Here is a 288,358-nt window from a genome sequence, read left to right as displayed (position 1 = left end):
TAGTTTTCTAATCCTTTTGTTCTCTCTCTGCCTTCTGAGACCCCAGTAATTCAAATATTTGGCCACTTTATGGTGTTTCATATGCTATGGAGAATTTGCTTATTCTTTTGTCTTTAGTTTTGTCAGGCTGTGTTATTTCAATAGACTTGTTTTCAAGTTCTGAGATTCTTTCTTCTGCTTGATCTAGTCTATTTTTGTTGAAGCTTTTGAATATATTTTGTATTTCATTAAACGAATTTTTCATTTTCTGAATTTCTGCTTGTTTTTTTTTTTTTTATTATCTCTCTCTTTGGCAAATTACCATTCATATCCTGAATTGTTTTTCCGATTTCTTTGTAAGTTTTTCAGAAGTTTCTTGTATTCCACTGAGCTTCTTTAATATTCAGATTTTGAATTCTTTTCCCATGATTTCATTGATTTTTTATTGGAATCTGTTGTTCGAGAGTTATTGTGTTCCTTTGGAGGTGTATTATTTCCTTGCTTTTTCATGTTTCTTGTGTTCTTACATTGATATTGACATATCTGAAATAATATTAGCTTCTTCCAACTTGTTGAATTTGCTTTTGTAGAGGAAGACTTTCTTGAAGATGTATCTATGGTGTTTGTTGGGTAGAACATTTGGCTTTGATTCTGGGTGCATGCAGTAGTGTAGCTTTAAACAACATCAGTGGTATCTGTGATTTCCTTAGGGTACAGCTGGAAACTGTAGTGAAGTTCTGCTGGGGACTGGGAAGCCAAGTAGGCCAGTTTTCCAGCTCCATTGGTACCAGTGTTGGGCTGAGAATGCCTGTTCTTGGACACCGGGGGCAGTGTAAACTGGCACTAGTATTAGCGGGTCCAGGCAGGCTAACCCTTGGGCCTTCTGCTAGCTTACTCACACCCTGGTAGTGGTAATTTTGGGCAAGGTGGGTGTCAGGTTCTTGGACCTCTGGACAACCAGTATGGCGTGGGCAATGGTAGAGTCAGTGGCAGAACAATCCTCTGGGTCTTGAGAAGTATGTGCTGGTGTTGGTGGTGGCCACAATGGGCTACGTGGGCTAGTCTTTAGACCCGCGGGCGGCACATGTAGATAAGTGCCAGTTGTGTTGTTCTCATTTTGGTGAGTAGGTCCCTGGGAGGGGTGTTTAGGTTCCGATGGTGGTGAACTGAGTTGGGAAATCCCCTGACCCCTAGACTATGTGCTCTTGTATGGGAAGGGGGTAAATCTGGGTCAGGTGGGCTTGCCCTCAGGCCTCCAATGGCGTGTGGAGGAGCCACCCATGGTACGAAGGAGTTGGGTGATCCTCAGGCCACTGGTGGAATGCTTGCATGGGGGAAGCAACAACTGTGCTGTTATCCTGCCACTGGGGAGGGTAGTGCTCTCTTCAGTGGCAACAGCCTAGGCCAAAGGATGGGGAATGTGTGCACCACTTGCACCTCAGCCCCAGCAGCACTGCACCTTAGCCCCAAGTGTGATAGCCCAGGGTCACTCACGCCTAGATCTTGGGGATGCAGCCTGCACTTCTCTTGAGCCTCAGTTCCAGCACTGCTGGACTCCAAGACAGCATACAGTTTGTTGGGCCTCTACTATTTCTTGATCCATGACATTGATAAAAATTAAAAGCAAGTTGAATAGGACACGCATGGTCTAGACTCACAGCATATTCCAAGAAATTTCTCACCAGCTTCAAACAAAGTCATTAATTTCTTCATTAATTCAACAAATATTGAGCCATTACCTATGTGCCAGGTATCAATTTAGACACTGGGGATATAGCAGTGAACAGCACAGATAAAGTATTTGATCCATGAAATTTCTATTTTAGTGGGTAAAAACAGTCAATAAACAAAATATACAAATAAATTTGTCAAGAGACAATAAGTACCCTGAAGAGAAAGAAAGTAGGATAAAGAGAGACATGGGAATGCCATACTATTTTATTTGGGATGGTTAGTGACTATTTCTATGAAAAGGTCATATTTGAGCAAAGAACTGAAGGAGTGAGAAATATATGGGGAAACTATGTTCCCAACAGAGGATACAGCAAGTGCAAAGGCACTGAGGAAGGGTCATGCTTGAAATCAGAAAGGATTGCAGCCGGGGAGGGGAATGGTAGAGATGGGTTTAGAGATGTAGCAGTGTTCAGGCCACAGATTCTTCTACAAGCCATGGAAATGACAGATTTTACACTGAGAGAGAAGTGAGCTATTGGAAGTGTTCTGCAGCTGAATTATATGACTTGACTTACACTTTAAAAGAATCATTCTGACTGCTGTGGGGAGAACAGACTATGAAGGGGGGGCGGTAATATGGTAGCAGGGAGATCAATTAGGAAACTCTTGCAAAAGTCCAGGCAAAGGATGATGGTGACCTGGATTAGGGAGATAACAATACAGATGTAGAGAAGATATTAAGTTCTGTACGTACTTGGAAGGTAAAGCTGACCAATGTTCCTGATAAATTGTATGGGCTACAAAAGAAGGAGAGAAGCCAACCCCTATTCTCTATCATTTCATTTTATATATTTATATAGCTTTTGTTACCATTTATAATTATATTACGTATTTTTTGCCCACTTACTGATTGTCTTCCTTAACCAGTAGAGTAGGTATTCCATGATATCAGAAACCTCACCTATCTCATTCACAACGAAATTTCAGCACCTAGAAGAGTACCTGGTACACAGCAGGTGCTCAATAAATATTTGTTTGTATGAATGAGTGAAAAGAAAGGGATTTGGCATCTGTGATGAGCCCTTAATATATTTCTACTCTTTCCCACTCTAATTCTACTTCCGGGAATCTATTTTGAAGAAATTTCACAAAGGTAGAAACTTATCCCAATAGATACTCATCAAAGCAACCTATTCTTATAGTGGAAAATTAAACACATTCTAACAGTTCAACAGGAGGAAAATTTGGGACACTTCCCAAAAGGTTCAAGGAAGCCTTCACTTCAAGATATTTCACAGTGGAGGACCCCAGTGTTTCCCTTTGTCACTTTATAGGATTAGTTTGGTCTACTGTCATTCAGCTAAAATGCCTTGTGTCTCTGGTGGGTGTGAAGTCCATAACTAAGCCCACTTTTGGGACAGGATGGTCAATGGTTAGAAACAGTCAGAAACAGTCTGTTCTGCCAGGACCTAAGCACCCAGAGATCAGCAGACCCATGGGCACCGGGTTATGCCAGCTAGATGGCAGGGTTATGTTAGTTCATTTCAAACCATGCATTCTAATTACAAATTCTTAAAATCTCAAGGGTTTAATTAAAAAAGTTTTACAGCAGGCTCTGAACCAGTTCCTGGGGCCTCATTATTGTCAGCTCTCCTCACCACAGGCCTATGTGGCAGGAGTTTAGGGAAAATAGAGAGAAGACTATGGGGAAAAGAGGGGAAAGAGAAGTATATATGATTGAAGAGCCCAAAGGAAAGTGGGAGTAGAAGTTTAATTATAACCCAGTTGGGCAATTTGCATCAGTGAGTTTAACCCTGAGAAGGAAAACAGGCTTAGGAAATGCCATGTGAATGTGGGTATGCTTGCTCCCCAAAGAGCTAACATTTACAAAAGACATTGCACTGCAGCCATAGCATGTACTCAGCACCTTTCTGTGTGCAAACATGAACATATTGAAATGTACAATTTTACTAATTAAGGACCCCCTTTATTCTACTGAGTATAAAAAATAAACAAAATATAACCCCATTTTTTCTCCCCAAAGATAGAATTATTTTTTAACTTGCACAGCAATATTCTGAATTCTAGTACTCAATCTTAAGTATATTTACTCTCAAAGCAATGAATTTCTGAACTCAAAGGTACTTAAGGCACTTTGACTCTTCGTTTTTCAAATAAGGAAAATAATATTAAGAGAGTATCTCAACATAGTAAAGAAAGGAAGAAGATGCTTTATCTTTCCTGATCTCTATTTAAGCTCTCTCTTCATTATTCTGCACTATTTTCCAGTTATTTCTGGGATTGTTTATTCAACAAACACTCAGCCTTCTTGTGCAATGCACTGGTTAATCATGGGGGAAAAGTGCACACAACAATGAAATAGGAATAAATTCTATCTTCTGGAGTTGTATACTCTGGATGTAAATGTTCTTATATTCATTCTTTCTCTGTTTTCCTCTGCCTGCTTCTTAAAAGAACTTGAGGTGGTCAAGGTTTAGACCATTATATATTTAAGATGTTGAAAAGATTTCATTCAACAATGCTTTTTGCATCAATAACAATTTTATTCACTATTAGTCAGACATATTTTTTTCTTCAATTTAAGTCCTCTCCTTGACTTTCTGTAAGTACCTTAGAAATTTCCAAGTAAGTGTCATTTGCTTTGCCTATTGAAGTCAAATTATGTTATGTGTTTGAATTACAACTTGAAGGGGACTATGCTTTTAGTAACTCATTTTTTGTGTTCAAATGCAAAAATTATTGAAATTATTCTATGCTTGTAGTCTATGATTGCTTATTCTGAGTTCCATTTGCCTCTTCTTATGAAATCGTTGTTGTCTAGGACATGAAAAAAGACAGGTCATATTAGTAAATCAGTATTTATATTCAAGAAAAAGATCTAAAATATTTTTAGAAGAACTATTCTCACATAAAAATAAATCATCTCTGATAATATGTTTTCTAAAAGAGTTTGGCTTTTATGTTTATGCAAGACTGACTTCCTGCCAAGCCTTCACTTCAAGATATTTCACAGTGGAAGGCCCCAATGTTTCCTTTTGTCACTTTATAGGATTAGTTTGGTCCACTGTCATTCAGCTAAAATGCCTTGTATCTCTGGTTAGTGTAAAGTCCATAACTAAGCCCAAGTATTTGTTATTTAAACTTTATAAAGTGGCTCTTCCATTCACCCTCAGGATGTGCCATTCATCATATCTTCAATGGCTGGGGAAAACATACTGTCTCTTTATGGCCTTTTTAATGCTCTGAAAAATGATTTGTTAAAGGAAGGGTTTTGAAAGAAGTATTGTCCTTTTGGCCTAAAGTTTATAGTTTTTCAGCACTTACTGTAAAAGGAACACATTCACAACCACATTTTTTTTTTCTAAAAGTAAAGGAATGGAATGTTTAGTCTGAAAGCTTAGAAGGAAGATGAGGCACAGCATGAAAACAAAAGCAAAATCGGAAAGCTAAAACCGTAAGAAAGGAGAGAAAAATCCGAGATGAATCGTAGCAAAGTGATATGTTTATCATTATCCCAGAATATATAAATTTCTTTTTTTAACCAAAATATTAAGTCTTTTGAAATGTTCCAAAAACATGGGAATCTAAAACTGATTCTCACTCTTGATTTCAACAATTAATATTTCCTGAGTTTCTGCCTCCTCTTGGTGAATTTTTTTATGCTAACATTAGTTACACATGGCACTTTTTCATAGCATGCAGCGATCACAACACAGGCACCTTTATCTTCACAATAAACAGATATTGACCTTTGAAAAATAATTTAGACCATTGTGAGCTAAGTACGACCTAATATAAAGGGGAAAATGCAAGTACTATTTGGGTTTCCAGAAATTTCAAGAATTGGGTGGCATTTTTGGAGAAAAAGCCTGTCAGGTTGTCCTGAAGATACCGCAGGTGTGTTATATTTGGTGTATCATCCAGGGTTCTTGTTGGCAATCAACAAAAAAGAAAGCCTCAGTTAACTCTGCAAGGTAGGAATTTATTAGATGTGATTTGGATTGCTCTCATAATTGGTAGAGTATGTGGAGAACCAAGCCTGAATCCACCAGGAACGAGGATCCAGATGTTCAGAAATACAATCAAAATTACACCACCAGAATTGGTTATAATGCTATTGTTGTGGCCACTGGCCACTGAATGCCACTAACATAGTTATTCCATATACTCACACCTTGCTAGTGTCATCTGTGGAGGAGTCAATGGCCTCGTAGACTTGAACTGACTACACTCTAGCTACAAGGGTGGAGGGGAAGAAATATATGTATTTGGCATTTTAAGCTCGTGCACTGGCTAAGTGCATAAGTGATAAGAAGGGCCTATCTTCTACTATGACTGACTGTTTTAGGAGGCCCCCAAACAGAATTAGGATCCAAATGCTGAGCAGCCAAAAAAGAAAAAGAAAACTAAAAATGCCCCCTTGTCTGGTTAAAATTCAACTGAATCAAGTGAGTTGAGAGCAGATAGGCAGTCTGTATTTTTCTAGTCAAATCTGCACTTTTTCATCCGTAGAAAGTTTTGAACTATGAATTATTAATAATAAGCCTTTTTAAAATTATACTTTAAGTTCTAGGATACATGTGCACAATGTGCAGGTTTGTTACATATGTATACATGTGCCATGTTGGTGTGCTGCACCCATTAACTCGTCATTTACATTAGGTATATCTCCTAATGCTATCCCTCCCCCCTCCCCCCTCCCCACAATAGGACCCGATGTGTGATGTTCCCCTTCCTGTGTCCAAGTGATCTCATTGTTCAATTCCCACCTATGAGTGAGAACATGCGGTATTTGGTTTTCTGTTCTTGCAATAGTTTGCTGAGAATGATGGTTTCCAGCTGCATCCATGTCCCTACAAAGGACATGGATTCATCCTTTTTTATGGGCATAGTATTCCATGGTGTGTATGTGCCACATTTTCTTAACCCTGTCTGTCACTGATGGACATTTGGGTTGATTCCAAGTCTTTGCTATTGTGAATAGTGCTGCAGTAAACATACGTGTACATATGTCTTTATAGCAGCATGACTTATAATCCTTTGGGTATATACCCGGTAATTGGATAGCTGGGTCAGATGGTATTTCTAGTTCTAGATCCTTGAGGAATTGCCACACTGTTTTCCACAATGGTTGAACTAGTTTACAGTCTCACCAACAGTGTAAAAGTGTTCCTATTTCTCCACATCCTCTCCAGCACCCCTGTTGTTTCCTGACTTTTTAATGATTGCCATTCTAACTGGTGTGAGATGGTATCTCATTGTGGTTTTGATTTGCATTTCTCTGATGGTGAGTGATGATGAGCATTTTTTCATGTGTCTGTTGGCTGTATAAATGTCTTCTTTTGAGAAGTGTCTGTTCATATCCTTTGCCCACTTTTTGATGGGGTTGTTTGTTTTTTTCTTGTAAATTTGTTTGAGTTCTTTGTAGGTTCTGGATATTAGCCCTTTGTCAGATGAGTAGATTGCAAAAATTTTCTCCCATTCTGTAGGTTGCCTGTTCACTCTGATGGTAGTTTCTTTTCCTGTGCAGAAGCTCTTTAGTTTAATTAGATCCCATTTGTCAATTTTGGCTTTTGTTGCCATTGCTTTTGGTGTTTTAGACATGAGGTCCTTGCCCATTCGTGTGTCCTGAATGGTATTACCTAGGTTTTGTTCTAGGGTTTTTATGGTTTTAGGATTTAAGTCTCGAATCCATCTTGAATTAACTTTCGTATAAGGAGTAAGGAAAGGATCCAGTTTCAGCTTTCTACTTATGGCTAACCAATTTTCCCCACACCCTTTTAATAATAAGCCTTTTGTTAATATAGGTGCATCCCAGATACCAAAGACATATTCTGAAGTAAGGTGCCATTACTGGGGGAAAACCCCAGATATTCTGCTATTTAAAAACAACCTCAGGCTGGGTGTGGTGATTCATGCCTGTAATCCCAGCACTTCTGGAGGCCAAGGCAAGTTCATTGCTTGAGCTCAGGAGTTTGAGACCAGCCTGGGCAACATAGTGAAACCCTGTCTCTACCAAAAACAGGAAAATTCATCAGGCATGGTGGCATGTGCCTGTGGTCCCAGCTACTCAGGATGCTGAGGTAGGAGGGTCACTGAAGCCTGGGAGGTCAAGGCTGCAGACATCTGTGGTCACACCACTGCACTCCAGCCTTGGTGACAGAGCGAGACCCTGTCTCAAAACAAAACAAAAACACCGAAAAACTCTGAGCTAATCAAATTTCTTTGAAAGAAATGTATTTTTTTTTACACATAAGTTTCTTAAAAGTCAAGCATAGAACAAACTTCAAATCCAAATGAGTTGATAGAAAATTAGTTTGCCAGGCTGACTTATGGATCATGTTCTATCCAACTGGTTTCCTTTGTAAACTACTTTATAATTTTATATAATATTAAATTTAGTTTACTTTCCCCACTTTCCAACATATAAGTCATAATCTCTCTCCCCATGCTGGATTATTTACATCGATGTAAAAATACTCTCTATTATCTCATCACCTTAAAAAATAAGCTCTTCTCTGGGTCCTTTATCCCTCCAGTTATCCCCTGATTTCTTTGCTTCCTTATCAAAAGCATTTTGAATATGAGATTTCTCAAGTTTCTCATTTCCCTGATCTCCTCAACCCACCCTAGCTGGCTTTCTAACTCATCTGCCATGTAACGTGTCAAGGTTCCCATATGGATAGATCCCAAGATTACTTTTTCATCTTTATTTACATGATTTTGCTATCAGCTTTCAACAACATATGACTGTTGACATCTTGCTCCTCTTCCCCTTAAAAAAAAATATCTTCTCTCCCACAGCTCTGTGATTCTGTAATAAACTTGGGCTTTCCTCTTATCTCATGGGGCTAGTCTTTCCAAATCTCTCTCTCTCTCTCTTTTATTTTGCCTCTAAATGTTAGTTTGCAGCATTTTCAATGTTCTTCTCTTGAGAATTCAATTTGGCCTAAAGCTTTAATATCATCTATTTTCTGATGACTTCGAAATTTATATTTGCAGACCTGACCTCTGCTCTGAAGTCTAGACTCATTATTAAACTGCCTATCTAATATCTGCCTATCTAATATCTTCTCTTCATTCTGTACCCCAAACCTCTAAAGTCTAGACTCATATCTCAAACTGTCTAGCTGATATTTTCTCTTCATCCCATACCCTCATCTTCCATTATCTCAGTTAAAGTTCTGAAAAACACTGATGGCTCAAGCCAAAAGCCTAGGTATCATACTTGATCTTTCTTTACCTGCCCCTATCACATCCAATTCGTCCACTTAGTCTATTAGATCCACCCTCAAATTATAAAGGATCATATTTTCCAAATATTATGACTTTTATTTATTTCTGTCCAGTTTGTTTATTTTTATTGTCTTAATGCACTGATAAGGACCTCTACGAGTATGTTGAAGGTAACACTGAGAGTAAACATTCTTCTTTTGTTTGTGAATTTAATGTGAATGCATCTGACTTTTTACAACTGAGTGTAATGCTTGCCGAAGGTTTCCGGTAGATACACTACTTCTTAGAGGAAGTTTTTTTCTACTTTACTGTGCTGCTAATGTTTAACCATCATCAGGACTTGGATTTTTTCAATTTATTTTTTGGCATGAGCATAAAGGTTTTTTTCTTGTAATCTGTGAATTCAGAGAACGAATAGATGTATTAGGAACACATTATCCTTGCATTCCTGAGACTTATCTGTTTCCCCCATCTGCTCCCTCTGGACTTGCAAGACCTCTTGTGGCCATTCGTGTTCTTTGCATCACTTTGTTCTGGGTGAATTCTTGGTTTTCTTTTACCATGTGATACCATCTCTCTGCATCTTCTACAGGGAGCCTGCCTTCTGTTTTTTTAATGCTGTGTTAGAGTTTTAGAAAAGATCTGTCTTTCTAGTAACGTACAGCGAAGTTGAAGAGGCTGGAGCCTGTGCTTAGGGTGCCATCTTGAGGAAAGTCAGGAAAAAACTCAAATTATATAAAGACACTTGGGAATCTTCCAATTTAGAGAAATGCCTTTGATCCAGAATGTAGTGACACAAAGCAGGACAAGGTGAGATGATAATTCAGAGAAGAGTGTCTCCAAAATTAATATTGGCTGATGTTCAAGTGAGAAGAGAGAAGAAACAGGCATGGTAAGAGGTGAAGACAAGGACCATACAATGTCAAGGGCCGAGAAATTTAATTAAAAGCTAATTATTTCCTTTGAAAGTTTTCATCATCGTCCCCCACAAAAATATTGCTAAAAATATTCCCATAAGTTCTGATTCTTGCATATATAAAAGGAGAAAATGAGATCATTGCAAAGTTTCCTCTTATTCAATCTGATGACCAGTATTACCCAAAGTTTTATAGCCTGTTACAAGACAGAAAAAAATTGGGGAGATATTAAAGTCATATTGCAACTTCTTTCTAGAATAATAAAGGGATTTCTTTGATTTCAGTAAATATCATAGGCCTCTGTAGGATATTAAACAGGGACAGGAGCTAGAAATCCTTGATCAGACTTGTAAAATTTTATTCAGTCCGTGAAAACCTATGGAAAGCTTTTGATGTGTCAGGTACTGTGACTGGTATTGCGGATACATCTCTGAGAAATATAGACATCAGTCATCATGAAACATATTGTCTGGTGGGGTGAGAGAATACCAAATAAACATTAACCGTAAATGTGATGACAAGTATTGAACGAAGCGTGGGTGGTCTGACTGCAGGAAAGCAGTGTGCATAGTCACAATACAGCTGGGTATAGAGTTTTCTTGAAGAAATTATCTTTAAATTGAGGGAGCAAAGAACCATTAGTCAGTCTTTCCAGCTGTCTTCTGAAAGCTGGAAATAAAACCTGGATTTTTTGGGTCTAACTTATGTTTCCAAAGACACCTTTAAAATTAGGAGAGTGTGTGGCCTCTGAATTTTTGCATTCTAGGGCCCCAGGCCTCGGTAACCGTTGGCCGTCTTTACCATCAACAGTAAACTGGCAACTGAGTTGCATCATCACTGTTCCAACTCCTGCTGAGCTGTGGGCACCCATCATGAGTAGATGAAAGAGATATAAAACCAGGAGGGTCTGTTCCAGGGCAAATCCTCTGTGAAAAAGACAGGTGTCACATTGCTCTAAGAGCAAGCTGGAAAGGAGTTGAGGAAGGGAAAATGTTTTAGTTGGAATTTCCTGATAACAGATGATAGAAACTAAATTGAAACAGGTAGAAGCAAAAAAAAAAAAAAAAAAAAAAAGGCTGTTTATTGATTAAGGAAACAAAAAAGTCTAGGTGTTGACCTGGAGCTTTAATCAGTACTATAGCTAGATTCTTTAACAATATCCCTAGGGGTATTGCTCTTTGCCTTTGATTTGTCATTTATGTGCATGCGTATGATGGGGGGTGATGGTGCCTGTTGTCCACCAAGCTCTCTTGGTGTGAAGATAATATTACAAGGCAATTCCAGGCTTAAATGGTTTGTAGAAACCATGATCTCAGAAGGAAAGAAATTCTTTCTCCATTAATGCCTTTATCACACTCATCTGGACACTGACTGGCTATACTTAGGTCGTTTGAACATTCATAGTCAAGTCACGAGGTCCAGGGCGCAGAATGCTAAGACTGGCCTTCTGTAGTCACACCTACTCTGATGACGACAATGCTGGGGTCTCTTGGTGGTCAGCCCCATTTCAATCAGAGAGAAAGTAAAGGCAGCCCTCAGAATAAAGATTCATAGAACAGATGAAAAAGCAAAAAGGGCCACTAAAGAAAAGTAAATTTTTATGTTTTTTTTTTTTTTTCCACTCTAAGCATATCTTGGGATCTTGCAATTAGGAAAAGAGTAGCTATGATGCTATGTTCTCTCAGTTAAGGACACTGATTCTGGAATTTAATGATCTGTCTCACATTCTTGCTCTACCACTTACTCGTTTTTCATTTTGAAATTTAGTTTTCTTCACGTGTCACTGAGGATTAATTAAGGGCTTAGTAATGGGCTTAGTAATGCCCATTCATCATGGATTTGCAGTGGCATTGATCCTTCAGCACAGAAGATCCTAGCACACGTTCCTGACCAAAAAGCAGCCATTTGTGTGGCACAAGCCAATATTTATTGCACTTTCTTGCCTTGGTCTATCTTTCTGACATTAACACCAACTTCTAGGACAGAAGACTTCTTACTCTCAGCAAGTAGTTTGTTTCTCAAAGAAAAAACATGGGGTGTTCAGTTGGCTGTGCGCCTGCTCCCATCTGTAGAGGTGAGGTGGATGTACGTAGTCTTCTATGCTGAGAGAATAATTCTAAAGAATGCTTTGAAGGTAAACATATAAATCAGTACACTCCTCCAACTCAATGCCTTCATGAAATGTATCTTCATGAAGTCTGCCTATTACATTAAAGTTTTTTTGTTTGTTTTTTTGTTTTTGTTTTTGTTTTTTAGACAGAATTTCGCTCTTTTTGCCCAGGCTGGAGTACAATGGTGCAATCCTGGCTCACTGCAAGCTCTGCCTCCTGGTTTCAAGTGATTCTCCTGCCTCAGTCTCCTGAGCAGCTGGGATTACAGGTACCCGCCACCACACCTGGCTTATTTTGAATTTTTAGCAGAGACGGGGTTTGTGCAAGTTGGTCAGGCAGGTCTCGAACTCCCGACCTCAGGTGATCTGCCTGCCTCACCCTCCCAAAGTGCTGGGATTACAGGTGTGAGCCACCGAGGTTGGCCTACATTAAAGCTTTAATTTCCAGGAAGACACTCCAACTTGAAGCAGAGTGATACGGTTTGGATATGTCCCCACCAAATCTAATGTTAAATTATAATCCCCAATGTTGGAAGCAGGGCCCGATGGTAGGTGTTTGGGTCATGAGGGTGGATTGCTCATGGCTTGGTGCTATCCTCACCATAGTGAGTGAGTTATCAGGAGATCTAGTCATTTATAAATATGTGTAGCAGTTTCCCTGCAATGCTGTCTTTATTGATCTTGCTCTTCCTTGTGAGATGTCTGTCTGCTCCCACTTTGACTTCTGCCATGAGTAAAACCTTCCTGAGGTCTCATCAGAGGCCGAGAAGATGCTCCCTGTACAGTCTGCAGAACCATAAGCCTATTAAACTTCTTTTCATTGTAAATTACCCAGTATCAGGTATTTCCTTCTTCCTTTCTTTTCTTTTCTTTTTTTTTGGAGGGAGTTGGCGGGGACAAGGTGCTGATTTTAAAAGATAAACAGGAGTTTTCCTGTTGTAGAAGGAAGGCAAAACCATTTCAGGAAGCTTCATTATAGAAAGAAGGGAAAACTATTTCAGGAAGAAAGAGTAGTATTTGTAAATGCACAGAAATATGAATCATGGTGAAATGTTCGGAAAACAATCATCAGTTTGGACTTGCGGGAGAAGGGGTACAAAGGTGGGAACCTGGAACTTGAGGCAGGAGGAGAAGGCAGACCCTGATAAGGAGAAGGTTGGCAACAGGAATTTACTGAAGAATTCTACCTGAAGGCAACAGGAATTTACTGAAAGTTTTTAAGCTGAAATTTATGCTTAATTTGGCAGCATTCTGGGAGACAGCTCAGTTGGGATTGTGGCTAGGGGTAGGGAAACTAGTGAGGAGGCTACTGGAACAGTCCAGGTGAAAGGTGCTGAGGACTTGAACTTTGACCATGGGGATAAGAATAGATGATGAAGAGTTAGGGAGGTGTTTGCCTGGTGTGGACTCAAGTCTCAGAACCCAGAGTAATGGACGTCTACACAGAAGGCAGTAAAGACAGTCTGTTTCCAGGGGCTTTGAAATGAGCTTGGATGTCACACTTCTGGCTGACACTAATGATTGTCTCATGTGTGACAATTCAGACAGATTACTTACTAATAATGAAAATGGTATAGTCTGAAAGTAATCTCAGGCTCTTTGGAATTATGAAGACAGGGCAAAAGTCAAGGGACAGTGTGTTTTTGTGCCAAAGATATGGAGGTCTAATGTTGAACCTGAGTTTTAGGTCTGTCCCTTTCTAATTAATTGTAAGGTCAACTTCAAATTGTTTTTGTCTTTTAACCTCAAGGTTCTGAATCTGCCAAATGGGGGATCGAATAATACTTCCTGTAATCTATTTCACACAGTTAGCAAGAAAATACTTGTAAGGCATACTTTACATTCCTGACTGAGTCTCTTTCCTCATGAAATAAAATCATTAAGAAATTTTTAGTAATATTTTAATTAAAAATTTAAGTATAGAAAGAAGATTGTATAGCTCTGCATTAAAAATAAATTAGTACATGACTTGGCTAATTGACACCAAAGTAGCTGGTGTCAGATTCACCCTCCCACCATAAAAAACTACACAATCTGGACAAAACATAGAAAAAAATTCTTGGCAGGTATATTAGTCTGTTCTCATGCTGCTAATAAAGACATACCCAAGACTAGGTAATTCATAAAAGAAAGCAGTTTAGTGGACTCACAGTTCCACATGGCTGGGGAGAACTCACAATCATGATAGAAGGCAAAGGAAAAGCAAAGTCACATCCTACATGGCAGACAAGAGAGGGCATGTGCTGGGGAGCTCCCCTTTGTAAAACCATCAGATCTCATGAGACTTATTCACTATCACAAGAACAGCACGGGAAAGACCCGCCCCCATGATTCAATTACCTCTCGCCAGGTGCTGAGCATGGTTCAGGTAGGCAAGGCTACACGTGGGAATTATGGGAGCTACAATTCAAGATGGGATCTGGGTAGGGACATGGCCAAACCATATCAGCAGGCATTGAAGAACATTGTTGTACCAAGTCAGGTATGAGATCTTTAAGGAAGGTGAGGCACATGAGGTTACTATCACATTTGCCAGGATTTCCCAGAAAGGCATCTTTCTGAACTTGGTACTGGAAAATGGGACTCAACCAAGGATTACTGGTCTTGTTAACCAAAAGAAGCAATGAATAGAGTTGAAAGCTGCTAAGTTGGTTGGGAATTGGGGGTTAATGTACCATATGGGAGAGAGAGAGAACCATAGAAATAGGTGTGTAAATGTTATTTTGGTCCTTCTGTGACTCTTCAGCTATGTGACAGTTGGCTAAGAAGAGGAGAGACATAGGAGAAAGCAACTGCTGGCATACAGAAAGCAGAAGAGATTATCAGGACTGAAAACTTCCTGGACAGCTACTGGAGTTCAGATCCAGCCAGATGGGGAAATGTTGGTAAACAACTGAGAAACTTAGTTGGGACTCTTAAAAATTCTCTTAGGAGAGGTGCAACATCCTAGGAGTGAGGCATATGTCCTAAGAGGAAAATAAAACATCATTACCATAACACAGCTTAAAACTAGGTCTTGAGAGCAGCAAGGTGATCTACAAGTAATATAACGTCTGCCCAGAAAAACAATTCAAAATTTTTGAGTATCTCTATATCATATTATCCATAAATTCAGCACACTTTTAAAAAATTACCACATATACAAAAATGCAAGAAAAACAGACTGATAAGAAATAAATCAGTTATTAAAAACAAATTCACAGATAATCCAGATATTGGAGTTAATAGATAGGGCATCATAATATCTATGATCAAGATAAAGGAAAGAAAGAAAAAATGAAAGACAAAACAGGTTGTGTCAGATTTCTTTCTGGCAGCTCTAAAATGCTCACTTTATTTTCACAGATTTCAATTTCCTAAATTATGTCTGATGTTTCAAGCAAAAATGGTGGCATTGTCTAGTGTTATTCTAAATGTATGTAAGACAATTATACTATAAATTTGAGAGGGTAAAGAGACATAAAATGACATAGGGTTGCTATACTTCACTTAAACTGGAATACAGATGACACCAATTGACTGTGATAACGTATATATAAGGGAATATCTAGAACAACCAATAAGTTATAAAATGCAACCAGAAAACTATAAAAAAAGAAGATACACCATAAACACTATGAATAACAAAACGAAATTCTAAAGCAAATGTTCAAATAACCCACAGAAAATCATGAAAAATAAGCAGAGAAACAAGAGTTGATAGAGAAAAGAAAAAATGTCAGGCTTATGCACTAAAGTATCAGCAATTCGTTTAATTATGAATGGTCTGCCAATTGAGAGACATATAATGGAAGAGTATACTTAAAAGTATGACCCTTTCGTATAGGTTTCTTGTGTGCTGTGTACAAGAAACTCACTTGAAATTCACCAATACAGGGCAGGACAAATTAAAAGGATGAATAAAGATATATTACGCAAACATTAGTGCCTGTATGTATATCAGCTAAAGCAGAGAAAATTACCAGAAACAGAGATTACATAATGATCAAAGGTTTAATCCCTGAAGAAGACAGCAATTTTAAAAGTGTATTCACCAAACAACAGAGCTTCAAAATATGTGATGTCAGGCAGGCGGATCACGAGGTCAGAGCTCGAGACCATCCTGGCTTACATGGTGAAACCCCATCTCTACTAAACACACACACACACACACACACACACACACACACACACACACACACACACACACACAGAGAGAGAGAGACAGACACTCACACACTCACAATTAGCTGGGCGCGGTGATGGACACCAGTAGGCCCAGCTACTCCAGAGGCTGAGGCTGAAGAATGGCGTGAACCCAGGAGGCGGCGCTTGCAATGAGCCAAGATCACGCCACTGCACTCCAGCCTGGGCAATAGAGCGAGACTCGACCTCAAAAGACACACACACACACACACACACACACACACACACACACACACACACACGCAACACAAAACAAAATATGTGATGTAAAAACTGCCAGAACTAAGGCGGGTCAGGCTGGGACCTGCGCTGCCTCAGGATGTAAAGTGTAACAAGGGGGCAGGGGGGATGAGGGGACAGCAGCATGGGCCTGTGAGGCCTGTGGGGTGCCCGCGTTCCCAAACCCCCCCGCAGCCGGCTCCGCAGTGGTCCGCTCCGCTTGGTGGCCGCGTGCGGATTCGGATTCCAGACCCCGGCTGCGTGTTCTCCACCGCTTGTTGTGGCCAGTGTTACTGCGGAGACCCCAGAGCAGCCTCGGCGCTATGGAGGAGCCCGGCGCTACCCCTCAGCCCTATCTGGGGCTGGTCCTGGAGGAGCTACGCAGGGTTGTGGCAGCACTGCCTGAAAGTAGGAGACCATATTCGAATCCTCATGGTTTTCCATGGGAACTGGTGGTATGTGCAGCTGTCGTTGGATTTTTTGCTGTTCTCCTTTTTCTGTGGAGAGCTTTTAGATCCGTTAGGAGTCGGCTTTATGTGGAAAGAGAAAAACAACTTGCTGCAACGCTTTCTGGACTAATTGAAGAAAAATGTGAACTACTTGAAAAATTTAGCCTTATTCAAAAAGAGTACGAAGCCTATGAAGCAGAGTCGTCTTTACAGGATGCCAGCTTTGAGAAGGTGGCAGCAGAAGCACGAAGTTTGGAGGCAACCTGTGAAAAGCTGAACAGGTCCAATTCTGAACTTGAGGATGAAATCCTCTGTATAGAAAAAGAGTTCAAAGAAGAGAAATCTAAACATTCTCAACAAGATGAATTGATGGCAGATATTTCAAAAAGGATACAGTCTCTAGAAAATAAGTCAAAATCCCTGAAATCACAAATAGCAGAAGCCAAAATCATCTGCAAGATCTTTAACATGAGTGAAGAACGATGCGAGATAGCAATACAAGATGCTTTGAATGAAAATTCTCAACTTCAGGAAAGCCAGAAGCGGCTTTTGCAAGAAGCTGAAGTATGGAAAGAACAAGTGAGTGAACTTAATAAACAGAAAATAACATTTGAAGACTCCAAAGCACACACAGAACAAGTTCTGAATGATAAAGAAAATCACATTAACACTCTGACTGGACGCTTGCTAAAAATGAAAGATCGGGCTGCTGTGCTTGGAGAGGACATAACGGATGATGATAACTTGGAATTAGAAGTGAACGGTGAATCGGAAAATGGTGCTTACTTAGATGATCCTCCAACGGGAGCTTTGAAGAAACTGATTCATGCTGCTGAGTTAAATGTTTCTTTAAAAACCTTAGAAGGAGAAAGAAACCACATTGTTACTGAGTTATCTGAAGCTGATAAAACAAAGGAAGAGCTTACAGAGCATATTAAAAATCTTCAGACTCAACAAGCATCTTTACAGTCAGAAAACATGTATTTTGAGAGTGAGAATCAGAAGCTTCAACAGAAACTTAAAATAATGACTGAATTCTATCAAGAAAATGAAATGAAACTCCACAGGAAATTGACAGTAGAGGAAAATTCCCAGATACAGGAAGAAGAGAAACTTTCTAAAGTGGAAAAAAAGATCAGCCATACCACTGAAGGGCTGGAGACCTATGGAAAGCTAGCCAAAGATCTTGAAGAAGAATTGAAGAGAACTATTAATTTTTATCAAAGGCAGGTTATTTCCTACGAGAAAAAAGGACATGATAATTGGTTGGCAGCTCAGACTGCTGAAAGAAACCTCAATGATTTAAGGAAAGAAAATGCTCACAACAGACAAAAATTAACTGAAACAGAGTTTAAATTTGAACTTTTAGAAAAAGATCCTCGTGCACCTGATGTTTCAAATACAGCATTTGGCAGAGAGCATTCCCCATGTGGTCCCTCACCATTGGGTCAGCCTTCATCTGAAACGAGAGCTTTTCTGTCTCCTCAAACTGTGTTGGAGGGTCCACTGAAACCCTCTCCTGTGCTTCCGGAGGGAGAAAGAAGAGGCCCAAGAGGCCCAGGGAATCCTCTGGACCATCAGATTACCAATGAAAGAGGAGAACCAGGCTGCGATACGTTAACCGATCCTCACAGGGCTCCTTCTGACAGTGGGTTCCTGTCATCTCCGTGGGAACAGGAACGTAGGATGATGTTTCCTCCACCAGGACAATCATATCCTGATTCAGCTCCTCCTCCACAAAGGGAAGACAGATTTTATTCTAATTCTGATGGACTGTCTGGGCCAGAAGAACTCAGAAGTTTTAATACGCCTTCTTTGGATAAAATGGATGGGTCAATGCCTTCAGAAATGGAATCCAGTAGAAATAATGCCAAAGATCATCCTGGTAATTTAAATGTGCCTGATTCATCTCTCCCTGCTAAAAATGAAGCAACTGGCACCGGCTTTGTTCCTCCACCTCTGGCTCCAATCAGAGGTCCATTGTTTCCTGTGAATACAAGAGGCCCATTCATGAGAAGAGGACCTCCTTTCCCCCCACCTCCTCCAGGAACCATGTTTGGAGTGTCTCGAGGTTACTGTCCACCAAGGGATTTCCCAGGTCCACCACGTGCTCCATTTGCAGTGAGAAACATCTATCCACCGAGGGGTTTTCCTCCTTACCTTCACCCAAGACCTGGATTTTACCCCAACCCCACATTCTGAAGGTAGAAGCGAGTTCCTGTCAGGGTTGATTCTGCCTTCCAAGGAGCCTGCTACTGAACAAGCAGAACCACAGCAAGAAACCTGACAAGATTTTTGCTCTCTTCAAAAGTAATTTAGACTGATCTCATTTTCAGTTTAAGTAACGGCTGTTACTTAAGTGATTACACTTTTCTCAAATTGAAGTTTAAGGAATTATAGTTCTTAGTATAGTAGTTTATAAATAAAGATGATTTAAATACAAATCTATGAGTAAATCATTTCCATTTTATTATATTCTAGATAGTATAAGTACTTTAATTTGGTGAATGAATCCACTTTTATAGAAACAATAGTGGGAGTTTTATATATGTAATCTTGCAGGTGGGGAGGTTTTAAATTCTAAAGATTGTGTCTTCATGCCAAGAACTGTATTCACTGTGGTTGTAGATAAATGTGAAAGTAACTTTGTGCTTAATTAAATAAATTTTTGTTGACTTTTTTAAAAAAGAAAACTGCCAGAACTGAAAGGAGATATAGATGAATCCACAATTATAGTTAGAAATTTCCTCATGCCCTTTTCAATAATTGATAGAACTAGACAGAAAATCAGCAAGGAGTGTTGGCTTTGGCAGCACTTTCTAAAATTAGAATGATGTAGACAAGATTAACATGGCTCCTGCATATAGATTACACAAAATTTTGTGAAACATTTCATATTTTTAAAAAGAGGAAAAACAAAAAAAAGAAAATCAACAAGAATATAAAACAACTCAAAATGCCATTAACCAAAGGAATCAATTTGGCATTTACAGAATATTCCACACAACAACAGCAGAATACACATTTTTTCTTGAGTGCTGACAAAACACATGGCAAGATAGAGCTATCCGAGGCCCTAAAACTTTCCACAATCAATTTAAAAGACATAGTAATCTTCCAGAGCAAGTGAAAACCACAAATCATTGTAGGGAATCCAACTGGAAATCAGCATAAGAAAGATATGAAAATCACTAAACTTTTGGAAGTTTAAAAACACACTTCACAATAATCAATTTGTCAACAAAGAGGTCTCAAGGAAAAATTTAAAAATACATTGGACTGGATAAACATGAAACTGTGACATATCAAAGTGCTGAGAAGGAAACTTATAGCAATAAATGCATGCATTAGGAAAGAGGAAAAGTCTCAAGTGAGCAATAGATTTCCACCTCAGGAACCTAGAAAAAGAAGAGCAGAATAAACTGAAAGCAAGTAGACGGTGGGGATTAATGAAGATAAGAACAGAAAACACTTACATTTAAAAGAGAAAAACAATAGTTAAATCAATGAAACAAAGAGATTGCTCTGTTAAAAGATTAAGAAAATTTAGCAAACTCAAGCAGAAATTAAAAGGAAAAGAAAAGACATACATTTTAAATATCATAATGAAACAGGCGATATCACTACAGACACCGCACATCACAAAGGACAATCAAGGAATATTACAAACCACTCCACACACATAAATTAGACAACTTAGACAAAATGGACAAAATGCCGTGTTCCTGCTGCGACACAAACTAACTCAACTCACTACGCAGGAATAGACCATTTGAATAACTCTATAACCATTAAGAAAATAGAATTCCTAATTTTAAAACTACCAAATAAGAAATCTCTAGGTTTAGATGGTTTCACTGGAGAATTCTAACATGTTTTAAAGAAATTAACACCAATGCTACACAATCATTTCCAGAAAACAGAAAAGGAGAGAACACTCCCCAATTTATTTTTTGAAGTTATTATTACACTGATACCAAAACCAGGAGAGATAGCAAAACCAGGGTGTGTGTGGATATGTAAAGATATGTATAACTTAATATTAACAAATAGAGTTCTACAGTATATTAAAAAAAATGTACCCCATGTTCAGGGGGGTTGTTGCCAGAAATACAAGGCTGATTAAATCTCAAAAAGTCAATCAAAATAATCCACCATGTTAACAAACAAAAGAAGGAAAGTTACATTGTATCAGTTGATACATAATAAACATTTAACACATTTCAATATCTGTTCATGATAAAAGTTCTCTATAAAGTGGGAATAGAGGAAACTTTAGCCACTTGATAAAAAGCATCTACAAAAAGCTAGCATTATACAGTCATATGTTGTTTAACGATGCGGATAGGTTCTGAGAAATGTGCTGTCAAGTGATTTTGTCATTGTGCAAATGTGGTAGAGTGTACTTACACAAACCTAGATGGTATATAGAGTAGCTGCTATACACCTAGGCTATATGGAATAGCTCATCGCCCCTAGGTGACAAACCTGTACAGCATATTAGTGTACTGAATACTACAGGCAATTGTAACACAGTGAGTGTTACATTTATGTGCTTGAAACCCAGGGCCCTGGTGGCATAGGCACCCGGGGAATCTACTGGTCTTCCGGTTGTGAAGAACATGGGAAAAGTGCAGTATCTGGGCTGGAGTGCATCATTCCTCATGGCACAGTCCCTGGAGGCTTCCCTTGGCTACGGGAGGGAGTTCCTTGACCCCTTATGCTTCCTGGGTGAGGTGAGGCCACACCCTGCTTCAGCTCCATGGGCTGCACCCACTGTCTAGCCAGTCCCAATGAGATGGCCAGGTACCTCAGCTGGAAATGCAGAATTACCCACCTTCTGCGTTGATCTCGCTGAGAGCTGCAGACCAGAGCTGCTCCTATTCGGCCAGTCACAACTTTATTTCTTATTTTCTAAAAGATTTTATTGAATACACTTTAAGTATAATACAAAGTATTTTTTCAAATAGTGAAATAATCATTTTTTTCCTTTTTCATCTGCTGCTATGAGTGGATTCATAAATTAATTTTCTAATGCTAAAGCAATATTGAGTCCTGGTATTATGTGCATTATGATACGTGTAAGTTATTGTTATAAGTTTAATATTGTTGTGGGGATTCTTATATCCATATTTAGGAGTTAGACTAGCCTGTAGTTTTCTCTTCCAGTGTACTTGTTATGTTTTGATATCAAAGTTACATCTTTCCTCATAAAATACATTATCGAATGCTCCCTCTTTTTTTTCTGGAAGTTGTCATAAATATTAAAATTACTTGTTCCCTAAATATTTGAAAGAAGTCACCCAACATTGGTCTGGAAATTTCTTTATAAGAGGTTTTTAACCCATTTGGGATGTTAAGACAGGCGGGTCATGAGGTCAGGCGATAGAGACCAGCCTGACCAACATGGTGAAACCCTGTCTCTGCTAAAAATACAAAAATTACCCAGGTGTGGTGGTGCTCGCCTATAATCCCAGCTACTCAGGAGGCTGAGGCAGGAGAATCACTTGAACCCAGGAGGTGGAGGTTGCAGTGAGCCGAGATTGCACCACTGCACTCTGGCCTGGGCAACAAACTGAGACACCATCTCAAAACAAAAACAAAAACAAAAACAAAACAACAACAGAAAAACGTTATTAACTACTGCTAGCATTCTCTCAGTAGTTACAGAACTATTGGTAAACTTCTTAGTTCAGTTTTAAAAATGATACTTTTCAACAATTTGTGTCTTTTACCTAAATTTTCAAATGCATTGGCTTAAAGTTGTTTATTCATTTGTGTACTATTATTTAATAATCGCATCATCTGTCATTTTCTTTCCCTTTCATTCCTGATGTTATTTATTGGTACTTTGTGTCACTCCTCTTTTCTCCTTACTCGGTCTCACTAGAGATTTGTCTCTTCAAAGAACCAATTTTGAGTTTAGTTCTTGCCACTTTCTATTTAAATCATATCTGTTCTTAGTTTTATTATTTCCTTTCTTCTGCTTTTTGAGGTAGGTGTTATTTTACTATTATTATCTAACTTCCTAATATGATGTTTAGCTCCATTTACTTTCAGTGTTTTTTTCTTCTCTAATATTAACCTTTAAAAATATACATTATTTGAAGCACTTTGTACCAAATGAACAGTATACATATACGTCATACAAATAGCTGAAAGGAACAAGTAAATTCTGCAAATTAATCACTATGCACACAAGTAAATGGACTAGTGAATGGGTTCCAGTGAATGAGGGCATGAAATCCTAACTCTTGGTGAATCAAATTCCAGAACTTTGGCTCTTCCCGAATCATCAGCACAGACCCAGGAGCCTCTTCCAAGGAGACGCTCCAATGGAACAGGCCCAGAGTAGTCATAGACCTCACTGTTTCTGCTTATTTTAAAAACAGTTTTACCTCTGACAACCACCATTTCCTGTGATATTTATCAGCGTTCCTCACTACACATGGTAGAGGCTTTGCAGAGATTCCCTTGCTCACCACAGAGGAATGCTATCATGCAGAGCATAAGGCCAACAACTGGAAAAAAACTTGAAGAAGGAAAATCTCAGAGCCTACGTCGCTTCAGTCTGGGATGCACACCCAAACTCCATGAGAAATAGCCCAGGAACTTATGAGAGGCACCACCTGTGTGTGCTTTAGGTATTCAGAGAAGCCTCCCAGCCAACATCACCCTTTCAAAAGGAAGCAGGAAGAAAGATATTCCCAAAGAGAGTCACTCATTCTCCCTATAGATAGCATCTCCAGATCATCCCCTTATTTCCACATAGGTGTCTCTTCTCCTTCCCACGGGATCTGAGCCATCCACGGGACATCCAGACATCCAGGTGAGCTCCTCCGACTGTTTCTGGAATACAAATGTTCCTGCTCTGCAGGCATGGAGGGAGGTGTCACCGATGTTCTTTGTTTGTTGAAGCTGGCAGTGGTCAGCCTGGGGCTTCTAGTGACCCTGAGGAGATTGAGCTGTTAAGCTTTTGGGTTAGTGAAAGACAACACGTGTGTTTGAATTGAAGCCTCCAGGTGCCCAAAGTGCATTCCTTGCTATTCATCTCTTTTCTGTTTCTGATTTTCCTTATACTCTGATTCTTTCTTTAGATCTAGCCGCATTTATCCTTCTTTGGTCTTATCATACACGAGTCTGATTTTGTCTGTTTTGCTGCCATAGGTAGGCAGGGAATCAGGGCTGAGGGAAATTTACTATCCATGCCATGTTATACTGCAGGTGAGAAAACTATGACCTGAGAAATAAAAGAACTTGCTCTATGTCACCAGAGATCCAGCGGGTGAGCCACACAGCAGCAGAGAAGATGCGTCAACAACAAAAATAAAATAATTTCCAAAGGAATTTTTGTATTTGATATTGCAAAAAGGAAATTGAAGTAGTCACCGAAAGAAAAATCGGGATTTTGTTTTTCTTTTCTAGCTGAGTAAATGGTTTGGTTTTTAATTACATATGGAATGTGTGAAGGGGACACCACCATCGGTCAGAGCTTTAGGCTCCAAGGTGATTGAATTGCTTCAAAGTGTCATGCAAGTGGTGACAAGGCACCATCTGTTTCTGTTCTCATGATCCTTACTCCACAACCTCAAGAGGGAAAGAAATGTCACCTACTATATCTTCTTTCAATTACATTAAATTCTACTACTTGCAGCCTACTTCCTATTGAACTAGCAGGCAAACTGCTGTCCAGCAATTAAACACTGGAATTGAATCTCTGAAATCAAGCTCAGAATCTTGTAAAAGTGCTTAAGTGAAGCAGAGACATTTAGGAACTTTTCTCTAGTCTTCGGTCAACATTGGCCACAGTTAAGAGGCCCACTGTTTACAACTCCATGGTCCCTTGAAATCAAATGGTTCTGCTGCCGCCTTAAGCTGGGACATCTTCACAGACATCTCCAGTGACTGGGACCAGTTTCTCTAAACATAGCACATAAATCCTTTCTCATAATTCCCTGAAATCTCTGTCCTCCTCTGGGACACTTCACAGAGGCTGGCTACATCCTGTCCTCACAGAACCCATACAACCGCTTTGCCTTCTCACTGTCAGGGAATCTCACGCCTCATTCTCACTGATTCCACTCATGTCTCTCCCTCCTCCCACCACCGGGGAGCTCAAACTTTGGTCAAGTAACCAGGATGGGGGCTGTCTGTAGATAGTTTCATTTTTTCGTTTTGTAACTAAACCTCCTCCTTAGCTTTAAGGCGGTTACGTCATTCCTGACTTTTGAATAGAAATGTGTACTATTCCCCAACCTGAATCTTCACCCTTGCCTCTTCATCCTGAGAGTTCTTGCCCTGACCCCCACCCCCCGCCCCACAGTCATAGATGCTCAGGCTGGTATGTTGAGTGGAAAGGTACCTGCCCTGTGTATGGACAGCCCTATGCTCACCTGGTATCTATCACCAGCTTGGTGATCCATCACATTCCTCTCTCCCCTTATGATTCCTGGTAAAGGGAAAGGAAAATGGATGCCAACTACACCTAAAACCTCGGATGAAACTACAATGGCCATATTGCCCTGTACCTGTCTGTTCTCCTAACACCTTCTCCAGCCAAGCATACCTCTGCTTCTCCTCAAGCGAAGCTAGGAGATGAATTTTTATCCTTCTCTAAATACTTAACTGTTGTCTCTAAAGTAGTTTCTTCAGAGATTGAACAGTACACTTCCAGGATTTGTTCAGCAAAGCAATCCATTCCTTTGTCTAGGTAAGAGTGGTTTTGCACATGTCTCTGGCCACCCCGTTGATAAGTCGAAGGACATGCTTACTGGGCAGAGTATTAGCTAGTCTGGACTGCAGGCACTGAAGGAGCCCATGGAATGAAACACTCACTCCTAGTTGTCCTTAAACTCACAATGCGGTAATGGGATCTTTTCACCATTTGAAAACCAATTACCTGCCAGAGCTCATAGAGAATGGGCTAATTCTGAAACTGAAACTCCTTGTCTAGCCTCCTTGATTCTCATAATAAACACAATTCTCCTTCCCTCTCTCCATCAACTTCAACAGTTAGAAAGGCGTTATTCAGTCCCCCTGAGCAGTCAGCAGAGTGTACATCTCAGCTGTGTGCCTGCTCATATCCCGGCTTCAGAATGGACCGAGACCATATTTCATGGGTCCAAAGATCCCCTGGCCAGTGCTTTCTGTAAAAAAGATTGTCCTGAGAACAAATACAGCAACACTTTCACCTGCCTCTTACTAATAATTTAAAATTAGAGTAATGAGAATTGGCAAAAGGGAAGGGAAGAAAGGGAGACAATGAAATTCTACAGGAAATGACCTGACAGATACTAGAAACCACAGGTCGTGTTCCTATTTCCCAGGCAGAACAGAGTCTGTACAAACCGAGCATCGCTAATTAGAAAATCTGAAATCCAAAATGCCCCCAAATACAAAACCTTTCGAGCACTGATGTGACTCTGCAAGTTGAAAATTCCACACATTAATTCTTAACACAAACTTTGCTTTTGGCACAAAGTTATTTAAAATATTATATAAAATTACTTTCGGGTATGTGTACAACTTATTATGAAACATAAATGAATTTTATATTTAGATTTGGATCCCATTCCCAAGATATCTGATCATATACCTATATAAAATAAAATACATCCAGAACCAGGAGATTCCCTGGGGGTTTACTGCATTTTATATATATATATATACACACACAAACACACACACATATACACATAATGCATTATATATATGCAAATATCCCAAAATCTGAAAACACTCTGAAATTTGAAATACTTCTGATCCCAAGCATTTCAGAGAAGGGACACTCAATCCGTCTTGAGAGAGGTAATAAAAGAAAAGCTCAAAAAACCATCCCAAGGCAGATCCAGGACACCTCTGCTACCAGGATGAAAGAAGTCCCAAGCACTCATGTGTTATTCGTGGTGAAGCTTTGAGGGCTTCTTATCAAGGGAGTTTATGAGAGATCCAGCGTTTCCAGATGGAAATCCTGACCCAGGTTCGTGGCAATAGGCATGGAAACTGAAATGAACAAGCACTCGACAAAGCTCAAAAATGAGTGTGCAAAGCGGAGAGAGGAAGAGGGCAATCGTGATTCTAAGACGTTGGTGGTACCTATCATTTTGAGAAACCAGGAAGAAAGATAAAAGTACAGGAATTCTCTTTTGATATTATAATGTCCCAGGCTCTGAGAAAACCAGTGGTAGTATTAGTTCCAACAACCTTCACATGAAAAGCCCTCAAGGATATACTATCTTCCCGACAAAGATGGGAAAAGTAAGCTTAAGTATTTTCTCTAAGAGGAACCGTGGAGCGGGTAGACATAAGTTCAATTTCTTCCATATAGATTTCAGCTGATAACTGTGATGCTCCTTAAGCAGATCGATTTAAAGTCCAGGCCAGGGGCAAACCATGGAGATCATTTACAGCTGTTACAAATGAAGGACAACTGTCAATGTAATCCCTGATGCAAGGAAGGGGCTACAAGAAAGGAGAGTTGAGTGGTGGAGGACAGAGCTGTGGACAACATCTAAGTTGGTGGAGCTAAGGAAAGAATAAGAGAGAATAAGAGGTGATGTCTGCATAATAAAAATAAATCAAGAGAGTGAGACTTCTTAGATATTGTACTTATGAAGTGTTCTAGAGTCTGGGAAATCAAGAAAGGTAACTACATATAACCTCCATGAGTCTGGCTATAAGCTCTATCAGGCATGGCGCTGTGAGAACGAGGGTAACTTGCATTTATCCATTTGCTTGTCGTTCATTCATTCACCGTACTTTCCTTTGCAGCAGCTGAGAGAACCATGGCGACAACTCCCACTGCTGCTTTCAGGGCCCTCATGGATGGAGTGACAAGATCTCCCCAGAGTCCCCGACCCCAGTGAACTCCTTATTAGAGAATCTACCTTCCCCGTGATGGTGAATGACAAGGGCCAGGTGCTCATTACTGCCTCCTGCTAGGGCCAAGACTGCCTCGTGGTTGTGTCCCGTGAGGGCTACCTGTTGCATGCTGGTTTGGCTCCATGTCTCCTCAATACAGTGAGCTGACTCTGTCCTTGTCCCGGGGATCCCATAGGAGTACACCCATCCTTGGCACCACTAGGAAATGTCCTGCAGGACTCTGGTGTTGAGACACAGATTGATCCAGAACCAGGACTGCCCTGGGGGTTTACTGCATCAGTGCCTTCGATGACACCATGACTGCAACGCCGATCCAGTTTGGGACATGGAAGGGGCTTACTTATCCGGGGCCGGGCCTGGTACTGGGTCAGCAAGTTCGGCCATGACAAGGTGCTGTCCAGGTTCCTTGGGATCAAGGTGACCAGTGTGGCTGGAGTGTACTTCCCCGACACCTGTGGGGACACAGAGCGCTTCAAGGTCTCTTAAGAAGGTTCCAAGATCTCACTCCATGTCAGGGGAGTGTCTGTTCCCCCATTAGGGAGTCTGACTCAGGATAAACAACAGAGTTGGTTTCCCTTGTCAACGAGCTTCCATTTCAATACAGATTGTTTTTGACTCTGTTTGGAACCACCACAAATCAAAAGCACGATGATTAAAAGGCACCAAGACACAAGAGAGGTGGGCCCTCACTGCCACTCCCTCCTGTGGCCAAAGCTGAATAGAAAAGCTTGTCTTACTCACCACTCTATTTCCCTGCCTAGTGCCTGGAACACGGAGTGTTTATCAATATTTCTTAAATAAATGAAGTTGCAATACGGCTTTAATCTTTCCCCAATCATTTTGTACAAACTTTTGGTCATGTTGGCAGTCATATTGGATAAGAGAAAACTTTCCAATTGTCTCCTCTTTCCCACCCTTGCATATATGCAGGAGTCAGTACTTCTGAGAATATTTTTAGCAATATTTTGTGGGGGATGACGATGAAAACTGCCAAGGGAAATAATCAGGTTTTAATTAAATTTCTTGCTCATTGACATTGTATGGTCCCCCTTGTGAAGTGACCCCAGAGAGGTGGAAGAATCTAGACGCAGAGTATTCAGGGAATTATAGAAGGATTTATGTGCTATGTCTGGAAAAGTGTGGCTGCAGTGTACTTCATTGACACCTCTGGAGACAGAAGCCAGTTTGAGGTCTCTAAGAAGTGGCTCAATATCCCACTCCATGTAATGTGAGTGATACTTCGCTAAAAGGAGTCTGAACCATGTTAAATATCAGTCCTATATCCCCATTTTCAAGGGGTTTTCAGTCTAGCAGTGGAGAAATTGGTCACTGTGTAATGGAAGAGTTACAAATCGCCAATGTAATTCTAAATCTTACATGCTATGGATAAGGGACAACATCTTCTGGTTTTTCTGTGCTAGGCACTGAGTATTAAATGCCTTCAGAACAGGTTATTTTTCTGTTTTATTTGCTATTGTGCCTCCCAGTTCTAAATAGTTAGAAAGAGATGGTGGATAAGTGGAGAAAACAACTATAAAATTCATGGGAAACAAGAATCGTGTCTATTTTGCTTACCACCGGATCACTAGCATATAGTGCAATATCTGGCTTACAGTAAGTGCTAAATAAACATGGAGTAAATGAATGAAATCTAACGCAACGTAGTCCAGGGACAGCAGGGAGACTGCAACATGTTACAGTCTATGTCCGTAATTCAGGGATTTCCTTCCCCAGGCATGGAGTGGGACCCCTGGGTGAGGGTATGTCTGAATGGAAAGTGGGGCAGCAGGGTGGTGATGAAGCCAGAGGAAATCTTGTAGCAACTTCTTCCACAGAGGAGCAGGATCACTCTGTCTAAAGGTAGAGAAAAATGGGACAAAAGATGAGATTTCTCATAACGCTAAGATTGGATCGAATGAACTATGACTGTCCTGTGACTCGAATCCCAAGAAATTGACAAGTGAAGCTCTTCCTCATTTAACTAATTCCTTTGTCTACACAAATCTACTTTAGTCTTTGGCACAGATGAATAGTGTTCCATGGGGTGGCCATAGTATGCTTATTCAACCATGGAAATTTGGATTACATCTAATGCTTATTGTTACTCAAAATTTGAAAATGACTGATTTTATATGTCATTGCATACAAGTGCAAGCATTTCTTTGGCATACGGTCCAAGAAGGTCAGCAGCTAGTTAAAAAATATTTATTTTTGAAATGACAGATGCTGACAAATTGTCATTTTAAAAGGGTATACATCAATTTGCACTTATAACAAAAATATAGCCCTAGACTGTTGCTAGTACTGGATAGAATGAATTTTTGTTTGATATTATTGTCAGTATAGATGTGAAGAAATGTTATTTTAATTTGTGTTTCTCAGGTTACAAATGCAGAGGATGATTTTATATATTTATGTTCATTTATATTTCTTCTATAAATCATCTATTTCATTCTATTTAGCATTTGTCTTTTCCTTATTGATTACTAAGTGCTATTACAGAAAACACTTCTTTGTCTATTTTACATGTTGTGAATATTTCGTTCCATTTGTTTTTTATCCTTGTTTTTGGTGTAATATATATGTTTTATATCTGTATGTGGTCAAATCTATCAGCCTTTTTCTTTATAACATCTTTTATTGTTTAGAAAATCTCCCATTACAAATGTATTAAAATATTTTTCTATATTTTCTTCTAATACTTTCATGGTTGTACATTTTACATTTAGCTATTTAATTTATATGAATTTTTGTATTATATCACGTATATTATTTCTAAATATATGGCCAATTATGATAGCATCTTTGACCTTTCAAAAGTCAATATTTTATTGATTGACTTTAATGGTTACTTTTTCATATAATATGCTTCCACATTATATTAATTTGCTCTTCCAACTCTGTCCTCTGGACTACTGACCTATTCATCTAATTCTGCACCAACCATACTGCTTTTGTTACTGCAGCTTTGAAGCAAGTTTCACCATCTGAGAAAACAAATTCTTCTCTATGTCCCTATATTATGTTACTCAACATTTCCAAAAATCTCTTATGTGTTTTTTTTGATACTTATGTTTGCAGATTAAACTATAGAATCAGCTTATCAATTTCCTTTAATATATGTCAGAATTTTTAGCAGGATTATATTCAATTTAGAGATTATTTAGGGATAGTTAATATCTTACTTTTCTTAAATTTCCAACTTTTATTTTAAGTTCAAGGGTACATGTTCAGGATGTGTGTGTTGTTACACAGGTAAATATGTGCCATGGTGGTTTGCTGCACAGATCATCCTATCACCCAGGTATTAAGCCCAGCACCCACTGGCTATTCTTCCTGATCCTCTTCCTTCTCCCACCCCCCACTCTTCAACAGGCCCCAGTGTGTGTTGTTCTCCCCATGTGTCCATGTGTTCTCATCATTTAGCTTCCACTTACGAGTGAGAACATGCAGTATTTGATTTCCTGTTTCTGACTTACTTTGCTGAGGATAATGGCCTCCAGCTCCATCTGTGTTCCTGCAACTGACTTTATCTCATTCCTTTTTAAGGCTGCATAGTATTCCATAGTGTATATGTATCACATTTTCTTTATTCAGTCTATCAATAATTAACATCTTAAAATATTGAATCTACTCATCTAGGAACAAAAATGTGTCTTCATTTATTCAAGTATTGCTTTCTATTCTTTGTCAAGTCTTATAGATTTTCCCAGAAAGCCTTTGCACAATTCTTAGTAGAATTATTCTTGGTCATTAAAATTTGTTGCCATTTTATAAACTATAAAATTATATTGTTCTATTAATAATGGAACATTTTATCATTATCTATTCCTACTTAATAGAACAATTATTAAAATTTGTGTTTATCTTGAATTTAAACAACTTGCTCAACTCTTTCATTAGTTATAATAGTCTGTCAGTTGATTCCTTATGTTTTCCATTACTTCCCAGCAAATAATGGAAACTTTTGCTGGTTGCATTGTAACGTTTGTTTATTTTGTTAGCTAGGATGTCCATTATCCATTAAAATTATGATTGGTATCAGTGACAGAGAGCAGCCTTGCTTTTTTTCCTGATTTCACAGGAATGCTTCTAATGTTGTGATATTACTTGTGTGTGTGTGTGTGTGTGTGTGTATATATATATATATATATTTTTTTTTTTAGAAGGAGTCTTGCTCTGTCACCTAGGCTGGAGTGGTGTGGAGGCACAATCTTGGCTCACTGCAACCTCCGTCTCCCTGGTTTAAGCGATTCTTCTGACTCAGCCTCCTGAGTAACTGGGACTACAGGCGTGCACCACCATGCCTGACTAATATTTGTATTTTTAGTAGAGACGGGGCTTCACCATATTGACCAGACTGGTCTCAAACTGGTGACCTTGTGATTCGTCCATCTTTGCCTCCCAGAGTAATGGGATTACAGGCGTGAGCCACCGCGCCAGGACCAATATTACATATTCTAACGGATACTCAATCTATACAGATAAGAAGGTTTCCTTCCTAAGATTTAGTTTGTTTTTTTAAATGAAAAATAAATTTTGTCAGCTGCTTTGTTGTTATCTATAGGAATAGCGAGAAAATTGATTGCTTTATTTATTTATTTGTTTGTTTATGCTGCATCACATTAATTCCAGAGTCAGAGCATTTAACCACTAAGCTATACTGATATATTTTAGAAGCCTCTCTCTCCCTCCAAAAACTCAAGAGTTGAAACAAAATGGATGTTTCTGCTTATGCATCACTAGGCTTAATATTTTGTTAACTACAACATCCCTTTCTCTAGATATTGTTGTTTCATGGTAACAGCAGCAATGTGTGTTCACTCCTAGAAAATCTCAACCATAAAGAGTTTTTCTTTTGTTTTGTTTTTGAAGACATTAACTTGAAAAATTAGTCATGAAACCTCTAGGCAGAATTGATGCTCAAGTTAAAATGCTATTCATTGATTTGAAAGTGAAAAGAGAAACTGTCAGAGTGCATTCTCAACTTTATGCTGAAAATGAATTAAGAAGTAACTTACAGTAGTTACAAAACTTACAAAACTTACAGTAGATTAATCAAAAGAGCATCTGACTTTACCCCTAAGCAAATTCTCCTTTCTAGTTTCTTAGACATTGTTTGATTGCCTCATCTGCACATGACCTTGAAGAATACATGTACATAGAATGTGACTGTGAGTGTTATCATTCATTTTACACCCATTTTTAGGTGAGTGGTGTGCCAGGATGTCCTGAGTCTGGATTTGGGACTCTGAGGGGAGACAGTAATATTCTCACCTCTCCAATTTAGTCTTAATTCATTTTATGGAATCTTTTTGAGATCCTGAGAATGGTAAACGGGCTTCCTCATTTTTTTTTTCTAGATATCTACATTTTCTCCCATTTTCTCAAGAACCAACAAAATCTTTGTCATCTACTCAAAGCTTTTGAGAATCCCCCTACCTCGACGTCTGGCCACTTTCCATTGCCAACTCTGACCCCAATTCAATTCTTCCGTGAAGTCACATGGGAAGATTCTGGACTTATTTTTCCCTCATTCTTACTATCTTGTGACTCCTCTTTTCTTGAAAATTTAAATGATAATTTACCTGTTTGCCCGTGAACATGATTGACAAGATCCTAAGTGTTGTTATGCACCATTTCACCCACTGATCCCAGCAACATTATGCATTGTAATTCAATTATGTTTGTTCAATTGGAAAATAAATTTTCAGAGCATTCCCCAGGAGGACGCAAGAATTGAGATCTGCACATCAGTTACAATGCTTTCTGGATGGTGGAAGGGAATGGTTCTGCTACCAGCCTGGCCACAGCCTGCGTTATTTTGTCCCAGAGGTAGAACACAGGCTCGGGGTCCTCCACTGTCTGAAGGTTTGCTGTTGGCATGGTCAGGATGACGTTGTTCATGGCCACCTCTCCCTAGGGAGCTGGATTCTCCTCATTACGCCTCTTCCACTCCTCCAGGGATGTCTGACCTGGGAATGAAGGTTAAAAGAAGGTGATACCTGCTCTGTATGCCTGGAGGGGTTTTTGAGAGAATCCAAAAAATTATTGAAAGCGGAAGTAAAAGTGCCATGAAAAATGTCAAAAGTTAACTTAAATGGGGGGGTGGGGTGGGGGAAGAATGCTTTACCTTCAATTTACCCTGCCCTACACCGTGTTTTCTGGGTTTAAATGGTAGCACTTTGGCCACATCGAGAGATAACTTGGTGACTAATAAAGTCTTTGTTGTTGTGGAATGAAATGCACATCCCTGTTCCTTTTCCATCTTTCTCTCAGGGCTCTAAGGATAGCGGGTCCATATCGCCCAGACCACTGTCAGCCCTCAAGACTCCCTCCTCTTCTTTCCATCACTCAGCCCCTACCCCTCACACAACGAACCCACTCCCACCTCCAAACTTGCCTCTCCTCTGAGTCCAGCCTGAACCTGAATCCCCCGCTCATCCAGCTTGAAGTATGGACCCGACACAGCCCCACGGATGATGACGGACACGGCGCCCAGTGTATCTCTGGGAGGCACAACAGTGTAGAGGAGTCCCCCTCTCTCCCAGAGGCAGGAGATGGACTTCTTTGTTCTGTCCAAGATGTACTGACACGACAGTCACCACAAGGGGGCAGAAGTAAGTTCCCAGTGGGCTTAGGTTATCCACGTGGCACCGGATCAGCACCTGCCACAGTGAGAAACCAGCAAGAGTGGGTGAAGGGACTTGTGCTGGGGATGACTGAATATGTGTGTGTGTGTGTGTGTGTGTGTGTGTGTGTGTGTACATGCATGTGTGTGTTCATGGCCAGAAAGGATAGGGTCGGCCTTGTCCCAAGCAGACCTAGGAGGAGGAGCGTCTGAGAGTGACCCATCTCTTTGGAGGGAGTGGAGGTTTCCTCCCATATATTCACTTTCTCCAGGTCACCCCTTTCTGTTCATAATTATTCCTGGTTTTCTATAGAGATTTGGGCTTTTTTCTTTGATTTAATCAAAACCAGCCCCGAGGTAAATATTGACTCAAAGACACTGACTATGCCCCTGTGATTTCCTACAGGTATTGGATAGGAGAGGTGAGGGACTGCATCCCAGATTTGTGTCTGTGGAAGTGATTCCTATATCTGGGGTGCTGTTGGAGCTTGGTCAACAGTGAGATAATGTTTCAGATGCTACAGGAAAGTGTAATTAGAAAGACTTTGATACTGGGTCAAAGAGGAGGAGGGGATAAAGGAAACATGCTTTTTGAGCACTTGTTTATGTGTCAAGCTCTGCTAGGGGCTTCATGTTCTGTATCCCATTTACTGCTTACAACAACCGAAGGTTTTTCTGTGACTACTTTCCTTGCCTGTAAAATGAAGGTGATAACTGCTCTGTATGCCTGGAGAGGTCTTTGAGAAAATCCAAAAAATTATTGAAAGCAGAAGTAAGGGTGCTATGGAAAATGTCAAAAGCTGACTTAAATAGGGAGTGAGGGAAGAATACTTTACCTTCAATTTTGCAGCGACTGCATCCTCAGGAAATATAGCTTCTGCGGTTTGTCCTTCAGGTAAGTAGAGTCCAGTACTCACCCAGGAATGTCTGTTATCTGATAAGAACCATGGGAAAGGTTGAGATCTTCCCATCCCCATGGCTCCACATTGGTGGAGAATTCCCGTAATCGCTTCCAGAGCTAGTGGATCTCCCGTGCACACCTCAACCCAGCCAGACTGCCCTAACTGAGGCCTCCCATACCTCACTTACAATTCCTGGTCTCCATCTCCTTAAAAGTTTATGAGAAAGAATGACGATGTGGTTTGGTTCTGTGTCTCCACCCAAAGCTCATCTTAAATTGTAATCCCCATGTGTCAAGGGAGGAACCTGGTGGGAGGTGATGGGATTATGGGGGATGGTTTCCCCATGCTGTTCTTGTGATAGTGAGTGAGTCTCCTGAGATCTGATGGTGTAAAAAGTGGCAGTTCTTCCTCTGCTTGCACTTCCCTTCTCCCTCTTGCTGCCTTGGGGAAGAAGGGGCCCGCTTCCCCTTTGCCTTCTGCCATAATTGTGAGTTTCCTGAGGCCTCCCCAGCCATGCAGAACTGAGTCAACTAAACCTCTTTCCTTTACAGATTACACAGTATCAGGCTTTTATTTATAGCAGTGGGAAAATGGACTAATACAAATGGCCTTCATGAGGAAGAGGGTCCCTAGAATGCCGCTGAAGTTATTCAGTCCACCACTTCTGCAATCCTACACTTCCGTATCCTCTCTCACCAGTCTATACCTTCACTGATCTCAATGCTGATTGGAGATTCTGTGAAACGGACAGAAGAGGGAGTCCAATCATGAAGCAGCAAGGAGCTGTCAGTTCCTGATTTGACCATTTCTTATGCCAAGGATATCAGGTAGGCCTGAGAGCTGCCCCTGATGACTGGGTTTTTCTTATTCACAAGTGGTAAGCCCTTTTCTTTGACATTTTTAGGATGTCTTTGTGCACAGATGCATCGATGGGAATCCCTTCCTGGGGGACTTGACACATGTAGGAAGAGTCTTCTATGAGTTTCTCCAGCCAGTTCGTTTCTAAATTTCTTCCCTTGTTGTGCAGCATGGACTCAAATTGGGACAGAGCTCTGTGGATGTGGTAGTTTGTCACCCCAGGCATGGGGACTGGGAAGAGACCTTTATGGCATCTCTTATCTAAGATGCCTAGGCCAGAGCATTTAAGAAACCTGTTTTCTGGAAACTGACATAAACTGTTAAAATTTGGGTTTCTGGAGGCCAAAAACCAGGCCTGCTTGCCAATCGGCAATCCTCCACCTTCTACAGCAAATTCTACTATCTTCTTGACATTCACGTCAGTGAGTGAGTGACAGCAAAAGACCTTTAGGTCACTGACGAGAAGGTCTGTTCTGGTCCACTGTAAGTTATTTTTTGGTAACATAGGACCCAACTTGTGCATTTCTGAGTTCAACCCAGTTTTTCCATTCTGGTCCGCTGCTGGCCAACACAGTGCATTGACCACAAATAGGCTAAACCTGTGATCCAATATCAAACGCTCATGACCTGCCAGCACTACATGCCCGCGGCCATAGTGGGCAGCTGCAGGAAAGCAGCCAAAGGAGCTATCTATTCCTAAGGGCAAGGCAGCGACCCATGCACCAGCAGCTGACAGGGGGATCCTCCTGTCCTGAGGTCCAGCTTTGACATCCCTTCCAGGAGCTGCTCTTGATCCTGCCTGAGATCCTCCGAAACCTGGAAAGGAGATATTTCTCACATTAGTGCCTGTAGGACATGTGAGTGTAAAATAGAGCAGAAGAGAATACCCAAGACCTGAGCTTGTTTGGTACAAAACTTTAAGAGGCAAGAGAAGAAATGCTATTTTAATCTTGCTTTATACACCTTCAGTTTTAACTAGCAGTAATTAATATCATAAAACGATGGTATTTTCATCTATAGGCAGAATATATGTTGAAATGGGTGCATACATTCTCCCAGATACGTTTTCCAGGATGAACTACTGTCTTAGTAAACATTCTGTTGACTATCCTAATTTATAAGTTGTTTATTTAAATAGTTAAAAATATAAAATAAATAAAGCTTGGAAAACAGTCTCACATTCCCTTAGAAAGTAGTCCTGCTTATAAATTTGAACGGCTTATATTCCACAACATGTGCACACATTCACACACACAACATTTAAAAAGGCTGTGAAGTTCTCAAATTATCCTTGTCAGAGCTCTGAACTATCTTTTGTTATATTTACTTTTCGCTGTTTTTAAGTAGACCCAATGGAATTATTATATGAAGAAAAATGTTTAGTTCATTCCTTGTTATCAATTAAGTCACCAAAGCATAACCACTTTTTAAAACTGTTAAAGTATTTTAATATGGTATTAAATTGTGTTTTAATTACATCTCTTGGTACAGACATAATTGTGTTAAAATGCAACAATTAAAAATGAGTGAAACCCACAGCTTATAGAAACAGTGTACACAGAAAAATCCAAACTAATATTGAAAGTGTTATTGAAAGTATAGAGAAGTGACTGGAAGAGCATATATTAGAATATTTTCAGTGAGCTCTGGGTAGAATCACTACCCAGATGGGTTTTTAAAAATGCTTTTCTATATTTTTTCTGATTTTATTTTCATCATCAGAAAAATAACAGTTACATATTTTACATTTTTGTTTATTGATTTCACTGAATACTGTGACAACAACCACTGTAAGTTACTTCTTAATTCATTTTCAGCGTAAAGTTGAGAATGTGCTCTGACAGTTTCTCGTTTCACTTTCAAATCAATGAATAGCATTTTAATTTGAGCATCAATTCTGCCTAGAGGTTTCATGACTAATTTTTCAAGTTAATGTCTCCAAAAACAAAACGAAAGAAAAACTCTTTATGGTTGAGATTTTCTAGGAGTGAACACACATTGCTGCTGTTACCATGAAACAACAATATCTAGAGAAAGGGATGTTGTAGTTAACAAAATATTAAGCCTAGTGATGCATAAGCAGAAACATCCTTTTTGTTTTAACCCTTGAGTTCTTGGATGGAGAGAGAGGCTTCTAAAATATATCAGTATAGCTTAGTGGTTAAATGCTCTGACTCTGGAATTAATGTGATGCAGCATAAACAAACAAACAAACAAATAAATAAAGCAATCAATTTTCTCGCTATTCCTATAGATAACAACAAAGCAGCTGACAAAATTTATTTTTCATTTAAAAAAACAAAAAACTAAATCTTAGGAAGGAAAACTTCTTATCTGTACAGACTGAGTATCCGTTAGAATATGTAATATTGGTCCAGGCGCAGTGGCTCAGGCCTGTAATCCCATCATTTGGGAGGCAAAGGTGGGCGAATCACAAGGTCACCAGTTTGAGACCAGTCTGGTCAATATGGAGAAACCCCATCTCTACTAAAAATACAAAAATTAGCCAGGCATGGTGGTGCACGCCTGGAGTCCCAGTTACTCAGGAGGCTGAGGTAGAAGAATCGCTTGATCCAGGGAGATGGAGGTTGCAGTTAGCCAAGATTGTGCCACTGCACCACTCCAGCCTGGGTGACAGAGCAAGACTCCTTAAAAAAAAAAAAAAAAAAATATATATATATATATATATATATCTCACACAACATTAGAAGCATTCCTGTGAAATCAGGAAAAAAAGCAAGGCTGCTCTCTGTCACTGATACCAATCATAATTTTAATGGATAATGGACATCCTAGCTAACAAAATAAATAAACGTTACAATGCAACCAGCAAAAGTTTCCATTATTTGTTGGCAAGTAGTGGAAAACATAAGGAATCAACTGACAGACTGTTATAACTAATGAAAGAGTTGGACAAGTTGTTTAAATTCAAGAGAAACACAAATTTTAATTGTTCTATTAAGTAGGAATAGATAATTATAAAATATTCCATTATTAATAGAATAATACAATTTTATAGTTTATAAAATGGCAACAAATTTTAATGACCAAGAATAATTCTACTGAGAATTCGCAAAGCCTTTCTGGGAAAATCTGTAAGACTTGATAAAAAATAGAAAGCAATACTTGAATAAATGAAGACACATTTTTGTTCCTAGATAAGAAGATTCAATATTTTAAGATGTTAATTATTGATATACTGAATAAAAAAAATGTGATACATATACACTATGGAATACTATGCAGCCTTAAAAAAGAAATGAGATAAAGTCAGTTGCAGGAACATAGATGGAGCTGGAGGCCATTATCCTCAGCAAAGTAATTCAGAAACCGGAAATCAAATACTGCATGTTCTCACTTGTAAGTGGAAGCTAAATGATGAGAACACATGGACACATGGGGAGAACAACACACACTGGGGCCTGTCGAAGAGTGGGGAGTGGGAGAGGGAAGAGGATCAGGAAGAATAGCCAGTGGATGCTGGGCTTAATACCTGGGTGACAGGATGATCTGTGCAGCAAACCACCATGGCACATGTTTACCTGTGTAAGAACCCGCACATCCTGCACATGTACACTTGAACTTAAAACAAAAGTTGGAAATAAAAAAAAGTAAGATGTTAACTATCCCTAAATAATCTCTAATTTGAATATAATCCTGCTAAAAATTCTGACATATATTAAAGGAAATTGATAAGCTGATTCTACAGTTTAATCTGCAAACATAAGTATCCAAGAAAACACATAAGAGATTTTTGGAAATGTTGAGTAACATAATATGGAGATATAGAGAAGAATTTGTTTTCTCAGATGGTGAAACTTGCTTCAAAGCTGCAGTAACAAAAGCAGTATGGTTGGTGCAGAATTAGATGAATAGGGCAGTAGTCTAGAGGACAGAGTTGAAAAAGCAAATTAATATACATATGCAAGCTTATTATATGAAAAAGCAACCATTAAAGTCAATCAATAAAATATTGACTTTTGAAAGGTCAAAGATGCTATCATAATTGGCCATACATTTAGAAATAATATACGTGATATAATACAAAAATTCATATAAATTAAATATCTAAATGTAAAATGTACAGCCATAAAAGTATTAGAAGAAAATATAGAAAACCATTTTAATAAATTTGTAATGGGAGATTTTCTAAACAATAAAAGATGTTATAAAGAAAAAGACTGACAGATTTGACCACATACAGATATAAAACGTATATATTACACCAACAACAAGAATAAAAAACAAATGGAAGGAAATATTCACAACATGTAAAATAGACAAAGAAGTGTTTTCTGTAATAGCACTTAGTAATCAAGAAGGAAAAGACAAATGCTAAATAGAATGAAATAGATGATTTATAGAAGAAATATAAATGAACACAAATATATAAATCATCCTCTGCATTTGTGACCTGAGAAACACAAATTAAAATAACATTTTTTCACATCTATACTGACAACAATATCAAACAAAAATTCATTCTATCCAGTACTAGCAACAGTCTAGGGCTATATTTTTGTTATAAGTGCAAATTGATGTATACCCTTTTAAAATGACAATTTGTTAGCATCTGTCATTTCAAAAATAAATATTTTTTAACTAGTTGCTGACCTTCTTGGACCGTATGCCAAAGAAATGCTTGCACTTGTATGCAATGACATATAAAATCAGTCATTTTCAAATTTTGAGTAACAATAAGCATTAGATGTAATCCAAATTTCCATGGTTGAATAAGCATACTATGGCCACCCCATGGAACACTATTCATCTGTGCCAAAGACTAAAGTGGATTTGTGTAGACAAAGGAATTAGTTAAATGAGGAAGAGCTTCACTTGTCAATTTCTTGGGATTCGAGTCACAGGACAGTCATAGTTCATTCGATCCAATCTTAGCATTACGAGAAATCCCATCATTTGTCCCATTTTTCTCTACCTTTAGACAGAGTGATCCTGCTCCTCTGTGGAAGAAGTTGCTACAAGATTTCCTCTGGCTTCATCACCACCCTGCTGCCCCACTTTCCATTCAGACATACCCTCACCCAGGGGTCCCACTCCATGCCTGGGGAAGGAAATCCCTGAATTACGGACATAGACTGTAACATGTTGCAGTCTCCCTGCTGTCCCTGGACTACGTTGCGTTAGATTTCATTCATTTACTCCATGTTTATTTAGCACTTACTGTAAGCCAGATATTGCACTATATGCTAGTGATCCGGTGGTAAGCAAAATAGACACGATTCTTGTTTCCCATGAATTTTATAGTTGTTTTCTCCACTTATCCACCATCTCTTTCTAACTATTTAGAACTGGGAGGCACAATAGCAAATAAAACAGAAAAATAACCTGTTCTGAAGGCATTTAATACTCAGTGCCTAGCACAGAAAAACCAGAAGATGTTGTCCCTTATCCATAGCATGTAAGATTTAGAATTACATCGGCTACTTGTAACTCTTCCATTACACAGTGATCAATTTCTTCTCTGCTAGACAGAAAGCTCCTTGAAAATGGGTATATAGGACTGACATTTAACATGCTTCAGACTCCTTTTAGGGAAGTATCACTCACATTACATGGAGTGGGATATTGAGCCACTTCTTAGAGACCTCAAACTGGCTTCTGTCCCCAGAGGTGTCAATGAAGTACACTGCAGCCACACTTTTCCAGACATAGCACATAAATCCTTCTATCATTCCCTGAATACTCTGCGTCTAGATTCTTCCACCTCTCTGGGGTCACTTCACAAGGGGGACCATACAATGTCAATGAGCAAGAAATTTAATTAAAACCTGATTATTTCCCTTGGCAGTTTTCATCGTCATCCCCCACAAAATATTGCTAAAAATGTTCTCAGAAGTACTGACTCCTGCATATATGCAAGGGTGGGAAAGAGGAGACAATTGGAAAGTTTTCTCTTATCCAATATGACCGCCAACATGACCAAAAGTTTGTACAAAATAATTGGGGAAAGATTAAAGCCATATTGCAACTTCATTTATTTAAGAAATATTGATAAATACTCCGTGTTCCAGGCACTAGGCAGAGAAATAGAGTGGTGAGTAAGACAAGCTTTTCTATTCAGCTTTGGCCACAGGAGGGAGTGGCAGTGAGGGCCCAGCCTCTCTTGTGTCTTGGTGCCTTTTAATCATCGTGCTTTTGATTTGTGGTGGTTCCAAACGGAGTCAAAAACAATCTGTATTGAAATGGAAGCTCGTTGACAAGGGAAACCAACTCTGTTGTTTATCCTGAGTCAGACTCCCTAATGGGGGAACAGACACTCCCCTGACATGGAGTGGGATCTTGGAACCTTCTTAAGAGACCTTGAAGCGCTCTGTGTCCCCACAGGTGTCGGGGAAGTACACTCCAGCCACACTGGTCACCTTGATCCCAAGGAACCTGGACAGCACCTTGTCATGGCCGAACTTGCTGACCCAGTACCAGGCCCGGCCCCGGATAAGTAAGCCCCTTCCATGTCCCAAACTGGATCGGCATTGCAGTCATGGTGTCATCGAAGGCACTGATGCAGTAAACCCCCAGGGCAGTCCTGGTTCTGGATCAATCTGTGTCTCAACACCAGAGTCCTGCAGGACATTTCCTAGTGGTGCCAAGGATGGGTGCACTCTTATGGGATCCCCGGGACAAGGACAGAGTCAGCTCACTGTGTTGAGGAGACATGGAGCCAAACCAGCATGCAACAGGTAGCCCTCACGGGACACAACCACGAGGCAGTCTTGGCCCTAGCAGGAGGCAGTAATGAGCACCTGGCCCTTGTCATTCACCATCACGGGGAAGGTAGATTCTCTAATAAGGAGTTCACTGGGGTCGGGGACTCTGGGGAGATCTTGTCACTCCATCCATGAGGGCCCTGAAAGCAGCAGTGGGAGTTGTCGCCATGGTTCTCTCAGCTGCTGCAAAGGAAAGTACGGTGAATGAATGAACGACAAGCAAATGGATAAATGCAAGTTACCCTCGTTCTCACAGCGCCATGCCTGATAGAGCTTATAGCCAGACTCATGGAGGTTATATGTAGTTACCTTTCTTGATTTCCCAGACTCTAGAACACTTCATAAGTACAATTTCTAAGAAGAGTCACTCTCTTGATTTATTTTTACTATGCAGACATCACCTCTTATTCTCTCTTATTCTTTCCTTAGCTCCACCAACTTAGATGTTGTCCACAGCTCTGTCCTCCACCACTCAACTCTCCTTTCTTGTAGCCCCTTCCTTGCATCAGGGATTACATTGACAGTTGTCCTTCATTTGTAACAGCTGTAAATGATCTCCATGGTTTACCCCTGGCCTGGACTTTAAATCGATCTGCTTAAGGAGCATCACAGTTATCAGCTGAAATCTATATGGAAGAAATTGAACTTATGTCTACCCGCTCCACGGTTCCTGTTAGAGAAAATACTTAAGCTTACTTTTCCCATCTTTGTCGGGAAGATAGTATATCCTTGAGGGCTTTTCATGTGAAGGTTGTTGGAACTAATACTACCACTGGTTTTCTCAGAGCCTGGGACATTATAATATCAAAAGAGAATTCCTGTACTTTTATCTTTCTTCCTGGTTTCTCAAAATGATAGGTACCACCAAAGTCTTAGAATCACGATTGCCCTCTTCCTCTCTCCGCTTTGCACACTCATTTTTGAACTTTGTCGAGTGCTTGTTCATTTCAGTTTCCATGCCTATTGCCACGAACCTGGGTCAGGATTTTCATCTGGAAACGCTGGATCTCTCATAAACTCCCTTGATAAGAAGCCCTCAAAGCTTCACCACGAATAACACATGAGTGCTTGGGACTTCTTTCATCCTGGTAGCAGAGGTGTCCTGGATCTGCCTTGGGATGGTTTTTTGAGCTTTTCTTTTATTACCTCTCTCAAGACGGATTGAGTATCCCTTCTCTGAAATGCTTGGGATCAGAAGTATTTCAAATTTCAGAGTGTTTTCAGATTTTGGGATATTTGCATATATATAATGCATTATGTGTATATGTGTGTGTGTTTGTGTGTGTATATATATATAAAATGCAGTAAACCCCCAGGGAATCTCCTGGTTCTGGATGTATTTTATTTTATATATATATATATGATGAGATATCTTGGGAATGGGATTCAAATCTAAATATAAAATTCATTTATGTTTCATAATAAGTTGTACACATACCCGAAAGTAATTTTATATAATATTTTAAATAACTTTGTGCCAAAAGCAAAGTTTGTGTTAAGAATTAATGTGTAGAATTTTCAATTTGCAGAGTCACATCAGTGCTCAAAAGGTTTTGTATTTGGGGGCATTTTGGATTTCAGATTTTCTAATTAGCGCTGCTCGGTTTGTACAGACTCTGTTCTGCCTAGGAAATAGGAACACGACCTGTGGTTTCTAGTATCTGTCAGGTCATTTCCTGTAGAATTTCATTCTCTCCCTTTCTTCCCTTCCCTTTTGCCAATTCTCATTACTCTAATTTTAAATTATTAGTAAGAGGCAGTTGAAAGTGTTGCTGTATTTGTTCTCAGGACAATCTTTTTTACAGAAAGCACTGGCCAGGGGATCTTTAGACCCATGAAACATGGTCTCGGTCCATTCTGAAGCCGGGATATGAGCAGGCACACAGCTGAGATGTACACTCTATTGACTGCTCAGGGGGACTGAATAACGCCTTTCTAACTGTTGAAGTTGGTGGAGAGAGGGAAGGAGGAGAATTGTGTTTATTATGAGAATCAAGGAGGCTAGACAAGGAGTTTCAGTTTCAGAATTAGCCCATACTCTATAAGCTCTGGCAGGTAATTGGTTTTCAAATGGTGAAAAGACCCCATTACCCCACTGTGAGTTTAAGGACGACTAGGAGTGAGTATTTCCTCTGTGGGCTCCTTCAGTGCCTGCAGCCCAGACTAGCTAATACTCTGCCCAGTAAGCATGTCCTTCGACTTATCAACGGGGTGGCCAGAGACATGTGCAAAACCACTCTTACCTGGACAAAGGGATGGATTGCTTTGCTGAACAAATCCTGGAAGTGTACTGTTCAATCTCTGAAGAAACTACTTTAGAGACAACAGTTAAGTATTTAGAGAAGGATAAAAATTCATCTCCTAGCTTCGCTTGAGGAGAAGCAGAGGTATGCTTGGCTGGAGAAGGTGTTGGGAGAACAGACAGGTACAGGGCAATATGGCCATTGTAGTTTCATCCGAGGTTTTAGGTGTAGTTGGCATCCATTTTTTTTTCCCTTTACCAGGAATCATAAGGGGAGAGAGGAATGTGATGGATCACCAAGCTGGTGATAGATACTGGTGAGCATAGGGCTGTCCATACACAGGGCAGGTACCTTTCCACTCAACATACCAGCCTGAGCATCTATGACTGTGGGGCAGGGGGTGGGGGTCAGGGCAAGAACTCTCAGGATGAAGAGGCAAGGGTGAAGATTCAGGTTGGGGAATAGTACACATTTCTATTCAAAAGTCAGGAATGACGTAACCGCCTTAAAGCTAAGGAGGAGGTTTAGTTACAAAACGAAAAAATGAAACTATCTACAGACAGCCCCCATCCTGGTTACTTGACCAAAGTTTGAGCTCCCCGGTGGTGGGAGGAGGGAGAGACATGAGTGGAATCAGTGAGAATGAGGCGTGAGATTCCCTGACAGTGAGAAGGCAAAGCAGTTGTATGGGTTCTGTGAGGACAGGATGTAGCCAGCCTCTGTGAAGTGTCCCAGAGGAGGACAGAGATTTCAGGGAATTATGAGAAAGGATTTATGTGCTATGTTTAGAGAAACTGGTCCCAGTCACTGGAGATGTCTGTGAAGATGTCCCAGCTTAAGGCGGCAGCAGAACCATTTGATTTCAAGGGACCATGGAGTTGTAAACAGTGGGCCTCTTAACTGTGGCCAATGTTGACCGAAGACTAGAGAAAACTTCCTAAATGTCTCTGCTTCACTTAAGCACTTTTACAAGATTCTGAGCTTGATTTCAGAGATTCAATTCCAGTGTTTAATTGCTGGACAGCAGTTTGCCTGCTAGTTCAATAGGAAGTAGGCTGTAATTAGTAGAATTTAATGTAATTGAAAGAAGATATAGTAGGTGACATTTCTTTCCCTCTTGAGGTTGTGGAGTAAGGATCATGAGAACAGAAACAGATGGTGCCTTGTCACCACTTACATGACACTTTGAACCAATTCAATCACCTTGGAGCCTAAAGCTCTGACCGATGGTGGTGTCCCGTTCACACATTCCATATGTAATTAAAAACCAAACCATTTACTCAGCTAGAAAAGAAAAACAAAATCCTGATTTTTCTTTCGGTGACTACTTCAATTTCCTTTTTGCAATATCAAATACAAAAATTCTTTTGGAAATTATTTTATTTTTGTTGTTGACGCATCTTCTCTGCTGCTGTTGTGGCTCACCCGCTGGATCTCTGGTGACATAGAGCAAGTTCTTTTATTTCTCAGGTCATAGTTTTCTCACCTGCAGTATAACATGGCATGGATAGTAAATTTCCCTCAGCCCTGATTCCCTGCCTACCTATGGCAGCAAAACAGACAAAATCAGACTCGTGTATGATAAGACCAAAGAAGGATAAATGCGGCTAGATCTAAAGAAAGAATCAGAGTATAAGGAAAATCAGAAACAGAAAAGAGATGAATTGCAAGGAATGCACTTTGGGCACCTGGAGGCTTCAATTCAAACACACGTGTTGTCTTTCACTAACCCAAAAGCTTAACAGCTCAATCTCCTCAGGGTCACCAGAAGCCCCAGGCTGACCACTGCCAGCTTCAACACACAAAGAACATCGGTGACACCTCCCTCCATGCCTGCAGAGCAGGAACATTTGTATTCCAGAAACAGTCAGAGGAGCTCACCTGGATGTCTGGATGTCCCGTGGATGGCTCAGATCTCGTGGGGAGAAGAGACACCTATGTGGAAATGACAAGTGGATGATCTGGAGATGCTATCTATAGGGAGAACGAGTGACTCTCTTTGGGAATATCTTTCTTCCTGCTTCCTTTTGAAAGGGTGATGTTGGCTGGGAGGCTTCTCTGAATACCTAAAGCACACACAGGTGGTGCCTCTCATAAGTTCCTGGGCTATTTCTCATGGAGTTTGGGTGTGCATCCCAGACTGAAGCGATGTAGGCTCTGAGATTTTCCTTCTTCAAGTTTTTTTCCAGTTGTTGGCCTTATGCTCTGCATGATAGCATTCCTCTGTGGTGAGCAAGGGAATCTCTGCAAAGCCTCTACCATGTGTAGTGAGGAACGCTGATAAATATCACAGGAAATGGTGGTTGTCAGAGGTAAAACTGTTTTTAAAATAAGCAGAAACAGTGAGGTCTATGACTACTCTGGGCCTGTTCCATTGGAGCGTCTCCTTGGAAGAGGCTCCTGGGTCTGTGCTGATGATTCAGGAAGAGCCAAAGTTCTGGAATTTGATTCACCAAGAGTTAGGATTACACGCACTCATTCACTGGAACCCATTCACGAGTCCATTTACTTGTGTGCATAGTGATTAATTTGCAGAATTTACTTGTTCCTTTCAGCTATTTGTATGACGTATATGTATACTGTTCATTTGGTACAAAGTGCTTCAAATAATGTATATTTTTAAAGGTTAATATTAGAGAAGAAAAAAACACTGAAAGTAAATGGAGCTAAACATCATATTAGGAAGTTAGAAATAATAGTAAAATAACACCTACCTCAAAAAGCAGAAGAAAGGAAATAATAAAACTAAGAACAGATATGATTTAAATAGAAAGTGGCAAGAACTAAACTCAAAATTGGTTCTTTGAAGAGACAAATCTCTAGTGAGACCGAGTAAGGAGAAAAGAGGAGTGACACAAAGTACCAATAACTAACATCAGGAATGAAAGGGAAAGAAAATGACAGATGATGCGATTATTAAATAATAGTACACAAATGAATAAACAACTTTAAGCCAATGCATTTGAAAATTTAGGTAAAAGACACAAATTGTTGAAAAGTATCATTTTTAAAACTGAACTAAGAAGTTTACCAATAGTTCTGTAACTACTGAGAGAATGCTAGCAGTAGTTAATAACGTTTTTCTGTTGTTGTTTTGTTTTTGTTTTTGTTTTTGTTTTGAGATGGTGTCTCAGTTTGTTGCCCAGGCCAGAGTGCAGTGGTGCAATCTCGGCTCACTGCAACCTCCACCTCCTGGGTTCAAGTGATTCTCCTGCCTCAGCCTGCTGAGTAGCTGGGATTATAGGCGAGCACCACCACACCTGGGTAATTTTTGTATTTTTAGCAGAGACAGGGTTTCACCATGTTGGTCAGGCTGGTCTCTATCGCCTGACCTCATGACCCGCCTGTCTCAACATCCCAAATGGGTTAAAAACTTCTTATAAAGAAATTTCCAGACCAATGTTGGGTGACTTCTTTCAAATATTTAGGGAACAAGTAATTTTAATATTTATGACAACTTCCAGAAAAAAAAGAGGGAGCATTCAATAATGTATTTTATGAGGAAAGATGTAACTTTGATATCAAAACATAACAAGTACACTGGAAGAGAAAACTACAGGCTAGTCTAACTCCTAAATATGGATATAAGAATCCCCAGAACAATATTAAACTTATAACAATAACTTACACGTATCATAATGCACATAATACCAGGACTCAATATTGCTTTAGCATTAGAAAATTAATTTATGAATCCACTCATAGCAGCAGATGAAAAAGGAAAAAAATGATTATTTCACTATTTGAAAAAATACTTTGTATTATACTTAAAGTGTATTCAATAAAATCTTTTAGAAAATAAGAAATAAAGTTGTGACTGGCCGAATAGGAACAGCTCTGGTCTGCAGCTCCCAGCAAGATCAATGCAGAAGGTGGGTAATTCTGCATTTCCAACTGAGGTACCTGGCCATCTCATTGGGACTGGCTAGACAGTGGGTGCAGCCCATGGAGCTGAAGGAGGGTGTGGCCTCACCTCACCCAGGAAGCATAAGGGGTCAAGGAACTCCCTCCCCTAGCCAAGGGAAGCCTCCAGGGACTGTGCCATGAGGAATGATGCACTCCGGCCCAGATACTGCACTTTTCCCATGTTCTTCACAACCGGAAGACCAGTAGATTCCCCGGGTGCCTATGCCACCAGGGCCCTGGGTTTCAAGCACATAAATGTAACACTCACTGTGTTACAATTGCCTGTAGTATTCAGTACACTAATATGCTGTACAGGTTTGTCACCTAGGGGCGATGAGCTATTCCATATAGCCTAGGTGTATAGCAGCTACTCTATATACCATCTAGGTTTGTGTAAGTACACTCTACCACATTTGCACAATGACAAAATCACTTGACAGCACATTTCTCAGAACCTATCCGCATCGTTAAACAACATATGACTGTATAATGCTAGCTTTTTGTAGATGCTTTTTATCAAGTGGCTAAAGTTTCCTCTATTCCCACTTTATAGAGAACTTTTATCATGAACAGATATTGAAATGTGTTAAATGTTTATTATGTATCAACTGATACAATGTAACTTTCCTTCTTTTGTTTGTTAACATGGTGGATTATTTTGATTGACTTTTTGAGATTTAATCAGCCTTGTATTTCTGGCAACAACCCCCCTGAACATGGGGTACATTTTTTTTAATATACTGTAGAACTCTATTTGTTAATATTAAGTTATACATATCTTTACATATCCACACACACCCTGGTTTTGGTATCTCTCCTGGTTTTGGTATCAGTGTAATAATAACTTCAAAAAATAAATTGGGGAGTGTTCTCTCCTTTTCTGTTTTCTGGAAATGATTGTGTAGCATTGGTGTTAATTTCTTTAAAACATGTTAGAATTCTCCAGTGAAACCATCTAAACCTAGAGATTTCTTATTTGGTAGTTTTAAAATTAGGAATTCTATTTTCTTAATGGTTATAGAGTTATTCAAATGGTCTATTCCTGCGTAGTGAGTTGAGTTAGTTTGTGTCGCAGCAGGAACACGGCATTTTGTCCATTTTGTCTAAGTTGTCTAATTTATGTGTGTGGAGTGGTTTGTAATATTCCTTGATTGTCCTTTGTGATGTGCGGTGTCTGTAGTGATATCGCCTGTTTCATTATGATATTTAAAATGTATGTCTTTTCTTTTCCTTTTAATTTCTGCTTGAGTTTGCTAAATTTTCTTAATCTTTTAACAGAGCTATCTCTTTGTTTCATTGATTTAACTATTGTTTTTCTCTTTTAAATGTGTTTCCTGTTCTTATCTTCATTAATCCCCACCGTCTACTTGCTTTCAGTTTATTCTGTTCTTCTTTTTCTAGGTTCCTGAGGTGGAAATCTATTGCTCACTCGAGACTTTTCCTCTTTACCAATGCATGCATTTATTGCTATAAGTTTCCTTCTCAGCACTTTGATATGTCACAGTTTCATGTTTATCCAGTCCAATGTATTTTAATATTTTCCTTGAGACTTCTTTGTTGATGAATATATTATTGTGAAGTGTGTTTTTAAACCTCCAAAAGTTTAGGGATTTTCATATCTTTCTTACGCTGATTACCAATTGGATTCCCTACAATGATTTGTGGTTTTCACTTGCTCTGAATGATTACTATGTCTTTTAAATTGATTGTGGCAAGTTTTAGGGCCTCGGATAGCTCTATCTTGCCATGTGTTTTGTCAGCACTCAAGAAAAAATGTGTATTCTGCTGTTGTTGTGTGGAATATTCTGTAAATGCCAAATTGATTCCTTTGGGGTTAATGGCATTTTGAGTTGTTTTATATTCTTGTTGTTTTTCTTTTTTTTTTTTCCTCTTTTTAAAAATATGAAATGTTCCACAAAATTTTGTGTAATCTATATGCAGGAGCTGTGTTAATCTTGACTACATCATTCTAATTTTAGAAAGTGCTGCCAAAGCCAACACTCCTTGCTGATTTTCTGTCTAGCTCTATCAATTATTGAAAAGGGTATGAGGAAATTTCTAACTATAATTGTGGATTCATCTATATCTCCTTTCAGTTCTGGCAGTTTTCTTTTTTAAAAAAGTCAACAAAAATTTATTTAATTAAGCATAAAGTTATTTTCACATTTATCTACAACTACAGTGAATACACTTCTTGGCATGAAGACACAACCTTTAGAATTTAAAACCTCCCCACCTGCGAGATTACATATATAAAACTCCCACTATTGTTTCTATAAAAGTGGATTAGTTCACCAAATTAAAGTACTTATACTATCTAGAATATAATAAAATGGAAATGATTTACTCATAGATTTCTATTTAAATCATCTTTATTTATAAACTACTATACTAAGAACTATAATTCCTTAAACCTCAATTTGAGAAAAGTGTAATCACTTAAGTAACAGCCGTTACTTAAACTGAAAATAAGATCAGTCTAAATTACTTTTGAAGAGAGCAAAAATATTGTCAGGTTTCTTGCTGTGGTTCTGCTTGTTCAGTAGCAGGCTCCTTGGAAGGCAGAATCAACCCTGAAGGGAACTCGCTTCTACCTTCAGAATGTGGGGTTGGGGTAAAATCCAGGTCTTGGGTGAAGGTAAGGAGGAAAACCCCTCGGTGGATAGATGTTTCTCACTGCAAATGGAGCACGTGGTGGACCTGGGAAATCCCTTGGTGGATAGTAATAACCTTGAGACACTCCAAACATGGTTCCTGGAGGAGGTGGGGGGAAAGGAGGTCCTCTTCTCATGAATGGGCCTCTTGTATTCACAGGAAACAGTGGACCTCTGATTGGAGCCAGAGGTGGAGGAACAAAGCTGGTGCCAGTTGCTTCATTTTTAGCAGGGAGAGATGAATCAGGCACATTTAAATTACCAGGATCATCTTTGGCATCATTTCTACTGGATTCCATTTCTGAAGGCATTGACCCATCCATTTTAACCAAAGAAGGCGTATTAAAACTTCCGAGTTCTGCTGGCCCAGACAGTCCATCAGAATTAGAAGAAAATCTGTCTTCCCTTTGTGGAGGAAGAGCTGAATCAGGATGTGATTGTCCTGGTGGAGGAAACGTCATCTTACGGTCCTGTTCCCACGGAGACGACAGGAACCCACTGTCAGAAGGAGCCCTGTGAGGATCGGTTAATGTATCGCAGCCTGGTTCTCCTCTTTCATTGGTAATCTGATGGTCCAGAGGATTCCCTGGGCCTCTTGGGCCTCTTCCTTCTCCTGCCGGAAGCACAGGTGCAGGTATGAGTGGACCCTCCAACACAGTTTGAGGAGACAGAAAAGCTCTCGTTTCAGATGAAGGCTGACCCAATGGTGAGGGACCACATGGGGAATGCCCTCTGCCAAATGCTGTATTTGAAACATCAGGTGCACAAGGATCTTTTTGTAAAAGTTCAAATTTAAACTCTGTTTCAGTTAATTTTTGTCTGTTGTGAGCATTTTCTTTCCTTAAATCATTGAGGTTTCTTTCAGCAGTCTGAGCTGCCAACCAATTATCATGTCCTTTTTTCTCGTAGGAAATAACCTGCCTTTGATAAAAATTAATAGTTCTCTTCAATTCTTCTTCAAGATCTTTGGCTAGCTTTCCATAGGTCTCCAGCCCTTCAGTGGTATGGCTGATCTTTTTTTCCACTTTAGAAAGTTTCTCTTCTTCCTGTATCTGGGAATTTTCCTCTACTGTCAATTTCCTGTGGAGTTTCACTTCATTTTCTTGATAGAATTCAGTTATTATTTTAAGTTTCTGTTGAAGCTTCTGATTCTCACTTTCAAAATACATGTTTTCTGACTGCAAAGATGCTTGTTGAGTCTGAAGATTTTTAATATGCTCTGTAAGCTCTTCCTTTGTTTTATCAACTTCAGATAACTCAGTAACAATGTGGTTTCTTTCTCCTTCTAAGGTTTTTAAAGAAACATTTAACTCAGCAGCATGAATCAGTTTTTTCAAAGCTCCTGTTGGAGGATCATCTAAGTAAGCACCATTTTCCGATTCACCGTTCACTTCTAATTCCGAGTTATCATCAACCGTTATGTCCTCTCCAAGCACAGCAGCCCGATCTTTCATCTTTAGCAAGCGTCCAGTCAGAGTCTTGATGTGATTTTCTTTATCATTTAGAACTTGTTCTGCGTGTGCTTTGGAGTCTTCAAATGTTATTTTCTGTTTATTAAGTTCACTCACTTGTTCTTTCCATACTTCAGCTTCTTGCAAAAGCCGCTTCTGGCTTTCCTGAAGTTGAGAATTTTCATTCAAAGCATCTTGTATTGCTATCTCGCGTCGTTCTTCACTCATGTTAAAGATCTTGCAGATGATTTTGGCTTCTGCTATTTGTGATTTCAGGGATTTTGACTCATTTTCTAGAGACTGTATCCTTTTTGAGATATCCGCCATCAATTCATCTTGTTGAGAATGTTTAGATTTCTCTTCTTTGAACTCTTTTTCTAGACAGAGGATTTCATCCTCAAGTTCAGAATTGGACCTGTTCAGCTTTTCACAAGTTGCCTCCAAACTTCGTGCTTCTGCTGCCACCTTCTCAAAGCTGGCATCCTGTAAAGATGACTCTGCTTCATAGGCTTCGTACTCTTTTTGAATAAGGCTAAATTTTTCAAGTAGTTTACATTTTTCTTCAATTAGTCCAGAAAGCGTTGCAGCAGGTTGTTTTTCTCTTCCCACATAAAGCCGACTCCTAACGGATCTAAAAGCTCTCCACAGAAAAAGGAGAACAGCAAAAAATCCAACGACAGCTGCACATACCACCAGTTCCCATGGAAAACCATGAGGATTCGAATATGGTCTCCTACTTTCAGGCAGTGCTGCCACAACCCTGCGTAGCTCCTCCAGGACCAGCCCCAGATAGGGCTGAGGGGTAGCGCCCGGCTCCTCCATAGCGCCGAGGCTGCTCTGGGGTCTCCGCAGTAACACTGGTCACAACAAGCGGTGGAGAACACGCAGCCTGGGGTCTGGAATCCGAATCCGCACGCGGCCACCAAGCGGAGCGGACCACTGCGGAGCCAGCTGCGGGGGGAGCTTGGGAACGCGGGCACCTCACAGGCCTCACAGGCCCATGCTGCTGTCCCCTCATCCCTCCTGCCCCCTTGTTACACTTTACATCCTGAGGCAGCGCAGGTCCGAGTCCCATGCGCCTTAGTTTTGGCAGTTTTCTCATCACATATTTTGAAGCTCTGTTTTTTGGTGAACTAACTTTTAAAATTGCTGTCTTCTTCATGGATTAAACCTTTGATCATTATATAATCTCTCTGTTTCTGGTAATTTTCTTTGCTTTAGCTGATATACATACAGGCACTTTTGCTTTCCTTGCATTAATGCTTGCGCAATATACCTTTTTTCATCCTTTTAAATTGTCCTGACCTGTGTTGGTAATTTTCAAGTGAGTTTCTTGTACACAGCATACAAGAAACATATACGAAAGGGTCATACATTTAAATACACTCTCCTATTATCTGTCTCTTAATTGGTAGACCATTCATAATCAAACGCATTATTGATACTTTAGTACATAAGCCTGACATTTTTTATTTACTTTTATGTAAAATTTTTATTTTAAAATTTTATCTATTTTATTTTTAATGTAATGCTATACAACCTTCTTTCTATACTCAAAATTTTAATTAAAATATTACTAAAAATTTCTTAATGATTTTATTTCATGGGAAAGAGACTCAGTGAGGAATGTGAAGTATGTCTTACAAGTATTTCTCATTTTGCAGGACACTGTCTGGGTGTCCCTCTCCCATGAATGATCATTGGTGTGGTTTATCTTTATGCTTTGAGAAAACAAGTCTGTAGTATGTTACTATATTCTGCTATATAAAGATACTCTTCAACTTATGATAGGATTATGTTCCAATAAACCCATCAGAAGTTGATACTATTCTAAGGTGAAGATGCTGTTTTTTGTTTTTGTTTTTGTTTTTGTTTTTTTTAATGTAGACTCTTGTCGTGTTGCCCAGGCTGGAGTGCAGTGGCTATTCTCAGGTGTGCTCATAGTGCACTATATTCTCAAACTCTTCGAGCTCAAAGAATCCTCCTGCCTCAGCTTCCTGAGCAGCTGGGTCTGTAGGCACACACCCCTATACCTGGCTTGAAGATATGTTTAATAAACCTAACCTACCAAACATCATAGCTTATCCTAGCCCACCTTAACCATGCTCAGAACACTAACATTAGCCTACAGTTGGGCAGAATAATCTTACACAAAGCCTATATTATAGAAAACTGTTGAATATTTTATGTCATTTATTGAGTACTGTACTGAAAATAAAAAACATAATAGTAGCATGGGTACTTGAAATATGGAAATATGGTTTCTACTCAATGAATATTTCTTTCCCACCATCGTGCCGTTGAAAATCTTAAGTGAAACCATTGTAAGTTGGTGACTGTCTGTATTTGTTCGTTTATTTTACTACTTTCCCTTTTTCTTTTAATGGTTGAAAGACATGATAAGGTAAAATATTATTGCCTAAAAATACTCTGCTGCTCTGGAAAATAAAAAGGCAGAAGTTTCCAAGAAATCATTCAAGAGATATAAAAATCGTATGAAAATGAGATAATTAAAGAATAAATCTGCAATTATGCATGTTGTAAAATACAAATAGGAGGCTGAAAGAGAGGCTATAGATCACAGTGAAAATGAAAGCAGAAAGAAAGTAGGAATGGAAATATTTACATAGGAGTTGTGAGATATAGTATCTTATTCTTGTTCAACACTAAATAGTTTTCAAGTCTAGCAGAGGACTTGGAAATTTTAAGCTACTCAACAGTGAATCTCAGAGATTTCTTCATTCATCTCACAGTTAGTCTTATATAAATATACAGCTCTGTAATGATTATATGTATCAATTTTTTTTTCCAGTCAAGGAATTTTCCTCTTCCTGTTCATTTCTCTGAAAAATACCACTTGGTACTAGATGATGTAAATGGCTAGGATTGAACTGGTTACTTAGGGTAATAGGCTGACATCTTGTTTCAGCAATTAAACAATAAAAAGGATGTTCTTTATTAAGATATGAATTTGTTTCCTAAAGAAATTGGTTCTGTAGATTTCCATAGCATTAAGTATGTTGATAATTCAAATGCCTCATCACTGAACAAAAATGCTCAACCTCAGAGACTGTCCTTGCACATAAATTTGTTTCTTATTTTCAGTTGAGTATTGGCCAACTCATATCAAACACTATTGGTAGATTTTTTTTTTCAAGATGGCAATTTGAGGCTTTTAGCATGCCACAGCCACTTGGAAATAGCAAGGCAGTACATAAAGATAAATACTGTGAGCTTTAATTCAAGAAGGAAAATGGAGATCCACTGGAATTGTGAAGAACACTCCAGATCCCGAGGAGGAGAATGCTGGCAAACAGCCACCATAATGCTGTCCAGCTGATAAAAGTGAATGAAGTCCCAGCACATGAGAGGTAGAAGCTTCCCGCTGTAACTCACGTTTCCACTGAGGATCTGAGCAACCCAGGCTGAGAGAGAGCACTTTGTTTCTCTCAAATCCTGGAGCTAACTTCGTGAGAGGCTTGGAAACACTGACAGAGACAGATACTGGAAAAAACCACAGGCATTTTCCCAGCCCCAGGACAGAGAACAGGACACCATTTTTAATTTGTGTGCATCTAAAGTCAGCTGTTCTTTGGCAACCCAGCAGAGTGACCATGCAGGCATTTTAGTATTGGGACAGAGACTGGAGCACCTGCTCTGGATCAGGGTAGGGTCCTCCACAGACAGAACCGTGGAAAACATCTCAACAGTAGGCACTGGAATTGTGCTTTCCCCAGTCACAGGCCTTGGGCGGGAGGAGAGCTGCTACGGCTGTGGTTTCTCCTGGGCAATGAGACTTTCAGCCAGGGCTAGTTTGATGAACTAGAACTGGTCTGTGTGTGTTATTGCTGGGTGTCCCAGCCTACTTTCCTGAGACTGTGGTGTAGCAGGGCCTTCTTCATTCTACACATGAGCAGATCTCCAAGTATTTAAAGCACTTGCTCGCATGGGCTAGCAGCCTGGCTTGCCCCTTCCTTCCTGTGCAGAGATCCTCGTGCAAGGGGACCATCTCCACTCCATGCCCAGGCAGATATCCAGGGATTCAGAGTGCCCATTAGCGTGATTCAGCAGTCTGAGCTGCTCCATTCTTCTGGTGCAGAGATTGCAGTGCAGTGAGACCTTCTCTGCTTCACAGATTTCCAGGTATTTGGAGCACCTGCCTGAGCCACCCCGTCCTTCCTGTGCAGTGATAGTGGTGCAAGGAGACCCTCTCCACCCCACAACCAGGCAGATCTCCAGGCATTTGCAGCAGCCACTCTCCTGGATTAGGAGATTAGGCTGGCTCTGACACTCCTATGCAGAGAATTTGGGGCCAAGGAGGTTTCCTACCTCCATGCCGAGGCATGCCTCTGGACACTTGGTGGCTGCCCACTGGACTCTCCCTCAGAGCTGGTGCTTGTGCCTATCATTGGGGGACCTGTAGATGGACTTGCCAGGTCCAGCCCCACCCAGTGTTTTCCCGGTAAACAAGGATCAACTATATACCCAGCCACACTGGCAGCAACCTGCTGTTACCCATAAGCGCCATCTTCTGGCTTGTAGGTCAAAGTACCCAGCCCAATATAAAACATGCAGACAAAAGTGCACAAGGTTATGGAAGCAAAGCCAAAAGGCCCTACCCAGCATTATCCTCCGTCACACCCTCTAGGGAGAGGAGGAAAGGGAAAGGGAAAGGAACAGAAAAAAATATATATAGGGAAAGGAAGAAAAATTAAAAATCCGAGCTCTGGCTGGCAAGATGGCCGAATAGGAACAGCTCCGGTCTGCAGCTCCCAGTGAGATTGACACAGAACGTGGGCGATTTCTGCATTTCAAACTGAGGTACCCAGTTGTTTTTTTTTTCATAACTCAGTTATTTTTTTTTTTCATAACTCAGTGGCACCTGGAATGCCAGTGAGACAGAACCGTTCACTCCCCCTGGAAAGGGGGCTGAAGCCAGGGAGTCAAGTGGTCTGGCTCAGTGGGTCTCACCCCCACAGAGCCCAGCAAGCTGAGATCCACTGGCTTGAAATTCTCGCTGCCAGCACAGCAGTCTGAGCTCTACCTGGGATGCTCAAGCTTGGTTGGGGGAGGGTCATACACCATTGCTGAGGCTCAAATAGGCGGTTTTACCCCCACAGCGTAAACGAAGTCGCTCTGAAGATTGAACCGGGTGGAGCCCATCACAGCTCAGTAAGGCCACTGTAGCCAGACTGCCACAGCTCAACAAGGCCGCTGTGGCCAGACTGCCTCCTTTCTGGGCAGAGCATCTCTGAAAAAATAAAAAATTTTTAAAAAGGCAGCAGCCCCAGCCAGGGGCTTATAGATAAAACCCCCGTCTCCCTGGGACAGAGCACCTGGGAGAAGGCGTGCCTGTGGGTGCAGCTTCAGCAGACTTAAACGTCCCTGCCTGATGGCTCTGAAGAGAGCAGCAGACCTCCCAGCACAGGGTTCACGCTCTGCTAAGGACCAGACTGCCTTCTCAAGTGGGTCCCTGACTTCTGTGTCTCCTGATTGGGAGACACGTCCCAGTAGGGACCAACAGATACCTCATACAAGAGAGCTCTGGCTGGCATCTGGCAGGTGCCTTTCTGTGACAAAGCTTCCAGAGGAAGGAGCAGGCAGCCATCTTTGCTGTTCTGCAGCCTCCGCTGGTGATACCCAGACAAACAGGGTCTGGAGTGGACCTCCAGCAAACTCCAGCAGACCTGCATCAGAGAGGCCTGATTGTCAGAAGGAAAACTAACAGATGGAATAAAATAGAATCAACATCAACAAAAGGATGTCCCCTCAGAGACTACATCTGAAGGTGCCAACATCAAAGACCAAAGGTAGATAAATCCACGAAGATGGGGAGAAACCAGCACAAAAAGGCTGAAAATTCCAAAAACCAGAATGCTGCTTCTCCTCCAAAGGATCACAACTCCTCACCAGCAAGGGAACAAAACCCAACGGAGAATGAGTTTGACGAATTGACAGAAGTAGGCTTCAGAAGGTGGGTAATAACAAATTCCTCTGAGATAAAGGATCATGTTCTAACATGGAATGCAAGGAAGCAAGAACCTTGAAAAAAGGCTAGATGAATTGCTAACTAGAATAATCAGTTTGAGAAGAACATAAATGACCTGGTGGAGATGAAAAACACAGCACAAGAACTCCATGAAGCATGCACAAGTATCAACAGTTGAATCAGTCAAGTGGAAAAAAGGCTATCAGAGATTGAAGATCAACTTAATGAAATAAAGGGAGAAGACAAGATTAGAGAAAAAGGAATGAAAAGGAATGAACAAAGCATCCAAGAAATATGGGACTATCTGGGACTATGTGAAAAGACCAAATCTACGTTGGATCTTGAGCAGGACTTTGATGTTGCTTTGAGTGCTGCCAACTTAGATGAAGGCCCTCATCCTATAGCTGTAAAGCAGAGCCAAAGCAGCAACTTCTCTAAATCATGCCTTTATAGGAAACTTGAGAGCAGAGATTCAAAAGAAGTAAAGACCCATGAGGTGAGAGAGAGACTCTGGTTTTAAGGGTAGAGTCAGAATTCTCTGGTCATGACTCCATTTGGTGAGTTGATTATTGACCCAGGAATGGATGAAATCCTGATGAATTGGGTTTTATTGTGCTTCCTAGTATACTTTTTTTTTTTTTTTGCATTTTTTTGGCAGATTTCTTATTAGCCTTAACCATCTTGAGGCTGGGGATCTTGCCATAACTCAGTTTTTGGTAAGGGGTCTGTAGGTCCTGATGTCCTTTTGTGAATAGAGTTGTTTTGTTTTGTGGTATTCTTTTAAAGCAGGGTCTGGAGGCATGTGGCACAGCCTAGGAGGAGATATGAAGTGACCGAATGTCCTTCTCTGTGTGGTATGAGCCAAATGGAAAGGCACCTGTACTGTGTGTGGCCTGAAGAACTTTGAGGAACCTAATTATTTCTTTTCTCCAGTGGAAGGTCATTAATTTATGGACATCCCAGAGGATTAGGTTGGAGAAGCCTGTACAAGTATTCAGTGGGCTACCTCTAGTAGCTTATCAATCTGTGTATCTCTTTCTTAGAAAGGGGAGCCTAAGAGAAGAAAGGTAGTATTTGCTTTGGAAAGATATTTCTCTGTAGTCTAGACATTTCTATAGCCCAAAACATCTCATTCTGGGAAGGCTGTTGGGTTTTATACTTTTAATAATCATTTATTTTATGAAAGTCACGAATGTAATGAGATGTTAATTATAGCTTCATATACTTCATATACTTCATATACTTCATATACTTCATGTATTGATGAAAACAAAACTCTGGTGTATGCCAAGAGTCAAAGTCCATTTTAGTACAATATTATGAACTAAAGAGTAGGTAAGTTTGTTTCTCTCACACTAAAAGTAAATTGGTTTGGGAAATTTTTATGGATAACATAAGTAGAGAGCATACTGACCAGTCAATTGCTTCATGGGAAGGGTAACATAAATATCTCTTTTAAATTAAAACCAGGGCAAGAGGCTGTGTTTGCCACAATGGGAACCATTTCACTGTTTCAGTTGGTGATCAGGAGCTGAAAGCTTTTCTAAATGGCCACAACAGACAGACACAGAACTTAAAATGTCTAGAGTTCATTTAAGATAGGAGTGACTTTAATTCCCTTTAGCAGTGCCTGTTATTCCATTTTAACAATATTTGTGAGCAGTAGGAGCTTTGATGGTTCCATTTAGTGTGACCAACCACTGACGCTTTGATTTTTTCTGAAACTGTTTCAAAATACTAATTTTTCAAATAAGTCGGGACTATAAGGCACTCAAGGGAGGAAATATAGGCAGGGTCATTTTAAATAAAGGTAGGGTCATCTTTAAGACTGGTGGCTGTGTCTCATGCCTGTAATCCCAGCACTCTGGGAGACCAAGGCAGGTGGATCACGTGAGGCCAGGAGTTCCAGATGAGCCTGGCCAATATGGCCAAACCCTATCTCTACTAAAAATACAAAAATTACCTGGGCATGGTGGCAAACACTTGTAGACCCAGCTATCTGGAAGGCTCAGGCAGGAGAATCACTGGAATGCAGAAGGCGGAGATTGCAGTGAGCTGAGATTGCACCACTGCACTTCAGCCTGGGCAACAGAGTGGGACTCCATCTCAAAAACAAACAAAACCAACAACAACCACCACCACAAAATCCCACTGCTTTAAAACTTAAAAGTGACCACTGTTATTTCCATAAAGTATTCTAGGGTGATTTCTGTCTTTTGAAATGTCTCCAGTTCGCTGGGAATTTAGGTTTTACAGCTATTGGAGCTAATAACCTATAGGAACATATGTGGTCCCTTGTCCAATGCTCTCAGACACAATGATGGGAGTTGGGCATCCTTAAAAATGGTAAAATCCTTGAGTGTAAGATCTGCTTCCTCTAAGACTCCATCAAGCTCTTATTTTGAAGCACGGAATCTTTAAAACCCTCCAGTCTAGGTTGGATACGGTCTTGGTATCGGAAAAGAAATCAATTATATATGCTGAGCGAAGTGTTCCTTGGATGAACGACCTTTACTGTAAAGTAACTGCTTTTTTTATATAACTAGGAATAACCTGATTGGTTTTGGCAGTTGGACTCTGCTTGCACTGTGATTCAGTAGTCAGACACATAGTCTAATGCAGGCAGAGTCACAGGCGATGGCAAATCCAGTAACTGTATAGAACAGTATGTTGGCTGAGAGTGTGGGCTCCGAATTCTAGGGTTGGAAACGTGGATTCACTGTTTACTAGTTCTCGGCAAAATGAAGAGAGTAATTGTACTTCTTTGTAGGAATGTTGTGAGCATAAATCAATATAAAAGCACTTAAAACAGTTTCTGAAAAGCAGCAGTTATACTTACACTGATATCCCTGGCAGTAAATGTGGTCTGGAAAATAGATTTTTAGGGTCACCGCTTCAGTGGGATTATATAATCATATAAATGCCCAATATATTTTTTTGTTATAACTCCCCTGTCTGCTACAATAGTTCAGACTAAACTGAATCTTCCCATATGTAACTTTACTAATTCAAACCTGAACAGTCCTCAAAGCCCATACATTTTAACTACCTGTTCAAATGATTGGTTATTTAAGACAAAAACTATGTGGCTGGGGGTAGACTGCAAGATACTATTAAAAGAAATATCATTTGTGAGGGTGAATCAGTCTCAGGCATTGAATATATGTTTATCTAAGTGAAGCACACAGCTGTTTAGGTTTCAGTCTGCAGACCCAGGAAAGCATTGTTCCAACTGAATGTCAAACCTAAGTGCTGAGAATTTGTTTTTAATCATTGCGAGTGTCCTAAAATGGCTTGGTTCTCCGTCGTGAGGCCAATTACACTGGACTTTAATTTCCCAATCTCCACCTAAGTTTTTCTTTTTTAGCAACAGAGAGTGATATGGCTAGGCTTTGTGTCCCCACCCAAATCTCCTGTTGAATTGTAATACCTAGGTGTTGAGGGAGAGAGCTGGTTGGAGGTGATTGGATCACGGTGGTAGTTCCCCCCATGCTGTTCTCGTGATAGTGAGTGAGTTCTGAAGAGATCTGGTGTTTTATTCAGTGTTTGGTAGTTCCTCTCTTGCTCTCCCATCTCTCGCCTGCCACCATGTAAGAAATGCTTGCTTTCCCTTTTGTAATGATTGTAAGTTTCCTGAGACTACCCGAGGCTTGCAAAGTTGTGAGTCAATTAAACATCTTTCCTTCATAAATTACTCAGTCTTGGGTATTTCTTCATAGCAATGTGAAAATGAACTAATACAGAGAGTTAGTTGTTTTAGGGCTATTAAGGGCCTAGGAATAAAAAGCAGTGGCTTTGTTGTTGTTAATTCTCCCCTTCCATCTGTAATGCACAATAAAGATGACTGGCTTTTTTGCAGGTTATTCTTCATGAAAAGGACAATACATTCAAGGATATTTTATAAATTTGTTGGTAGCCTAGGGAAAAGAAACAAAGGGATCATTCTTACTGAATTTTAAAACAGAAATGGCTCATCAAACGGCTCCATGGGGCTGCCTTTGGGTTTTTCCCCTTGATAGGAGGTAATATGATATTTGAAGTGGTGACTGGGAGGCTGCCCCTTAGAGTAAGCTCTAGGTCACTCCTCAGGGTGAGGACTTTTTCTCTCCATCTGTTACTCCACTTCTTTGTTCTCTAGATCTCCAGCTTGAGAGATAGTTTACAATTTCTATCTTAATTTTTTCTGAACACCATTTTTCCCAACCTATGCTTAACATTTCAAAATAATGCTCTCTCCCTTTATCATCTTGAAGAGTTTATAGAGACGATGGTTATATTTTTATGAAAAAAGTTTCTCATGGCTTTCCCAAATGAAAAGCGAATCAGTACAAAGAGCTGTGTGTAGAAAATGTAAGCTGAGTACGGCACCAAAGTATCTTCCTATGAGAACTGGGAAGTGCACCGATCTTGCACAAGAAGACATTTCAAAATGGAAGCCAGGCATGGTACTAAAGACCTTGTATCAGGAACAAGTTCATGAAAATAATATCATGAGAAGTGCAATCATGCCATGCTTTTAAGGAGATAGCATCAACTGAAAAGTAGCTCTCCTTCTTTGGAAACCTTGGCCACATCTAACGTCTTGGCTGACCTGCTGTTCACGTGCTTGCCACGTGCTGCTGAGGACATATTGGGGGGGCACTTTTGATCTTAGATGAATCAGTGTATCAGAGATGTATCTGAGCAATACTCAGAAAGTTCTGGCTTCTATTTCAAAGCTCCTGGTGAAGACAGCCTAGGGGGCTGGATAAATAATTTATCATAGGAAACTAGGTTAGATTCAATAAGTGGGACAACAATTTGAAGTAGGCTAATAGCATCTTTTTGTTTTCTTCTATAGAAATGGAGACTAACATATCAGATGTACCTGCATGAGGGTGCCAGGTATAGGCACCTCAGCTGTCTTGTTTTGGAGTTGGGAGACCACATAAAATAATTTGAATGTTTTTGGGGGGTTCTTAATTTTTCATTATTGTTATTGTGGGATGTATCTCTGTTCCAGAACCTAATAACATGGCAGAATAGGAAAAATGTTAATTCAAAATGAAAGTGTCTACACTGTAGTTAACTTTGGCTGGAAATGTTAATTAGTAGAGGAGAGGAATTGACACAGAAATATAGTAGAAATAGGGCCCAAGAAATGTCAGATAAATAATTGTTTCCTCAAAATACAGAAACCCTTGAAAATAGCTTATACTACTCTCTGACATAAGTCCCTAGGAAAAGGAGAAATAAGAATTAATGGAAAATTCACTTTCACAATGCAACCTGTATTCAGAAGCTAAAAATAGGAGAATGGTTCTAATTGCACTAAAGCTTCTTTCTGGAATAGTGAAACCATTTTCTTGAATAGGGATAAATAAGAGAGGTCTTTTTCTTCTTCTTCTTCTATTTTTTTTTAGATGGAATTTCACTCTTTTGCCCAGGCTGGAGTGCAGTGGCACGATCTCAGCTCAGGGCAACCTCCCCTCCCGAGTTCAAGTGATTCTCCTGCCTCAGATTCCCAAGTAGCTGGGATTACAGGCATGCGCCACCACACCGGGCTAATTTTTGTATTTTCAGTAGAGACGGGGTTTTGCCATGTTGGCCAGGCTGGTGTCAAATGCCAGACCTCAGGTGATCCGCCTAAAGACAGCAAACATATACAATAGTTGGAAATCCTCATCTAGTCTTCTCCCATGATCATACATTCTTATTAGTAATGTATTAATCCTATAGCCCCCTACACGAAAACTGATATGTGACAGGCCCTGCCCTTGGGGCTGTAGATACACTGTGAATAGGGCAGGTCTAGTCCCTGCCCCTGTGAAGTTTCCATGTAGTGAGAAAGAGAGATTTTAAACAAATAATTACAAATGGGATGACTGATATTTAAAGGAAGTTACAGGTTTTATGGGAGCATGAGGCTTAGAGACATGGCTCGAGGAAATGACCTCTGGGTTAAGAGCTGAAGAAAAAAAAAAAGAAAACCTTAAAAAATACTGATACCCCAGTCCAAATTAATATAGAGAAGTGCCGTCCCTTCTCCAAGGCCACCACTAGCTCATAAAATGCCTCTGCGTGAATTAGAGAATGTGGCTCTTGCTATCCTGGCTGGCTCAATGGCGCACCCCAGTGGCCCACCTTTGTGTGTGACCCAAATGGCACGTCCACAAAGTGTGTCCCTTCCCCATGGGGCAGGTTTTGTTTTATCAAAAACACTATTTCACCGAATTTAGCTGATGGAGAAAATATAGGTTGAAGTCACTCACATTTCAAAAGATTGCAGACAAGTCAAGATTAATTAATTCCTGGTTAAAGATAATTAAAGATTTAACAGGAAAAAAGAAAAAGTGAAAATGTTTCAATTTCCTATGATAAAATATAAATGATATATGATTCCTCACTCTGAAAATATAACTCTAAAAAGAACATGTTTCTAGTTGACTTTTGTTGTTCTACCCAAAAGGAAGCCCAAACATCAGAAACTTCTCTACTCTATTGTGAAGTGGAGGGAAGACCAGTTGGAAGAAAGGAATGACCCGGAAGCACAGAACAGTCTGTAGAGATGATGATGAGGGTTGCATTTGCACAGCTGAAATGTGGGCATCACAGCTGCAATAATGACAGCGAGGGACAGAGGTGGGAGGCAAAGCTGGAAACACTCGCAGAGACCAACTCACGGAAGACTATGTTGGTATGCAAGCTGTGGCGTAAATTTTAATACAGTTTGTATCTATCTTGTTTAAAAGGTGTCATGCTTATATAGGGTAGAAAACATATGTGGTAGAAATACAATACTAAATTACTAACATATGTGGTAGAAATACAATACTAAATTACTAACAAAGAGCTTATAAGAAAAACAACAGGAATCGCCCAAACCCTACTCCCTCTTTATCTCCCCCATTTCTCTACTCTTTCAATCCTACTCTCCCTAAGAAACTATTTCAAAACTTAAAAAAAAAACAAGTCTTTTACTTCTCTTTATTTTTCTTTTCTGTTCCTTCCTTTCTTCCTTTCTTTTTCTTTCTTCTTTTCTTTGTCTTTCTCTCCCTTTCTTTCCTTCCTTCCTTCCTTCCTTCCTTCCTTCCTTCCTTCCCTCTCTCCCTCCTTCCCTCCCTCCCTCCCTCCCTTCTTTCTTTCTTTCTTTCTTTCTTTCTTTCTTTCTTTCTTTCTCTCTTTCTTTCTCTCTTTCTTTCTCTCTTTCTTTCTTTCTTTTCTTTCTTTCCTTCTGACAGAGTCTTGCTCTGTTGCCCAGGCTACAGTGCAGTGGTGTGATCGCGGCTCACTGCAATCTCCACCTGCTGGATTCCAGAGATTCTCCTGCCTCAGGCTCCCAAGTTGCTGGGACTACAGGTGTGAGCCACTGCACCCCACTAATTTTGCATTTTTTTAGTAGAAATGGGGTTTCCCCATACTGGCCTGCCTGGTCTTGAACTCCTGACCTCGTGATCTGCCCGCCTCAGCCTGCCAAAGTGCTGGGATTACAGATGTGAACCACTGCGCCCAGCAAAACTCTTTTACTTCTATAGGTATAAATAGTAGACTTACACCATTACAATTTTATTACAAACTTTCCAATCATATGCAAAAGTTAAGTAAGGATCCTTCAAGAGCCCCTTCACTCAGCTTCGATAACAAACAACATTTGGCACTGTCGTTACCAGTTCTCCAGTACCAAAGAAAATGTATGCTTCCCAGTACAGCCAGTAAAAGTCTGTGGTATGCACTTCATCACCCTGGCAAGGGTCACCTTCCCATCACTTGAACCAATCCTTGTTGGAAGGTATGGACAGTAAGATGAGCCAGGCATGGATTCTGCGCCCACTCCTGCCACCAGTGTGGGCCAACCCCTTCCAAACCAAGTGGACTCTGTGTTGAGGTTGGTGTACCAAAGGAAACCAAAGGAAAAGTGATGGGGCTTTTAGCAAAGCAATTGAGTGGCTCATGGGAGGGAAAAGCAAATCAAACCCATGTCCTGTACAGTAGTGATTGGACAAAAATATATAGTCCAAGGGAAATTATAAGAACTAGCTCCAAAGTGAGACAAGCTAGATTCAGTATCTATCCTACTGTTCACAGGACATGATTTTTCTTTGGGTTGGTTCCAAGACCACCCAATAATTTTCTTCTAATAATTTTTCTAGACTTAGAACTGTGAAATTATGGAAGTAGATGTCTCAGAAATCATGGATTATCCCTATCACTGGCAGCAAATTAGTTTCTGTGAATAGACAAAATGATCTGAGAGTATTGCAGTTACAATTAACTATAACTTTAAAATAAGAGGCGAAGTCACAGTCTCTCCGTATGAGAGACAAGGAGCTACAGACTCCAGCTTCTACCAGGAATGTGTGTATGTGTGGAAGAAGCCAGACATTGTCTCTGTCTCTAGGGAAATCTATTAAACCCAATGATATCCATCATTTTACCCTAACATCAAAAGAACACCAGTTCTGCAACCTACAGAATAGGAGAAATTTTTAGAAAGCTACCCATCTGACAAGGTCTAATATCCAGAATCTGCAAGGAACTTAAACAAATTTACAAGGAAAAAAAAAAAACAACATCAAAAAGTGGGTGAAGGATATGAAAAGACACTTCTGAAAGGAAGACATTTATGCAGCCAAGAAACATGTGAAAAAAGCTCATCATCACTGGTCACTAGGGAAAGGTAAACCAAAACCACAATGAGGTACTATCTCATGCCAGTTATGCCAGTTAGAATGGCGATTATTAAAAAGTCAGGAAACAACAGATGTTAGTGAGGCTGTGGAGAAACAGGAATGCTTTTACACTGTTGTTGGGAGTGTAAATTAGTTCAATCATTGTGGAAGACAATGTGGTGATTCCTCAAGGATCTAGAACAAGAAATACCATTTGACCCAGCAATCCCATTACTGGGTATATACCCAAAGGACCATAAACCATTCTACTATAAAGACAGATGCGCACATATGTTTACTGCAGCATTATTTACAATAGCAAAAACTTGGAATCAACCCAAATGCCCACTAATGATAGACTGGATAAAGAAAATATGGCACATATATACAATTGAATACTATGCAGCCATGAAAAAGAATGAATTCATGTCCTTTGCAGGGACATGGATGAAGATGGAAGCCATAAATCTTAGCAAATGAACACAGGAACAGAAAAGCAAATACCACATATTCTCACTCATAAGTGGGAGATAAAAAATGAGAACACATGGATATAGGGAGGGAAACATCACACTGGGGCCTGTCGGGAGGTTGGGGGCAATGGGAGGGAGAGCATTAGGACAAATACCTGATGCATGCAGAGCTTAAAATCCAGATGATGGATTGATAGGTGCAGCAAACCACCATGGCACATGTATACCTATGTAACAAACCTGCACGTTCTGCACATGTATCCCAGAACTTAAAGGAAAAAAAATAAAAATAAAAAAAAAGAACACCAGTTCTGGAGTTGAATTTTCTGGTTTCAAATTCCTTCTCTACCCAAGGCTGGATTACCCAAAGGCAGACAAATCACATTCTGAGGCAGGCAGAAAATCAGATATCAACACCTTTTTGGAAGTTCAATCTGTTACTGATTGAAAATTCAGTAGTAAACATCAGAAAAATCCAGACTCTGTTGAACATATTTTCATCTATTTTCTAGGTGACATTTTGTTTAAATTGTAAACCATTCATGAAGAATAAGTTCCACAATGTTTTCATTGCTATGGACTTCAATTAAGCCCTGGCTCTGCCTCTTATTCACTTCGTGACTTCAAAAAACTTATTTTATGTCCCTTAGTGTCAGTTTCCTCATCTATGAAATGGGGATGATACTAGTACCTACCTCAGAGGTCTGCTGGGAAGATAACATGAAATCACTCACAGTAAATAGCTCACATAATGCCTGGAACATACTAATCACTCATTACGTGTTACGTGTCATTACTGTTCTTCCCTTTGACAAATGTTTCATGAACACCTTTCATCTGTAAAGCCCCTGGCAAAGGGTACTAGAGAAATAAAAAGAAATTATCTAGAATTGGGAAGGATAGACTGACGGGATTCAGCAAAAGACATGCCCTAAATTAGTTCTCCTCGTGGGAAGTCAATCTACTCTCCACAAAGCCTAAGGAATGATATTCAAAACAAACAATAATATGGTCTAAAAGTAAACTGGAGAAAGTAGCTAGGCATACACCCATTAATCCCAGAGACAAATCTCCAGTGAGAACCCTTCCTAACCGAAGAGTCACGATGGGCTAGAATGAGATTAAGAGAAAGCTCAGGGTGCTGGGGTGTGGGTTGATGAAGTGAGGATTGCGTCTGCTGCACCCAGTAATCCTGTTCTAGAGTGAAGCCCACTGTGCCTGTGGAGCCCCCACCCCCATCAAGTGCCTTGATTCCATGGTGACAGATGCCTGTTTTGTGGTATGAACGAATAGGCATGTAGACTTAGTAGCAGCTGTTAACATGACTTTGTCCTTTGGTTGAAGGGCAAAGGGCAAACCCTGGAAGATGGAGCTAACCCCAAAGACCCAACCTCACAGCCCTCAGTTTAAGCACATGGCATTTTTCTTTGGGTTAGGTTATACCCGAGAATCATTCCAGAAGTGGGAGAATAAATAGAGAAAGGGCTAGGATACTGCTGACAACTACCATTATTATCATGTCTGGGAAAACACTGATATTCTCTAAATATACAAGGACTGAATGCTAACGCCAAGGGGGTCAACACTGAAGAGAGATTCAGTGCCCAGGATGTGCACGCTAGACTGAACACCGTAACAGTCCACTATGGGACCAGGAGAAATCTCAGGAATACCCTTATAGACACGTAATGTCTCTGCATGTGGTGGTGCACAAACACGTTCACCATTATCAAACAACAGCTGTGCGAGGAAAAGATTTGTATGCTCATGTCATGGATGTGAGACAGAAACACAGAGAGGAGAAGTGATTTTCCATAGAACCAAAGCTGGTTTAGGGCTCTCTCCACTATTCCAGTGTGTCTCGCTTGCTTTACGAAAACTTCTTAAAGCATAATAAATTAGAAGCCTTGTTCAGGGACGGCAGGGATGAGAAAGGGATATCAGGTTGTTATGGGAACCCATGGTCTTTAGAGCTATTGGTCAAAAATAGAAGCCTCAGGATGGCAGGATGAAAGATCCTCTCTGGGAGACTAAGAGGTGAGGTGAGTCTCTTGGGGAAAGCAATAGTGTAAGCAGAAAAACAATAAAAAGAAGCACAAGGCACCTTTTTCAGAAAGGGGTTCCATTTTTTCTTATGACCTTGGCCACCATCTAGTGGTCAGGCTTGGAAGCGGGATCCAGGCTCAGATACTGAGCACACATGGCCAAAGCCTAGTGGTGGAGTTGCTGGCGTGACCCTGCTTTTTCTCTCCCGCCTTGCGGGGCATCCTTCACTCCTTGGCACGGAGGTATACTTGCATGGGGTTTTCCTGCCACTCTGGTAGGGAGGCCAGGCTGTCAGCCACCTCCTCCTGGACAGGCCAGCCCCAGGCCTCAAAGAAGGGAACCAGGTTCTTCTTCACTTTTTCAGAGAACTTCTTTACCCATAGGTTCATCCTGCCAGTGTTGTCTTTGGGGAGATGAGAGAGGGTCTGGTACTCAGCAAAGAGCTGGGTGAATGGCTCCCACCCGAAGGCCTCCTGGAGCTGACAAGGGAAAGAAGGAACAGAATGAGGTGTCAAGTTTGCAAAAGTGATGCGACATGTGCGTTCTTAAATATATTTCATTCACATGATCACCTCCCCTCAATCGTTACCTTCATCCTGGGTATGTGTCCCTATCTTCCCACTCTACCCCTGCACAATAATGCAATTTCATTGCTCATTCCACCTCTCAGCCACAAAACATCACCCCCTGAATCTAGTGGGGGGTGCTCAGGGGAAACCTAATGTCTGAATAGAGGTAAACACTCAATAAATGTCCACTATTAGTATCTTTAATTTAAAAAATTGTCTTCCCAGATCTCAAGTATTTTCCTCAGCATCAGGACAGGTTTGGACCTTACTGAGATGAGAAACCCTCACTTCCTACATATTTGGCCTATTGAGATTCTAAAAGGCTGCAAACCTCGAATACTATACTTTCCAGGTATGATACTAATCCTTATTTTTTAGATAACCGTCTCGGACCTGTGACTATCTGCAATGATACAAAATTGCTCTGTAGAACACTGCATTTAGGGCAGAAAAAGAAAATACTCCAGCCTGTCTTGAGGGGCTACAAATGAGAGTGGCTCATACTTCTTAAGGGGCAGCCCTCCAGAAAGCCCTTGGCAGAAGGCCCCTGTTCACTAAGATTATACAAATTTCTAGTTAGCAGGGGTCTGGGGTTTCCATCTCTACTCTCCCTTTAATAGATGAGCATTCTCTGACTCTAGCTTGTAAAAGCCCAAGGATAGATAACACTATCGAAGTCAAGCCTCCCTCAGAGTCTCACTGCTGTACCCTCATTATTGCTCATCTGTTCTTTACTGGCTTGCTCTTTGACACTTATTAATGAATACGTCAATAAATTAAGCATTTAATAAACATATAACATGTATTAGACATCCAGACCCTGCCAGCTACTGTGCTAGGCAAACATGATTAAGAGCTCTTGTCCTTCTAGAGAACACTGGCCAAAGGGAGAAACACATGTAAATAAACACATTATTAAAAATGTTGGTTTATCAAGGAGGCGATGTCCAGGAGAGAAGGGGACAACAGAGCTGAATTTGGACAAGTGACTTGACAGCTAATGAACAAGATGTTCCAGCATGATTCAGCAGCAGAAAGCAAACAACGGGAGGCACAGAAGCCAAAACAGCAAGATGTGTCCGTAAGCATAAGCAGGTTGGCATGCCGGAGGGTAAATGTGGAGGTGACAGCAGGAGATGTAGCTAGAGGCACTGGTGGGGCTGGTCATGAAGGGCCTCCTATGCCCTGCTAATGAGCTTTGACTTTTCCCTATATGTGCTAGAGAACACTGTAAGCATTTTATAGACAGAGTATTCACATTATTTTGGAAGGAGTGTAAGGAAGATGAATCATAGAGCATTGAGGCAAGATGCTAGGACAATTTAGAAGGCTACTGGAATACACTGAGGGAAGACTAACGAGGCCCGAGCTAAGGCAGCAGCAGCACGGATGCTGGGGAGAAGCCCTCTAGTGGGAAGAGGAGTCAGAAGGTGCCTGTTTGTCTTGAGGCCAAGTCCCAGACTTGGTCTCTCTAGAGCTATTGAGAAATGATATTCAGGGCTCCACAGTGAGTCGGTAGCAGAATAGGACAGAATCAGGGCTTAAATTTACAGTTTAGGGTCAACCTACCATTGTGGTCAGTGGTCCTATATACCCCCAGACTGGCTATCTAAGGATATGGAAATGAATGCAGTACAAAGTTACCTCATTAACTAGGACTGTCTCACATTCACTCTTCACAAAATTAGCGAAAGGCACAAAAAACTAAGAAAGGGCATGGCAATGCGAAAGCCTGGGGCTTGTCATTAGGTCCTGATTTTAAGTTCTAGGTCCTTCATTTAAATGGGGGATACTGGACAGGTTGCTTAAATTCTTTATAACTTATGCTATATTTCTATTTTTTCATAATATTTTTCATTTCCTCGTACATCTCAAAATCAGAAGGTGAGTGAGACAGGTGCTAGTCTCTCTGCCTTAGAGGGGTATAACTCAAGAAGCACCACCATGTGGCCCAGTCCCTCTCATTTCCAGGGGAGGTGGTGGTCCCTGGACCTAGTGGGGTGGTGAAGGAGCTGGAGAGCTACTGAGATCCAGGTCGCTACATAACTGAAGGGTCTGGTCATCTCCTTCTCCAAGAATTTCTGCTCAGTACCTGAAGATATGTTTCCAGGGCTGTCCACACATTCCAGCCACACAGAGGGGCTCCCTTTCCCAGGTGGGCCTTGATTCTCTTCTCTCGCTCTGGAGGGCTCAGAGCCTCGTGGGCCTGAGCCCTGGGGATCCCTAGGACTGTTTCATGCACGTAGACTGACCAAAGGTTGCAGGTGGCCTCAGTAGTGTGCGGGGGGAACTCCCATCCATGCCGCTGTTGGTTGTGGCCCAGCTCATGGATGGGGCCCCACACACCCCTGCTCCTCATGTCCATCTCGTTGATGATCTCCTTCACAGACTCCAGGTGGCACATGATGGGGTATCCTGAATGCATCCAGCCTGGGAACACAGAAGGAAGAGATGAGCATTGAGGAGGGTCTGCCCAAACTGTCTCCTTCATTCTTCTCCATTATGGGACTTTTCTTCACCATCCTGGTTATCCCCAATAATTGCAGAATCTCTGTGCTGATTGGAAAGTAAATAGCTTTCTCCTACTTGGTCAGAAACTGAATAGTACCTAATCTCCTTCTTAGCCTCTCACACCTGAGTTGTGGCCTCCTCCTCACTCTGGCCCCAGAGAATACGGTTACACTTTACATAGTCATTCTTGCTGTAATTCGACACCTTCATTTTGTGTGTGTGAGTGTCCTTTACATGTCAGTCTGATATAATGATGTCCTATGACTGGATCTGAGATCCTTGAGGGCTAGAACAGTGTCATTCTTTCTTCCCCATGTATACTACTTTTGTCCAAATTTACACTCTATGATAGAGGTAATTTTTGTCCTTATTTGAAGCTATGAAATTTGAGGTATGAACTTTCCCCATGTGGGATCCGGAGTTCCTTATTTCTCTTCCTATGCACCTCCTTCTTTTTAATCACTCAGTACTTACCATAAACCTCCTTATGTATTTCCTCTTTTCATTTCCAACTCGGCTTATGTTTGAAGAAAATAGTTGATTTTCTATGCTGTCCTTGAAATGACTCTGGTTGCCATCTATGAATTCGCAGTACAACTTTTTCTGAGATTGTTCTACCATCTGCTGAAATCTCACCTTGTAGATATCAATAGTTCGTTTTTTTCACATGTAAACATTCTTTCATCCCCATTGTGGTCAATGTCTTTTATATCTTTTTCCCTTGCTTTCCTAATAAAAATATGCTTACACATCTTGGACGTTTATAAAAGGCAAAGTAATAGATACATGGTTTCCACTGACTAGGAGGATTCCCTGGGAGCACCCACCAGCTGAGATCTGCACATCAGCCACAATCCTCTCGGGACGGCGGAGAGGGAAGGGTTCAGCCGCCAGCCTGGCCACAGCCTCCATCATCTCATCCCAGAGGCGGAGCACAGGCTCGGGGTCCTTCAGGGCCTGGAGGTTTGTGGTTGGCACTGTCAGGATGATGTTGTCCGTGGCCAGCTCTCCCCAGGGAGCCGGGTCCTCCTGCATCTGCCTCTTCCACTCTTCTAGTGATGTCTTACCTGGGAATAAATATCATGGAACCTACCACACCCACTTCCCCGACTTCCTTTGAGCTGAAAAATACCACCTGAACTCTGGAAGAACATTGCAATAATGAACTCCTATCACAGGGGTCTATAGGCTATAAAGTGAAGAAAACGCTTCCTGACTCTTCTCTTTGTCTGCTCGGAAGTATCCATAGACACAGGGTATCCCATATCTCCTGCCTCCACGTTCTCCCCCAACAGTTCTTCCTCTTTCTCTCCACCAAACCTTATTTCTCTCCCATTTAGCAACCATCCCACAGTTTCCATGGCATCTGCCGCTCTTCCTCCTCCCTAGATGTTCATTCCACTTACCCAACTTGTAGTATGGGGCAGGCACAGCCCCCCTGATAGTGACAGACACAGGGCCTAGTTGGCTGCCCTTGGGCACGATGACGTAGAGGAGGCCGCCCCAGAGGCAGGAGACTGACCGTTCAGTCCTGTCCATACAGCATTGATGAGTCACCACGGGGGCTCGAGATAGCTTCCTGGCCTTGGTTAGGTCATCGGTGTGGCAGCCAATCTGTACCTGGACAGGTGATTCCACCAAGTGATGGAGGAATTAGAATCCTTGTGATGTGCGTGTGAGGTTGTTTAGATGGAAGATATTAGACAAACATGCCCATGAAACCCCAGCTTCCCTTATCTATGTGCTAGGCATGGAAACTTCTCAATTTTAGCAGTCCAAAGTCATCTGGACTTCAAAGCACGTAAAATCATTTTTCCAAGGATTTAAACAGCTCCACCATAAATCTTCACCTGACATGAATTGGTGAGAGACCAGGCTAATCCTGGCAAAGGTCTTCTGTCTTTCTGTCAGGCAAAATCCTGGGCTCTTCTAACAGGACCTAAGCCAGTCTGGTGACACTGATGTTGGGGATGAGCTGGGGGACTGTGCTCTGTCCTCTGTGAACACACAGGAGGCCCATCCAGAGTGAAAGGTTGATTCTCTCTCCCTCTTTGTCCAGAGCTTCCCTTTCTGGCTGCCAGATGGGTGGAGATCTGTTTTGTCTGGAGTCCTGGAGTTGCTTTTCTTAGGTTTGATATAAGCAAGCTCCAGAAAGAATGCTGACAGAAAAGAGGCCCTAGCTGTGGTAGGAAGTGGCCCTCAGAGTCAAGGAGGCCGAATGAATTTAAATTCTGCATGTAGGGCATATTTTGGGGAGTGATGGGATTTTCACACCCTTCAGATGTCAAGATAAAGAGATAAAACCAGAGTTTGTGCAGAATGAGCTTGCTGACACCCAGCCCAAATTTCTACTGCATGTTTCATACTAACTCCCTCTGAATTTGCACGTGGGACCCATGAGGAGGCATGAAGAGGTAACTGCCCATGCCCAAGGATTCCCAGCCCTTCCTTTTCCTTCTGTCAGTCACCTACTAATCACATCATCCACTCCCTAAACCTTTTCTAATAAAGTAACTCTTTAAGTACAATGGGACAGATTTGAGCTGGGCTCCTGTCTCCTTGTTAGTCCAATTGCAATAAAATGCTTTTTTTAAAATGAAACATTCAAGTGTCATAGTTTTGGCTTCTAGTCCATTCTGCAGTGAGCTTCTTTTGCTTGATAATACTAGGCACTTCAGTCACTCACTTAGATGGCCTAAAATTTAGCTGCTTCATCTGTAAAATCTGTAAAATGGGCAGAATAATCCATCTCTGTACTCCTGGCAGCATTGCCATGAGCTGGAGCTAGACAGTGGATGAGAATGACACAGCTCTCGGGTTTTGAGGGGCGGCAGATGTGGGTGTTCAGACCTTACCCGCAGGCCAGCAGAGGCGGCAACTTCAGACAGTGAGACTTCTGCATTTTGTCCTTCCAGGAGGTAGAGCCCGGTACTTACCCAGCAATCACTGTTACCTGACAAAAGTCATAGAGAAGGCTCAGTTCTTCCTTCCTATGTGACTCCATCTCCACTTGGGGCCTCCCAGTCTCTCCCAGTGGCACAGCTTCTCCCCTGTGTATCTCAAGTCATCCGCACTTCTCCTTAGACTCATCCCTCCTAAACCTTAAGCAGAGTCCCAGCCCCCATCTTCTTGAAAGTACCTGATAAAGAATGCAGTCTGCTGGGCCCAGTGGTTCATGCCTGTAATCCCAGCACTTTGGGAGGCCGAGGCAGGTGGATCACCTGAGGTCAGGAATTCCAGACCAGCCTTACCATTATGCATTTATGCTATTTCTCTTACTGCTTATGAAACCCCATCTCTACTAAAAGTACAAAAATTAGACGGGCCTGGTGGCGTGTGCCTGTAGTCCCAGTGACTCAGGAGGCTGAGAGAGGAGAATTGCTTAAACCCAGGAGGCGCAGGTTGCATGAGCCGAGATCGCGCCACTGCACTCCAGCCTGGGTGACAGTGAGACTCTGTCTCAAAAAAAAAAAAAAAAAAAAAAAAAAGGATTGGGGTCAATCTTCCTGAAGGTAAGTACTTGCAACGTCCTGTGTAGTGTCAGCCAATCCCACTTTCCCCTATGTCTTTAATGTTCTGGGCATTCTCTCCTGTTTTCATACCTGGGTTGATTCCGTCAATCTCCACAGTGATGGGGTGTTTTGAGGGGTACAAACTAGAGGAGCAGGTCCAGGTGCCAAGCCCCTGGGCCAGCTGGGAGCAGTCAGTTCCAGAGTGAGCCAGCCCAGTGGCCAGGGAGAGCATGGCAGCCTCATAGGAGTCACTGGCAACTGGATTTTCCCGGCTCACAGCTGGGAGGCCTGACCCTCGTAGCATCTTCCTCAGGAGCCTGTGCAGGGATATGTAAGCAGGGATCCCCTCCGCAGGAATCTGTAGGAAGGCTGCACCATCAACTCTCAACTTTGCCAGACAGCTCTTTTCCAAGTTCCCATTCTCATGGTTCAGGATAGCCTGGAATTCAGAGAGCGCCTTGCGGAAGTGGTAGCTTCTCATCTCAAGGGTGGGAACAGGGAAACAGCCTGCTTTGAGAGTCTGAGGCAGGATGCTGAGGCCAAAGCAGTTGAGGATGACGTTACCAGGGAAACCAGCCAAGGGGCAGTGGCCAGGGTTCTGGGAGGCCCACCACCAGGCCTGGCCCCCAATCAGCAGCCCCCCACCCTCAGCCACAAACTCCTGCAGCTGCTTAGCCTCCTTGTCACTGTACGCCTTGCAGCAGTAGACACACAAGTTGCTGTTCAGATGGGGCTCCAGGCTGCATTGCAGGCCATGTTCCGATAGGAGGGGACACAGATCTTTTAGATTTGTGTTCACCCCAACTTTGCCTGTCTGGCCTCTGGCCAGCCAGCGCACCGCATTGAGCAAGAAGGACCCCATCTTGGGAGCACAGAGCAGGCACTCGTGGGCAGCCAGGACCACACGGCCCCGGCCATAGCGAGCAGCTGCCAGGAAGCAGTTGAGTGAGGCATCCAGCCCCAGAGGGAAGGCCAGGGCTCCATGCACCAGCAGCTGTGAGGGGACTCCCCCTGTCCTGATGTCCAGCTCTGAGATCCCCTCCAGGAGCTGCTGCTGGTCCTGCCTGACATCCTCCCCACACCTGGAAGAGACAGGAGAAACAGTGAGTCTACAGTCAGTTAATGAGCTACTGAATCAAACTCATTGAATAGAGAAATCTATGTGCAGGTAGGAAGACTGCATTGTTGATGTCAATCTTCACATTCTTACTAATATTAGGATTTCAGCATGTTAACATCATTTATTTTTATCATGTTTAAGACATATTTTTTCACTTTTTTTTTACAACTGATGGCATATTATCATTTAATTGGCAATGTTTGGTCTTTGTTTTTTTTTGAGATGGAGTCTTGCTCTGTCACCAGGCTAGAGTGCAATGGCACAGTCTCGGCTCACTGCAACCTCTGCCTCCCGGGGTCAGGCAATTCTTCTGCCTCAGCCTCCTAAGAAGCTGGGTCTATAGGCACATGCCACCACACCCAGCTAATTTTTGTATTTTTAATAGAGACAGGGTTTCACAATGCTGGCCAGGATGGTCTCGATCTCATGACCTTGTGAGCCTGCCTCAGCCTTCCAAAGTGCTGGGATTACAGGCGTGAGCCACCACGTCCAGCGTGGTCTTTCTCAGTGATACATAAAATAATGGCATTTTTCACAATCAATGTTGTCATAGATTTCAGGAAACGCTATAGAGGGAGTGCCCTTACTTGCATATCTTAAAATCCACATTTTCTAAATGAACACCTCCAGGAATTCCTCCCATTTAGTCAACTAAGTGTTGAATATTGTGGCTTCAGTTTCTTGACTTTTAAAATAATTAAACATATAAACAAATTAAGTTAGAAAAATTAGTTTATTATGTCCAGAGAAAGTAGTACTGCTTATGAATTACACGAGCTAACTTTCTGCAAAGGAAGATTGCAAAAACACCAAATTTGGACTCTCCATAGGGTAGTTCTGATCTAGGAACACATCAGAAGTAAATTGTTTAACACTACACTTGAAGATTTATACAAACACACACTGTTTTTAAAAATTCACTTAGATCTGGTTAGAGTATTCACTTCTTTTTATTAAGGAATAGCCAAAATGTAATGAATCAAGAAAAGGTTTTGTATTTCAAGAATTTTTAAAAACAATTTGTATATACTGTAAATGTCAAGCAACAGGAGGTTGGTTAAATAAGTTATGGTTAACAATAGATTGCAAACCATATTGTGATGAAAATAATTATCAGATAATTTGAAAAATGCTTAATGGAAAAACTTTTAAGATTAGATTCCAGGATACCATGGTCTAAATAAGCCAAATTTTAGGGGAAAAAATCAAAAACCATAAAACCAGACATTGAAGCAGAACCTAAAGCATATTTATCAAAATATCTTTGTTAAAAAAAAAGTCTTGGCCGGGCGCAGTGGCTCAAGCCTGTAATCCCAGCACTTTGGGAGGCCGAGACGGGCGGATCACGAGGTCAGGAGATCGAGACCATCCTGGTTAACACGGTGAAACCCCGTCTCTACTAAAAAATACAAAAAAACTAGCCAGGCGAGGTGGTGGGCGCCTGTAGTCCCAGCTACTCGGGAGGCTGAGGCAGGAGAATGGCGTGAACCCGGGAGGCGGAGCTTGCAGTGAGCTGAGATCCAGCCACTGCACTCCAGCCTGGGCGACAGAGCGAGACTCCGTCTCAAAAAAAAAAAAATAAAAAAATAAAAAAATAAAGTCTTCAGTGGTTTGTCTTGGCTGGTGGGATTTTAGGTCCTTTTAATTATCTTATAAAACTTTATTGTCTCAAATTTTAAAATTAACATCTATTTCTCATAATTAAAAATTAAATGTTATATTTTTTAAAAGTATAGTTCATTTATTCTGGTAGTAAAACATTATTGAAAAATGTAACACTTGTTCAGATTCTCTTTCTTTTCAGCATGAAAATGAGGAGATGGCATGTCTTAGTTTTGCCATCCCATTTTCAGGCTGACATGGTAAATGTCATATCAGGTATCAGTTCTGCCTGTGGCTTTTTGTTACCTGTTGAAACTCAAGATAATTTGGGGAGTTAATGACATTGAGCTACAAGACTTAATAATAAAACATTCCACTCTAAGTGTGCTTAGCATCTTCTCACAGGCACCTGGCAAAGTCTCAGCTGATGGCAGTAAACCTTCAATATAGAAAGCTGCAGATACCGTCTCCACAGCTAATTGAAATGATTGCTTACATTCATCCACGTGCCCACACACACATACAAACCACAGTAGCATTGGGAATCTAGGAAGTGACTAGAATGGGTGACAAAAGTTGCAACAACCACATAGAATTAAAGAAAAAAACCCAAGAACTTCTTAGCATAAAGGGCAGCATAAATAAAGTTAAAGAAGGTGAGATCATTGAGAGAAAAATATTTGCAACAGATTGAACAGATACAAAATTAGAATCCAGAATATATGAGTAATTTCTAAGAATAAACAGAAAAGCAAAAAAACTGAAAATAGTTTTAAACTATATTCTCAAACAGCTCATGAAAGATGAAATTCAAGTGAAATATCCAACATTTGAAAAGATATAATCATGTAAACGCAAATTATATACAATAACGTTTTTTATCCAGAAAATTAGTGAAAGTTTCAAAAGCTAACAATATTAAGTGCTGGCAAGAGTGTGGAGAAAAATAATCTTTCATAAAATCTGGAGATCAATTTGGCAGTATCCAATAACATTAAAAATAGAAATAGCCTGTAGTAGTATACACGGAGGCAGTACTAGGAAGTTCATTGCAAATTGTTGGCAATAGTGAAAAAGTATGAAGAAGTTAAATATTCACTAACATGAATGCAAATAAAAATTGGCATTTAATCATACGATGGATTACTATTTACCAGTCAATAAGAATAGGTCCACCTATGTTAATTAACAAGGGAAGATGTTCAAAACATTTGTTGAGTAAAACAATTTCAAAAAGAGCAGAACTTGGTGATGTTACTTATGGAAGACCAATATAAAGCAAAGTAAACATACGTCAGTATATATCCAGAATGTCAGGAAACAACCACAATAAATGGAAGAGTTTTTCTATTGGATTGTGGGATAGACAGAAAGGACTGACATTGAAAGAGATGATCAAAAGGGCTTTTGCCTCAATAATTTATTTTTTCAAATAAGGAGAATGTACAATTATATTTCTCAGGTTGTTCAAAATTAAATATAAAATGTTAAGATAACTGCTCCAAAAATAGAAGTAAAATGTATAATCCACAAATGTGTTGAGGAAATTTAAGAAATGGATAAAACTTAGTAGCAAGCAAGGAAAAATGTAAAAAGAAATAAAGCATAAAAATAGAAAATAAAATTAAAAGGGGGTAAGAGCAAGAAATACATTGGAATCATCACAGTATATATGAATGTATTGAATTTCTATTTGATAGAGGCTGTTAGATTAGTTTAAAAACATCTGGATATAAGCTGCTTATAAAAGATACCCTTGAAACTAAGTGACATAAAGCATTGAAAATGACAAAATCAACGAAGTTTTATTTCAAAAAATACAAAAACAAAAAAGCAGACATGTCAGCATTACTAAGGGATACAATAATTTCAAAGAGGAAAAATTAAAAATGAACATTTTCTGTGGATAACAGTTACACTCTAACCAAAATAAAATTTTTATTAATTTTTATGTCCTGCAAAAACACAATACTGAAAGCAAGAACTGCTACAAAGAAAATAAAAATATGAATTGACATTACATTTGGAGACGGTAATGTATTCTCAGCATCCATTGGAAAAAAAAAAAGGATGGAGATGATTTGATCAGAATGACTTACAAGCTTACTTACAGCCAGAAGACAATTGTCCTGCATGCTGAGGACAAGAAAATGAGACCCTAAAAGGTTGTGCTCTGCTAAGTTGTTGCATAAATATAAAGTAAAAGGCGGACATTCTCCAACATGATACATTAACTAAAAAATCAATGTGCAGAGCACACACACACATAGATAAGCATCTGAGATGATCAAACTTTTAGGATTGGCTACCTCGGTCCAGAGGCACGAGACTGGAGCTGGTGGTGTGGGGAGGAGGATGAGTTGCCATTTTCCTCTCTATATTTCTGTATTGGTGCGCATTTTTTTCACAATAAATATGAATTCCTTTTGAAATATTTTCATAAGGAGGCATTTCTTAAAAAGAAAAATAAAGAAGGAAAGGAAATGAGGAAAGAAGGAAGGAAGGGGATGACAGAGGGAGGGAGGGGAAGGGAAGTGGGAAGTGGGGAGGGAGGGAGGGAAAAGTGAGTAAGCATAGCAGTTAGGATACCAGGTAAATTTCAACAGATGATTTGACAGTATCCTAAGGGCAATATTAATGATCTCAGACAGCTAGTTACCAATATTAAATCTTGTATAATATCTGTTTACAATGTTTAAGTGTGGAAAATAATGAAAGTAGCTGCTATTTAATGAGGTTTAATATATGCTAGGCATTTAATATATGTATTATCTCTTTCAATCATTATAATAAACTTGAAAGTTATTATTCTCACTTTAAAGATGGAGTTTGGAAAAGCTAGGCAATTTTCTCCATGTTTCTTAGCTAATAACTGGCAGGGACAGGAAGCAAACCTGACAGAGCGGGAGCACATCTCAGACACACACCACTAATTTATGTTTCAGCTCCCTTTGTAGCCCCATGCATTTCAAGGAAATCACTTCTCTTTTAACTACAAGCAGCCAGAAAGAGCAGACAGAAAAACACAGATAAGATAGCTCTGGCACAGAGGGAGGAGGGAGCAAAGTCTCTTGGGTAACTGCCCAACTTCATCCTCACACAATGAGCCCCAGTTAAACAGTGGGCCTTAATAAGCACATTCCTTTCCCTTTGGGTGCACTGTCAGGGAAGCTAAAAGATAAGAAGCTAAAAGTGGGGTATGCCTGCATATGCAGAAAGAGTTATGGGAACAGAGACACAACTCTCCCTCCCAGATAAGCACAACAAAGAGACAAAGAAGCAGTTGAAGTCTCTGATAAACTCTCCCACCCTGAATCCTTAAAAACTGTTAGTCTGTAAGGGAGTGTGCCTCTGACCTAACTTGGCCAGAAGCCCCTCTCATGTTTGTTTTCTTTAAATTAAACCTGTCCTTGACTGTCAAGCCATCTATCATGTTTCTTATCTATTTCTTTAATTTTTACTAAACCCAGGCTGGATTTCTTCCAAATCCACTGATGTCTACACACCAGAACTCTGTCACTCAATTACTGAGGCTTTGACGGAACCTACATCTGGGTACATGGTTATCGACAGGTATATGTTGTGCAAAGGAAGCACAAATTAAAAACTGCCAAATTAGGAAGGTACTGCACTGAATAAAACAGTAAGTGTGAAGTGCGCTGCTGTCATTTTCACCACATTGAAGGTAAAACATCTAACAATTTATATATTTTTTCTTGAACATAAAAGTAATGAAGTCTACTGGTAGTAATCAAATATATCTTCACTTAGCTTGTTTTGTTTTTCTGTTCAGATTGTATAGGATGCAAAAATACTCTTCTGGATTTATTTCACTCTCTGATAAATATGAACAGGACAGAAATACTAGAATCTAGAAATGATGTTTTCTTAGGATCTGTAACATCAAGAAAAGGACTAGAGAGCACTATGTTGATCAGATGCTGTAAAAAACATTTTGAAGATCTGCAGCCCCCAACACTTGAGTATCTTTTTTTGTATTTTTAATTCCTTAAATACAGATAAACCATAGTAAATAACAAAACTTTTAAAACTGTCTTCATCATCACTGAACAATATGGGCATAGATGGTCAGAGAGGTGCCTTGAAATTGTAAATGTATTTTTTTTCTTTTATTTTAAGCTGGTAAATACAGGGTAAAATCTCTTTAGGTCTCAATCATGCCTATTAGACACACAATTTTATTTAACCTATTGAACCTGTCAGATTTAAGAAAATAATTTGGAAAACTCACTTTTGTAACAAATTGCAGGTACATAAATTACTCACTTGGAATAGTCAGAATACAGATGTATTTTGACTGTGAGCACAGATATATCCATATTTATATGTCAGACCAAAACCCTGCTTAAACATACAAACATTCCTATGAATGTCATAATGTTTACTCTTTCTCCTGGTTTAATAAACTACATTTCCAATATTATTGGAAGATTATTGTTAGAACTGAAGGAGATAATATAGGGTTGAGCAGCTCTTATGGAAAATGTTTGGGACCCACCACTAGTGTTTCAGATTTTGATTTTTTTCAGGTTGTGGAATATTTGCATACACATAAGGAGATACCTTGGTGATAGGACCCAACTCTAAACACAAAATTCATTTATGTTTCCTATATACCTTTACGTAGAGCCTAACGGTAATTTATACAATATTTTAAATAAGTTTGTGCATGAAACAAAGTTTGTGTACATTGAACCATCAGAAAGCAAAGGTGTCCCAAAAGTGGGAATTTCCACTTCTGGCGTTAACGTTGGTAGCACTCAAAAAGTTTTGAATTTTGGAGCATTTCAGATTTTGGATTTTTGATTAGGCCTGGTCTCCTCACTCTTAGGGGACCTAGTAAGCTATGCCCACTTCACCAAACCACAGATGGAACTCACATGGGGAGTTTATACTTGAAAGTTTTTTTTCTTGTCTATTCACCCAATTTGTTCACGTTTCTATGAATTAGAAAGCATTAACGATAATTATTGAATTTGTGATTTTGACTATTTTCTTTCCATTGTACATGGGAGGTTGATTGGTGTTAGGAGATACTCCATCCTGGGCCACTCATCAATCACCTGTTCTCCTTGGCCAGTGTATAGGAATGTATGTCATCATCATAAAAAACTTTGATATCCAGTCATTTATTAATTATTTTTCATTCATTTTGTCAAATTTGATAGAGCAATTCTGGGATCTAGCCTCATTTCACAGTTTTTACCTGGAAACTGCATTCACGGATCTTGAATATAAACCTTATAAACCTCCCACACATTTATCTCTGTCTCTGAGTCAGATTCCCAGGAACCCAAGCTAAAACAAGTGGAATTTAGCAGTGCCTAGAGAAATTACGTATGAATTTCCTCCGTGACTCTGAAAGTCCATTTCCAGTGATATGGCAAAATATAATGATACATACACAAAGGTATGTGGTGCTTGTCATCTGGAACTCTTTGGACAAAGACTTTCTACTCTGCAGGACTTTGTTGAGGACAGAGATAATAAATAATTCTCAAGAGAGTCATAAGCTTAAGCCACTAGTACATATTTACAATCTTTACTTACAAAATAGTGACAGGTTCTCACTATGTTGCTCAGGCTGGAGGGCAGTGGTTATTTGCCGGTGCAATTATAGTACACTGAAGCCTTGGACTCCCAGCCTCAAGAGAGCCTCCTACCTCAGCCTCTCGAGTATGTGAGTACGTGTGCATCAGCATGCCCAGGTACATATTTACTAATATGTTTTAGAGCTTGAAGATTATACCATGTGTAAGTATAAAGGGTGGCTGGTTGGTATCTGAGGTTAACTTTTCCTCCAGACTCTTCTGTCATGGTATAAAGGTAGCAAGTGCCTTTGGATTTGCTTTTAAATATTAAAGCAACTACACTATCCTCCTGTTATATAAACACAGGTGTGCCCTTGCAGATAGGACGTGAGAGGAGCTTTTGTTGGGTTTTAGAGACTGCCCCACTCCTTGGCAGGCAGAGTTGGGGCAAGCCAGCAATCAGTTCTCTTAAGAAGCTCCAGGGCCTTCCAGCCGAGATTTGAAGTTGAGGAACCTGCTGGGTCAGTCCAAGCGCCTTTGACCAATATTTGTTGGCAGGAATGTTCACTGAAAACCTCTAATGGGACTTGCTCTGAAGGTGGGAAGAATCTGAGCCAGAGACTCAGACTCTGACCTTCTGAGACTCTCAAGGAATTGGTTAGCTCTGGCTCTGTTGTTGACTGAGGCTGGAAGGCTCTGGCGCAACCCCTAGCCCCATATTCCCTAGCAGGAAGCTGTCTGCAGGATTAACACTAGTATGTGAGGCTGCCTTTTCTCTTGCTATGGATTTGGATTCATTCCTATTTTTTCATTCATTTATGTAGTTTACAAATATTTGTTGATCTCTAATGTTAAATACTCCAGGCACTGAGAATAAAGCAGTAAATGCAACAGGCAAGGAGATCACAGAGCTCTATATTCTGGTTGGTTAGAGAGGCCCTAGCAAGAAACAGCAGAGATAGTTATAGAGAGTGATAATGTTTAAGGAATAAATGGAGAAATGTGATGAAGTGAAACTGGATGGAAAGTCCTAATTTCAGCATGGCCACTGGGGAAGACTGCTCTGAGGAGGGTGTTTGAGTTGAAATGAATTAAGAAGAATAAATTGGATTTTCAAGAGCTGAGAGAAAGCTTGATATTTTATAAAACAAGAAACCTAATGTTACATATTGTGGTCTTTACATTGAGGGACAGTTCTAAAATACTTCAAAGATGTGTATGGATAACATATGTTATCGCCAACCCCCCAGTACTCAACTAGAAAATATCTGAATATTTAAGCAATATTCTATTACAGACACACGCTTCTTCCACTATTTCACTTAACAGTGAAAATATAGGTAAAAAATATTTGGTTCATAGCCCGACTTCTCCCTGTCTCCAATGCTTCTTACTTCACCTTTCCACAGCTGCTGATCCTGAGAGCACAACCTCATAAACCTCCCACACATTTGTCTCTGTCTCTGAGTCAGATTCCTAGGAACCCCAGCTGCAACAAGGGGAATTTAGCAGTGCCTAGTGAAATTACGTATGAATTTACCCCATGACTCAGAAGTCCCATTTCCAATGATATCACAAAATATAAGGATGCACGTACAAAGGTATTCAGTGCAGCACATGTGTAACAGTAGAAGTACCAGAAAAATAACACATACTGGAAACTCAAGTGCCTGTCAATAAGGGACTTATTGAATAAACAATATCATATCCATATACCATGGTATAATAGAGTATACAGTGTATCTCTACATACTACTCTGAGGCCACATCCAGGAAATAATGTCAAGTGAAAAAAAGTGAGGAGGAAAAAATGTATAGAGTGTGTAATTGCCTTATCCAGTGAAGAGAAGACTACTAATATGTGTGTGTTTGTGGATATATAAACAAATCATGGAGCATTAACCATTAAAAAAAGCAGGGAAGGAAGAAGGGAATTGTTTGAAGGAAACAGGGACAGCATATAGGTTTCTTAAAATTTTACTTTGGACCCAGATTACTATTTTACATAATTTTAAACAAAATTAAATTACACAAGCAATTCCAAAACTAAATAAAATAACCAATGAATTGACATGTACATCTGTTTAGCAATATAACCACAAAGAGAGGAAGTATTGGAAGTGATTTTAAAGATAGTATTTTGACTTTACATATATATAATAAAATATATCATCGGGGCCAGGCACTGTGGCTCACACCTATAATCCCAGGACTTTGGGAGGCCGAGGCGGGCGGATCACGAGGTCCAGAGATAGAGACCATCCTGGCTAACGCGTTGAAACCCGTCTCTATAAAATCACAAAAAATTAGCTGGGCATGGTGGAGGGCGCCTGTAGTCCCAGCTACTTGGAAGGCTGAGGCAGGAGAATGGAGTGAACCCAGGAGGCAGAGCTTGCAGTGAGCCGAGATTGCGCCACCGCACTCCAGCCTGGGCAACAGAGTGAGACTCTGTCTCAAAAAAAAAAAAAAAAAAAAAAAAAAAAAAAAATATATATATATATATATATATATATATATATCTCACTGGGACAAAAAAAAAACTGCAAGTAATCTTTGCTACAATAATCATCATATTGCTGGTAGTAGTGCTATTATTCATATTTTGCAACTGTTGTTTGTATATCATGGGATAGAGCAAATGGATAATTACACTGGTGTCTTATAGAACCAGAATTTTTCATCATGAGAGATAGGAGATGCAGAGGTAAATTGCTGAAATCAAATTAAAACCCTGTAGCCCCAAATCTGATCTGAAGTATCAGTATAAACCAAAAAGATCCATTTCTTAGCTGTGCCTATTTAGAAGGCCTAGAAACAATGATCAAACAATGCACACATCTAACACCAAGATTGGGGTTTCTAAATGCAAATTAGGACTCCCAGAAATATGGGCTGTATGTTAAAAAAAAAATAGAAGAAAGAAAAAAAATAGGGCTTTTTGGAGAAATGGCAGCTCCTGGGCCTGAGAAGGAAATACATGAGACCAAATTGAACCTTCCTGTTATATTAAAAAATCAGGAAGCCCATTAAGGTTGGGTGGAAAAGATTCAGGAATCATCCTGAATTGGCTCACAATGGCCAAACAGGACAATTTCAACATCAGTAAGGACAATAAATGAAACACATTGTGTTTCCAATCATGATTTCATAAGAATTCTAAGAAAAATTTAAAAACATTGGTGACCTCTGGAAGATGCTAGGGAACCAACTCAATATTGGAAACTGGTTTTAAAATGAGAAAGAGAGAATTAAGTATTTATTTTGCCTTTCCTATATAAATTATACCATAGAGTATGTAATTGGTGAAGGAAAGTGTGTTTTACACAACTATTCCAAATAACAAATAAAAAGAATATTAAAATTTTAAAGTCATCATTTTATAAACACAAATTAATGGGTCTAGGGCTAAGCAATGGTTATTAAGGACTGCCAACCTCACAGTAAGAGAGAAAATTAGACCACTGTGTTCTATCCAATGGAAGTGCATACTACCACCTATAAAGTAGGTCAAAAATTCAAACATGAATCTGATCAAACCTCTAGATTAGGAGTTAGGAAAGTTTTCCTTAAAAGGCCTGACAAATATGTTAGACAAATATGGGTCACGTGGTCTCTGCTAAAACTACTCAACAACGGTAAACACTGGAGATTGAAAGCAGTCACAGTTTGTGAATGAATGGGCACGGCTGTGCTCTAACAACACTTCATTCACAAAAACAGGGGCTGGTCTAAGTTTGTCAATCCTGACCTAAAATTGAGATCTAACTTTTAATTTGTATTATACAGAAAATACAAGGAAAAGATGAATACGTTAAATCAGTGGTCCCTGACCTTTTGGTACCAGGGACATGTTTATAGAAGACAATTTTTCCATGGACTTGGCAGGGGCTTCAGGATAATTCAAGTGCGTTACATTTATGGTGCACTTTTTTCTATTATTAGTACATTGTAATATATAATGAACTAACTATACAACCCACCATTATGTAGAATCAGTGGGAGCCCTGAGCTTGCTTTCCTGCAACTAGATGGCCCCATGTGGGGGTGATGGGAGACAGTGACAGATCATCAGGCATTAGATTCTCAATAAGGAGCACACTACCTAGACCCTTTGCATGAGCAATTTGCAACACGGTTCGTGTCCCTATGAGACTCTAATGCTGCCACTGATCTAACAGGAGGCGGAGCTTAGGTGGTAATGCAAGTGATGGGGAGCAGCTGTAAATACAGATGAAGCTTTGTTTGCTCACCCACTGCTCACATTCTGCTGTGTGGTCTGGTTCCTCATAGGCCATAGACTGGCACCCCTGTTTTAAGTGATACCATAGGAAGGCAATGAATTTGCCTTTCCAGGTTTTCACCATTGCTCCTCACTCTGCCTGGAATCCTCCTCTCACAGATGCCCTCATGGCTCATTCCCTGACTTCCTTGAGGTCTACTTTCAAAGTCCAGACTGAAGGAAACTGTTTGATAAGGAGTAGCTGGTGTCTTCAACAATAGCAACAAAACTGCAAGAAACAGAAAGTTGGAAAGGAAAAGTGTATCTTAAAAGAGATAAAAAATTCGTATCAGGAAATCAGAATATCTGGGCTTTATTTAAATGTCAATGTCAACATATTTTTTTTTTTTTTGAGACAGAGTCTCACTCTGTTGCCCAGGTTGGAGTCCAATGGCACGATCTCGGCTCACTGCAACCTCCACCTCTCGGGTTCATGTGATTCTCCAACTTCAACCTCGCGAATAGCTAGGACCGCAGGCGTGCACCACAACACTCAGCCAATTTTGGTATTTTTAGTAGAGTATTGCTATGTTGACCAGTCTGGTCCCAAACTCCTGACCTCAAGTGATCCACCTACCTTGGCCTCCCAAAGTACTGGAATTAAAAGCGCGAGCCACCACGCCTGGCCCAACATTAACAAATTTTTAAAAATAAGACAATCATGGAAATAAATGATGATGCTAAAGAATTATTCTTTTAGGTGTGATAATGGTGACTTGCATTTATGTTTTCAAAATACTTCATACCTTTACAGATGTATATTTAAATACTTACAGATGAAAAGACATGATGTCTGCTGTTTGCTTCAAAATAATCTTGGATGGGGAAGAGTGGGGCTATGGGTGAAATAAGATAGAACTGGAGTTGACTATTTTGGGGATGGGGAATGGCTACATGGGGGTTCATTGTACTCTTCTGTCTACTTTTGCATATGTTTAATGTTTTCAGTAATTAAGAGTTAGAATAACAAACACACAAAATATACCTGAGAATTGGTGGCAGGGATTAAAAATGTAGGTATAGATGAAGAAAAGCAGGTTGAGTTAGCTAAATAGGAGAGTCCCTTGGGGCAATTAAGAGGCATTATGGTGATGAGATTTCACCTGTTTGTTCCTCCGTAGTGTTAGAATAAAAAAGTTGAAGTGAATCAGATCCACTCTAATGTCTCTGAAAAAACTCATCCCCTCCCCAAATCTCTCAGAAGGGAAGGAATTCAAAGAGGTCCAGAGTTCGGGGCTGGGGGTTCGGGGCACTGCCAGCTGCTCACTAGTATCTGAATGCCCCTTCTTCTTTCTACAGAATCTTGATTTCTTCAGAGACGCCAGCGCCCATTTAAAAATAGCCAACCCTTCAGACCTTCTGGTAGTTAGGTCTGGAAGTCAGGGCTCCCACTGATTCTACATTATGGTGGGTTGTATAATTATTTCATTATATATTACAATGTACTAATAATAGAAATAAAGTGGATAATAAATGCAATGCACTTGAATTATCCTGAAACCCCTGCCAGGTCCATGGAAAAATTATCTTCTACAAAACAGGTCCCTGGGAGCAAAAGGTTAGGAACTACTGATTTAACTAGGCTGGCACTAAAATATAAATAGAAGTCTAGGACTTCCAGAAAATGTATGATTGTATAAACTTAAAGTAGGTGTATCCATTCCAATTTATTATTGCATGGGTGTAATTATGGTGCCTGGGGTAGTAGTGGCAATCTTGTAGCCATAAGGATAAAATAACACACCATGACAGGGGCAGGCAGTGATAGGGAGACAGAGACCGACCATGGGACGTCATGGAGTCACTGCCCCAGAGTTGGACTACCTACCCGTACTTCACGTTTCATAGAAAAAATAAACAGCTACATGGTTAATCTGCTATACTAAGGCTTCTGCTACACGTGGGCAAACATAAGTAAGTAGTCACTAATATCTGAAACCCAAAACATCCAAAATGAAACTCCTGATCTCCTCTAATCCATCTTCTCATTGTCCTTTCAAGATCACTAAACAGCAGCACCTGTGTTTAATTTTTTGTCTTTTTCAGACCAAAAGTCTCAAATCCTCTTTCTCCTTACTCAATCCATCAGCCAAGCCTGTTGGGTTCTCCCTTTGAGGTGTTTCCAGAAGGGAACCTGTTCTCAGTAGCTCCACAGCTTCTACCAGCCTTGTCTGGGCCACCACCATCTCTCCTGTGGTCTATCTCAGTGGCCTCCTGATTGGTCTGCTACTTCCACCTTTGCCTCCCACAGTCTGTTCTCCACCATCAATCACAGGGTTCCTTTTGAAATTTAAGTCACATCATAGCAATCTTCTGTAGAGAATACAAAATGCCTTCCCATCTCACTGCAAATAAGATCTAAAGTTCTACTCCTGGCCTGTCAGTTCTTACATGACCTGAGCTGTCATTCACTGAGCTCCCATCATTCTGGCTTCCTTGATTGCCAGGTGTGTCCCTGGCTGATGGATGAAATGAGTGCTCAGACACAGGTATGCAGTGTAAGAACAGCTAGGTGACTGCCTGGCTCTAGTGGCCAGAGAGTAGCTCCAAGAAGCTGAAGCTGCTTGCTTTTATTTACTGCAGGCATAATACCGAAAGCCTGGAGCCTACACAATCCGTAAATGACTAACATTTATTGTTCCTCATTCAGAGAACATCATGCGTGCAGATGTTCAAATGTCAGCTCCCATACAACTTCAAACAAGTTTGATCAAGACAAATTCCCCTACACTCACTTGTACCTACTCCTTGCCCTCTGCCTCAGGGTCACAGAACAGCTGCCTCAGCTATTCTCCCCCGGGGCTTTGCAGAACCTTCTGACGTTACAGAAGGGCCACTCCCTTTCCCTTGGAACGTACCAAGCAGGTTTCCCTTCCAGGTTTTCACACTCGCTCCTCACTCTGCCTGGAATCTTCCTCTCACAGATGCCCACATGGTTCATTGTCTCACTTCCTTGAGGTCTCCTTGCAAGTGTCACCTACCAGACCAGCCTTCCAAGCTAGCCATGGGCTTGTTTGTACTCATCTCCATTCCCCTTTCATCTTGGTCATCCTCCGTGTTGCAGAAAACTGCATTTCTGTGGCTCCCCTGTTCCCTGGATCCTGGTGGGTTCAGCCCATGGGAGGCAGAGGTAGAAGACTGAAATCAGGAAGGAAGAGGGAAGGAGGCTAAGTGTTTGCTTCTCTCTTCAGGCTGTATTTCTGGTAACCACAGTGTCTCCTCTGAGACTCCAGCTCCCAGCAGACAGACCTTGCATCTGTGTTCCAGCTCCTGCTGGGAAGGCATAGCATGGCTCCAGCTTCTACCAGGTGGCCGCAGCACCCGGACTGCAGTAATACCACCATCTCCCTCTGCTGGTTCTGCTGTTGCTGATTTCTGGGTTTCTTGCTGTCCCCTGTGTGTATTTTCAGCTCCTCTATCATGGGTATAGTCAATTCCCCACACTAAATCCCTTCTGCTAGCAATGCCAACAAATCCTGACCAATCCAACTTGGCCTGACTGATAGGACCTCCCTGAACACCTTAAATAAAATAGCCTCCATCAGCCTTCCAGTTGTCATGCTATCCACTTATATTATTATCCTTCATGGATTTTAGCAATGCCTGACAGAGCACATATATATTAGTTTCCTTAATTGCCTATCTCTCCCCTGGAATACAAACCTCATGATGGCATGATTTGCCTGCCTCGATCTCTGCTAGACCCCCATTATCCAGAATGAGGCGTGACCAACAGTAGGTGCTCATGCAAACAAACAACTATTCTTTCACGCATTTAAGAGGTACCGATGAGCACTCTCTATGTTCTATGTACTAGATGTGGAGATAGAGTGGTGAGTAAGACAAGCTTTTCTATTCAGCTTTGGCCACAGGAGGGAGTGGCAGTGAGGGCCCCGCCTCTCTTGTGTCTTGGTGCATTTTAATCATCCTGCTTTTGATTTGTGGTGGTTCCAAACTGGGTGGAAAATCACCTGTATTGAAAAATGGAAGCTCGTTGAGGAGGGGAACCAACTCTATTGTTTACCCTGAGTCAGACTCCCTAAGAGGGGAACCGACACTCACCTGACATGGAGTGGGATCTTGGGCACCTTCTTAGAGACCTTGAACCGGTCTCTGTCCCCATAGGTGTCGGTGAAGTACACTCCGGCCACACTTGTCACCTTGTTCCCGGGGAACCTGGAGAGCACCTTCTCAGGGCCGTGCCGGCTGGCCCAGTACCAGGCCTGGCCCCCGATTAATAACCCCCCTCCATGTTTCACAAACTGGATCAGTGTTGCAGTCATGGTGTCATTGTAGGCATTGATGCAGTAAACCCCTAGGGGCTCTCCTGGTTCTGGCTTGACCTGTGCCTCAAGCCCAGCATCCTGCAGGATGTTTACTAGAGGTGCCAGGGATGGATGCACTCCCACGGGAGCCCCAGGGCAGGGACACAGCCAGCTCACTGCATTGAGGAGAAATGGAGCCAAGCCCGCATGCAACAGGTAGCCCTCATGGGACACAACCACGAGGCGGCCTTGGCCGTAGGAGGAGGCAGCAATGAGCACCTGGCCCTTGTCATTCACCATCACGGGGAAGGCAGCCTCTCCAATAAGAAGGAGTTCACTGGGGACGGGGTCTCTGGGGACATCCCAGCATGTCACTCCATCCATGAGGGCCTCGAATGCAGCAGCGGCAGTGGTCGCCATGGTTCTATCAGCTGCTGCAGGGGGAAGCAAAAACTTTCATGTATTTAAGAGATACTGATATGCACTGCTGGTCAGAACAGATGAAGGAACAGGTGAAAAAAGCAAACAACTAAATGCATTCACCTCCAAATTTTACTGGATTCTCTACTGTGGGCCAAGCAGTGTTCTAGCACTGGGAGTACAGCAAGAAACAAAACAGATAAGGTTTCCCTTTTTGTGAGTTGAATATTTTAGAAGGAGAAAGAAAGAAGAATAAATAGGTAGATAGAAAAATAAATAAAATGCAGCAATCACTATGATGAAAATAAAACATGATGATGTGATATGGAGGAACTGGAAGATTATTTTAGATTGGGTGATAGGAAAGGCCTCTGAGAAACTGGCATTGAAGCTGAAACTTGAAATGCAGTGAGCAAAGAGCATTCCAGCAAAGAGACCACTTTGGGGTGGCTGAGAGCCAGAGGCAGGGAAGAGCAGGACCCTAGGAGGAGGGAAGGAGGGGCTAGATCCTGTGGGGCTGGTAGATCCAGGTGGTAGTTAAGTTCGTGAGCCTGAGTTGACACAGTACCTGATCTTTTTGAACAGAAAGGTCATAGACCTGTCAAAACATGCATTTCTTCTGACAGCTCTGATAAGTTGGAAAGTGCCCCCCAATTTATAAAGTCTGCCCTAATGGAGAGGGCCTCCCTCTATTTGGTAGCATTCTGCAGTTTCCGGAGGTCTTTTAAAATTTGCTGTGCCTAAACTGAGCCTATTTTTCCCTTTAAGCAGCTCCTCTTGGATAAATGACTTCAGCCTCAGTTTCCCCATCTACAAAAAGAGAATAATACAGCCCTGGGAAGATTGTTTTTGAAGTTTAAAGGAATATGGATGGGCCAGGCACAGTGGCTTATGCCTGTAATCCCAGCACATTAGGAGGCTGAGGCGGGTGGATCACCTGAGCTCAGGAGTTCGAGACCAGCCTGGCCAACATGGCGAAACCCGTCTCTACTAAATCTACAAAATATAGCTGGGTATGGTGGCATGTGCCTCTAATCCCAGCTACTCAGGAAGCCGAGTCATGAGAATTTCTTGAACCCTGCCGGGAGTGGAGGTTGCAGTGAGCCGATATCGCACCACTGGACTCTAGCCTGGGCGAAAGAGCAAGACTCTGCCTCAAAAAATAGAATAGAATAGAATAGAATAGAATAGAATAGAATAGAATAGAATAAAACAAAATAAAGAATACGGCTAAAAATGCCTTGTCTGGAGTTGGTACACACACAGTGGGCAAGGAATAAACGAGATCTGTCCCTTTGCTGTCCTTTCTAGTTTCCCAGATTGATGAGGACAGTGTTGTAGATTGCAGTCCTGCAGTAGTCCCCTGGCTGCCTGAGTCGCCTCCCTATGCGCATCTCGGAGGAGCCCACTGTGAGGGACTTTCCTCTGTGTTCAGATGGCTTCTCACCTCTGCAGATGCACAGGGCAGCCCTGAAGTAGCAGTGAGTTGACACCAGGGTGAGCTTCGCCCAGTAGAGCGGGGAGTCATAGAAAAGTGTCCCGTGGCTTTCCAGAGGGGCCCATCACAGAGATCCTCGGAAGGCACCCAAAGGAACGGAGCGCCATGTGGAAGACCCTCAGCCACATGCCCCTCCCAGCTATCTCTTTTTCCTTGTCTCATTCTCTCCACTTCCTCATTTGGGCTTTCTGGTCTCCCTTACCGCAAAAAAATCACCTGCAGGTAAGCCCTTGCATAAGGCTTTGCTTTAGGGGAGAATCTAAACTAAAACACACACCAAGCCCTTGAGCCACACGTGCCTCCTTCCTTTCTTCTTCCTGTTCCTATACGCAGTCAACCACCTCATTTTGTTAATCTCTCACCATCGCTCTCAAACATCAGTCCCTTTAGTTGGCAATCATTCTAGACTAAACCAATCTGGTTTTAGTCCCCGGGATGTATTCTCATCCACAGTCGTCCTCTACAAGAACTCTAACAAGAACCGTTACATTTCGTCCACTCTCTCTAAGGTGAAACTTGCAGAGCGCCTCAGCCTGACTTCTCCAAGGTCTGGCATCCCAGTGATTACTGGACGTTTTCCCTGCTACTTTCTTCCACGAAATCTCTCCAAGCTCAGAAAGGTTGGCATTCTGAGCATGCCCTGCGTTTCCTGTAGAATTCCATCTCTTCCCCTCTTCCCTTCCTATCCACCACCTTTTTCTTAATAATGCTCGCGGGAAAGAAATTCACAAAAGAGAGCCGATACTCGGCAGAGCACTGAGAATGCGGGTACATGATCTCAGCCTTAGAAGTTACCAGTGGAAAAAAAAAAAAGCAGCGGAGAGAGAGATCCGGAAGCCTGAGCTCAAGATCTTGCTAGCTACTTTCCAAAAGACAAGCGACGTCTTTCACTTCTGAGGCAGAACCAGTTTGACAGGATAAACAAAAACAGACAAAAAAACCTCAGATGAGTAATATGTCCCGGAAAGCTGACCCAGCATTCCGCAAGGACATGTGTCCTCGTGCACGCACACACCATGCTCATCTTTGTCAAATTCATAATTTACAAGTTCAAATAGGAGGGAGAAATGTGTTTTGACACAAATTGCAAATAGCACCAGACTAACAAAACGAAATGAAACCAGACCTGGACCTAAGAAGGGAAGGACACCCCCTGACGCCGGGAATGGCTTGGGGCCTCTAGCACTTTGCGGCGACTCCCAGTGCCCTAGGTGCTCAGCCACCGCCCCCACCCAGGACCCGCTCGGATTGGAAAACTCACCCCTGAGCAGTGCGGATCCCTGGGGACGGATGGACTGGCTCTGCAGTGGTGCGCTGGGGACGTGTCGGAGGCGGGGCGGGGCGGTCCCGGAGGCGGGGCGGTCTCGGAGGTGGGGGCCGTGCTGGAGGCAGGGCCGTCTCGGAGGCGGGGCCGTCCCTGGGTACGGAGCTGTCTCGGAGGTGCAGCCCTGCTGTCCCGGAGGCGGGTTGTACCGTAGGCGGGCCAGTCCTGGAGGCCAGGCTGTTCTGGGGGCGGAGCTGTCTCGGAGGTTGGGAGGTCTCGGAAACCGGGCTGTCCCGGAGGCGGGGCACAGGCTGGGGTGAGGCGGAGCCGTCCCTGAGGCTGGCCCGGGGAGCGGTTACCGCGCCCTGAGCCACGCCCGTGGTCTCCTGTTCCATCGGTGGATCCCACCTTGGGCCGTGCTGCGGGCTCTCGGGGCACCTACCAGGTGAGCGACCCCGCCTTCTCGGAGGGATGCTTTGGCCTGCATGAGGCCTCCAACCGGCTCCCCCAGAGTCTCTGCGGGTTCTTGAATGCGAGAGGGGACCCAGCCAGGTTGCTGTCGCACTTGATAAGAAAAGCAAACCCTAAGTCTCCAATAAACCATATTCGGGGCGAATAGTTGCCCAACAACAACGTATGCCACGGGGGAGGCCCCGCGTGGAATCAGGCTCCCTTCCTTCTGATTCTGGGGTGGGCTCAGCAGAGCCGGTGGCCGCTGCGTCGCCCCCGTAGCTCGAGCCTCTGCGTGGAGGGCTGCCCCCTAGTGGTCAGCGGCGGGCCATGCACTTCGAGCCCGGTGGATGCTTACGGCCATGGGGCGGGTGCTCAACTAGGAGGACATTTTTCTCTGGTAGTATCCACAGAAATGCTGCCCAGTAAGTGATATTCTTGCTGGGAAGGAAACGTGCCTGTGGCATCACTAACACAGATTCGTCCTTGCATGGCTGGAGAAATTAAGCTAAAGCTATGGAGTGGCTAGTGCTCGAATTTCTACGCAAGAGAGGTCAGAAGGTGAAAATCAAGGTGGAAGGGTGTGGTCAGGAGGAGGATTTGGTGGAGTCTGGAGGTTAGGAACGTCTTTCCTAGGAAAGTGATGACTATGCTAGAATGAGGGAAAAAAGAGTAGTCAGTCTGCATTTTGCCCACCATTGGGTCCTCATGGCCTATTTTCATTTCTGACATAGAATAGGCTTTAGTTTCTTAATAAATAACTAAATATATGCTGAATAAATAAGGATACAGTGAACGTCCAAATATATCTGTCGAATTAGTGAGTTAATAACTGACTCTTTGGAGGACTAGTGGAAATCTGATTGGCAGAGGACCAAATACATTCAGGTTTCAGAAACAAATAGCAAGGAGAAACTTACACAGAAAAGAAAGTGTGGATAAGACTTGCCAGAATTTGGAATAATTCAGGTTAGAAATCCAGCGCGTGGTGAAGTACATTGAGTTCTTAGGCTTCATATCAGGGAACAACAGACCTTTGGGAGTTGAAGTGGGAGATGGACATCAAAAAAGTGGGTCAGTAAAGTTCCACGTTAAAAGCTGACTCAGGGCCGGGTGCAGGGGCTCACGCCTGTAATCCCAGCACTTTCGGAGGCCGAGGCAGGTGGATCACCTGAGGTCAGGAGTTTGAGACCAGCCTGGCCAACATGGTGAAATCCCGTCTCCTAAAAATACAAAAATTAGCCGGGCCATGGTGGCACAGGCCTGTAATCCCAGCTACTCGGGAGGCTGAGGCAGGAGAATTGCTTGAACCCGGGAGGTCGAGGTTGCAGTCAGCAGAGATCATGCCACTGCACTCCAGCCATCAGCCTCACTCCTCATGGTAAAGCACCACTATTGTTCGAAATTAACTCCTGAGAGTATTTTGGTGTTGCTCTAATAGAAGAAAGGGCTTTAAACAAAGGTGATTTTCCAGGGTCAGAGAGCAGAAAGTACCTGCCATTTGGGAGCAGGAGCTGCCTGAGGAATGGAACCTAACAACATAGGATCGACATAATGGCTCATTAAAAAAAGAGAGGAAGGAAGGAAGGAAGGAAGGGAGGGAGGAAGGAAGGGAGGGAGGCAGGGAGGGAGGGAGGGATAGGAGGGAGGGAGCAGCATTTACGTTCTGCCTAAATGGTGTCTGACAGAGAATACACTCATGGGTTCTTAGTTTCTGTTTCTGGTTGGGTGAGTAAAACCCCTTCCTCATCCCTTTTTTCTTCTTTCACTAGAGACAGAAACTAAAAACCATGAGTTCAGGCTGCTAGAAGTCTAAAATAAAACAAAACAGAACAACAACAACAACAACAACAAAAATAAGGCAGGTTGGATAAGCTTCGAAATGGTTATTACTTAAGCAAAAGTGCAGGCCCCAGATGTTTCCTTTGACTTGGGAGAAAACAGAAGCCATTTATCTCCTTACTGGACTTATTCTGTGACGTACTCTGGGAGATAGAAATGCTATTATGGTCAGTAAATCTGAGAGGAAAACAGACATGAAAACAACTATACCAAAATTGGCTACAAATTAGGTGCAAGGGCACATAAAAGAAGCAGCAATTATTTCTGATCAAAGGATTAGAGAAGAATGTGCGGAGAAGGTGACACAGAAATTCAGCTTAGAAAAATGTATATTTGTGGGAAGATAAGAGTGGAAGGTATTACAGCGTGAGACTGTATAATATTCGAAAGCACGGAGATATGAATGTGAAAGGCTTAATTTGAGAAAGACAAAATATTCATAGTGACTGAAACTTGTTAGCAGAACTTGCATAGTGCTAGCTCTAAAGAGAAGTTTGGGCGCGGTTTAGAGGAACTTTGGCTGCCATACTAGGGAGTTTGGATTCCATTCTACAGTTTGGAGGAAGATTTTTTGAAAGCACCATTTAGTAAACACTGTGGTTGCCTCCTCAACATCTATTCCTTACACTACTCCTATTGTCCTTTCTAACCAAATCTGTTTTTTTTTTTTAATCAGATAATCCACTTCTCCCTTATGAGATTCAGGGAACAATGAAGTCATCTCCAGTTCCAAGGGTAGATCTATATTTGCTTAAGTCAGGCAGGCTAACTCATACTTTTTGTGCTTCCATGACAGACTCTTTCTGGGTTATACAAAATAAATATACATAAACAATATTATACTTCATTGTCCAGCATATACAAGAGGCAAACAGAAATCAGAAATATTATTTTTACCAGTGGTACATCAGTCCATGTTTTGTCAAATAGAGAGAAATTGCTGCAGTAATTGCAGTTTATCACTACGCCAAATGCAGGGATAACTCATACGTGTGCCTTCTAATTGTGGGCTAGTATTAATAGTCACTGGCCTCCTTCTTAAATTATTTTCAGTCATGAGCTTAACTTAATGTGGTACCATATATTCTTTCTTTTAAGGACCTTAAGAATCTGGAAAGAATTAGCCACACTCTAATTTAGGAACAGAGATGGATGAATCCACCTATGGACATTTCCTGTTATGAGTCACTGGGGAGGTTTACTAAGTCACTATTTAAGATGATCCAGAACAGGTGTCTACAGCTGCTTTAAGAATGAGTCCTGTGGTGGCGATGAAAATGTTCCTCTCGGATGTCCAGCTGCAGGGGGTGGGTATGAAATTGCCAGCTGGCCCCAGCTGGTGTGCTCTGGAATCCTTGGCGCCAAGGCCATGCTGCCAAGGGCTTCTCCAGGCTGGTGATTAAATGTAGTGAGGATCCTGAGGCAGGCCCATTCCTGGAAAACATGGGACTCTCCTGATGGGTGAGTTTGGCTCAAGGACTCCTCATGATCCTGAAAGAAACTCTCTGAGATCTGTACTTCAGTGGAAGCCTTTCTTTCCTTTGCTCTCTCCTTCCCAAGGGTTAAACCTACATTGCAGTCTAATGGTGGCTCTCCCGGCCTCCTCTGGCTCCCTCCACATTTTCTCTCACAGGCATTTCCTTTAATAAATCTCTTCCATATCTGATCCTCTCTTGGCTTTTGCTTCTTGGAGGACCTAGAATAACACAAGTACTGTCATAATTATATCTCCTCACTTTAAATCTCTCAAGCGTAATTACTAAAATTGTGTTGTAGTGGGAGTAAAAAGCAAAGTTACTAACTTGAGAGTATTTATGAAACACTCACCCATTAAGTTTCATACTTTAGCACATTTATAATAACTTTTATTCCAATTATAGCATGGTCTATCTCCAAGGGCAAGTTCCTGCCTGCCTCTTCATTGAAAACAGTGGAACTTTGAAGCAACGAGGGAGTTTGTTGCTTCTCTTGACAAGTGGCCAGCCCTAATTCAGAGTTATGAAAGCTTTCATATTCTGCTTTGGCATATTTGTAAAATATACTTGGGCATACATTTTTTTTTTTCTGTTTGGATCATAAGTGTACGAAACATACGTGGTAAGAGCCAGTTATATTCCAATCACAGAGGATGTCTTGGAACATATCACTGCCACTCCAGAGGTGCTGAAACCTTCTTCCTCTAGTCAGGGACATGGCTGGGGTGGGGGTGAGAAGAGATGTTCTTACATTTCTAAACTTTCTTCCATGACCAGACCAGACATAAAGTTTGGTTTTGTCCTGAAGATTTTAGTTGTCTGGGAGCCAGTGGAACTGAGTTAGCCCAAGAATGAGAGTGGTTGTCCTTTTTCTCTTTCTGTCTTTGAAATATTAGATTCACTGGACAGGTGCTCAATAGATCCAATTTTCTTTAATTGCACCTACATCAATGTAATATAAATGTCTTCATTCACAATCCCACAAGGGTTGTAGATATCAATATGTCGGGGGGATAGTGTATGGGAATTGAGGGTCATAGTAGGTCAATTCTATATAAGAAAATTCCTACAGAGAGTGAGTCAAAATCCCTACTCCTACGGGACCAGTGCCTATTATCGTCTATTTCTTTACTTATTTGGAAATGTAAGCAATTATTTCCCAATGGATTTATTACAAAGTTCCTGTGACATCAAGATCGTTCCTTCTCAAGGCTTTTCATTATATATTGAGACTTATAATTTCATTTTGGTTTGCCCCAAGACTTCCACCAAGTCTAGGGGATCTGTAGGGACCGTCCTTTCCCAAGGTACATCATGCATACTTTCTGCTATTATTTTTTTTTCCATCTGTCCCTTGTGGGCAATCAAGAGAAATGCAGATTTGAATCTCTATAAGAAGAGCAGAGTTTCTCCCTTTTTTACTTTTGAACTGAGAAAAAAAAAAAAGGCAGCAGCCCCTGCCATCCAGAAACTTGTCTGGCACTAACAGCTAGGCCATATTGTTCTTCTATTATACAAAAACAATTTCAGAAAACATCAGCATCAGACAGGGTCACTCTGAGACCATCACAAAGTGAGGCACATACAAGATCACCATGCAACCCACAAAGTACTGATTATCCTTCTCTTATGTAAAATGAGTAATTGCACTTTTTAGAAACCAATCGCAGCTTTATTCTCATTTTATTTATTTATTTAATTTTTGTTTTTGAGACAGAGTTTCACTCTTGTTGCCCGGTCTGGAGTGCAATGGCGTGATCTCAGCTCACAACAACCTCAGCCTTCTGGGTTCAAGCGATTCTCCTGCCTCAGCCACCCAAGTAGCTGGGACTACAGGCATGCACCACCATGCCTGGCTAATTTTGTATTTTTAGTAGAGATGGGGTTTCTCCATGTTGGTCAGGCTGGTCTCGAACTCCTGACCTCAGGTGATCCGCCCACCTTGGCCTCCCAAAGTGCTGGGATTACCTCCCAAAGTGCTGAGCCACTGTGCCTAGCCTTTATGCTCATTTTAGTCAGCTCTCCTTGTATATGAAATTTATTGAGATGTTAGTTGTAGAATTGTTTCTGGTTCTTGACAGTATGTCATCCAAAATAAAGTCAGACACTTCCCAAAATTATCCAACCAAAGCCCAAGGCCTGTAATAGGTTCTTTCTGACACCTTTTTACTGATGTACCCACAGTTCCCTATGGTGTGCATTTTCCCTAGCTGCAATGAACAGTAGATTCAACTTGTTTAATTGTAGGTGTGTTTCTGTTGGTCTTTGGCTGTAGGGCATTAATAATATTATGTACTATTAATGCATTAATAATATTAATAATGCCCTACAGCCAAAAGTACTTTTTCCAGTGCTAGAGATCCACCAGGCTTTCTGTTAAAGGTCCCTCTAACATTACTGAGACAAGTCAGTGGCTTGCCTTTTAATGCTTTTGCCAGCTGAAATAGTTTATCTCAGAGTTTTGTATGAGGATCTGAGATTTAAGTCTGCTCTAGGTGTTGAAAGCCACAAGCTCAGAGTGCCAGCTGTCTTGTGATTAAATGTCAAAAGCCTTAATTAAGGCTTATTATTTTCTCCTTTGTAATACTTTGGCTCCCAGGCTACACAAGCAGCAAGAACAAAAGGGAAAACTCTGTTTTATTAAAGCTCCACTTGCCTTGGTGGAGGGTCAAGAAAAGGTTTAGAACCTATTTTCAGGTTTTTGGCTCACAGACAATGGGTAAGCCTGCTGGGTCCTGGCCTACAGGGTCTGTTCAGGAAGAAGAGGGGTCTTCTCTCTAAACCTGTGAGATCTCTTCTAGACTCTTTTATAGACTGTTTTTACATTGTATGTTTGATCACTTTATCCTTCCCTAACCCCCTTTGGGCACTATGTCAGACTTTAAATATACTAAATAATTTTGGCAGTATGTAAAAAGTGAATTTTATGTCACTAAGCAATTCATGGAAATATTTTTTAGTACGTACATGTACAGATTTCTTAACCAATTATGTATATTTGAGTTCCTTAGAAGTAACTTTTTAATGACCCTCAGGTACACATATTTGAATTAAAATAAACCTTCGTTCCTGACTGTCATCATTGGTCACTACATTTTTACAAAAAGGTGCAGTTGCTTCCCAATCTCTATTTATCTTTCATTTATTTACTCATCCCTTTATTCTATTTATTTATAATATAATGAGCACCTATGAAATGCATCCAGTCTCAGACTAGAACATCAGTAACTTAAGCTACTCAAACTTTCCTATCAAAGACATGTTTCTTTATAGCACTCAGATGCACAAGAATCCAAATGCATAGGAAGCATTTCTTAGTTCTCTTGATTGTGAGGTAAGTTGTTTTTTTGTGTAGTTAGAAGAAAGATCTCTGAGAAGCTGAAGATCACCTTCTGCCCCCTCCCTATCGAAGACTGACTGCAATGATGTGGGTCAAAGAAAGAAATCATTTTAAAAGTAGAAGCCAAGCAGGTGTACAGAGGCTTTGTAAGGAGTAGAGAATAGAGGAGGGAAATAGTATTTAAAGAAGGGATAGAGTATGTTACTTTTGTTGGCAAAAAAGAGTCAACATCTAAAGCCATCCCTAGTTATCTGTTGGCCTGTTAGGGACATATGTTAGTTTAGGTTTTGACCTTGGGTGAGGACATTGCTTTAAGCACTGAATAGATCAGATTAATCCTGTGAAGAGGAGATAGGAAATATTTCTGATAAATACTGCTTTGAATATTGGCTTTAAGGCCAATACTCATCAGAGAGCTCCAGTTGACTATGGGAGTTAGACAACAGAGGAAAGTAAACTCATGACATATTTCAATTTCTCTTTACAGGAATTCAGACTCAGTGGTATGGTAGAAGACAAAATAATTTGGGTTATTTCTGTGATAACATGAACATCTGGAAACTACTCCCATTTGTGAGGATAAACTCTATTACAATACATGGAAAATAGGACAGATGCTAATTCAGGTAAGAAAAGGTCTTTATACAAATATTTACCTTCAGACAGAAATGTTAATGGAGATGGAGAAGGAATGGCTACCAAGAAACTAGGGATAGTAGGACACAAAAAACCTGGTAGTGAGTATGAACCAGTCTGGTGCCTTGCCTACAAGGGGGAGCAACACCACAGAGCTACTGGACAACAAGCCCTGCACTTCCCTAGACCACAGACCAGCTCACTTTGCAGCCACCAAAAGATAAGCACCCAAGGAGAACTTACCGGCCATGGATCCTCAGAAAACAGAACAGCCCAGTGCCCAGCCTTCAGGGGACAAGCATCTGAGTAGGCATACCAGTCACACAAACTTCTGCAGCCAAGGCCACTGAGGTACTTGCAGGCAATACTGACATTAACTACAGCTAAAGAAGCTGCATGGAGACTACACTACTGCATCCATCCAGAACAAAAACAAATGTACCCTACCCAACCAACATGCTAGGACACATCGGCAGGTGTTAAGTCTTTTCCAATGAAAGCTACTCTACAAAGTTAGAAAAGGTGATTATTCCATTAGATGCACAGATGCCAGTGCAGGGATACAAGAAACATAAAAAGGCAAGGAAACATGACATCACCAAAGAATCACAATAATTATCTAGTAACTGACATCAACCAAAAATAAAAATTTATGAATTGCCTGAAAAGGAATTCAAGATAGTGAGCTTGAGGAAACTTGGTGAGGCATGAAAGAACACAAACAGATCATTCAACAATCCAGAGAAACAATTCATGATCTGAATGAGAAATTCAACAAAGAGAGAGATATCATAAGAAAGAACCAAACAGAAATCTTGGGGCCAAAAAATTCAATGAATGAAATTAAAAATGCAATTGAGAGCTTCAACAGCAAAATAGATCAAACAGAAGAATTTTTGAACTTGAAAACAGGCCTTTTGAAATAGTCCAGTCAGAGGTAAAGAAAAAAAAAAGGAATGAAGAAGGCTATGGCACTTATGGGACACCATAAGTGAACAAATGTTTGCATTTTGACAACTTAAGAAGAAGAAGAGATGAAGAAAGGCAAAGAAAGCTTATTTAACAAAGTAATAGTTGAAAACTTCCCAATTCTTGGAGAGCTATGGACATCCAGATCCATGAAGTTCAAAGGATACCAGAGATTCAACCCAAAGAGATCCTCTCTGAGGCATATAACCAAACTGCCAAAAGTCAAAGAAAAAATACTAAAAGCAGCATGAGAAAAGCATCAAGTCACATAAAAGGTAATTGCCATTGGACTATTAGATTTCCCAGCAGCAACCTTGCAGCCCAGGAGAGAATGGGATGATATATTTAAAATACTAGAAGAAAAAAAAAAGCTGCTAGCCTAGAATACTATAACTAGCAAATCTTTTCTTCAGAAATGAAGGAGAAATAGTCTTTCCCAGATCAGCAAAAACTGAGGGAACTCATTACCACTGGACCAGACTTACAAGAAATGCTTGAGTATTTCTATTGGAAAAAAAACTTTTTATGATAATTGCTACCATTAAAAAGCATGAAGTATAAATCTCACTGCTGGCAGTAAATGCATTATCAAATTCCTAATACTTCATTACTTCAATGGTGATATGTAATTTTTCAAATCTCTAGTATGAAGGTTAAAAACCACAACAGTTGGGTGCTGTGGCATGTGCTTGTAGTCCCAGTTATTTAGGAGGCTGAAATGGAAGTCTCATTGGAGCCCAGGAGTTTGAGTCCAACCTGGAGAACATAATGAGACCCCATTTAAAAAAAAATTTTTTTTTTTTTAAATGCAGTTCTGTCAGATGCCAATAAGTGAAAATGATAATAATGATTATAGCTATGATAAGTTGTTAAGGAATAAACAATATATGAAGATGTATGTTAAGGCAACAAAATTATAAATTTGGGGGCAGAACAAAAGTCTAGAGTATTGGTATGCAATGAAAGTTAACTTATTATCAGCTTAAAATAGTCTATTATAAGTATGAGAGTTTTTAATGTAACCCCAATACTAACCACAAAGAAAAAATTACAACAGACATACAAATGAGAAAAAGAAAGGAATAAAAGCTTAACACAACAAATACCCTCATCAAGCCAGAAAGATAAACACGAGAGGAAGGAACAAAGGATAAACAAAAGAACCAGAAAATAATGAACAAAATGGCAGAAGTCCTTACCTATCAATAATAACTTTGAATGTAAATGAAATAAATTCCCAATTAAATTACATACAGTGGCTGAATGGATTAAAAAAAAAAAGATTCAGCAACATGCTGCCTATCAGATACTCACTTCACCTATAAGGCCACACATAGACTGAAGTGAAGGAATAGAAAATGAAATTCTGTGAAAATGGAAACCAAAAGAGAGCAGGTGTAGTAATACTTATATCAGACAAAATAGACTCTAAGTAAAAAACTGTAAAAAGAGGAAAGAAGGTCATTATATAATAACTCAATTCAGCAAAAGGTTAGGACAGTTGTAAGTATATGAGCACACAACACCAGAGCACCCAATATATAAAGTAAATATATAAAGCAACACATAAAGCATATATTATGTGATCTAAAGGGAAAGAAAAATTGAAATAAAATAAAAAGGACTTTAGCACCATCTTTCAGCAATGGATGGATCATCCAGATAGAAAATCAACAAAGAATTATCAGATTTAAATTACACTCTAGATCAAATAGACCCAGCAGATATTTACAAAACCTTCCCCCCAATAACTACAGAATGTATATTTTGCTCAATAGCACATAGAACTTTCTCCAGGATAGAATATATGTTAGTCCACAAAACATATTTGAAGAAATTTTAAAAAATCAAAATCACATCAAGCATCTTCTCTTACCACAACGTAGTAAAAACTAGAAATGAATACCAAGAGGAACTATGGAACATACACAAATACATGAATACTAAAAACAAGTTTTTGTACAACCAGAGCATCAATAAAGAAATTAAAAAGAAGATTTAAAAATTCCTTGAGACAAATAAAAATGGAAACATAACATACCAAAACCTATGGGATACAGCAAAAGCTGTTCTAAGAGGGAGTTTATAGCAATAGACGCCTACATCAAAAAAGTATAAGAATCTTACATAAACAACTTTATGCAGCACCTCAAGAAATGAGAAAAACAAGGGCCAGCTGAACCCAAAACTATCAGAAGACTCATAAAGATCAGGCAGAAGTGCAATAGAGACTGAAAATAACATAAAAATCAGTAGAACAAAGAGTTGGTTCTTTGAAAAGATAAATGTTTTAGCTAGACTAACAAAACAGAGAAGACTCAAATAAATACAATCAGAGATTTAAAAAAAAGCAGATGCCACAGAAATAGAAAGGATCATAAAAGACTTTTATGAGAAATTATATGCCAATAAATTGGAAAACCTAAAAGAACTACATAAATTCCTGAACACATGAAACCTACCAAAATTTAACTACTATGAAGAAATAAAATACCTAAACAGGTCAATAATGTGTAACAAGAATGAATCAGCAATAAGTCTCCCATCAAAGAAAAGCCCAGGACCTGATGACTTTACTGCTAAGTTCTACCAAACATATAAAGAATAATATCACTTCTTTTTAAACTATTTTGAAAAGTTGAAGAGGTGGAAATTCTTCAAAACTCATTCTATGAGGCCAACATTATCAAAACTAGACAAGGATACATCACAAAAAGAAAACTATAGGCCAATCTCCTTTATCAACATAGATGCAAAAATCTTTAATGAAATCAAGTGAAACAAATTCAACAGCATATTGAAAAGATAATTCACCACAATCAAGTGGGATTTGTCCCAGGGATGCAAGGATGGTTCAACATATGTAAGTCAATAAATGTGATACATCACATTAACAGAATGAAGGACAAAAATGACATAATCGTTTCAACAAAGAAAAAAAATTTGATAAAATTTAACATCCCTTCATGATAAAAATTCTCAACAAATTAGATATGAAAGTAACATACCTCAACACAATAAAGGCCATAAATGACAAGCTCATAGATAACATCATACTGAAAAAGTTGAAAGCTATTCCTCTGTGATATGCAACAAGACAAGGATGCCACATTTACCACTTTTGTTCAGTATATTACTGGAAGTCCTGGTCAGAACAATTAGGCAAGAGAAATGAAAGGCATCCAAATAGGAAAGGGGGAAGTCAAATTGTCCTTGTTTGCAGATAACATGATCTTATATATAGAAAATCCTAAAGATTCCACAAAAAAATTGTTAGAATAAATAAATTCAATAAAGTTGCAGGATACAAAATCAACATGCAAAAATCAGTAGTGTTTCTATATGCCAACAGCAAGCTACCTAAAAAAAGATATCAAGAAAGCAATCCATTGACAATAGCTATACAATAAATACCCAGGAATATAGTAAACCAAGGAGGTGAAAGATCTCGAGTGGAAACTATAAAATACGGATAAAAGAAATTGAAGAGCACACATATAAATGGAAAGATAACAATGAATTGCAAAAATTAACATTGTCAAAATGTCCATATTATCCAAAGCAATTTACTAATTCAATGCAATCCCTACTCTTCACAGAAATAGAAAAAAATCCTAAAACTTCTATGGAACCACAAAAGACCCCAAATAGCCAAAGCAATCCTGAGCAAAGGTAAAGCTCGATGCATCACACTACATGACTTTAAAATATACTACAAAGCTATAGTAACCAAATCAACATGGTACTGGTATAAAAATAGACACATAGATAACTGAAACAGAATACAGAACAGAAATAAATCCATGCATTTACAGCCAACTGATTTTCAACAAAAGTGTCAGCAACATGCATTAGGAAAAGAAGAGGCTCTTCAATAGATGGCACTGGGAGAACTGAATATCCACATGTAGAAGAATAAAATTAGACCCCTATCTCTCACCGTATATAAAAATCAGTTCAAAATTTATTAAAAACTTTAAGAGCTGAAACTGTAAGCATACTAGAAGAAAACATGGGAGAAACAATTCATGACATTGGTTTTTTGAGTAAGACCTCAAAAGCATACAACAAAAGCAAATATAGAGAAATGGTACTACAGTAAATTAAAATTCAAATGTACAGCAAAAGAAACAGATTGAAGGTAACTTAAGGAATGGGAGAAAACATATGCAAACTATGCATCTGACAAGGGGTTAATGCCCAGATTATATAGAAAACTCAACTCAATAGCAGAAGAATAAATAATTCCATTTAAAAATGGGCAAAATGCCTGAATAGACATTTCTCTAAAGAAGACATACTAATGCTTAGCATCACTAATCATCAGGGAAATGCAAATTAAAACCATAATGACATATCACCTCAGTTCAGTTAGAATGGCTATTATCAAAAAGACAAAAAATAACAAATGTTGGGGTAAATGTGAAGAAAGAGGAAGTCTTATATGCTGTTGTAAATTAGTCCAGCAATGATGGAAAACAGAATGAAGTTTCCTTAAAAAAATTAAAAAATGGAGGTACCATATGATCCTGAATCCCACTACTGAGCATATATCCAAAGGAAATAAAATCAGTTACGTGGAAGGATATCTGCATTCCCATGTTTACTGCAGCATTATTCACAATAGCTGCATGGAATCAACCTAAGTGTCCATCAGTGGATGAATGGATAAAGAAAATGTGGTGTATATACACAATGGAATACTATTCAACTGTAAAAAGAAATTTTGTCATTTGTGGCAACATGATTGGGCCCAGAGGACATTATGTTAAGTGAAATAAGCAAGGCATGTAAAGATGACTACTATACAATCTCACACAAAAGTAGATTCTATAATTTTAAAACTTGATTTCATAGCAGTAGAGAGTAGAATAGTGGTTACCAGAGGCTTGGGAGGGTAGGGTAGTGGGGCAGGGGAGATGGGGATAGACTGGTCAACAGGTACAGAGGTTCAGTTAGATAGGAACAAGTTCTGGTGTTCTATTGCACAGTAGGGTGACTATAGTTAACAATAGTATATTGTATATTTCAAAATAGCTAGAAGAGAGGATTTTGAATGTTCTTACCACAAAGGGATGATAAATGTTTGAGGTGAAAAATATGCTAAATACCCTGATTTGATCATCACAAAATGTATACATGTATGAAAACATCACACTATACCCTATAAGTACGTACAATTATTATGAGTCAATTAAAAGTAAAATAAAACTTTTTTTTTTTTTTAAAAAAAGAAACTTGGTGGCCTAAAGATTTCCATTAGATAGTTGGCTGTTTCTCCAAAGTACGGGGTTAAAAATAGCTGAAAAGAGGTTATGATGTTCAGGGAAAGTAGCAAAGAGTACACCAGGGAGACTGACAGGTGGACAGAAATCCTCTGACACCAGCTGGCCTCATGTAAGACTAAAACTTATTAAAACTGTCAAATGAAGAGGAGTGCAGGAAAGCTTAGGGCCCTGGAGGGTCCTTCTTGAAATGTTTCCCAGAAAAGGGGCAAACATCAAAGGCCTTCTTGGAAAAGAATAAAGTTGGCAAACTTCATTCAATGTTGTATTGGACATTCTTTCATGCAACAAATATTAAAAAAACCACTAGCTGGTAAGCTTACTCAGCAGACATGGTGAGATCAGCAGTAGGCTTTGTTTTTTGTGGAACACCTGTACAAACAAAAGAATGTGAAGTGTGTTTTAATAACTGGAAGATACTTAAGAGACTAGTGGGGAGATATCATGAGCCTGGACACATCAAGTGGACCTAGGTACTTGAGGACCTTGAAAACCATGTTAAAAGCTTTAGCTGGGTTGCATCTTAATCAATGTGAAGTCACTGGAAGATTTTTATTTGGGTTTATTAGAAATTTTTTCAAAGTAATACATGCACAAGGTAAAAAATTAAATAGTACAGAAGGACTTAAAATGAAAAACACAGTTTCCCATCCCACCCTTTTTTACATCTAGTCCCATTCCCTAGAGGTAATGCTTTTAACAATATTTATTTTAGATCGTCTGGTAACTAACTTTCTAACTTTAAATAATATGTTTGAGCAATAATTTCCTGACTTAGTGACTTTACACCATCTTTAATAATTCCCCATTACAAAAGATAAGGATTTAACTTACACTATCTCCACTTTCCTTTGTCCATCTCTCTCCAAATGTCTGATAGTTACATCACTTTTTAATACATCTATTGGTTTGATTTATAGCTTTGAACAATATACTAATCCTCTAGTTCTTGTTCCATTAACTGAAGATCTTTTCATCCCCACTTTGAATATATAAGTATCTCTACCGTTGATTCCACCTATCTTCCTCTAATTCTCAATCTCTTTCTGCTTTCTTTCCCTTTGTCAGCATTAATTACTTTCAACTTCAGTTCTGAATAAAAAATGAAGCCTTTCACAGTTTGTCAATAGGCTGATCTGAACACTGAATACTAATAATGATATCAACATTATTTTGGCTAGATACTTCTTACTGAGAGCTTACTATATTTTCTTTCTAGGATATTTTCTTCCCTACACACCCAATATCATCATGCCTGTGCCACAGAAAAGGAAATGTACCTATCAAGTCTCTTCTTATTTTTCATGAATAACTCAAAATCATGCCTCATTTTATTTTGCTCTATAATTGGACCTGAATTTTTTGACATATTGTTGATTTGTCTTTTTCTTGACTAAATAACCTTCTCAAGCATCCCAGCTTCTTAATGATACCATCTATGGCACTGAATGCACATTCTTCCCAGAAAGCCCAAGACTGTGTTCTAATCTGAAATTAGTCTGCTGGATAGCTGTCACTCTAGAGTAAGACATCCTTTTGGATAACTGTCACTCTAGAATGAGACATCCTAAGTAAGGTCCACTGTTTTATAGATCCCATTTCTTTTTCTTTCTGCTGTTTTATGGATCCCATTCCTTCTTCTTTCCTGGTTTTCATCCTCATTTTGCTGGAGAGCTTCCTCAAGATACTTCCTCAGTAAGGGTGCAAAGGAGGGAGACTTTCTGAAAATTTGCCTGTCAGAAAATGTCTTCACTTTGATATTCTTCTTGACAGTTTGCCTTACTGTGAAATTCTAGGTATAAAAATTTTCCATAAGCTATGTGAAGATGTTGACCCATTGACTTCTGGCATTCAGTGTTGCTGATGATAAATCTGTCAGCAGTCTATTTCTCATCCATTTTTGTGTTGAGCTAATTGTGATGACCTCATTTGTTTTCTCCCTGGCCACTTTAATCTCTTCCTTCTATTCTTAATATTCCAAAATTTTACAATATTGTGTCTAGATGTAGATTTTATTGGGACCTCTAAATCTGGAGACTTAGCTTGCTCTGTTCTTCAATTCTTTTTCTTTTTACTTCTTCACCTACATTGTCTCTGTTCTCTCTTCCAGGAACTCCTAACATTAAATATTGATTGTCTATGTCTCTTTTCTTTCTTTATATTTTCTATCTCTTTTTGCTCTTTATCTGGAGAGATTCCCTCAACTTTATTTTCCAGACCGTATACCAAATACTTATAGCAGTCTTATTTTATTTTCAAAGAGATCTTCTTATTCTCAGTTTCCTCTTTCTTTTGCTGCTTTTTAAGAGACAGGGTCTCACTCTGTCCCCCAGGCTGGAGTACAGTGGCACCATCATGGTTCACTGTAGCCCTGAACTTCTGGGCTCAAGTGATCTTCCCATCTCAGCCTCCCAAGTAGCTAGGACCACAGGCACATGCTACCATGCTTGGCTAATTTTTAAAAATTATTTTGTAGAGACAGGGTGTTGCCATCTTGCCTAGGCTGGTCTCAAACTCCTGAGTTTTCTGTTTCTTTGTAGTATCCTGTTTTTCATCTTAAATACACCTCAACTCTCTCTGAAGATGGAATTAAAATTAAGTTATTCTTTCTACATTGTCTTTGTTTCCCTCAGAGTTTGTCATATCTTCAAGGCCCCTAATTCTATCTGGTGACTTTTCTTATTCCTCTTCCCTCCCCATCACCCATGTCTGGGAATTTCTAACTCACTATTCCCATTTAAGAATCAACATAACTGTTAACTTCTATAACAGTCAGCATGGGTTTCCTCTGCTGTTGTACGGTTAGGTCTGTTTCTTCAGCAAATCTCTTCTATACCTGAAGGCAACAGGCACTTGAGTAGGAGGTCTCAGCTGTCAGTAGAGAATCAGCTACTGGCTGGGGGCACTTATTTCCACTAGAAGAGAAATTTTTTTCTGGAGCACCAACTCTTATATCTCTGCAGGCAGTCTGTTCAATTCCTTTATACAAACAACAGCAACAATAACAAGACATTTTTAACGGGTATCAATAGTGGAGACTGCCTGTGTTCTGTGCATAAGAGTTGGGGAAGAGTAGGAGAGGGCTCAATTTTACAACCGGAGTAATTCTTCAGTAGACAAACTTTTCAGGTGCTCAAGTCTCTTTGGGGTTATGTTGTTCAGATCAGCTTATATTTTATCTGAAAGGTTCTTCACTCTTTCATTATCATGTTTCATCCACTTTCTCTCTTCCAGAAATGTGCTGAGACCTTCTCCACTTATAACCAAATCCCTTCAGTTTTCTTTGCTGAGATGTGTCAATTCCTTTTTGCATTTCTTGACTTCAATTTCAGTGGGGCCTGGGGAGGGAGGGAAGGTAAACTTATGTTTAGTTCATTATCTCAAATTAGAAATTCCACTGGAGGCTTTTAGACACGGAAGTAACATGGATAACTTTATATTTTAAATATATCCCTGGGATGTACTGCTAAAAATATATTAAAGAGGGCAAGAATGGATACACATATTCTCAAAGATGGAGGTTCTAATTTCCTCTCTGAGAACCTGCAGTGTTTGGGATCTTTGGGAGTCAGGTACTTCACCGAAATAGTCCATCATTCAAAATCCAACAAACTAGAGAACACTTTCATGGTACCCTAGAAAGAATAACCCAGAACCTAAAAGATGTGGCTGATGCTAAAGGGCTCACTCCAGCACTATATATTGGGAAGCACTTCAGGAGCCTACCTTAAATTCTTTGAACTGTCATTTGGGATAAACAAAATGACTTTTTGTTCTGATAAAAATAGATGATGGGTAAGTATATGCAGCCAAAGCTCTGGCAAGTAGGGACATAATGATCCTTTGGTTTGCTGGTTGGCTTATTTATTTACCCATTGATTGGGTCATTCAAAGCACTGTAGTTATGAATGCCCATTCTATAATCAGAATGCCTGAATTCAAATCCCAGATCAACCACTTATTAGCAATATAGCCTCAGATAATTTACCTTATCTTCATTAAATTCAGTTCTGTTTCATAAAATAAAATGAGAGTGATAATAGTTGCCATGTCATGAGATTATTGTGAAGATTAAATGAAACAATCTATATAAAGGAATCACTACAATAACTGGTATACACCTAATAATTGATAACAATTATTTTAAATGTTGAACAAATATCCAATGTCTAATGTTTAAAGCAGCTAGGCAATGGATATTCATGCAATCAGGAGAAATAATCCCAGGACTGACAAATAACATGATAAAGAAATCTACTGGGAGGCCGAGGTGGGTGAATCACCTAGATCAGGAGTTTGAGACCAGCCTGGCCAACACGGTGAAACCCCATCTCTGCTAAAAATACAAAAAAATTAGCTGTGTGTGGTGGTGGGCGCCTGTCATCCCAGCGACTCGGGAGGTTGAGGCAGGAGAATCGCTTGAACCTGGGAGGTGGAGGTTGCAGTGAGCTGAGACCGTGCCATTGCACTCCAGCCTGGGCGACAAGAGTGATACTCCATCTCAAGAAAAAAAAAAATCCAAAGAAAAAACTCTATAGGTCAAATCTTAGAGTCTACATATCTACCCAATTACCAATTAAGCAAATAAAATGATATATTAAAATAATTAAAATAAACAGTGAGCTAAAGAAAAACTGGCTGGATGTATATGACATCAATCAAAAGGAGCCAACTTTAGTTAAAACTATAAAGAAATAGGGGATTCTGAATAAAATTAAAAGGAAGTAAGTTTGGGTGAACTCTATCCAATTATCTTGTTTCAAAGTAAAGTCCTCTATGTGTGTGGACTTTGTCTGCCAAACTGGTGAGTAACTCGAAGGGACTGTGTCTTGAATCTGCGTTACAGAAATATAAACACTGTCATGAAACCAGATACACTCTGTTTGTTAAGGCCAAATGTCATTATGGAATTGATCTCGTTTCTTCAAGACATCTAGTCTTGATTTAATCAAAGAAGGAATTGGATCTGTAAGATAGAACTGGGTAAGGAGATCCAAGGAAGAGCTCCAAATTCACAATGGGGTTCTTATAAATAGCTTTACAAATCTAAGTTTAAAAAACTAAAATTTTTAGCTATTTTAAAAAAACCTATTGTTAATTTCTAAATTCTCTTCCTTTCCTCTCTTCTCTAGAGCTCTTCCTTTAGATTCATAAGGCAACATAGCAGAATCCTTTCAGAGGTTGCTGTATAAAGTGCAACATGGGCTAGGATTAACTACAACCGCCTCTGTAAATATAATCTAAAAGTCAAGTCTAGCTCATAAAAATGATCAGTCAATTCGATAATAATAATGGCAGCAGACGTTTTCTCAACACCTACTACCTGCCAGGGACTGTTCCATTGCTTTTTAGAGGTCTTATAAAATGTAATCTTCACAATAATCCTATGAGATAGATACTATTTTAAAGATGAGAAAACTAAATCAAGTGAAGTTAAGGAAATTGCCAGGGTTATACAATTCGTGGGTGAAAGAACCAGAATTTGAACACAGGCAAGCTACTTGTAGAAAGAGTTATCCTAACCTCTAAATTCTGGAGAGAGGATGGAAAATAGTAAGCTCATTATCCTGTGGACCAGCATAAAATAGAAAAACCCCTTAGATGACATGCTCTGCAGACCTCACAAGCTTCTTCAGAATTTATCAGTCTGAACCTCCAGACAACCCTGTGAACTGGGAATTTTTATCCCCATTTTACACACAGGAAATGAGAGTACCAAGTTGAAATGACTTTCCCAAGAGCTAACCCTACCTAGTTCTGGGCTCTTCCCACTATACCAGAATGCTTGTCTAGCACTTTGAAAACTGCTCAAGTCACAAAATATATGCGCCCATCCGGGAGCTGTCTGGGTCTCATGGTAAATTTGTGTTCCAGTTGAGTTTTATGGTCAAGTTTTTGGAACAATTGATCAAAAACAAAAGCCCAAAGGGAGTCCTCAGGATGCCAACATGAGAACTACCCCCTCTGGGCTATGGCCTATGATGGGGAATCAGGGCTGATATAGAAGCAGGTGCCAAAGCTCTCGGAACTGGGCCAGTGCAGGGTTAGGAGGGAATGTGGCAGCTGAGAGCAGAGGAATAAGATGCAGAAACAGAAGCCCTTGCACCTGAGAAATTCTGATTCCACTTTTGGCTGTGTTCTGAACCCACTTCCTAGAGACAGAAGTCGGTAATAAGGTATACGGCAATGAACTAAGAGGACAAGGCCAGACCCTGGGAGGCAGAGGTAGAGGAATGAATCCCCACCTCTGCCTACCTCCCCAAACCTCTCTACCTGCCACCTCGATGGGCACTCCTTACATCTGTGTGAGGAGGTACAATTTCATAATATTTTCCTTCCATTCAGGCAGATAGGCCAGGCTGGTAGCCACTTCCTTCTGGATGGGCCAGGCCCAGGCCTCAAAGAACGGAGCCAGGTTCTTCTGCACTTGGTGGGAGAACATCTTGACCCACAGATTCATTTTGTCAACATTATCTGTGGGTAAGTTGGTCTGGTTCCTGTACTCGGTGAAGAGACGGATGAATGGCTCCCAACCAAAGGCTTCCTGTAGCTGGAAAGAGAAAGAAAAATACAGGTGAGATTGAGAAATAAAAGAGGGTCCAACAAGAACCACGATAATAAGTGAACTTAGTGTATGTAACCCCTTACCCATCAGCTTCACGTCTATCACCAACCTGCTCTCCTCCATTTTGCCTACTGGCCTCATGCCCTGCTCTCCCACATTCTAATCTTAGGAAGGGCCTTGGGACCAGCACGGTGCTCAACACCAAGTGAACACTCAATCAGTGAGGGCCATGGTAATAACTGCAATGCTTAATATCAATATTTTCTACCACTGTCATTATCCATATATCCCACTAGATCATGCAAATGGAGATACGATATTACACAAGGATTTAAAATGGGCAGAATTGGAAAAATCCTCTTATCTCTCAAGAGTTGAAAAGTGAAACCTCAATAATAGGGAAACTTCCACCTCATCCTGGCACAAAGAAATCCTCATTAATCATAGATCTTTGTCAATGTGCAAGGCTATTAAAATGGCCTTTGGGGAAAAAAGTGACTTGGATAGAAGTAGACTACAGATTGTCTGGGTAACTAGAATTAAGAGTGAGTTGTAATTTTTGATAAAGGCAGCCATCCTGAGGCTGTTGAGTTACAGAGCTTGAATTATGAAGCACTTGAGCAGTTCTCCAGACCAAATTCACATTTATTTCACCAGTGAGAAACTTGGTGTTCCTGGGGCAAAGCAGCCATAACAAGGTTGAAGTGGAGCCTCGCTGGCTGTTTCCCATAATTCTCATGGCAGTGGGAATGAATAAGAGAGCCTCCAGCAGGTGGAAGAACCAGAATAGCGCATGCTTGGCCTGAGACTGAGTTCTGAAATTCAAGGTGATGAAACTCTCCAGTTTCATGCCAGGAACTGATCCAGGCATTGCAGGGAGGGAACTGGGCATTAAACAACTGGTCAAAGGCAAGGCCACCTCCTTGTCCAGGTCATTGAGGACTCTTGGACTGCCTACATAACGGGGACTCTGAGGCATGGCCAAGGCATAATGAGAAGATGGTACATTCATCTAAGGAAAAAAACGTAAGTCATAGCCTATGGATTATGTGTATGGGGGAGGGGAGACTGGTTTTAGATAGCTATTAAGTAGGAGAGTTTGGCTTCAGTCTCAGGTATGTCTGGCTTTAAAGCCAGAGACAGTGAGTACATGTATAGTACTTTATTTGCCTCTACCATTTTTAACCTTTCTCAGTGCTTTCTATTTACTATCATGTAGCTCTATGGGGTGGAAGGTGAGGCTCAGGCAATTAAATCCACTTGAGGGTCATGCAAAGCGATACACGGAGAGACATCATCAATACGACTGTCACAGTTGGACTTTGTCAGGGCCCCCATATCCTGGTGTGGGAGACAGGGGCCATGGGAGGTCTTCTGGGCCACTAGAATATTATCTGACAGTTCCCCAGATGGTCCCCACAGTAGGGGTCCCCCGTCACCTGCCATTCTTGCCCAGTACCTGTAAATACGTTTCCAGTGCGGTCCATGCATTCCAGTTTTTCACATTGGGACCCTTGCTCAGGTAGATTCTGACTCTTTTCTCCCGAACTGGGGGCCACAGAGCAATATTGGCACGGCTTCGAGGAATGCCCAAGACCGTCTCATGCACATACACACACCACAGGTTGCAGGTGGCCTCGGTGGTGTGTGGTGGGAACTCCCACTCCTGCCGCTGCTGGTTGCGGCCCAGCTCGTGGACAGGGCCCCACAGCCCCTTGGTTCTGATGAGCTTCTCGTTGATGAGCTCCTGCACTGACTCCAGATGGCACATGATGGGGTACCCTGCATGCATCCAGCCTGGAAAATGCAGGAGGGAAGAGAGAGTTAGGGTCCTCCCCATTTAACTGGTAACATTCTTCTGTGTATTGTGTCTGTTTGAAAACAGTAACCCCAGCCAAATTCCAGCACACCATAACGCTCAGAAAAGCAACCCAAACCCAAACCCTGCTAGGTGTTCCTTCTCCTCTTCTCATTCTGTAAGAATTCCTTCATCTTCACTCTGACACAAAATAGTGCGACTATGGAAGGAGACGCAGCTTAGAGATAAGGAGCCATTCATGTTACCATTCAATTTTTCTATTTTGATGAGGATGCCTTATCCATGGGAACCTGTGTCACTATAACCTTTTCTCAAAATTCAGAGCTCTTTAAGGTAGCTCCTCTCTCACTGTTCAGATATGGCGTTGCCACATCAACACAAGTTTACAGTGAGCATCTGTATAAGAGAAGAAAATGAGGGTCCAGAGAAATTCCCATGTTTCTTTAATGTCTGTATATTTCCCTCATTTTTCATGTTCCTTGACCATAGGCAAAGATCACTTTATTCAGTGTGTTCATAAAGTTGTAAAATATCCCTGTTCCAACCCAACAATTCTGACCTAGGTCAAGGCCCTCTGCCATTTTTACCGGCTTGAAGTCCCTGATGAATGCCTGTGAAAGCTCAGGTGGCATTTCTTGATGTCCTTGACATGCTGACATACACTGTTATATATATATTATATATATATTTCCTTCCCATTTAAATATCAAGGATACATCTATATGTCTTGCTAGCAAAATATGTTTCCCCTAATGGCTGCCTACTGCATGGCTGATGAAGCACAGGAAGGCGCTCGGAGGCAGCATGCACAGAGGGTTTGCTTGGAGCACCCACCCACTGAGATCTGCACGTCGGCAACAATCCTCTGAGGCAGGCGCAAAGGGAAGGGCTCAGCTCCCAGTCGCGCCACAGCCTGCATCACCTCGTCCCAGAGGCGGAGCAGCGGCTCAGGGTTCTCCAGAGTACGAAGATTTGCGGTCGGCACGGTCAGAATGATGTTGTCCGTGGCCAGCTCTCCCCAGGGCCCTGGATTCTCCTGGATACGCCTCTTCCACTCCTCCAGGGTGGTCTCCCCTAGGAAGAGAGATCATGGAGCTTGAAATCCTTTCCCAAATCCCACAAATGACAACATACAGCTTGGACTCCAGGAAGAGAACACCAAAATCATGAACTGCCACATCCCTCCTCTTTTTGAAAAAAATTAATTTAAAGTTCCGGGATACGTGTGCAGGACATGCAGGTTTGTTCCATAGGTGAAAGTGTGTGATGGTGGTTTGCTGCACCTATCAACCCATCACCTAGGTATTAAGCCCAGCATGCATTAGCTATTTATCCTGATGCTTTCCCTCCATCTGCCCTGCTACCCACCCCACTGATATGCCCCCATGTGTGTTGTTACCCTCCCTGTGTCCATGTGTTCTCACTCTTCAGCTCCCACTTACAAGTAAGAACACGTCGTGTTTGGTTTTCTGTTCCTGCATTAGTTTGCTGAGGCCATATCCCTTTTCTCTATGCTTTTTCTATGAAGTCCCCAAGGATGTGGTTTGGTCTTTATCTGTACAACCCCAAAGCCGAATCTAAGGAAGCTGACCCTCCTTCCTCTATTAGTCCATGTCTCTCTCCTTGTGCATTAAACAGGCTTTAGTCACCTCCTGGACTCCCATGCTCTCTGGAGTCATCCCAGTTCTTCCCCTTCCCTTGGGAGCACCCAGGGCTTCCACTCACCCAGCTTGTAGTATGGAGCATGCACAGCCCCCTTCACGGTGATGGGCACAGAACCCAGTTTGCTGTTCTGAGGCACAATTATATAGAGGAGTCCACCCCAGAGGCACGTGATCGATTTTGTGGGTTTGTCCAAGCAGCACCGGTTAATTACGAGTGGGCCTCGGAAAAGCTTGCTGGCCCTGGTCAGGTCATCTGTGTGGCAGCCGATCTGTATCTGGAGCAGAGAGATTCCCCCCACAGAGTCACCATGGGACACGAATGGGTGGAAGAAGAGAGCCCAGCAAGGGACTCAGGATGGGTCATTCAGCCATGACCCCACGCGAGCCCAGCCTTCCCACCACTGATGAACCATGTGTGATACCCCCGCGAAACTGTAGCATTCCTTGGGGCATATGGGCTGAAGAATGTATAAATATTTTCCCAAGGCATTCAAACAGCTCCATAATGGGTCATGTTAGATAGATATTAATGTGAGGAGTGCCAGGTGTAACCTATAAGGCCAATTCTGAGGAGGGCTGACTCCCATGCCCAGTCCTCTGGTGTTGCTAACAAATAGAACACTCGGTCGCCTATCTCATGGTGGTGATTCCGGCATTTGGAATGGGGCAGAGGGAACCCTGCCTTTTGCTGATCAGAGAGAGGGCCCAGTGGGAGGCGGTGTAATCTGGCTAAGATAGTGGAGGGTTGATTCAGTTTCTCCCCTTTCTCCAAGCTCTCTTCCTGGGCAGGTACTTGGCAGAGTCCTAGGATTCTTTTCCCTGGGTTTATGCTCACCAAGTTCCAGGATAGGCACAGGCACAGAATAGATGCTAACCATCACAGTGACCCTCAAGGGGGATAGGGAAGGACAGCAAGCTCATTTTGCAAATGGGGTGTATCTCTACGTGAAACTGACAGAGGGAAGGTGAACTGGGCAATTGAGGAATGGTCTTGGGTGTCACGGGGAAGAAGCCAAAGTCAGAAAGACCTTGTGCTACCATGGGAATGGATACGGAGATGAACAGTGAACTCAGATTTACTGAATGCCTACTCTGTGCGAGGTTACCTTCCATTTCATATCTCTTATTCCCTACTCTAGGATGTAAGTCAAAAGCACAAAACTTAAGAGCCAGAAATTAGTTAGGTATGAGTCCTGGGCACTTATTTGTATTAGCTCTATACATTTCAATCAATCAATCAATCAATCAGCTTTTCTGCACCTTAGTTACTTCATCCTTAAAACAAGGGTAAAATCACCTGCTCTGTATTACCAACAGGGCTTTGTGAGGATCAAATAAGATACTGACTGTGCTAGGAAAAGCCTTTGGGTTGCATGTCACATGGTGAGGTGGGGCATGGCCTTACCTTCAGGTCGGCAGAGGCAGCAGCTTCAGGCAGTGAGACTTCTATAATTTGCCTTCCAGGTATGTAGAGCCCAGTACTCATCCAGCAATATCTGGTGCCTGCCAAAAGCAGGAGGGGTAGGCAGACTTTATCCCTCCTCCATGATGCCATCTCCACCCAGTGTCACCAGAGACCCCTCATAAGCACATATCTTCCCCTTCATGCTGCCCCGACTCAACTCTTCCAAACAGTACTTAAAATCCCAACCCTTATCTTCTTCAAAGTTCATGGTAAAAAATGGAGACCACCCTCTGGACATGATCGGGTCCGTGAAATGGACTGCTGACGTCAGCCTGTCCCCATTCCTCCGTTCCCGTAATACTGAGCTCCCAACCCTTGTTCCTTACCTGGATTGGTGCAGTTGACCTCGACGGTGATAGGAGATTCTGAGGGGCGCAGATAGGGGCTGCTGTACATATCTTCAATTTCTGGGACTAACAGAGAGAGGTCACTTCCGGAGTGGGCCAGCCCTGTGGCCAGGGAAAGCATAGCACCCCTGCAGCAGTCATTGATAACAGGGTTCTCTCGGGTTGCTACTGGGAGCCGGTATCGACTTAGCAGCTTCCTCAGGAGTCGATGCACAGACATGTAGGCAGGGATCTCTTCTGCGGGAATCTGCAGGAAAGCTGCACCATCTGGTCCCAGCTTTGCCAACCAGCCCTTTTCCACATTTCCTCTCTTCCTGCCCATTATAACCTGGAACTCGGCCAAGGTGGAGCGGAAGTGATAGGTCCTTATCCCTGCTTTAGGAGTACGAAAGGGCCCTGGATTGAGGCTTTGGCTTGTAATGCTGATGCCAAAGGGGTTGAGGAGGAGGTTTCCTGGGAATCGAGCCAAAGGGGACACTCCGGGATTCTTGAAGGCCCACCACCAGGCTTGGGCTCCAACAAACAGCCCGCCACCCTCTGCTACAAACTCCTGCAGTTCTTTGACCCCCACTTCGCTCACGGGTTCAAAGCAATAGACACTTGCATCACTGGTCAGATTGGGCTCGATGCTGGTGTCTATGCCCCCCACTGCGAGGAGGCCACTCAGGGTTCTCAGCTCTGTCTGCACCACGATCTTGCCTCTGCGGCCCCCATCCAGCCAGCGGACGGCATTGAGCAGAAAGGGGCCCAGTTTACCAACAGTGAATAATACCTTATGGCCAGTCACAACCACCCGGCCCCGGCCATAGCGGGCAGCCGCTATAACACAGCCATGGTAGGAATCTAACCCTAGAGGAAAGGCTAAAGCCCCATGCACTAGCAGCTGGGATGGGAAACAATCCGAGTTGCTGATGTCCAGCTCTGAAATCCCATGCAGAAGCTCCTCTCTGTCCTCGGAGAGGTCATCTTCACAACTGCAAAAGACACATGCATTCTTTATGAGAGGTACAGTTCTGTACAAAGCTGTTAGAACAGTGGACAGCATACAGTGAGTGCTATAGATGTGTTAACTTTGCTAATATTGTTGTTTTGAGTTCTTAGGGGAAAGTTGGGAGAACAAAATGGACACATCTGACCTCACTGGGTATGGAGACTTGTTGGAGGGGTGGCAGAGGGACTCAGTGTTAATTCTGCTCTGCTCATTCTTAGAGCACAAATTCTCCAATGGAAATTGCAAAGGGAGCCCTGCTGTGTTTACCCAATACCATGTCTTAAATACTCCAGATTTAAGTTCATGGTTATTTCAACCCTCTAAGCAATACATATATAAAAAAAAGAATGGGAAATCGTGGTTTTTTTTTTTTTTCCTTGTAAGGCGTCTTATTTATAAATGCAGGAAATTGCTGCTAATTTCCTACAAATAAAGTCTGGAAGGCCAAGTTAGTAGTGCTAGTGAAGAATCATTATCTCAAAAGGTGGGGTAGGGGAACTGACTGGCCTCAACTCTAGTGGGAACTTCTGGTTACTGGAGCCCAAGAGGACTTTACTGTCTGCATCTAGAACTCCACTTGTTCACTGCCTGCCCAACAGAAGCGATGCACATCCATGCTATAAGGTTTTGCTCAGCACCATCTGTTTACTCTCTGTGGGTAGTAACCCAGCCCTAGAAGTCCTCAAGATGCCCACAGATCCGAACTGAGATGGAACACTGGATAAGGTGGGGTTAAGGAGTAGAGTGGCTTCTCTAGCTTGAGATTCCAGAGTTGGTTCTGTCACTTTTGTTAGGTAAAGCTATGGCAATTGTATAGCAGGATGCAGCTGTAAGATAACACCAAAAAATAGGGGTCAGGTAGACAACAAATTTGCAGTATTCGTGCTGTACTCTCTATGGCTGGCAGAGCTCTACCGATGGGAAAGCTATGGTCGTCTTAGCAAGTACAAACCTTTACTAAAGATACAGCTACCACCATACTAATTGGCAGATGAGTCTCTAACTCCATAAACAACTATCATTAACATCATTCAACTATCTCTTCTTGCTCTGTATTGAGGCTTACCAAACAACTCTGTGATTATAATATTGCTTTCCATGATCACCTGCCTAATGAGAGAAAGAAGTCACTGGCTAGGCCAACCAGAATATTCTAGATTTGTAACATTTATTTATTTTATTCAAGCAACATTTTGGATAGTCTGTATTTAATTTGGTGACTCTAAAATTTTTTTTAAATTCATTTTTAATTGTAGTACTTTAAACATGTATGCAAAATTTAATGAAAAATGTGTTTTAGTTCTCATAATTAGAGTTCTGTTTATACATTTTTTTCTCTTTTATTTTTGATTTTTTAATTTAATGGAGAGGGGGGCTCACTATGTTGCTCAGATTGGTCTTGAACTCCTGGGCTCAAGCAATCCTCCTGCCTTGGCCTCCCAAAGTGCTGGGATTGTAGGCATGAGCCATGGCACCTGGCCTTCTTTACAGATTTCATGCAATTATTTTTTTTTAAGAGTAAAATCAGTGAAGAGGTGGGCTACTGTGCTCTAAGTGAATACATCAGCTTCAGGATTTCTACACGAGTCTACTGACAAGATGAGAGATATTAAACCTGCAAAGCTGAGATTCAGACACTGAGTTATTAGAACTTCATCTGAACAATGAGACTACATGAGGTCTTGCTCAGTGCTTAGCCAGGGGGCACCCTGGGAGGCATCTGTCTATTAGTTCCAATAGCCATGATTTATATACAGTAGGGGCTAAGTAGTTCTTTCATATATTGAAAAAATGAGTTGGATTTTACTTTTCTTCCTTACCCTCTTCTGAAGTGAAACAAAAGTTATTTAAAAAAATAAATCCTGGTGAAACCCTGTCTCTACAAAAATACAAAAATTAGCTGGGCATGATGGCAGGTGCCTATAATCCCAGCTATTCAGGAGGCTGAGGCAGGAGAATTGCTTGAACCCAGGAGGTGGAGGTTGCAGTGAGCTGAGATCGTGCCAATGCACTCCAGCCTGGGCGACAGAGTGAAACTCCGTCTCAATATAAATAAATAAATAAATAAATAAATAAATAAATAAATAAATCCATAATAGCACAGGATTTTGAGAAGAGTGCCATCTGCAAACTGGGATAGTGGGGACATTTATAAAAAATATAAATCAAATGGAATCTGATTGATCAGAAAGCCATGAGAACAGAAGACTCTAACTGCATACATGTGAAAGAGAAGATCAGGAGAACAAAGGACCAAGGATTATCATTTGTCCCAAGAAAATGCTCTGCAGTAATCAATAATGATCAACCTAGGATTTAAATGTAATTTAAAATTTAAATAGACAAGAACCACCAAATATTTGACGAGAATTAACAGCATGAAAGAGAAGCACCCAACTAAACTCCCAAGGGAACAACAGCAACAAATGGAGAAGAACGTTCTAAGTATGAATTGCATGTCATCAGAAAGTTCTAAGAAGATATATTACCTCTCTCTTGGAAAAATGGGACAAGCTACTCTAAAAAGTTATTGATTAGGCCGGGCGCGGTGGCTCACGCCTGTAATCCCAGCATTTTGGGAGGCTGAGGCGGGCGGATCACAAGGTCTGGAGACTAAGACCATCTGGCTAACACGGTGAAACCCTGTCTCTACTAAAAATACAAAAAAAATAGCCAGGCGTGGTGGCGGGCGCCTCCTGCTACTTGGCAGGTTGAGGCAGGAGAATGGCGTGAACTGGGGAGGCAGAGCTTGCAGTGAGCCGAGATCACGCCACTGCATTCCAGCCTGGGTGACAGAGCAAGACTCCGTCTCAAACAACAACAAAAACAAAAACAAAGAAACAAAAAAAGTCAAATAAATAGGAAAAGAGAATAAAACAATGGTGGTTACTAGGGATGAGGACGGGAGGAAACAGGGAGGAGTACGTCAGAAGGTGGAAATTTTCACTTAGGTAGAATGAATAAGCCTAGATAACTATGGATGACATGAAGACTATCTTGAATAATGTATACTGAAATTTTGCTAAGAGAGTAGGGTGCTTTTACCACACACATATTGAACAGAAGTAACTACGGAAGGTGATGGATATGTAAATTTGTCTGATTATGGTAACCATTTTGCTCTGTATATCAAAACTTGTTGTACACTTAAATATATATAGTAAATTAAAAATGGTAAATGGGTTGATTTAAATATAAAAAAGAAAAGAGCAAGTTTCAAAAATTTATGCATCGTATGCTATGTTTAATTTGTGAAATATCTGGAACAATATGTATCTATGCACATATACTTCCATCAAAAACAAACAGAGAAAAAAAATAAAGAAACTAATGAAATTGGGTACCTACAGGAGTTACTGGGAACAGATTACAAGTAATAGGGAAGAGAATGAGACTTCTTTAATTGCACCCATTTAAATAGTGTTGAAATTTCAAACATGCCCATTTTTAACAATCATCTTCATTGATGTGATAAAATTCACAAAGTACATCTTGATGAGCTTTTGCTAAGTTTATACATCTGAGTAACCACCACTACCACCACCACAGTGAAAATATACAACTTTTTTATCACTCTCAAAAGCTACCTTTTGCCCCAGTATGATCAATCCAGGTCCCACACACAACCACAGGCAACTACTGATGTACTTTCTATCCATAAACATTAGATTTGTCTTTTCTAAAGCTTCATATAATGTAATAATAAAGTATGTACTCCTTTGAGTTTGGCTTCTTTCACTCAGAATAACTTCGTGAGAAGCATGCATACTGTGGCACTATCCGTAATGCATCCTCATCTATGGCTGTGTATTATGCCATCCTGGGGATAGTCTCCACTTTGTTAATCCTGTCATCTGTTGATGGACATTTGGGTAGTCTTTGGTTTGGGCTTGCTGCCCTAAACATTAATGTACAAGTTTTTGTGTGGACATGTTTTCCTTTCTCTTGGATAAAGGGTGATGAAATGGCTAAATTGTATGTTAATTGTCAGTTAACTTTATATGAAATTGCCAAACCATCTTCCAAAGTGGTTGTGTCATTTTATATTCCCACTGGCGATGTATAAAACCACATTCTTGTCAACAATTCATATAGTGAGTCTTTAATTTTAGCCATTTTTATGGTGCCATAGGGTATTTCATTGTGATTTTAGTTTTTGCATTTCTCTGAGGATTAATGATACAATCATATGGGCTTTTTGGCCTTTTATATTTTATCTTTTGTGAAATGTGTTAAAATATTTAGGCTTAAAAAAAAACAAACTTGCAGGATGTGGTATCTCATGCCTATAATCCCAGCACTTTGGGAGGCCAAGGCAGGACTGCTTGAGCCCAGGAGGCTGAGAACAGCCTGGGCAATATGGCGAGACTCCATGTCTACAAAAAATTTTTAAAATGGCCAGGTGTGGTGGTGTGCACCTGTAGTCCCGGCTACTCAGGAGACTGAGGAGAAAGGACTGCATGAGTGCCATGTCTGTGCCACTGCACTTCAGCCTGGGACAGAAAGGGAGACCCTGTCTCAGGAAACAGAAACAAAAACAAACAAACATGGGTGGTCTTATTATTGGAATGTAAGAGTTCTCTGTGTATTCTGAATGCAAGTCCATTGTCAGATATAAGTATTGCGAATATTTTTTTTCCAGTCTGCGGCTTGCCTTTTTGTTTCCTTAATACTGACTATTGAACTGAAGAAGCTATTTACTTTTAAAAAATAACGCTCAATTTATTAATCTTTTCCTTTTATGGTTTATGTACTTTTTGTGTTCTATGTAGGCAAAAATTGCAAAGGTCAAGGTCACAGATATTTTCTCCTATGTTTTCATTTAGAAGTTTTTAAAATTTAGCTTTTGCATTTAGGTCTAGATCTATTTTTAAATATTTGCTTTTATGGAGTGGGGTGAGGGTCACAATTCACCAGTTGTTCCAGAACCATATGTTGAAAAGACTGTCATTTCCTCATTGAATTACCTGAGCAACTTTGTCAAAAAACAATTGACCATAAATCTGTGGGTCTATCTCTAAACTATCTGGTCTGTTTCATTGATCTGCATGTCTATCTTTATGCCAATATCAAAGTGTTTTGACTACTTCATCTCTGTAAAAAGTCTTAAAACTAGCCTGTGTTAGTTCTATTTCATTTGTATATTTTTAGAATCAATTTGAACTATGGACTGCATTAAATCTGTAGGTTAATGGGGGGAAACTGACATCTTAAAATATCAAGTTTTCTGATCCATCAACATGGTATATTTCTCCAACTCTTTAGGTTTTATTTAATTTCTCTCAAAGATGTTTTGTAGTTTTCACCATACAGGTCTCATGACATATCTTGTTAACTTTAACACTTATTACTTCATAATTTGGGTTCTATTCTAAATGTTGTATTTTTAAATTTTAATTACCAATTGTTGGTTGCTAATATATTAAAAAAGTAATTGGTTTTTGTAAATTGATTTTTGTATCTTACAACCATGTTAAAATTAATTATTATAGTTTTTCTGTAGATATTTTAGGATTTTTTTTTACATAGATGATCATGCTTTTTGCAAATACTTATAAAAATAAAATAATTCCATTCTAGGAAATGCTCTGCTGACTTCATGTTTAAATGGATCTTGTCATTTAAAAATCTTCTAAATGTGTAAAATACTTTTTTCTTTTAAATTTGTTTTCTGACACCAAGATTCAATCATTTCCTGTCTTTTGGCTCAGTGTTCTAGAAAAACAAAACACATATATAAATTTTTATTTTTAGTTTCCAATCTCTATGCCTCATTTTCCTTGCCTTATTACACTGGGTAGGACCTGTAGCACAATGTTGAATAGAAGAGGTGAGAGCAGGTATTATTCCTTGTCTTGTTCTCAGTCTTAGGGGGAAATGTTCAGTATTCACCATTAAGAATATTTTTAACTATATATTTTTCATAGACATTTCTATCAGGTTGAAGAAGTTCCTTTTTATTTCTCATTTGCTGAAATTTTATCATAATTTGGTATGATTTGGTATTGAATTCGGTCAATATTTTGTATGTGTATTATTGAATTATATGGTTTTTCTTCTTCTTTTTTTTTTTTTTTTTGAGACAGTCTCACTCTGTTGCCCAGGCTTAGTACAGAGGCACGATCTCAGCTCACTGCAACCTCCGCCTCCCAGGTTCAAATGATTCTCACGCCTCAGCCTCCCCAGTAGCTGGGACTGCAGGCACACACCACCATGCCCAGCTAACTTTTATATTTTAATAGAGGCAGTGTTTCACCATGGTGGTCAGGCCGGTCTCAAATAAACTCCTGATCTCAAATGATCCACTCACCTTGGCCTCCCAAAGTGCTGGGATTACAGGTGTGAGCCACCATGCCCGGTTTTTCTCATTCATTCTATTAATATGGTGAGTTAATCTGATTATTGAATGTTAAACCAGTCATTCATCCTAGGATAGCCTTACTTGGTCATAATGTATTATTCTTTTTATATATTTCTGTATTCTATTAATATTTTATTAAGAACTTTTTCATCTATATTTATGAAGGATATTGTTTTGTAGCTTTCTTACCATGTCCTTTTCTGGTTTCAGTATTAGAGAAATGCTGTTTTAATAAATCAAGTTGGAAAATCTTCCCTCCTTTTCTATTTTTAAAAAGAGTTTATGTAGGATTTGTATTATTTGTTCCTTGAATGTTTGATAAAATTCATCAATGAAGCTGTCTGGGCCTGGAATTTTCTTTGTGTTGTTGATTTTAAATACAATTTCTATTTTGAAGTGTAAGAAAATTGAAAACTTGCAATAGTAAAACATCCATTGCACATTTGTCAAAACTAAGAAGTCAACAGTGATCAAATACTACTAACTAAACTCCAGATTTTATATAAATATCATCAGTCTTCACACCAATGTCTTTTAGGACCCAATCCAGGATACCACATTGCATTTAGTGTTGGAATGTTTAAAATTACAATTAAATTTATTTAGCATATATTTCAAGTTTCTTTTTGTACCAATTTTGGTAATTTTTGTCTGTCAGGAAATTGGTCTATCTCATCTAAGTTGTCAAATTCATTGGCATAAAGTTGTAATATTCCCTTATTATCCTTGTAATGTCTGTAGGATCAGTACTAATGTTCCTTCTTCTATTCCTGAAATTCATAATTTGTGTTATCTCTCCTATTGTCATAGTTTAGATATCTAGAGGTTAATCACTTCTAATGACTTTTTTTCAACTAATCAGCTTTTGGTTTTAGTGATTTACTTTTTTTTTTTTTAAGTTGTTTCACAGATTTCTGCTCTCTTTATTATTTCCTTGTTTCTTCTACAAATTTTGGTTTAATTCAATTTCCTTTTTTAGATTCTTAATATGGAAACATAGTTAATTGAGTTTCAACTTTTCTTCTTTCCTAATAAAAGTATTTAAAGGCATATCTTTCTTAGCAATGTTTTAATAGAATTCTACATGTTATGCTTTCATTTTTATTCAGTTCTAAATATTTTCTAATTTCCTTTGTAATTTCTGCTTTGACTTAAGGAGTATTTAGAAACACGTTTTTAAATTTACAAATATTTAGGAATTTTTCAGATATGTTTTATGTTATTTAATTCTAATTTAATTCCACTGTGATGAGGACATACATGGTATGATTTCAATTCTTTTACTCTTGCTAAGGCTTATTTTATAGCACAGCAAATGGTCTATCGTCATGAATATTTCATGTGCACATAAAAGAATGTGTATTCTGCTATTGTAGCCATGCTAACTGTTAGCATTCATAAAATAAAATTAAATAAACAAATATGGAGAAAACCCCACATGGAATAAAAACAGGCCCAAATGTAAAAAGCAACTCAAATACTTTTGAATATAGTACTTGCTGGACTCTATATGCTCAGGGTGGTATATTCGGAAGGTAAAAATAACTTATCAAGTTTGTTATTGGTAATAGTATGGGTATAGTAATCATGAAACTCATTTGTGTGTATTACTGGACTGGGCAAATAAGGAAATGTTGAAGCTGCTGAAACCAGGATTCTCACTATGGCAGAAGAATACTAATATGGAATGAGTGAAAGAGAAGAAGAATCCTGTGGTTTTGAATTAAAATTGGGGGTATCAGTATGAATGTATGATTAAAAGATATCATGGCTGTCTCTTCTGAGGAACCCAGAAATGATGACACCATAGCAGTGAGCATGCTTTAGATCTTGGTTTCTAAATACCATTCACCACTAAAAGGAACTAGCATTCCTTGAGGAAATGGCTGAATCCAGATTTTGAACCAGAAAAGTACAACATAAACTTGCAACATCGTTTTATGTCAGAAATTAAGTAAATACTAAAAAAAAAAAAAAAAACTGATGGACCCAGGAGACAGCTTAATGAGGCTTTAACTTGCCAAATGTGAGACAACTTGACCTTTAAAAAATACTGACTATAAATGGATTGTAAAAAAATTCGATCTTAAAAGAAAAGGATCCATGAGTATAGAGTGATACTAAAACAAACATTTAAAAAGAACAAACCTAACAGTAAATGTGAAGGTGGGGAGGCAAAGGTCTTATTTACCAAAGGATGTCAATCAGTTCTTGGAGAAATTTACAAGTAAACCAACACGTAGCCTGAGGTAAGTGCTATGATATTAGGTTAATATAGGAGCACAAAAGACTCATCTATATCAGAATGAGAGGAGAGGAGTAGGGACAGCTTTCTAAAGATGTGATACCTGAGATGAATTTTGAAGAAAGGTTCAGAAGTGGTAGAAGTAGCCACTTTCATAAATATTTACTCAGGCACAGATCACCAATGAAAGCTAAAACCACTAGGTGAAAGGTTGTTGGCAAACAGGATATTCGTACAGATCTCAAATTGTCACACCACACACTAAATTAGTTTTTTAAAAAAGGGGAAAAGGAATAAAATAAATAGAAATAAAATATAATAAATAAAATCAGTAAAATAGGAAAATCTGGCAAACTCCAATTTAATTAAATGATCAATTTGAACATCACCAATAATTGGACAAACTGAGCTCATGCGCCTTTAATTTGTGACACTGTGATGAAAGCAACATAAATTATTTTCTCGCCAAAAATGTGTGAACTGAGTGTAATCATGGGAAAAAAAAAAACAATTAGGCAAAGCCAAATTGAAGGCCATTCCATAAAACAACTGAACTGCAGACTTCAAAAATACTAATGTCCTGGAAGATTTTTAAAAAGCTAGGGAACTATTTTGATTAAAGGAGACTAAAGAAACATGATACAGAAACTTGATTAAATCCTATATTTTTAAAAATCTAAAAAAAGGGATATTTTTGGAACAATTAGAGACATTTGAACATGGACATTAGATAACAGCATTCTATCAATGTTACATGTTTTGAGCGAGATAACTGTATTGTGGTTATATGGGAGAATGTCCTTGTTAGGAGCTACAGGCTGAAGTAGTCAGGTATGATGTGTCATACCTATCACCTGCATCCTTCATTCTTGAGATCTGTAGGTTACTCTCAAATGGCTAGGCCAAATAATCTCTTCCTATGTATACTTATGCAGTATATGTGACAAAACGTAACCACTGGTGAATCTAGGTAAAGGGTGTCGTGATTATTATGTTATTCTGACTTTTCCTTAAGTGTGAAAAATTTAAAAGAAAGAGCTGGGAAAAATTAAAGGTAGTTACAATAATGATACAAAAATTGTGTATAATTTCCAAACAGAGAGAAGGAGAAAAGAAACTCCAATCAAGCTAAAGGCATCAAAGGAAAATTTAAAAAGAAGCAACAAGGATGTTTAACAAAGAACATCAAATAAGATGATGGACCTAGAAGAAAAACATCAATGTCTTTAATTATATAAAAACATCAATGTCCTTAATTATATACATTTTTAACTCTTAATTGGGTTAAAAAATCAGATTTGTACTAAGAGATATATCTTTAAAAACAGAAGACAGAATAAAAAGATCAACAAATAAAACAAAGTAGGAGTCATAATTATGTTAGACAAAATAGAGTGTAAGGTGAAAAATACTAAATACAAGAAATAATATTTTAGATGTCAAAAATGTATGAGCCATAAAAAAGTCATGAGTTTTTATAAACGTAAAATATAGCTTTGAAAATATATAAAGCAAAAGCCAAATTCAGTTCTAAAATCACATTGAGAGTATCAAACAATTGTGATATACATATCTCTATACTTAACCTTTAGATCAATATATAATATAAATATATTATTTATATTTCCATGACTTAACTGATTATATAATCAGTTGATTTAAAGAGTAAGTACAGACATACATACATAACAGATGACACTTATGGAATCCTTTTGAAAATGATATGGTTATTGACATTTTGTTAGGACAGAAAAATAGTGATAATTTAAAAAATGGGCTAACAGTATTGTGACTATATTTAAAAATTTGTCTTTATCTTTTGGAGATATACTGTTTTATGGGTAAAACGATACACTGTTGGAGACTGGCTTCAAAACAAACGGGAAAGGTGGAGGAGTGGGTGGGGTGTGATTTGATACCATCACCTGGGTGATGAGTACATGTGCTCATTGTTCTATTTCTATTTCTGTTATGTATTTAAAAATTTCCAAAATTAGATGTTTCTAAAAGGAAATTGCCAAGTCTTTAAAATGAAAAGGGGTACATCAAGCTTAGGGATTGTAGTGAAAAGATAGTCAATGTATTATTATTTATAAGAAAAAACTAGAAATAACATTAATGTGCTAATAGGCAAATGGTTAAATGAATTTCAGGACAATCCAAATGAATGCAAGATGGTTTTCAAAAGGATGATGCCCACCTTCTTATAGGGATATGAAAAAATGCTCAGGATATAGTAAATGAAAGAGCAAGTTGCAGATCTCTCTCTTTTTCTCCGTCTCTCTTTCTACCAGTCCAGCTCTCCCAACTCTAACTCCAATACATAAATGGAGGAAAAACATCAGAAAAGATACCATCCAAACCATTAGCAGTGATCATTTCTTGGGAAGGGGGGAAGAAAAGAATTAGCGAGAGGCAGAGGATGAGGTGGAGAACAAAGTTCTTTCACTTTTTACTTTGTATGCTTCTGAATTATTTTACTTTTTTCCCAAGAAGCACGTATTTTAAAATTAAAAAGGAAAAAATGTTCATTAAAAGGAAAAGAAAACAATTGTGATGAGGCAATCTCTCGTATAAAATAGCATATTTTGCCACTTGTGCTCACTCTCTAAAAAGTTCTATTTTGTGAAAATCAGTTAAAACAACTTTAGTATATATGGCTAAGAAAATAGTAAGAAGTACAAAGCATGAGTTAGGTAAATACATTCACCCACCATGCTTGAGCATTGATTCTGACCTAAAACCTCTAATTAGGATTCTATATATGCCTAACATATAACCAGCAATAACCAGCAGTGACCTCCAAGGCTGTGCAAGATGCTTATTAGAAATAAACTTACAACCAAGTCTCTTGTGTGTCTAATATCCCTTCACCGTTTTTCAAACTGAAGGGGGCATGGATAGCATTAATTTATAAGGTTGATCAATTCAGGTTTTGTGGGGGTATTTTCAAACCAAATTTATTGGAGCATTTGGGCATTTAGAGTATGACCATTTGCACGGCGTTCTTTTCTATGCATCTCTGATGACTTTGTGAATATACGGAGATCACTGTAGATTGAAAAATGGAATAATAGCTACAAGGGACAGTAGGAGCTTCTATGCCAACACTTTCCTTTAGAGAGAAAAAGAGAATTGAAAGGACATGCTAAGGTCACACTGTGCAATTACTGGTTGTAGATTAGATCCAGGTTTCCAGGTTTTATGAACACTGACAGCATAGCCCTCTTCCTACAACAGTTACTTGGTTTTCAACTTTTGTTTCCAAGTCTTATAATTGGAGATGTTCCTGCACCCCTAATTCTCAGATCTTTGCAAATCAGGTTCTTGAAATAAGAAATAATGCCTGGGATATATAATCTATTCAATAAACTCTGGCTAAATAAATGGATGAATGAACAGAGTTTGAACTCCTTTGCAGAAGCCCAATATTTGGGCTAAAATGATACGAGTCATCTTTTTGTCCAAAACCAGAGTAGACTAACTATTCTGGTTGATCTTCCTAAAACTTCCCTAAAAGTACCATGCCAAGGAGAAGTCATAGCTCATTTCCCACACCTTCGTGGTACCCTTAGTGTGTCTTCCTCACCCAATCCTTCCTTGCTCCATTCCCATCAGTCAGAAATATCAGTGTTGTTTGTTCTGAGGATGCTGAGAATGCTAATATAGAATATAAAGAGTGACCTAATGTACTTTTTCTGCTCCTGGGACTAATCCAGCTTCTAATCCCTCTCATTCATTCATGCAGTCATGCATGTAAGAGATGTTTACTGAGCACCTACTGACCTGCTATCTGTTAGGCACTATATGTGGTACTGGAGTGCAATGAGAGCAAAGCAGACAGGGCAGTACACTCCAATAACTTCCCGTGCAGGCTGTCCTGTACCCATCACCTGACTCCTTCATTACTGATCATCAATCTTTTGCCCCTCCTAAATCCTAGATTTAGCACATATAACTTGGACCATCTTTTCTGATATCTTAACTTCTGAAGGCTTCTACTTCCTATCGCATCCTAACCTCACCTGGAAGGACATTTTAAAACCTTTCTCACACATCTCTAGGCTTTGGTTCATGGGGTCCTTCATGCCTGTTTTCCTTTTCTTCACATTCCTGTTGAAAGCAACCTCTCCTATAAACCATGTGGATTAACTACGCCAACTGTTGGGGTCAACAGCACAGTTTTGATTATGCGAGACACTGGGACCATAGCCATCAGTAAGTTCCAACTATCAAAGAGCTAAATGGTCTGGTCTGGGAAGACAGGGGCAGTGAGGACCTTGCCCCTCCTATGCCTCAGGGCATTTAAAAAATCTAGTTGATATGTAGTGATTCCATAACTGAGTGTGGGGGAGCACTCTTCCGTTAGCCTTGGAGCAACCTGAAGCTAAGAACCGGGTCTGCTTTTTAACCCTGGAGCCAACTCCCGAGTGGGGGTAAGGTACTCACCTAACCAACACTGGGATCTTGGGCATCTTCTTGGAGACTTTAAAGAAACTCGTGTCCCCTTTGTTGTCAGTAAAGTAAATGCCAGCCACACTGGTCACGAGGTTCCCAGGGAATGTGAAGAGAACCCTTTCATCATCACCCTGGTTGGCCCAGTCCCAGGCTTGTCCTCCTATGAGCAAGCCGCCACCACGTTTCATGAACTTGACCAGCTTTTCTGTCATGGTTTCATTGTAGGCATCAATACAGTAAACCCCCAGGGAGTCTTTCACTTCTGGCTCAACCTTTGCATCCATTCCAGAGCCCTCGAGGATTTTGGCCAAAGGTGCCAGGGATGGGTGTACACCAATGGGAGCCCCAGGGGAAGAGCAAAGCCACCCCACTGCGTTCAGGAGAAAGGGCGTGAGTTGGGCTTCCACCAGGTAGTCCTCATGGGACATGACCACCAGGCGGCCGCGGCCATAGGAGGAGGCAGCAATGAGGACCTGGCCCATGTCGTTCACCATCACAGGAAATGAAGCCTCTCCAATAAGAAGCAGTTCACATGGAACGGCATCTTCGGGTACATCCCAGCTTGTCACGCCATTCATAAGGGCCTCGAAGGCAGCAGAAGGAGTCGCCATGGCTCTGTTGGTTTCTGCAGAGAAGAAAGCAAAGGCTCAGCTTGGCGAACAATGGATAAACAAAGAAACAAATAGAGCAGTTCACTCTTCCAGTAGCTGGGCGATTCTTCCCACTATGCAGATGAGGTTGACACTGGGAAACGATTCAAGCACTCGGTGTTAGTGACTGAAGTCCAGGAGACCCCACTGGGCCCTCTCCTCTTAAACTCTGTGGTCAAACTTAGAGAGCTTGATACTTTTCCATCACAGACGGAAACAAACAGAAGGAAGGAATGAACATGGAATTGTGTCCCCCAAAGAGACATTTGAAATCCTAACCCATAGGACTTATTTGGAAAGAGGTTTTCATAGATGTAATGAAGCTAAGATGAGGTCATAGGTGATTTAAATGGGTCATAGTCTAATGACTGATATCCTCGTAAGAGGACATTTGGAAACACAGGGGAGAATGCTATCAGAAAATGGGGGCAGAGATTGGAGTGATGAGTCTACAAGCCAAGGAAGACCAAGAATTGCCGGCAAACACCAGGAGCTAAGAGAGAGGCATGGAACAGATTCTGCCTCAGAATCTCCACACTGCTGACACCTGGATTTCAAACTTCTAAGCCTTCAGAACTGTGAAATGATGTCTTCCTGTTATTTTAAGCCACCCCATTTGTGGTCATTTGCTTCAGCAGCTGCTGGGAATTCATAGAGTGGAGCGGCATGTTGTGCTCCCTGCCCATTCCATCCCTCTTGGCTCCCACACTAATCAGATTACTCAGAACTTCCATGTGAAATGCCTGGGCTTTCAGAGAAGGTTCTTTGGTCAATGTCACAGGCTAGGTAAGAGGAAAGTGGAAGTCCTCTGTGGTTTAAATGCAAGTCTCCTACCACCAGGAGCAGAAGGTAACAAGATATGAAATTATTGCAGAATCCTAATTGCACCTGGGATGCAGCTGACAACAGTGTGGAGGTGAACTCACAAATATCCTCTGCTTCTTCACAATGAGATCCCCACTAACGATGCTCTATGGTCTGACCTCTGCTACAAGCGCTGTACTGAAACACTTCCTCCAAGGGCAGATGTGTTTTCATGGTCAGGTCATGCAGTGTGTCTCATCTTCAGTGACCCCTCAGCAACACAGGACACCACTGCTCTCCCAGTCCATGAGGCTGAACCACCTCTGTCAGTATGGCCCAAGGTAACCTCTTTGTATCCAACCTCTAGAACCACTTACTTTCTGTCCTTTTCTGACCTCCTCTTGGAATATGCAGATAGTCCTTACATTTTAATCTTTGGCCCTTACCACTTGTCTATTTCCCTTGTCAGATAACATGCTCACTCTCAACATACTACGCAACATGATTATAAACTTGGGCTTTGGACTTACGGCAGTCTGAGTTTGAATTTCAGCTCTGCTACTTAACAATTGTGAGACTTAGACAACACATCTCAGATTTAGTTTCCTTGTTAATTAAATAGGAATTATAATATCTGCCATATAAGCTTGTCCTGAGGATTAAAGGAAATAACATAGGTTAAATGCCTTTTCATAAGTATTCAATTATTTATATATGCATACTCATATATGCTTATAATTATTTGGTTAAGAATAAACCATTTAAGTATGTGAGTAATAGAGAATTCTTGCAAAGTGGAAAAAGAATTTAACCTAACATAGGTTTTATAAGCACTGAATTGAGCATGTACTGATTCTGATTTAATAGTTTTCATACTTTGTTACCAATATTAATACTAACACTAATGCTAACTACTATTACATTCATTTCTCATGTATCTCTATATGCCTTCCGCAAGCCAGGATAAAATAGCCCCAGTCTTGAGGTAACGAGTTCAAGACCCCACTGGCCATTTATAGCCAGTCTCTAAACTAAAAAAGTCTTAAATTTATTAATTTCCCTCTAAGGGAGCTCTTTTAAGGCAAATTACATAAGCTCAATGTTTCTAGTAGTTAAACAGAAGCATTAATAACCTACCTATCTCAGGGAACTATTGAGAAGATACTGACATGAACATTTGGTAAGCAAGAAGCTTGTCTCTTCCCTGCTCCTCCTGGTGCTCATAAATAATCAGGACAGCAAAGCGCACAGTGTCACCGTATGTCCCTTCTCCCTGCTGCTCCCATATCCAGCTGGTCACAAGTCTTATCAATGTCCTTGTTCATGGTTTCCAATCACACTGCCATTAACCTAGTTTAGGTCCTTAGTAATTCATGCCTGGACTCAACTGACCCAATTTCAAAGTTACCAGGACCTGTTCCCACCCTTTACTTTTCTAAAACCACTCTAACCATGTTATTTACTCTCAAAGCTCCATCTTGGTCTCTAGGGACAATCTACTGCCTTCCGGTGTGGACTGCCTGCAGAGCTGGCCACTCCCTAGCTTCTCCTGCCTTTTCTCCTGCTGCCTGTCTCCCTGCAGCATCCAGTCGCCAGGTGCCCCTGGACATGCCCTGCTTTCATTTTAGATGATCTTCCCATTCTCTTTCCATTCCGTTCCCTCTCCCAAATCTTTCTATCTATGGAAATACTATCCTTCCAAGAGCAGATATGGCACAGAAAAGAAAATTTAAATGGCCACTTCTGTGGAAAAGATGCTCAATCTCACTAGTAGTCAAGTAATGGAAAATATATTGTGTGTTGCTCATAATATTGTCAAAAAAGACAATACTCCTTTCTAGGAGAAAGTGGAGGAGGAGAAGGGGAAGAAAATGAAGATGAAGATGACAAAGGTGGCTAATAAGGTTTAATATTTGAAAGGCTAATAATGTTCAATACTGAAAGACCATCACAATCTGCAAGAACGACGGAGAATGTCTGCACTCTTTTTCAAAAACAATTTTATGGTGCCTGCTTGGCTTCAAAGGTGTGCCTATATTTAGACCCAACAACCCTTCTTCTAATAACCCTTCTTACAGAAATAAGGACAGTATCAAAGATATATGTACAGGGATGCTTACTGCTACACCAAATTACAAATGGAGATAAATGAAAACCTAGAAGTACAGATAGATAGACTAATGACAAAGAATGTTTCCTAGAACCATTTTTGATTCTTGTGGGTGCAGCATCTCTAACCCAAACCCACACCTATCCAGCTTTCACATAGCCCCCAGATATCCCATTGTACACAGCATAAGACCCTGTAGCACTGCCCCCAGTCATCTACCCATACACACCCCCTAAAGAGTTGCCCATTAGAAAGAACCCTTCTCCCTCAGCCTCTGCTGCCTCTAGTGCTGGCACAAGTACAACCAGAACAGAGACCTCACATATCTGTCTCACTACTTGTTTTCTGAGCTAGTTCAAGGATGAGTTGAATAAATTTTACATCCACCTAGAAGAATGTCCTAGATACATTTTAAGTGAAAATTTCAAGTCACTATGATATGCAGAACATGAAGTCATTTTTGTATGGGCAAAGATAATAATAGTAGTAGTAGTAATTAGTAGCAGTAGTATAATTATTATTAGTAGTAGTAACAACACAATGCTTACTAGGTTCCTGGCATTACTACACGTGATTTCTGTAACTTATTTAATGCTGACAATAAACCTATGAGGTATTTACTATCACTATCCCCATTTTATGGATGGGCAAAACAAAAACTCCAAAATCATAATGCCCAGAGAATTAGTTATTTGCTCAAAATCACACAGGTGGTAAGTGGTGGTGGATCTAGGATTCAAATCCAGGAAACCCAGTGCTGGAGTCCATACTCTCAAGCACCAGGAATACAAAAGTATCTGTTACATACCAGGCTTTATAGGCATTGAAAATCTATGGAGGCCACATTTCAACATAATCACATTGATTACATTAGGAAGAGAGGTGAACCATTCTCTCTGCCTTTATACAAATCTGCATCCTTTAAATTGTATTGCTACTACAACGAGAAACAACACCGAGTTAATACAAATTTAGTCAAAGCATGTAAACACACATTAAAATATTAGATACAGTTTTTACATGATGAGGTAGACTGATCAACTGATCCTGGCTCACTGGACCTAAAAGGTCTTCCTTCATCTCTGATCGGGTTGTGCATCTGCCCACCTATGAATTTGATTTCCTCCTCTACGGGGGTTCCTTGAACTCTGCAGCTGGTTGTGTCCCCACTTTAACCAGCTATCAGTGACTTCATCACTTGATTTTTGAACCAAATGCCCCCTCTTTATGCCCGAATCCATATTTGTCCTCCAATCTTGGTAAGCTCAAATGAATAAAACCTGGAAGAAATGTCCTTTTATTTCTCTCCCTAACCCCTCCCATGGTTCCTGCTTTCTTTCTCCTGGGCCCACCTCTGGCCCCTTTTAGCTTGCTGGAAACAAAGCCACTGCCAAAGCAGAAGGTATTAAAGGCACAACCTGTAACTCAGGGAGAGAGCAGAGCTTCCACTCCTACCACAGAGCAGCGCCATGGCTCGTAAACCTGGTTTCCCTTTGAGAAATGCGTGGAAGGGCAGGTGGATGGAGGGCCCTGCTGGATGCTGCGCCACCCATGTCCCGTATGGTAGTGTGATTTCAAATCCTGAACCTAGAGTAAGTGTGTGAGGCCAGAGTATACATTGTATTCTTTGGATGAATAGATATTCCATGTCTGGATGATTACATGACAGATGAGGGTATAAGGGTAAACCCAGGATCATTTTTTCAGCAAATGGCTAACCTGACCTTGAAAATTGGTTTATATTACAGACATTCAATTCTATGGGTCTTCTCTCCTTCATGTTTTTTTGTTTTGTTTTGTTTTGTTTTCTCATGAACCTTCTGTTTCTTTTTCTTTCTACATCCAGTATCTTTTCCAAGATATTGGGGGCTAGTTCAACTCCTTTTTTGAATTCTGTCCTAGACATTCCCAGCTCAGTCTTATTTATTTTTCACTTAAGATTGTTTAATTCATACATCTGTAAGAGTATATAATACATGTGGAGGGATATAGATGGTAAAATAACAATAAAACAATCTGAAAAATTAAACTCCCATATACCTACCATTTAGCTTAAAAAATAGACTTTTACCACCATCTTTGAAGCCCCTTCTGTGATCCTCCCCATTCAGCCCCTCCACTATCCCCATAGGAGTAAGCAGGGTTGGGGTCTTTGCTTCTTCTAGTCCTCTATTTCTACCTTACCAAACTGCCTACTTAATTCTCGAGTTCCCCGGAGGCTCTGCTTTCACTCCTATTCGCTCACTTCCCTCCCAGGTCACTCAAGAGGATGACATAATTGAGGAGCAAAAGCCCAGGAGTGAGAAGACCTGGGTATTACTACCTTTTTAAATGTGGGTGCTGCCTCCCCCAGCTGTGGATCTGCGTGCCTCAGGGAGTGTTCTATCCAATGCACGGTGTGTGAGAAGGGATGTTCTAAACTCCCAGGGGCTGTCAGCACTCAGCTTGGAGTCTGGCGGGGCTCCACTCTCTTTTCCTCCCAGGCCCAAAGCCAGTCTGCAAAGAGCACAACGGTGACGTCTGAGGAGGGAGAGGGCTGGGGAGTGGGGGCAGCCGGCAGGGAGGAGGGGCGCTCCTCCGTGCGCGTAAACACACACACACACACACACACGCACACACACACACACACACACACACACACGAACGCTCACTCCAGTCTCCAGGGGCCAGTGCCAGTGGGGGACAGATCTCAGTCCCGAAGATAGTGTTCACAAAGATCAAAGGGCAGTAGGACAGTAGGCCACAAGCGATGCTCTGTCCCAGCTACCCGCGACCCTGCTCAAGCTCCGGGCATTCTCATCCGACAAAACAGCGGATTAGACGCAGTTCTCTAGGTCAGGCCCTTAGGTAACTCAACCACACAAAGCAAGCACACACAAACATCAGATGTCAGAACCTGGAGGGGAGGAGCAATGCGGCAGGGGGATGCAGGGCCCGAGTGCAGAGGAAAATCACCAGCAGAAACACGGACACAAAGGGGATTCTCTGTCCCCGACTTCAGCACACCCAGACCCACAGCGCGCCGATCGCGCCCCGCACCCCCGCCCCGGCCTCCCGCACCACCCTCCGCAAGCACCCAGGCCGAGTCCACCATCGCTGGCCCCTTCTCCAGCCTGCGAGGCTTTTGGAGAGGGCCACTCACCAGGTTACCCTGCGATTTCCACGGGGGCAGGTGGGAGCGGGCAGCCTGGCGTAGAGACGGTCCCACAGGGAAGAGGCTTCCCTGTACCACAGTGACTGGGCGACCGAGCCGGGATTTGGGAGCGGGGAGGAGACCGGAGCAGGAGGAGAGGAGGGGTTTCCACGGGAGTCCCCTCCTCCCCACTTCCTCCCAGGCTGGAGTGGGAGCTCGAGAGGGCGGCGCTTGGCGGGGGACAGCGCTTCTTTGTGTCGCCGGCCCTGGTGGCTTGGTATTGCTGCGGCTTAGGGACGCCTGGCGACCCCATCCTGGCAGTGTGGATGGCCGTTTCATTAAAGATACAAACTTCTCTGACTCTCCATTAGTAAGGGAAAGGCTGAGCAAATTGTGGGACAAACATTCTGCTTAGTATTATTCAGTTCTTAGGAAGAGCCTGAATCTCCATTTAGTCGGTGAATACACAGTGATATATTGCCAAAGGGAAAATACAAATTGTAGAAATTGTTGAATATGCTTTTGTTTTTATAAGAAAAACAAACCCCGTATATATTTGTATTATGGTGGGGAGAACGCAAGGCTATTTCTACCCGTTAGTATTGTTTAACTTGAGAAATAAGAGAGGTGCAACTTTTTATATAACTGCACTGTTTGCAGTTACGTGTTACTTCTGTAAATTAAAAATAATATACAGTTCAAACAATAGTTAACTAAAATGTATTCTTCGGTGTACAGTTCAAATCGCATTTCTTTCTTTCCTGTTTCCTTTTTTTCTTTTTCTTTGGAGACGGAGTCTCGCTCTGTCGCCCAGGCTGGAGTGCAACGGCGCGATCTCCGCTCTCTGCAACCTCCGCCTTCCGAGTTCAAGAGATTCTCCTGCCTCAGTCTCCCAAATAGCTGGGATTACAGGCGCCCGCCATCACGCCTGGCTAATTTTTGTATTTTTGTAGAGACGGGATTTCACCAAGTTGGCCAGGCTGGTCTCAAATTACTGACCTCGAATGATCCGCCCGCTTCGGCCTCCCAAAATGTTGGGATTACAGGTGTGAGCCATCACACCCGCTCCCCATTTCTTTCCTTTCTGATATCAGCTGAGAGCTGCTCCTCTCTCTTGTGTGTGTGGCCACTTCACCTTTCACAGGTGCTGGCTCCAGCATGGGAAATGCAGGGTGGTGACAGGGACCCAGACTAGGTGGACTGGATTCAAATCCCAGAGCTACACTTTACCAACGGTGTGACTTTGGGCAAGTTACCTAATTCCTCAGTGCCTCAGTGCTATTACCTACACAACGGGGATAAAAAAAATCAATACCTATACTAAGCCTTATTATAAGGCTTCAGTTAGGTGAGTTTATGCTTGTAAAGTTCTTGAATCAATGTTTGGTATACGGGCCGGGCGCGGTGGCTCATGCCTGTAATCCCAGCACTTTGGGCGGTCGAGGCGGGCGGATCACGAGGTCAGGAGATCGAGACCATCCTGGCTAACACGGTGAAACCCCGTCTCTACTAAAAATACAAAAAATTAGTCGGGCGTGGTGGCAGCACCTGTAGTCCCAGCTACTCTGGAGGCTGAGGCAGGAGAATGGCGCGAACCCGGGAGGCGGAGCTTGCAGTGAGCTGAGATCGTGCCACTGCACTCCAGCCTGGGCGACAAGCGAGACTCCGAGACTCCGTCTCAAAAAAAAAAAAAAAAAAAAAAAAAAGTTTGGTATACGGTAAAACTGGATGAGTGCCTGATAAATATTCAAATCATCCTAAGATTCAATATTCCATATTTCAGGAAAATGCATACCTTTTAATCCTGACTAGGGTTTGAGTCCCAACCCAAGCCATACTCCCTTTCCCCATCTTCCTTCAACTCATTTTCTCCAAATTGGATCATTAGGAACAAGTCAGCGGCAGGTTTTATGTAAAAGAAATGGCAGGGAGAGATATCAAGAGAACCTGAATTCAGGATCCTGCCAAGTCACGGGCCACCTGAGAGACAGTGAACACATCTTTTATCTTCTTCAGCGTTCAGATTTTTCAGCTAAATGAGATGGGCTGGTGACTGGCACCCACTAAGTCCCTTCCGGGTCTGCAATGTCAGGACTAACAGCACCACAGGTTAAAACCCTGTAATACTGAATCTCGTGCAAAAATTTTAAATTCAGAACAAAAACGCATATATTGGTTACCTAAAAATAAATATTAATTATAAAGGACGAAATATACAAGGGAAGGGATGCAAGCTAACTTACCTCGGAGGATGGGGGCATGAGATTTGGTGGGGGGGAAGAGGTTTTAATTGTTTTATTTCTTAGAAAGAAAGGGGGGTGGAGGAAGAGAGGGAGTGCTGAAGCAAAGGTGATAAAATGTCAGCATATAATAAATCTGTCATATTATCTTCTGTGCGTAGCTTTGAAATATATTTCACAATAAAACATGTTTATAAGGGGCAGACTTGCTGGTTAGGTTCCTGGAGAAGAAATGCAGTACGAAAGAAATAAGAGACGGGTAGAAAGAAGCTGAAACAGAAACAGCAATGGAGAAGCGTAGGGAACCCTCTTTGAAAGACATCTATCTCCCTGGACCCAAAACCCAACGAGTCTCAGGCCCAAAACGCGACCACTTTGGCAGCCCAGCTGCCACTCCCCAGGGAGCCCGACCGAGTGCCTCCTCCTCCCACCCGCACCTCAGCGGACTGCATCGGGAGCCGCCCCTGAATTGGTCCGTGTGCCCGGGCCTGCTCTAGTCCCAGAAACCAGCTTTGGACGAGACTCACCCTTTCGTCCAGCAATTTCCACACCAGGCTACTTCGCAGCAGGGGAGTCTTCCACAGAGGTAGGGGAAGGCGCCGGGGCAGACGCCTTGGGGATTTGCAAATTGGTAGTGAAGTGGCTGGGAAGCGGCGTGTGGGGGGAGGTGGGCTGCAGTGCAGACTGTGGGGGTGGGAGCGTCCCCGGGAGCTGATTGGCTGCCGCGGGTGGGGGCGGAGCTTGGCCGCCGCCCCCGGAGCGCTGAGGCCCCGCTTTGTGTCAGTTTCTACCTCAAGATGCAGCCCCAGATCCGGGATGGAGGCCCAGGCGCCCGCCCCGAGGGTGCGGCAGGACCATTTGTTTCAAAGTAAATCGTTGAGACTATTAACAAGGGAGCGATAGATAAATAATGACGATCTCTATATAAAATAATATGCAACTATTTCCAAGGATGGGTTAAATCTACTTACATAAATCTACTTATATATTGCCTCTATCTATATATATATGTTTATATACTATTTTTAAAATAAACATTTAACATAGTAAAAAACGTTCCATTTTGTGTAAAAAAACTTCAAAACTGTTCATATGTACTTATATAAACACAGAAATTGTATGGAAGATAGACTACTTGAACCAGTTACTTCAAACAGTAAAGTGGATTACTTGTTATTTTTTTCTTGATACACCTCATTAGCGTTTCAACAGTCACACGTATTATTTTGTAATAAAAATAAATTTAATCAACTAAAACACGACATGAAATATCCTCGCACAAGCGGCTGGCAGCGGCTTCTCAACAAATAAGATTTCTCTCTGTGGAAAGGGTTCTTGAACTTTGTTCCTAATTCTGATCCATGTTATTTGAGTGGAACAGGAGACCTTACCATGGAACCAGGAACTGGCTTTATGCCTGACCAGGTCCTGCACTCGCATCTGCTTATCTAACCTGGAGAGCTCAACTGTAAAACGTGGAGTCTCTTCTTATGGCTGGTCCCCAGGGACCCAGGGAGATTTGCATGGCCCCTGTCCTGTCTCCAGATTCCTCACCCCTCACTGCCCTGGCCCCTGTTTGCTGGGTACCTAAGGAAGGGTTGTCCTGGGACCAAACTGTTCTCAGGAAGAGACCATCACAAAGCCTTCTCCCCTACTACAAAAGTGTAGTGTCCAGAGTGGACCTTCCAGGGGAAGGTGGCTTTAGAGGTGAAGAGGATGGGGTACGACATCCCGTATAAATTAACGGTTTCATTTCAACTGCACCAACTAGAGAAGCATAGGTTAAGAACTGGATTTTATTCTTTCTATTCCCCCACTTCACCTAGATCACAAACAGGTGCTCTGTAATGTCCACTGGATGGATGGATGAAATGGAGTAAGAAAATCCTTAGAATCATTCCTCAACAAAACAAACAGCAGCCTAACGCACAAAATGGATCAAACTACAAACTTCTTGTGCTGTAAGTTTTCTCCTTCCTTCATGCTCTTTTGTTTTAATGCTTCCTCAAATTTTACTTTTTTTTTTTTTTTTTTTGGAGACAGGGTCTTGTGCTGGAGTGCAATGGGGCGAGGCTCACAGCAACCTCCACCTCTCGGGTCAATCGATCCGCCCACCTCAGCCTCCCCAGTAGTTGGGACTACAGATGCCTGTGCCATCATGCCCAGGGAGTTTTTTGTTTTTTGGTTTTTTTTTTTTTTTTTTTTTTTTTTATAGAGATGGGGTCTCACTTTGTTGCCCAGGCTGGTCTTGAAGTCCTGGGCTCAAGTGATCCTCCTGCTTCCCCTCCCAAAGTACTGGGATTACAGGTATAAGCCACCCTGTCTGGCTGCTTCCTCAAATTGAGCTGGTTCCATCTCCTCTTTCTCAGTCTCAGACACCACATTACAAGCTCAATTTTAAATCCTGGATCCTTTCTTATTTCTACTTCCCCTTGAGTTTTTTCTCCTTTCTAATGTTCTGCTTGGAGTAGCTCTGAGTAATGAAGACTGCCATGAAATCCTGAAAGTATTCAAATAACTTTTGAGATACTAAGTTTGATAAATATTCCACAACATGTGAATAAATGAACAACTAAAAATCCATATTAAAAATATTATGCAATTCTTTAAAATGAGCTCAATTCATACCTTGAGAAATTGTCTTAATGTATATTTTCAGCAATAAAAGTATGACCCTACTTTTTGCAGGGGAAAAAACTGTAATTGCGTGTTTATGTTTACCTAAGCACAGAAAACATAAGGACAAATTTCGCTGCTTCAGAAAGTGGGGGAGGGTTGAGCAGTAATTTTTTTCTTTAGACACTTCGTATTTTGAAAATGTTACAAGTATCATTTTGAAACGCAAAATAAGACTATTCAGTAATACCACTCTTAGGTGTGCACCCAATATACACATTTTTACTGAAGGACAATGGAATCCTCAAAGCATCACCATCCAATATAGTCTAAAACTGGAAACTACTCAAATCCTACCCTCCCTGCTTTCTCAGCTCTAATCCACCCTGCTCTCTATCAGCTGGGTACCATCAACAGTAGAATGTTTAAATAAATTGTGGCATATTCACAATGAAATATGGTACAGCAATGAGAATGAATGATTTGCATTTTTCACAATATAGCTGAATCTCACCAACATATTGTAGTGAACTAAGCCAGAAACAAGAGAGTACATACTATATTGTTATATTTACATAAATATAAAAACAGATGAAACTAATATTTGATACTAAGACTCAGAATAATATTTACTCTTGGGCCAGGTAGTGACTAGAGAGGAACACAAAGGAGACTTCTGGGTCACTGGTAATGTTCTCTTAATCAATTTAGGTGCTGGCCCAAGGTCGTGTTCAGTTTGTAAAAATGTATCAAGCTGTACATTTATGATATACTGATATATAACCACACATGCAAATATCTAACTTTAATAAGGTGTTAAAAATAATGTTTTAGTTCTAGAAATGTAGATAAATGTCCCAAAACATACTACTGATGCAAACAACATATATACACAAAATATTATAAATTCATCACTGAGATGATATTGAAGAGTACACAAAGCCAGAAACAAACTAAAAGCAGGAAACATTGAAGGAAGCAAGCATGAAAGCTGGCTGTCACCACAATGCTTCCACAAAACCCTGGAGAATGTATGGGGAGTGACTCTATGGAGTTTCCAGCCTAGGACATTAGGACCAAGCTCACATAAAGAATTTAATTTAAAGTGACATCCCGGCACAAAGCTCAGACACCAAAGGGGTATTCCAACAGGGTAAAGGTAAATAGTAAGTAAATTCGTATCACACAAGAAATCGATGCAATTTGCTTGTCCTGACCCTGATGAAAGATGAAGGGGAAAAAGATCAATGAGAATGAATAACCACAAACCAGTTTTCCATGTAGGTTTGCAATATTAATTCATGCTACATCTGTGGATTGAAAAACCCTAAGCAAATAATTTGAGGTGGTCCCGATTTGCTAATGTATTCAATTGGAAGATGCACATGCATATCTTTTCTAGAGAAATTTAACTTTAATATGTCTAGAAATAATTTCCAGGACAAAAATTCACATGAAAGGAGAAGCTCACATTAATAATTTTTAAAATCACATAACACTCAGGAAATAAAGCACAATGAAAGAGAGCCATTACAAACAAGAGAATCAGAAACGCATGAATTACTAGTCACAGAATATAGAATAGCTATGTTTTGTACATTTGAAAAATAAAATAGAAACTAGAAACTTGAACAGAAAATAATTGTATTTATAAAAAGAATCAAATAAAACTAGAAATAAAAAATAATTGAAATAAAATAATTCAAAAAAATTATTGAAGAGACTAAATAGAAGATTAAAGTTGAAGAAAGAATTACCGAGCTGGATCTGGAGTAGAGGAAATTATCCATAATTTAGTCTAAAATCGAAAAAATGATGGAAAATATGAAAAAGGATAGATGACATAGAACGTATAGTGAGAAGACCTAAGACACATCTGATCTGAGGTTCAAAGAGATGGAACAGAAAGATTGTGGGAGAGCTATTATTGAAATAAAAGACTGAATTTTCCAGAGATCTTGAAAGACACCAATCCTCAGATCCAGGGAGTCTAACAAATCCTAAAATGATAAAAAGAAATACTCATCTAAATATTTGTAGTGAATCAAAGAAGAGAAGACACCAAAGACATCTCAATTGGTTCAGCTTACACAATTCTGACTGAAAAATGAAAGTTGAGCAAATTCTCCACTTGAGGGGATGCATCAAGATCAGCTGCAGAAAAGAGAAGAACTTTCAATGGAGATTTTAAACAAGATCAAGATTCTGAAGCATATCCTCAAAGAACTGTAACAGGAGAGGAAACATGGCTTTACCAGTGTGATCCTGAAGACAAAGCAGAATCAAAGCAATGGCTACCAAGAGGCAGAAGTGGTCCAGTCAAAGCAAAAGCAGATTGGTCAAAAGCAAAGGCCATGGCGACAGTTTTTTGAGATGCTCGAGGTGTTTTGCTTGTTGACTTTCTGGAAGACCAAAGAATGATAACATCTGCTTATTACTGTAGTGCTCTGAGAAAGTCAGCCATAGCTTTAGCAGGAAAACACCCATGAAAGCTTCACCAGACAGTCCTCCTCCACCATGGCAATGACTTTGCCCATTCCTCTCATCAAGTAAGGGCAATTTTGAAAGAGTTTCAATGGGGAATCACTAGGCATCCACCTTAGAATCCTGATTTGGCTCCTTCTGACTTTTGTTTCCTTATCTTAAAAAATCTGTGAAGGGCACCCATTTTTCTTTAGTTAATAATGTAAAAAGACTGTATCTACATGGCTAAATTCCCAGACCTTCAGTTTCTTAGTGAGGGATGAAATTGCTTTTATCACTGCTTATAAAAGTGTCTTGAACTTGAAAGGGCTTATGTTGAGGCAACATTTTTTTTTGTTTGTTTAATTCCATTTTTTCCACAAACTTCTTGAAAATTCCCTCATATCTTTGGAACAATCCTCCCATTGGAAACAATAATAAAATCTTTTTTTTTTTTTTTTGAGACGGAGTCTCGCTCTGTCGCCGGGGCTGGAGCGCAGTGGCCGGATCTCAGCTCACTGCAAGCTCCGCCTCCCGGGTTTACGCCATTCTCCTGCCTCAGCCTCCCGAGTAGCTGGGACTACAGGCGCCCGCCACCTCGCCCGGCTAGTTTTTTGTATTTTTTTAGTAGAGACGGGGTTTCACCGTGTTCGCCAGGATGGTCTCGATCTCCTGACCTCGTGATCCGCCCGTCTCGGCCTCCCAAAGTGCTGGGATTACAGGCTTGAGCCACCGCGCCCGGCCAATAATAAAATCTTAACAAAATATAGGAAACAACTGAAGACTCGGAAAAGTAAACAACATAAACAGGACAAGAGGACTATAATCCTTGATGAACACAAAACAGGACATGAGTTGTATATTTGCTATGGCTTTTTACTTTGGGACATTTTCCATTTTACAGTGCAGGGTTACTGAGGCTGAAACAATAATAAAATCTTAACAAAATATAGGAAACAACTGAAGACTCGGAAAAGTAAACAACATAAACAGGACAAGAGGACTATAATCCTTGATGAACACAAAACAGGACATGAGTTGTATATTTGCTATGGCTTTTTACTTTGGGACATTTTCCATTTTGCAGTGCAGGGTTACTGAGGCTGAACAGGAAGTGTCAGTCTTACTGGTTCAAGACTATCAAACCAGTTGGAGCTCAAAGGGCAAAGTTTCAGACATGAAGAAACCAGAGAAGTTAATATAAAATTTTATATATGAATTCCCCTAATGTCACTGGCTTATTCCTAAGCTATACATGCAAGAGGAGAGACCTCAGGGCTACTTATAGGAAATAGTGGCCAAAAAGCTAAACATTTGAGCAGTCATTTCAGTGGTTATATTGTTCTGAGAAAAGCAATGGAGTTTATGCCCCAACAAAAAGAAAGGTTCTTATAAACACTCCATGATTTCAGTTGACACATAAGAAAATCCCTGACATATGAAGAAGAAGCATATCTTATGGTTTAAGGACTATGTTCTTGGAGAAAGATCAAACCTTAAATGGGCTAGTCCTAACAAAGCCTAAAACTAATCTTTGATAGCATCAAAGTAATCTGCTGGTACTTTATCTGCCCACTTCCCCAAAAAATCCCCTTGAAAGAAAATAACATCAACCAAAACCTTAATATTTTTTCATCCACAATATTCTGCATTCAATCAAAAATTAAGAAAGAGGTTAAAAAACAGAATAAATTGCCAATAACTCAAGAGAACAGAAAACAGACATGGGCATAAGTGGTTCAAAGCAACTGGGATAAATACGTTAAGAAATTCTATAGAAACAAGGCTGTGGAATTTCAGCACAGAAATAAAACTCATAAAAAAGTAAAATAAAAAATTAAAAAAGAAAAATAATAATTAAAATTGGTACTTGATAGATTGCTTTAATAGCATATTAAACACAAAAGACCAGAGAATTCATGAAGTATAGCAAAGGTAAGTAGAAAGTATTCATACATAAGAGGAAAGAAAACATGATATACAAAGAGATCAAAAGATACAGAAAGAGTGTAACAGGATTACAAGACAGGGTGAAAAGTTGTGACATATGAGTAATCAGAGTCCCAGAAGGAAAGGAGAGAGATAATAAAACAAGCAAAATGTTATTAATTAATGATTTGAAAAATATCAAACCACAAGCTGAAGAAACTTTACGTTTCCCAAGCAGAATAAACAGAAAGAAAACTACATTCAGACACATCACATTCAAACTGCTGAAAACCAAATTCATAGAGAAAATCTGAAAAGCTGCCAGAGATAAAGGATACTTCTCATTTAAATGAACAAAAAATACAGCTAAGTTTTCAAAACAACGATGAAAATGAGAACACAACAGAATTCCTAAAAGCAGAAAAAGAAAAATCTGCCAACCTAAAATTCTATACATAAGAAAAATATTCCCCCAAAATAAAGGCAATGTAAAGATAATTTTAGATATACCAAAGCTGAAAGAATGTATTCCCAGCAGAATATAACAACTAAAACTATTTTTTCATGATTAAGGACAATTATTCCTCATAGAAGCACAGTGCTTTAGGAATTAATAGAGAACACTGAAAAGAGTAAATACACAGGCAAATATAAATGAATACTGACTGTTTAAATAAACAAATATAATTCCTTATGGAATATAGAAGCATATAAAAAAAACAGAAATCAGTACAGCTGCAAGATGGAGATAAACTTTTAAAATTTTACATTGAGAGTACACAGAAGTAATAATTTAAAGTAGGTCATAACAAATCAGTAAGGTGAACTGTAATATCTCAAGTAACCAATAAAATAATAAAAAAATTTATAATTCAAAATATAGAAGAAAAATTAATAGAAGGTGTTGAATTCAAAAGAAATCAAGAAAAGAGAAAATAAGAAAGAAGAGATTGGACAAAGAGAAAACTGTGCAAATTGGTAGACTTGAACCCAATTTTTTTTTTTTTTTTTTTTTGAGACAGCGTGTCGCTCTGTTGCCAGGCTAGAGTGCAGTGGTACGATCTTTGCTCACTGCAACCTTGCTTAAACCCAATTTTTATAGATTGCATGTTTGTGTCCCTCCAAAATTTGTATGTTGAAATTCTAACCCCCAGTGGAATGGTATTAGGAAGTGGGCCTTTGGGAGGTAATTAGATGTAGGTAATTAGTGTGAAACACTCATGATGGGATTAGTATCTTTCTAAGAAGAGAAAGTGACTAGAGCTCCCTCTCTTGGCCATGTGAAAATACAGTGAGAAAGGTAGCTGTCTATAAGCTAGGAGGCCAGCCCTCACCAGACATTAAATCTGCTGGTTTATCTTTAAATGTTTTTTGTTTAACTACCAGTCTATCACATTTGTGTCACAGCAGCCCGAAACGACTAAGATACCAACTATGTAAATAATTATACTAAATATAAATGGATTAAAAAATCCAATTAGAAAAAGAGTTCATTTAGAAGAGAAATATTGAAAGTAAAAGGATGGAAAAAGGTATACCATGCAAACGTTAACCAAAAGAAAGCTAGTATGGCTAGATGTACAATGGGCAAAGTAAACATTACTGTCAACAAGTGTTACTATAGATATAAAACACATTTCATAATGATAAAAGGATCAATTCAGTACAGCAATACAAAAATTTTAAATTTGTATCCCTAATAATACAACTTCAAAATTTATAAAGCAAAGTTGACAATAATAAAAGAAGTAACAGACAAGTCCACAAGCATAGTTGAAGATTTAAGTACATCTTTCTCAGTAATCTGATAAAACATGTGCATAAAAAATCAGTAAGGATATACAGGATTTGAATGACATAATTAACAAATTTGACCCTGTTGACACATATGGTACATATACACCCACCAACAACAGAATATACTTGATTTTTAGTGTATGTCAAACATTTTCTCAAATAAAACATATATTGGCATGAAGCAAGTCTCAAGAAACTCAAAAAGGTGTAGAATATATTCTCTGATCTTAATGGAATTAAACCAGAAATAAATAACCCTAAGTTAATTAGAAAATTCCCATGTTTGGAAATTAAGGAGTACACTTCTGAACACTCCTAAGGTCAGATAAGAAATCACAAGAGAAATTAGAAAATATTTTAATTAAATAATAATTAAAATACAATTTATCAAAATTTGTGGGAGGCAGCAAGAGCAATTACTTAATAAAGGAAAACTATATAGCTCTAAATGCCTACATTAGTAAAAGGGAAAGACTGAAAGTAAACTATTTCAAAATATTAGAAAAAGAACAACAAATTTGAAGTAAATCAAAGAATATAATAAACATAAAAGCAAGAATCAAATTCAAAAATATTTAGAAATTCAGTAAAACCAAAAGTTGGTTTTAATGAACCAAACTAAGAATGATCAATAAAGAGACACAGAGAGTGAATCCATTATAATTATCAGGGGATGTTATTACAATCCCAAAAGACATTAAAAATATAACAAAGTGCTATTATGAGTAACCATATGCCAATAAATTTAACAAATTCAGATGAATTTTCAAATTCCTTAAACAACATAATTTATCCAAAATGGCAAGAAGAAACAAAGTATAAATAATCCTATACATCAAAAAAATGTAGTCCAAAATCAAAACATTCCGCAAAAGAGTTTGGGCCCAAAAGGATTTTTATGGCGAATTTTCCTAAACACTTGAGAAAAATATAATACTAATATTATAAAACTTCTTCCAGAGAATAGTAAACAAAGAAATCCTTCCCAACTCATTTTTATTACACCCAGCATAACTTTGATAGCAAAATCACATATGTACATTACAAGAACAAAAAGCTAGAGACGAATATTACTCAATGAACATAGATTCAAAAAGTCTAATGGTGTGAAAGGCCTTTCAATAAGTAATTCTTGATCAATTGGATGTCTGTATAAAAACCAATGAACTCTAACCCATCCCTCATATCATATACAAAAAATAATCTAAATTATAAAACAAAATGTGAATGACAGAACTATTAAGCATAGGGAATCTTTTTGTGATCTAGAGGTAGGCAAAATTCTCTTCAATACAACTCAAGTCCTAAGCATAAATGTTTGGGTTTACTAACAAAAAAATTAGATATTATAAAAATTAAATAAAGAGGTTATTTTCATTAAAAGACATAATTGCCAATGTGAAAAGGCAAGTCAAAGATTGGAAGAGGATATCTGCAAATCGCTGATACAAGAAAAAATGTATATGCCTATCCAGAATATAATTTAACACACTCACGAAATTGATTTAAAAAAGAAACTATCCCTTTACCCCCAAATGGACAAAATACATCTACAGGTGCATCACAAAATATGGCATTCAAATGGCCAGTAAGCATACAAAAAGATGCTTAATTAGTCATCAAAACAATGCAAATTAAAACCATAGTAAGATACCTATATCCATTCCAGGTGGCTAAAATTAATTATAGTGACAATATCAAATGGTGATAAGGATCTGGAGCTGATGGGACTTATATATATTTCTGATGGGAGTGTAAACTGATACAGCTATGTGGCTAAACTGTTTGACATTACTTAGGCTGATTAGATGTATGTTCATGAAAAGTAAGTTTTTATGTCTACCAAAGATATGTTCAAATGAGATTTATTTGTAATAGTCAAAAACTGGAAAAAATGAAAGTCCATCAACAGTAGAATGGATAAATAACCATACATTACTATAGAAAAAAGTACTGCTATATGCCACTATATGGAAGAATCTTCATCGAACTAATGCTGCATAAAACAAACACAAAAGGATACCTATTTATGACTCAATTTATGTGAAGATCAAGATTGGACCAATATCATGACAGAGTTCTGAATAGTGGTTATTTCTGAGAGTGAAAATTACCTGGAGTAGGGAAAATCAAAGTCTTCCGAAGTGCTGTAAATATTCTATATCTTGATCTGACCATATACATATTTAAAATTTATTGAGCCGTACACTTAGTATTTGTCAACCTTACTCTACGTTATACCTCAGGCTTTTTTGTAAAAAGAAAAATCTGTAAACACACATTGGTAAACACATATTTAATACACTGATGGTATTAAATAACAATCAACATTTGATACTTGCAGGGTAAGAGACAAAGTACTAAGGATCAATTTAACTTAAGTATGCTAAATTAAATCTGTTATAAAACTAGTTAAACATCTTAAAAAATAGGAATTATATGGGTTAAATATATTATAAAATTAAAACATCAGAACTAAAACATGTAACGTCCAAATAATAGAAAGGAAAAAATGGGCAAACAAAGAAAGTTAGAAGAAAAGGTGGGGAGAGGAAGAAAAAAGAAACATAAAAGGCAGGAAAAATAAAAAGCAAATAATAAGATGGTAGAAATAAATCTAAATGTATTACTAGTCACAATAAATATACATGAATTATTCAATGACAAGTTATAAATTGTCAAACAATATTTTTAAAATCCAAACTTTAAAAAAAAGCAAGTAAGTTTACTACATATATACTTGAAACATAGATTCAGAAGATTTAGAGCCAAATGATAAAAGAGAGATAAATGAGGCAAAAACCAAAGAAACCTTGATTTGATCTTTGAAAAAAAAATAGGATTTTAAAACAAAAATCATTAACAGGTATCATAATGTAAGGTCCCTATATTATAAAATGTTCAATTTACAACAACTCACTGATAACATAGCCTCAAAATATATGAAGCAAAAATATATAGATTAATGAGAAATTGTCAAATCCACCATCATAGTGAGAATATTTAACATACCTATTTCTGTAATTGACGATTCAAGCAAATAAAAAATTAAAGATATGTAAGATTGGGCTGTATAATTAAAAGTTGTTTTAAAGATATACACAGAACATCATGTAATTACAGGCGACACATTCTTTTTACGCACACAAAGAAAACTTACTGGGTTTTAAAGCTAGCTTCAGTGAATTTAAAAGAATTGGTACCATGCAATCTCTGACTACGATATAAATTAGGCAACTACAGCCACAAGATAACAAAAGAAACTTCAAATGGCCAAACGGAATTTAAAAGGTACTTATCTAAAAAATTAATGTCTGAAAGAAGAGACTATAAGGAAAATTATAATTAAAGCTACATGATCAAATATAATCATATCAAAACTTGTAAGATGTAGCTAAAAAGTAGTGATAGAAATTTATAGCTTTAAAAACTTACATATGAAGAAAAGCTCAACATTAATGAGCTAAGCATATAAAAGCTTAGAATATAAATCATAGAAAAAATTCCAAGAAAGAAGGAAGAAGTAATAAAATAAGTAAAAATATGAAAAAGACATAAAGCTTTTATGTTGCTGTTTGAACAACTAATAAAGTAGACCAAGTTCTGGAAAAAATAAAACAAAAAGAGAAAGAAAATATACACATACTAATAATAAAAAAGTGGCCATATCAATAGATAATGGAAAGATTTATAAACAGAATAAGAGGATATTATAAACAATTTTATTGATCTTGAATATATATATTCATGTATATACATTTGACCCTTGAACAATGCAGGTTTGAACTGCCTTGGTCCACTTATATCTGGATTTTCTTCTATCTCTGCCACCCCAGAGACAGCAACACCAATCCCTCCCCTTCCTCCTCATCCTCAGCCCACTCAATGTGAAGATGACAAGGAAGACCTTCATGATGATTCACTTTTACTTAATGAACGAGAAATATGTTTCTCTTCCTTATGATTTTCTTAATAACATTCTCTTTTCTCTGGTTAAGAATATAACATATAAAATATGTGTTAATCAACTGCTTACGTTAACAGTAAGACTTCCACTCACCAGTAGCCTATTAGTATTGAGTTTTAGAGGACTCAAAAGTTATATACAAATTTTCAATTCTGACAGGGGTCAGTATCCCAACTACTGCATTCTTCAATGGTCAAATGTATTTTTATATATTGAATAAACATAAACATATATGTATACTAATACACTCATGTATATGTGAAATTGTTACATATCTTGGAAAATACAATTTATCACTACTGACTCCATAGGGAAACCTAAGTAGTTCTACAATCATTAAAATCTTCTGACAAAAAACACTCCAAACGCAGATGATTTTACAGGTGATTCAAGGAAATATTCAAGGACCAGATAATCCCAATCTTGCACAAATTCTTCCAAAGAATAGCATAAGGGAGAATACTATTCATATTATTTTATGATAATACCAAATCAGAAAAGGATAGTACAGAAAAGTATAATTACATGCCAATCTTAAATCACACATATAAATATAAATATCTAATGTTTACCTTTGTATCTATATCCACATACAGAAGTTACTACATATTTACCAGGAAAGGTTTATTCCAAGAATACAAAATTGGTTTAATATCAGAAATTAAATACTATACTATGTTCTTAATATAGTTAAAGGAAAAAAGTATATATATTCTCAACAGCTATAGGAAAACCATTTGAAAAAACATCCATTTATAATAAAAGTGCTTACCAAAAGAAGAACAGAACTTTCTTATCATGGGGAAGATGGTTACAAAGTAACTATAGCAAATGCCATTTTTAAGTTGATATAGTGAAATATTTCTCTTTATTATCTTAAGGACAAAACAAGATGCCCTTTACTACTTTCATTCAACAGTGTACTGGAGCTCCTAGTCATTGTCATAAGACAGAAAAAAGAAATTAAAGGTATAAGAATTGGAAAGGAATAAACAAAATTATCCTTATTTTCAGATGATTGCCTATGTTGCAAATCTGAAAGAAGCTACAGGTAAATTTAGAATTATTAATTTTCAAGTTTGATTGATATATAATATATAAAAGGCAACTGAATTTCTGTATGCCAGCAACAATAAGCTACAAAATATAACTTTTACAAAAGGAAATACTTACAATAGCAGTAAAAATATAACGTGCCTAGAAATTTAACAAAAACTGAGCCAAAAGAAAATAATAAAAAATAGTACAAAACATTGAAGATGACATAAATAGTGTCATAAACCATGATCATTGAGGAAAAGAGCCAATGTCTTAGAAGTAATTTCTTCCCAAAATGATTTATAGCGCAATGGTTTGAATGTGTCCCTCAAAAAGCAGGTGTTGAAAACTTAATCCCCAATGTAACCGTGTTGAGAGGTGGGCTTAATGAGAGGCCATCAGGCCATGACGGCAGAGTGTATGAATTAATGCCGTCACTACGGGAGTGAGTTCATTATAAAAGGCAGCGTTCACCCTCCTTTTACTTTCTTTCGCCCTTTTTCTGCCTTTATGCCATGATGACACAGTAAGAAGGCTCCTGCCAGATGCCAGCCAGTCAATCTTGGACTTCCCAGCCTCCAGAACTGTGAGCTGATAAATTTCAGTTTCTTATACATTACTCAGTCTCAGGTATTTTGCTACAGTAGCGCAAAACAGACTAAGACACAGAGTTGATCCAATATCAATCAGAATTCCAGCAGGTTTATTTGCTTGTTTGTTTCTTGTTTTGGAGAACTTGATAAGTTTATTTAAATATTTATATGGAAGGTCAAAGGTCCAAGTAAAACTAAAACACTCTTAACGAAGAAAAAACAGGTGATAGGACTTTTCCTACCAAATTTCAAGGCTTTTAATAAAACTATAGTGGTTAAAAATTATTAGTATTGAGGCAGAGTTAGACAAATAGAAAATAAGAATGGGCTTAAAACAAATTCATGCTTATATGGAAATCCTGATTCATGCAAATCACTGGTGCTGGGGCAATTGATTATCCATATGGAATAAACAACATAAAAATCAGTTTCCATGTGAATTAAGTCTAACAGCCAAAGGCAAAACCATAACACTTTTAGAAAACGATACACTAAAATTAATCTATGATCTTGAGAAAATAATTATCAAACAAGACAAGCTATAAAAGAAAGTACTACTAACTTGAAATTAAATTCAAAACTTAGATTCATTGATAGAGACAGAGAAAGAAACTGACATAAAGACAGAGAAAAAAAAAAACCTCAAAAGCAATTCGGAAAGATGTCTGTGGCATATATAGCTAACAATTATTGTTTAGTACCTAGATTATATAAAGAAAGCATTCCAATGAGTCAATAAAAAAGGTAAACAATCCAATATAAAAATAAATACGAGACAGGAATCAAAATTTCACAAAGAGCACAAAAACTGATCAACATATAAAAAGACAGCCAATCTCATTAGTTATGGGAAAATGCTAATTAAAATCACAGTGAAATGTTATTTCATACCTGCCAGACTGACAAAAAATGAAATTTTACAAGACCAAGCTATGGCAAGTATGTAGAGCAACAAACGTTCATCCACTGCTGGAGGGAGTGCAAACTGGTTTAACACTTTGGAAACAGTTTAGAAATGACCTAATAAAATTGAATATACATAAATCTTATAATTCAGCAATTCTACTCCCAGCTGTATACTCTAGGGAAGCTCCCACGCAAGTGTACTTGAATATTAGAGGACGTGGGCAGGCTTTAAAGTGGCCCCAATAATCCCTGCCTCCACGTGTTCATGTCCTTGTATCACCCCCTTCCCTTCAGTGTGAGATGGACCTAGGGACTCACTTCTAATGGATAAAAAATGGCAAAAATAATGGAATGTCGCTTCTAAGGTTACAAAAAGAATCTGACTTCTGTCTTCTCTTTTTCTCTGTGGGAGCCTTCACTCTGGGGGGAGTAAGCTGCCATGTTGCAACCATTCTTTACACAGAGGCCCATGTGGCAAAGAACTGATGTATCCAGCCAGGGTCATTGAGGCCAATCGGCCTGCCAGCAATCACGTGAGTAAGCCTGGGAGAGGTCCTCGACCCTACACCTAGTCTTGAAATGACTGAGGCCCAGTCAATACCTTGATTGTTGATACAGCCTGTGAGAGACCCTGAGTCAGAGACTCCCAGCTAAGCCCCTCCTGGATTCCTAATCACAGAAACTGTAAGATAGGAGGTAACATGATTTATTTTGCTTGTTCGCTTTGGTTTGAAGCTGCTAGGTGTTGCGGTAATTTGTTACATAGCTTATAGATAATTCATACACCTCCAAAACTAGAAACAATCCAATGTCCATCAGCAGTAGAATGGATAAATTATGTACATTTACACCATAAACGACGAAAATGGAAGGAAGCATGAAAGATGAATCTATAAAACTTAGGAATACGTACAGGATAATGTCATTGATATAAAAGTACAAAATTGAGAAAGCAAACACATATGTTTTAGGAATACACACACAAATATGGTAAAACTAAAAAGAAAAGCAAGGGAATCATTAAGACAAAAATCACGAAAGATGTCACATCTCAGAGAAGGGAGGAGAATGGGCATCAGTTTGGACTCATGGGCTTCTAAGGTACTGTGGCACCCTATTTCTTGACCCAAGGAGATGGTCAGGCATTCGTTTCATTATTTTTTAGACCATTCTGAGATGTTTCATGTACTTTTTATTAAACATTTTAAAAACCAAGTATTGAAACCAATTCATCAACAAATCACTAGTTTGGAGGATGAAAGTGATGGACCGATGGTTGGCTGGTCAGCTAGACAGACACATTATGTCCTTTATGTCTAGTTCGAGCTGTACTTCTTCTAAATTTCCATGATTATCCAATTCGCAAAGATCTTTTTCTCCTGTACTCAAGGCCTTCTTCCGTTGCAGGTTGGGCCAAACCAGCGGCCAGCTGTCGGCTGTTTACCAGCGAACTGTATCATCCAGCACTTGCTGCTTCAGGCCAAATGCATTCCAGACTAACATTCAGCCTGAATCCCCGCGCGGCTCTCACCGCAACCCCTCCCCAGGTCCCTTCCCCCACCACAAACCCACACCGAGCCCGTGGGCGCCTAGAGCACTGGGGTGGATAAGAACTTCCACCTGGGCTTAACAGAGACAAGCTAGCCTAGAAGAATGCAAGCCCCCAGCAGGCGAGATCAAATCGCCTCGAGGGTGCCTGCTAGCTCAGATCTAGATCTTAATGGCTTCTTGGGAGCAAAAAACAAATCCTACGAAAATAGGGAGGGTCATCGCCTCCCGCCCAGCAGAGGGCATAACAATGCGGCGAGATGAAATAGGGACCGAGCTGCAGAGAAAAATCATCAACGGGGTAGAGACTAAGGAAGGGATCCTCGGTGGAACGGCTCTATCACCTGGGGGAGCGCGGAGACGCCCGGCCCTCCCCAGACGCTCAGCATCGCACCCCGCTCACCGCTCCCCGCCCCGGACACTAACCCGGAGCCCAGGCCTTGGTCACCGCGGGCCTCTCCTGGTCCAGAGTCTACGATGAACCCCACTCACTGTTTGCCCCGCTGTTCCCTGCAGCGCGGGTTCGGGGCAGTAGGAACCTGCTAGGAGCGGCAGGAAGTTGTTCCCAGGAGGAAGCAGCTTCTCTGCCCAGGAGGCACAGGGGGGCGGGCTGGAGACTGCAGGATGTGGAAAACCGTAGGCGGAGACTGCGGGGGCAGGGGGTGGCGAGGAGGTGCCGTCCCGGGAGCTGATTGGTCGATGCGCACGGGGGCGGGGCTTGGGCGTTGCCGCCCCACCCCTAGACATCAGAGGCCCTGCCCCCAGATGTGGCTCAGAATCCCGGATGCAGGCCTAGGCGCCCGCCCAGGAATATAGGGAGTAAATTGTTGAAAACAAAACAAAAGTGAGACTATTTCTGAACAAGTGAGGGCCTTGATAAATAGCGAGAGATGTTTATATAAAATAATACACGACTGTTTTTAAGGACGAGTAAAATCTATCGGTTCTAGATATATTTTTTAATTAAAAAAGCAAGTTGTATTAAAATTGAGAGTAGGATCTCTTTCTTTCTTTCTTTCTTAATTTCCTTTTTTTTTTTTTTTCTTCGGGGGCTGGGTCTGGTTCTGCCACCCAGGCTGGAGTGCAGTGGTGCAGTCATAGCTCACTGCAGCCTCAACCTCCCAGGCTCAAGCGATCCTTCCACCTCCTCAGTGGCTGGGACCACAAGTGCTCCGCCACCGCGCCCAGCTAAGTTTTTGATTTTTTGTTAGAGAGGGGGTTTCACTTTGTTGCCCAGGCTGGTCTCGAACACCAGGGCTCAAGTGATCCTCCTGCCTCGGCATCCCAAAGTGCTGGGATAGCAGGCCTGAGCCACCGCACCAGCTTTAGCATTAAATTCTTGTATGAAGAAGACATGCTGCATGTGCTTATGTAAGAGGCGGGGCTAACGGTGGAGAAATTGTCTGTTGATTCTTACTTTCACAACCACTGAATTGTTTTTTTAAAAATCACATACATTGTTTTTATAAGTTTAATAAAACAGTAAGGCGTTGAGAATGTTACTAACCAATCAATAGATGACAGATATTGAGCATGAGGGAGGAAGCAAAGAAAGGAGTAGCAGGGAAAAAGCCTGGACTTTGAAGCCACCACATCCCCTGCTTAAAAGCTGGGGAGTATATTCATTGCTAAGGCTGCTGTGATAAATTACCACACATTTAGTGGCTTAAAACAACACAGATTTACTACATCTTCCAGGACTATAGGTCAGAAGTCCAGCACAGGTCTTACTGGACTATCATCCTGGTGTAGGCAGGGATGCGTTTCTCTCTGCAGGATCTAGGGGCAAATCTATTTTCCTTGCTTTTTCCAGCTTCCAGAGGCTGCCCGCATTCCCTGGCTTGCAGCCCTTTCCTTCATCTTCAAAGTCAGCAATTTCATGGCTCCAGCCTCTGCTTCTGTGTCACATCTCCTTCTCCGAGTCTCCTGCTTCCCTCTTTCACTTTGAAAGACCCTGTGATTACACTGGACCTATCTGCTAATCTAGATAATTTCCCATCTCAAGGTCAGCTAATCAGCAGCCTTCATTCTGTCTGCAACCTTAATTCTCCCTTGCCATGCAGCATTGCATATCACAAGTTCTGGGAATTAGGATCTGGACATCTGTATTAATCCATTTTCGTGCTGCCGATAAAGACATTCCTGAGACTTGGCAATTTACAAAAGAAAGAGGTTTAATTGGACTCACAGTTCCACGTGGCTGGGGAGGCCTCACAATCATGGCAGAAGGCAAGGAGGAGCAAGTCACATCTCACATGGATGGCGGCAGGCAAAGAGACAGCTTGTGCAGAGAAACTCCTATTTTTAAAACCATCAGATCTCCTGCGACCCCTCCACTGTCATGAGAAGGCATGGGAAAGATCCGCCCCCTTGATTCAATCATCTCCTACCAAGTCCCTCCCATAACACATGGGAATTATGGGAGCTACGAGATGAGATTTGGGTGGGGGCACAGAGCCAAACCATATCAACATCTTTAGGGAGCCATTTTCCTGCCTATCACAAAGGGCTTGTTAGCTTCTGTCTTAGTGTTTTCATCTGTAACATTGGGGATAGTGACTGTCTCTACTTCATGGAATGTTTATGAGGATTAAATGACTTAATACAGATAAAGCTCTTAAAGCAGTGTCTGGCACATGGAAAACCCTATGTGAATGTTCACCATAACCAGAGAAGGGACAGATCCTTCCAGACTTCTTCCATGATTTCCTTGACCCTTGCCTCCTTTGCTCTTCAAATCTCCAAGCTGTGTATTCTCTCCTCGTTTCCCTGTAAATCTAGTCTCCTTCAAAACTACACAGGCCTGGCCTGAGATTGGAGGACAGACATTGGTAGTTTACTTCTAAAAGATTTCTAGAAGTGAACACACCCAGCTACTAGCACAGAGGCGTAGTTTATGACTACTATGGTGAAAGGAAAAGCCAGCGTCTGGGTGTATTTGTGCAGTTAAATGGGGTGTTGGGGGAGAAACTGTGGGGGCAGGTGGGTGTTTGGGGATTGTAGACTGAGTGTTTCTAAAAGACCAGGGTTGCTTGCAGTTACCTCTCTTTCTCATTCTCTCATTTCTCATTCTCTCTGCCAAGACAGCTGCACTTCTCTCTTGCCAGATCCCTCCTCCCCTCAGAAGCTGATAGTCAACAGGACATAAGCCTGCCCACCCCCACTCTCTCTCCAGGCACACAAGCAAAACCCACCATTTTTGGTTGCTGTTGTTTTTGCGGTGCAATTGCTCATAGAATTTCAGAGCTAAAACATCTCATCCACTCTCCTCCTTTATAGTAACAGAAAAAGGAACAGTAAATGCAAACAGCAGAAGGGGTTTGCAGCAGGTAGAGATGGAGCATGACCTTGGAATTCAGTTGCCAACGCTCTTGCAGTACAAAGTCCTTGAGGCTGAGATCACTGGCTAGTCCTCTCGGCGCCTCATGTTTCTCTCTCTCTCTCTCTCTCTCTCTCTCTCTCTCTCTCTCTGTGTGTGTGTGTGTGTGTGTGTGTGTGTGTGTGTGTTTATGTTTTAGGGGCTGGCAGGACATGGGGCCAGTGTAGCTGAGAAAACCCCTTCACCAGCAAGCACACCAAGACTCCTGGACCTGGGCCGTTGCGAGGTCTGGGCTAGCTGAAGCCAGGAGTTTCCATTTCACCTGCCTCCTCCCACTACTGGCCACCCCTCGGTTCCTCCACCCCTCACCCACCACTCCCCCACCCATTCCTCTCCTTCTCAGACTTGCTCTTTGCAGACTGGCTGCGAGCCTGGGAGGAAAGGAGGAGAGAGGGGAGCCCCGCCAGATTGCAAGCAGAGTGCTGACAGCCCCTAGGAGTTTAGGATGACCTTTCTTACACATCATCGCATGTGTTACAGCTCTGAAGAGCAGCAGTCTTTTTGGTGGCTAATAAGTGCAGTACTAGACAACAAGGCAAGTGGTCTGTTGGTAAGAGTTTCTGCCCACGATGCTCTCTATCTGTAAGGAACTAAATTATCTCGGGGATGAAAGTGAACAATATAGAAGAGAGAAGATGGACAGAAAGACCCAAGTGAAATGAGCATTAAAAGGGGAGCAGGGTTTAGAATTGAGGGAGGCCTGTGAGATTGGGGCAGAAAGGCAAAACAGGTCAAATGGGCTCATAAGGGAAGTGGAAGGGTTTTGATTTTGAGAAAGGTGCTGTAGGGAGGAGAGAGACAGCGGTGGGGGTGAAGGAACCCACAGTGCAGGGAGAAGATCTTATTTATATTAGAGTGAGGTCATTGGGGGGAGAGAGAGAGAGACAGAGAAACAGAAAGAGAGAGAGAACCCATCTGATTCCCTTCCTTCTGGCTTAACTGGAAGCTGGAAAGGATGGATGGAGAGGGTTGGTGCTGAATTCTGAAACCAGTCCTTGGTGATGTGGCCTGCAAATTGCTCTCAGCTTTATGAAATTTGTAGTCTTGTCTTTAGGATGTCTAAACCTGAACCAGTTCTCGAAAACATGGCAATGTAATCCTCTCCATTTCCCAACTTGCCTGCCACCTCTCAGTCCGGTAGCTAGGATTTGTAATTCCTTGCCTCAGGCACTTTTCCAATGCAGAAAGCAAAGCGTCAGGGCCACTTCATGGATGTGTGACCACTGCAGTCCCATGGATCCCCACACTCAGGAGAGCCTCACCCTTGGTTTAATGCTCTGTTGTCTCCACCTTGGAATTCTTAATATGTTTTGAACAAGAGGCCCCACATTTTCATTTTGCACCATGCCCCCAAATTATGTAGCTGCTTCTGCAAAGCATCCTGAAGGAGTCAGTCTTTAGTCAAAGCCTGAGCCACTGGACAGATTACCAAAGGTGCTTAGACAGTGAGGTGAGGGTGGGAGGGCCTTGGAAAAGCACCAAAGCCAAGAGGAGAGAATGCAGAGACCTGGGGTAGGACCTGTGGACCCTAGAAGAGCAGTGATGGGCTGACCTACGCATGTGTTATTGGGGTACCCTAAGGAGCTGACCAGACTCCAGAGGGGATGCCCAGGACCCCATCAATGACTATGACAGAATTTTCTGTTAAATCAGTGGGATAGGAACTCAATGTCAGCACTGAGTTGACTGAATAAAAACAAAATCATTTTTGTTTTACATACATGAAATTTTCAGCTGAGACTGATGCTTGCCTCATGTGCAAGCGGAAAAATGTTTTCCAAATTTACTTATAATAGAGGTCCCAGATCAGCAGCCCATAGGCTGGACTTGGTCCCCAAGGGTCTGTTTAGGGGAACTGGATAGTCCTCTAAATCTTTTCACTAATTTCCAACATTTAAGGAATCAGGAGTTTTTACATAAGCAGGAGACTCCCAGCTTCTCTTGAATAATTTGGAAACAGAGCATCAGAGGGCCTGCATTCTCAAGGCATGACAATCTAAAGCCCCCCTTTAGAAGAGTATTCTGTTGGCTAGACTGCCCTACCTTCCCAACATCCTGTACCAGGCCCACTTTGCCCCTTCACATTACTGCCTGACCTTTGTAGGCAGTGGGACTTGTAATCAGGTCCTGAATGTTTCCCAACCATGCCCTTTCACTGCGTAGTACTCCCATGGGTGGGTGAAAGGGATTCCTGCAGTGTTGCAACCTGAATAGGGAAAGCAGATACAGCCTCGCAAGGTGACCTGACAGGCTCCAGAAGAAAAGTTTCACTAGAATTCAATAAGGAAACCAAAGAATTGCTCAGGTAAGTGGTTCTCCACAATATGAACATTTGAAATATTGTTAAGTGTGGGGTTTTCTCCATGTGATTGGGGGATATCCCATTAAGGAATGGTACCCATGAATGGTGGAAACTGTGAGTGCTGCGGGGTTATTTTTGGGTTTCTGAGAAGACACTGGTGGAGGTAGGAAAACATTTCTACACTTGAAGGATAATATTCTGACTTATTCGGGGCTACTCATTACCTCAGGCCACTATTTGAAGACAGGATGATATCAGTTGGAATTCTTAGTGTTTTGTAAACTTCTTTCCTTTGTACAATCTCTCAGAGTGGGCCCTTTGGCAGAATGAGTGGGGGATAGTGTTTAAGCATCATTCCAAGATGAACCAGACTCTTATTTTTATGGAGGCAGATTTTGCAACCAAATAGTCTGGCTTCAAATATACATTCTTGTATAAGATGTAGTGTGAAGAAAGCCTAGCACATAGTAAATGCTCAGCAAATGCCATTGTATTTTCTTTTTCTTTCTTTTTTTTTTTTTTTTTGTTTGTTTGTTTTTTTGAGATGGAGTCTTGCTCTGTGGCCAGGCTGGAATGCAGTGGTGCAATCTCGACTTACTGCAACCTCCGCCTCCCGGGTTCAAGCAATTTTCCTGCCTCAGCCTCCCAAGTAGCTGGGACTATAGGCATGCGCCACCACACCCAGCTAATTTTTTTGTATTTTTAGTAGTGACAGGTTTCACCACGTTGGCCAGGATGGTCTTGATCTCCTGACCTCGTGATCTGCCTGCCTTGGCCTCCCAAAGTGCTGGGATTACAGTTGTTAACCACTGTGCCCTACCTGTATTTTCTATTAAATTATATTCACTGCTCAAAGTTTATGGAATGAGATTGTGTCCCATTCCTACTTTGGTTTATGCTACAAAATTCCTTATGTTTTTAAAACTTTATTTAAATTTATTGTATGACATATTGATAGGAAATCTATTTTTCTGGCATCTTTATTTGGCAATTTCTGCCTTTGCCTTTTAACAGAAGTAAACATTTATGCTAGCCAACTCATTCCTGGAAAGATTTCACCAATTTTCTTTGACAGACTTCTCAAGCAGTCATAGTTTTTACACTATCTAATGGAAACATTTGTAAGTTTTTTTTTTTTCTGGTCCCTGAAATATATAGCCTCTGTACCCTAAACCTGTACCCCTTTCTCCTGCCCCACCTCAATCCCATTTAAGAAATTCAAAAAGGGTGGTTTGGAGAAAGGAAAAAAATGCCCTAACATCCTCCTAAAGGAAAAACAAAAACCAATCTATTTTAAAGCAGGATATTAAAAATGTCTTAACAACTCTGGTTCAAGCCTGGGGTACTCCTCTGTTTGGAAAACAGCAGGTTCTTTTGACACTGATTATAAAAGGCATCCTTGTTTAGCATACTTTAAAATGTGGAAAAAATGAACTACTTTTTTTTTTTTTAGAAATACATTAAAAAATAGTGAACAAAGGAGTATGTAAAAGGGCATTATAAGGATGCAATCAACACCATTTAAATTGTCCAAACTCTACAGGAGTTTAAAGTGTAGAGAACATTTTATTCCCTGAACCATGTGAGAACAAGTTGCTAAAATAGTGCCACAAATCACCCCTGAATATTAAGAAAGTTCTCCTATATAAGCTTCATATAATCATCACAATCAGAAAAGCTATCATTGATATATCACTACTTTCTAATCTCCATACCCCATTTGAATTTTGCCAGTTATCTCAATAGTGGCGCTAATAGCAATAGGATCTAGTCTAGAGTTGTGTGTTCCATTTGGTTGTTATCTTTCTTTAACCTTCAGTTTGGAATAGTTCCTCAGTCTTTCTTTGACTTTTATGACTGACGCTTTTGAACACTACAGGACACTTATTTTATATTTCCTTGTTTTGGATCTTCCTGGTGTTTCCTTATGATTAGTTTCAGGTTATGCATTTTAACAAGATCATCACTTCTGTGAAGCTGAGCTCTTCATTCTGTCAGATGTCACATGATCTCAATTTATCCAATTACTAATGATGTTCATGATCATTACCTGATTAAGGGGGTATCTTCCAAGCTCTCGTATAATATAGTTAATTTAGTGTATCCTACCTTACAGTCCCAACTAGTCACTCTTTCCAACTGTGGCACCAATGGCATCATTAAGGCCACTAATTTGGCATTATTTGTATTTGTACAAATACATAAGACTTTTTATTTAATTATTTAGAACATCTCTTTTTTTTTAATATACAGTATCACTTGTTCCCAATATAAACATAGGAACACCGTACCACTGGTTTCCACCATCTTACTTTTAATATACACATTAATGTACAGAAAGTTTATTTATATTTTCAGGTCTGTGCAATCTCTTGTGTGGAAGACTGACCAAAGAATTCCTTTTATTCTGTATACAAACAAACTTAAGTACATAAATATGTGTATTTATGTATATATACAAAATCAAGTATATACAAACAAGTACATACATATATACATATATGTACTAAAATTATTTGTCTAAATATTAAGTTGTTGGAAAATTAAATATGAAGTACAATTTTGATTTTCAAATGAGAAGTTGAAGGGAAGGTCAGGAGGGGGTGAAGTGGGAAAGTTATACTGAAGAGGGAGGGCTGTGTCCTCCTCCACCATCAGGAGTCGTGCCTGCACCTGGGTCTGTGTGCCAAGAGTGAGAGTTGGGTGGGGTGTCCCTGCCTCCTGTCTCCCAACACAGGGAGCCAGTGGGTGAATGAGCTCAGCTCTAACGGTCATGTAGTAAGAAGAGCAAGATGAAAGACCGAGAACTTGGGGAAAGCAGCCTGTGCTCTGTTATTAACTCTTGTGTAATGCTAAGCAACCTTTTTTCTTCTTGGGACCTTAGTTTTCACGCTGTGGAAATGAGGAGAGAGGAATCCCTTTCAACACTGCACAATAAAAAAGGAATAGGTCAGGACTGTAAAATTCTGAGATGAGAAAAACAGAAGCATAAACATCAAGGACACTTTTGTCCCCTTTGGGCTTACAGAACTTCTAACCCATAGACACACCTTCCTGTGTTTCACACATTTCCAAAGGTTCCACCGCACACAAGCTTTAGGACTGCTTTCCATGGAACTGTCCCTCTGTCCCCATTGTCCTTGCAGCCTTTTAAGCTAAATGTGTTATATTTCAGAAACTCCTAGGGGTAAAGACACCCTCTTTGCTACTAATGTTGTAGTTCACATGTGCTTAGAGTGAGATTTACCTTCACAGAAGTGGTGAGGAGACAGACAAACAGCCTGGAGATTAAAAAAGTAGGAAAAGAGCGTGAAAAGCAGAATTATTGTTCATAGACGTCGCCATCTTTCTTTCTGGGCTTGACTGGAGGTTGGAGGGGGCTGGAGTTTTGCTGTGGAGCTTCCCCATGATTCAGTGAGATTTATTTATAGAGACAACTTATGGGACTTCTGTGCTTAGGAAATTTATAGAGCTGTGTGGAAAGAAATTACAAAACCATTTAGAAATAGTGTACTCTTGTGAAAATGTGCTTTATTATTATTATTAATGAAGTTCTTTCTTAGGCATTGGTTCTGATACAGCCTTCTCACTGAAGTACTATCAGAGACATTCTGCACCTTGGGAGATTACTAGTTCCAACAGATTTATGAAAATTATCGCCAAGTGGCCATCTGGTAAAGTGGCATAAAGGAGAAGAAAGGAGGTTCTTTTGTATTAAATTAACTAAATGAGTATGATTGTAAAAGCTGCACTGCCTTCCAGGAATGGAAAGAATTAGTCGTGGGCTTGGGCTTTGCAACTACTTGCCCACAGAGCATCTCTTTCTGTTTCAGGTGGGTGGGGCAAGGAGAAAATATTTCCTTTAGGCAAAGTAGCTAAAAAACACAAACTAAATCTGTTCTTTCAATGAGTTTTCCAATTCTAAGCAAGAAGAATAGACTGTTGCAGTGGCAGAAGGCAGGCAAGCAGATTAGAAAGCCTTTTAGAGAGATTGTGAGGATCAGAAAACCTCCAAACAGCTTCTCTAAGAATCCATGTGGTTCACTATGCTCCATGGACCTTCTCTCACCTTAGTGCAAATTAGGGGCTTGAATTAGGGGCTGAAGTTGAGGTAAGGTTGATGCCTTTAAATTCCAAAGATTATTTGAAAGCCTCTTCCTGTGGCAGGAGATTAAATGAATAGCTAAAGAAGAAATAAAGAAACAAACCAAAAATTAAGGCCTAATGTTAATTTTTTATCCATTAAGAATTTTAAGAGAAAGATAGAAAGATAAAAATAAATATCCCATCGTTACAAGGTCCAAAGAAAGATTTACTTCTCGCTTTTCAAATTTCTATTTTTAAAACATAGCTGCAAATTGCGTTTATTTGTGCAGCAACTTAATAAACGTTTTCCTTTTGAAATAATGATAGATTTGTAAGAAGTTGTAGAAAAATGTGCAGGGAATTCCTGTGCACCCTTTACTTTGTTTTCTGTCATGGTAACATCTTGCATAATTATAGTACAATAGCACAAGCAGGAAATAGATTATCTGAATAATCTACAGAGCTTATTCAGATTTTACTACTTTTATATGCATTCATTTGTATATATGCATATATAGTTATATGTGACTTTATCATGTGTTTAGATTTGTATACCCATCACAATCTAGGTACAGAACTATTCCATTACCACAAGACTCCCTTGTGCTACCACTCTATAGCCATATAGACCCCTAATGGCATATAATTTTTGCACACTTTCTATGTACCAAGCACTGTTCTAGATACTAGGAATGCATCACTAAGCAAGTAAAAGTCTATTGAGTCTCTATTGAGAAGAAACAAAAAATAAGCAATTCCAAAAACTGAATATATAATATGTATTAGATGATGAGTTCTATAGATAAAAATACATTTTTAAAATTGGTATTATTTCTTGACAAGCTTATAGATTTAGGCACTAGGCTAAGAATTCAACATGCATAGCTGTTTTGTTTTTCTTTGCAGAAATCTGATGAGGGAGATATATTTTCTGCATTTTGCTTATGAACAAAATAAGATGTATAAAGATTAAATGATTTAATCTGAAATCACAAGGCTGCAAGATGAATGAGTAAAATATGGAAGTTTATAATGTGTTTTTTAAAACATCCTAGCATAAGCTTTCTTTCATGTTATTAACAGCTCTTTTAAAACGTTATTTAAATTTCTATGTAATATTTTTTGGTGGATATCCAAGACATGAGCTATGCTAGGCAATGTTTTACAAAGCAATTCTTGTCTTGTGGATTATAGTAGCGCCTGTGGTGCTGTTTTGTATGTTCCACAGTTACCAGCCTTTCATTTATTCAGGATAGGGCACGTGGGATTAGTGCTGGCCAATGGGCTGTGAGTAAAATTACGTGGTTCACTTCTGGTCAGAAGCAGTAAACGTATGAGTTTGTCATATTCTCTTCCCCTGTCACAAGTGCCTGTAAAAGCCATGTATTGAGATAGCAGAATCTCATGACAGAGCAAGTATGGATCTCTGATCAGTGGATGAAAGAATGCCCCTTGGCTTGCATTTTTGCGTAAGGAAGAAATAAACTTCTGTGTGCAAAGCCATTGTGTTGTTTATTTTCACAGTAGTCGCCTTGAGTTCAGTTTTTGGACTCTTACATATAATATTGCATTGAAAAATCATTCTGGATTAAATATTTTTTCTGTTTGAGATTATTTTCTTGGTATATGACTAGAAGTGGAACTAATGGCTCAAAGTTTCTGAGGCTTACTTCCAAGTTGTTTTCCAAAGTGTTGTTTCTATTAAAAATTCATTGAGTGTCATTTCTCACTAGACTATCAAGAGCATTAGTTACTAAGATCAAAATGATATATTCAGGCACATGAAAGAGACAAAGAAATATTGTTGATTTGATTCATACTCATTTCATTATTAGTGAAGTTGACCTTGTTTTCATACATTTATTTTTTTAATAGCTTTATTGAGGTGTAACTGACCTACAGTAAACAGCACATTCTAACAGTGTAAAACTTGGTAAGTTTTGATATCTGTATATGCCAGTGGAAACATTACTACAATCAAGATAATGAACATTTGGAGGTGATCTCCAAGACCTTCGCTATGCTCATTTACAATCCCTCTCTTCTACTCATCTCTGACTTAAAAGATGTGGCTCCACTATCTTCGGCTTGCATTGTTTAGGATAAGAAGTCAGATTTCATCATTCTTTTTGTACTTTTGTATGTATATTTTTTCCCTCTGACAATTTTTAAGGTTTTCTCTTTATTACGGATTTTAAGCAATTTAATTATTATATGTCTTTGTATAGTTTTGTGTGTGTGTGTGTGTATGTGTGTGTGTGTACTTGGGGATCACCAAGGTTCTTTGACCTTTGGATTTATAGTTTTCATCAAATTTGGTAATTGAGGGGGAATTCTTTCTCCAAATATTTTTCCAATTACATGTAAATTAGGTAGATTAAGTTTCTCATATTTTATATATGCTTAGTTAGATTTTTGCTCTTTTTCCTCTTTGTATTTCATTTTGAATAGTTCCTATTGCTGTGTCACCAACTTCACTAATTTTTTTTACAATGCATAATCCTGCTCTTAATTCCATCCAGTTGTGTTTTTCTTTTAGGGACTGTATGTTTTCATGTCTAGAAGTTTGTTTTGGTTCTTTAAAAATATTTTCCATGACTTTAATCTTTTAAACGTATGATTGCAGTTATAATAATTGCTTTGATGTTTTTCACTGCTAGTTCAAATGCCTATACCAGATTTGGGTCTTCTTTTAATCTTAATTTTTTTTTAGAGATGGAATCTCAAACTATGTTGCTCAGGCTGGAGGGCTGTGGCTACTTCACAGGTGAGATCATACCACACTACATCCTCAAACTCCCGGGCTCAAGCAACCACTCACTTCAGTCTACCAAGTGGGTCTTTCTTGACTGATAAAGTTTCCTTCTTAAAATTGGTCATATTTTCCTGCTCCTTTGTATACATGGTTGATAGTCATTGTGAGTTTTTGTCATTTTGAGTGCTAGGTATGTTTGTATTCCTCTAAATATTTATGAACTTTGTTCTGGGATTCAATTAAATTACCTGGAATTAGTTTGATTCTTTCGGGTCTTGCTTTTCGAATTTGTTAGGTAGGACGAGAGCAGCATTTACTCTAGAGTTAATTATTCAGCACTGCTGAGGCAAGAAGCTCTCGGTACTCTATGCAAAGGCTTATAAATTAGCGGGGTTTTTTTCTTCTGGTCTGATTGATGGGAATAAGCATTGCTCCTGGCCCATTGTAGCACTGGGTTTTGTTCCTTTTAACCCTTACAAGTAGTTATTTTCTGATCTCAAGTATTTTATAATGGTGTATAACAGCCAAAATTCTCTTGAAAAAGAATTACAAATTCGGAGGATTTGCACTATTTGCTTCTAAGCCTTTCTATAAAGCTACAGTAATTAAGAAAGTGTGGTGTTTTTAAAAGATCATAGTGAAATCCCGTCTCCACTAGAAATACAAAAATTAGCTGGGTGTGGTGGCAATGGCCTTTACCAAGTTTCCATGTATCATCATCATCATTATCATCATCATCCGGTATTTATAGTTGCAAGCAACAGATGCAAACTTTGGTTAGTTTCAGCAGAAAGCACATTTATTAAGGAGTGTTAATAGCTCACATAATCTCTGAGAATAATGTTTGGAGTTGACTACCATCAAGAAAAACATTTAAAAAATCATTCTACAGAAGTGATTCTATGAAGCATCGATGCAGTTTTTTGTGGGGGGCCCAGACAGGGTTGTGTGTGCTGCTGATACCCATGGTACACCAGATAATCCTAGAATTGTTAACACTAGTTATTCAGGAAACTGGACTTACTACTGCCTCTAGTGTCAGTCTCACCACATTTAATTCTGGGCAGTTCCTCCCTTTTTGTATCACTAGTCCTTGAATGGCACAAAAACACCTGAATAATAGAGACCGGGTCACAAACCTGAGCCCCTACTGCAGACAATGCTGAGAATATTTTAGCCTCTCCTAAGAGAGGATACCCCAAGCATCAGAGGAAGAAGACGCTAGACAGAAAAACATCATGACAGATGTTTACATTTCACATCTTTGGGTCCTTCAACATACATACACTTCTTTCTTCTCATGTTAACAACTCCTCCCACTTAAAATGCTCTCATCTGACACTGTGCACAGTTAGAACACACTAGCCATCTTCTCAGATGATGTTAGAGTTTCATCCATCTTCGAGACTGGATGTTTTCGATGAATACCAGGCCTCCTCTGGAAGGTCAAAATCCTGCCTTGATATTCTATAACCTGCGAACCAATCTAAAAAATATGCAGCCATGAATAAACCCAAATAAAATAGTAAGACAAGAGATGAACAAAGAATTAATCAAACATACCAATATACACGTGACACATCAAGGAGAAAAATTTGTGAAGATGCTATATCCTCATTTCTGTGACTGGCCACGTGGTCACAGTGTTTGTGACTTTTCTGCTCCACCCATTCCATAATCCCTTTGCCCTCACACAGCTCCTTAGCTTGTTTGGATTATTCACCCGAGGGGTTATCTGAATCTTCATTCTGAAGAAGAAATGTTAGAGTGGGCATTAAGTATGTGGAAACTGAATATCATGTACGTCATAGTCAACCTATTAGACTTCTATTTTTCTCTTTTTTATTTTATAGCCTTACTTTGTTTTGTTTTTTTTTTTAATTTTATTTTTGAGACACAGCCTTACTTTGTCACCCAGGCTGGAATGCAGTGGTGCAATCTCGGCACACTGCAACCTCCGCCTCCCAAGTTCAAGTGATTCTCATGCCTCAGCCTCCTGAGTAGCTGGGATTACAGGCACCCACCACCACACCTGGCTAATTGTTTTGGTATTCTTAGTAGAGACGGGATTTCACCATCTTGGCCAGGCTGGTCTTGAACTCTTGACCTCGTTATCCATCCGCCTGGGCCTTTCAAAGTGCTGGGATTACAGGCATGAGCCACGGCGCCCGGCCTAGTCTTAAGTTTTTAGGATGGCATTTTACCAGCCAGTGCTAATAAATTAAAGTCCTGTGGGCCACCTTGAGACTACAAGCACTCATACTTAGTAGTTGCTTATGAAAGACATTTGGACATATAGGAGGAAGGAAGGAGCTATTGATACAGGGACAAAATAAGATGAAATTCTAACCAAGAAAGCCATTAAGAAGAAATTTGTTTTTTAAAGTCGAGCACCAGAAAATATTTGAGAATAAAAATCTGATTCAGTCTCCAATAGGCATGAAGACATCCTTGAAGGTTATCTATAAAACATGCCCTTTGGAGACATTTGACTTTCACTTGATCTTAGCCAAAAGGCTGAGAAGCAGTGGACATCTGGCTTTCAAAGATTGACTTCTCTTTAAATCTCCATAGGCCTTTATGATAATTGGTCACTATGGATAACATTACTTAATATGTATAATTTTAGAACATGTATAAATAGTCATTTTTTTGTTAATCAAAAATATCTTGATTTGTCTTTCTATTTTCTCCGTCGTATAAAAGTAAATAAAGGATTTTAGAATATTCCTAATTTTAAAATTATGAATTTGAGTAATTTTTTTCTTTTTATTATTATTATTATTATCATTATTATACTTTAAGTTCTAGGGTACATGTGCATAACATGCAGGTTTGTTACATATGTATACTTGTGCCATGTTGGTGTGCTGCACCCATCAACTCGTCAGCACCCATCAACTCGTCATTTACATCAGGGATAACTCCCAATGCAATCCATCCCCCCTCCCCGCTCCCCATGATAGGCCCTGGTGTGTGATGTTCCCCTTCCCGAGTCCAAGCGATCTCATTGTTCAGTTCCCACCTATGAGTGAGAACATGTGGTGTTTGGTTTTCTGTTCTTGCCATAGTTTGCTAAGAATGATGTTGGTGGGATTGTAAACTAGTTCAACCATTATGGAAAACAGTATGGCGATTCCTCAAGGATCTAGAACTAGAAGTACCATATGACCCAGCCATCCCATTACTGGGTATATACCCAAAGGATTATAAATCATGCTGTTATAAAGACACATGCACACATATGTTTATTGCGGCACTATTCACAATAGCAAAGACTTAGAATCAACCCAAATGTCCATCAGTGACAGACTGGATTAAGAAAATGTGGCACATACACACCATGGAATACTATGCAGCCATAAAAAAGGATAAGTTTGTGTCCTTTGTAGGGACATGGATGCAGCTTGAGTAATTTTTGATACAACGGTGTTAACAGTGAAAAATATGCCCTTTGGAACCTAGATCTGACTACTCGTCTGGCTCTGGAAACAACAGAACCATATGTTGGTCACAGATTAGAGCAGTTCTCAATCCTGGCACTACTGACATTTTGAATCATACAATACTTTGCTGTGGGGGACTGTCCCGTGTAATGTAGAGTGTTTAGCAGCATCCCTGGCCTCTATTCATTAGACAACCGAAAATTTCTCCAGACACTGCCAAATGTCCACAGGTGGGCATTTGCCCCAATCGAGACCACTCAATAAGAGCATACACAACAAAGCAACCTCACAAAATGTTGTTTTGTAGTTGGAGTCATATTCATTCTTCAATAAGTTATTATACTTGGGTAATGGATTACCTTATGAAGTCTGTGAACCCTTAAGCATTAGACTAATTACTTTAAAAAAAATTCTGAACAATATAGGGAAAATTTTGAGTTTTTAGTTCTTACTTGGAGTGGTTGGAAGCACTTCCGATGTGTTAACTCATTTAGCATTGAGTGCTGCCCTTTGGGGAAGGCACTTTTATTCCTGAGGCACAAATAGGATAAGAAACTTCCTTAATGTGAAATTGTTAGTAGAGGATAGAGCCAAGATTTTGAAAATTGGTTTTTAAATTTATTATTATTATTATTATTTTATTACTGGATTTAGAAATGTTGAAATTGGGGGTCCATGTGCAGGTTTGTTTCATGGGTATATGGATGATAAGGTTTGGGCTTCTAATGATCCTGTCAACTAAGGAGTAAAAATAATACCTGGTAGGTAATTTTTAACACTTGCCCCCTCCTTTTCTGTCATGTTTTGGAACCTTCAGCATCTATTGTTCCCATCTTTGTCTCTGTGTCTGTGTGTACCCAATGTTTATCTCCCACTTATAAGTGAGAACATGTGGTATTTAGTTTTCTATTTCTGTGTTAGTTCAATTAAGATAGTGGCCTCCAGCTACATCCATATTGCTGCAGAGTACATGATTTTGTGCTTGTTTATGGCTGCATAGTATTCCATACACCACATTTTCTTTATTCAGTCCACTGCTGATGGGCACCTGGATACACTTCATGTCTTTGCTACTGTGGATAGTGCTGTGATGAACATATTAGTGCAGCTATATTTTTGGAAGAACAATTTATTTGCCTTTGAGTATATACCCAGTAATGGGATTGCTAGGTAGAATGGTAGTGCAACTCTCAGTTGTTTGAGAAACTCCAAACTGCCCTCCACAATGGCTGGACTAATTTGCTTTCCAACAGTGTATAAGTGACCCCTTTTCTCAACAGCCTCAACAACATCTGTGATTTTTGGACTTTTTAACAAAAGCCATTCTGACTGGTATGATATGGTATCTCATGGTGGTTTTGATTTGCATTTCTCTGACGATTAGTGATGATGAGTATTTTTCATATGCCTGTGAGTTGCTTATATGTCTTCTTTTGAGAAGTATCTGTTACGTTATTTGTCCACTTTTTAATGGGGTTATTTACTTTTTGCTTGTTGATTTAAATTCCTTATAGGTTGTTCAGGATATTAGACCTTTGTTGGATGCATAGTTGTGAATATTTTCTCCCATTCTGTGTGTTGTCTGTTTACTCTGTTAATAGTTTCTTTTGCTGTGCAGAAGCTCTGTAGTTTAATTAGGTCCCACATCTCAATTTTTGTTTTTGTTTCAATTGCTTTTGATGACTTAACCATAAATTCTTTACCAAGGTCAATATTGAGAAGGTATTTCCTAAGTTTTCTTCTAGGATTTTTGTGGTTTGAGGTCTTACATTAAGTCTTTAATCCATTTTGAGTTAATTTTTGCTTATGGGGATGGGTAGGGGTCCAGTTTCATTCTTCTGCATATGGATAGCCAGTTTTCTTAGCACCATTTATTGAAGAAAGGAGTATTTTCCAAATTGCTTTTTTTGTTGACTCTGTTGAAGATCAGATGTTTATAAATATGTGACTTTATTTCTGGGTTCTCTACTCTGTTCCATTGGTATACGTGTTTGTTTTTGTACCAGCACCATGATTTTTTGGTTACTATAGCCTTGTAGTATAGTTTGGAGTCAGGTAATGTGATACTTCTGGTTTGTTCTTCTCGCTTGGGATTGTTTTTGCTCTTTGGGCTCTTTTTTGATTCCATATAAATTTAGAATAGTTTTTTTTTTTTTTAATTCTGTGAAAATGATGTTGGCAATTTGATAGTAATAGCATTGAATTTGTAAATTGCTTTGGGCAGTATGGTCATATTAATGATACATTTTCTTCCAATCCATGAGCGTGGGATGTTTCTCTCTTTATTTGTGTTGTCTCTGATTTTTTTTCAACAATGTTTTGTAGTTCTCCTTGTAAAGGTCTTTCACCTCCTAAGTTAGCTCTATTCCTAGGTATTTTATTCTTTTTGTGGCTATTGTAAATAGGATTGCATTCTTGATTTGGCTCTCAGCTAGAACATTATTGGTGTATAGAAATGCAATTGATTTTTTTTTTACATTTATTATGTATCCTGAAACTTTACCGAAGTAGTTTATCAATTCCAAGAGCCATTTGGTGGTGTCTTTAGGGTTTCCTAGGTATAGAATCATATCGTCAGTAAAGAAAGATAGTTTGACTTCTTTTTTCCTATTTGGATGCTTTATATTTCTTTCTCTTGCCTAATTGCTCTGGCTGGGACTTCCAATAGTATATTCAATAGGAGTGGTGACAGTGGGCATCCTTTCTTGTTCCAGTTATCAAGGGCATTGCTTCCAGCGTTTGCCCACTTAGTATAACTTTGGGTGCTGGTTTGCCATAGATGGCTCTTACTATTTTCAGGTATGTTCTTTTGATGCCTAGTTTGTTGCAAGTTTTTATCATGAAGGGATGTTTAATTTTATTGAAGGCTTTTTCTGCATCTATTGAGATGATCATATGATTTTTGTTTTTATTTTGTTTATATGGTGAATTACATATTTATTGATTTGAATATATTGAACCAATCTTGCATACCAGGAATAAAGCCTACTTGATCATGGTGAATTAACTTTTTGATAGGCTGCTGGATTCAGTTTGCTAGTATTTTGTTGAGGATGTTATATCTATGTTCATCAGGGATATTGGCCTGAAGTTTTTCTTTTCATTGTGTCTCTACTAGAGTTTGGTATCAGGATAATGCTGGCTTCATAGAATGAATTAGGAAGAAGTTGTTCGTCCTCAATGGTTTGAAATAGTTTCAATAAGATTGGTATCAGTTCTTCTTTGTACATCTGGTAGATTATGGTCGTGAATTCATCTGGTCCAGGGCTGCTTCTATTGTTGTTGGTAGATTTTTTTATTACTGATTTCCGAACTCATTATTGGTCTGTTCAGGTTTTCAGTTTCTTTCTGGTTCAATCCTGAGAGATTGTGTGCTTCCAGGGACACATCTATTTTCTCCAGATTTTCTAATTTGTGTGCTTAGAGGTGTTCATTATACTCTCTGATAGTCTTTTGTATTTCTGTGGGATTAGTTATAATGTCATCCTTGTTATTTCTGGTTGTGTTTATTTGGATCTTCTCTGTTTTTTTCTTTGTTAATCTAGCTAGTGGTTTATCAATATCATTCTCTCAAAGGACAAACTTTTGGTTTTATCAATCTTTGTATGGATTTTGGTGTCTCGATTTCATTCAATTCTGCTCTGATTTTAGTATCTTGTGTCTCTATTTTCATTTATTTCAAATAATTTTTGTTTTATCTTTAATTTTGTTGTTTATCCAAAAGTCACTCAGAAGCAAGTTGTTTAACTTCCAAGGAATGTGTGGTTTTGAGATGTCTTTTAGGTGGCAATTTCTGTTTTTATTGCCCTGTAGTCTTACAGTGTGCTTAGTATGATTTCCTTTTTTTTTTTTTTTAATTTATAGAGACTTGCTTCACAGCCAACATGTTGTTGATATTAGAGTGTATACTATGTGCAGACGAGAAGAATGTGGTTGTTGGGTGGAATATTTGGTAGATGTCTGTTAGGCCATTTGGTCAAGTGTTGAGTTTAAGTCCAGAATTTCTTCGTTAGTTTTCTGCCTTAATGATCTGTCTGTTGTCAATCAGATGTTGAAGTCTGTTATTCTGTGGCTGTCTAAGTCTGTTTTTTTGGTAACTTTTATTTTAGGTTTGAGGGTACATGTGAAGGTCTGTTAGATAGGTAAACATGTGTCAGGAGAGTTTGTTGTAAATATTATTTCATCACTCAGCTATTAAGCCTAGTACCTAATAGTTATCTTTTCTGCTCCTCTCCCTCCTCCTACCCTCAAGTAGACCCCAGTTATTTATAACTCTTTTCATCAGTCTAGAGAAAGTCGTTTATGAAGGTGGGTGCTTCCAAAGTTGGGTGCATATATATATGCATATGTATAGATAGATTTAGAATATATAATATATGTATGTATTTCTATATAATAGTTGTCTTCTTGTTGTATTGAATCCATTATCATTATATAATATTATTCTTTGCCCATTTTGACTATAGTTTATATAAAATCTGTTTTATCTGATATAAGACTAGTGATCCCTGTTCTATTCTGTTTTCTGATTGCGTGATAGATCTTTCCTCACCCTTTTACTTTGAGCTTATCCGTGTTGTTACATGTGTGATGGATCTCTTAAAGACAACAGATAGTTGGGTCTTATCTTTTTATCCAGTTTACTCTGTGCTTTTAAGTGGAATGTTTAGATGGCTTACTTTCAAAGTTAGCATTGCTATGTGAGATTTTGATCCTGTCATCATATTGTTAGCTAGTTGTTTTGTAGACTTGATTGTATAGTTGCTTTATAGTGTCTTTACTTCCCCAAATATGCCTGATCTCATCTGATTTCAGATGATGTAGTAATTAAAAAACAATAATAACTTTCCTGAAGAACTCCACAGGCTCATATGATCTTAGCAGAAATTTCTACCAATGTTTACAGAAGAAGTAATATTAATTCTATCCAGTGTTGGCCAGAAATAGTAGAGGAAAGCTTCCAATTTTATTTATGAAGCTAGTAATATTCTCCAAAGCAATATCTTTCTAGAATATGGATGCAAAAATTCTTAACAAAATACTTGCAAATAAAATTAATAAATGTATAAAAAGTTATACAGCATGATCAAGGCAAGATTTATTTCAGGAATGTAAGACACGCAATGTTTGAAAATAAATCAATGTAATTCACCATATTAACAGTCTAGAAAAGAAAAATTACACGATTATATCAATTCTTGCAGAAAAAGCATTTGACAAAGTTCAATACATATTTCTGATTAAAAAATCCCTCAGAATAATGGGAATAGGAGGGAACTTCTTAGCTTGATGAAAGTGTCAACAAAATGTCTACAGCTAATGCTCTACTCAGTGGTAAATGAGTGTTCTTTCCCAAGATCAGGAAGAAGATGATGATATCTTCTCTCAATTCAACATAGTGCTAAACATTCTATCCATGTAATAAAATAAGAAAGAAAATAAAAACGTATAGATTTGAAAATATGAAATAAAACTGTCTGTATTTGCAGATAGAAACATAATTGTGTACACAGAAAATCCTAAGAAATCTCTAAAAAGTTTCTAGAATTAATGAGTTAAGCAAAGTTAGAGGATACAAGATAAATATACTGCAATCTTGTATTTCTACATGCTAGTAGTGAGAAAGTCGACACTGGAATTCAAAGTATAATACCCTTTATAAGAGCTCAGAAACAAAATAATTAGGTAGAAATCCAACAAATTATGTACAGGAATTACAGAAACATGTAGAAAGCTACATAATCTTAATGAAATAAAGTTTTAGTAAGGATTTAAGTAACTAGAAAGAAATACTATGTTCACAAATTAGAAAACTCAAAAGAGTAAAACTTTTAGTTCTCTACAAATCAATATATGTGTTTAACATATCAAAGTTTCAGTAAGAACAAAAAATAACAAAACAAAATAAAAAAAGAAAACACAAAATTTCAGCAGGATTTCTTTTTGTAAATATAGACAAGAGTATTTTACAATTTATACAAAATAGCAATGACAAAGAATGTAGAAGAGTTAATAACAACTTTGCAAAAGGAAAATAAAGTGAGAGGAAGCAGTCTATGCAATTTTAATATTTATTATAGATTTACAGTGATCAAGTCAATATTGGAATGCAAAGGAATAGACACATAGATAACTGGAGCACCATAGAAAAGCAGGAATAAACCCACACAAAAACAATCTACTGACCTTTGACAAAGGTGCAAAAGCAATTCAGTGGAGGAAAGATAGCCTTTTTGACAAATGATGCTGGAGAAATTGGCCATCCATAGGCCAAAAATAACTAGATAAATAAATAAAAGCAACTCCATTGACCTTACAACTTATAAAAAAGTTAACCCAAATGGGTCATATACTTAAATGTAAAATGCAAAACTACACATTTTTTTTTTCCAAAAAAAATAAGAAAAACACTTTGAGATGTAGAATGGGCAGAATTCTTAGACTTGAGACAAAATGCAAGATCCATAAAATGAAAAATGATAAATTGGACTTCAAGAGTTAAAAACTTCCTCTATGAGAAAGAATCTATTAAGAAGACAAAAAGTTAAATTATAGACTGGGAGAAAATATTTACAAACCCAATGTCCAACAAAGTACTGCTTTCTAGAGTACATAAAAACTCCCAATATCCAACAGTAGAAAAGCAAACAATCCAGATAGAACTTGGACAAAAGACATGTAGAGGTATTTTACTGAGTAAGATATACAGAAGGCAAATAAGCACATATGATTTTCAACATTATTAACTGTTAGTAAAATTAAAAGAAAAACCATCAGAATGACTAGAGTAAAAATGGCTGACAATAGCAAATGTTGATGAGGATGAAGAAAAACTGGATCATTCATCCATTCCTGGCGGAAATATAAAACAGTGCGGTCATTCTGGAAAATGGTTTGGCAGTTTCCTAAAACAACAAGCAAAAAACCCCAAGACCTAATCAAGCAACTACCAGCAATTGTATCCCTGAGCATTTATCCCAGTGAAATGAACACAATGCTTGCACAAAAACCTGTACATGAACATTTGTGGCAGCTTTATTAATTATTGCCTGAAACCAGAAATAACCCAGATGTCCTTCAACGTGAGTATGGTTAAATAAAAGGTACCTACAACAGAATATTTCTTAGCAATAAAAAGAAATGAAGTATTGACATACATGAAAACCTAAATGAATCTTCATAAAATTATGCTGAGTGAAAAAAGCCAATCACAAAAGGGATTTACTGCATGATTTCACTTATAGATCATTCTTGAAATGCCAAAATTATAGATATGGAGGACAGATAGTGACTACCAGAGTTATGGAGAGGATGGGGCAGGACAGAATTGGGTTGGGTATGGCTATGAAAACATATCAGCATTAGGTTTTCTTGTGGTCATGGAAATGTTCTGTGTCTTTAACATATCGATGCCAATATCCTGGTTATGATATTTTAGTATAGCTTTGCAAGATGCTACCATCGATGAAAACTGGACAAAGGGCACAAGGAATACTTCTGTGTTATTTCATAAAATAATGCATGAATCCACAATGATCTGAAAATACAAAGGTTAAGTGACAATAAAATTTGAAGAGCTGTAGAAATGTCATACTTTCACAAAATTAAGGATTTTGGATGATCTTGATTCTTTTTTATTTTATTTTTGCAATAGCCAGTAATACTTCCTTTTACCAACTTTACTCAGATTTGCAGTTTTCAATATGTCTATGTGATGCTACGATAATTGGACTTTAAATTGTACCATAAGAAAGGTACTAGCTTCCTCTGACTTTTTGGAATGACCTAAGACTTCAGTAAAGGTGTTACGGGAGAGAGGAATGGAGGAGAACAGCTTTCCACTGGGAAAAGAAGGGCAGAAGAGAGGTCCTGCCCTTGAGAAATGGGAGTGGTGACAACAATTAACATTCTAAGGCTCCTAAGGGGAATCCGTCCACTTACATTGTCAATGGAGCCGCTGCCAAGCTTCATTAGTCAGGCCTGTGTTCTAGCTGTTTTTGGAACTCTTGTCAACTTCCTCCCAGCAGTGTTTCTCATAATCACAATTAATCTTCAGTGATTTGTGAGTTCAGGAGCCCAAGGAGTTTGGGATATCTAATCTACATGGTCTGTCACTTTGTTGGAGGAAGGCAATCTTTAGAAGCCAACTTAAACCTAGAATGAAGTAGACATGCCTATTTTGTCAGGCACTGATTAATCTTAGAGAGTCTTCCACAGAATGTGGGATTGTAGGTTTAGAAGGGAATGAAATAGAAATAATTTGACTTCTTAGGGACTTTGGATTAGGAGTATGGGACATGGCTGGTAAAAATCGTCTTATCCTAAGTATTATAGCAAATGTAAAATAACTGCTTTGCAGAAGCTTGAGACTTGGGTACATTTTATTTTCAACAGACTTCTCAATTTCGATATTTAGTACTGACCTAGAGAGAGAATAATACTTAGAGAATCCCAGAAGTATAAAATTTTTATTTAGGTATTGATATTGATTAGTAGGTGGTAGGAATATTAGTATAGTACATTTCCAAGTAAGATAAATTGCCAATTGCTTTAAAGCTTCCTATTTCAATTATTTCCCTAAGGGTTTCATCTACACAAAATTATGATTTTCCTTTTAATAACAGATAAATGGAAATGTAAGTTGATTAATAGCTTATTCAAAGAACTTTGGCACTCAGAGAGTGAACTAGAGCTAGAATTTAGGTCTCCTAAATCTTATTCTAGGGTTGGTTTTCCTAGAATTGGCTGTAGGGATTGCACTATGAAGACTTGCTAATGGAAAGAATTATACTTTATACTGCAAAAGAATGCCCTATTCTTCCTAGAATTGGCTGTAGGGATTGCACTATGAAGACTTGCTAATGGAAAGAATTATACTTTATACTGCAAAAGAATGCCCTATTCTTAACTACAGGTGGCAAGAGATATAAAGAAGGTGAACATTTACGCAATAAGACCATAGTAAACTATGCTATCAAAAGTGAACATCAGGGTTGCACCTATTTTAGAAGCTGGATCTAAATAATTGGACTCTGGTATGTGAAAAGTCAGATAATCAAACCAGACTGAAAGAAGATAACAAGATCCCAAAGAGGAAAAAAAATTGTTCTTTCAGGATGTCAAACCTATCTTTGAGATATTCATCATCCAGAGGGTCCTGGGGTTCTTTGTTTCCAAACATTAGGATAGTGCAAATATTCCTGCTCATGGTGGACGCGCACTGTATTTACATCAACCAACTCTTCAAACACCAGTCAGAGAAATCTTTCTCTAAATGAAGGTGCCATTTTTCTTGACAGTTCAACTTTATAAAGGTATGACTTTGAGTTGTTTTGACTAGTAGAAAGAAACATTTGCCTTTTTTTGCTCTGTTTCTGTATTTAGGCTTTCACTTGTCCCAGCCAAGATTATTTAGAACCCCAAAACAGAAGGTCAAATATGTTCAATGCTAAATAATTAGATTCTCTCCATTTACACAAAAAACCATAACTGACTACAATTGAACTTTTAAATTATCTGTATTGTTATATAAAACATTTTATAAATTAGGAATCTAAATATTTGTTTTTTGCTTTTATCGTCTGTCATAGAAGACATCGTGGCTCTGTTCACTGTTTAACTATTAATAAAGGTTAATAACAGACAGTATATGATGGTACTTTTAACTAGGGCAAACAAAAGTAATATCTTAACAATGAGGAGTTGGTCTTTGCTATCTATACCTCATGTCTAATTTTTCCTACAATTTAAATGTCATTCCTCATCTCTACCCATTTGTAAGGGTCTCAGTTTTCTGCTCTTGCATGACTTATTTTAAAGGATCACAATAAGGCCAGGTAATTCATATTTTTAAAATTCCATTTAGAATAATTCCATCTAAAAATTCACAAGGAAGAAAATTTCAATATAAAATAATAAATTACTAATATTGGAATTTCAGTCATTATTGATGGCAACAAGGAGATAATTTGTAGCAGAATATTTTAATGGCAACTTTCTTATATCACTTATTGTGTTCTATTTGTTCTGACCACAAAAATTACTCTATATCCACCAGAATTCATAAAGCAGGCATGATGAAGTCTTTTTTCCTTGGTTCTCATGTCTAAGAACATGAACCTCAGAGGCATGTCATTTTTCAATACTATGTTCTGAACAGACAGAGCACATTCTTTATTTTTGAATAGATAAATCTCAAAACATAGAGAGAGGTATGGTTTGAGGTGTGTCCAGTATGAGGATAATAGGACTCAGCAGATGTCAAATTGGATTTTATTGATTATTAAAGGAAAATGAGGTGCTTTCAAGAAGATAAAACAGCTGGAGTTGGGATGAGTACTGAGAAAAGAGCACAAAAACAGGCTTGTAGAGGAGGAAAATCTCAACAGAACTGACTCTTACCTGTGCTGATGTTCAAAACTGGCTTTTGAACAAAAGCTGCGTCCTTAGCCCTATAATAAGACTAGGGGGATGAGAAATATAAAGGTGAAAATTTACACAACAAGACCATAATAAACTATGCTACCAAAGGTGAATGTTGGAGATACACATATTTGAGAAATTGGGTCTAGATAATTGGACTCAGATGTGTGAAAAGCCACGTAACCAAACCAGAATGCTTTGTACAGAGAAAAATGGATCAAACGTTCTCAAAAATCTATCTTTTTTGATATTATCTTTCACTGATGTTGATTTTCAATGAGAAACAGGCTTTGGAATAGTTTCAGATCCCCTGAAACACTGAAGTTGAGTAGACCAAGCTTTAGACTTCTGACACCAAGTGTTTGGATATGCAAAACACTATCTAGCAATTATTTCATTCTTCATTCTGAAGACAGATTAGGAATCCGTCTCTATTTAGCTGAAAACTGAGTCCAAGATAATGAGGAGATGGTGTTAACTGTGGGTGTGTCAAAATCATCTAACACATTTCCTCCTCCATTTATCTTTTTAAATGCTGACACTATTTCTATTTTTCTTTATCTACCATGAATCTAAGAAGGGACTCTATGGCTAAAAACCAGGAATATTTGGATATCAGTTATTTTAAAGTTAAATTATTTTAAAATGAAGGCAATGCTAAATATAGTCTTTCATGGATTAAAAATAATTAGCTGACATACTTGTGAATGGTATTTCGCATTAGGGGGATATTTTAGTAAAATACTTTGCTCTAAACACATACATGGTAGTAAATGCTACAACTAATAAAATAAAAGATAGGGTAGAACTTACTATCAAGAATTTGGACACTCTTCTGTCTGGAATATACTTAATCCTGTAGTCAGACATCATAAGATATGTTTGTGCATGGTTATAATTTAGGTATGAATATATTTTAGGATAATCAGTTTGGAGTACAGTGTAAGGTGGTTTGGAGTTGGCACAGGGCAAATCAGGGAGATTCATAAAGAGGTTGTTGTATTTCATCAGATGGAGAGTGATGGGGCATGTGTTAAGGCATTAGCAGTGTGAATGAAAACTAAGGAGAGATGGGAGGTATGTAATACAAGAATACAAGAAGCTGATGTATTCCATGCAGGGGCGAGAAAGAGAAAAATTAAACGTGATACATTTAGTTCCGTTGATAGAAATATGGGAGTCAGGTGGTTGTAGAGACCTGACTCTACAAGTTGAGCCTACGGTGAAATATTTAGAATACATTCATTAAGCTGTTGAAGGAGGCAACTGAACCTTTGGAGAGAAGTATAGGAGATAAATGTAGAATTGAGATTGGGCCATATAGAGTTGATAATGATTATTACAGTTAAGCCCTTCAAGAAAAAGCTATAGAAAGGAGAAAGCAAGTTCTGAGCACAGAAACTTAGAAAATACTTACAGCAATGGAATAAGAAAAATTTGAAATAATTATCCAGGAATACAGAAAAAAAATAAGTTTGGAATAAAATCAGGACGGAAGAGTTTCACAGAGTTGAGAGTTTTAAGAAACACATAGTTAAATAGGTTAAAAGACAATGAAGGTAGAAGGAAGGTCTCTGGATATGATTTTTAGGAAATACAAGTGACCTTTAAGAGTGCAGTTTCTATAGATTAGTGAAGATGGAAATTAGATTTTCAGGGCCTAAAGAATGAATGTTATGAGGAAATAAACCCAACAAGTGGATATCAATCATTTGGGAACGCTGGATGTGAAAGAAAAGAGAGAATTAAAATAATAATTATGTAGCAAAAGGTCTTCTCCCCAAAAGAGTCTGTATAGTTTTTATAATGAGCAAGTGGGAGTCCATCAAGAGCAATAAAACCAGAGGATGCTAGAGGGGGAATAAATGAAAGAATATGCTACTGAAAGTTATCAAGGACATGAAATGAAAGGCCAACCAATTATCATCACTAAATGATGAGCAATAAAGTGGTTCAGTCATTAGTGTAGCAACTTTAGAACTTCAATGCATTAGGTTTCACCAACATATCTTTCAATTAACCAATATTTATCCATATTTTACAGATAAAGAAATATGAAGTGCATAAATGCTAAGTAGTTTGTTCCAGGTCTCAAGAAGCAGAAAGGGATGTGGATTATTTGGCTGTGAGGCTCTTGCTTTTTCTAGGATGTGATGCTGTCATTCAGTCATAGTGAGACAAAGGCTGTAGTAGAGAGATATGCAGAGTGGGTGAGAAGAGCATATGAGTCATGGGCTTGCATGTTCTCCAGGCAGCTGTCATAGTGCAGCAGAGGAACAAATTTTGTGATAACAATTTGTTCAGTGTCTTTTACTCCACTTGCCAGGTCAGCTCTTTGAGGACAGGGAAATGTAATACTCACCTTGAAATCTCAGCATCTAGTAAAAATGGCACTTCATAGTTGTTTGCCAAATTAATTGAAATGAAATATCTACTTTGGAGGCAGATCTGCTATATAGTCAACAAAGCTTACCAGACACGTTTTTCCTTTTATGCTAGAAAGCTTAAGCAGCCATTTTCCTACCATCTTTTTTCTGAGACCCTATGTAAAGGCTTTCTTAGAAAAATAAAAAGAGTGAGTAGGAATAAACAGAACAATAGAAAAACAAAAACAACAAGATATATTTACCACTCCCCTTCCTCTTTTACCAGAGATTGAAAGAGCCTAAATCCTCAGTAAGACCCAAAGTTCCCAGGAACTTCAAATAGTATAAGTTACCTCCAAGACTTTAAATATATTAACAGTTTTTCTTCCTTTTTCAAAAAGTCTGAACTTGAGGGGATATAAGGGGAAAGCTTGTTTGTTACTTTGTCTCCCCCAGGGTAGAGGTCATATTACCACCAATATCTGTACTACCAGAGTACTACTACCTAACATACCTTTCACCAACATACCTTTCGATTAACCAATATTTATCTATATTTTACAGATAAAGAAATATGAAGCACATCAAGGCTAAGTAGCTTGTTCCAAGTCTCAAGAAGCAGAAAGGGATGTGGCTTGTTTGACTCTGAGGCTCAGTTTATGAAGAGGTTTCTCCATGAGTTACGTATATTTGAGCTTATATATTCCAGTGAGTTATGTAATATTATCCCATTTTGAACATAAAAAATTAAGTTTATAATCCAAATCACACACCTGGTAAGTCATAAAAAACAAGATTCACATCCAGATTCTCTAATACCCTGTCTTTCCATTGTTACTATGCATCTGTCTCTTCTGAATCTTTTCTGGTAATTTATTTATACATTTCATCATGTTTGATGTAGTAGGTATATGCAGGGTAGTCCTTGAGATTTGAACCATGTTTGTCTTCATTGTTTATCATTTTACCTACCATCCTTCCTCGCCTAGGTACTATATGGAAGGATGTTCAGTGTGCATTTGAAAAGAAGGTGTATTCTGCTGCTGTTGGATGGAATGCTCTGTATATGTTTGTTAGGTCTATTTGGTCTAATGTGTTTTTCGTGTCTAATGTTTCCTCATTAATTTTCTGTCTAAATGATTCATCCATTGTTGAACATAGCATATTGAAGTCCCCTACTGTTATTGTGTTGCCATCTATCTCTCACTTCAGATCCTTTAATAGTTCTTTTATTTATTTAGGTGCTCCAATGTTGGGTGCATATATATTTACAATATTTATATCCTCTTGATGAATTGATCCTTTTATCATTATATAATATTTTTCTTTGTCTGTTTTTTTTGTTTGTTTTTTGTTTTTGTTTTTTTTGAGATGGAGTCTCGCTCTGTCACCCAGGCTGGAGTGCAGTGATGCAGTCTGGGCTCACTGCAATCTCTGCCTCCCAGGCTCAAATGATTCTCCTGCCTCAGCCTCCCGAGTAGCTGGGATTACAGGCACATGCCACTGGACTCAGCTAATTTTTGTATTTTTAGTGGAGATGGGGTTTCACCATGTTGCCCAGGCTGGTCTCGAACTCCTGACCTCAGGTGATCCAGTTGCCTCAGCCTCCCAAAGTGCTGGAATTACAGGCGTGAGCCACCATAACTAGTCTTCTTTGTTTTTATAATTTTGACTTAAAATCTATTTCTCTGATATATGTATAGCTATCCTTGCTGTATTTTGTTTTCTGTTTGTGTGGATTATCTTTTCTCATCTCTTCCCTTTCAGTACATGTGTATCCTTAAAAGTAAGCAGAGTCTCTTGTAGGCAGCATATAGTTGAGTCTTCTTCTTTTTTTTTTTTAATCCGTTCAGCTATTCTATGTCTTTTTTATTGGAGAATTTAGTCCATTTAATCCAGTTTCATTTGAAGTAATTATTGATAGGTATGACTTACTACAACCATTTGTTAATTGTTTTCTGTTTTTTTTTTTTTTTCTTCCTCACTCTCTTGCTGTCTTCCTTTGTGGTTTTAGTGGTATGTTTTGAATTAATTCTATTTTTGTTTTGTGCTTTGACTAAATATTTTTGCTTTGTGGTTACCAAGAGGCTTACATAAAATATCTTATAGTTAAAACAGACTATTTCAAGCTGATAACAGCTTAACTTTGATTGCATCCAATAACTTTACACTTTTAGTCCCCCAGCCACATTTTATGTTTTTGATACTGAAATTTACCATTACTTTTTTTTTTTTTTTTTGATACCATGTTTCTCTCTTGTCATCCAGGCTGGAGTACAATGGTATGATCTCAGTTCACTGCAACTTCTGCCTCCCAGGTTCAAGCAATTCTCCCCCTGTGCCAGCCTTCCAAGTAGCTGGATTTACAGGCGCCTGCCACCACGCCCAGCTAATTTTTGTATTTTTAGTCGAGACAGGGTTTCCCCATGTTGGCCAGGCTGGTCTCAAACTCCTGACCTCAAATGATCTGCCTGCCTCGGCCTCCCAAAGTGTTGGGATTACAGGTGTGAGGCACTGCGCCTGGCCCAGAATTTACCATTACTTTTAATGTGTATATTTTGATAATTTATTTTAGCTGTAGTTGTTATTAGTAATTTTGCCTTTTAATACTTGTACTAGGGATATAATTGCTTTATATACCATCATTACAGTCCTAGAGTATTCTGAGTATGGCTCTGTTTTACTTATATTACTGAATTTTCTATTTTTGTAAGTTATATGTTATTAATTAGCCACATTTTGTTTCAGATTAAATAACTTCCTTTAATAATTCCTATAAGGCAGGCCTAGTGGTGATGAGCTCCCTTAGCCTTTGTTTGTCTGTGAAAGTTTTTATTTCTTTTTCATTTCTGAAATGCAGATTTTTCTGGGTAAAGTATTTTTGATTGGCAAGTTTTTTGCTTTCAGCACTTTGACTATATCATCCCAACCTTTCCTGGCCGGCAGGATTTCTGCTGAGAAATCTGCTAAGAGTTGTATTGAAACTCATTTATATGTGATGTGTTTCTTATCTCTTGCTCCTCTTAGAATCGTTTTTTTTTTGTTTGTTTTTGTCTTTGAATTTTGATAGTTTGATTATTACGTGTTTTCCAGAACTCCTTTTTGGGTTGAATTTGGTTGGAGATCTCTGAACTTCTTGTACCTGGATGTTGGTTTCTGTCTCCAGATTAGGGAATTTTTCAGCCATTATTTCTTTAAATATGGTTTTTGCCCCTTTTTCTCCTACTTCTCTTCTGCAACTCCTATTATATAAAGGATTGGTCTCCCGTAATTCCTATAGGCTTTCTTCATTCTTTTTCATTCTTTTGTCTGTTTGCACCTCTGACTGGATAATTTCAAATGTTCTCTTTCAGCTCACTGATATTTCTTCTGCTTGAGTCTGCCATTGAAACTTTTAATTGAATTTTTCAGTCCAGTCTTTTTATTCTTCATCTCTAGGATTTCTATTTGGTTCTCTTTTGTTGTTTCTACTTATGTGTAAAACTTCTCATCTTGTTTGTGTAGTTTTTCCAAATTTTATTTAATTTCTATTTGTACTTTTTTTAACTTAAAATGATTATTCTGAATTCTTTGTCACTCCATAGATCTCCATTTCTTTAGGGTCCATTATTAGCACTTTATTAGTTTCTGTTGGAGGTGTCATAACTCCCCAGTGCTTTGTAATCCTTGTGTCTTGCATTGTTATCTTTTCATTTGAAGAGGTACCCCCTCCTTCTGGCCTTTACAGGTGTTCTTTGGCAGGGCTAGACCTATACTATTTAGTGTAGCCTGTAATTCTTCAAGGACCAGCTGGTAATGACCCTGGGCAGGCAAAGCTAACTGTGCATTTTCTACCTGCCTGGGATGCTGCCTTTGCTCTGATATTGGCTGGGGCTATTGACTGGTCCTGCTGTCTGGCAAGACCACTGACTGGGCTCTGTTATCACACAGAGCTACTGACTGGGTGCTTAAATATCTTCTGGTCAGACTAGTCACAGAATTTATTCCCTGGCTGGAAAATTGTGCTTTCTGGGATTGTGGGGAAAAGAAAGAAAGATCAGCCTGTTACTGTGTCTATATAGAAAGAAGTAGACATAAGAGACTCCATTTTGTTCTGTATTTGAGATGCTGTTAATCTGTGACCCTGCCCACAACCTTGTCCTTGCAAGAGACATGTGCTATGGTGACTCAAGGTTTAAAGGATTTTGGGCTGAGCAGAGTGTGCTTTGTTAAACAAGTGCCTGAAGGCAGCTTGCTGGTTAAAAGTCATCACTGTTCTCTTAATCTAAAGTACCCAGGATACGCACACTGCCAAAGGTCACAGGGACCTCTGCCTAGGAAAGCTAGGTATTGTCCAAGGTTTCTCCCCATGTGATGGTCTGAAATGTGGCCTCGTGGGAAGGGAAAGACCTGATCGTCCCCCAGCCTGACACCCGTGAATCGTCTGTGCTGAGGAGGACTAGTACAAGAGGAAAGAAGGCCTCTTGGCGGTTGTTGGCAGTTGAGATAAAGAAAAGCATCTGTCTCCCGCCCGCCCCTGGGCAATGGAACATCTCAGTATAAAACCCGATTTTATGTCCTGTTTACTGAGAAAGGAGAAAACCGCCTTAGGGCGAAAGGCGGGACTTGCCAGCGCAATGCTGCTCTTTATGCACTAAAAAGGTTTATGGAGATGTTTACATATGCATATCAAGGCACAGCACTTTTCCTTAAACTTATTCATGTCACAGAGATCTTCATTCATATGTCTCACTGCTGACTTTCTCCCTACAATGATCCTATTATCCTGCCACTTCCTTTTCTTTAAGATGGTAAAGATAATTATCAATAAATACTAAGGGAACTCAGAGACCGGTGCCGGCGTGGGTCCTCTGTATGCTGAGCGCCGTCCCCTGGGACCACTTTTTCTTTCTCTATACTTTGTCTCTGTACCTCATTTCTTTTCTCAAGTCTCTCGTTCCACCTAACGAGAAATGCCCACAGGTGTGGAAGGACAGGCCACCCCCTCAGGGATTTGCAGCTGGGCAGGGCTATAGGCTGAACTCCAAAGTTAGGAGAAGTTGCTGCTTAGAATGATGGGGGTCAGAGGCTACACTCCTTAGAAAAGCACAGTGGAGGGTTGCTTGCTTGTTAAGGTGGAGCTTCCCTGTGGGGTTTCTTCCCTGTAAGATGGACTTTTGGCTGAATTGAGTTTGACTTCCCAGGTCAAGCAGGTCTAGCCCTCATGCTTCTCTGAAAGGCATATAGATGTCCTTGATGGGGCTTTTTAGCTGAGTAGAGCCGTGGATTGACTTCCTGGGTCAAGCAGGTCTACCTCATGTGTCTTTCTGAAATGAGTGGAGGTGTGTATCTCCTTGTCTTGGCAGAGGTCACTGGTGTGGGCTCTGAGACAGGACATGGGGACTAGCTATCTAAGGCCTCAAGCTAGGTTGCACTTCCTACCATGCTTCTGAAGATGACCAGCTTAGCTTTGTAAATGAACGATGAAGTTGACTAGTGTCTCTGATTGGGCACCACAGCTAGCAAGAATACAAAGGTAACGCCATGATCTGTGTGCTAGTCACTACGACCTCTGCCTCCTTTCTTTGTTTCTACTTGACACCAGGTAGTCTAGCTATGCTGTTACCTCCAGTGTTCTCCATGAGGTAAGCCCAGAGTGGGATTTCTGAGAAGCATCTGGGAATACTAGAGATGCTGAATGACTGCCTCTAGTTTTCTTTTCCTCTACTAAAAACCATGGGCCCAGGAAAACCCTCTTTGTCTGGTGTTGTGTTAACTTTGGCAGGGGGCAAGGTGGCAGGGTTGAAGTGAAACTATGCTTCTTAGCCTTCTAATTCCATTTTCATTCCATGTACCTTGTGGTTGTCTCACGTTAGTGTCCAAGTAATGGAGTTTTAAAAAAGATACTCTGGTCTGGGGATAGTTGCTAGCTGAATGTTCTGTAGAGAAGGGTAGAGTCTGGGACTTTCTATTCTTCGTTTTTGCTGACATTACCAGAAAACAAACTCCCTGCCCTGGATACTGAGGTAAGTGAGTAAAGAGGTAAAGCTTGCAAAAATTGCACTGCATTATGTACAGGCTTTAACTGGCTTATGTGAGTCCACACCATGTCCTTATGAAAGCCCTACTGTCTCTCTAATGCAAAGTAAATACATTGTGTGTTGGAAACAAGCCTGTTATCTTGGTCTCGTGAATTATCTAAAATATTTGGCCAAGGCTGGAATGTCGTATACAGTATGCATTCCTAAGAAGTTATTCTTGTGATTCTTTGATTCAACAGCTTCTGTTTTTTTCTGACTCTTTCTGCAGATTAATATTCCTCACATTTTTAAATGGAAATAGATAACCAGACGTGGGTGAGAGAATTTATTCTTCTTGGCTTATCCAGTGACTGGTGCACTCAGGTCTCCCTGTTTTCCCTGTTCTTGGTCACATACCTCATGACAGTGCTGGGGAACTGTCTCATTGTCCTTCTGATCAGACTGGACAGCCGACTCCACACTCCCATGTATTTCTTTCTCACCAACCTCTCGCTTGTCGATGTCTCCTATGCCACAAGTATAGTCCCTCAGCTGCTGGCACATTTTCTTGCAGAACATAAATCCATCCCATTCCCGAGCTGTGCAGCCCAGTTATTTTTCTCCCTGGCTTTGGGTGGGATTGAGTTTGTTCTCCTGGCTGTGATGGCCTATGACCGCTATGTGGCTGTGTGTGACCCCCTGCGATACTCGGCCATCATGCATGGAGCACTGTGTGCTAGGTTGGCCATCACATCCTGGGTCAGTGGCTTCATCAACTCTCTTGTGCAGACTGCTATCACCTTTCAGCTGCCCATGTGCACTAACAAGTTTATTGATCATCTATCCTGTGAACTCCTAGCTGTGGTCAGACTGGCTTGTGTGGACACCTCCTCCAATGAGGCCACCATCATGGTGTCTAGCATTGTTCTTCTGATGACACCCTTCTCCCTGGTTCTTTTGTCCTACATCCAGATCATCTCCACCATCCTAAAGATCCAGTCCAGAGAAGGAAGAAAGAAAGCCTTTCACACGTGTGCCTCTCATCTTACAGTGGTTTCCCTGTGCTATGGCACAACCATTTTCACTTACATCTAGCCCCGCTCTGGTCCCTCAGTCCTTCAAGAAAAGCTGATCTCTGTCTTCTATGCCATTGTTATGCCTCTGCTGAACCCTATGATTTATAGTCTAAGGAATAAAGAGGTGAAGGGGGCCTGGCATAAACTATTAGAGAAATTCTCTGGGATAACATCAAAGCTGGCAACTTGACTCGTGAACATCACTTTGAGGAAAAGCTTTGCCTCATTGTTCTCCACCCAACTCAGATATGGCAAGGATAAACTATGTTGCTCTGGCAACCAGGAAGGAGATGATGTAACATGTACTGGGGATGTTATGTAGGAGGCTGAGTGGTTGAGTTGGATGCGGTGTGGGATGTGGGGATAATTTTATATCCCAGCAGTATGATTAGTGGAGTTAGCTACTGCTGTAACAGAACCTTCCACAATTTCTCAATCTCCACTCTTATGTTCTGATAAAAACTGAAAAAAATACTACTTACTGTTTTGGTTTGTCACATTATTTATAATCATAGACCTATTCATACATCTTACCTTGGAACAGTGGTTCTTATTTATTGACATTTTGTGAAAGGTTGTAGTGTTTGCATTTAAAACAAAATGCATTTTCACATTTGAAGACTCACTTAAAATAATTGGTTGTTTATGTAGCCACATACAGTAATTATGAGTCAACATTCCAAGAAGGATGTTGTTGTCAAGGCTTATTAAAATGATTTTGTGCAGGACTTTCTAAATGTGAACAAAATGTTTTTCTCTGAGTGCTGGAGGTAATTCAGTGAAGAAATATCAACTAAAGTTCTTGTTTTGCCCTGATAGGGTTAAAAAATGGTTGTTTGTAATGAAGACTATTATTAGCCAAGGACAATAAAAGTTTCAGGCACTACTTCACAGTACTCAGTTTGAGAGGAATTTTACACATAAGAGGTATTGTTTAACATATTAAAATTGTCCAATCTCAGGAAAATTCACAAACTCTATTTTTGAATGTTTAGAAACAAAATAAGCAATAAATTATGAGATAATTTATAAAACATCAAAGACATAGTTAATCTAAGAAATGACACTCTTTAGCCAATACCAGTGAAAAGAAGACAATTTTAGCATGAATTTTGGGGAGTCAGGATAGATGCCTCACCTGTGCAAATGTTACTTTCAAGTTTCCATATTAAGGATATTTCTTATTCCTTCTCACACATACAACAGAGCACTGGTCAACTTTCTAAACCTAGTTATCTGAGCTCGAGAGTGGGCCTCACTGCTGCTAAAATTTCTAAATAATACAAAAGAAGAAGAAACAAATATATAAGGTAAAGAAGGGGAAAGAGGAGAAAAAATATGATAGTAGCTGATCATCTCACTTCCTTGAAGTAATCTAAGTCCTGTTTCTTCTTTCAGTAAGTTAATTTTCTGTTCTTCCACTGGTAACCATGTTGTCACAGAACCTCAGGTATTTAAGAAGGTTCATATAATCCAAAGCCCTTTTGAAATATCAGTTTTACCTTAATTACTATTCTGTCTTAAATTTTGCAAGGTAGGCAAGCATCCCCAAAGATGTCAATGGCAGCAAACTAAAACTTCTATTGCTGTTAACTTAAGCATTATCAATAGAGTGTCTAGTACGTGTCAGTGACAATGAATAGTTCTGGAGATTCTGTGGTGAATATGATACAATTCTGGGTTGCATAGCAGGGGTGATGGACAATGAAGCAATTATAAAGTAATGTTGTAAATATTACAGATAGGGTAAGCCCATCAGGGGTGTCACAGAAATCTTCCTGTTAAAACAAAACAACAGAAAAGATCTAGATTGAGACCAGGAAAGTGAGAGCAAGTTATCCAGATGACAAGGAATTAGAGCAAAGGAAAAACCTGAGCCAAAGTGCAGAGGGTGAGAGTTGAGTATCCAGAAATACCTGGAAGCTGTGCTTGTAGGGCAGAGAAGAGTGAGGAAGTAGTGAGGATGAAGTGGGTATGCATTGATTCATGGTGGGCACTGAATGCCACATTATCTTTCAACTATATCTTAATAGCAATGGGAAGTCAGTAATGATTTTTTTGTTTTTTTGTTTTTGACAGAGTTTCACTCTGTCACCCAGGCTAGATTACAGTGGTGTGATCTCCGCTCACTGCAAGCTCCACCCCCTGGGTTCACACCATTCTCCTGCCTCAGCCTTCCAAGTAGCTGGGACTACAGGCGCCCGCCACCACACCCGGCTAATTTTTTGTATTTTTAGTAGAGATGGGGTTTCACCGTGTTACCCAGGATGGTCTTGATCTCCTGACCTCATGATCTACCCACATCAGCCTCCCAAAGTGCTGGGATTACAGGTGTGAGCCACCGCACCCACCAGATGTCAGTAATGATTTTAAAGCAGAAGAATGGCTTGATAAATTTTACATTTCTGAAATATCACTGGCAAATGAGATAGAGGAATAAAAGATTGGAAGCAAGGAGTCAATCTCGTGGGCTGCTCCATTAATACCATTTAGACACTAGAGGAATCTGAACTAAGGGTGTGACGGTGATCTTAGGCCTGCAGGGCTGAGCTCAGCAGGCTGGGTGAGCATAGCCGGGTCAGCTCATGGTAAATCCCAAATGGAAAATATGGAGATCACTGAGTTTTGAAGCACAGGTGCAGATAAAAGGGGAAATTGCATCATTATCATTATAGCAAAAATTTCAAGTCTGATTACCCAGACATTAGGCCTTGATGACCTAGCTCACTATTTAGAAAAGTTATGCTGAGTATGGTGTAATGTTGAAGATACTGACATGAATGACTCACTCTTCAAGGCTTATTGAAGATTATTCATAATTATCTTCAAGGATTATTGACTTATGATGAGCTTCAAGGATTATTGACTTATGATGAGCTTCTATGAAATACAACCTGTCCCCTGCCTATATTTCAACCTATTCTTTGCACTACTTGTTTCTTGGATCAAGAGCAAACCAAGTTGGAAGGAAACTGGATCTCCAATCTGGATCAGATTCTGTGGTCTGGTCTGTTGAGGCTTAAGACCATGTGCTTCTGCTGAGTCCTCATAAGATGACCCTGGTTGGGCTCCTGCAGACAGGGAGTTAAGAAGTGTGAAGTGTGTGGTGTCAAGATGGAACAGACACTCCCCAGGCCTTATCCCTCCCTGTGGAGGGAAGTAGGTTGGCTTCCACAGACTTTCCTGAGAGATGGACTGGTCTGGGGCCTGCATGGCTGGGCTGCCATGCTGTATGCATAGTGTCTGCCTCTGGGTCCTTGTCTTCTGAGTTGTGAAATGAATAAAGATACAGCCAAAAACTTTTAAGAAGGGAATGCCCTTCTGCTCTAGTGATCAAGAAAGCATAGATGTGTATAGAAGAACTGGTTAGATAATTTCATATAAGGAGATTTAGGAGGGAAGAATTTTATAAGTGGCAGAATGAGTATCAGTCAAATCTTAATAGTGAGAAATCATAGGTGTATGCAAGGGTATAATTTTTCCAAAGCTAAGGTTATGCAGAGAATTAAATATCAGGCTAAATGTTTCCAAATGCGTATTCATTAGCCTGTATCCTAGGCTTCTTACTATCCAGGGCTTTCTTCTAAGGGGCTTGTTGTAGAGGTCTGAAATAAACCCGTGACTTCAGTTGTGACCTGATCTGATCAGTGTCTAATTCTGTGGCAGGGACTGGCTAGTTGCTAATTGCACTTATTTTTTTCTTCTCCTTGATACAGAATTAAACTAAATATGAGCCTATTTCTGAGGGCAGCTATGGCCACAGGACCAAGTTCTAACCACTAGAGCATGAATACACAGAAAATATGCCACCTCCAGACCTGGCTGGTTGAAACCTCCTGATCGCCAGCCTCTGGTGCTTATTGTCTTGCTCTGAAATCATCTCAATCTTGGGACTCTAGAACAGGGTGGGCCCAGGCAGTAGAAGAGTCCCTGGTGGACAAGGTGTGGGTCCGGAGTCACTGATAGGACGAGAGTTACCCAAAAGAACCACTTCACCAGTATCACCTACGTAAAAATTTTGTGTAAATGAGAAAGAAAGGTTTTTTGTGCTAACTGATGGTTATTTTAGAATTGCTTATTTCAGCAATTAGCCTACTGAAGAACACATAAAGATTTTTATTAATATAATCATTTCAGAAATATCCTTAGGATATCCATTTAGAACTATACTACTTATAAATTACAAATGCTTTTTGTCTTCAAGTAACTCACAATGTTATCTGTTTCTTATAACCTGGACTTTGTAAGTATTATAAATGTGTTTAGATGGCTTTAGATTTTCAACTTTTAAAGTAAATAACCAGTACCGAGAATGTTCAATCAAAAAGCTTCAAGTCTTTATGGTATAAACTGATGTTGAACCAACACTGCAAAGTCCGTAATTTGCATTTGATTTTTTTGAGCCTAAATGCTATGCTACTATTAATAAATAATAAGGAATACTTTTTTATATTGTATTCTTTATTAAGGTATGATTTATAGACTATGAAATTCACCCTTTTTATTCTCAGTTCTATGTTTTGAAAAATGCATGTAACTACATAAACACTACCACAATCAGGATATATGAGTTTCATTTCCGCAAACATACCTTTGTGTTCCTTTGAGCTCAATTTATTTTCTTGGACATCACTCACTGGTGATCACTAATTAGATTTCTGTCTTTATATGCTTGCCTATGCAAAATATCATATACATGAAATAATATATGTAGCATGTAGCTTTTTTACTCTGACTTTTATCTTTGCATAATGCATTGAGTTGCACTCATGATGTTACATGTTACAGTAGATCATTCTTTTTAATTGCTAACTAATATTCCATTATATGCATGCATAATATGTCAATTTGCTATTTTGAAGTACATTTGCATTGTTTCTACATTTTATAATTGGACCAAAACTATTGTAAACATTCAAGTACAGATTTTTAGGTAAACATAAGTGTTTATTTCAATTGGGTAAAATAAAATCTCCTGTAGGAGTCGTATGGCTAGGCTATATGCCAAGAGCATGTCTATGTTCACAAGAAAGTGCTGCACTACTTTTAAATGTGGTTGTACACTTGGCATTTGCATTTGCATCCATACTATCATATATTAGTTATTCCACATCATTGTCAACATTTACTAATGATAATTATTATTATAGTATTTTATTTCTAACTGACAAATAATACTTGTATATATTTATGAGATACAATATGATGTTTTGATATATGCATATATTGTGAAGTAATTAAATCAAGGTAATTAACATATCCATCCCCTCATACACTTATTTTTTGTGATAACACTTAAAATTTATGCTCTTAGCAATTTTAAAATATGCAATACATCATTATTAATTATAGTAATCATGCTGTGCAATAGATCTCAAAATGTATTCCTTCTGTCCGAAAACTTTTTACCCTTTCACCAATATCTCCTTGTTTCCCTCTGTATCCCACCCCCACCACAACCTCTAGTAACCATCATCATACTCTCTACTTCTATGAGTTCAACTTTTTAAATATTTTTTTAAAAAACGTCTATTTTAGGTTTGGTGATACATGTGAAAGTTTGTTACATAGGTAAACACATTTCACGGGGGTTTGTTGTACATATTATTTCATCACCCAGGTATTAAGCCCCAGTTCCCAATAGTTATCTTTTCTGCTCCTCTTCCTCCTCCCATCCTCTCCTCTCAAGTAGACCCCAGTGTCTGTTATTTCCTTGTTTGTGTTCATAGGTTCTTATCATTTAGCTCCCACTTATAAGTGAGAACGTGCAGTATTTGGTTTTCTGTTCCTGCATTAGTTTGCTAAGGATAATAGCCTCCAGCTCCATCCACGTTCCTGAAAAAGACATTCTTTTTTATGGCTACATAGATGATTTCATTCTTTTTTATGGCTGCATAGATGTCAAACTATCTCTGCAAACAACCTGATTCTATATCCAGGAAACCACACAGTCTTGGTCCCAAAGCTCCTCCAGCTGACAAACCACTTTAGCAAAGTTGCAGGATACAAAATCAATGTACAACAATCACTAGCATTCCTATACACCAACAACAGCCAAACTGAGAGCCAAATCAAAGTGCCACAAAAAGAATAAAATACCTAGGAATATAGCTAATCAGGGAGGTGAAAGGTATCTACAATTAGAATTACAAAACCATGCTCAAAGAAATCAGAGAAGACACAAACAAATGGAAAACATCACATGCTCATGGACAGGAAGGACCAATATCATTAAAATGGCTATGCTGCCTAAAGCAATTTACAGATTCAATGCTATTCCTATCAAACTACCAATGACATTCCTCATGAACCTAGAAAACACTATTTTAAAATTCACATGGAGCCAAAAATGGACTGAATAGCCAAGGCAATCCTAAGCAAAAAGAACAAAGCTGGGGGCATCAGGCTACCCAACTTCAAATTATACTACAGGCAACATGTTGGGGAGGGCGTAGAGATAAAAGACCCTTGTACACTCTTGTTAGGAATGAAATTTAATACAATTTTTTGAAATTAGACATTCTAATAGATTGATAGTAACATCTCATTGTGGTTTTAATTTGAATTTTTTAAAAGGACTAATGATATTGAACATATTTTCCTATGTATTGCAGTCATCTGAATGACTTTTTGGTGGGCGGTCTTTTCAGATCCTGAAGAGTTTTGATTGAGATGTTTATTTTCTTATTATTGAGTTCTCAGGGTTTGTTACATAGTATAGACAGACATCTTACATGGAATGCATGTTTTGCAAATATCTTCTAGTCTATAGCTTGTCTTTTCATTCTCTTAACAGTTTCTTTTAAAAAGCAGTTTTAATTTTAAGAAGTCAAATTTATCTATTTGTTTCATTTATAAATTGTACTCTTTGTGTCCTAAGAAGTCTTTGCTTAACCCAAACCACAAAGATTTTAATCATCACTTAAGTCTCTAGTCCATTATATTTAAGTCCATGATCCAATTTGAGTTAATTTTTGTGTATAGTTCCAACTCTGAATTCAGGTCCCTTTCTGGCATATAGATGTCTAATTGTCCATTACCATTTATTGAAAAGTCAATCTTTTCCCTATTAAATTTTCTTTTCACCTTCTCCCAAAATCATTTAATTATGTATATTTGGATCTATTTCTGGACCTTTCTTTTCCTTTGATTAATGTGTAAATTCTTTTATCTATACAACATTGTCTTAATTATTTAATTTATAGTAGATTTTGAAATCAGGTTGTGTAAATTGCCCAACTTTGTTATTCTTTTTCAAAATTGTTTAAGTTATTCAACATCCTTTGCTTTGGAATAAAAATTTTAGAATCAGTTTGTTAATTCATACAGAACTTCCTACTGCAATGTTGATTGGTCTTGCATTTTATCTATAGATCAGTTTGGAAGAGAATTGATATTTTTAAAAATATTAAACATGGCTGGGCGCGGTGGCTCACGCCTGTAATCCCAGCACTTTGGGAGGCCGAGGCGGGCGGATCATCAGGTCAGGAGATCAAGACAGTCCTGGCTAACACAGTGAAACCCCATCTCTACTGAAAATTAAAAAAAAAAAAAAAAAAAAAAAAAAATGAGCCAGGCGTGGTGGCGGGGGCCTGTAGTCCCAGCTACTCGGGAGGTTGAGGCAGGAGAATGGCGTGAACCCGGGAGGCGGAGCTTGCAGTGAGCTGAGATGGCGCCACTGCACTCCAGACTGGGCGACAGAGCGAGACTCGTTCTCAAAAAAAAAAAAAAAAAAACCAACAAAAATATTAAACATGAGCGTGGTGAATAAGTCTTCATTTTAAAGACCTTCTCTGATTTTTTTCACCAGTGTTTCATAGTTTTCAGAAGACAGACCTAGCACATAGTTTGCTGGATTTATGCTTAATTCTATCAAGTTTTTATGTCCTATTGTAAATAGCACTGCTTGAAAATTCCAATTTTCAATTATTTATTGCTAGTAATTACAGGTATAAGTGATTTTTGAATATTGATCCATATCTAGTGATCCTGCTAAACTGATGAGTTAGTTTTATAGAATAATTGGATTTCTACATAGATAATTATATCATTTATGAAGAGACAAAACATTATTTCTTCCTTTCCAATTTGAATATCCTTTATTTATTTCTGTAGCCTTATAAAATTGGCAAGGGCCTTTATTACAGTGTTAATAGGAGTTATGTGAAAAGAAATTATTTCCTTATACCCTATCTCAGAATGAAATGATTACATGATTTAATCTTTCACGATTAAAATTTTAGTTGTAAGTTTTTGTCGATGACATCTACCAGTTTGAAGAAGGTCTTTTCTCCTGCTTTGCTGATTTTTCTTTTTAACCATGAATGGATATTGAATGTGATGAATACTTTTTTCTGCATTATTTGAGAGGATTATGTGATTTTACTTTTTCAGACTGATGAGGTTGTGAGATGCATTATAAGTTTTGAATATAAATTTTTGAATAATAAGGCAGCTTTGTATTCCAAGACTAAGCCCTGCTTAGTATGTATGTACTATAATTTTTAATATTCTTTATTTTAATTTGAATGTTTTGTTAAGAATTTTTATATCTACATTCATGTGGGAGAGTGCTTTATTGTTTTTCTTTTTTCTTTTGTAATGTTTTCTCTTATTTTTGTAGCAGAGTAATGCTGACCTTATGTAATGAGTCGAAAGATGTTCCCTCTTCCATTGATGGAAGCATTTGTATAAAATTGGTATTATTTCTTCCTTAAATATTTGATAGAATTTACCAGTGAAATAATCTGAGACTGATGTTTTCTTTGTTGAAAACCTTTTAACAATGAATTTAATTATGTAGTATATATATAGTTATTCCTGTTATCTCTTTCTACTAAAGAAAGCTTTGTTTTGTGTGTTTTAAGGAATTTGTCCATTTTATAGGCTGTCCTCTTTTCCTTCCTGATATTGGTTATTTGTATCTTCTCTCTCTGTGCCTTTCTCAGTCTCCATCACACTCTCTTTTTATGTCTCTCTCTCTCTCTCTGGCTTGGTCGGTCTGGCTAAAGGTTTATCAGTTCCATCTCTTCAAAGAGTCAGATTTTGGTTTCACTGATTTTTCTTTATTGTTTTCCTTTTATCAATATTTTTCTGCCTGTATCTTTATTTTGCCTTTATTTTCGCTTCTTTGGGTTCAATTTGTTCTTTTTTTAAACTTTAAATTTTTAATTTTTGTGACTACATAGTAGGTATATATATTTAGGTTTGTTTTATTTCTTTACCTGGAAGTTTAAATTACTGATTTGGGACTTTCCTTGTATTCTCATTTAAGAACTTGATGCTCAATTTCTAACACTGTTTAGTTGCATCTTGCAAACTTAGATTTTAAAAAATCATGTAATTGAAATATATTCAAATTTCTCTTGTAAATTCTTCTGTGATTCACGTATTATTTAGAAATGGGTTGCTTATTTTTCTAATATTTGTAGATTTTACACATCTTTCTGTTGTTGATTTCTACTATAATTTCATTTTTGTTAGGGAACAGAGTTTGTATTATTTCAACTTTTTGTGGCTTAGAATGTAGCTTATTTTGGTGAAAATTTTTAGTGTACTTGAAAAGAATGTTTGTTCTACTATTGTTGTGTGGAATGTTCCAAAAATGCCAATTACTAGTTGGTGCAGAAGTATTTGCGGTTTTTGCCATTACTTTTGTGACAAAACTACAATTGATTTTGCACCAGCCTAATAAATCAGATTGTTTCACAGTGTTCAAGTCTTCTCTATTCTTACAGATGTTCTCCAGACTTGTTCTAGAAATTATTGAGATAATGATGTTGAAACTTTTAAGCAAAAATGTGAATTTATCTATTTCCATTTTTGGTTCTATCAGTTTTTGCTTCATCAATTTTGAAACCCTGGTTTTAGGTACATATACAAGTAGGATCGTTATGAGTTTTTGATAAATTGACCCTTTTTGTTATGCAATGTTCTTATTTGTTGCTGTTAATTTTTTTTTGTTCTTAAGTTTATTTTGTCTGATGTGAATATAGCTACTTCAGCTTTCTTTCAATTAGAATTCTCATGATACATATTTTTCAGTCCTTTCACTCTTTCAGATAAAATATAGTTTGGTTTACTATTTTATTGTAGTTAGGTTTACTGTTTTATTGTAGATATAGTTTAGTCTATAGATGAAATATGGTTAGGTCTGCTGGTTTTTATATGACAATCTCTGTCTTTTAGTCCTCTTAGATCACTTGTATTTAATGTAATTATTGATTTATTAGGGCTAAAATCTACCATCTTGCTAGGGTTTTTTTTTTTTTGTCATGTTCTTTTTTTCAGGTTTTTAAAAATAAACTATAATAATTTTTTTTTTTTTTTTTTTTTTTTAGACAGAGTCTCGCTCTGTCCCCAGGCTGGAGTGCAGTGGTGCAATCTCAGCTCACTGCAAGCTCTGCCTCCCGGGTTCATGCCATTCTCCTGCCTCAGTCTCCCAAGTAGTCGGGACTACAGGTGCCCGCCACCACGCCTGGCTAATTTTTTGTATTTTTAGTAGAGATGGGGTTTCACCATGTTACCAGGATGGTCTCGATCTCCTGACCTCGTTATCCGCCCACCTCGGTCTCCCAAAGTGCTGGGATTACAGGTGTGAGCCACTGCGCCCGGCCATAATAGACTATATTTCTTAGAGCAGTTTTAGTTCATAGTAAAATTGAACCGAAGGTACAAAGATTTCCCCTATATACCCTACAGGTCAGCTGTACAATTGGTCAATGCACACTGACCGATCTTTATAAAGGAATACACTATATAAAGAAATCAGTATAGGTTCCTTTTTCTTCTTTTTTTTTTTTTTGACATGTGGGTGTCCAGTTCTTCCAGCACTGCTTGTTGAAAACATTGCCTTTTCCCCGTTGTATTGCCTTTACTTCTTTGTCATTGTTTTGATAGTGTATAAATGAGAGTTCACTCTTGAAGTTGTACACTCCATGGGTTTGTGAACATTTATAATGAATGTATTCATCACTATAGTATCATGCAGAGTAGTTTCACTGCCCTAAAAATCCTCTGTACTCTGCATGTTGATCCCTCCTTCCACCTCAACCCCTGGCCACCACTGATTTTTCTGCTGTACTCTTAGTTTTGTCTTTTCTAGAATGTCATGCAGTTGGAATCATACAATATATAGCCTTTTAAGACTTACTTGTTTCACTTAGTAATATGTGGTTAAGTTTCCTCCATGTTTTTTCATGACTTGATAGCTCATTTCTTTTCAGCACTTAATATTTCATTGTTTGGATGTACCACAGTTTACATCTACTAGGAAACATCTTGTTTGCTTCTAAGTTTTAGCAATTATGAATAAAGTTGCCATGCATATTCATGTGTAGGTTTTTGTGTGGACATAAGTCTTCACTTCCATTGGGGAAATACAGAGTGTGATTGCTCAACTGTACTGTAAGAGTACTGTCTTAGTTTACACTTCTATAACAAATTACCTTAGACTGAGTGGCTTAAATAACAAGCTTTTACTTCTCCCACTGGTGAAAACTGGAAAGTTCAAGATCAGTGTGGTAAAGACCAGGCATTTGGCAGGAGCTCACTTTCAGGTCTGTAGGTGGACATCACCTTGTATGTTTGCATGGATGAAGAGCAAAAGGAGAGAGGGCTAGGTCTCTTGATCTTTTCGTAAAAAACAGTAATCCCGGCCAGGCGCCGTGGCTCATGCCTGTAATCCCAGCACTTTGGGAGGCTGAGGCGGGCGGATCATGAAATCAGGAGTTCGAGACCAGCTTGGCCAACATAGTGAAACCCCATCTCTACTAAAAATACAAAAATTAGCTGGGCGTGCTGGCAGGAGCCTGTAATCCCAGCTACTTGGGAGGCCGAGGCAGGAGAATCCCTTGAATCCAGGAAGCGGAGGCTGCAGTGAGTGAGCCGAGATCTTGCCATTGCACTCCAGCCTGAGCGACCTCAAGGAAAAAAAGAAAAACGAAACAGTAATCCCATCATGAGGGCTCCACCCTCTGACCTAATTAACTCCCAGTGGTCTCACTTCCCACTACCATCACACTATGGCATCAATATATGAATTTTGGGTGAACACAAATATTCAGTTCATAACAAGCATGGTTAGTTTTGTAAGAAACTGCCAAAGTGTCCTTCAAAATGGCAGTAACATTTTGCATTCGCACCAGCACTGAATGAGTCTTCCGTTTAATGACATCTTTATCAGCATTTGGTATTGTCAGTGTTCTGGATTTTAACCATTCTAATAGGTGTGTAGTGATATCTTGTGGTTGTTTTAATTTGCATTTCCCTTATGATATATAATGTGGAGCTTCTTTTCTTATGCTTATTTGCCACTGTATCTCTCCTTTGGTAAGTCATTTGTTAAGGTCTTTGGCCCATTATGTAATCGAGTTGTTTATTTTCTTATTTTTGAGTTTCAAGAGTTCTTTGTAGATTTTGGACTGCAGTCCTATATCAGATATGTCTTTTGCAAATATTTTCTCCCAGTCTGTGTCTTGTCTTGTCATTCTCTTGACAGCTTATTTCACAGAACAGAACATTTTAATTTTATTATATTCAACATATTAATTATGTATTTCAGGGATCATTCCTTTGGCTTTTATGTTGTACCTAAAAAGTTATTGCCAAACTCAAGGTCATCTAAAATTTCTCCTATGGTATCTTCCAGAAGTTTTGTATTTTTGTTTTGTTTCCACATTTAGGACTATGATTCATTTTGAGTTAATTATTGTAAAGAATGTCAGCTCTTTGCATGGATTCCTTTTTTTTTTTTTTTGGCATGTGGGTGTCTAGTTCTTCCAGCACCACTTGTTGAAAACACTGCCTTTTCTCCATTGTATTCCCTTTACTCCTTTGTCAAAGATCAGTTGACTATATGCATGTGGGTCAATTTTTGGATTCTCAGTTCTGGTCTATTGATCTATTTGTCTATTCTTTCATCAATACCATTCTTTTCTGATTACTGTAGGTATATAGTGAATCCATACTAGGAAGTGTCAGCCTTCCAACTTTATTATTATTCTTCAATATCGTGTTGGCTCTTCTGGGTCTTTTACCTCTGCATAAAAACTTTGGAATTGGTTTGTCAATATTCACAAATTAGCTTTCTGGGAATTTGTTTGCGATTGCATTAAATCTATAGATCAAGCCAAGAAGAAATAATATCTTGACAATATTGAGTCTTCCTATTCATAAGCATGGAATTTCTCTCCGTTTATTTAATTCTTCTTTGGTTTCTTTCATCAGAGTTTTATTTTCTTCAAATATGTCATGTACATATTTTGTTAGATTTGTACGTATTTTGTTAGATTTGTACATGTTTCGTTTTTAGGTGTTAATGTAAATAAAATTGTGTTTTTAATTGCCATTCCACTTGAACATTGCTGATATATAGAAAAGTAATTGACTTTGTATATTAGCGTTTAGTCACTTAGGTCTAGGAGTTTTTTCTTATTCTTTCAGATTTTTTGCATAGATAATTATATCCTTTGTGAGTAAAGACAATTTTATTTCTTCCTTCTCAATCTGTATACATTTTATTTCTTTGTATTATTTTATTGCACGCGTTGGACAGGATTTTCGGTATGATGTTAAAAAGCAGTGGTGAGAGGGGACTTCCTTGTCTCATACCTAATCTTCATGAGAAAGATTCAAGTTTCTCACCATTGAATATGATGTTACTTGTAGGTTTTGATAGATATTCTTTTCAAATCTAGGAAATCTTTGTAGTAAATCCATATCAGGCAATGTCAGTCTTCCAACTTTCCTCCTCTTCTTCTTCAATGTTGTATTGGCTCTTGCGGATCTTTTACCTCTGCATAAAATCCCTTCTATTCTTAGTTTACTGAGAGTTTTTTTTTTTATATATCATGAATAGGTGTTGAATTTTGAATTTTGTCAGTTTTTATTCTGCATCTATTTATTTGATCATGTAATTTTTTTTTAAGCCTACAGATGTGACAGATTGGATTAGCTGATATTTGAATATTGAGCCAACCTTGCATACTGGGATAAATCCTACTTGGTCATATTGTATAATTCTTTTTATATGTAGCTTGATTCAATTCGTTAATATTTTGTTGAAGATTTTTGCATCTATGCTCATAAGAGATATTGGTCTCTAGTTTTCTTATAATGCCTTTGTCTCTTTTTGTCCTTGTATTTGGGTAATGCTAGCCTTATAGAATGAGTTAGGAGTCCCTGTGCTTGTATCTTCTGAAAGCAAATTGTAGAGAATTGGTATATTTTCTTCCTTAAATATTTGGTAGTATTCACCAGCAAACCCAACGAGGCATGGTGCTTTCTGTTTTAAAAGATCATTGATTATTGATTCAACTTTTTAATAGATAAAGGCCTATTCACGTTTTATTTCTTCTTTTGTGAGTTTTAGCAGATTCTGTCTTTTGAGAAATTCATTGATCTAGGTTATCAAATACGTGGGCATAGAGTTGCTTATGATAGTATTCCTTGACTATCCTTTTAATGTCCCTGGGCTCCGTAGTCATGTCTTCTTTTTCATCTCTGATATTAGCAGTTTGTGTCTTCTCTTCTTTTTTCTTAATTAGTCTGGCCAAACGCTTAGCAAAATTATTGATATTTTTAAAGAACTGGCTTTTGGTTTTATTCCAGTTTTATTTTGATTTCTTATTTTCAATTTCATTGATTTCTTCTCAAATTTTAATTATTTGTTTTCCTCTGCTGAGTTTGAATTTAATTTGCTCTTTTTCTAATTTTCTAGGGTGGAAGCCTAGATCATTGATTTTGAACCTTTCTTCTTTTCTAATGTATGCATTGCATGCTGTAAATTCCTCTTGAGCACTACTTTCACTGCATTTCACAAATTTTAACAAGTTGTGTTTCCATTTTCATTTAGTTAAATGTATTTTTAATTTCTTTCAAAATTTCTTCTTTGATCCATATATGATTTAGGATCATGTTGTTTCATTTTCCCCATTTCACTTTTTCTTCTTGTCTCACTTCATATCAAGTGTGTATTGTTTATTATTCCATTTTGTCATTGCTGTTAGCTTATCTTTATACCACTTACACTTTTTAGTGGTTACTCTATAGATTATAATATACGTTTTAATTCATTTGAATATAACTTAAATGATATGATATCCTTTCATGGGTAGCATATAACCTTCAAATAGTATACTACTACTTGCACCCTTATATTTGTACGCTATTATTGTCATATATTTTACATTTACATTAAGTAATGAACACAAAGTACATTGCTATTATTTTTGCATCAGACAATTATCTTGTAGTGTGATAAACATTTTTAAAATACATTTTACGCTAACTTTCAATTTTATCATTTCCAGGGTTCTCTATCTGTGTGTGTGTGTATGTATATGTGTGCGTGTGTGTGTTTACATATCCAATTTTTTGTCTGCTATAATATTTCTTTTGCATAGAGACCTGCCATTAAAACTTCTTCTCATTTAGGTCTGCTGGAAATGTGTTTATTCAGTTTTTGTTTGTCTGTAGACGAATTTATTTCCCCTTTGTTCTCAAAAATGTTTTTTTCTGCATACAGAACTATTAGGTGATAGATTTCTCCTTCCTGCCTCAGGGCTTGAAAAATGTAACTCTGTTGTGCTCTGTCCAGCCTAGTTTCTAACAAGAAGTTAGCTTTGATTTGAATGTTTGTTCTTCTAGATGTGATGTGTCTTTTTTTCTCAGCCTGCCTTCAGGGTATCTGCTTTATTTTTTGCTCTTTGGCAGTTTGACTGTTACATGTCTAGGTGTTGGTTTATTTGTTTTTAGTTTTAATTTTTGAGCTTCTTGAATTTTGCGCTTCAATTTCTGTACTTATTTTTCTTAGCCATTATCTCTTTAAATATTTTCAAAATTTTTTTCTGGGACTTTTCAGTTGCATGCATGTTAGATTGTCTGATGTTGTCACGAAGTCCTCACCTGCTCTCTTCTCTTTCTATTTTTGTTGTTTTTTTCTCTTTGTGCTTCTGTTTTGCCAATTTTTATTAATGCATCTTTAGACTCGTTGGTTGTTTCTAAGCTCTGTTGAGTCTCTTATAAGCATTCTTCATTTCTGTTACTGTGTTCTTCACGTATAGCATTTTCATTTGATTTTTTTGAATAGTGTTTAATTATTTGCTGAAATTCTTCCTGCCTTTATGCAGAGTGCTTGTCTTTTCTACTAGATCCTTCAATTTATTAATGAGAGTTATTTTAAACCTCTGTGTATAGTTACTTTATAAAAGTCATATCTCTGATTCTGTTTCTGTCCATTGCTCTTTCCAGTAAGTGGTTTTTTTCCCCCCATTTCTCAGATCTTCATTTTCGTTGAAACTGCAGCATTGTGTGTGTAGGATAGTAGACTCTGAGATAAATAGTATAATGTTTTGCAATGGGCATGTCTTTTCTGTTTATTCTGTACTGCTGTGTATGTGGGGTGTGGACATCAATGCAGTCATGGGTTAAGCAGGGTTTGAGTTTTGTTGCATGGTTATCCTCAGTGAGTGTACCAACAAATCTAAATTTTTGTGACAAATTTTACCTAGGGTGGGATATTCAATTATTGAGGATTTTTCCAATATTGCTGTTCCACCTCAGTTTTAAGCTCTGCCTGTGAGACTACTTATCAGAGAGTATGTCCTTCCACACGCTGCCTCTCTTCCTATAATAAACTTCTGTTATTTGTTCTTTGATTCTTACTAGCCTGGTGACAGAAGGGGAGGGTTTATTCTCCATTTTTCTCATTTTATCTGAATCTTAGAAACGACTTTTGTCCTTGTGTGATAGAGTTAAGGCTTTCTCAGTGATCTTGTCTCATCTTCAGCCTTAGGAGACACCTCATGCTCTGAACCTGGAATGGTTTTCTGCCCCACAGAAACTCCAAGGCTAGCAATTTTTTTCAGTTTTCTTCCCTCAGCAGTGAGTCTTCATCTTTCTCTAGGAAAGAACAGAATTTTATGCTCTTTCTCAGTGGCTCCGTGTTTTGTTCACCAAGGGAGGCAGACTTGGTAAGAGGAAGGGTATTTTCTGCCTCCTATAGTAGATGTTACTGTCTTTCCCTAGACCTGCACGATGAAGGAAGCTTTTTCTGATTTTCCACCCTCCTCCAAACATTCTTGTTAAGACTGTTTACCATTCATACAGCCAACAGACACATGAAAAAATGCTCATCATCACTGCCCATCAGAGAAATGCAAATCAAAACCACAATGAGTTACCATCTCACACCAGTTAGAACGGCAATCATTAAAAAGTCAGGAAACAACAGGTGCTGGAGAGGATGTGGAGAAATAGGAACACTTTTACACTGTTGGTGGGACTCTAAACTAGTTCAACCATTGTGGAAAACAGTATGGCGATTCCTCAAGGATCTAGAACTAGAAGTACCATATGACCCAGCCATCCCATTACTGGGTATATACCCAAAGGATTATAAATCATGCTGCTATAAAGACACATGCACACGTATGTTTATTGCAGCACTATTCACAATAGCAAAGACTTGGAATCAACCCAAATGTCCATCAGTGACAGACTGGATTAAGAAAATGTGGGACATATACACCATGGAATACTATACAGCCATAAAAAATGATGAGTTTGTGTCCTTTGTCAGGACATGGTTGCAGCTGGAAACCATCATTCTCAGCAAACTATCACAAGAACAGAAAACCAAACACCACATGTTCTCACTCATAGGTGGGAACTGAACAATGAGATCACTTGGACACGGGAAGCAGAACAACACACACTGGGGCCTATTGTGGGGAGGGGGGAGAGAGGAGGGATGGCATTGGGAGTTATACCTGATGTAAATGACGAGTTGATGGGTGCTGATGAGTTGATGGGTGCAGCACACCAACATGGCACATGTATACATATGTAACAAACCTGCACGTTGTGCACGTGTACCCTAGAACTTAAAGTGTAATTAAAAAAAAGAAGAATTAATTTGACATTATTACTGAAAGACAATTTTGCTATTATCACAGCTCAAAAAGCACCCACAGGACTCTTTTAGGAAACAGGTTACTGTCCATTTCACAAAATGTGAAATTAGGTGACTGTAAATATACAAGAAAAACAAAACATTTTCTGTCCTTAGTTATATTGCTCCCTCCCGGCCTGAAATTTAAAAAAAAAAAAAAGACTGTTTAAAGTCTGAGGAGAAAATCTTGAGTGTAAGTATGAACTCCTTTTCTATTTGTGGTTCCTCCCACTCTAAACTCATAGTACTCTTCACTTAGCCTTTAGCATTTTAGCAAAGCAGTTCTTCCTGGTTTGTATGTTGGCCTCACTTTTCTCCCATGCTTTGGCCTAGATAAGGCAGAGCTCATTTCCTATGCCTTTTTGGAGGTATCTATCTTTCCTACGTTTTCAGGCTTATAGGTTTCTCTGCAACTTAAGCTTTCTAATGAGTTTGGAAACAGTTATGATTTTGTAGATTATCTGGCCTTTTCCTATTTAGAATGGAAACGATGTTCTTTCTACTTTTCTATACTCTATATAGAATCTAGACTAGAAGAAACTCAATTATTTTTAAGGTCTGTTTTAACAGATAAAGTATAAGTGGGTGAATGTGTGCTAATTTTCAGCCAAATCCTTACAGCCATAGAATTTTTCCAGTATGACTCAAAGAAAATATACAACCAACTATTTCAATTCTACGTGGGTGTTTAGAAACTGGGGAGAAGGATGAGAAGAGTATCTACTTTTTCTCCTTATTGCCTGGAATATCACAGAACCTCTGTCAAAGTCATCCAGTGCTATAATATCAGAAGCTATGATAACCTGATGGAATGAAGTAGTGATGTTACACTGGGTAAGTATGGAAGATTTAGCAACTAAGTAAGGGATATCAGGGAAATAGATGAGTTGACATGTGGATGATAGAATTTGTCAATGCATGGGGGAGTAGTTAAGCAAATGCATAAGTGAGTTTTGAGATGATGATAGTTGTACAATGAGTGGACAGGTAGATGGTGGTGCTGAGGAATTCCCAGGCATTTGACTGGGTAGCTGAATGATTAATGGATTAATGATTCACTTAAAAGGTGCTTGAAGACCAGGCACAGTGGTTCACACCTGTAATCCCAGCACTTTGGGAGGCCTAGGCAGGTGGATTGCTGAGCTTAGGAGTTCAAAACAAGCCTGGGAAACACAGCAAAACACCGTCTCTATGACAAATACAAAAATTGGCTGGATTTGGTGGTGGATGCCTGTAGTTCCAGCTACTTGGGAGCCTGAGGTGGGAGAATTGAGGCTATGGTGAGCTGTGATCACACCACTGTACTCCAGCCTGGGCGACAGAGTGAGACTGTCTCAAAATAAATAAATAAGCAAATAGAACTCATAAACAAACCCAGTAAAAAGAAAAAAGGGTGGGGAGTGCTTGAGGCATAAATAATATGTCAGAATGGTAACATGACTCTGTTCTTTCAAAATTGCATCAAACCTCTTCCTAGGTATTAAAATGTTTAAAAGGTGTAGAAAGTTAACCATTCCGTGTTAAGGATTGTATTAGGCTGTTCTTGCATTGCTACAAAGAAATACCTGAGACAGAGTAATTTATAGAGAAAATAGGTTTAATTGGCTCATGGTTCTGCAGACTGTACAAGCCTGGCACCAGCATTTATCCAGCTTCTGGGGAAGCCTCAGGGAGCTTTTACTCATGGCAGAAGGCAAAGTGGGAGAAGGCACATCCCATGGAAAAAGGAGGAGCAAGAGAGATAGATTGGGGGTGGGGAGGTGCCCCCCCCTTTTTTTTTTTTTTTGGAGGGATGGAGTCTCGCTCTGTAGCCCACGCTGGAGTGCAGTGGCACGATCTTGGTTCACTGCAACCTCCGCTCCCCGGGTTCAAGCAACTCTCCTGACTCAGCCTCCCGAGCAGCTGTGATTATAGGCGCACGCTGCCACACCCAGCTAATTCCTTTTGTATTTTAGCAGAGACAGGGTTTCACCGTGTTGCCCAGTCTGATCTCGAACTCCTGAGCTCAGGCAATCTGCCCACTTCAGCCTGGCCTCCCAAAGTGATAGGATTACAGGCGTGAGCCACCACGCCCGGCCCCCACATTTTTATTTTATTTTATTTTATTTTATATTTATTTATTTATTTATTTATTTATTTATTTATTTATTTTTGAGATGGAGTCTTGCTCTGTTGCCCAGACTGGAGTGCAGTGGTGCAATCTCGGCTCACTGAAAGCTCCACCTCCTGGGTTCACACCATTCTCCTGCCTCAGCCTCCTAGTAGCTGAGACTACAGGCGCCCACCACCACGCCCGGCTAATTTTTTTGTATTTTTTAAGTAGAGACCAGGTTTCATCGTGTTAGCCAGGATTGTCTCGATCTCCTGACCTCGTGATCAGCCCGCCTCGGCCTCCCAAAGTGCTGGGATTACAGGCGTGAGTCACCATGCCCAGCCCGCCCCCACACTTTTAAATGACCAGATCTTGTGTGAACTCAGAGAGAGACCTCACTTAACACCAAGGGGAATGGCTCAATCCATTGATGAGGGATCCACCCGCATGATCCAAACACCTCACACAAGGCCTCACCTCCAAAACTAGGGATGACAATTCAACATGAGAATTGGCAAGGACATACATTCAAACTATATCAAGGATTTTGGATAAACTTTTTGCTTTCTTTTTTTTCTCCCTGTGGATCATAAGACTTTCTTTGTGTAGGTCTTAGTTATAGTCTTAGCTCTTAATTAAAATCTTAAAATAATGCGATGTTATTAGTATTGGAACTTAACACCATGAAAATATACTTAGTTTTCTATCCACACTTGCATTGGTCAGAGAAACTCTTTGCACAAAACTCTGGGGGTTGAAGCACAATTCTCTTGTCTACAGACAGAGGTAAGGGCATCCTAGTGTCAGATATAAAAGTTGACTTGGTTCACCAGGTATAGATGGAGACCCGTAACTGCTAACTGGAATAGGGGCTTTGAGGGCTAAAACTCAGGTTCAAGTTACAGGAGAACATCTTAAACCTCACAAAGCTGGCTTCTGTGACTTTTTAGAGTGATCTAGGGCTTCAGTGGAGTTTTTGAGGGGAGAGGGATGGTAGAGCACAGCTTTCCATAGGGACAGGAAGGGCTGCATGGAGGCTCTGCTCTGGAGAATTGGGAGTGGTGACAATTAGTCACTCTAATGCATGAAGCTCCTGAGGGGACTCTCTAAGCCCTTCTGTGCAAAGTCAGCCACTGCCACACTTCTGTAGTTCTGTGGATCAGCCAATTTGAGGCCATCTATGAATTTCCTCCCAGTAGTTTTTCTCACAATCTAAACTAGTCTCAGGTGATTTCTGAGCCCCTGAGTCCGAGGAGTCTGGAACCCTTAAACTCCATCATCCATCATTTTGTTGGAGGGGAGCATTCTTTACCAAACAACTTAAACGTTTACTGAAATAGGTAAGTCCACTTTCTCAGGCTCTGATGAATATTTTAGAGCTCTTAATAGAAATTTCAGCAGAGAGTGTCAACAGAAGTTTATAGAGAGAAGTCGTTCTTACGTGAATTTTTAGGAAGTTTGGATCAGAAATAAGAACTATGAATGATGAAATCGTCTCACTCTAAGTATTAAAACAAATGTAATAAAATAATTTTGTTTTCCAGAAGCTGGAGAACTAACTACATTTTCATTTCATGGGTTTCTTAATTTCAATCTTTATTACTAGTAGAGAAGAAGAGAGAGTGAAAACAGAGGTTGGGGAAGAAGATAATTATTACTTTTAAAATAGAGATACCATGGATGAATTCTACATTATTTTTGGGAAAGAAACTTAGAGGAGAAATTCATAGCTATAAAACTTTTACTTATACATTGATTGATATTAACGAACATGTAGCAGGAATATATTACTTTTCCAAATATGTATATTACATTTCCAGATAAATTGTCAATTGTTTTAATGTCTTTTCTCTCAATTATTTCCCTTAGAGTATTTTGATTTTAATTTTCCTTTCTCTGAGGGAAATTTTAAATGTAAGATGATGAAATAAATTAATTGAAGTCTACAGCTCTCAGAACATGAACTGGGACTACCGTTGAGGTCTCCTGACTCAGGTTTCATTAATCTAGAGTGTGTTGTAGGGAATGCACTGTTGAGACTCTCTAGACTAAGGAAATTATGCTCCAAAAGAATACCCTAGACTTAGATATAGGAGAGAGGAGATATAAAGAAGATAAGCATTTACAGAATGAAACCATGATAAAACATATTGGCAAAGGCGAATTTTAGGATTGCACCATGTTTGAGACACTGGGCCTCAATAATTGGACTCAGATTATGGGAAAAGTCAACCAAATCAAGACAGGAAATAGATAACAAGGTCTCAAAGAAGAACGACTAATTGTCTTCTCAGGATATCTAAAACCATCTTTGAGATCTCACCCACCCAGTGGCACTTGGGTTCTGGGTATCCAAATGTTAGTATGATGGAAATACTTCTGCCCATGATGGATGCATCCAGTGTATACAACCAAGTGTTCAACCAAAGGTCCAGATGCACCTTCCTCTAAATGAAATGAACATTTCTAATCACAGCCCAAGTCTGTAAAGAAATGTGTCTGGTTTATTTAGAGCAGCATGGAAGAAAAATATATGTAGATTATGGGACTTAACCTTCATGTGCACTACTGAATACGCTACAGAGTATTCAGAGCTCTATTTGCCTCAGCTAAGATTGTAGAGGACTCCAACAAGAAGGGCAAATGGGATTAAACTTCGGTGGAGTATTAGAATCATGGTGCACACATTTTCTGGAGAGAAAGTTTTTGGCTTTTTAGACCTTAGCTTTAGGGAATTATCACTATAATGAATAAGAGATAATATTGGTAATATACCCCTAAGCCTCAGTATGTTTCAGATTAAATTCACAAAGCTCTTAGAAGGTTTTGTTTAACCATGCACTCTTTGAATTGATGTAAATAGTGGAAAGGATTATTATTCAAAAATATGTTTTTGGAATGTGAGACATTGAGGAATACTTTTCTAGTGTGCATACCTCCTAAGTCTTTTCAAGTCAACACTTCCCTTTTCCTAATATGGGGGAAAAGGGAGAAGTTAATGTTTTAAGGCAGCCAGTCAATAGAAGTGGCAAATTATGTTAGATACTTTAAAATGTATAATACACTGACTGGAGTGGGATAGCAAAACATGGAACTCAATGTTGCAAAAGGAAATTATGCCTAAGTGTCAAGCCCTGGACATTTGATTCCTTGGAAGAATAAATTGAATATATTTCAGTCTTGGTCCGCAGAGTAGCAATGGAATTTAAATGCAATTAAAAATGATACAACAAAAATGTGAACAGCAGCACGTGAAGACATTTCCAGAGCCCCACAACTTATGATCCTGTCTGTGTGGCACCAACACAGTGATAAGTTCTGTCAATGCCCGATTGATTTTAACTATGGGTCTGGCTTCTCATCTTTTACTTGATGAACAGTGGCTCATGGTTCCTCCAACATCTTCTCATTTCATTAGAGCAGCAATAGGGGGAGGATGTGGTAAAAGGCTGAAAGGGAACTTTAGGTGGGAAGTCATTGTTGCTTGCGGCTGTACCCTTTCGTCTCAGCATTCTGCAGAGTTGTACAGAGCTGGGCATGGATGGCACCCCCATCTCAGAGATCAACTATTCAGGGTTAAAGAAAATTCTAGCAGACTAGTTGGCAGAATGATTCCATAATTTGAAAATACCAGATGTTTACAACAAATATTAACATACATCACTGCCTAAGAATTTACTATGAGTAACATGTTTAACTTCACTTAACATCTTGCCTTTCCCTGTGTTCCTTTGAAGAAGGGGAGAGGAAAAGGCAACTTTAGAACAGGGATCACATCTTCTGGAAGGCAGGCCTGCATGTAGAGAGCTACAGAGACTGGCACGGAGCTTTTTGTTTCATAGATGAGGAGTTAGAATATAAATTCAGAGAAAGGAAGGCAGGAACATCTATAGCCCATGAATAGATTTGCTTTACTAAAGAAAGATCATGACTGATTGAAATTTAACTGTTAAATCAGGGTTTTTTTATTATGTAAAATGAACTGTGTGAGGAATCTAAACACTTATTTTTTTGGTCTTCCTTTGTCATAGATAGAAGAACATTTCAGTCCTGATATTTGCTGTAACTAATAACTACTGGATAAACAAAGAAGGCACATGGAGGATCTTTTACCTGGGTCCAACAAAAGTAATTTTGTTTTCTTTTATATGTTTGTTTGACAAATAAAACTTGTGTATATTTATTGTATATATTTTAAGAATTCTTGTTACAAAAATAATGTGTATGTGATGTGATGCACATATTAATTAGCTCAACTTAGCCATTCCAATAAAGGTAATATTTTAACTAGAAAATTTTTATCTTTGCTATTCATACCTCTTCCCTGATTTTTTTCTGTAATCTTCAGGTTATTTACATCTAAAACTCCAGTTTTTACTGTTATGTGATGTATTGTAAAGGATCAGTGTAAGCTGTTATACCAGTTGATAATGTTTAGGTACTTTATATTATAAAAGTTTCATTTAGCATTATTGCATTTTTGAACATTTCGCAAAAAAGGACAATGTTCAACATAAATGTAATACATTTCAGGCATTAGAGACAGGGCTTTAAGAAAGATAATCATTCACAGAATATTTCGATAGCACCTCTCTTACTATATCACACATTGTTTTCTATTTCTTATGGTCACAGTGATTATCCTACATTCACCCCATTTCATAAAACACAGGCAATAGGAATTCCTTTTTTCATTGTGATCCTGTTTATGGAGGTGAACCACAGGGAATGCCACTCTTCAGTACTGTGTTCTGAGCAGGCAGCATGAATTGGTTATTTTCTTTTTTTTTTTTTTTTTTTTGAGACGGAGTCTCGCTCTGTCGCCCAGGCTGGAGTGCAGTGGCGCGATCTCGGCTCACTGCAAGCTCCGCCTCCCGGGTTCACGCCATTCTCCTGCCTCAGCCTCCCGAGTAGCTGGGACTACAGGCGCCCACAACCGCGCCCGGCTAATTTTTTGTATTTTTAGTAGAGACGGGGTTTCACCGTGGTCTCGATCTCCTGACCTTGTGATCCGCCCGCCTCGGCCTCCCAAAGTGCTGGGATTACAGGCTTGAGCCACCGCGCCCGGCCCGAATTGGTTATTTTCAACAGTCAAAAGAAAGCTCAAAACATATGTAGAAAAAAATTGATTTGATGCTTATTGAGTATAAAGATGATATAACTCTATGAATGTAAAATATAATTTTATTGCTTACTAAAGAAACATTAGATGCCTGGCAAAAAGGTAATGTTGTTGGTGTTGGGCAAGTACTGTGAAGAGCACATAAGTCACACTTGTACACCACGAAGAGCTAAATAGGACTATTAGCTGTGTTCATTGTCCAACACTGGTTTTGTAACTTGGCTGCATGCTTGTATTAAGAGGTTTTGGTAGTTATGTTCGCGCAGACAAATTGAAGAAATATTCTCACGTTTTTTCCTTAGTTAATTGACTTCAATGAATGTCACTTGTGTAGGGGAAGTACCGATTCCACAAATTAGAGCAGTAAGGATCAAGCTTTGGCTTCCTATAGGAGTGGTTGGATATGAAGCATGTTACCTGGCACTTGGTCCGTTCATCATGATATAAGAATAGAAAGCCAGTTATATTTAGCTGAAAGGTGAGCCCAGAATAATATGCATATGGTTTTAACTGAAGGTGCGTTAAAATCATCTGGCTCGTACATGGTTCCTCTTTCAATTGGTTTTCCAAGTGCAGATGATACTTACATTTTCTTTATCTAACATCAATCCAAAAATGTTAGAAACAAGATATATTTTTGAGTATTAATTATTGTGAAACCCACAATGGCCATGGAAAAACACAGCAAACTTGATGGGTTAATAAAAATTAGCTAACATATCAGCGAAAAATATTTAAGTATTAGCAGCTTATTTTAATAAAAGACTTTGTTGGAAAACACAGGGCATGATACTAAACGCTATAGTTAATAAAAGTTAGTCATAGAAGAAGAGTAGATTATGGATTAGATAAAAAGTATTCTGCCCAGGATAAACTTAAATCTTTAAGCACTTAGACATTATAGATCTTTTTGTGCTTAAAATGACGTAAAAATTTGTATTTTATATAATTAACTTGGAGGTAGTGTGTAGGATTTTTGGAGTGAATGGAAGTTACATTAGAGAAATTTACAAGGAAGCTCCGGCATTCTAGAAGATGAGAATAAAGAGGGAAAGGGTAAGTGTGGCTGAGAGTAAGGAGAAGATGGGGGAGGTATATAATAAAATAAAGGAAGAGAATGTATTCTGTGGCAAAGAGGGAAAAATAAAAGATGATTCACTGAGAGACTAGGAGAAATCTAATTCTGCTGATAGTAAAAAAGAACTCAGGATGGAATTTCATTTGTGGATAGAGGAGTACAGGCATCGGTGAGATATTTAAGAAACATTCATTCAGCTTTTCTGGAACACATTTGGAGCTTTGAAGGGAAATCCAGAAGCTAAATGTAAAATTGAGGGTGAGCCATATAGAGTTGATAGTAATTATTATAACTAGAAATAAAAAGACTTCCAAGAAAAACTGTAGAAGTTGAGTACAAGTTCTGAGCACAGAACTTTAGCAAATGCTCACAGAGCAGAGCAGGGGAACAAGGAAGGTTAAGAAAGCAAATTCGATTGGAGGAAAATCAGGACAGAAGTCCATGACAGAGTTGAGAGTTTGAAGGAAGAAACAGGTAACATTATTAAAAGCTAAGTAAAAAATGAAAATACGATAAAAAAAATCTCTGGAATTGATGATGGCAGGTTATCAGTAACCTTTAAGTTTTCAAATCCTATAGATTAGTGAGGGCAGAAATATTTATAGGCTCAGGAATAAATATTAGGAAATAAATCCAGACAATGGATTCCAATCATTAGAGATGTGAAACGAAGGGGGATTTAGAATGCTATATACACAGTAAAGCTTCCTAAGTTGAGATGCCTGTATATTTTCTTCTATAATGAGGGCAAAGGAGTTACTCAGGAACAAGAGAAACCTGAGGATGGTAGAGAGGGAGAGTAAATGGATAAAGAAGATTCTCAATGAGAGAGCATGAAATCAAGACTAAGGATCATCAGTAAATAATGGACACCTGCCTGTTCCAGCACTCCTGTAGGAACCTTAGTCCTTTAACTCCTTTAATTTCACCCACGACCCTTCAGCTGGTCAATATTAGGCACTTTTCACACATGAAGAATATGAGGCTCTGAAATGCTAAGTATCTTGCTCCAAGTCTCAGGAAACAGAACACATGTGGATCCAACACAGGAGCTGTTAGACTCTGAAGTTCACACTTTCTCTGAGATGAGACACTGTCAGTCATTTGTAATGTGACAAGGACTTAGTGGAGAGACATGCTGGGTGGCTGAGAGGAGCACAGTGAGTCACGGGCTTGCAAGGTCTCCAGTGCGGCAGAGGAGCAAATACAGTGAAGACCACTATGTCTTTTCCCTCACTGATATGTCAGCTCTACGTGAAAATTAAGGGTAATATTCACCCTAAAAATCCATCATGTAACAACGATGGCACTTTATAGGTGTTTGCCAAGTTAATGGAAAAATGCCTGATTCAGATGCAAATCTGGAATCTAGTCAATAATAGTTGACAGGTTTTCTTTTAGTGAAATCTTTTTGAGCTTTTAGAATTTAAATTTGAATGTCTCTTTGAGGCAATCAAATGTATTCTCAGGCTCACTATTATTTTAGAAAAGTGCTGAGGGGTGCTGCTGAGGGGTGCTGCTGAGGGGTGCTGCTGAGGGGTGCTGCTGAGGGGTGCTGCTGAGGGGTGCTGCTGGGAGCATCAGGACAGAGCAGTAAAGGAGGAAATGTTGGAGCAGAAGGAAGGTCTTGAGGAGGACATTAGGGAGAGTCTAGAAAAAATGGATGTGAATGTCAACTATGAAAGGGATGAGCATTTCTGGAACTACATGTTTTGCTTAATCCTTTATCACGTAAGAGAGTTGAAGCACTGACAGTCTTTCCCTTGTAGGTAAGAGACCCTAGTCCATCCGGACCTGTTTCTGCCCTCAATGCCTCCTGCCTCCTTTCTTTCCTATTTTCCCTTATTGTGGACACTGCAATAAAAGGAAAGCTCATGAAGAGGCAGACATGGAATAAGAAGGAATTGGTTCTAATTTTTTTTTTTTTTTTTTTACAATGTAGCTTGTTTTTGTTTAATGTTCAAAATTGATGCTATAACATTAGTTTTACTGACAAAGCACTTGCTGAGCAAAAGTAAGGAGAAGGGAATCTCCATTCCAATGTACATTCAAGTGAATTCATATCTTCCTCTCTGTCTTGGACAATGAAGAAGGGTCCTTAGACATCTGCTTTCTCTTCCTCCCTCATATCTAAAAAGTCTAAGCATTCATATCCATATTTATTTTCTTTCACGGCCATAGCAACAGCAGCAAGTTGAAAAAAGCAAAAAAAAAAAAAAAAAAAAAAGAGAGACCAAGGTGCAATTACAATCCTATCCCACAAAGAGGTCAAAGGCTACCCAAAAGACCAGTCGGCCGCAGGATCCTCAAATCATCTAAGCCATTCATATACTCTCAGGTATGTTACAGATGGTCTCCAATTTTATTTGTATCTGAATTTGTGGAGAGGATGCAGGGAAAATCATGTTTGTTGGCTTACCTATCCCGACACAGACATCAGGTTACTACTAAAACACACGATTTTACAGTTGTACTACCAGTAACAGTTCAAAAAGTACTTTCCTCATATGTTATCTACATTTGATGCTAAATGTACTTGTGAGTTATGTAATAATGTCCTCTTGCATATATAATGTTTATCAATAAACCAACATCATGAATCTGCCCAATAAAATCAGGTTTAAACATGGGTTTCCAGTTCCAGATTTTTCCTCCAGGCCTTGCTTCTTCCAAATCTTTCCTTTTGTAGTAGATTTACACGTTTCATCAAAATAAGTCTAGTTGACATGTTTAAGGTAATTCTTTAACTTTCCAACCATATTCTTCTTTATTGCTTATCATTTTACCTGCTGGTTGTCATTTGAAATTCTGTCCTTTCCCTGGAATCTGAAGTAAGTTGGTAAAGACTCAGAATTCCTAATGTTGCAATGCATTATTTACTTTTGTAGTACATTTACACATTCCATCAAGATGAGTCTATTTGACATATTTAAGATAATTTGTTAACTTTCCAACCATGTTCTTCTTCATTGCTTATCATTTTACCTGCTGGTTGTCATTTGCAATCCTCTCGTTGCCCTGGAATCTGAAGTAAGTTCGTAAAGATGTAGAACTCCTAATGTTGCAATGCATCATTTCTAGGATTTAACTGACTTCCCTGACATCAAATTGTGTCTTGTAAAGGCCACAGTTTGTCTCTCTGATATAAAGTAAATGTAATGCATGTTGGGTCAAGACTGTCATTTTGGCCAATAAATGACCTGAAGTACCTGCCTAGGGCTGGCTGGCATGTACAGAATGCATTCAAACAAGTTATTCTTACGGTTATTCAACAGCTTCTGTTTTTTTTCTGACTCCCTTCACAGATTAATAATCCTTGAATATTTTAATGGGAACAGATAACCAGACTTGGGTGAGTGACTTTATTCTCCTCGGCCTGTCCAGTGACTGGGACGCTCAGGTCTCCCTCTTTGTCCTGTTCTTGGTCATGTACATGGTGACCATGCTGGGGAACTGTCTCATTGTCCTTCTGATCAGACTGGACAACCGACTCCACACTCCCATGTATTTCTTTCTTACCAACCTCTCCCTTGTCGATGTCTCCTATGCCACAAGCATCGTCCCTCAGCTGTTGGCACATTTTCTTGCAGAACATAAATCCATCCCATTCCAGAGCTGTGCAGCCCAGTTATGTTTCTCCTTGGCTTTAGGTGGGATTGAGTTTGTTCTCCTGGCAGTGATGGCCTATGACCGCTATGTGGCTGTGTGTGACCCCCTGCGATACTCGGCCATCATGCATGGAGCACTGTGTGCTAGGTTGGCCATCACATCCTGGGTCAGTGGCTTCATCAACTCTCTTGTGCAGACTGCTATCACCTTTCATCTGCCCATGTGCACTAACAAGTTTATTGATCATATATCCTGTGAACTCCTAGCTGTGATCAGGCTGGCTTGTGTGGACACTTCTTCCAATGAGGCCGCCATCATGGTGTCTAGCATTGTTTTTCTGATGACACCCTTCTGCCTGGTTCTTTTGTCCTACATCTGGATCATCTCCACCATTGTAAAGATCCAGTCTACAGAGGGAAGAAAGAAAGCCTTCCACACGTGTGCCTCTCACCTCACGGTGGTTGCCCTGTGCTATGGCCTGGCCATTTTCACTTACATCCAGCCCCACTCCAGTCTCTCTGTCCTTCAGGAGAAGTTGTTCTCTCTCTTTTATGCCATTTTGACACCAATGCTGAACCCCATGATTTACAGCCTAAGGAATAAAGAGGTGAAGGGGGCCTGGCAGAAACTATTATGGAAATTCTCTGGGTTAGCATCAAAGTTGGCAACTTGACTCACGAGCATGACTTAGAGAAAACAGCTTTACCTCAGTGTTCACCCAACTCAGATCTCACAGGTGTAAACTATGTTGTCCTGGCAACCAGGAAGGAGACGACATAACATGAACTGTGGGTGTTATGTAGGAGGCTGAGTGGTTGAGTTGGATGGGGTGTGGGATGTGGGGTTATGTTTATGAACAGTGGAGTTAGATATTGCTGTTATAAAACTTCCCACACTTCTTCCACCTCCACTCTTACAGCCTGACGATCATTGAAAAAAAATTACTACTTACTGTTTTGATTTGTCACATCGTTTGTAATCATAAACCTATTCATGGATGTTACCTTAGACCACTGGTACTTACACATCCACATTTTATAAAAGGTTATGGTGCTTCCATTAAAACAAAATGCATTTTTACATTTGAAGACTCACTTTAAATAATTTGTAGCGTAAGTCATCATACGCAGTAATTGTGTGAGTCAACATTCTGAGAAAAGTGTTATTGTCAAGACTGACTAAAATGTTTTTGTGCAGGACCTACAAAAGGTGAACATAATGTCTTTTCCTGAGTGCCGGAGGTAATTCAGTGAAAACATACCAACTCAAGGTCTTGTTTTACCTTTATAGGGTTATAATCAATGGTTGTTTGTACTAAAGACTATTATTGACCAAGAAAAGTTAAGCTTCAGGCACTCCTTGACAGTATCCAAACAGTTTGAGAAGAATTTTACTGCATATATAGGTATGTCATTTAAAATATTAAAAATGATTAATCTCTGAAAAATTCATAAGCTCTTCCTCTGAAGCTTTATTTATTTATTTTTTATTTTTATTTTTTGAGATGGAGTTTCACTCTTGTTGCCCAGGCTGGAGTGCAATGGCGTGATCTTGGCTTACTGCAACCTCTGCCTCCTGGGTTCAAGTGATTCTCCTGCCTCAGCCTCCCAAGTAGCTGAGATTACCGGCATGTGCCACCATGCCTGGCTAATTTTTAATATATTTTTTAGTAGAGATGGGGTTTCTCCATGTTGGTCAGGCTGGTCTTGAACTCCTGACCTCGGGTGATCCACCTGCCTCGGCTTCCCAAAGTGCTGGGATTACAAGTGTGAGCCACCACACCTGGCCCTCTCTGAATCTTCAGAAACACACGAAAAAGCACACAAATTATGAGATACTGTATAAAAGGTCAAAGACAGTTAATCTAATGACAAACTCTTCAGCCAAAGTCAGTGAAGGGTAAGATAATTTAATATGAATTTTTGAACATCAAAGAAGGTCAGTTAGCTGGGCAAATGTTGCCCTCAAGTCTCCACACTGAGAACTTCTCTTGCCCCCTCTGTCTTTCCTGCCCTCACACACACAACAGAGCCACAGGTGAACTTTCGTAAATCTTGTAACCTGGGCTTGTCTGACAGTGGAATTCCCTTTGAAAAGAAGCATAACTGATATAAAAGAAGGAGAAGACATAACTGAGAAAGGGGAAAGAAAAGAAAGAATACGATCATAGCTGTTCTCTCTACTCCATTGAAGGTGTCAAAGTCCTTTCTTCCTTTTGCATTTTCTTTAAGTCAGTTGATTTGCATTTCTTACATTTGTCAACACATCATCATAGAATCTAAGCTTTCTTACAGTGTTGAAGACATAGAACTCAAAGCCCATTTGATATCTGAATTTTATATTAATAGTAATGCAATCTTAAATTTTGCAAGATAGGCAGGCATCCTAAAAGATGACAATGCTGGCAAATTAAAATTTTATTTCAAGTATTATCAGTGGAGTATCTATTCTGTGTCAGTGTCAATAAATGGTTGTTGGACACAATAGTCAATATGATACCATCCTGACAAGGACAATTTCGCATAGTAGGGAAGACAGATGATGAAACAATGATAACGCATTGTGGTAAGTGTTACAGTGAAGGGAAATCTGCTGGAAATGATTGCAGAAGGCTTCCTATAAAAGGACCTTTGGGTTGAGACCAGAAATGTAAGAACAAGTTATCTAGAAGATAAGAAACCCAAACAAGAAACAACCTGTATAAAGTTGTAGAGATGTGAGCAAGAATGAAAGTCCAAAAAATGCTGGAAGTTCAATTTCAGGGCAGAGAAGAGTGAGGGAGTAGTAAGGATAAAGCAGGCGGGTTAGACATGGTCAGATCCTGGAAGGTGTCAAATGTCTAAGTATCTTTTAATTTTATTCTGATAGAAAACAATAGCCCATGGAGAATTTTTAGAAGGAGTACAGATTGAAAAAAAAATCACATTTAAAAACTATCACTCTGGCAAATGAGATAGTGGCAAAAAAGATTAGAGGCAAGACGACCAGCCTGCCTGCTGGGTCTGCTTCAGTAATACTCTTGAGACGTTAGAGATGTCTGAATGAAGTTAGATGCAATGGGAAGGAGACAAGTAAAAGTAGTGTCATTTAAAAGTGATGTCAGCTAAAACACTTCATCTCCCAGATTGGAAATGCCATCTGAATCTCATTCCTCTTCTAAAATGTGAGGATACTGTCAGAACATTCTGTACATTGTGTAGTAAACTGGAAAATTCACCATCATGAACATGCCCTATATAAAATGGTATGGGAAAGAGATAAGAAGAAAGTAATCAAAAATACAAATATATACATAATACATCAGGGAGGAAAATACATGAAGATGCTATATCTTCATTTCTGTAAGCGGTCATGTGGTCACAGCGTTTGTGACATTTCTCCATCAACCATCACACAATCCTTTGCCTTCAGACCCCTCCTAAGCATGTTGGGATTCTTCCTGGAAGGGTTATCCAAGTCTTGATATCTCAGGAAGCAGAAATGCTGAGAGTGGGCATTAGGTATGTGGAAATAGACTACTATAGTCTCATATTCTGTATTCGTCAGGGTTCTTTAGAGAGACAAGACTAATAGGATAGACGAATATATGAAAAGAAGTTTATTAAGGAGTATTGACTCACACGATCAAAAGGTAAAGTCCCACAATAGGCCTTCTGTAGGCTGAGGAGCAAGGAAGCCAGTTGGAGTTCCAAAACCTCAAAAGTAGGGAAGCCAGCAGTGCAGCCTTCAGTCTGTGGCCAAAGGCCCTAGAGCCTCTTGCCAACCACTGTTGTAGGTCCAAGAGTCCAAAAGCTGAAGAAATTGGAGTGGAGTCTGATGTTTAAGGTCAGGATGCATCCAGCACAGGAGAAAGATGGAGGCCAGAAGACTCAGGCAATCTAGTGCATCCATGTTCCTCTTCCTGCTTTTATCCTAGCCATGCTGGCAGCTGATTAGATGGTGCCCACCCAGACTGAGGGTGGGTCTGCCTCTCCCAGTCCACTGACTCAAATGTTAATCTCCTTTGGCAACATCTCCACAGACACACCCAGGAACAATACTTTGTAACCTTCAATCCAATCAAGTTGATGGTCAATATTAACCATCATATATTCCATCTATTACATTTCAATTTTTATCTTTTTTATTTGGTAGACTTTTTAATTTCAAGGCTGCACTTTCTCAGTAACTTAAATCTTCATAAATTAAATTAGTTGGATCACCTTATGACTGCACACACTTGTAATTCACAGCTGCTTGTGAAAGACATTCCCCATAGAAGGCATGACCTTTATCTTGATACAGGAATACAAAATAAGATGCTATTCTAAACTTTATTGTTTATTTAGGCATTAAATAGAAAAAATTTAAAAAGGCACTGAAAAGCATTTGAAAATAACATGTTTTTCATTAGTTAATAACCATAAAAACACCACTGAAGGTTTTCCTTAAATATCTAATACATATAAAAATTACAGTTTGTTTAAATAAGAATCTGAATGAGACCCATATATTCCAATTGTCTACTATGCCTCTGAGAATTCTTCTACTCTATCAATTAATAAATTTATAGTAATTTAGTAACCTATAAATTCTGCTTTCTTACTGTTGGAATTATTTTGTAAATAAAACTGCATCATTTGTTTCTGTTGGATCTCTCATACAGTCTAGATTTTTTGCTGACATCCCTATAGTATAATTTTACATGTTATTTTATTTCTGTATCTCCCGTTTAATCCAGAGGTTTCATCAGACTTATTTATTTATTTTTCTGACAATAGTATTTCACAGATGGTCACATGTCCTTCTAGCAAGAAGCACACAATGTTTGCAGCAAGAAACACAATGTTTCTTTTTTTTTTTCTGGGGATTGTTACAGTTATTATATCGCACAGGTCAGGATTTTTCAAAAGTGCCAAATATCTATTGACATTTTGGGCTGAATAATTATTTGTTATGGGGGCTATTTTGTGCATGGTAGGATACTTAGCAACATTCCTAACATCTACCTACTAGATGGCCCTAGTACTCCCTCCCCACTAGGCAATGCCAATATTGCCCCCGATAGAGAAGGACTGACCTAGCTCTATTAATTTATTAGGGGTTCAACATGATGAGAGTCTATCATCCTTTTCTCTTTATAATCTAAAATACGTTTACAGAGAGAAACTTCCACCTCATCACTATTTCATCCTCCTGAGGTACAGTTGGTATGAGAAAGGCAAAATAAATTTTTAAATTTTTCCTCTTTGCCACTTTTCAATACAACAAATGAGGTGAGGTTTTTTTTCATTATAGTCGTGTACTCACATTTATTCGATGTGTCTTAATCCATGACAATTATTGTCTTTATTGATGTTCAAACTGCCCCATATTTGGTGAACGTGAGCCTATTTTAGTTCCACTTTATTTTACAAAGTCCCACAAACTTTGTGACTCAAAACATTACAAAATTATTACCTTAACATTACAAAGGTCAGAGTCTGATATGGGTTCTACTAGGGCAAAATCAAGCTGTTGCCAGAGCTACGTTTCTCCCTGGGGTCTCTGGGGAAGATTCCATTTCTTGCTTTCCTGCTTTTTGAGCTGACCTCCACTCCTTGGCTCGTGGCTCCTCCTTCCACAAGACCAACAGCACAGCAAACCTCTCTGTGACTCTGATCCTCCACTCCACTCTGTCCTCCTTATGATGACAGATAAATGATCCTCTGTCATCACACATCTTTCTTCTGGCCCTGATCCTCGTATCTTGTTCTTTACAAGAAACTTGTGATTACACTGGGGCCACCCAGATTGTCCAGGACAATATCCCAATTTAAAAATCCTTCATTTAGATGCATCTGCAAGGCCCTTTTATCATGTACAATAGCGTATTCACAGGATATTCCATATTCATACAGGAACCTTAGTGTGCTACTATTTGCTACCCCTCATTTTTACACTTTTATTTTCAAAGATTTTACATTAACATAAACTATGAATACAAATAATTGCTATGCTGTTTCAGCTTTGGCTGTGCAGAAGCTCTTTAGTTTAATTAGGTCAATTATCCTGTAGTCTGTTAAATATTTAAAAGTGAATTTTATGTTAACCTTAAATCTTACCATTTCCAGGATGACCTACCTTCCTTTTCTTTTCTTTTCCTTTCTTTTCTTTTTTTTTCTTTTTTCCTTTCTTTTTCTTTTCTTTTCTATTCTATTCTTTTCTTTTCTTTCTTTTTTCTTTTCTTGTATAGATCCAATTTTCTGTCTGGTATTCTATTCCTGAAGAATTTCTATTAACACTTCTTCTGGGGCCAGGCGCGGTGGCTCACACCTGTAATCCCAGCACTTTGGGAGGCTGAGGCGGGCGGATCACGAGGTCAGGAGATCGACACCAACCTGGCTAACATGGTGAAACACCGTCTCTACTAAAAATACAAAAAATTAGCTGGGTGTGGTGGCGGGTTCCTGTAGTCCCAGCTACTTGGGAAGCTAAGGCAGGAGAACGGTGTGAACCCAGGAGGTGGAGCTGGCAGTGAGCCGAGAACACACCACTGCACTCTAGCCTGGGCGACAGAGCAAGACTCTGTCTCAAACAAACAAACAAAAAACACTTCTTCTGGTCTAAGTCTGCTGGAAATATATTTATTTGCTTTTTTTCTGAAAAAGAATTTATTTTTCTTTAATTTTCAAAAACATATTTTCTCTGCATGTAAAATTCTTAGCTGATAGTTTTCCCCATCTCACAGTTTTAAAGATGTAACTCCATTTTCTTCTGGCTAGCATAGTTTCTGACAAGATATCTGCATTGATTTGTGTTTTTGTTTTTCTGTGTATGATGTATCTTTTTTTTCCCTTGGTCTGTTTTCAAGGTTTTCACTTTTATTTTAGCTTTTTGACAGTTTGAATACCATGAATGTAGACTTTCCTTTGCTTATTTTCAGTTATGCTATTTGGCTGAGCCTCTTGGATTTGAGCTCCAATTTCTTTTATTTTTTTTCTCAGTCATTATCTCTTCAAATACTTCTCCGTTTACTTTGCTTTGATTTCTCTTCTGGAATTTTCAAATTTTATGTATGTTAGATTGTTTGATATTGTACCACAGTCCTTGGCTGCTCTCTTCTATTTTATCATTATTATTATTTTCTCTTTGTGCTTCAGTCTTGCTAATCCCTATTGATTTACCTTTATCTTCACTGATTGTTTCTTGGCTCTCTTGAACCCACTCATCAGCATTCTTCATCTGTTATTATGTTCTTCATGTCCAGCATTTCCATTTGATTCTTTCATACAGTTTTCAATTTACAGTACAAATTCCTTATACATTTACAGAGGCTGACCATCTTTTCCACAGGATCTGTTCACTTATCAAAGAGAGTTATTTTAAGTCCCTGTGTGATAGTTCCTATATTCAGGCCATATTTGATTCTGGTTGTGTTAATTCTTTTGCTCAGTGACATTTTTTTCCAGCTTTTTCCTCTGATCTTTAATTTTGGTTAGATCCAAACATTGTGTGTGTAGGATACTAGACTCTGAGAAAAAATAAGAGTATGACTTGAAATGGGCATGCCTCTTTTGCTTGTCCTGCAGTATTTTTTCTTTTTCAACTTTATTTTAGGATCAGGAGGTACATGTGAAGGTTTGTTGCAAAGGTACATTGCACGATGCTGAGGTTTACGGTATGACTGAACCCATCACTCAGGTAGTGAGCATAGTACCCAACAGCTAGTATTTTTAGTTTTTTCCCTCCTCTCTTTCTCCCCTTTATACTAGTCCCCATTGTCTGTTGTTCCCTTTTCTATGTCCATGTGTACACAATGTTTAGCTGCCACTTATAAATGAGAACATGGGTATTCTGTTTCTATGCTAGTTTGCTTAAGGTAATGGCCTTCAGCTCCATCCATGTTGCCACATAGGATGTGATTTTATTTTTCTTTATGGCTGCATAGTATTCCATAGTATATATGTACCACATTTTCTTTATCTAATTCATCATTGATGGACACCTAGGTTGATTACATGACTTTGCTATTGTGAATAGCACTGCAATGAACATATAGGTGCATGTGTCCTTTTAATAGAATGATTTATTTTCCTTTGGGTATATACTCAGTAATAGGATTGTTAGGTTGGATGGTAGTTCTACTCTCAGTTGTTTGAGAAATCTCCAAACTTCTCTCCACGGTGACTGGACTAGTTTACCCTTCCACAGACAGTGTATACATGTCCGTTTTTCTCCATTGCCTTGCCAACATCTGTTTTTTTCTATTTTTTTAATTTTTTAGCCATCCTGGCTGGTGTTAGATGTACCACTGTTGTTTTGATTTGCATTTCTCTGATGATTAGTAATAATGAGCATTTTTTCATATGTTTGTTGGCCGCTTGTATGTCTTCTTTTGAGAAGTATCTCTTCATGTCCTTTGTTCACTTTTTAAAGAGGTTATTTGCTTTTGACTTATTGATTTAAGTTTCTCATAGATTCTGGATATTAGACTTTTGTTGGATGCATGCTTTGCAAATATTTTCTCCCATTCTGTGTGTTTTCTGTTTACTCTGTTGATAGTTTCTTTTGCTGTGGAGAAGCTCTTTAATTTAATTAGGTCCCACATGTCCATTTTTGTTGTTGCTGCAATTGCTTTTGAAAACTTAGCCATACATTCTTTGCTAAGGCCAATTTCAAGAAGGGTATTTTCCAGGTTTTATTCTGGAATTCTTATAGTTTGAGATCTTACTTTTAAGTATCTAATCCACCTTCAGTTAATTTTTGTATATGGAGATAAGTGATCATCCAGTTTCATTGTTTTGCATATGGATAGCCAGTTATCTCAGCACAATTTATTGAATTGGGAGTCTTTTTCCAATTGCTAATTTTTGTCAGGTTTATTGATTACCAGATGATTGTAGATGTGCAGCTTTATTTTTGGTTCTCTATTCCGTTCCTTGCTTTGTGTGTCTGTTTTTATGCCAGTATTATACATTTTCTGGTTACTGTAGCAGCATATTATGAAATAAGGTAATGTGATGCCTCCAGCTTTGGTTTTTTGTTATTATTGTTTGTTTGTTTTTTCTTAGGATTGCTTTGGCTATTTGGGCTCTTTTTGTTTTCCCTGTGAATTTTAGAATAGCTTTCTCTAATTTGAAAAATGATATTGGCAGTTTGAACAGGAATAGCATTGAATCTGTACATTGCTTTGAGCAGTATGACCATTTAAATGATATTGATTTTTCCAATCCATAAGCATGGAACGTTTTTCCATTTATTTGTGTTGTCTCCAATTTCTTTGAGCAGTGAATGAAGTTGAGACACAAAAATCCATATAAGAGATCAATGATTCCAAAAGTTGATTTTTAAAAAAATAAATAAGATCAATAGACCACTAGCTAGATTAACAAAAAAAAAAATAGAAGAGATCTAAATAAGCACAGTTAGGAATGACGGCTATGACGTTACACAAAAAAAAATAGAAGAGATCTAAATAAGCACAGTTAGGAATGACGGCTATGATGTTACAACTGATCCCACGTAAATACAAAAGAACCACAGAGACTGTTATGAACACTTCTATGCACACAAATTAGAAAACCTGGAGAACCTGGATAAATTCCTGGAAACACACAACTTCCCAAGATTTAACCAGGAAGAAACTAAAAGCCTGAAAAGACCAATAATGAGTTCTGAAATTGAATCAGTAATTTAAAAAACCTGTCAATAAATAAATAAATACAAACAAACTATGGAACAGATGGATTAATAGCCAAATTCTACCCTATGTAAAAAAGAACTGATGCTGAAGAAGGGGCTTCTCTCTAACTTGTTCTACAAAACCAGCATCATCATCTTGGTACCAAAGTCTGTTAGAAACACAACAAAAAAAGATAATTTTGGTCCAATATCATTGGTGGATGATGCAGAAATCCTCAAAAAACATGAGCAAACCAAATCCAGCAGCCTATCAAAGAGTTAATTCATCATGATCAAGTAAGCTTTATTCCTGGGATACAAGGTTGGTTCAACATACACAAATCAATAAATATGATTCGCCACATAAACAGACTTAAAGACAAAAACCATATGGTCATCTCAATAGATGCAGAAAAATCTTTTTATAAAATCCAACATTTTTTTCATGAAAAAAAAAAACACTCTCGACAAAGTAGGCAAAAGGGACGTACCTCAAAATCATAAGAGCCTTTTATGACAAACCCACAGCTAACATCATACTGAATAGGCAAAAATTGGAACCAGTCCCACTGAGAACTGAAACTAGACAAGGATGCCCAATCTCACCACTCCTTTTCGGTATGGTACTGGAAGTCCTAGCCAGAGCAATCAGGCAAGAGAAAGAACCATAAGGCATCTGAATAGGAAAATAAGAAGTTAAATTATCTCTCTTCAGTGACAATATGATTCCAAACCTAGAAAACCCAAAGGACTTTGCCAAAAGACTCCTGGAACTTATACACAACTTCAGTAAAGTTTCAGAGTACAAAAATCAGTATAGTTTCTATATACCCATAGCATTCTAACTCAGAGCCAAATCAAATGCACAAGCCCATTTGCAGTAGCCACATGCTCAAAATAAGATACCAAGGAATACAGCTAACAAGGGGGTAAACAATCTCTACAAGAAAAACCACAAAACACTGTTGTCCTACAGTTTTGTGTGTTGTGTGTGTGTAGGTAGGTCCAGGGGATGTGGGAATCAGTGGCATCCGGGGTTGACCTGGATTTGAGTTTTGTTGTTGATTATCCTCCGTGCACCAATGAATCTAAATTTCTCTAGCATTGAGCATTGCTTGTGCTTGGGGTGAAGAGTTAATTGTTGGAGGGTTTTCTCAAACATTGCTGGTCCACCCTCAGTTTTAAGCTCTTACTGTGAGACTCCACACCATACTGTGTCTTTCCACATGCTGCCTTTTGTCCATGGTAAACTTAAGCCACAATACCTGCTCTTCAATTCTTGCTGTCCTGGTGACAGAGAATGGGGATTATGCTTTGCTATTCCAGATCTATCTCAGTCTTAGGCACATCGTTTGTCCTTGTCCCTGGGTCACAGTGATCCAGTCTCTTTCCCAGCCTTAGGACAGGGCTCATGGTCTGGACTCAGGGCTAGAAAGTGTTTATTTTTGTTTGTTTGCTTTTTCCTTCCCTCGGCAGTAGTCTTCCTCTGTCTGTGGGGAAAAAATCGTTCCTGCCCTTCCTCCAGTGAGTGATTCCGGGTTTCGTCCCATGCGGGAGACAGACTTGGTAAGAGTGAGTGGGCTTCCTGTCTTCCTGCAGCCACTATTGCTGCCCTTACCTCAACCTGCATCGTAAAGGAGGCTTTCTGTGGCGTTTCACCCTCCCTCAAGCATTCTCATCAGGACATTCCAAGTCTCCAAGTCTGAGAATAAAATATTGAGAAAAGATGTAAACTTCTCATTTATCTGCGGTTCCTGATTCTCACAGTACCTCACACTTAACCTTCAGCAATTTGGCAAAGCAATTCTTACTAGCACCTAGGGTGGCCTCATTTTCCTCTCATGCTCTGGCCCAGGTAACACAGAGCTCACGCCCCATGTCTTTCTGGGGTTACCTGTATTTCCTCAGATTTCATGCTAGTTAGTTTCCCTACAACCTCAGCTCTCTTATCAATTCAAGAATAGTTACAGTTGTGTAGGTTATCAAACCTTTTCTGGTTTTAGGATGGAAGCAATGCTCTTTCCAGCTTTTTACAACCTAAGTGAAAGCTAGAACAAGCTCAATTACCATTTTTCCTTTTTAAATAGACTTTATTTTTTGAGCAGTTTTACATTCATAGACACGTTTAACAGAGAGTTCACATATCTCCACTCCCCACCATGCCATACTACCATGCACTCTTCTCTGTTACCAACATCCATCTCCAGAATGACACATTTTCAATTACTTTTTTTTTTTTTTTTGAGACAGAGTCTCACTCTGTCATCCAGGCTGGAGTGCAGTGGCACGATCTTGGCTCACTACAACCTCCGCTTCCTGGGCTCAAGTGATTCTCCTGCCTCAGCCTCCCTAGTAACTGGGACTATAGTGGCGTGCCACCACGCCCAACTAATTTTTTGTATTTTTAGTAGAGAGGGGGTTTCACCGTGTTAGCCAGATTGGTCTCCATCTCCTGACCTCATGATCTGCCCGCCTCGGCCTCCCAAAGCGCTGGGATTACAGGTGTGAGCCACCGCGCCCGGCCTCAATTACTTTTTAATGTCAGTTTTAACAGTGTGAGAAAATGTGTGCTAAGGTTAAGCTAAGTAAACTGTAACGATGGCAAATGATGCTTTTTAGGCCAAGGAATTGCGAGCCCAACAAACTGCTTCTCTGGAAGTAGCCAACTCTAATTATATGCATAATTCCTAGCAGGAAGTAGTTTGTTATATTCATGTTTATTTTTCTGCAATACCAAGGGTATGAATTTATAGTAAATATTAGTGTGCCTTTATGAATGCTTGTTGAAGGAACTCATTCAATTTCGAGATAGACAACTATGAAGCAGTCTTAAAAATGGAAGTAGATAGGTACATGGTGGTACTGAGGAATTACCGGTATTTGACTTGGTAGACGAATAAATAAATAGAGAAATGATTCATTTAAGGGCACATACTGGATAAAGAACACATCAGACAATGACACTATGCTTGCATTATCTCAAAATTGTGTGAAATCTCTTCATATATATTAAAAATTTGAAGAGGTACGCAAAGTTAATCTGTTGTATTATTTTGGATAACTTTCTTCCTTTCTCTTTTTTTCCCAGTAGAACATAAGATTCACTTTTTCTACATCTAAGATTCACTTTTCTACATAAGTCAAATGAGCTTAGGGACTGCACTATGGAAACTTGCTAGAGTGAGGAAACTACACTGGAAAAGAATATTCTGAGATATGAGGGACAAGAGCTCTAGAGAAGGTGTAACATAAACATAAAAATAAAAATTACATTTTTATTGAATAAAAAGCATTGAATTTTTTATTCAATGCTATTATTTTGCAACTTAAATAGTACCATGAGACATACACTGGATATCCATGGACTCTTGTAAAGTTCACAGTGGCCCATTATATTCTTTGCATATATCTCAGCAGAACAAAGCACAACTCTCTTGTCTCCGGAAGGAGAAATAAGAGAATACTAGAGCCAAGGGAGAGGGTTTATTTTTTCCCTTTAACCCGTTGTGAATATAGGCCTATTCACTGCTCACTGGAATCGGTGCATTGAAGGATAAAAGCTAGATTTGGGTTATAGGGGAATAGCCTAAAACTCTACCAAGCAAGCTTTTATGAATTTTTTTTAGAGTGACCTAAGGCTTCAGTGGGGTTCTGCAGGAAACAGGGATAGAGAAGAACAGTCTTCCACAAGAAAAATAAGAGTGGCATGGAGGCCCTGCCCTTGAGAATTGGGAGTGGTGACAGCAATTAACACTCTAATGCATGAAGCTCCTGAGGGGAATCTATCAGCTCTGTGTTGCCAATGCAGCCACTCCCACACTCCATTACTTCTGTGTGTATGAGCCAATTTGGGAGTACCTGTAACCTTCTTCCGTAGTTTCCCTCAAACGTATGCTAGTTCCGGGTAATTTCCCAAGAGGTTGGGGCACTAAATCTTTATGGTCCACCACTTTGTTGGAGGGGGGCCTTGCTTAGAAAACAACTTAATACTAGACTGAGGTAGACATGACCATTGCAGGCACTGATTAACATTTGAGAGCTCATCACAGAACTATCTTCAGAGGGTGGGTACAAACAGAGGCTTAAAGAGGGGCAAAAATAGTACAATATGATTTATTAGGAAGTTTCAATCAGAAATACAAACTATGAATGCGAAACCTCTTATTTATTTATTTATTTTATTTTTATTATTATTATTTTTGACAGAGTGTCACTCTTTCACCTAGGCTGGAGTGCAGTGGTGCAATCTCGGCTCACTGCAACCTCCACCTCCCGGGTTCAAGCAATTCTCCCTGCCTCAGCCTCCCGAGTAGCTGGGATTACAGGCACCCACCATAACATCTGGCTAATTTTTGTATTTTTTAGTAGAGACGGGGTTTCACCATGTTGGCCAGGCTCAGATCACCTGACCTCAGGTGATCTGCCAGCCTCGGTCTCCCAAAGTGGTGAGATTACAGGTGTGAGCCACCATGCTCAGCCTGAAACCTGCTCATCTTAAGTATTGTAACAAATGTAGGAAAGTAATTTTGCTTTCTGAAGGCCAGAGGCTTAAGTACATTTTTGTTGTATGTTTATTCAATTCCAGACTTTAGTATTAGCAGAGAAAAAAAGAAGGGGTAAAAACTGAGACTGGAGAAGAGAATGATTATTAACTAAAAAATAGAGATACCATGGATAAATTCTATATCATTTTTGGGGAAGATGCTTAGGTGAGAAGGCTAGATAAATAAAACATTTCATGAACATGTAGTAGGGGTATATTACCTTTCCAGAAAATAAAAATTGTCAATTATTTTAAAGTCTGTCATCTCAATTATTCTCCTAAGAGTGTGTATACTAAATATTTTGACTTTCTTTTCTTTCTTTCTTTTTCTGTGTTGCCCAGGCTGGAGAGCAGTAGCACAATCATAGCTAACTTAACTTTGAGCTCCTGGACTCAAGCAATCTTCCACCTTCAGCCTCCTGAGTGGCTAGGACTACAGGTATGTGCCACTACGGCCAGTTAACTAAAAAACTTTTTTTTTTTTGTAGGGTTGGGGTCTTACTCTGTTGCCCAGACTGATTTTGAACACTTGACCTCAAGCAATCCTCCAGCCTCAGTCTCTCACAGTGCTGGGATTACAAGCATGAACCACCATGGCCAGCCATATTTTCTTTTCAATAGAAACAAAAATGAAATGTAAGATAATTAAATTAATTGTTCAAAGTTAAAAGGCTCTTAGAATGCAAACTGGGCCCGCAGTTGAGGTCTCCTGACTGTCATTCAGCATCTCTCAAATGAGCTTAGGGATTGCACTATGGAAACTTGCTAGAGTGAGGAAACTACACTGGAAAAGAATATTCTGAGATATGAGGGACAAGAGCTCTAGAGAAGGTGTAGCATAAACAGAGTGAGACCATGATAAATTATGTCTCTAGGGTGAACTTCAGAATTGCACGTTTCAGAAACTAGGTCTCAGTAATTGGATTCAGATTATGTGAAAAGTCAGACAACCAAATCAAGACAGGAAGTAGATAACAAGACCCCAAAGAAGTAAAGCTATTTTTCTTCTCAGGATATAAAACCATCTTGGGGACACTGTCTGCCCAGTGGCACTGGGTTCTCCATTCCCCAGCGCTAGGATGATGAAAATACTCCTCTCCAAGATGGATGTATTTCGTGTATATCAAAACCAAGTGTTCAACAACAGGTCAGATGAATCTTTCGCTAAACAAAAATTCCATTTCCACTGAGAGCTGCACTGTATAAAGGTAAGCTTCTTGTTTGTTTGGACCAGCATGAAAGAGAAATAGCTGTTAAGTTGTGCATCTTATCTTCATGTGCTCTGTTTCTGTGTTCAGAACTCTGCGTCAGCTGAGGTTGTAGAGAGCTCCAAAAGGAGGCCACATATGATGAAGACTCAAAAAAGTTTTACAAAAGATGATGTACAAACAAATTTTCCCAGGAGAAAACCTTTTGGTCTTTTACTCCCTAGCAGTGGGGCATCATATATGTAGTGATGTACAGCATCATCTCTATGACATGGGGAAGACTCACTATGCCTGACTATGTTTGCGATTGGATTCAAGCCTTATCCAAGATTGTATCCGACTCATCCTCTGTTTGAATTGACAAAGAGAGTGGAAAGGATTATAAAATGGGAATGATGAGGACAAAGGGAAATGTAGATGAAGATTAAGAGGAAGATGAATGATAAGCAATAGAAGATATAAAGGAAGAGGATTTACTCATGGGGAGGAGGAGGGAAAAATAAAAGATGGTTCATTGGAAGAGTGGGACAAATCTAATTCTGTTGATAGAAATAAAGAGGACAGGGTGGAATTTCATTTGTGGATAGGGGAGTACAGGCATTTGTGAGACATTTAGGAAACATTCATTCAGCTTTTGCAGAATGCATTTGGAGTTTTGGAGGGAAATCTAGAAGGTAAATGTGAAATCGAGAGTGAGCCATATAGAGCTGATATTAATTATTATAGCTAGAAATAACAAGCCTTCCAATAAAAACTTTAGAAGTAGAGTCCGACTTCTGAGCACAGAACCTTAGCAAATGCTCATAGAACGGAGCAGGAGAACTAAGAAGGTTAAGAATGCTCACAAGGCAAATGGATTGGAGGAAGATCAGGACAGAAGTGCATGACAGAGTTGTGACTTTGAAGGAACAAATAGGTAACATTGTTAAAAGCTGAGTGAAGAATGCAAATAGAATAAAATTCTCTGGAATTGCTGATGACAGGTTATCAGTAACCTTTAAGTTTTCAAATTCGGCCGGGCACGGTGGCTCACGCCTGTAATCCCAGCACTTTGGGAGGCTGAGGCAGGCAGATCACCTGAGGTCGGGGAGACCAGCCTGGCCAACATGGTAAAACCCCGTCTTTACGAAAAATACCAAAAATTAGCCAGGCGTAGTGGTGGGCTCCTGTAATCCCAGCTACTCAGGAGGCTGAGACAGGAGAATCGCTTGAATCTGGGAGGCAGAGGTTGTGGTGAGCCGAGATTGCGCCACTGCACTCCAGCCTGGGCGACAGAGCAAAACTCCATCTAAAAAAAAAAAAAAAAAAAAAAAAAAAATTCAAATTCTATAGATTAGTGAGGGTAGAAATTTCCACTGGCTAAGGAATGAATATCAGGAAATAAATCCAGAAAATGGATTCTAGTCATTAGGGATGTGAAATGAAGGGGGATTTAGAATGCTATCTATACGCTAAAGCTTCCTAAATATTTTCTGTATATTTTCTTTTATAATGAGGGAGAAGGAGTTGCTTAGGAGCAAGAGGAACGTGAGGATGGTAGAGAGGAGGAGTAAGTGGTTAAAGAAGATTCTGAAAGAGAGAGAGTGAAATCAAGACTAAGGATCATCAGTAAATAACAAACACCTGCCTGTTCCAGCACTCCTGTAGGAACTTTAGTCGTCCAACTCCTTTAATTTCACCCAGGACCTTTCAGCTGGCCAATATTAGGCACATTTCACACATGAAGAATATGAGGCTCAGAGATGCTAAGTATCTTGCTCCAAGTCTCGGGAAGCAGAACAAACAGATGTGGTTCCACAACAGAAGCTGTTAGACTCTGAAGTTCACATTTTCTCTGAGATGAGACACTGTCACTCATTTGTAATGTGACAAGGACTATAGTGGAGAGACGTGTAGGGTGGCTGAGAGGAGCACAGTCAGTCACGGGCTCGCAGGGTCTCCTGTTGGGCAGAGGAGAAAATGATCTGGTGACAATCACTGTGTCTGTCTTTTTCCCCACTGATGAGCAAACGCTTCGAGAACAGGGAAGGGTGATCTTCACCCTGAAATCAGCATCTTGCAAAGATGGCACTGCAAGATATTTGCCTAATTAGTGGAAAAAATGTCTACTTCTGGTGCACATCTTCTATTTATTCAACAAGGGTTGGCAGTTATTTTTAAGTAAAATATATACTTGAGGTTGTAGAATTTAATTAGAATGTCTTCTCTGAGGCAATCAGATGTATTCTCAGGCCGGTCAGGATTGAAGAAAAGCACCCTGAGGGGTGCTGGTGGGAGCATCAGGACAGAGCAGTAAAGGCGGAAGTGTTGGAGGCGGAAGAAACTTTTGAGGAGAACATTATGGGAGAGTTTAGAAAAAATAAATGTGACTCTGAACCATGAAGGAGACGAGCATTTCTGGAACTACATATTTTGTTTAATACTTTATCGACTTGCAGCATTGACAGTCTTTCTCGTGTAGCTAAGACATTCTAGTTTGCCCTGCTTCTGCCCTCAATGCCCCCTGCCTCCTTTCTCTCCTAGTTTCCCTTACTGTGTACACTGCAATAAAAGAAAAGTTAGTGAATAGGTGGACATGAAATAAGAAGGAGTCAGTTCTAAAACTTTTTCAAATGTAACCTGTTTCTGTTTAAGGTTCACAATTGATGATGTAGCACATTAGTTTTACTGAAAAAGCATTTGCAAAAGAAAACATCAGGGAATCTCCATTCCAAAACACATCTTCCCTGAAGACAGGGAAGAAGGGTCTTTAAACACCTGCTTTGGCTACATCCCTTGTGTCTAAAATGTCTAAGCATTCATCTTTTTGTTCGCTTTCTTTTAACCCCGCATTTAAAGGATAGATTCTTAACAGTAGCAAGTTGAAAAGAGAAAAATACAAAGAACAAGATGCCATCACAATGTCCTCCTTTATCCCACTAATGATTGAAGAAACCAAAGCCTATCAAAAAGGCCAGTGAATCCTCAAAGCATCCAAGCCTTCAGATCTATCAGAGGTTGCTATCAATTTATATTTGATTTTGTGGAGGGTATATGACAGTAAACACATTTGCTACTTTACCCCAAGGCAGAAGTCATCTTACTGCGAACACCCATAGTACTATAGTAGTACTACCAATTAGTGTACACCAAGTACTTTCCTATAACCTATCTAAGTTTGACCTTAAATGTAACTATAAGTCATTTAATAGTAATCTATCTTAGGTATGAAACTTGTCACTAAACAAAAATCACCTACCTGCTAGATAAAACCTAGGTTCTCTGATTCCAGGCTCTTTCCACAAGACCCTTGCCTCTTCCCAATGTTTTCTTTGGTAAATGATACATGTATTTCATCAAGCTGAGTCTAGTCCATGTATTTGAGATACTTTCCAATTGTCTGTCTTTGCTGTTTATCATTTTTCAGACAATTGTCCATTACCATGCTTTTCTTGTACTGGAATCAAGGGAAGATGGTAAAAATGTAGAAATCCTAAAACTGTACTACATTATCTCCAGGCTTTAACTGACGTCCCTGAGACAAATCATGTCCTTATTTAGGGACTGGCCTGTCTCTCTGAAGCAGAGTAGATATAATGCAGTTGGAATCCAGGTTATTAGCTTAGCTTCGTGAATAATCTAAAGACTGAGGCTAGCACTGGTGGGTCATATACATATGTGTTCTTAAAAAATTATTCATGATGGGCTTGTTGTTTTTTTTTTCTCGTAAATGTGTTTAAGTTCTTTGTGGATTCTGGATATTAGCCCTTTGTCAGATGGATAGATTGCAAACATTTTCTCCCATTCTGTAGATTGCGTGTTCACTCTGATGCTAGTTTCTTTTGCTGTGCAGAAGTTCTTTAGTTTAATTAGATCCCATTTGTCAATTTTGGCTTTTGTTGCCATTGCTTTTGGTGTTTTAGTCATGAAATCTTTGCCCATGCCTATGTCCTGAATGGTATTGCCTAGGTTTTCTTCTAGAGTGTTTATGGTTTTAGGTCTTACATTTAAGTCTTTAATCCATCTTGAGTTAATTCCTCAAGGATCTAGAACCGGAAGTACCATTTGACCCAGCAATCCCATTACTGGGTATATACCCAAAGGATTAGAAATCATTCTACTATAAAGACACATGCACACATATGTTTATTGCAGCACTATTCACAATAGCAAAGACTTGGAACCAACCCAAATGCCCATCAATGATTTACTGGATAAAGAAAATGTGGCACATATACACCATGGAATACTATTCAGCTATTAAAAAAAAATGAGTTCATGTTCTTTGCAGGGACATGGATAAAGCTGGAAACCATGATTCTCAGCAAACTAACACAGGAACAGAAAACCAAACACCACAAGTTCTCACTAATAAGTGAGAGTTGAACAATGAGAGCACATGGACACAGGGAAGGGAACATCACACACCAGGGCCTGTCGAGGGGTGAGGGGCTAGGAGAGGGATAGCATTAGGAGAAATAGCTAATGTAGATGATGGGTTGATGGGTGCAGCAAACCACTATGGCACGTGTATACCTATGTAACAAACTTGAATTCTGCGCATGTATCCCAGAATTTAAAGTATAAAAAAAAAAGAAAAAAGTTATTATTATGGTTACTCAACAGCTTCTGTTTTTTTCTGACTCTCTCCACAGATTAATAATCCTTGAATATTTTAATGGGAACAGATAACCAGACTTGGGTGAGTGACTTTATTCTCCTCGGCCTTTCCAGTGACTGGGACGCTCAGGTCTCCCTCTTTGTCCTATTCTTGGTCATGTACATGGTGACCATGCTGGGGAACTGTCTCATTGTTCTTCTGATCAGACTGGACAGCCGACTCCACACTCCCATGTATTTCTTTCTCACCAACCTCTCCCTTGTCGATGTCTCCTATGCCACAAGCATCGTCCCTCAGCTGCTGGCACATTTTCTTGCAGAACATAAAGCCATCTCGTTGCAGAGCTGTGCAGCCCAATTATTTTTTTCCCTGGCCTTAGGTGGGATTGAGTTTGTTCTCCTGGCAGTGATGGCCTATGACCGCTATGTGGCTGTGTGTGACCCCCTGCGATACTCGGCCATCATGCATGGAGCGCTGTGTGCTAAGTTGGCCATCACATCCTGGGTCAGTGGATCCATTAACTCTCTCATGCATACCACCATCACCTTTCAGCTGCCCATGTGCACAAACAAGTTTATTGATCATATATTCTGTGAAATTCTAGCTCTGATCAGGCTGGCTTGTGTGGACACCTCCTCCAACGAGGTCACCATCATTGTGTCTAGCATTGTTCTTCTGATGACACCCTTATGTCTGGTTCTTTTGTCCTACATCCGGATCATCTCCACCATCTTAAAGATCCAGTCCAGAGAAGGAAGGAGGAAAGCCTTTCACACGTGTGCTTCTCACCTCACCGTGGTTGCCCTGTGCTATGGCATGGCCATTTTCACTTACATCCATCCCTCCAGTCCCTCTGTCCTTCAGGAGAAGTTGATCTCTCTCTTTTATGCCATTTTGACACCAATGCTGAACCCTATGATTTACAGTCTAAGAAATAAAGAGGTGAAGGGGGCCTGGAAGAAACTATTATGGAAATTCTCTGGGTTAACATCAAAGCTGGCAACTTGACTCATCAAGATGACTTAGAGAAAACAGCTTTGCCTCAGTATTCTCCACCCAACTTAGATCTGACAGGCAAAAACTACGTTGCCCTGGCAACCAGGAAGGAGATGACGTAGCGTGTACTGTGGATGTTATGTAGGAGGCTGAATTGTTGAGTTGGGGAGTGAGATGTGGGGTATTTTTATGTCATAGCAGCATGATGAGTGGAGTATGGCATGGCCCCCTTAGACCTACCACACTTATTTAGTCTCCATTTCTTTGTCTTGATAGTAATTGGAAGAAACTGTACCATATTATTGTACTGTTGGGTTTGTTACATTGTTTGTAATCATGGACCTATTCCTAGATCTTACACTGAATAACTGGTTATTTTTCAATATTTCAGACAGGTTATATTTTTGGTCAAATGCATTTTCACAATTGAAAGTTTGCTCACAATAATATGTGATGTAAGTAGCCACATGCATTATATTTGTGATTCATGGAGAAACATCAATTAAAGATCTTGTTTCACTCTGATCACAATATAACCAAAGGTTGTTTGTACACAATGACAGTGTTGGCCAAGGAAAAGCTGAGCCTCAGTAGCTGCGTGAGCCACGGTGCCTGACCACTTTTCTTAGTTGAAACTCAGGCTGTCTGGATCTAGAGTCTACACTCAGAACCATTGTCTCACGCTGCTTCTAAAAATGTTATTATTACGAACAGTAGGCAAATAGAGATCTTATAGGAGAATCTTTTACGTCCAGGGCTTCCTAAACCACCTACCCTTCAGAGATCTTTTACTTTCTTTGCAAAGGGGAACAGGACGAAGTGAGAAACACCTCCATGCAGCTATGGTGCTCTACAGTTAGTGACTCTTGTTTTCCAAAGAAGACAAATATAGCAGATGAGCTTACTGTAAAGAGTTTACCATTATTTATTTTTTGAAAAATACATTCTTTTTATTTTGAATTCTATTCCTAAAAATAAAAACCTATAACTGCAAAAATTAAAAAAAAAATTAAGAGCAAAATCAGCACATAGAGATATGGGAATCGACATTACTTTTATTATTGTTAATTTGGACAATATAACTTTGCATTTGAATAGCTTTAATTGCTAAAGTGCATTTTTGTCTGTCATCTCATTTCTTCTGTTTTATTAATTTACTGTAAGAATTGCCATAGCAAAGTACCATAGGGTAGGTGGCTCAAATAACAGAAAGGTATTTTCTCACTGCTCTAAAGGTTAGAAGTCTGCCATACAAGTGTTGGCAAGGTTGATTTCTTGTGAGGGCTTGCTCCTTGCCTTGTAGGTGTCATCCCTCTGTGTGTGTCTGTGTCTTAACCTCCTCCTCTTGTAAGGACACTTCTCGTGCTGGATCAGTGTCTATTCCAATAATTTCATTTTAGCTTAATTACCTCTTTAAAGACCTTATCTGCAAATACAGTCACATTCTGAGGTACTAGGGATTAGGACTTCAACACAAGTATGGGGAGGGGGACACATAATCCAGAAGGTATATTTATACTCGATAAACATTATAGCCTTGTTTCTTTATCCTTTATGTAGTAAGATAGGGAGAGCTGGCATTATCATTCCCATTCCAAATATAAGGAAACCATTATCAGAAGATAACATGAAAGGCTACAAAACATTTAACGCGCTTGGTATTTTATGTACTTTAAAATTACTGATGCTTATTATACAACCAGAAATAGTCTTTAAAATAAAGTTTTATTACACTCCAATTTACAGAGAAACAATTTGCTAAGGGCCATCACAAATACTAAATGCCAACTATTATTTAAGTACTATGTAAGTGCATAACTCTCTATGCCCATTCACTAAGTGCTAAGGGCTATCCAAGTACTCTGGCTAGAGATTAAGTGAAAGTCAAATCTGTGATAAATTTAAGAGCCATAAGCAGACACACAAGGGGAAGGAGACAGTGTGGCTTTCAACAGTCTCTTACACTTTTTTGACATTTCTTAATTTTTAAAATGAGTGGACATGTCCTATACTTCATGCATATGGAAATCAAAAAAGGAGACAGTTACATTTCTTGATTTTTTAAACGAGTGGACATAATCCTATAGTTCATGCATATGGAAATCAAAAAAAGGAGGCAGTCTGTGGAGTGATGACAATTTTGCTTTAAGATAAATTGTCATAAACTTATATAATGTAGATATGAAATAAGTGTAGACATCATCTGGCCTAACTTTCCATTGTCAGTAGAAGACTGAAGATGGGGCTCATATGATATCATAGGCTTCATTCCAACTAGAAAGAAACATCCCTTCCTTTAGAATAAAAGTTCCATGTCAGGGCATATCTATTGCCAAGTAAAACATAGGCTTACCTATATTGCCTGACTTACTACCTCAGAACACCACATTTTGTAACACACAATCACATACTTCCACTCCAAAGAATGTAAGACAGAAACAATTCCTTGTAAAAATTCGATAGAACTTACCCATATAACTAGCTTTGTGGGAATACTTTTAATAAGTATTTCATTTCTCTAATGTTTCTGAGAATTTTTCAGGCTATTTTATATTCCATCAGCTTTTAATGAATTACATTTTACTAGGAATTTGTCTATTTTTAAGTTTTTAAATTTACTGACATAAATCTCTTCATAACTTTGGTGATTATCTTTTGAATGTCTACTGAAATAGTACTTATATCCTTTTTATAACATTATTTGTCGTTTTTCTCTTTCCTTTCTTAAATCAAGTTTAATGGTGCATATTGTACACACAGTGAGATTCACCATTTTAAGTGTATGGTTCTATGAGTTTTTGATGAAAGTTTATGACAACCGCAAACAAAATATGTAATATGCCAAAAGTCATTTTGTGACCCTTTGTGGTAATGCCGTCCTTATTTATTTCCAATTACTTTTGTCACAGGAATGCAAAGTACTCTTCAAAAGTGTTAAGGTATGAAAGTCCAGGAAAGACTAGAATTGTTACAGAAGAAAGGAGACTGAAGAGAAATAACATGTAAATACGATGTGGGATCCTGGATAGCATCTTAAATTTTAAAAAAAGACAAAGACCAAAGAAATGAATGGGAAACTGATGAAATTAGATTAAGCATTGTAATTTAGCTAATAACAAAATAATATCAGTTGCAACAATGCTAGTTTCCTGTTCTTTTATTTGTATTATAGTTATATAAGATGAGAATATTAATGGAAATTTTCTGTGCTATTTTTGAAAATTTTCTGTAGTGCTAAAATTACTTCAAAATAAAATCTTTTAAAAAATAAGCCAATGTAATTCACTACATTAAGAGCATACAGATTTTTTAAAGTGCTCATCTCAATAGGTGACAAAAACATTTGACAAAATTCAATGTCTATTAATGATAAAAATTAAATAATCTAGAAATAGAAGGGAATTTCCTAAATACAAAAAAGACATCAACAAAATTCTATTAATTAACATCATTCTTAATGGTGAAAGATTAGATGATTCTCTCCTAGATTGGGAACAATCAAGGACGCTCACTCTCAGCACGCCATTTCAATATTCTAGGTTCTAGTCACTGAAAAAAGGAAAGCAAAAGAAATGAAAGAATAAAGATCAGAAAAGAAAAAAAGTCAACCTATCTTTACTCACAGATGACATAATCATCTACATAGAAAATCTCAAAGAAGCCACAAAAAAGCCCTATCAAAACTAGTAAGGAGCTGGGCACGGTGGCTCAAGCCTGTAATCCCAGCATTTTGAGAGGCTGAAGCAAGCAGATCACCTGAGGTCAGGTGGTTAACCAGCCTGGTTAACATGACAAAACCTTGTCTCTACTAAAAAAATACAAAAAATTAGCTGGGTGCGGTGGTGGGCGCCTGTAATCCCAGCTACTTGGGAGGCTGAGGCAGGAGAATCGCTTGAACCCAGCAGGTACTCCAGCCTGGGCAACAAGAGCAAAACTCTGTTTCAAAAAAATAAAAAATTAAATTAAAAAAAACCCAATAAGGGATTTAACAATGGCAAAGGATACATGTCAGTAATAAATAATATATTTTATTTTTAGCAATGAGCAAGTAGAAAATAAAATTAGATCAAAGTGTCATGTAAAAGAGCATAAAATCATGAAATAATACTTAAGGGAAAGCTAAATATGTGCAAGATTATACAGTGGAAACCATTTTTAAAATGAGGGCCATTAAAGAAGAACTAAACAGATATTTATGTCATATTCAAGGATTGGGAGATTCAATATTTTATTAAGATGGTAATCTCTCCAATTTGATCTGTAAATTCATTGCAATCCTGGTCAAAATCTTATCAGGAGTTTTTCAAAAATTTGACAATGTGATCTTAACATTTATACAAAAAACAAAAAGCTGAGGATGGACAAAATAGTTTTGAAATATAGAACAAACTTGACACACTCACTGATTTTAAAACTTAGTCAATACAGTCAATATACTGCAGTAGTCAATACAGTGAAATATTTCTTCAGAGGTAAACATATGGATTAATGGAATAGACAAGAGTCCAAAACTAGACGAAATTCACCAATTCAGTCCATTGATTTTTGATAAAGATGCCAAGGTAATTCAAAGGAGAAAAGATAATCGTTTCTACCATGGTGCTTGAAAAATTAGACACCCATAAAAAGAAAGAAAAAGGGAAGGAAGGAAGGAAGGAAGGAAGGAAGGAAGGAAGGAAGGAAGGAAGGAAGGAAGGAAAGAGAAAGGAAGGGGGAAAGGGGAGAAAAGGAAAGAAAGGAAAGGAGGAAGGAAGGAAGCAAACAACCAAGAAAGGAAGGAAGGAAGGATTTTTTTTTATATACACTACATAGGAAAACTAACTCTTAGTGGATTAGAAGATTAATGTAAAAGTAAAATCATAAAACTTCTAGAAGAAAGCATGGGAAAAAACTTTGCAATCTGGGGTTAGGCAACGATAAATTGGACTTCTTTAACTTGTAAACTGTACATTTGATAACATTTAAAAACTCAAACCATTTAATAGCAAAAAAACCACAATTTTAAAAATGGGCAAAGAACTTTGATTTTCTTTGTTTTACTGTTTTGTTTTATTAATTTGGCTTTAATCTTTACTATTTTTTTCATTGATTTATGACCTTAATTTTGCTTACGATGCTTTTGTCTGCTGGCTCTGCATTTTTGTAGCACTTGTATAACTAAATAGGTCTTTATTTCTCTTTCATTTTTGAAATATATATTCTCTGGGCATAGAATTCTAGGTTGGCACTTTTTTCATCTTTCAGTTCTTCTGTAAGTCTTATCTGTGTTCCTCTGTATGCAATGTGCCTTTTTTCCTTGTGGCTCCTTTCGTAATTTTTGCTTCATTACTTATTTTCAACATTTTAGGAATATAGCACTTTGTTATGTTTTTATTTTTTTATTTTTTTATGCCACAGGTTTGTTGAGCTACTTAAATGTGCAGGTTCACTGTTATTATCATATTTGAAATTGTGGGGCTTTTAATTGTTGATTATGTTTCCCTCACACCTCATCCCTCCCTTTTCCCTCTAGGACTCACAACTTATTGAAGCACATTCAACTTTTTCACTCTTTTATAACTGTCTGTTTCATTTTGGATAGTTTCTATTGCTATATCAGCAAATTCTCCTATCTTTTCTTTTGCAGTGTCGAATCTGCTGTTACTTCTATCCACTGCCTTTTTTTTTTTTTTTTTTTAATCTTAGATATTGTGTTTTTCATCACCTAGTAGTTTGAATTGGGTGTGTTAATGATGGCAGCAGCAGCCTGTCTGGAACGGCCACGACCATGACGCCGGCTGCAGTGACTGCAGTGACGGACATGCGGCTGGGGCTGCAGCTCCGTGGAGTTGGCGGGAGCCAGGAACAGGCAGAAGCCCCAACCCCATCCAAGTTGGAGGGGCAGCAACCCCACCCTCAGGAGTGCAGCTGCAGCCACCCAGCGGCGGACCTGGGCATCTCCGCACTCTCAGGGGCCCAGGAAGCCCCCATTCCCCCACAGGATAGAGAGTGCCTGCTCCCACTGCCTGGACTCTCCGCGTTCTCAGTGACTGGTGCCCTCTCCAATTTTGGAGCAAAGCTGTAGCTGAGCCCCGGCTCTGTCACGACCTGGCCAGGTGTGCGTGTCCTCAGGGCAGTGCTGACACACCAGTCCTCTGCCACCTCGGCCTAACATGCATGGGAGGAAGGCCAAGAGGGGGCTAAGGGTGGCTCAGTGTGGGCCTGCAGGCACCCCTCAGCACAAACAGCCTGGGTGCCATGGGCACCATGGACAGCAGGTTAATGGCAGCAGGAGGCGGACTGGCTCCTGGGCGGAAAAGAATGGGTCCCCAGTAAAACCTCATCTTCAGGCCAGGGACAGCCTGAAACCTGGGGTCCAAGCTGCCAGTTCTGCAGACCGGAATGATAACTTAGGGTGCTTTTTTCATGCCACCCCATGGCTGCCCATGGACCAATCAGCATGCACTTCCTTACCTCTTAAGCTCATAAAACCCCCAGACTCAGCCAAACTTGAGTAAATGTAGCGATAACCTGCCTGTGGAGAAAAGCTACCCATTGTGGATCTTCTCTCAGCTGAGAAATGAGCAGATGTCGGGGACTACCTGCCTGCAGAGAAGAACTACCCACTGTGGGACAACTTGCCTGTGGAGAGGAGCTACCCACTGCGAGTCTCCTCTGAGCTGTTCTGTTGCTCAGTCAAGCACCTCTTTGCCTGGCTCACCCTCCACTTGTCCGCATACTTCATTCTTCCTCGACACAGGATGAGAACTTGGGACCTGCCGAATGGCAGGACTGGAGGAGCTGTAACACAAACAGGGCTAAAACACATCCTTTTCTCACCATGTTGCGAGCAATGAGAAGGAGGGAAGAGAGGCGAAAAGAGCTGTGGCCCTTCGCGGATCCCAGACCTAGGAGCTCCCCGAGCCAGGGCTGTAACACCTTCTTTGGGGCTCCATGGTTCCTGGAGTCTCCCAGTTTCCAGGTGCCACCGTGTTGCCCAGTGCCAGCTGTGGAAGCTGCTTGCAGTACACCTGCTCTAGCTGCAGCCTGACAGGGAACTGGCACCAATGTCAGCATCTGGAGCTGCCCACCCTGCCATAGCTGACTTGCCTGGGTGTGCATAGAGGCCAGGCCCAAGCTTGCTCGCTCACACACCCCTCACTGCTCTATGCCTGGCTCACCCTTGGCAGGCATGGGATCCAGGCCAGTAGTGCAAACTGAACTCAGCCTGCCAGTCTGAGCGGGTGGACCAAGACCAGCGAGCCTGAGCAAAACTTGGGCAAAGGTGCCACCGGCCACAGCTGGCAAAGTGACACCCCAAGGATCCTGTGACATTAATATCTTGGGTTTTTTTCTCCTCATTATGTGTAGGCTTTCCTGTACCAACTTAAATGTGAAATTTATTTATAATGGATATTTTAATGTACTTGTCTTCTAATTATATCATCTGTTATTTCTGTATATGTTTTTATTGATTGATTTTTCTCTTTATTGTGGCTTGTTTTGGTTCCCTCTCCTTATGTTGTGTCCTGGGAACTTTTTTTCTGCTACTTTGCATGCCTGGACTTATTTTAATTGGATTGTAAGTATTGTGAGTTTCATGTTTTTTGGTGCCGAATACTTTTGTTTTCCTTTAAATATTTTTCTCTTTTCTCTGGGAAGCACTTAAACTGCTTGGAATTAGTTTACGTATCGAGTCTTGCTTTTAAGGGGTGTTAGGTTGGGTCCAGCCAAGTGTTAAGTGTAGGGTCAATTTGCACTGTTCCTGAGGCTATGCCTTTCTAAGGATTCTACTCAATGTCTTGTGTGTTTGAGGTCTTTCTATCCTCACTGGAGAGCACATGAACTATTCTGAGCCTTGTGTTAGCTTTAAAGATTAGTCTTTTTACTTCGGTCTGATGGTTATTTCCTTGGCCTAGGAAGGTTCCTCATATTTATGCAAAGATCAGGTCAGCAAAAGATTGAAGGATAACCATCTTCAGATATTGAAAGTTTTCCCTCATTTTAGCTCTCTTCTTTGTCACTCTTCTCCAAACTATAAATTTTGTCTTCTCAACTCAGGATGACCATGGGCTCCATTTGAGTTCCCTCTCTTTGTGCTGTGGCCTGGTAACTCTCTCCGGGAAATAAGCAAGGGTACTTATGACTCACCTCATTTATTTTCCTTCTCTGGGATAGTACTGTTTTGCCCTGCCTTTTGTCCAATGTCTGAAAACCTTTGCTTCATATATTCTGGTCAGTTTTCTAGTTCTGTAGGTCAGATGAATACCATCCCAGCTATTCTATCATGGCCAGAAGGTGAATTCACAATCACTTCTGATACTGTTTTATTTAATGCAAAGATCGTGCTTAATTGTCTTAATAATTATAATAATTTATCTGTAGATTTTTTAGGTTATTTATATAGAAAATTATATAATCTGAAAATAAAATAACAATATTACTTTTTTCTCCCCAATCCTGATATTATTATATTTTTTTCCCTGTGTTCTTCTACTGGTTAGGACTATCAGTATAATGTTAAAAAAGATAGGTTGATATAGGTTGGCTCTGTGTCTCCACCCAAATCTCATGTTAAATCATAATCACCAGTGTTGTGGGGGGAATCTCGTGGGAGGTGACTGGATCATGGGGGCAAATTTTCTCTGTGCTGTTCTCATGATAGTGAGTGAGTTCTCATAAGATCTGACTGTCTAAAAGTATGTAGCACTTCCCCCTTCACTCTCTGTATCCTGCTACCATAGGAATGTGTGCTTGCTTCCCCTTCATCCTTCCACCGTGATTGTAAGGCCTCCCTAGCAATGCCTCTTGTACAGCCTGTGGAACTGTTAGCCAATTAAACCTCTTTTATTTATAAATTACCCAGTGTCAGATAGTTCTTTATGGCAGTGTAAGAACAAACTAATATATAGGGGTATGACATTTTTATTTTGTTTCTAAGCTTATCTACTTTATGTGCATTTCATCAGTAGTAAGGTCTATATTTTTTAAAATCACGAATATATATTAATTTTAAAATATCTTTCTGTGTCTATTAATATGATCATATGGCTTTTATCCTTTTACTAATAATGTGGCAAATAATCGAGTATTTTCTAATATTAAACTTTTTTGTCTTGAGTTAAACCAAGTTTGTATGATGCATTAAATATTTTTATATATATGAATGTATGGGAGTTGCTATATATTTTTTAAAGTTTTCTATCCATTTTCCCCACTCAGACTGAATTTTTCTTTCTTTCATATTCCCTATCTAGTTTTGGGATCATGGTTATGATAATCTTACACAATTAGGTATGCCATAATCCCTCATTTTTTTCTTTTGAAAATCTTGTGCAAATTTGAAAGCATGTGTTCTTTTAATATTTGATAGAACTCCAAAATAGATCTGTGAAATACATTGCTACATTGTTGCAATCAAATCTTTTTAATAGATCAGCAATTCCTTCTCAAAGAGAAGATCGGGTAAATTTTATTTATTTTTCTAGCACATGTATTTTTTTTCCGAAGTGGATCTGATGTAATAGCCATGGATTTTTCAAGGTCCTAGCTATTTATCAACTTGTCCCACACTGGGCTAGAGAAGCTCAGAAGAGCGACATATTTTAAAAGCTCTCTCCGTATATATTTGAAGATAATTTTGAAATGATGTTTGCTTTCTTTTATAGTATTAAGAATTTTCTTCTTAAAGGAGGAAATAATTGTCTTCTTTCTGTTACTTGCTAAATTAAATGGTGTTTTCCAAGGATGAGACTACCCCTTATTTGTATTCTCTTTTCTCATATTTAATTGATAAATAAAAATTGTATATATTCAAGAAGTATGACATGATTTGATATATTTATACATTACATAATGATTACCACATCAAATTAATTAACACACCCATCACCACCATGCTGTACCTTAGATACCCAGAACTTGTTCATCTGATAATGGAACGTTTTACCAGCATCTCCCTATTTCCCCATATCCTATCCCCTAGAAACTATGGTTCTATTCTCTACTTCTATGAGTTTAACTTTTTAAGATTCCACATATAAGTGAGATCTTACATTTTGCCTAGATTTTTGCACTTACCATAATGTCCTCCAGGTTTATCTACATTGTAACAAATGACAGGATTTCCTTTTTTATGGCTGAATAATATTCCTATATATAATATATATTCCAATATAAAATATCATCATCCAATATATACTGGAGTGATATAACCAGTTCACATTCCCACAAATATACAAAGATTTCCTTTTCTCCACACAAATTCCCACACACATTCCCACAAATATACAAAGACTTCCTTCTCTCCACACCTTCACCAACACTTATTATCTGTTATCTTTTTAATAATAGTCATCCAAACAGGTGTAAGGTAATATTGTGTTTTTTGATTTGCATTTCTCTGATGATTGGTGTCACTGAACACCTTTTCATATACTTGTTTGTCATTTTTATGTCTTCGCTGGAAAAAGAGCTATTCAAGTTATTTGCCAGTTTTTGAATTGGGTTATTTGTGGGCTTTTTTTGCTATTAAGATGTCTACATTTTTTATATGTTTTGGATACAAACTTCTTATCAGATACATGGTTTGCAACTCTTTTCTCCCATTCCATAGGTGGCTTTTTCATCCTGTTGATTGTTCCATCAATCAACATTTGTGTGAAAACATTTAGTTTGAAGAAATCTCACTTCCGTATGTTTCCTTTTGTTGCCTGTGTTTTGGTATCATAATCTATTTGGATTATTTGTTGTCCTCCTTGCATCAAATGATTTTAAACTATTTTCTAGTGAAACTTATAATATATTGCCCAGACTAATCAAAATAGAGGAGATAGAGAGAACTGGAAGAAAAAAACAATGTCAGCAAAAGAAAAAGACACATTATCACAGTTTCTATATAAATTAGAAAATATAAGAAAATATTAACAAATTTAGGCCCATAAATTTGAATGTTTGATGGGACAGAAAAATTTCAAAAAAAAAAAAAAAAAAAAAAAAAACCTTACCAAAATGGACACATGAAGAAATCGTGTGTCTTATATTTAAGAAATTCGAGTCTGTGTTTAAGAATTTTCCTTCAAATAATTATTTTAAATAAAGTGTTTCTTCAAGGAATTCTACCAAATATATAAGATATAAATGACACCAGTCATCCACAAAAACCATTTCATGTATTCAATATAGAAAGGCTAATTATATTTTCACGTAATTTAAAAGACACTGTTTAAAACAACATTTCAAAACTTCAAATCTGGGAACAAATCTAATGAGAGATCTACAACACATATGTATAGATTAAAAATACAGATACAAAATACATGGAAGAATATAACTTTTACATGGATTGGAAGACACAATACCATAAAAATGTCACTTCCCCCCAAATGGATTTTCAGATTCAATGAAAATCAAATTAAAATCTTAGCAAGTTATTGTCCTGGAAATTTTTGAGAACATTTTAGAATCATATTAAAAATTTATATGGCCTGAAGTGTCAAGACGACTTAAAAATTTAGAATCTAGTTGGAGGATTTACACTATGATAAAACAAGATTTATTATAAAACTATAGTAATGAAGAAAATGTAGTATTGGTATAGCAATAAATAAACAGACCAATGGGACAGAAAAAAAGAGCCTAGAGCCTAGAAATAAAAACCTACACAATAAATTGAAATTTGGTTTATGGCAACACATGGGAGTAGTGAAGAAGCAATTGTGAATAGACAAAGATGAATTGTGGTAGACAAAGATTTCTCATTCAGGACACAGAACGTTAGAACTATATGAAAAACAATTGATATATAAAACTACATTACAATTAAGAGAATCAATTCATCAGAAGCACAATGAAGAAAGTAAAAAGGCAAGCCACACCATGGAAGAAAATATTTTATGACAGATGACTTACATTCAAAATATATAGCGAGCCAAAATCAATAAGAAAAAGAGAGATAGCCCAGTAGAAAACTGGGCAAAATATTGCATATACATTTCACAAAATGGAATATCCAAATGGCCAATAAATATTTGAAAATACGTACAACGCTGTCATTAGGGAAATGTAAAATATAATCACAGTGAGATACTACTATGTACCTATGAGAATGGTTAAAAAGGAAAAAAACTGACAATAACAAGGGTAGAGAAAGGATGAAGCAAAAATAAAAATCCTAATGTGTAGTTGATGGAAATTTAATTTATACAACTGTTTTGGCAAACTGACAATGTTAGCTAATGTTGGGCGTGCATTTAACTTGTGATGTAGCAATTACACTACCAGGCAACTGAAATGGGTACATATGTGGGATGAAAGATGAGTGTGTTGTATGTGTCTATGAATGTTCATAGCAGTATTGTTTTTAATAGCTACAAACTAGAAACAACGCACGTATCTAACACAATGGATATATAATTTGAAATGCTTAAAGTATGCAGTAAATTTCTGTGGTATTTGCAGAATATAAGGGTTAAGCACTATATACATAGTTAAATAATTTGACAGATTGAAGTACTTTTTCAGCAGTCAGAATGAGAAAGGTTTCACAAAACAGTTGCATCAGTTGTGAAAAGATATTTGATCATAAATAATGCACAACTTAAGTGTCATGTTAAAGAAGATAATGTTCAAAGGTCATATAGATGATCCATGAATAACTGGACACTTGGGTCAAATATTCCAAATCATGAGTGTATGGACACAACATCATGGGCAAGTTACAGCTTCCTCAAAGTGAAACTTCAACAAAGGCTTAGAAGAATGTCCCCTGGGGAACTGGGACTTTGAATTCTCTTCTCATGTTTTGGGCTCAGGAAACACTACATTCTTATTTGTAAATTCTCTTAAATGTATATGTAAGAGTTTAAGGTGAAGAAGTCACCATATTGAAATTCCTGAATGAAGGAAAAAGAAATGAAGGGGAAAAATGAAAGAAAAAAAAAAGAAGAAAAAGTAAGAGAAGCCTAATAAACACAGCATAATTGGCCTGCAGAGATTTTCTCTCTGAGGGGAAAGAAAATAACTTCTAAATCCTGCCTCTTGCCCAGCCCTCTCTTCCTGGGGTAGTGCTGACCTCTTGTCATCTCCAGTGCTGTATTGGAACCTTGAGCCGTGAACCCAGGGTTTCCTCCTTAACACACACAGCTGCTTCCTAGATTTTTAAGCCTTATGTGACAATAGGAATGAATTTGGTTGGTGGAATGATAAAAGTCTCATTTTGGCAATTGGTTCCAAGAAACCATAGCTTGAATAGCCAAATTGAGGAGGAAGTTATTTTCAGATACCTCTGAGAAAAGAAGCACCCAGCATAAGGCTTTGACAGCTTTCACAGGAATCGCCAGGCTTAGCTGGTAATGTTTCCTGCATCCCACTGCAGCACACAGCAGCACTAACTCCTGGAAATGTGGACTAGAGGACAGGTTTGTGTTGACTGGCTCATAAATGATGATGGTCATAAGGTAACTTCATCAGAATAACCAAAGCGTGTGTTGCTGCCAGCACTGTGGCTATACCTAAGGAAGTTGGGATTGGGAGAGCAACTCAGCCAATCGACATTGTGGGAAAAACTCAAGCTTTCCATGTGGCTTTGTTTTTTGAAAAGAATACTTGTAATTCATCACCATAGGAAGCTTGAATCATAAACTCAGGAAGAAAAGGTGATATAGGAATGCCGTTCGCCTTCACTATTTTTGTCAATTATAACATTGCCACCTTACTTTAGAAAATCTGCTTAACTTTTATTTACATACCACATTTTCAAAAATGTTTTAAGCTTTATTATTTTATTCTTTGTTTTTTTCTTAAGAAATCATTATTTTTACCATTAGCATTATATTCTTATTTCATTAAGGATACATATATTGCCGTCCTCCAATGAATTAGGAAAGATTTGCACTTACGCTCCCTTTAGACAGATCAAGAAATGAGTTAATGAGAGATGAACTGGTAAATGCAAATTCATTGGCAAAGCAGTTCATACACTCCCAGGAAGAGGCCGTAAAAAAAAATAACGAAGATGATGCAGAAATATGACATGCTAACTACAGGTATTTTTATTTTATCTTTAATCAGTACCTTCTTGGGCCTTACTGGCCAAAAATCAGGGATTACTAAAGTTTGTCAAACCTTTAACTAATTTTTATTTTTTTTAAGAAGTAAAAGGTTTAAAACTCCAAGAGATTAATGTCAGTTGGTTTTTTCAACCAGGTTTCCTTATTTGGTACCTGAGATCCATTAAGGCATCATCAAATGTACCCTTCTCTGTTAGTTTCAACCCTTTGCTGATGAAATTCCTTTATATGAATTGTTTCATAGGTCATAGTAGAACTGACTACTACTCCATTGAATTTTCAAAACTAGTTTATAACATATTGTCTGTTTATGGCCAAGTCACATGGACAGGTCCCAGGCATTGATTTTCCCCTTTGAGATGAGGCGTCTCTCTCTTTTTACCTGCAGTACCTGCCAGTTACGCTTTCATAATTTGACTATTTTATTCATTAGGGATTATAAAAGGGTAGGTTTCTTCTTTCTTTGATAGAAATATTACGAAGTGATTTATTAATCTTTTGAAGCTTTAGAGTACATTTTAAAGAATTAAAAAACATTTAGTACTTTTATTGCCTCCTCTCATTGTAACTTACATAAATTATCTCTTGGGATAGGAATGGTTTATGAAGCTTAATTTATTCAAAGGTGAATAAAGGATTATCATATCCAAATGCCCATTGACTTTTTGTCTGCTAGCTTATCCACGTGCTCTGGACACCCTATTTATCTGCAGTTAATGGCACTACCAGACCACAGATGGAAAGTAGGTAATATTTGGTTGGAGCATCTGGGTCTAAGTTTCATTTTCTTTTGCCACAAGACAGAGTAATTAAAAAATAGAGTATGTGGGAAATTTAGAGTAGGCTTTGGTAAGACCATAAAATGTTTCCAAATCATTTGTGATTTGAATAAGGTGCAAACACAGATTACTAAGAGTTTCAAAGAGCATTTTTGAATACTAGAGCCCTTGAACTTTCCAAAATACTGTTTATCATCAGTATTAGAAAGTGTGGAGATGGTATTGAGCAGGCTAGAGTGTTACCTTTTGGTTCTGTGAGCCACAATAGAAGGAGAACAGTACAGAGATAAGAGAAGACAAAGTTTTCCAAGGGAGTGGAACAGCAAAGTATTTGAGATGAGAACAAGAATAAAGGGAATTGAGAGAAAGAGAGTGAGAGATAATCAATACTCATTTCAATGAGTTAATTCCAGTTAATTATTTTCCATCACACTGTAGTCTCCAAATTGTCACTATTCAGGACAATACAAATAGACCCGGAGGGAATATGCAACTAGATGACCATTATCTCTCAGTTAATAGGCTAATACTTCTAGCAAATATATAAGTTCTTATCATTTATTAGGGAAGATAGTAGGTGCATCACTGACATATAGTTTCTGGACAGTCATTGCCTGCTGTTAACACATACTCTGCTACTTTTCTGCAGGAGGATGAAAATGACATTGGGCATTCTTTCCTCTTACCTTATCATCCAGATAAGAGACTTTTGACAGTTTTTACCACTTAAAAATCTATTTTATGTTTGCTTTCTAAGATGAAGCCCCAAGTTTCTAATTATAAATGGATAAAAATGGGGCAGCATAGTTTTGTAGTTAGAGAATTCAGAGATCAAAAAATTTAAAATGTGTTCGTAACTGTTAGGTTACTTTACTATGGATTCTGAGACAGTAAGGAGGGAAAAACGGGTATCCAACAAAGAAGTAAGCAAACTTTATAATTAGAAATTGGATGTAAAAGAAGAGATTCCAGTTTCACAGTTGATCTTTTTAAGTCAAGTGTCCACTCATTTTAATAAAATCTTCCCCACTTAAGGAAGAAGAGGTTTTTTTCCTCAATGAATGCGAACATCTACAGGTTCTATTGTGGCCAGAACATTCAAGGAGATGTATATAATCTGGAAAACAACATCACTTAATATTAGATGGGCTACCTGGCGTAAATGACCTCATAAAGCCTCTGCCACCCTGAAGTTCTGGGACTTACTGATTTATGACTTGGGTTTGGTCCTCAGAGGCTCATGGGTAGAGAAAACCAGACATGGATGTGTGAATTCATTCTGCTCGGATTGTCCAGTGCCTGGGAGACTCAGGTCTTCCTCTTTGTCCTGTTCCTGGCCATGTATCTGGTGACTGTGCTGGGGAACTTCCTCATCCTCCTCCTTATCAGGCTGGACAGCAGGCTCAATACACCCATGTACTTCTTCCTTGGTGTCCTGTCATTTGTGGACATCTGTTATACCAATAGCACTGTCCCACAGATGCTTGTTCACTTTCTTTCAGCCCGGAAGTCCATACCATGCCACAGCTGTGTGCTCCAGCTGTGTGTCTCCTTGGCAATGGGCAGCATGGAGTTCTTCCGGCTGGGGGCCATGGCCTATGACCGCTATGTGGCCGTGTGCCACCCACTGCACTACACGCTCATCATGCATGGAGGGCTGTGCCTGGGGCTGGTGGCCGGCTGCCTGGTGGCTGGCTTCTCAAATTCACTGACGGAAACAATGATCACCTTCCAGCTTCCCCTGTGTCACAATGTTATTAATTACTTTGGCTGTGAGAACTTAGCAGTGCTACGGCTAGCCTGTGTGGACGTCTCCTTCAACAAGGCCATGGTGGCCATCTCAGGGTTTCTGGTGATCCTGCTTCCCTGTTCACTGGTCCTATTCTCCTATGCTCGCATAGTTGCTACCATTCTTCGCATTCCTTCTGCTCAGGGGCGCCGCAAAGCCTTTGGGATCTGCGCCTCTCACCTCACTGTGGTTTGCATGTGCTTTGGGGCTACAATGTTCACCTAATGAGACCTGTGGGTGGCTCCTCCGTGGAACAGGATAAGATGATTGCCCTCTTTTATGCTGTCGTGACTCCAATGCTTAATCCCTTAATCTACAGCCTGAGGAACAACGACGTGCGGAGTGTCTTACAAAGAGTGTTGCAAAAATTTAGGGAAAAAGGATGAAGATTCAATGAATTTCTCCTCCCTTCCAGCAGTCCAAAGGAAGACATTACAAAGAAGAAATGATTGCTATGTCCTTTCTCCTAAGATTTTCTGACAAGGTAGACCAAGGGGAGCATGTTTTTGTACACTGGCTCTGGCACTATAGCTCTAAGAATCACAGCCCTGTTAAATATGTGAAAAGAAAGCAAAAGCAAAAAATTCCAATTGTGAAACTGGGGTCCGCTTGGAAATCTAGCCTCCTAGACTTCACACGCCTCCTTTGTTTCAGGAAATATAATGTGGACAGGGCGAAGAGCTTCTGAGTGAGACCAGCCACACTTTGTGTCTTGACCGTACCTCTCACCAACAATGTGGCTTTCAACAATCTCTGACCTCTAGTTCCCTCAGCTATTAAAAGAAGCCATAATACCTAACGTGTGATGATTTTGAAGATTATAGATAATCTTTTTAAAATACCTGGCAGAGTGGCTGGCATAGAGTAGATATTCAACTACTTAAAAAAGATTTTTAGGGTAAATTATAGGCCTAAGTATTATGCAATCCTCTCTCTCCCATATGGTTATTCAAAATGGGCTTTATAAAATTGCTGTGGATATAGTGGCTTGCTGTTCTCTGTCTGCTCCAAGTGATCTTACCCAGACTCGTGGCATCTATCACCTATCTATCCACACATCTATAATGACGTTCTTAATTTTCTTAGTTCCAGGATAGGCAAGATCTTTCTCATGGGCTCCAAACATGTGTGTCCAATTGCTTGCTTAATAACAGTTATGGAAAATGAATCACATTCTTAACATAGCTAAACTGGTACTATTGTGCTTGCTTCCTCTACGGCAAACTGCTCGTCTCTTGCCCCAGTATACCATCACTATATCAATAAAAGGAACACACTCAGAATAATTCTGGATTCCTTCCCTTTACATCTAATTGTCAATGAATTCTGTTAGCTTTATCAACAATTATATATGATTGATCTGCTTTCTCTGTTTCCATCTCTACTTTCTACATTTTATTCTTTACACAATAGCTTAATTTTTAAAATTACTGTTTGTTTTTATGTAAAATAAAATACGGAAGCAGAAAACCACACTAAACACTTGTGTAACTTAGTGAATTACTATTAGCCAACCTGCTTGTCAGCACTGCTCAGATCAAAAATAGAACTACCAGCTACTGCAGAAGCCCCTCCATATGCCCCATCCTAATCACCCAACCCCTTTTCCCAATAGTAACTACTATGCTGATCTTTGTAGTAATCACTTTCTTGCACGTCTTTATGGCTTTAGTGCCCAAACGAACATCCCTAGTCCATCTAGTTTAGTTCTGCACATTTCCACTTCGTGTGTCTTCAAAGTCTCTTCAACCTGTAGGTCCCCCAGGGGTGATATCACATATCGGCAGGTTCCGTGATGCCCACCTGAGCCGCAAAACCAGCAAATTTTTATTAGGAATTCTAAAAGGGGAGGCAGTGTACAAACAGGGAGTAAGTCACAAAGATCACATGCTTCAAAGGGCAATAAAAGATCACAAGGCAAAGGCAAAATTAGAATTCCTGATGAGGGTCCGTGTCCCACTGTGTACGCATTGTCTTGATAAATATCTTAACAGGAAACAGGGTTCGAGAGCAGACAACCAGTCTGACTAGAATTTACCAGGCTGGAATTTCCCAATCCTAGTAAGCCTGAGGGCACTGCAGGAGATCAGGGCATATTTCAATCCTTATCTCAACCGCATAAGACAGACACTCCCAGAGCAGCCGTCTATAGACCTACCCCCAGGAATGCATTCCTTCCCCAGGGCTATTCCTTGCTGGGAAAATAATTCAGCAATATTTCTCCCACTCACACATCCATCTATAGGTTTTCTGTGAGAAGAAAAATATGGCTCTATTCTACCCAACCCCACAAGCAGTCAGACCTTATGGTTATCTTTCCTTGTTCCCTGAAAATTGCTGTTATTCTGTTCTTTTTCAGGGTTCTCTGATTTCACATTGTTCAAACACACATATTTTACAATCAGTTTGTACAATAGTGGTCCTGAGGTGACGTACATTCTCAGCTTACAAAGATAACAGGATTAAGAGATTAAAGTAAAGACAGGCATAAGAAATTATAAGAGTATTGATTGGGGAAGTGATAAATGTCCATGAAGTCTTCACAATTTATGTTCAGAAATTGCAGTAAAGACAGGTGTAAGAAATTATAAAAGTATTAATTTGGGGAACTGATAAATGTCCATGAAATCTTCACAATTTATGTTCTTCTGCCTCGAATCCAGCCAGTCCCTCTGTTTGGGGTCCCTGACTTCCCACAACACTTTTCCAGTGTTCCATTTATTAGACAATAAATTCTTCACTCATTCATTTGTAGTAATTTTAGTGTGTACTAAGTTTACCTATGTCTGGGTCTGTCTTTAAACTCTCTATTCATTCCTGTTTGTTATTTCATCTGCTCTTAACACCATGCAATTCTAGTATTCTATTTTTTAAATTATTTTGGCTTTCAATAAGTCTTCCTACAGGGTGTATAAGACATCAAATAACATGAGCATGCCTATTTTATTTGGTCCTTTTTTCAAAGTTAATCCAGCTATTTATAGAGAGATATATTTCATATAAAATTTTGACTAATTTTAGTCAAAAGTTTCCCAAAAATTTCACCTGAAATTTTAATTGTTTCTAGATTACTTCTGTCTGGAGAACTGATCTTCATAATATTAAATTGTCCAAAACAAAGCATGAAATATTGTTACAGTTATTCAGAAACTCTTTAATGTCCTATTTATAGTTTTAACACTTTCTCCACATTTGTTCAACAAATATTTGTTAAATATTTTTTACATGCTGGACACTTTTCTAGGCAAACAAAAATCTCTGCCCCCATGGAGTTTACATTCAACTTAAGGGAAACAGACAATAAAAAAAAGAAGTAATTAAGATATATGTTATGTTGGATGGTGTTAATTGCTAGGGAGAAAAATAATAAGGAAGGTAGATAAAAAATATTGTCTGGGACCAGTGGCTCATGCCTGTAATCCCAGTACTTTGGGAGGCCGAGGTGGGTGGATCACCTGAGGTCAGGAGTTCAAGATGAGCCTGACAAACATGATGAAATCCTATCTCTAATAAAACTACAAAAATTAGGTGGGCATGGTGGTGCACTCCCATAACCCCAGCTACTCAGGAGGCTGAGGGAGAAGAATCACTTGAGCCTGGGAAGTGGAGGTGGCAGTGAGCCAAGATCTTGCCACTGCACTCTAGCCTGTGCAACTGGGGTGAGACTCTGTCACAGAAAAAAAGAAAAAGAAAAAGAAGGAAAGAAAGAAAGAAAGAACGAATGAACGAACGAACGAACGAAAGAAAGAGAAAGAAAGAAAGAAAGAAAGAAAGAAAGAAAGAAAGAAAGAAAGAAAGAAAGAAAGAAAGAAAGAAAGAAAGAAAGATTGAGAGGACTGAAAGGTCTGGCAAAGAGTACCATAGAAATCATGTATATTCTCTGTTAAAAAAACCCCTACTTTATACAATTTCAACTTTATAATTTGTGTTGCTGTTATAAATGATATTTTATTATATTTTTCTAGTTGGTTATTGCTGGTGAACAGAAATTCCATTGATTTCTTTCTTTATTTTTTTAAGAGACAAATCTGACCCTGTCTCCTAGGCTAGAGTGCAGTGGTGAAATTATAGCTCACTATAGCCACAAACTCCTGGGCTCAAGCCATACTCCCTGCTCAGCCTTCCAAGTAGCTGGGACTATAGGTGTGCATCACCAAGCATTGCTAAATTTTTTATTTTTTGTAGAAATAGGGTCTTACTTTGTTGTTCAGGTTGGTCTTGAACTCTTGGCCACAAGCAGCCCTCCTGCCTTGGCCTCCCAAAGTGCTGAAATTACAGGAGTAGTCATTGATATCTGTAAGGTTGGTCTTGTGTCCAGTTCTCTTATTAAAGCTAATAGAGTGTTACAAAAAATTTCCTAGATATATAATCTTATCATCTGTAAATAATGATGGTTTTGCTTACAGTCTTTGTAAATCTTAATTATTTTCTTTTCCTATAGCATAGGTCAGGACCTCTAGTGTCCTGTCTAATTGTAAACTGTGAGAATAGGTATCTTTTCTTATTTCTAATTTGAAGAAATGCATACAGAGATTCTCCATCCAGTACACTGCTGTGGATTTGGAATAGTTAACCTCTACCAAGTTAAGGAAGTTCCCTTCTAGCTCTATTTTTAAATGATTTATTAAACCAATGGATAAATACTTTATCAAATGGGTTTTAATCCATTAATTGAAATAATCATATAAATTTTCCACTGTCAGTCTATTAAGTAGTTCATTACATTAGTCAATTATTTTATGGTGAGCCATCCTTGCATCCCTTGGGAAAAACCATATTTTATTATGATACATTATTTTTAAAAAATACTCTATTGGATTGCCTTAGCTAACATTTTATAATGTTATATTATATCATTATATAATATTTATTATATTTATATTGTGTATAAATATAATATATTACACATATTATATATAATTATTATATATTATATTACACATTATAATTATATAATATTATATTATCAACCCTAGTGGGCTTATAATCCACTTGCCTGGCCACATTCTTATTGCTTTATAGAATAAATACTATACATGTTCATAGAACGAGATTAGCAGTCATATGAATCAAATAGGGCAGAGATAATCCCAAGTAAAGACCAATCCGTAAAGCACAGAACTTACAACAAGAAATATTTATTTTCCTTCTCAAGGATCTTCTGCATGTTAGCTGTCCAAACAGTCAAGTAGTCTCACCAAGGCTATAAAGAGGGCTGTGAAATGTCATGTATTGCATTAAAACTTGGAAGAAAGAAGTGGAAATTGGATATTGATGGACAGAAGACAGTTGATATGATTTGTATATCTTTAAAAGATCCAAGATATTCAATTACCAAATTATTAGAAATCATTGAGAGCTCAGCAAGGAGATTAGCATTTCCATACCCAAGCAACAACTAAAAAAATAACAGAAACTATCCCGTGTGCAATAACAACATAAACCATGAAAGAATAAATATGAAATAAATCTAATGATACACATATAGGACCTTTAGTGAGAAAGCTCTAATGATTTTTTAAAATACATTTTAAAAAGTCCTAAAATAAATGAAGCGATAGCTACTTCTGGCAGCAAAGCAATTAATATCATAAAAGTCAAATTTTCTCAGAGTATGTAATTCAAGGAAAGAACAATCCAAACCTAGAAGACACTGTTAAAAATGGTACTTGATAGATTGATTTAAAACCTCACATGAAAGAAAAGCTATCAAGCAAGAGTAATAAAAGGTTTGTGAGAAAGAAGTGAAATAAAGTGAGAAAGTACCTGTTCCATGCCATATCAAAGCATATCATGAAGTAACTACAATTAAAACTATGGTACTGGTGTAGAGAAAGACAAATGCATCAGTGAATCAAGATGCAGTCCAAAAAAAAAACTTTCATATGTGGGAATCTAATATATCATTTATTCATAATTTCAAATAAATTTAGGAAGATATATACTACAAAAAATGATGTTGGCACAAGTGTCTACACTAAAAGGCCAAAGAAATGTCATTTTTGTTTTGCTTATACACCATAGAAAAAAATTATTTCTTAAAATCTGAAGGTGAGGACGTGTATTTTACAAATGAGTTTCTATTTGTTTCCTCCTAGAACTGTAAAAATAACGGTAAAAAGAATAATAAATTAGATAAGAAATCCACAAAGTAAAAAAGACAGCAAATAGGAAAAAAAAGTACTGAATGAGAGATATCAGCAACATTTTGGGAGCTAGAAAGCAAATTTCTTCTTTTGCCCGGCCCTGCACTCCTTATCTCTTTTGTTTTTAAGATCCAGAGCTACCTCCGTCTCTAATGAATTTCTCTCTCCAATTCCAGCACTCACAGGGGTGGGGAACTCTCTTTAGGTATATTGTTCATTGTACTTAGAAAGTGGTTCTCAGACCATTAGCCAGAAAAAGATACCATTGCGTCAGCTTCAGAACAAGCCAGGGAGTAGAAATCACAAGGTAGTTTTCCCAGGGCAATACCAGGTAGCTGAGCAGACAGTAAGAACAGCCTGAGGCTTTCATATTAACAATGCATGCATGGAAATCTCCACTCTCACCCTTGGGTAAGGGGAGAGAGAGAAATGCATTGCAATTCTACAGGTTTTGCTGCACAATGCTTAGCATCCTCACTAAAGATCTATTATTAACGCTTGTAGGAAGTAAAATATCTAAGTTAAAAACCAGGATAAGGTCTGTCTTCCTTTAAGTAAAGACAAGAGAAAAGTTCTAAGAAGGTTCCCGAAGGTGGTGGTAGAATTCCAAACCTGGAGAGCAAGCAGCCCACTCTAAAGCAACATCTCACTGGGGACTGGTATAAAAAAGTCTCCCTGCCCATGCTCAGACCAGATGATGCACACAGAGAATTCCAATGGTCTCCTAAGTTGCCTGGACCAGGAGCTATTGCTCAAACAGAAGTTGAAATGGGCCAATTGGAATGAGGAAGTAGAGATTTAATTACATCTACAAGCCCATAAACTGGGCTCAAAGTTCTCTCCATCCAAAGGTGGCATAACTGAAGACATAAACGTAACACCCTTGAGAAATTAGTTTGGTGAGCTCCTCATACTCCAGGGACAAGGGGATAAAACTTTTATTTGCAAAGTTGAACGTAGGTTAGGATATTAGGTGCATACGTGGCCATACAGAGAGGGAGGGAAAATAAAAGAAATCCAATAAACAAAATATAATTGGCCTCCTGAGATTTCATCCCTAAAGTTAAAGAAAGTTATCTGTTACAACTGCACTTTGTTCAAATTCCATGACTTTCCCAGCCCTGCCATCCTTCCAAGGTACAGGATGGCATTCTTAACTCTCCACAGGTGAGTCGGGAATTCTCCTTGATTCTTCAACATTTAATTATCAACATGAATGATGAAACCTGGTTCCTGTAATCCCTGGCCTTCTCCCATAGTCTTCAGGCCTGAGGGTATGGTGGCATGATGAAGTTGTCCACCAGTGGAAATCTGTCCTAAGAAAATGTGTTCTGGGTATTCAAATGAGAAAACCAGAACTTTTCAAGTGATTTAAGGGTTCCCAACCTTTAGGATGGGCCTATGCTTCCTAAGGAGTGAGCACTAGGTCCTTTTCCCTTTATGACCATTAGTTCTTTCTTAAGAGAAAAGTTAGAGTTTTTACTTTCTCCCATAGATAGCTTACAATAAGTTTCTTCATTTGTTGATTCTTATTTACATTTCAATATCCACTTACCTTTCCCCATTATCTCATTTTGTATAATTTTCTCTTTCAGGTATTTATCCATCTATCTATGTATCTATTTATTTTTTTAAATCTGGCATAATTTTTTTTGAGAAAGGCATTTAATGTGTATATATATATATCACAGTATGTGAAGATTTTTTTAAATTGACGTGAAATTTACACAACATAAAATTAACAACACTAAAGTGTACAATTCAGAGACGTTTAATCCATTAACAATATTAAATTTCCATGTCTGTCTGTGTACAGGCAAGCAGGCATGAAAAAAAGTGTGTGGAAAGCTTGAGCTCGTGAGTGTGTCTGTATGTGGAATCCAAAGGGGGCAACATGGAGAGCATTCTTGTGACTATGCAAAGAACCCCTGGTTCTTTCCTACCTGTATGGGGATTTTGAGGTAACCACGTGGCCACTCAGCATTATACCTCTGCCTGTGGCATGATTAGCAAGTAACCTGGAAATATAGCCCCCTTTTTATTCTAGTGTGACAGTAACTACACAAATGGTGGGAAATATGTTGGCATGATCTAAAAGCTCTCATCACTACAAAGAATAGATTCTAAGTTCCCAATGGGAAACAGCTAAGAAGGAACAAATCTTTCCAACTGGATAAGACTCATCATCTCTTCAGTCACTTCAGGATCTCTTATCATTCTTCACCTTTTTCTTGTTTCACCTACACAAAACTATGCTTAAGTTCAAATTTTCTTCTGAAAGCTAATTTTTAAATATGAGTACTCACCTGTATCTACTTCTGATGTTAGCTCATTTGTTATTAACAAGTTAAAATTGTATCTATTTATGGTGTACAACATAATGTATTTACGGTGTACATGTTTTGATACCTGTATACATTGTGTAATGGATAAGTCAAGCTAATTAACATATGAATTGCCTCACGTACTTATCATTCTTTTGTGGTGAGAATACTTAAAATCCACTCTGTTAGCAATTTTCAATTATATCATGTATTGTTATTAACTATAGTCACCATCACGTACAATAGAGCTCTTGAATGTATTCCTCCTGCCTAATTGAAATTTTGCATTATTTGACAAACATCTCCATTGTGTTCTCATTATTTTCCATAATCAGATCTCTTTAATTTTTACTAGAGGGGAAAAACAGTCTCTCCAACATGTACCCACTGTAAGCTGTTGTGCTCATTACTGTATCAGACATAAAGCATGATTACCTTTTCAAGTGCATAAAAGAGGCTAGTTAATCATAAAAGCAAAAAGAATCCCTATATGAGGAAGATGCTGGTATTTCTCCTTTTTGACTTGTTGCTCATGAGGCTTGAAAGCCAAATGTCACCTTCCTGGGCAAGTGGGGATAAGTGTACTCTGGTGCACTGTGACTCTTGGAATAGTCAGTCTCTGAACTGAATGAGATCAAAAGTAGAAACTCAATTAGTCCTCTTGATACATATCCTGATTTTTACATTCATTTACTCCTTGGCCTTTAAACCAGGCTTGTCCAACCCACAGTCCATGGGCTGCATGGAGCCCAGGGCGGCTGTGAACGTGGCCCAACGCAAATTCATAAACTTTCTTAAAACATTATGAGATCATTTTTGCAATTTTTTTTAGTTCATTAGCTATCATCAGTGTTAGTGTATTTTATGTGTGGCCCAAGACAATTCTTCTTCCATTGTGGCCCAGGGAAGTCAAAAGATTGGACACCCTGCTCTAAACAGTGGCTATTATTGTGCATGACACAAGGTCATGCTATAGATAGGAGTGGCACAATGGATGCACACCAGATTCACAGATAATCCTTCGTTTTCTACCGACTCCCACTATCTAGGCACATCGCCTCCTTTTTTCACCTGTAAAATATAGACAACAAGCAAAAGTTTGAAATGATGTTGTGATTACACTATATTTACTATATTATGTGAATAGATGTATATTTAGCATAATGACTGGCACAGAGTACGTTCTCAGAAAACAGTAAGAATAAGCTTATCCCAATGTCATATAGAGATCAATGCTTATTGCAATGTCTTATAGAGATCAATGCTTATCTCAATGTCATATAGAGATCAGTGCTTATCCCAATGTCATATAGAGATCAATGCTTATCCCAATGTCATACAGAGATCAGTGCTTATCCCAATGTCATATAAAGATCAATGCAGTCACAACTTAATTCTTCTCCTAACATTCTTTCCACCCCATGAACTTTTGACTTCTTCTAGCCAAGAGTGCTTCAGGAGCTTGCTTGTTTTCTTCCCACCACTTTCCACAAAAATAGTAGACAAGACTGAAGAAAATTTTCTGAAACCAAATCCAACCATTCAATGATTTACTGGGCAATTGAGTCGGGTAAGTTATTTGAAACAATTTTACAAAGAAACAGGTTTTGCTTTGAGTTTAATGCCTGTCACCTTTAAAAATGTCAAATATATTTTGTATGGAGAAAAAACCCAAATTGACTACACTGTTTCTGAGCAAAAATGACATGGCTTGAAGTATAAATACTCTCCTTTTGCATAGGTTTTTGGAGAGAAGTAGAAAAATACCACATTTTGATTGTTCAATGTTTGTCCACTTTTTTCTTTAAGCCTTTATTATAGAAGTGTCAAGTGTAAATGAATCCAACCTTAACGATAATTTCCACATGAATGCCACCTGTGTGCACATCATCACCACTGATAATATCTGGAAAACTTGCTACATCACAGTTGCATTTGAGCTCTTGGTAGGCAGCACTAAAGAAAGGGTATTTGAAGTAAGTCTTACATACAATGTAGGACAAATCACTGGTATTCCTTTAAAGAACAGGTCACCATAGAAACATTTCTGAGAAATTCTTCATCCCATTTTGGTATATTTTAAGTTTATTTGTGATATACATAGTTGTTTAGTTCATTGTTTAAATCCTATAACAAAGTAGTAAACATAAAACAACTTCGATATTCATACTGTCAGCAATAAAGAATTCTTGGGGAGAGAGAGAGAGAGTGTGTGTGTGTGTGTGTGTATAGATAGATCAATAGATTAGATAGATAGATAGATAGATCAATAGATAGATAGATGATAGAGAGTTATAATTCCCTTCTAAACCTGAAGATTTGCAGATGTCGGCAGCCATCATGATGTTAGGTAGGAAGGAGAAAATGAAGGAAAAAAGCAAATGCCCCCATACGGAGTAAATATAGTTCAAATCTTCAGATTTAAAATAACACCCCCAGAGAAGGTACTTACAATGAATTTTTTAGAGAACTCCCTTGCCTGTCAAAATGAACCTAGCAACCCCCCTCAATCTGAACTGTATTCTGAGAACTACAGTGTAGGAAGCCCTAGGTTGGGAACAAAGCAGTAGGAAGAGGAAGAATGGATGGGTCCTACACTTAGTGGTATATTATGTAGTGTAGTCTCTTCAGCTGTTGGTAAATCTCTAAAAAGCATGCGGGTACCACAATACATTTACACCAGGATAGATGAACATTGTAAACATCACCAGTGCATATTTGTATCAGGCCTTTCATGACTAGGAAGTTTCCTAACCCGTATGTCTCTAGAACAAATACTTTTTATGCTAGTATAAAATGGGGCAGAACAAAAAGAAATTGATGAACAAATAGATCTAGCCCAACAGAAAATTACAAGAAAGGAAACAAAATAATTAATAACGTCATTATTTTTAGTTATGGGGATTAAAATCTGTTAACTTTGAACGTTTGAGCAAAATATTGCTCTTAATTATAAATGACCTATTTGTGATGAAGATTTTGAATCCTTTTATCTTTTCACACTGTGAACAACCTTACACCTTTAAGCATTGTGCATTTTTTCCCCAGTCTTATAGTTGAGCATTAATTGTCTGATGACTTTGGGATGGATGACTGAAAATTCTCAGTGCAAGGCATTGAATGCAGTGCCTCATGTGATGTGATCATTTTCACAAATTTTTATTTGACACCCAATTTCCGAAAGCTCTATGTTTTTAGCAAATTCCTTGGTGTCTTGAACCCTATTTATAAAACAATACTAAATCGTGAATATTTTATGAGCAACCATCTGAATATTGCAGTCTGCATAATAATGAACTTCAAAGTACCCCTACCACCTGTGTTATAAGTCATGTGATCTCTAACAGTCATTTCAATAGTTTTTAGGCTGAGACTAGAATCTTTCAATAAATTCAACTGTAGTGTGCTGTCCCTTATAGTTACATCATGACTAGGGTAAAGCCATTGGAATACCAACCAATTTTTGGTGTAAATCCTTTATGTACTTTTGCAAGATTCTCTCCAAGACCTCACGCTCTGTCTAAATTCCCTGGTTATGAATCACTTCCTTCAGTAACTAAGCAAATATTTAAAAAGTTTTATTTTGGGGTTCAAAAAAACTACTGCTAATGTGAGGTGATCTCGTGACTTTTCTTTGCATTTCTCTGATAATTAGTGATGCTGAACACTTTCTCATATACCTGTTGACCATTCGTATGTCTTCCTTGGAAAAATATTTATTCAGTTCCTTTGCCCACTTTTAACCTTTTTTGGGCTATTGACCTGTAGGAATTTCCTGTATATTTTGGATATTAATCTCTTACCAGATACATGGTCTGAAAATACTTTATCCCATTCTGTAGGTTGCCTTTTCATTTTGTTGATTATTTCCTTTGCTGTGCAGAAGCTCAAAAAAGTAGTTTAAAAAAAGAAAAATTACTACCTATGTCACTATGTTCTAGAATTAAAGCCTTATCTTCTATCTTTCTATCTTCACTGGTGAGAATTGATCCATTTTCTACAAGAAATTAATAAACTATACTATCCCTGAGAAAACATCAATATTAAGTAATAATCTGATGTCACTAACTACTTCATTAACTTCACCTTTTGGGGGATAAGAGATTAATTTTAGCAGTTATGTGTATCTTTTCTTCGTGCAACACCTGATCCCTAGAAGTTGGTTACCTTGGGTTGGTTTTGGCTTACTGGGCCTCTTGCATGAGATAGGTGGGGAGGAAGTGTTTCCACTTGACACTCTAAAAGTAAAAGGGCAAATTACAGAAAACGAACTCAAAACTGTTTAGTTATAAAATGTCTACAAAGACTATTTAAAATGTTCAAGGTCTCATGGATGCATTCCACTGAGGAGGGGTGAGTAGCGTTGTGTCTGAGAGGTCCAGAGGAAAAACCCAGTAAACAAAAAGAAGTTAGATGGTAGTGAACAGCAGTCAGAACTCAGACATATATTTCGTGTGAATAAAAAACTTTCTCATTTCTTCTGTAACAACTACTAAAATGAATAAGACTTTAAGCCTAAATATGGCATTAATTTCCTTCCCCTATTTAAGAGAGCAGATGTTTGGGAGACAAAATTATATTCCAATAAACTGAATTTTAAGAAGGTAATTTCTTTTTTACTTGATTTCCCCGCACAGCTGGGTCCCACTGTGGTCCTCATGCCTGGATGCATTGTTCAAGCAGAGTTTGGATGGTGATTTGGCTGAGACATTCTAGGGGGAGTTTATGTTCAGATGGGTGGGCTCTCCATATGCCCTATGAATCACCTTCCAATTCTTCATTTCCATGACTGGTTATTTCTACATCTTTAGTGTGGCACTTGGAAGCTCATGGGTCAGGAAAATAAAAACCAGACATGGGTGAGTGAGTTCATTCTGCTGGAGATTTCCAGTGATTGGGGCATTCAGGTCTCCCTCTTCACCCTGATCCTGGCCATGTATTTGGTGACTATTGTAGGAAACACCCTCATTCTTCTTCTGATCAGACTGGACAGCAGGCTTCATACCCCCATATATTTATTCCTTAGTGTTCTGTCATTTGTGGACCTTTGTTATACAAAGAGTATTGTTCCACAAATGCTGGTCCACTTGCTCTCAGCCCGAAAGCCCATCCCCTTCCACAGTTGTGTGCTGCAGCTCTATGTTTCCCTGGCACTGTGTGGGTATGAGTTCTTCCTGCTGGGGGCCATGGCCTATGACCACTACATGGCCGTGTGTCACCCACTGCGCTACACACTCATCATGCATGGAGGGCTGTGCCTGGGGCTGGCGGCCGGCTGCCTGGTGGCTGGCTTCTCAAATTCACTGATGGAAACAATTATCACCTTCCAGCTTCCCCTGTGTCACAGTTATTAATCGCTTTGTCTGTGAGACCTTAGCAGTGCTACGGCTAGCCTGTGTGGACGTCTCCTTCAACAAAGTCATGGTGGCCATCTCTGGATTGCTGGTCATCCTGCTTCCCTGTACCCTGGTTCTATTCTCCTATGCTCGCATAGTTGCTGACATTTTGCGCATTTGTTCTACCCAGGGACGCCGCAAAGCCTTTGGGACCTGTGCCTCTCACCTCATTGTGGTTTGCATTTGTTTTGGGGCTACCATCTTCACCTACCTGGAGCCACAGTCAGCCTCCTCGGCAGAGGAAGAGAAGATGATTGCTCTCTTCTGTGGGCTGGTGTCACCCATGTTGAACCCCTTTATCTACAGCTTGAGGAATAAGGAAGTTATGGCTGCTCTCCAGAAAGTTTTAGAAAGATGCAGATAAAAGGTCAAGACTCTAAGAACCTCTTGTTATCTATCATCAAAACCAAAAAGGAGATAAGATCGTTGTAGACAGGACTCCCACACTTACACTAAAAGAAGACTATGATGGTCAAATCCTTGCATTTGAACAAAGTGTTCCTCCAAATGCTTAACGATTTTTTTTATATAGACCAATATCTGAAAATATACATGTCAGGGCTCAATAATATGGCTTCTTTGTAGACATCTTCTCTCAGATATCCAGAGACTTGGGGGCTTCATCTGCCCACTTTTGGTTTTATCAGTTTGTCAGTGCGTAAAAAGAATGGTCCCCAGCTTCATCAAGCAGACCTGACTCCTGTTCTTTGTTCTGTCTCTCACTACCTGTCCTCTCTGGCAAGTTATTTAAATAATATATGCCTTAGTTTTCTTTTTTGTTAGATAAGAAAATTGTACTTAGCTTCCAGAGTGGAAGCCACTTTTAATGTGATATTGATGGGAATAATTTCCTCATGAAACAAACAATAAGGATATGCAACACTTATTAATGCATTTATTTCAGTGGAGTCAAACTGTGAGAGGCAGAAAATATTGAGAAATCATGGTTTAAATAACACAGACATTAACTGAGATTTAGGTAACGTAAGCCTGCCTAACTTGAACTTATAGGAATTGAAGCTTCTTCTGTTTCTAATGCACCAGGCATGTAATTTCTACCTCATAGTTCAATAAATGGCTTGAATTTCAGCCAACACACTCACATGCTGTCCATCAAAAATAAAGAAGAGGCCAGGTGGGGTGACTCATGCCTGTAATCCTAGCACTTTGGAAGGCCGAGGTGGGGGAAATCACTTGAGGCCAGGAGTTTGAGACCAACCTGGCCAATGTGGTGAAACCCTGTCTCTACTAAAAGTACAAAAATTAGCCAGGCTTGGTGGTGCACGCGCCTGTAGTCCCAGCTACTCAGGAGGCTGAGGCAGGAGAATTGCTTGAACCCGGGAGGCAGAGGTTGCAGTGAGCTGAGATCATGCCACTGTACTCCAGCCTGGGTGACAGAGTGAGACCCTGTTTCAAAATATAAATAAATACATAAAAATAAAGAAGAGAAGAAGGAGCATACCCGCTTCCTTTAGAGACCTTTTTAAAAACTCACACACAAAAAATTGTTGTATAAATTTTGCTGGTTAAGTTAAACTCAGTTAGTTGGCCAGGTACATACTCAAAGGTGATAAGTGTAATTGTTAGTAATCATGTGTCTAAAGCACAATCAGAGCTTCTGATATTAAGAAAGAAGGGGAGAATAAATATTGACGGATCTAATAATTTCTGACCATAGTACTTGCAAGAAAATTAAACACATCGGCTCAATGAAAGATGAGGTGATGGGACAGCAGAATGAGATACAAAAGAAGCTAAGGATTACAAGTAAAGTCCACACACACAAACACAAAAACTATTTCAGATTTTAAAAGGACATTAAAGCAGTAAACAGCAAAAATTAATACTATAGAAAAGCTAATCTGTTGTTTGGAATCCACAAGAAGATAACTGATACAGACAAGAAAGAAACAACATATGGATAATTGGTATTTCTGAAGAACAGACTGAATAAAAATATTTTTTACTTTTAACTATAATTAATAAAAATATCATTTAAATAAAGGAAGAATTTGTTTAGATGAAAGAGCCTTGCCATGTACCTGAAAATTAAAGTAAAAATATTTATAGATACATTGGTAAAAATGACTGAATTTCAAGTATAATGAAAGGATCATAAAGATTCAGAAAACAAAACAGAAAAGTCACTTAGAAAAATGTTAAGCAAGTGCATTAATTTTCTAGTGCTGTGTAACAAATTGTAATAAATTTATAAGCCTAAAAGAACACAGATTTATTATCTTGACATTCCTGTTGGTGAGAAGCATAGCTGGGTTCTGAGCTCAGGGTCTCACAAGGCTCAAATCAAGGTATCAGCTGGGGTTGTGATCTCATCTGGGACTTAGGGTCCTCTCTCAAACCCACCAGTCATTGGAAGAATTCATTTTCTTGCATGTGTGTGACTGAGGTACCCATTATCTTGCTTGTTGCTGGCTGGTGACTCCTCTCAGCTCCTGGAGGCCACCCTCAAGTCCTTAATACATGGCCCACTCCTCTCACTACATGGCAGCTTGCTTCGTCGAGAAAGACAGGAGAATCTCTATTGTGTCAAATCTCTCTGATGGCTAAGAAAGTCTGGACACTTTTGAAGTTCTCACCTGATTAGCAGGCTCCCTTAGGATAATCTCCCTTTTGTGTAAATCCAATTCAGCTGATTAATTACATCTTCAAATTCTGTTTTTCCATATAGTGTAACATTATCACAGGGGTGAAATCCCATCATATGTCACAAGTCATGCTCATATTGAAGGAGAGAGTATTGTACAGGACATGTACACCAAGAAGTGAGACTCTTGGGGGCCAGGTTGGAATTCAGCCTATGACAGCTAGAATTGGTCTTTGAAATATTAGCCGACAGGGACAATAACATCTTTCTATAGAATCCTGAACATATATATTGTTAAATAAAAATTGCATACCTAGTTAAGCCATCATCCGTTTTTAAAGGCGATAGATATATACATTTACATATGCAAAAATTCAATAAAATTATTACACATATACCCTTCATGATGACTGTAAAAACTCTAACAAAAATGTAGACTGGGCGTGGTGGCTCACGCCTATAATCCCAGCACTTTGGGAGGCCGAGGTGGGTGGATCAACTGAGGTCAGGAGTTTGAGAGGAGCCTGGCCAACATGGTGAAACCCCGTCTCCACTAAAAAATACAAAAATTAGCTGGGCGTGGTGGCAGATGCCTGTAATTCCAGCTACTTGGGAGGCTGAGGCAGGAGAATCACTTGAACCCTGGAGGCAGAGATTGCAGTGAGACGATATTACGCCATTGCACTCCAGCCTGGGAGACAGAGCAATAATCCGTCTCAAAAAAAAAAAAAAAAAAATTGTAGAAACAACTTAGGATGGCTTAAAATAAAATGCTTGGAAGCATTAAAGTTGTGATAGGATAGGCAACAAACTAAAGCCTTTTAAGTAGATAATTGAGTTTTTTAAAAGCCTGCAAATGAGAAGGCAGCCACTCCAGCTCAACCAGAAAAAGCAGCAAGCTGCGACTCGACTAACTGGCCACATGAGTGCTCCAACCACCCAATGAGGCAGCAAGAGAAGGATGCGAGCCTGCGAGCCTCACTCCGGGCTCTGCAGAACTCCAGCCCCTGCCACTGCCTCACTCCTATGCTTGGTGCTACAAGCCGGAATTTTCCTACACTTAAAATGCCACCAGCAGTTGGAAGTTAAGTTGGATACACCCCTTCAGACGGAGGTTGGGGTGGGCAGTTTAGTGGAAGCTTTCATTTCCATCAACTTCTCTCAGCATTTCTCAAATATATTACTGTTTTCTTCAAAGAGATGGAAGGTCTATTCCATGCCACCACCAGCGAAGTGTCACAGATGTGCTCCGTCATGCTGGCTGTTACGTAAGGTGGAGGTCTCATCAGCAGTATCTTGGTGAATAATGCGACAGTCGTTCAGTCATGACTGTTGGTGTTGCTTGTCAGGCTGTGGTTGATTGTGGCTTCTTTCTGTAACATTATGCAGGAACTTTACTTGTGTATTGGAATCATTGGAGGTCTTGGGCTTTCCTTTAACTTGAACCTAGCTTTGACCATGATTGGCAAGCATTTCTATATGAAGTGACCACTGGCCATCAGACTGGCCATGGCGGGCAGCCTCTCTATGCTGGCCCCCTCAATCAGGCTTTCTTTGGTATCTGTGGATGGAGAGGAAGCTTCCTAACTCTTGGGGGCTTCCTACTAAACTGCTGTGTAGCTAGAGACCTGATGTGACCAATAACGTCCAAGCCAGCGAAGGCAGGGAAAGAGGTCTAAAGAATTCCTTCAGGAAGCTGAAAAATCAGATGCAAAGAAAAGTACAGGTGATACAAATACAGATATTATTGGAGGACACCCCAAAGAAGGGAAATGATTAATCTTCCAAACAATTAATACATTCCTGTACTTATCCCTGTTTACTCAGAGAGATTTTTTGCTGTATCTCTCTGGAAATGTGCTCACATTTTTCTGGACTCTTTACACCTTTGGCGTTTCTTAATAATTATGACAAGAGTCGGTATCATTCCAGGAGCACTCTGCCTTCCTTCTTTCCCTTCTGGCTTTTGTTGATACACAGCAAGGACTTCTATGGGACTTGCAGCCAACAGAAAGCGGATAAGGTCTCAGGTTCTCAAGTTCAGTATTTGTTTGCTGCTTCCATTTTTGTGAACGGAATGTGCCATTTGCTAGCACCTTTATCCACCAGCTATATTGAGTTCTGTGGCTCTGTGGGATTCTTTGAATTTACCTTGGTGACTCAATTCCGTATTATTTGGAACACTGATGGACCTCATTGGACCCAGAGGTTCTCCAGCACTATGGGTTTGGTTACCATTGTGGGATGCTGCTGTGTCCTTCTGGGGCCACCACTTTTAGGTTATCTCAATGACATATGGAAATTACAAATAGACATGTGGACATACAGCATAATCTTAATTATTGCAGGTGTATAGCTCTTCACTGCTGATAGGTATCAATTATCAACTTTTGGTAAAAGAATAGAAAGCAGAGGAGAAGCAGGAAAAGGAAAGCAAAGGGAGAAGAGCAGCATAGATCTTGCTGAGAAGCCTGAAGAAGTTACTAATGCAGAGGAATTCCCCTAACTAGAAAGGCACAGACAGTGGCCCCAAAGAAGAGGAGAGTCCAGCCTGTACCCATTCGACTAACGGGTAAATGGAGCAGTTCATTACCCAAGATATCTGAAAATATTCTACTGGCCTGGGATCTACCAGTGGTGCTCAATGCAGATAATGGACATTTGTGTGGAAACCATACCAGATGTTCATTGATGGAATTTTTGTTTCACTCCTTACCAATAGCTTAGGTTTAAAATGCCATATGCTTTGAGGAGGGGGTGGTTGATGGTAAAGGATGAGGGGAGGAAGTTAGTTTTGTTTTCATCTTAGCTTTTAACAGTGTCATGGAGATTTTAATATGTGCCTTACATTTTAGTCTTTAGAAATCTTCAGAGAACTTAACTTTTAAAATAATTCTGCTGAATTCGTGTATTTTGAGTGTTGTGTTAAAAAGAAAAATAATAACTAACTTGAGATGAATTTAAAATTTAAAAGTAATCTTGCTTCTTTGGTATTTGTAATGTATTGTCAGATATGGTCACTGGAAGATTTATGAATAGAAATGTTGGTTGAAAGTTGGAGATTTTATAAAATGCTGACAAATATATTTTTCCAGCATCAGTAGTTTTCTGGTATATGGTTCTGCTATCTATATATTTAGGAAATTTGAAGCATAAAACTTTGGAAACATCTTGGATGTTCTAGCCAGACTGTACTTGTTGACACTTCTTGGGTACCATTTCTTGGGATACTTATCAGAAGCCAAGTAAGTACTTGAGGGTTGTTTTCATTAAATTACTACTTTGCTCCCCTGTTCAAAGACAGATTTTGAATGGTTATAAATTATTGCCCCTGCTGAAATCACTTGGTATTATTTTTCTCACTGTAAAGGTTAGTATTAAAAATTTCAAAACTATATATTTGTGCCTTCTTAGTAAATACAGCACATCCAATCAAATGTAAACACATTTCAAACATCAGTTGAATTCAGCTTAGGTTTTCCCAAAACCCTGGTTAAATCATGAGACTATTGGATTTTTTTTTTTTTTCTGAAAGTTTTCTCCTTTGATTCACAGAGGTCTCAATTATATCTTATTCTAGCTTAGAGCTGTGTGTGTGTTTGGTGGGGGTTTTTGTTTTGTTTTGTTTTGTTTTTAGTTTCAATCTTTGCAAATTAAAGAGGGCCAGAAAAATGTGGCATCAAGCAAGCAGATAAAGATAAGACTATGAGAGAAATTGCTAAGTGTGCCTAGCTTTGAGTATTTTCTTCTTTTTTCTGAGAAGGCCTTAAAGAAATTATGGTATACTTAGAATTGTTGAACACATACTTACTCTCCACACAAAGCTACAAATTGTGTGACCCATTTCACTTACCTGAAAAGTACAGAAATGGCTTCTGCATCAGGATAAAAAGGGGATGGACCAAAACAAAAACTAAATATTTCTTATATTCAATGCATTTAAAGTACCCCTGTAATTGACAGAATGAACATATTAGATACAAAACCTTGTGTAAGAGGCTGACTTTTCCAAATAAACTTCTTTTATGGAAAAAAGTTGTACATTTCTCTCTGTTGAAAGAAAAGAAATAAAAGCCAGAGTGATAACTTAAAAATGAAGCTGCCACCCACAGGGGAGGAGGACTTGGATAGAGCCCAGCGACAACAAGTAAGTTTTAATTAGGTCTGATTAAGCACTTCCCTCTAGGAGGCCATCCTAAACCATTTCTTCCTGCTTCACAACCCTGTTTATTTGAGGCACAGCAGGAAGTTTATACTTTACAGGTGGTCTTTCTTCATCTTGGTTTTTATCTCCATTTGGCTTACACATCTGAGCAAATTACTCACCTCCTGTGATTCCAAAATCAACCCCAAAGTGATATTACAAAGTTATCGTCATGAAAATGTGATCAGATAATATGTAGCCAAAACAGTAGGGAGCAGAGATTTATAGAGTTGTATCAGATATTTAATAGAAAAAAATATTTTTATTTTTATAAAATATTGATGTTTAAGGTATTTTCAACCTTGTAAAACTTAGTTATCTATTATTTTATACTCTAAATAAATGTTTATTTTCATACAAACTTTGTTTATTGTTTTATGTTCTTTTTCCTCAAGGGTATCTCATAAATTATCTGTTTTCATACCCTGCAAAATCTGAATGTATCTTTGCCTGAATTATTTAAATAATAAATTTTTCATTTTCTCCTGGATCATTTCCATAAGCACAAATTCGATATGCCTTTGCCATCTGAAGGAAAAAAGAAACTCCTTAAGACCACATCATGCCTACCACTTGAGAATAAATCATTTTTAGATTTAAAAAAATAGACCACACTATGCATCACCTTACAGACATGGTCCCATTTCACTATGCTCCTTTACATAGAGATTCCCTGAAGGAAATAACTGCACCTTTCACTCTCATGTTCTCCCCTTCCATCACTCCCCATGAGATGCAAATTAAAGAAAGAAAAAATAAAATTAAAAAGAAAAAGAAACAAGCTTTCCTGTATTGGGCTGACTTATCCCAGAGGCAGCAACAGGCACAGCCCAGACCTAGGAAAACCTCAATAAACACTATTTGAGGAACTAGGACACAAAGGAATGTGCTCTGGAGACTCTTCCAGCACTCCCTCAACATAGGAAGGAGAAAAACAAATTTTCCTTTTTCTTATGGTATGAGTTTATAGATTTCTGTTCTGTGTAAGTAGTAACTTTAAATTTTCCGTTTTATCTAAGTGGTACAGTGAAGGTCATGAGTTGTCTGAGCAGGCCTGAGCAACAGCCACCTGGGCGTCATAGCGAAGGTTATGAGATAAGCCCATTCAAGATGCTAGAGCAAACCCTAGATAACAGCCATCTGGGCTGCATAGCAAAGGTCATATGTAATTCTGAGTTATGCACCTGTCACAATTTGATTAACTGCCTTTGTTCTGCCTCTGTATCCTTGCTTTCATGCCTCTATGCTTCGTGCCACTGTAAGCTTGTTTCAAGCTAGCCCACCCCCTTTCCAAGGTATGTATATAAGTCAAGTGCTGTCTTTGTTTTTGGCCCAGCGTTTGGATGTTAAGTCTGCTGGGTCTGAGTGCACTCAATAAAGATCCTCTGGTATTCACCCCGTGGTCTCTCTGGTCCTCCTGATTCCTGCTAAACTAAGGTTTTGATCCTACCATTTGCCCAAAATCACTAGTGTATAAATCACTAGAATTTTTCATATTGCTAAAACCAATGGTCAATTTCAGTCCTCATCTCACTCAGCCTCTCTAGCAGAATATGACACAGTGGATCCCACATTCTCCTTGCATTCCTGTTACCTCATTAGAAAGTTCTCAGACTCCCATGCGGAAGCCACATTCTCTTTTAGATGTCTGTATATTAGATGGTTCACATTCAATCTCAAATCCAAGTACACTAATACCCAAGCTGATCTCATCTAATTTTATAATATCGGTAAACACTAAGGACTCCCAAATTATACACACCCAGCACAGCTCCAGTATCCAGCTGCCTACTTGATAACTCTATTTAGATTTTCACATATCCAGGCAAGTCTCTACTTTTACTCCCACCACCAAAATATTCCTCTTTATTATCTTAATATATGGCATAATTTTTATA

General features: G+C 39.1%; 6 protein-coding genes, 2 non-coding genes and 5 pseudogenes across 21 annotated transcripts; 8 read left to right on the top strand and 5 right to left on the bottom strand.

Annotated features, from left to right (window-relative positions):
- The first annotated feature begins 16,624 nt into the window (after positions 1 to 16,624).
- LOC139362701 (cTAGE family member 15-like) lies at positions 16,625 to 19,212 on the top strand (annotated as a pseudogene).
- A 377-nt stretch (positions 19,213 to 19,589) lies between these two features.
- On the top strand, positions 19,590 to 19,692 carry LOC139363040 (U6 spliceosomal RNA). The gene has a single exon (XR_011622928.1). It is a non-coding gene; the product is annotated as a U6 spliceosomal RNA (small nuclear RNA).
- A 7,742-nt stretch (positions 19,693 to 27,434) lies between these two features.
- LOC139362700 (TRPM8 channel-associated factor 2-like) lies at positions 27,435 to 28,498 on the top strand (annotated as a pseudogene).
- Positions 28,499 to 42,137: 13,639 nt separating this feature from the next.
- Positions 42,138 to 43,993, bottom strand: LOC139362511 (TRPM8 channel-associated factor 2-like; annotated as a pseudogene).
- Positions 43,994 to 50,832: 6,839 nt separating this feature from the next.
- LOC139363046 (U6 spliceosomal RNA) lies at positions 50,833 to 50,935 on the bottom strand. Its single transcript, XR_011622930.1, has one exon. It is a non-coding gene; the product is annotated as a U6 spliceosomal RNA (small nuclear RNA).
- A 348-nt stretch (positions 50,936 to 51,283) lies between these two features.
- On the bottom strand, positions 51,284 to 66,104 carry LOC105471170 (cTAGE family member 15-like; annotated as a pseudogene).
- Positions 66,105 to 66,554: 450 nt separating this feature from the next.
- On the bottom strand, positions 66,555 to 97,184 carry LOC105471168 (TRPM8 channel-associated factor 2). 6 transcript variants are annotated; one of them, XM_011723514.3, is made up of 8 exons: positions 96,787 to 96,908; positions 93,405 to 94,041; positions 76,880 to 77,871; positions 76,133 to 76,230; positions 74,684 to 74,897; positions 74,105 to 74,344; positions 72,859 to 73,196; positions 66,555 to 70,676 (listed from the first exon to the last, which is right to left on the bottom strand). In XM_011723514.3, the coding sequence occupies exons 2-8, from the start codon at positions 94,025 to 94,027 to the stop codon at positions 70,422 to 70,424; spliced, it is 2,760 nt and encodes a 919-aa protein (XP_011721816.3). In that variant the 5' UTR covers positions 94,028 to 94,041; positions 96,787 to 96,908; the 3' UTR covers positions 66,555 to 70,421. The 6 variants fall into 6 exon arrangements, 5 of the variants coding, with proteins under 5 accessions (XP_011721816.3, XP_070950416.1, XP_024645294.2 ...); XM_071094315.1 differs by lacking the exon at positions 93,405 to 94,041 and adding an exon at positions 81,821 to 81,964 and having other exon boundaries at positions 96,787 to 96,854; XM_024789526.2 differs by lacking the exon at positions 93,405 to 94,041 and having other exon boundaries at positions 96,787 to 97,184.
- A 16,610-nt stretch (positions 97,185 to 113,794) lies between these two features.
- On the bottom strand, positions 113,795 to 163,108 carry LOC105471169 (TRPM8 channel associated factor 1). 7 transcript variants are annotated; one of them, XM_011723516.3, is made up of 10 exons: positions 162,922 to 163,108; positions 142,589 to 142,761; positions 136,693 to 137,326; positions 122,626 to 123,620; positions 122,240 to 122,337; positions 120,896 to 121,109; positions 120,005 to 120,244; positions 118,811 to 119,148; positions 117,086 to 117,336; positions 113,795 to 114,124 (listed from the first exon to the last, which is right to left on the bottom strand). In XM_011723516.3, the coding sequence occupies exons 3-10, from the start codon at positions 137,310 to 137,312 to the stop codon at positions 114,115 to 114,117; spliced, it is 2,766 nt and encodes a 921-aa protein (XP_011721818.1). In that variant the 5' UTR covers positions 137,313 to 137,326; positions 142,589 to 142,761; positions 162,922 to 163,108; the 3' UTR covers positions 113,795 to 114,114. The 7 variants fall into 7 exon arrangements, with proteins under 7 accessions (XP_011721818.1, XP_011721819.1, XP_011721823.1 ...); XM_011723517.3 differs by lacking the exon at positions 162,922 to 163,108 and adding an exon at positions 146,166 to 146,372; XM_011723521.3 differs by lacking the exon at positions 162,922 to 163,108 and adding an exon at positions 143,408 to 143,705 and having other exon boundaries at positions 117,060 to 117,336.
- Positions 163,109 to 168,099: 4,991 nt separating this feature from the next.
- On the top strand, positions 168,100 to 250,055 carry LOC105471165 (olfactory receptor 2F1-like). Of its 3 annotated transcripts, XR_981024.2 has the most exons (7): positions 168,100 to 168,179; positions 174,976 to 175,029; positions 222,403 to 222,499; positions 242,854 to 243,001; positions 243,378 to 243,573; positions 248,208 to 248,254; positions 248,778 to 248,853. XR_981024.2 is itself a non-coding variant. In XM_071094312.1 (6 exons), exon 6 carries the CDS (start codon positions 248,231 to 248,233, stop codon positions 249,179 to 249,181), a length of 951 nt encoding a protein of 316 aa, XP_070950413.1. In that variant the 5' UTR covers positions 168,100 to 168,179; positions 174,976 to 175,029; positions 222,403 to 222,499; positions 242,854 to 243,001; positions 243,378 to 243,573; positions 248,208 to 248,230; the 3' UTR covers positions 249,182 to 250,055. The 3 variants fall into 3 exon arrangements, 2 of the variants coding, with proteins under 2 accessions (XP_070950413.1, XP_024645293.2); XM_071094312.1 differs by having other exon boundaries at positions 248,208 to 250,055; XM_024789525.2 differs by lacking the exon at positions 174,976 to 175,029 and having other exon boundaries at positions 248,208 to 250,055.
- LOC105471167 (olfactory receptor 2F2) lies at positions 197,563 to 198,835 on the top strand. The gene is given in 1 exon segment (XM_011723513.2): positions 197,563 to 198,835. A coding segment is annotated over 1 exon segment (954 nt). The 3' UTR covers positions 198,517 to 198,835.
- On the top strand, positions 227,900 to 228,853 carry LOC105471166 (olfactory receptor 2F1). The gene has a single exon (XM_011723511.2). The coding sequence runs from the start codon at positions 227,900 to 227,902 to the stop codon at positions 228,851 to 228,853; it is 954 nt and encodes a 317-aa protein (XP_011721813.2).
- A 15,355-nt stretch (positions 250,056 to 265,410) lies between the features above and the next one.
- On the top strand, positions 265,411 to 266,059 carry LOC105471428 (olfactory receptor-like protein OLF3). Its single transcript, XM_011723922.2, has one exon. It carries the CDS (start codon positions 265,411 to 265,413, stop codon positions 266,008 to 266,010), a length of 600 nt encoding a protein of 199 aa, XP_011722224.2. The 3' UTR covers positions 266,011 to 266,059.
- A 13,025-nt stretch (positions 266,060 to 279,084) lies between these two features.
- On the top strand, positions 279,085 to 280,281 carry LOC105471163 (olfactory receptor-like protein OLF3; annotated as a pseudogene).
- The last annotated feature ends 8,077 nt before the right edge of the window (positions 280,282 to 288,358 follow it).

This window comes from Macaca nemestrina, chromosome 4, assembly GCF_043159975.1.
Source record: "Macaca nemestrina isolate mMacNem1 chromosome 4, mMacNem.hap1, whole genome shotgun sequence".
Taxonomy (NCBI): Eukaryota; Metazoa; Chordata; class Mammalia; order Primates; family Cercopithecidae; genus Macaca; species Macaca nemestrina.
The sequence above is the reverse complement of the archived record's forward strand: the minus strand, read 5'-3'. Positions and strand labels throughout refer to the sequence as shown.

What these genes read in the sequence shown, in the direction of transcription:
- LOC105471168 (XM_011723514.3), bottom strand. Translation starts at nt 94,027, where the DNA reads ATGGCGACCACTGCCGCTGCTGCATTCGAGGCCCTCATGGATGGAGTG. An exon ending in CCGCCTCTGCTGGCCTGCGG is followed by an intron (nt 74,898 to 76,132) that starts GTAAGGTCTGAA and finishes TCACCTGTCCAG; the next exon opens with GTACAGATTGGCTGCCACAC. An exon ending in TGCCCCATACTACAAGTTGG is followed by an intron (nt 74,345 to 74,683) that starts GTAAGTGGAATG and finishes ATTTATTCCCAG; the next exon opens with GTAAGACATCACTAGAAGAG.
- LOC105471169 (XM_011723516.3), bottom strand. Translation starts at nt 137,312, where the DNA reads ATGGCGACTCCTTCTGCTGCCTTCGAGGCCCTTATGAATGGCGTGACA. An exon ending in GGTCAACTGCACCAATCCAG is followed by an intron (nt 122,338 to 122,625) that starts GTAAGGAACAAG and finishes TGCTTTTGGCAG; the next exon opens with GCACCAGATATTGCTGGATG. An exon ending in CACTGGAAACGTATTTACAG is followed by an intron (nt 117,337 to 118,810) that starts GTACTGGGCAAG and finishes TTCTCTTTCCAG; the next exon opens with CTACAGGAAGCCTTTGGTTG.
- LOC105471166 (XM_011723511.2), top strand. Translation starts at nt 227,900, where the DNA reads ATGGGAACAGATAACCAGACTTGGGTGAGTGACTTTATTCTCCTCGGC.
- LOC105471165 (XM_024789525.2), top strand. Translation starts at nt 248,231, where the DNA reads ATGGGAACAGATAACCAGACTTGGGTGAGTGACTTTATTCTCCTCGGC.
- LOC105471428 (XM_011723922.2), top strand. Translation starts at nt 265,411, where the DNA reads ATGTACTTCTTCCTTGGTGTCCTGTCATTTGTGGACATCTGTTATACC.